The 288,358-nt window shown below is 40.9% G+C and overlaps 10 protein-coding genes, 3 long non-coding RNA genes and 10 other non-coding genes across 24 annotated transcripts; 9 read left to right on the forward strand and 14 right to left on the reverse strand.

Moving 5' to 3' along the window:
* Nucleotides 1–9,423: 9,423 nt before the first annotated feature.
* Nucleotides 9,424–13,897, reverse strand: LOC144334204 (uncharacterized). Its single transcript, XR_013403786.1, has 2 exons — nt 13,664–13,897; nt 9,424–9,885 (listed from the first exon to the last, which is right to left on the reverse strand). It is a non-coding gene; the product is annotated as an uncharacterized LOC144334204 (long non-coding RNA).
* A 269-nt stretch (nt 13,898–14,166) lies between these two features.
* On the forward strand, nt 14,167–47,371 carry PATL1 (PAT1 homolog 1, processing body mRNA decay factor). The gene is made up of 19 exons (XM_001089844.5): nt 14,167–14,326; nt 16,211–16,322; nt 23,970–24,187; nt 24,497–24,577; nt 25,708–25,902; nt 26,834–26,935; nt 27,394–27,483; nt 27,694–27,911; nt 29,279–29,368; nt 30,326–30,506; nt 30,757–30,880; nt 31,686–31,783; nt 32,847–32,906; nt 34,292–34,440; nt 36,304–36,463; nt 41,086–41,241; nt 44,709–44,800; nt 44,895–45,044; nt 45,679–47,371. Exons 1-19 carry the CDS (start codon nt 14,312–14,314, stop codon nt 45,698–45,700), a joined length of 2,313 nt encoding a protein of 770 aa, XP_001089844.1. The 5' UTR covers nt 14,167–14,311; the 3' UTR covers nt 45,701–47,371.
* Nucleotides 47,372–48,546: 1,175 nt separating this feature from the next.
* LOC106993228 (uncharacterized) lies at nt 48,547–67,764 on the reverse strand. Its single transcript, XR_001439410.3, has 3 exons — nt 67,626–67,764; nt 63,651–63,708; nt 48,547–48,673 (listed from the first exon to the last, which is right to left on the reverse strand). It is a non-coding gene; the product is annotated as an uncharacterized LOC106993228 (long non-coding RNA).
* A 566-nt stretch (nt 67,765–68,330) lies between these two features.
* Nucleotides 68,331–111,008, forward strand: OSBP (oxysterol binding protein). Of its 2 annotated transcripts, XM_077960446.1 has the most exons (15): nt 68,331–68,795; nt 72,929–73,051; nt 73,803–74,011; nt 75,652–75,902; nt 83,590–83,788; nt 84,043–84,145; nt 84,515–84,569; nt 84,765–84,896; nt 91,717–91,962; nt 92,250–92,370; nt 103,788–103,891; nt 105,081–105,176; nt 107,077–107,258; nt 108,374–108,594; nt 108,680–111,008. In XM_077960446.1, the coding sequence occupies exons 1-15, from the start codon at nt 68,440–68,442 to the stop codon at nt 108,820–108,822; spliced, it is 2,541 nt and encodes an 846-aa protein (XP_077816572.1). In that variant the 5' UTR covers nt 68,331–68,439; the 3' UTR covers nt 108,823–111,008.
* Nucleotides 111,009–119,389: 8,381 nt separating this feature from the next.
* TRNAF-GAA (transfer RNA phenylalanine (anticodon GAA)) lies at nt 119,390–119,462 on the forward strand. Its single transcript has one exon. It is a non-coding gene; the product is annotated as a tRNA-Phe (tRNA).
* Nucleotides 119,463–125,322: 5,860 nt separating this feature from the next.
* TRNAK-UUU (transfer RNA lysine (anticodon UUU)) lies at nt 125,323–125,395 on the forward strand. The gene has a single exon. It is a non-coding gene; the product is annotated as a tRNA-Lys (tRNA).
* A 1,497-nt stretch (nt 125,396–126,892) lies between these two features.
* LOC114672507 (U7 small nuclear RNA) lies at nt 126,893–126,953 on the reverse strand. Its single transcript, XR_003722913.1, has one exon. It is a non-coding gene; the product is annotated as a U7 small nuclear RNA (small nuclear RNA).
* Nucleotides 126,954–128,497: 1,544 nt separating this feature from the next.
* TRNAF-GAA (transfer RNA phenylalanine (anticodon GAA)) lies at nt 128,498–128,570 on the forward strand. Its single transcript has one exon. It is a non-coding gene; the product is annotated as a tRNA-Phe (tRNA).
* Nucleotides 128,571–129,565: 995 nt separating this feature from the next.
* TRNAK-UUU (transfer RNA lysine (anticodon UUU)) lies at nt 129,566–129,638 on the reverse strand. The gene has a single exon. It is a non-coding gene; the product is annotated as a tRNA-Lys (tRNA).
* Nucleotides 129,639–132,869: 3,231 nt separating this feature from the next.
* Nucleotides 132,870–132,952, reverse strand: TRNAL-UAA (transfer RNA leucine (anticodon UAA)). Its single transcript has one exon. It is a non-coding gene; the product is annotated as a tRNA-Leu (tRNA).
* A 376-nt stretch (nt 132,953–133,328) lies between these two features.
* Nucleotides 133,329–133,414, reverse strand: TRNAR-UCU (transfer RNA arginine (anticodon UCU)). Its single transcript is given in 2 exon segments — nt 133,329–133,364; nt 133,378–133,414. It is a non-coding gene; the product is annotated as a tRNA-Arg (tRNA).
* A 238-nt stretch (nt 133,415–133,652) lies between these two features.
* On the forward strand, nt 133,653–133,725 carry TRNAV-UAC (transfer RNA valine (anticodon UAC)). Its single transcript has one exon. It is a non-coding gene; the product is annotated as a tRNA-Val (tRNA).
* A 292-nt stretch (nt 133,726–134,017) lies between these two features.
* Nucleotides 134,018–134,090, forward strand: TRNAV-UAC (transfer RNA valine (anticodon UAC)). The gene has a single exon. It is a non-coding gene; the product is annotated as a tRNA-Val (tRNA).
* Nucleotides 134,091–146,729: 12,639 nt separating this feature from the next.
* OR4D9 (olfactory receptor 4D9) lies at nt 146,730–147,678 on the reverse strand (the record flags this gene model as incomplete). Its single annotated transcript, NM_001193500.1, is given in 1 exon segment — nt 146,730–147,678. A coding segment is annotated over 1 exon segment (949 nt), but the record flags the coding sequence as incomplete, so codon positions are not given.
* Nucleotides 147,679–158,927: 11,249 nt separating this feature from the next.
* OR4D11 (olfactory receptor, family 4, subfamily D, member 11) lies at nt 158,928–159,863 on the reverse strand. Its single transcript, NM_001193875.1, is given in 1 exon segment — nt 158,928–159,863. A coding segment is annotated over 1 exon segment (936 nt).
* Nucleotides 159,864–164,436: 4,573 nt separating this feature from the next.
* LOC114672475 (U6 spliceosomal RNA) lies at nt 164,437–164,538 on the reverse strand. Its single transcript, XR_003722890.2, has one exon. It is a non-coding gene; the product is annotated as a U6 spliceosomal RNA (small nuclear RNA).
* Nucleotides 164,539–170,137: 5,599 nt separating this feature from the next.
* LOC106993230 (olfactory receptor 4D10) lies at nt 170,138–171,055 on the reverse strand. Its single transcript, XM_015114094.3, has one exon. It carries the CDS (start codon nt 171,053–171,055, stop codon nt 170,138–170,140), a length of 918 nt encoding a protein of 305 aa, XP_014969580.3.
* Nucleotides 171,056–186,140: 15,085 nt separating this feature from the next.
* On the reverse strand, nt 186,141–187,186 carry OR4D6 (olfactory receptor family 4 subfamily D member 6). Its single transcript, NM_001193885.2, is given in 1 exon segment — nt 186,141–187,186. A coding segment is annotated over 1 exon segment (945 nt). The 5' UTR covers nt 187,172–187,186; the 3' UTR covers nt 186,141–186,226.
* A 13,151-nt stretch (nt 187,187–200,337) lies between these two features.
* Nucleotides 200,338–201,285, reverse strand: OR5A1 (olfactory receptor family 5 subfamily A member 1). The gene has a single exon (XM_015114095.3). The coding sequence runs from the start codon at nt 201,283–201,285 to the stop codon at nt 200,338–200,340; it is 948 nt and encodes a 315-aa protein (XP_014969581.3).
* A 19,709-nt stretch (nt 201,286–220,994) lies between these two features.
* On the forward strand, nt 220,995–222,020 carry OR5A2 (olfactory receptor family 5 subfamily A member 2). The gene is given in 1 exon segment (NM_001193891.2): nt 220,995–222,020. A coding segment is annotated over 1 exon segment (975 nt). The 5' UTR covers nt 220,995–221,009; the 3' UTR covers nt 221,985–222,020.
* Nucleotides 222,021–233,108: 11,088 nt separating this feature from the next.
* Nucleotides 233,109–248,283, reverse strand: LOC144334506 (uncharacterized). The gene is made up of 2 exons (XR_013404465.1): nt 248,183–248,283; nt 233,109–235,083 (listed from the first exon to the last, which is right to left on the reverse strand). It is a non-coding gene; the product is annotated as an uncharacterized LOC144334506 (long non-coding RNA).
* On the forward strand, nt 235,266–246,444 carry LOC699410 (olfactory receptor 5A1-like). Its single transcript, XM_077964771.1, has 3 exons — nt 235,266–235,331; nt 235,427–235,562; nt 245,510–246,444. Exons 1-3 carry the CDS (start codon nt 235,266–235,268, stop codon nt 246,442–246,444), a joined length of 1,137 nt encoding a protein of 378 aa, XP_077820897.1.
* A 7,461-nt stretch (nt 248,284–255,744) lies between the features above and the next one.
* OR5AN1 (olfactory receptor, family 5, subfamily AN, member 1) lies at nt 255,745–256,775 on the reverse strand. The gene is given in 1 exon segment (NM_001193824.1): nt 255,745–256,775. A coding segment is annotated over 1 exon segment (936 nt). The 5' UTR covers nt 256,735–256,775; the 3' UTR covers nt 255,745–255,798.
* Between the last annotated feature and the right edge of the window lie 31,583 nt (nt 256,776–288,358).

Here is a 288,358-nt window from a genome sequence, read left to right on the forward strand (position 1 = left end):
TTGGAATTAGGTGCAATCAAGACTTCTAAAAATGAATTTCAAGGTGTTACCAATAAAAAGCTTTTTAAAAAAATTCATCCCAATGCATTTGGTGAAAAATTCAGATGAGTGAATTGGCCACATGATGTGACAATGACAACAACTTCAGTGTGAGAATGGATAATTTGCCTGCATTGGCATTCCTTTCAGCTGATGACATTCCAGAAACTTTGAACAAATTAAAGTTGCATTTGCCTGAAGAAGTCAGTGAAGTTACTGATTGGTTCGAAAATAATTATGTGCAAGGTAAGCTAAGAAGACACACAATGGTGTTGCTGTTTGATCACCAGTATTGTTTCTGCCAAATTTATGGTCTGCATGTAAGTGTATGAATTTCCACATGCCCAAAACAATATAGATGGATGGCACAGAAGATGAAAAAATGTAATAGGGAATGCTCATGTCCATATATATAGAATCATAGAAGAATATCCAAAAAAGCAGCACCACATAGAAAATGAATGCGAGCATATTCTCCAAGAAGAGCCATGTCCTAAAAGAAAAAAAGCAGCTATTTATTGCAATGCAAGACTTCAAAACGTAGTTAATGACTATGAAACTCAGAAAGATCTTATGGACTTCCTTTGTGTAATTGCCCATAATCTACCCCTGAAATACGCATTTTCATATGTCAACCTTTCGTTTTAGTTTTGTTTTTGTTTTGGTTTTTTGTTTTGTTTTGTTTTTTTCAACCTCTAGATACACACTGGCAAACTGCATTAAAAAATCTTACTAATTTCTGTTCCCACAAGCTATTTACAAAGTGTTCACCTTATGGTCAACACTGAACTGACTAGCTTGCTTTCTCTCTTTTTCTTTCCTTTTTTCTTTCTTCCTCTCTTCCCTCCCTCCTTCCTATTTTTCTCCCTTCCTTCCTCCTTTCCTCCCTTCCTTCACTCCTTTCCTTCCCCTCCTTCCTTTCTTTTTTTCATTGGTTAATTTGATGGCTTACAATGTCAACTATTTATCTTGTTTACATTTATTAATTAAATTGATCTAATCACATACATTATAGCCATTTGCTACGTTTGTGTATTTTTCTAAAGTGCTTAAAGAATTTTGAGACTGATTTTGAAGTCTGTATTTTATGCTAACACTCTAAAATGTGTGTAAAAATCATTTTGAAACTTTGTTAATTATTTTTATGTATGTTTTATTATTATGGAACTCAATAATCAACATTTTGCTCTGTGACTTTTCCAGTCTTATCATGCATTCTAAAATTTTATCCTGAAGTCATATAAATATCCATCCATATTTTGTTCCTGCTGCTTTATGATTTAAAATTTTACATGAAACCTATTATTATTCTGGAATTAATTTTGTTGTATGCTATGGTACAAATCTTGAACTTTTCTACCAGTTGCATTAGCACAATTTTAAAAATTATGTTTCCTTTTTCCATTGAATTGAGGTATCATCTTTATCACATACTAAACACATATTTACCCTAAGGGTTGATTATTGTTGGCTACCTTTTGTGTTCTATAAATTAGTCTGTATCATCCTACAATTGTTCCTACAATTCCACATTGTTTGCATCACTGGTATTTTATAACACTGGTATCATAATGTCATAATCTACTTTTTAGTGTCATTTTATTTTTGGTTGATACATTATAATTGTATGCTTCTATGGAGTACAATGTTATGTTTTGATACATGTACACACAGTGTAATGAGCAAATCAACGTAATTAGCATATCTATTACCTTAAACAATTATAATTTGTGGTGGGAACATTCAAGTCCTCTGTTCTAGCTATTTTGAAATATACAATACATTATTGTACTATAGTCACCCTACTGTTCAAAAGAACACCAAAACTTATTCCTCCTATCTAACTGAAACCTTGTACCAATTGACCAATCTCTCCTCACCTTCCCTCACCCTCCCCAGACTCTGATAATCACTATTCTACTCAATTTCTATGAGATCAACTATTTAAAATCACTATTCTACTCAATTTCTATGAGATCAACTTTTTTAAATCACTATTCTACTCCATTTTTATGAGACCAACTTTTTTAGAGTCCATATATAAGATAACATGGCATTTGTCTTTCTGTCTGTGCTTGGCTTATTTCCTTTAACATAATGTCCCCAGGTTCATACGTGTTGTCACAAATAACTGGATTTTGTCTTTTTTATGACAGAATAATGTTCCATTTTGTATATATACCATATACTCTTTATCCATTCATCCACTGATGGATACTTAGATTGATTCCATATCTTGGCTTTTGTGAGCAGTGCTGCAATAATCACGGGAGTACAAGTATCTCCTCAACATACTGATTTCATTTCCTTTGGAAATACACTCAGTAGTGAAATTGCTGGATCATATGACAGTTCTATTTTTAATTGTTTCAGGAACCTTCATTCTGTTTTCCATAATGGCTATAATAATTTATATTGCCATTATGAGTGTGTAAAGTTTCCTTTTTCTCCACATCTTCATCTTTTCTTTTTTAAGTAATAGCCATTCTAATGAGTGAGGTGATATCTTATTGTAGTTCTGATTTGCATTTCCCTGATGACTAGTGATGTCGAGTATTTTTTTTTCATATATCTGTTGGCCATTTGTATGTCTTCTTTTGAGAAATGTCTATGCAGGTCTTTTGCCCATTTTTAAAATGGGTTGGTTTTTTTCTGTTGAGTTATTTAAGTTCCTTATATATCAGATGTATACTTTGCAAATATATTCTCCCATTCTGTACGTTGTCTCTTCACTCTTGATCATTTCATTTGCTGTTTAGATGCTTTTTTCATTTGCTGTGATCCCATTTGTCTATTTTCGCTTTTGTTGCCTGCGCTTTTGAGGTTTTCTTTTTAGAAAAAAATATTGCCCAGACAAAGGTCATGAAGCTTTTCCCCTAGGCCTTCTTCTAATAATTTTTTATTCTTAGGGCTGACATGGAACTCTTTAATCCATCTTGAGTTGATTTTTTTATATGATAAGAGATAAGGGTCTAATTTCATTCTTCAATATGCAGATATTGAGTTTTCCCAGCACCATTTATTGAAGAGACTATTCTTTGCCCAAGGTGTGTTCTTGGCACCTTTGTTGAAAATCAGTTGGCTGCAAATGTGTGGATTTATTTCTGGGTCTCATTCTGTTCCATTGGTCTATATGTCTGTTTACGCCAATACCATGACGTTTTGGTTACTATAGTTTTGTAATATATTTTGAAGTCAGGCAGTATGATGCCTTCACAACTCTGTCCTTTCTGCTCAGGGTTGCTTTGGGTATTTGGAGTCTTTTGTGGTTCCATAAAAATTTTAGAATTTTTTTTCTATTTCCATGAAGAATGTCATTGGTATTTTGATAGGAATTGCACTGAATTGGTAGACTGCTTTCAGTAGCAGAGACATTTTAAGAATATTAATTCTTCTAGTCCATAAAAATAAATGGAATATCTTTCCATTCATCTGTGTCTTCTTCAATTTCTTTCATCAGTGTTTTATAGTTTTCATTGTAGAGATACTTCATCTCTTTGGTTAAATTTATTCCTAAGCATCTTATTTTGTGCAGCCATTATAATTAGGATTGTTTTCTAGATTTCTATTTCAGATACTTTTCCATTATCATACAGAAGTGCTACTAATTTTTATATGTTGATTTTGTATCTCACAACTTCACTGAATTTATTAGTTCTAGTAGTTTTTTGGTGGAGTCTCTAGGGTTTTGTATATACAAGATCACGTCATCTACAAACACATAAAATCTAACTTCTTTATTCCCACTTTGGATGACTTTTCTTTCTTTCTCTTGGCAAACTGTTCTGGCTACAACTTCCAGTACTATGTTGAATAGAAGTGGCGAAACTGGACATCCTTGTCTTGTTCCACGTCTTAAAGGAAAAGCTTTCAGCATTCCCCCATTCAGTATGATGTTAGCTGTGGGTTTGTCAAACACGGCCTTTATTGTGTTGAGTTATATTTTTTCTATATCTAATTTGTTGAGAGTTTTCTACACCTAATTTATTGACAGTAAGAGATGTTGGATTTTGTCGAATCTTTTTCTGCATCTGTTGAATTGGCCATATGGATTTTATTGTTCATTTTGTTGATGTAATATTTTACATTTATTGATTTTATATAATGAAGCATCCCTGCACTCCTGGGATGTATCCCACTTGATCATAATGAATATTTTTAATGTGCTGGTGAATTTGTTTACTAGTATTTTGTTGAGGATTTTTGTATCTGTTTTCATCCAGGTTATTGGCCTGTAGTTTTTTTACCATTGTGTCCTTGTCTGGTTTTGTAATCAGAGTAATGTTGGCTTCACAGAACGAATTTGAAAGAATTTCCTCCTCTTCAATTTTTTGAAATGATTTCAGAAGAATTTTATTAGTTCTCTAAATGTTGGTAGAATTCAGCAGTAAGGCCATCAGGTCCTGGACTTGTCCTTAATAGGAGACTTTTTATGACTGATTCAGTCTCCTTATTCAATATTGTTCTATTCAGATCTTCTATTTTTTTATAGTTCAATCTTGGTAAGCTGTATGTGCCCAGGAATGTATCCATTTTTCTAGGTTATCTAATTTATTGGCATATAATTATTGATAATATTCTCTTATGATTCTTTTTCTCTCGTATCAGTTGTAATTTCTCCTTTTTCACTTTTGATTTTATTTCAATCTTTTTTTCTTAGTCAATTTTGTTCATCTTTTCAAAAAACTTTTGTTGATCTTTTGTATTTTGTTAGTCTCTATTTCATTATTTCTGCTCTGATGTTTATTATATCCTTCCTTCTATTCATTTTTTCCTCCTACTCATTTTTGGTTTAGTTTGTTCTCTTATAGTTCCTTGAGGTGCAACATTAGGGTTAGGCAGCATGTAGTTTGCATATATATATACATACATACATATAGATAGATAGATTCAGCAATTTTATGTGTTTTAATTGGAGAATTTAATTCCTTTACATTCAGGTAATTATTGATAGGTAAGAACTTATTACTGTCATTTTGTTAATTGTTTTCTAGTTTGTATTGCATATCTTTTCTTTCTTCCTCTCTTACTGTCTTCCTTTGTGGTTAAGTGTTTTTCCCTGCAGTCTGTTTTGATTCCTTTTTATTTTTAGTATATTGATTATACTGCCATTACATTATCAGAATGTTCTGAATTTTACTAAATACTTACTTTTACAGTGAGTTTTGTACTTTTAGATGTTTTCATGTTACTCATTAGCACCCTTTCATTTCAGCTTGAAGAACTCCCTTTATCATTTTTTTGTAAGGCAGGCCTAGTAGTGATGAACTCCCTCAACTTTTATTTGGGTAAGTTTTTATTTTTCCTTCATTTCTGAAGGACAGCTTTGCTGGGTACACTGTTGTCAGTTGACATGGTTTTTTCTCCTTTAGTACTTTGACTATATCATCCTATTCTCTCCTGGCCTACAAGGTTTCTGCTGAGAAGTCCGCTGTTAAGCGTACTGCAAAAGTCCCTTTTATGTTGTTATTTTCTCTTGCTGATTTCAGCATCCTCTCTTTGACATTTACCTTTGACGATTTAATTATAATATGTCTTAGGGTGGTCTTCTTTGGATTAAATTTGATTGGTGGCCTATGACTTTCTCGTACCTGGATATTTGTATCTTTCTCCAGGTTTGGAAAGTTTTCTGCTATTATTTCTTTAAATAAACTTTCCACTTCTTTATCTTTCTCTACTTCCCCTTGAACTCCAGTGATCCATACATTAGCTCTTTTGATGTTATCCTATAAATCCCATAAGCTTTCTTCATTCCTTTCCGTTACTTTTTCGTGTTTCTCCTCTGACAGTATATTTTCAAATAACCTATCTTCAAGTTCACAGATTTTTTCCTCTGCTTGATTAATTCTGCTTTTGATGCTCTCTACTAATATTTTTCAATATTCATTGTTTTTTAGCTCTAAGATTTCTATTTTTTTTATTGCAATATCTCCGTTAAATTTCTCTGATAAATTTTTAAATTGTTTCTCTGTGTTTTCTTGAACTTCCCTTTAGGGTCAGTCACTGGCATCTTATTTTTTTTGGTGAGGTCAAATTTCCCTGCTTATTCTGGATGCTTGCAGATGTGCATTGATGTCTGTGTATCAGGTATTTATTCTAGTCTTTGCATTTTGGCTTTGTTTGTCCCTGTTTTACTTCAATAGGCCTGTCTAGAAGTTTTAAGCAACCTGACTTGTGTTTCCTAAGCCTGTGGCTGTTGCAGCCACTTCAGCACTAGAGGGGGCCCTAAGCCCAGGTTCACCACAAGTTTTGCAAGGACTTTGAGGTTGACACAGCACCCCAGTCAGGATGGACCTGAGGAAGATTGAAGGAAGGTACCTAGGCTGTATAGACAAGCTAGCCAGGGACCCAAGCCCAGAAGCCTGTCCCAGTGGCCTGGACAGACACCCCTCCCAGTAGTTCCCTACACAGGCAGGATAATCCCCACATGTGGAAAGAGGGGCTGGAGCTGAGATTGGGCCCCCTCAGGGGCCCCCATGGAACAGAGGTCAGCAAACCCATCCCATTGGTTTAGATGGGTGTGGGGCCAGACTTGAGACTGGGTCTCAGAATCTGCTGTTGGACAGAGACTGGAAAGCCCATTGCAGAGGATCAGATGAACTCCTGTGAGATATGGACAACTTTCCCTTTGGGAAGCAATTTCCCAGCAAGTAGTACTAAGCTGGGACCACAGCTGAGGAGGGGTGGAGCTGAGCCACAAGACAATTTTCAAGTCGAAACTGCCAAAACCAATGTCAGCAGGCAGATGAGCCTTCCCTGCTGAGACACTGGTGTGCACGATTCTTCCTGCACTCCCTGGCAGACGGTTTTGGTGGTAGCCTCAAGGCCAGCAGGGGCTGTTGCCAAGCCCCTTGGGGAATGAGGCCATTTCCCCAGGATTGACTCTGGGAGCACAACTGATGGGTCTGCCAACTGGGTATAGGCTTGCACTCTCAAAATCACCCTCCTAGGCCTTAGGCTCCATCAGGCTTCCACAACCTTCTACCTGAGTCCTGAGGCTTCCACAGAGAGACTTTCGTCTGGATGGGTGAAGAATTCTTATTGTTGGGGCATAAAAGCAGGTGACCTCCTATACCACCATCTTGCTGACATCATTCCAACCCTGGAATCTATTTATCTGTCCAGAAAATTTGCCATGATTAAAAGGTCAGTTCTTCTTCTTCAAGTAGGCTGTGGTGGTTCTATAAAATATGTCCACAAATTCTTTGAAACTCCTCCCGTTACACAGTGGAGCCTAATTCCTCTCCGTTTGAGTATGGGCTGTACTTAGTAACTTATTTCTAGTACATAGAATGTGGCAGAAGTGACAGTGTGTGACATCTGAGGGGAAGGGGGGTCATAAAAGGTATTGTGGCTTTAGCTTCTACCTCAGATTACTCACTCTAAAAGAAGCTACCATGTCCTGAGGACAATCAAGAAGCCCTGTGGAGATGTTAATGTAGCAAGGAACTGAGGTCTCCTATGAACAGCCAGGAAGGAACTGACACCTCTTGCCAACAGCCATGTAAGTGAACCATCTTGAGCACAGGTTCTCCAATGCTAGTGAAGACAATGCTAGTCATGGGTAAAATGCCAAACAGCATTGCATGCTACAGAGAAATCTTTCACGAAAGCAAAAGTCAACTGAGGTGGCTTACTTCCTTGTCTTATTTTAAGAAATTGCCATAGCCACCCCAACCTTCAGCAACCACTGCCTTTATCAGTAAGTAGCTACCAACATCGAGGCAAGACCCTCCATCAGGAAAAAGATTAAGATTCGCTAAAGGCTCAGATGATCGTTAGCATTTTTAGCAATAAAGCATTTTTTAATTAAGGTATGTACATTGGGTTTTTAAAGACATAATGCCATTGTACAGTAGGCTATAGCATAAATATCACTTCTCACCATTTTACATAATAGATTCTCGATAAACATGTATTGAGTTGAATCCCCTGCAAAAAAAAAAAAAAAGTTTAATAGTTTGCCAAGGCATAACTTTCAAAAAGCTAAATAAAAATTATTCTCTTTCAATTATATCATGAGCATGTGTCAAAATGTTTATGTATCTTATTAATGAAAAGAAACAGCAAGGTGGTGAAGCTGATTCAAAGGAGGATACAAGAAACTATGAACTATATAGAGTGGGGGAAAATGCTGAATTTTTTTTTTTTTTTTTTTTTTTTTTTTTTTTTTTGAGACGGAGTCTCGCTCTGTCGCCCAGGCTGAAGTGCAGTGGCCAGATCTCAGCTCACTGCAAGCTCCGCCTCCCGGGTTCACGCCATTCTCCTGCCTCAGCCTCCAGAGTAGCTGGGACTACAGGCGCCCGCCACCTCGCCCGGCTATTTTTTTTTTTTTTTGTATTTTTAGTAGAGACGGGGTTTCACCGTGTTAGCCAGGATGGTCTCGATCTCCTGACCTCGTGATCCACCCGTCTCGGCCTCCCAAAGTGCTGGGATTACAGGCTTGAGCCACCGCGCCCGGCCGAAAATGCTGAATTAAGTCTCAAAAGTTAAATATAACACTGGTTAATGTTCTGTGTGGCAATAAAACTGTCTCCTTTGAGATTATCTTTCCTACCAAAATGAAATTATCTCCACTGTACAAAAATAATTTGCAACTTCCTAATCTTCTATAAACTAATATCTAACTTTACTGAGTCTGGTCTCATTAATAATAAACACTAAGTCAAACAAGGTTACCTCTCTGTAGAACTTTAAATGACCTTTAGGCAGGCTTGTTAGATAATGCTCTTATTACAACACTGCAAGGCACACAACAATCCTTTTTCCTTATTTCCAAGTTTTGTATAATTTTTCTAAACGGACACATTCCCACTATCTATTAGTGAGCAATAAATGACTCTAAAACTTTGTGGTTGAAATGTACATATATATATAGCCACATGTGGTGGCACATGCCTGAAGGCTTGGCTACTGGGGAGGCTGAGGTGGGGGAATGGCTTAAGCCCAGGAGTTTGAGGTGGCAGTGGGCTATGATTGCACCATTGCACTGCAGCCTGTCTCAAAAAACAACAAACAAACAAAACAAACAATACAATTTGTGGCTTAAAACTACAACCATTTTATTCTTTTTTTTTTTTTTTTTTTGAGGCGGAGTCTCGCTCTGTCGCCCAGGCTGGAGTGCAGTGGCGCGATCTCGGCTCACTGCAAGCTCCGCCTCCCGGGTTCCCGCCATTCTCCTGCCTCAGCCTCCCGAGTAGCTGGGACTACAGGCGCCGCCACCACGCCCGGCTAATTTTTTTGTATTTTTAGTGGAGACGGGGTTTCATTGTGTTAGCCACGATGGTCTCGATCTCCTGACCTCGTGATCCGCCCGTCTCGGCCTCCCAATATTTTATTCTATATATGTATACATATATATAAAATACTTCTATGGGCCAGGAATTTGGGAGCAGCTTTACTGAGTGATTCTTCTGCTCTACATGGCATGGAATGGAGTCACAATGTTCGGCTGGTAGCTGAACAGATGTGAAGAGTCCAAGACAGCTTCATACACATACTTGGTGTCTTGACTGGGATGGTTAATAAGCTAAATACAGCTGGACCCGCCTTCCTCTTTATGTAATTTCAGTAAATGTGATCTCTTCAGCAAAGCAGCCAGGTATTTTACACGGACTTACACTGCCAATCTTCTTAAAGGTGACCCAGAACTGGCAGAGCATCTCCACTTCCATAATCCATTAGTCAAAGCAGTTATAGCCCAGTCCAGAGTCAAGGAAAAGGGAACATAGATCCTACCTCCCAATGGGAGAAGTAGCAGGGTGTGCTGGTTTGCGCCTGTAATCCCAGCTATGCAGGAGGCTGAGGCCAGGAGTTTGAGACCAGCCTGGGCAACATAGTGAGACCCTGTCGTTACAAAAATAAAAAATAAATGAGCTGGGTATAGTGGTGTGTACCTGTAGCCCTAGCTATTCAGAAGGATAAGTCAGGAGAATCTCTTGAGCCCAGGGGTTTGAGGCTGCTGTGAACTATAATCACACCATTGCACTACAGCCTGGGCAACAGAGTGAGACCCCACCTCTGAAAAGTAAATAATAAAAACTAATCAGATAATTATTAAATGTGAGAACTGTCAAAGAATTGGTGGCCATGTTTAGTCCATCACAAATTTTGCCTTGTAAACAGTTATTTTTATTATATGGGTAAATCTTTTCCCCTAAGATCTGCTGCACTAAGGGTTCCCATTACTTTCTGGGAGGTTTGTCGTAACTTTTTTCACTACATGAGAAATGACCCTGGGTGCAGCCCACTACTCTTTTCTCCCTCTATAACCCTGCAAGCACTAATGGACAATGTGGGGTTTCAAAGTGTAGTCACAGAACTAGTAGCATGGGCATAATGTGGCAACTTGTTACAAATGCAGATTCTCAGGCCTGACTTCCCTCCTACTGAATGTGAAACTCTGGGGATAGGGCCAAGTAGTCTATGTTTTCACAAGCCATCTTGGCAATTCTAAATGCATGCTAAAGTTTGAAATCAGTGTTTTAGAGATGTAAGTTACTTGATGAAAATATCTGAAACTAGTCTCACAAGAAAGTAAATTTTATGTCATTTTTTTTTTACATTTAGAAAAGAAACAGGCCAGGTGTAGTGGCTCACGCCTATAATCCCAGCACTTTGGGAGGCCGAGACAGGAGGATGGCATGACACCAGGAGGTCGAAGCTCAGTGAGCTGTGATCATGCTACTGTACTCTAGCCCAAGTAACTGAATGAGACCTTGTCTGGTTTAAAAAAAAAAAAAGTAAAAAAGAAACAATGCATAGTCTGTAAATACTGTAACGGCTTACAGAACCTCCAGAAAGCACAGATAATGACAAAGAAAGCTGGTGTGGTGGCTTTTCTCTAACTGATGGCCTTCCTCAGTGGTCAATAACTTTTCCCACATACTTGGCATGCAGGAGACACCTCCCTTCTCCCACCCACTCAAGGGACATTTCCCAGAGATGTCATACCTTATGTCTAAAGAACCACCTGTGAAAAGAACTGGTACCTTCTCCATCTTAATAATGGGCCTATTAAGCAGCTCAAAAAGTATATATATATATATATATATACATACATTATTCTTTTTTTTTTTTTGAGATGGAGTCTCACCCAGGCTAGAGTGCAGTGGTGCAATCTCAGCTCACCACAACCTCCATCTCCCGGGTTCAAGCAATTCTCCTGCCTCAGCCTCCCGAGTAGCTGGGACTACAGGCACGTGCCACCATGCCGGGCTAATTTTTGTATTTTTAGTAGAGATGGGGTTTCACTATGTTGGCCAGGCTGGTCTCGAACTCCTGACTCTCGTGATCCACCTGCCTCAGCCTCCCAAAGTGCTGGAATTACAGCCGTGAACCACCAGCGCCCAGCCTAAAAATACATTATTCTTTTAAAGGGACTTTCAATCTCCCTCACAGACAGGTGTATAAGAGAAAAACGGGAAATTTTGCTGATCCTGTCTATGACACCTTGTTTTCTGCTCCTTTAATTCCTGCTCTACAGCATTTCTTTCCTTGTACTTTCTTTGGGTTTATTTTATAGTTAATTTATATTCAGCCTTCCCTATTTTCGTTCTCAGTCTCTCGAGTAGCTGCTGGGACTACAGGCACAGGTGCACACCACTAATACCAGAAATAATGCGGAGCAGCTAATAAAAAAAATTAACCCAGCTAAGTTTTATATTTTTTGTAGAGGCGCGGTTTCGCCATGTTACCTAGGCTGGTCTCCAACTCCTGAGCTCAAGCAATCCACCCAGCACAGCCTCCCAAAGTTCTGGTATTACATGCATGAGCCATCACACCCATCCCCTATTTTATTATATAAACTGTTTTGTCAGTGTCCTAAAAGTTTTGATATATTAATACATTTATCACTCAGTTGTAAATATTTTCTGCTTTCCATTATTTTCTCTTAAGTAGTCAATGGATTAGAGGGGTTTTTGTTTTGTTTTCGTTTTTGTTTTTTTTTGAGAGGGAGTCTGGCTCTGTGGCCCAGGCTGGAGTGCAGTGAGGAGATCTCAGCTCACTGCAAGCTCTGCCTCCCGGGTTCACGCCATTCTCCCGCCTCGGCCTCCCGAGTACCTGGGACTACAGGCGCCCGCCACCATGCTCAGCTAATTTTTTTGTATTTTTAGTAGAGACGGGGTTTCACCGTGTTAGCCAGGATGGTCTCCATCTCCTGATCTCGTGATCCACACGCCTCAGCCTCCCAAAGTGCTGGGATTACAGGCTTGAGCCACCACACCCGGCCTAGACGGGTTTTTTTGTTGTTGTTTTGTTTTGTTTTGTTGAAAATTTAAGACTTTTTTTCCTAATCTGTTGTTACTATTGATCTTATATAATGATCAGAAAACATTATCTGCAAGATCAGGGATCAGCAAACTCTGTAAAGGGCCAAATAGTAAATATGTTACACTTTACGGGACACACTGTATCCACTGTAACGACTCAATTCTGACTTTATAACATTAAAGCAACCAAAGACAATATGTAAATAAATAAGGTTGGCTGTATTCCAACAAAGCTTCCCTTACAAAAACAGGTGGCTGGCCAGATTGGGCTGTGGGCCACAGCCTGCTAACCCTTGATCTACATGGCACCAATTCTTTGGTAATTATTAAGAGGTACTGTTACTTAGTACTTGATATTTTATAACGTTCCATGCATGTTTGAAAACCAATATATCATCTTGTCCCTAGCCTCCTCCACTTCTTTAAAGTTCAGGCCTGGCCCATGTCAACATTTGCTTTTATCTTGGCACAGTGATTAAGACACTGGGCTTTTAACAATCAGACAAATCTCAGCTACTAGCTTTGCCACTCGCCATTGGGTGGTTGGAGGCAAACTACTTAATGTCGCTAATTCTCAGGTTCCTCAACCATAAACTGAGAAAATAACAGTACCTACCTCATGGGGAGCACATAAGGAAGGATTCAATGAGACAATCCATATAAAGCGCCTAGCAGAGTCCCAGGCAGCCTTCAATCGTTAGTAGTAGTGTTAACATCATGAAGCAGGTGTAATTATACCCATTTTACAAGAAACTAAGGCTTAGAGAGGTTTCGGTAAGTCGCCCAAAGTTTCCTAACCAGTGGCGAAGCACGAACTCCCACCCAGAACTTTTCACAAATTCAACGTTTCCCGTACTCAAACTGATGCAGATACACTAACATTTAGGAGATTTACTGTATGCCATTCCGAGGCGAGGCTGCATTTTAAGACGCCCAGGGAAGAAACGGATTGCGAAATCCACAAGAATTCACTCTTTGTGGTGCAAGTTTTGTCTGAAGGGAAAGGGGCAAGAAGGGCATGGAACGTGCTAGAAGTAACAAACCACCCAACAGAATACTGGAACCAGGGGTCCGCAGCTTCTAAGCTGGACACATTCCTCTCTAGGTTCGATCCTCTAAGGAAGTGGCGTCACCCAGCGGCGCATCCCGGCCCGAAGACCCTGCTGCTGCGTGGCCCGCAGCCCATGGCCGTGCTGCCCTTCAAGGCTCTGCAGCTCCTCGCGCCTGATGAGCCTGGCACCTAAAAATACCACCCTAGTTAAACCTCCCAGAACCTGTCTTCGGCATTTCAAAAAAAAAAAAAAAAAACGGGCGCCGTCATCGTTTAGAGCCACATAAATCACAGCCCTGACCTGCTGCGGATTCAGCAGGCGACGAGCCACTGAAAGTGGCGAAGAAGTCCGCCCCTTTCGAAGACGAGCAACTTTCCATTCTTTTTTCCCTGCGCAAGGCGCAGATCGTAACGTGGAGACCCCCGAGCAACCCCAAGAGTGAGTGGGACGTTGGAAAAACAGCCAGGGAATCTCCATGTTTCCCAGCCCAGGCTAAGCCCAGGATTCTTCAGAGCCATACCCTGTGACAATCACAAGGGTTTTCTCCGCCTCGCGGGTGACGGAGAACTCGTGACCTGCCCCTCAGCTCCAAGCCCAGCGCCTAGCGGGCGCGGAGAAAGAGGGGGCGGAGCTGCAAGCCCAGATCACCAGGCAGCAGACGACGGGCAGCGCGTGCGCAGTCTCTCGCCACGGGACCTCCTTCCCGCCGCTGAGACTAGGAAGCAGGACGCCAAATCTGTCCCTGCGCAGCCGCCGCCGCCGGGCGCCGAGCCGGGTGGCCGCCCTGCCTGAGGCGCGCCTGCGCACGTCTCCACGCACGCTCCGGCGTACGGCGGCGGCCAGGGGTCGCGAGCCGGTTGAGGACCCGCGCGCGGAGGAGCCGGGGAGTCAGCGCTTCTTCCCTCCCTCCCCCTCTCCCCTCCCCGCTCCCTGCCCCCCTCCCCAAGAATGTTCCGCTACGAGGTGAGCTGTTGCGACCGGAAGTGACCCCTCCCTCCCTCCCGCGCCCCTCTCCCTCACTCCCCCTCCGCACGCCGGTCCCGTGTTCCTGCGGGGCAGGGGGCGGGCTGGGGGAGTCGCAGGACTTAGCTGGACGCGACTGGCCTGGGGTCGCGGGTCTAATTCTAGGGCTGGGAGCTGGCTTCAGGGGTCGAGACAGTCCCATTAGTTGCCGCTGGGGAAAGTTGGCCTCCGTTTTGGGGTGGGGAGGGCCCGTTAAGTGCTGTAACCAGACCACACCCCCGCCCCCACCCCTAGAGGAGCCATCGAGGGTACAGTATTGCATCTACCCGGGTGCTTTTCTTGAGTAGGAGTCACCCGGGAATTCCCTGAGCCGAGTTTCCCGCCCTGGACCCGGAACCACCCCCCACCCACCTCCACTCGAATTACACTGACACACACCCCATTCACACAGGCTACCTTCAGGTCAAGGGGGCCTGGGCTTGCCGTTGGACTAGGGCCCCAGCCCGTTTACTAAAGAGGGCTCCGAGTTGGGAGGGGGGCGTGTCCAGCAGAAGTTCCCTCTGAGCTAGTGTTGGGCGACGTGGGTTTGGTGAAGGTCCCGGGAATGTAGCAATAGCAACAAACAGTGCTGACCCCGTCACCAACTCACTGTATGACCTTGAGCGACTCCTAATCTCTGGACGTAAACTTTCTGGGTTTGTAGCATGAAAGAACTGATGTAAATGATCCTATTTTTAATTGAAAAAGCAGTGATTTGGTAAAGTAGATCTTTGTGATTTGGAAGGGAGTGCTGCTGGAAGTTGCCTTTGATACGAAGGCAGCTGCATGCCTATTTGCATAAATTTGGAAGGGCTCTGGCAGGAGAATAATGCCCTTTGACCTAATCTTTCCTTTGTAAACAGGGTAGCTAAGAGGTAGCCAGGCAAGGTGTATCACAAACGTATCTACTGATCGACTATGGAATTCTGATTCCGAATTTTTGAAAATTGAGGACAGATATACTTAATAGGAATGATCCAAGACCAAACCGAAAGGAAAACTTGGAGAATAAATCAGTTGAGTAAAATTGAAGTGAAGTTAACCTACCTAGGATGTGGTGACCTCTAGCCTTTGTTCGATAATCTGTAATCTTTGCCTGCTTTGATCATCACAACTCTCTGCCATAGTTGGTATAGTCCCTGCATTACGATATAAGAGACTGAGCCTTACAGCCTAGCACAGAGCCTTAGACACAATAGGTTGTATAAAGGTATTTGATGAGCTAATTAGAAATTTTCTCAGTTGCCCATGTTCACACTGACTGTAGAAGTGGAGCCAGAACTTGAACTTGTCATATCACAGCTTTTCCAGAGTTCATTTTATTGTGGTTGAAGACCTAACTTTAATCACTAGAGTTTAGGCCTATAGGGAAGATAAAAAAGATGGAAAATGAAGACAAAGCTTTGAAAGGGAATAATAGTTGAAAACATGACATGAATATAATGAGAAAGATGAGAATTTTGCTAGAAAAGATACATAAAGATACAAGAAAATAAAGGGTTCATTATTAGTTGTCCTCACTTTTCCAACCAGTGTTATAAGGGAAGTTGTGGACTTAATTTCTTGGTTGCATGAGGAACTGCTGTTAGTGGATTCTTGATAAAATAGAGAAATGGAATGCTGTGAGGTGGGGCGAGAATTAAATAAGGAATAGGAAATAGAAAGTGAAAGAAAGCTGATGAAATCTTCCAGTGTCAGAAATTGGAAAGTAGAAAATGCCATCTTTACAAAAAGTCATAATGAAGCAATTATGTTCATTGAGAAGGTAAGATGAACATTTTTAGAACCTTTTTAAAATGAGGGTGTGAATTTCATGAATAACTAATGTCGTTCCTCTTTTTTTAGTCTTTGGAGGATTGTCCTCTGGATGAAGATGAAGATGCATTTCAGGGACTGGGAGAAGAAGATGAAGAGATTGATCAATTCAATGATGATACATTTGGGTCAGGTGCAGTTGGTAAGTGACATCTTTCTCTTATAATATCATCTTGGCTTCTTGCTCTTTTCAAGTGCTGTCTTTTAGAAGTGCTTTATCTTATTAGGGGTAACCTCATTCACTAACTTGGCAAGATATTCTTCTATTCCTCATCTTAGTCAGAATGTTTCATTCTTCACTGGAAACAGCACCTATCCTGATCCTCTGAGTATCTTTTTGCCTCACCTCTAAAATCAGGTATTCTGTAAGCCTTGCCCCTTCCAGCTATATGATCTATGGCTACAGGTTGCCCCTATGAGGGATTCAAATGTTTAGAGAAGTAAACATTTAAGAGAGATTTAAAGTAATCCTAAATGAGAGGAATTTTTATTTGTATGACATATAACTTAAGGAAAACTAGTGTACTAGTAGAAAAGTATGTGGGTGTATGTGTTTTAAAATTTAGTCTATCACTAGTATATTATATAACTTTGCAACTTATAGTATCTTCAACAAAACGTAAAGCTTTTTATACCAAGAATTTTGGGGGTCAAGAAAGGTCTCGGCCGGGCGCGGTGGCTCACGCCTGTAATCCCAGCACTTTGGGAGGCCGAGGCGGGCGGATCACAAGGTCAGGAGATCGAGATCACGGTGAAACCCCGTCTCTACTAAAAATACAAAAAATTAGCCGGGCACGGTTGTGGGCGCCTGTAGTCCCAGCTACTTGGGAGGCTGAGGCAGGAGAATGGCGTGAACCCGGGAGGCGGAGCTTGCAGTGAGCCGAGATCGCGCCACTGCACTCCAGCCTGGGCTGGGTGACAGAGCGAGACTCGCCTCAAAAAAAAAAAAAAAAAAAAAAAAAAAAAGAAAGGTCTCATAAGTTAGAAAAGTATGCACAGATGAAATTTTGTGCATCCCTGGATATAGATACATATTTTTTATTTATTTATTTATTCTTTTTTGAGATGGAGTCTTGCTCTATCACCCAGACTGGAGTGCAGTGGCATGATCTCAGCTCACTGCAACCTCCGCCTCCCAGGTTCAAGCAATTCTCTTGCCTCAGGCTCCCGAGTACCTGGGATTATAGGCACCTGCCACCACACCCAGCTAATTTTTGTATTTTTAGTAGAGACAGAGTTTCACCATGTCGGCCAGGCAGGTCTCGAACCCCTGACCTCATGATCCACCTGCCTCGGCCTCCCAAAGTGCTGGGATTACAGGCCTGACCACTGCACCCAGCCTGTAGATACATATTTTAAGAGTTGGGAAAAGTTTAAAACCTAAAGAGCCAAACTAAGCTTACAGACCACAGGGTTATAAATACCGAGATGGAAAATTTAGAAAGCAAGCTTATAACGTTCAAGAACACATGTTACTTAGAACAGTTGTAGAACAAGTGGAGTAATAAGTTAAAATTTAAACTTTTAAACTATATACATATACATATACATATGCATATACATATACATACATATACATTTGATTTGAGACAGAGTCTTGCTCTGTCACCTAGACAAGTGCAGTAGCATGATGTTGGCTCGCTGCAGCCTCTGCCTCCCCAGTTCAAGCAGTTCTCCTGCCTCAGCCTTCCAAGTAGCTGAGAATACAGGCGCCCGGGTAATTTTTGTATTTTTTAGTAGAGACAGGGTTTCTCCATTTTTGGCCAGGGTGGTCATGAACTCCTGACCTCAAGTGATCCCTCCTCAGCCTCCCAAAGTGCTGGAATTACAGGTGTGAGCCACCGCGCCTGGCCAAAACTATATATTTTTAAGCAAATGAATAGGTAAGAGTCAATGCAGATATGTTTGCTTAGACTTGGTGCTGGAAAGCAGCAATAAGAGTGTTTATGTTCAAATGTATAAATATGTATGATTCTTTGGAGTCACAACACTTCTGTCTGCAACAAATGCTCCAAGTTAAGTCATAAGGAAGAAGAGAAAATTTAGCAATAGTTGGTAATCCCAAGATGTTGAATATCAAAAACAAATAAGAGACCTTAAAGTATTATAATGGTCACTGGTTTTGCAGTGACCTAATACATTTATTAAAGCTTAGACTGAATTGAATAAACTGGCAAAAATGAAGGTGTTTTAATATTGTCAGTTATTTGTAAAATTCAGTAGAGAACTAAAACTTTGTTATGATTAGAAGCAGCAAGAAAAGTGTCGAAAGTGGAAGCTAGACTCATGATGGAAAGGAATCAAAGACCTTTTGGATTATAGGCATGGGTTGGCAGATGAGATTGTCCAGGAGGATAACTTGATCCAAGATGCTATTCTCTCTCTCCATGGAGATCACAGGCAAAGAAATGTAGAGTGGAATTACAAAAGCAGGAAACTGATGTGAATTGCAAATTATATTTGGAAGGTAGTTTAGTGATGATCAGTAGAACACAATAAGCTATTTGTGGTAGCTCAAGCCCACAGCTCTCAGCACTTTGGAAGGTCAAGGCAGGAGGATCACTTGAGGCCAGGAGTTCAAGACCATCCTGGGCAACATAGTGAGACTCTTTCTCTACAAAATTTTTTTTGAAAAATATCCAGGCATGCTGGTATGTGCCACTTAGGAGGCTGAGGATCCCTTGAGCCCAAGAGTTCAGGGCTGCATCAGCTATGGCGGTGCCACTACATTCCAGCCTGGGTAACAGAGCGAGACCTTGTCTCTAAAAAGTTAATTATCAAATAATTTAAAAATAGAATACCATAGAAGCTACCAACACGTGCTTGTTTCTAGAACTCTTTTTCTATTAAAATACTGTACTGAATGTTAACCATTTTTTCAACAAGTTCCTCAGTATTAAAATGAATTAGCTAGAATTGATTTATAGACATTAAAATGAGGCAGCATTGACTTCCAGAGTGCTATGGACAGTCTTTTTTTCCTGAGTTTCTATTTTTTCTCGTAAGATGGGAATAATATTGCCTTAAAAGGATGTTAGAGTGTCCAGAACTGTATTTTATATGACGGGGAAGAAGGAAAGTGCACATGTGCTGAAAAAGCCATTAGGTTTACACAGTAAAAGAACAGGTAGTACAAAGTAAAGGCAATGAAATGGCATATGATTAACCCACTTTGTACCTTAGGGCCAAAGGGTGATTAGAAGGACTTTTTGCCCAAGAAAGTTTATAATGGAGAAAAGATTTCCAAAGGTGAGCCCTTTCCCTTGAGAGTGTAATGTACTTGAATTGTAAGATCTTAATTCTTCATAACAGCTTGGTGTAAATACTATAAAAAGAAAATTGTTTTCCAAGTCAACCTGTGACTTCTTTGATACTCGTCTACAGGTTGATACAAAGCTGGTATAGAGAGTTTAAATCTAGAGGTGAAATGTCAGACTTTGACATTTGTTTTGATTTTATGATTTTTAATTCATACAGTGGGCATCTTGAATAATACCTGCTGTGGACATTTTAGGTCATTGGCTACAAATGGTCACCTTTCCTTAAGAAACTAGTCACTCTCTTCTGCATGAAAAATGTTTGCATCATCTAAGAGCAATAAATAGTGTTGCAGTAATCCCAACTCCTCTAAAAATAAAAGCTTACACTTAGCATGGTGCTTATTATGACTAGGCACCATTCTAAATGTTTTACATATATTGTTAATCCTCACAGCAACTTTGTGAGATAGGTACTGTTATTATCCTCATTTTAACAAATGAGGAAGAGTGACGGGTTAAGTAACCATAAATATAATTACTGTAAAGTACTAGTTATGTTAAATAGTTTTTGGGGACTCTTTGGAAATCTCCTGCCTCCACTTGGAAGGGATCACCCTCCTTCCTACCTCTCTTTTATTGATAGCTACTATAGTCTTTAGAGATAAAGATTGCCTTGAAATTAAATCACTTCTACTTCCTTTTTATTTTGTTTTCATTCAAAACTATATCTGACACAGGCTTCAGGGGTTGTTATTACAAGTATAAGTTTATAGAAGCAGCCAGAAATTCAGTAACACACATCAGGGTATAGGTTAGTTCATTATTACAGATAGTCTCTTTCCCTTCATTTCTCTGTTACTCTTTTGCCTATCTTTTATCATTTTGACCAATAATGGACTCAGGTCAAGCACTGGCATATCTAAGTAACTATATTTTTAGGTCATTTGAAAAAGATACAGGGTGAAGTATTCTTTTGCAGTAAGGGCATAAGATCTCTAAAATACTACTTCAGATAATTTTTTACAAGAGTAAGAAAAATCTAAAATGATGATGATAGTATTTTATGGCATAGATTCCTTTGCTTACATGTGTAAAAATGTAACATTCAATTCACCAGAGATCTATTCTCACAGAATATGGCAACTTAACCAATATTTTAAAAATATTATTATTAAGGAGAAGTAGATTATCCATATTTGATAGGATTTGGTAAAGTTAGCAAGCATGAATATGGGAAGTAGTGACAGACAAGCATGCAAATTAGAACTCTACTGCATTAGAACAAATCCACTAACAAATTAACTTCTTAAATTTGGGAAATAAATGTTTTTACAAATCCCTCAATTCAAGATGATAGATTCCCACTCTTGTGACATTGCTAAGTTAGTAAAGTTACAAAAAACAATTTATCCTGTCTCAGCTTACTATTCCTTACCAAGGATGACACAAATATGAATGTCACATTTGGTTTTTAATTATATTCTTCTTTAAATATTTTCTTTCAGATGATTAGTCATTTAAATTAATACTGTAATTTTCATTTAAAGTGGATTTTTCCATTTTTTGGAGCACATCAGGATAGACTTATCAGAGACCATCATCATAAAATAGCTACCTTAGATTCTTTTTTGTAAGATGACAATTTAGGAGAAGAGTGTCACCTGACTAGTCACTCAGGTAAGAGGAAGCTGTTGGGTAGGCAAAAAATACCACATAATTATAAAGAAGACCCAGGTCCCGGAGGCTTAGGTAAGGATATTTTTATAGCTTTTGCCCGCAGCCTTTATCCTAGTGATGGCAAAGTGATCCTCAACGTAAGGAATCCCTTACCACAACTAATACACTCAAATCTACCACAGTGTCCCCAAACTAGACAGTGGGTCCTGTGATACCAAAATTATATATTTGAAAGTCCCACTTCCCTCACTGTGCGTATCACTAGTATTATGTGATACCTTGTTGTATGATAAAAAAAATACATATAGCAAATTTTAACTGTTAATATAATCTGATTCTAAAAGGAAGTTAGTCTATTTAAAGTCACATAAACTGTTAAGATATGTATGATGTTCATTACAGTATTAATTATTATATTGGAAAATTGAAAATAATCCAAATATTTACCAGTAGGGGATAAATTACATTATAGTTTAGCAATAAAATATAATCTTATGTAGGTATTAAAAAGAATGAGATAATATCAGTAGTTATGCCTGTGTGCATGCATGAAAAGATGTCCAAGACATATTGCTTAAGTAAAAAGAAACAAGTTAACTTTATAAACTTAACACAACTTAAAACTATTTAAAACAACACAGCTGTGGAATTATGGGGAACTTTCACTTAAGTGACGTGTGTTTGAATTTTTTAAACATGTATTTTCTTTGAAAGCAGAAAAGAGAAAGTCCTGTTTGTGTTATGACCTGTTATCCCTGTCTGTTGAATTATATAAAACATGTAACTAAAAAAGAATACCATATAACATGTACAAAATAATACTTTTTGTGGATTAGAAAGTAGTGCATATTGAGATGAGGTAAAGGAAGAAATAAAATGAAAGGATTATTTAGGAGTAGGAATGAGGAGGAAGAAGTTTCGCATTTGAATACCTGAAAAGAAAGGCCGGATGCGCTGGCTCACGCCTGTGATCCCAGCTCTTTGGAAGGCCATTGCCGGTGGATTGCTTGAGCCCAGGAGCTCAAGACCAGTCTGGGCAACATGGGGAAACCCTGACTCTACAAAAAATACAAAAATTAGCCTAGCGTGGTGGTACAAACCTGTAGTTCCAGTTACTTGGGAGGCTGAGGTTGGGGGATCACCTAAGCCCAGGAGGTCGAGACCACAGTGAGCCAGATCACGCCATTGCACTCTAACCTGGGCGACAGTGAGACCCTGTCTCAAAAAATAGAAATAAAAAAGAATACTAAAAGAAGCAAAACTGTGAGTACAGCTTTCCTGATGGAAGCAGAATGGAATAAGATTGGAGAGAACTGGAGTGAAATGTGATGGAAGTAAGGTCTAGCTCCACAGCAGCTGATAGAGGGTTCTGAAGATTGTCATCTGTGCTGTAATGGGATTCAAAAACAGAAAAAATGATGCCAACATACCAAATGCAAAAATAACCTTAGTGTCAGTGCTACAGACTTTATAGTAGTGTAAAGTAATAGCAGACATAGTTAAAATAAAAAAGGAAATGCCCCTTCCTCTTCCCCAGCCTGTTTTCAGCACAGCAACCAGAGTGATTCTTTTAAAAGTTAAGCCAAATGAAAATTTTCATTGGCATAGTGGCCCAGAATGAGCCCCCTCCTCATGACTTTTTGACCTCATTTTCTTCTACTCTCCCCACCCTGCTTATTCCATTCCAAACACAGTCCTCCTTGCTGTTTCTCAAAACCGTCAATCTCTCACCTTAAGGCCTTTCTTTATACTGACTGTCCCTCTGCCTGGAACCGTCTTCTCCCAGATACCCAAATTGCTAACCCTCTTACTCTTCAGAATCTTTGCTCAAATGTCATCTTCTCAATGAGGCCTACCTCTGACCATCTATTTAAATTTGCAATCTGCCTTTCTTCCTTTATATTCCTATAGCAATTTCATCTTCTGGTATAGTATCTAATTATTATGCTTATTGTCTGTCTGTCTCTTTCCTGCTTGCATGAAAGTGTTACAAAGGCGGAATCTCTGTCTTTTTGTACACCAGTGTATCCCATGCATCTAAAACAGGGCTTGTCACATAATAGATGCTTACCAAATATTTATTGAATGGAACAAATGGATTCAAAAGCATGTAAAGAATGTGGCACTTATAATCTAAAAGAAAGTTGTGTGCTAATGCTATGAGTTTTAACTTCCCTTTAAAGTTTTTGCTTGAAATGTCATAGAATCTCAAAACCAACTAGTAGTACTATACATATCTATCACCAGTTTAGGAAACAGTTTCAGAATATAGTTTGGATATTATTGATGTTTTAAGCTATTAATTCACATTTTTGAATTTTATTCCTGGTATAATGTTATTTGCTTTTAATAGTAAAAAGCACGCTTTTATGTCCCTTAGTTTAAACCTTATATACTGTTTCTAAGTGGAAACTTAACTTTCTGCCTATCTTCTGGAATTATTCATTTGGTTAACAGAATTGTGTAGGCCGGGCATGGTGGCTCATGCTTGTAATCCCAGCACTTTGGGAGGCTGAGGTGGCTGAGGTGAGTGGATCATTTGAGGTCGGGAGTTCGAGATCAGCCTGGCCAACATGGTGAAACCCCACCTCTACTAAAAATACAGAAATTAGCCAGGTGTGGTGGCGGGTGCCTGTAGTCCCAGCTACTCCAGCTACTCGGGAGGCTGAGGCAGAGAATCGCTTGAACCCGGGAGGTGGAGGTTGCAGTGAGCTGAGATCACGCCACTGCACTGCAGCCTGGGCGACAGAGTGAGACTCTGTCTTAAAAAATAAATAAATAACAGAATAATTGTGTAAAACTTTTTCGTACCACTATGAACTATTTCTTACATCAACTGTGTCATCTTATAGATGATGATTGGCAGGAAGCACATGAGCGCCTGGCTGAATTGGAAGAAAAGCTACCAGTGGCAGTTAATGAACAAACAGGCAATGGAGAGAGAGATGAAATGGACTTGTTGGGTGACCATGAGGAGAATCTGGCAGAAAGGCTCAGTAAGATGGTGATTGAAAATGAACTAGAAGATCCAGCTATCATGAGGGCAGTGCAGACCAGGCCAGTTTTACAAGTAAGTAAGTTACTCTGATTTGAGAACTATAGCAGACTAAAAATTAAAGTGAAGTATTGAACTTTGCCATTTTATTTTATCTATTCTAATGAGAGATTTACATGTGCCAGAGAAAATTGATAATATATTTCCTGATGATAGCAGTTCTAGAGATAAAGTTGGGGAATAATATATATTCTGGAGCCCCATAATTTCTTATTCTAAAGCAGCTTGAGGCTCTTTTGGAACCTTGCTCCCCAACAGCAGATAAGTCACCCAGAGAGTATACAACATTTCAGACTTCGTGTGTATGTTTTCCTTTTTTGTTAGCCCCAACCAGGAAGCCTGAATTCCAGTATCTGGGATGGATCTGAAGTTCTGAGGCGAATCCGAGGACCACTGCTTGCTCAGGTATTAAATACTTTCTCTTTATATAAAATTTCTAATATCCAAAAATTTTAAGTGGGTTCCTGTTGTCATCCTTTCCTTACTGAAGGGATTTATAGGTCTTTCATTTGCTAGAATTATGTCAACTACTGCATCCAGCACTTAGCTATGCCTTTCTTTAGCCTCCAGGGTAAAGGTTGCAAGGGAGCCATTGGAATTTAAATTTGTTAGTGTATGATTATGATTTGAATCACTTAAAAAGTCTTTTCTGAGCCAGGCGTGGTGGCTCACGCATGTAATCCCATCAGTTTGAGAGGCTGATGCGGGCGGATCACTTGAGGTGAGGAGTTCGAGACCAGCCTGGCCAACATGGTGAAACCCCATCTCTACTAAAATACAAAAATTAACCTGGTGTGGTGGTGGATGCCTGTAATCCCAGCTACTCAGGAGGCTGAGGCAGGATAATCACTTGAACCTGGGAAGTGGAAGTTGTAGTAAAGCAAGATCGCGCCACTGCACTCCAGCCTGGGCAACAGAGTGAGACTCCATCTCAAAAAAAAAAAAAAAAGTCACTTCTATGCAAAACTATAGGGACAGAGAAGTCATCAGTGTTTACTAGTGGTTGGGCATGGCAGGAGGAGTTAACTGCAAAGGAACAATACAGTGGAATTTGTGGGGAGCGATACAGCTGTTCTTGCTCGCTCTCTTTTTTCTTTTTTGAGACCAGGTCTTACTGTGTCAACCAGGCTAGAGGGCACTGGTACAGTCATAGCTCTCTGTAACCTTGAACTCCTGGGCTCAAGTGATCCTCCCACCTCGCCTCTTGAGCAGCTGAGACTACAGGCACATGCCACCATGCCTGGCTAAGTTTTTTTATTTTTGTACAAATGAAGTCTCGCTGTGTTACCCAGGCTAGTCTCAAACTCCTGGCTTCGAGTGATCTTCCCACCTCAGCCTCCCAAAGCGCTGGGATTTCAGGCATGAGCCACTTACTTACCAAACTCAGAGAACCATATACCAAAAAGTAAATTTTACTATATGTGAATTAAAAATAAAGTTTAAAAATTTCTTAAGGTGTTTTTGGCATCTGTAGAGATTACTAAAACGTATCAAGTTAGTTAATTTCTATTTTATTTTACCACTTCCTCAATTAGGAAATGCCTACAGTGTCTGTATTAGAATATGCCTTGCCTCAGAGGCCCCCCCAGGGTCCAGAAGATGATCGGGACCTTTCTGAACGTGCATTACCAAGGCGGTCAACTTCACCTATCATTGGCAGTCCTCCTGTTAGAGCTGTCCCCATAGGCACCCCACCTAAACAGATGGCTGTACCCAGCTTCACCCAACAGGTACCTCTCATTAACAAGCACACAGCCCAGGATATTGGGAATCTGGGCAAAATTATTTGGAAAATTGGTGATGTTGGGTGGAGGGTGGAAATTTTGGGTAGGCATTAGATTAGAAAGAAAAATAGCTAGTTCGAGGATAAATTAGTACAAATAAGAGACACATTCCCTGATACCCTTTGCTGCTGCTATTGCTGCTGCCTTTTAATTGGGGGAGAAAAAATGGTAGTTAGCCACATTTAGCACATATATCCTTTTTAAAGTGTTTTGCTGGCTGCCCAAAACATTGTCAGAGAGATAACTGAAAGCTGGGGGGAGTGGGAACACACAGCATTGTCCACATCCCTTTTTACCTTTAAGATATCCCTGCTTTCCCTAGAGCCTGTGCAGTCCTGTTCCATAGACTTTCCTCCACCTGAAACCAGCAGCTGAAAAGGAAGGCCAATTTGGAAGGTATGGGGGGAGGGTGGTGTTGGTATGGCCTAGTTAGGCTCAACATCCTATGAAATGGTGGAGTCACAATGTATCACAAAAGTGCTGAGCATGGCGGCCATATCACAGGGGCTTCAGAATAGGACTTAGTTAATCCTCCAGCTTTCTTATCATTCCTTCTCCCTCAGTGCTACCAAAATATATCCTCTTGGAGAGAATTTGCAAGTCAGAATATCTGCTGGTATCTCCCTCAGACAGCATGGAAGGGTGGGGATAACTGGAGAATTAGCTAAATCTTCCTCAGTTAATGCTGACACTGTACTTGATTTGTGAGAGAAAGTGGCCCAAGGTTCTGTATTTGAACCTGTAGCCATAGCAATTTGCTTAGAAGTAGGGCTTTGCATTGAGTTCTGTGTCTCTACCAGTACTTGAGGGGAGGGAGTGTAGGTGGAAGAAAAACTGATTTCATTGAGTGTAGTTGTATATATGTTTGTCCTGATAGATTCTGTGTCCGAAGCCTGTCCATGTTCGGCCCCCAATGCCACCTCGTTATCCTGCTCCCTATGGTGAGAGGATGTCTCCAAACCAGCTCTGCAGTGTCCCGGTATGTCACTTTAAGCCTAACAAAAATGTGCAGTATGTATTTTCTGATCGCTATTTGTATGATCACTGCCAGTATTTAGATTTGCTGACATCTCCTAAATTATACCTATTTTTTATAATCTCCTTAAATTTCTGGATCCAATTGTCCCCAGGTCAGAGGACAGTTGTTTCTTACATCAACTCTTTTCTTATCTTTAAAAATCTAAACTGATTGTGATCATCTGGTTCCTACCGTTTCAGTCCCACATTCTACTGCTTTCTTTTTCATGTCACATGGTCATGGTGTTTTTGTAATTCCTAGCGTTACTCTTTTTTTATATTCCAGAACTTGACTCTGTAATTTGAGAGTTATTATACCCAAGTTTATACTGCATTTCTGCTGAGTTTCCTTATTATTATATTGATGTACCCCCTGTTTTATAGCATATTCTTTTTTTTTTTTTTTTTTTTTTATCTTAGAACTCTTCCCTCCTGGGTCACCCTTTTCCTCCTAGTGTTCCTCCTGTTCTCAGCCCCCTCCAGAGAGCACAGCTTCTTGGAGGAGCACAGGTAAGCCTCTGATTAACCCTACTCATAAAGAACTCTCCTACTTTCCTAAAGTTCATTAGATGGTAGCCCCTTTTTTGCTGTTAATCACTACTCTTATTTTTGCCTTTACTTTTTCAAACAAAGTTATTGATGGAAACAGTATTCACCTTTCTGTAGACAAAAGCAAAGGGACTTGCTAATTGTCTAAATCTAAGATCTTCCTCTTTGTAGCTACAGCCTGGACGGATGTCTCCCAGCCAGTTTGCACGGGTGCCTGGATTTGTTGGTAGTCCACTTGCTGCCATGAATCCCAAGTTGCTACAAGGGCGAGTTGGGCAGATGCTTCCCCCAGCACCAGGCTTCCGTGCCTTCTTTAGTGCTCCACCCTCCGCTACACCACCTCCACAGCAGCACCCTCCTGGCCCAGGACCCCACCTGCAAAACCTAAGGTATACAAAATCAATGCCACTATTTATCAATTATCAGCCAAGTCTCTTGATTGTGGATGTGTAGTTTTATAAGTCTCTTGATATTTGCTAACTAATAAATTTTAAGATGTTATTGGATCCTCAGGTTGACAAACATGGAAATGTTTGACAATCTCCAGGCTTTCTTGTGAATCACATTTTTCTCACATTACCAGAAGGTATGGAATAGAGCAACAGATGCTGAAAAGTCAGCTAATCTTCACACTAGCTAAGTTGTTTGCTTTTATCCTCTGGTTTTATAACAAAAGGGGTTCAAGTTCCTGTTTCGGTGAAGTTGTGTTTTATTACATATCGTATTGTGGCAGTCAGGATTTTCAAGAGACACCCGAGAACCAGTAGAGGAAAGAGAGCAAGAATGTTCATGTGAGCAAGTTTTATTTTAAGAAATCGGCTCATGTGATTGTAGAGACTGACAAGTTCGAAATCCGTAAGACAGACCAGCAGGCAAGAAACAGTTTTTAAAAGCTCAAGTTGCAGTCTTGAGTTTGAAATAAGTATAGCAGGTCAGCAGTCAAGACACTCAAGCAGGATTTCTGTGTTCCACTCTTGAGGCAGAATTCCTTCTTCTGGGAAACTTTAGTTTGTTATAAATGTTAATCACATCTTTACAAAATACCCTCACAGCAACATCTAAGCAGTGTTTGACCAAATAACTGGGTACTAAGGCCTAGTCATATTAACTATCACACATATATCTTTAATAATATTCCCACATAGTTGAAACTGAGTATGTTAAACCTACTTAGAGACTTCTGTTAAACAGTTAAAAGCAAAAAGAAAAAGAATTATACTGCTTTACTCCTAATTCACTCAGATTTCATGATCACCCTTTTAGAACTTGGTCTTTGTGGAAGATATGTAAAAATATGACTATCTTTTGCTTCTAAAAGGTCTCCTTAGAATGGACTTTTTTATTTTTTTATTTTTTTGAGACAGAGTCTCACTCTGCCTCCCAGGCTGGAGTGCAGTGACCCACACGATATCGGCTCACTGCAGACTCTGCCACCTAGGCTCAAGCGATTCTACTGCCTCAGCCTTCCAAGTAGCTGGAACTGCAGGCGCCTGCTACCACACCCAGCTAATTTTTGTATTTTTAATAAAGACAGGGTTTCACCATGTTGGCCAGGCTGGTCTCGAGCTCCTGACCTCAAGTGTTCCACCCGCCTTGGCCTCCCAAAGTGCTGGGATTACACACTGCACCCAGCCCGAATAGACTTTTGTAGTCCCTTAAGTTAACCTGTATGAAGTTATCCTGTACTGACAACATTCTTTAAAATTTCAAATCATCAGGATGACCAAACTGAGAACCTCTGTTCCATTTTTCTTAGATCTCAGGCCCCAGTGTTTAGACCGGACACAACTCACCTTCATCCACAGCACCGTCGACTCTTGTATCAGAGACAGCAACAGAATAGAAAGTAAGTACTCATCCAACTCCTTTATGGCTTCTTAATTCAGCTTTTAATTTTGACAGTGTAACAACATGCTATTTAGTTGTTTGTTTTTTTTGTAAGTTTACTTCGTATCCGTAAACCTGAATGTATTATCAACATGTAAATATGAAAAGCATAATATTGAGTAAAGAAGCAAGGAACGGAATTACATGTACCATTTATGTAAAACTAAAAGGCACACAGAATAATACTGTGTAATATTTAAACACAGACACACAAGTAATAAACGTACAAAAACATTTCAGGGAGGATACATACCAAGGCATGATAGTGGTTCCTCTATGAAGGAAGAGAAGCTGGAAACTGGGTCTAGAGGGGTACAACAGGGCCTCTGTCAGTGTAACACTGTGTTATTTTAATATTACTTTAAAATATTTGAAGCAAATTCAACCAAATACATTTTTTTCTATTAGGTCTAGGTGATGGGTAAATGGGTATTTATTATAGTATTTGCTGGGCTTTTTCTCTGAATTTGAAATATTTCGTGATTTTTAATGAGTTTAAAATATTTATGTATACTTCAGAGCTAAATCGCCTGTGTCAAAATCCCTTAGTCCACCACTAGATGTATGGCTTTGGACAAGTTACTTGATCTCTCTTTGGCGTCGGTTTGTTGTCTTAAGTGGGGAAGAGAAAACTACCTACCTCACAGAGTTATTCTAGAGCTTATACAAAAGTCCATAGGTGAATATGCTTAGCATATGGAAAGGTACTCAGATCTTAGTTTTATTTCTTGATTATTTATTACATAGCTCTTTCCTCTTAAATTCTATTAAAACTTAGTTCTTTTTCACTTCCCTTTTAAGAAAAGCAAGGGGAATCTTTAAAAAAAAAAAAAAAAAACTGGCCTCATTTATTCCTCTGTGTTAAAAAGCGTAATTAATTTGCCCACTTGGAGTGAATGTGGTGTATGTTTTTCAGTCAGCATCGGAATCTCAATGGTGCAGGAGATAGAGGAAGTCACCGGAGCAGTCATCAAGATCATCTCCGAAAGGATCCATATGCCAATCTCATGTTGCAGCGGGAAAAGGATTGGGTCTCCAAAATCCAGATGATGCAACTTCAAAGCACTGATCCCTACCTGGATGATTTTTATTACCAGGTAAATACTCTGTGCTAGTTTTGAGGATAATAGTTTGGTCCTCTACACTGGTAAGGGTATTCATTTAAATATTGGTACAATTAAATATTTGTAAAATTTTCTTTTGAGATACTTAGCCTCTTGCACTACTCACTATCAGTACATTTCTAGAACTGAACTTGTGTTACTGTCACTGGCATAAATTATTTGATGGTAAACAACAGTCGTGTTCTGTGCTTATGTTACAACCGAAATCATCCTCTCATGGTAGAATTACTTTGAAAAACTGGAGAAACTGTCAGCTGCTGAAGAAATACAAGGTGATGGCCCTAAGAAGGAACGCACCAAGCTTATCACCCCTCAGGTGGCCAAACTGGAGCACGCCTATAAGCCAGGTAAGGTCCTCATAAGAAAAATGCCCATAATAAAAGAAATTTGAGAAGCCGCTGATTAAATATAGACAAGTGTATATGTGGACGGATATGTAAAGACATTTCAAAGTGATTTTAAAGTACCATTGTCCTTAATAAATGCAAAACTCAGCCTTTATTCGAGCCTGGACTGAACGCGTTGACATGTGCCTTTTCAGGTCCTTTTCTACTTGAGATTTCATGATTTTTTAAATGTATTCTAATTTTCAGTACCCCTAAAATAAGGGGGAAATACTTTAGATTTTTTATTGTGATAATTATTGTAACAAAGAGAGAAAGGATAGATTTTGATAAGGGGTTGCTTTAAATAATACATTGACCTTTTTTTTTTTTTTTTTTTTTTTGAGAAAGAGCCTTACTCTGTTGCCCAGGCTGGAGTGCATTAGTGCCATCCCAGCTCGCTGCAACCTCCACCTCCTGGGCTCAAGCGACTCTCATGTCTCACCCTCCTGAGTAGCTGGGATTACAGGCGTGTGCCACGACATCCAGCTAATTTTTGTACTTTTAGTAGAGACGGGGTTTCGCCATGTTGGCCGGGCTAGTCTCGGACTCCTGGCCTCAAGTGACCCACCCACCTCGGCCTGCCAAAGTGCTGGGATAATAGGTGTGAGTTACCACACCCGGCCTAAATAACACATTGACTTTTGCAGTAAGTTATTAGACTATGAGTAAGGTACAGAGGAAAGTAAAAATCTTATTTGAACACTGCCTGCCTGCATTGCTGACTTTTTATTTTGTTGGATTTTTTTTTTTTTTTTTGTCTTTGCAGTGCAATTTGAGGGCTCTTTGGGAAAGCTTACTGTTTCTAGTGTGAATAATCCCCGAAAAATGATTGATGCTGTTGTGACATCTCGGAGTGAGGATGATGTAAGTGTCAACACAATTGTCTGTTTAAGAACATCTGATTTGTGACCATTTCTTTTGGGGTCACCATGGAATGAGATCAGGCATGGTAGAGTTGTTTGTAGTCTAACCTGGGACCTCCTATCTTGTCATGCATTCTAGTTTTCCACAGATGTGCTGCAATATTAACACCTTCATTTCTAAGGCAGCCAGGCAGGGACTAGGGTGGCAGGAGTCTTTGGACTGGGTAGCTCTGGCTGCAAACAGCATGTGTTTACTCCAGTTTGATGTTTTAAAAAATTATCATTTTCTGGCGGGGCGCGGCGGCTCAAGCCTGTAATCCCAGCACTTTGGGAGGCCGAGACGGGCGGATCACTAGGTCAGGAGATCGAGACCATCCTGGCGAACACGGTGAAACCCCGTCTCTACTAAAAAATACAAAAAACTAGCCGGGCGAGGCGGCGGGCGCCTGTAGTCCCAGCTACTCGGGAGGCTGAGGCAGGAGAATGGCGTAAACCCGGGGGGTGGAGCTTGCAGTGAGCTGAGATCCGGCCACTGCACTCCAGCCCGGGCGACAGAGCCAGACTCCGTCTCAAAAAAAAAAAAATAAATTAAAAAAAAAAAAAAAAAAAAAAAATTATCATTTTCTCTGTGTTTTAAGATTTTCAGAAAGAGGATCAGAAAAAATAATTATGGGGTACGAGGCTTAGTACCTGGGTGATGAAAGAATTTGTACAACCCCCATAACACAAGTTTACCTGTGTAACAAACACATGTACCCTATAACCTGCACGTGTACCCTTGAACGTAAAATTAAAGTTTAAAAATAAAAAACAAGATTTTCATATTTCATATGATTTCCTTATCCTCTACTAAGATTACCCTTTGCCTATCTATGAATGCAATTTAATAGTTTGTGGGTTAAGTCAACTTTGACCTTTGGTCATACTAGGGTTGCTTTAGATTAACTTTCAGAGACTCAATTATCTTCTCAAAGTACTGTCACAAATGAACCTACAGATGCACACTTGATAAATTATTTTGACAAAGGTAGAGAATTTGCATTGAATAGTCTTCTCTTTTTTAGGAGACAAAAGAAAAACAAGTTCGAGACAAGAGGAGAAAAACCCTTGTCATAATTGAGAAAGTAAGTTTAGAATTTGTTGCTGTAGTTAGTTTCAAATATGGAACTGTCACATGTATGTATACACTAGAACTGAAACAGTGAGCAATCAATCAGTGTTCTTTGGTTTTAATTCATGAATGTATTCTTGGTAAGTGACTGTTGTGTACCAGATAACTCTGGAAAGGATTATGGTATGTTTCACCTATTGGCATCATAGAAAGAACACTGCAGTTAAAGTTGGAAGTGTACTGGGTTTTTGTCCAAGCTTATTCAGTTAATAGCTGAGTGTCTTTGGGCAAGTCACCTCTCTAAGCCTGATAAAATGGGAATAAAAATTACATTGTCCTACCTATGGATTAATTTAGTTCACAGATATTTACTGGGCACTATTCTGGGTGCTGAGGAAACTAATGGATATTAATAGTTGATTTGTAAAATGTAAACACCACATTGTAAGGCCATACACCATAGTGGGTAAAAGCATGGACTCTAGAACCAAGCTGCAAATCATGTCTTTTCCATTTCTGAGTCTGTAACTTAAGGCACGTTATTTAACCTTTCTATGCTCAGTTTCTTTATCTGTAAAAATGGAGATGATAGTAGTAGTTTTCTCTTTGGATTGCCTTTTTTTTTTTTTTTCTTTTTGAGACAGAGTCTCACTCTGTCGCCCAGGCTGGAGTGCAGTGGTGTGATCTCAGCTCACTGCAACCACCACCTCCTGGGTTCAAGCGATTCTCCTGCCTTACCCTCTTAAGTAGTTGGGATTACAGGTGCGGGCTACCTCACCCGACTAATTTTTTGTATTTTTAGTAGAGATGGGGTTTTACCATGTTGGCCAGTCTGGTCAAGGAAAGTGTAATTATTTTACTATCTTTTTTTTTTTTTGAGACAGAGTTTCACTCTTGTTGCCCAGGCTGAAGTGCAATGGCGAGATCTTGGCTCACCACAACCTCCGCCTACAGGGTTCAAGTAATTGTCCTGCCTCAGCCACCCGCATAGCTGGGATTATAGGCATTTGCCACTACGCCCGGCTAATTTTGTATTTTTAGTAGAGACGGGGTTTCTCCATGTTGTTCAGGCTGATCTTGAACTCCCAACCTCAGGTGATCCGCCCATCTCGGCCTCCCAAAGTGCTGGGATTACAGGCATGAGCCACTGTGCCCGGACTATTTTAATATCTTTGCCTGGTAGAATGGAGGTCAGAGAGAGACAAAGAATGGTGGTTTGAGGAACTTTTTAAGTTATTTCATATGGTTTTCCACATTTAAAAAAAATCTCAGTCTTTCTATAATAAGTTTGTATTCTTTTGTCTTTTTCTAGTAGTCAGTCCTAAACAGTGAAATTGTTTAACTAATACTCTGGTTCTGACCCAGCATGCTGTGGCCTGCTTTTGTCTCCCTTCTTAGACCTACAGCTTACTCCTTGATGTGGAGGACTATGAAAGACGTTATCTCCTATGTCTAGAAGAAGAGCGACCTGCCCTAATGGATGAGAGAAAGCACAAAATTTGTAGCATGTATGACAACTTGAGGGGGAAATTGCCTGGACAAGAGAGGTAAGCATTATGCACTTTGAGGAAAACATTAAACTAACTGGACTCCTTCCTCTGTCATAACTGGACTTCATACATTTCTGCTTCTTAGGTACACTTCCCTACCATCTCTGTAAGCTCAGAATCTATCCTTTTAGCCTAACTCAAATGCCACTTTATTTAAAATATGAATTATCTTTTCCAGTGAGGAAAGAAAAAAAACCTCTTTATCCTGAATTTATCATTCAACAAATACATAGTATCTGCCAGGGACAGTGCTAGGGGCTAGAGATATAGTGGATAACATTATTGGGTTCTTGTTTTTGTGCTTACAGATTGCACCTGATTTATGATTACTAGCATGTTTAACCTTGTAATCTTTATTATTATTAAGATCAGATATACAAACATTTATACTTCCTGGGATTTCCACAAAATATTTATATCCTGTTGAAACCATTCAGTCTTCCAATGAGGAATCCCTCTCCTACCCCATTATCTGCAAAAGAATCTTGCTCATGTTAAATGTTCTGTAAATCCTAAATACTTATTTGATATATTCAAGAGAACTACAACTTCTAATAACTCCCTTTCCTTTTACCCGTTCAAGAGAATCGCTGATCCTTCTAAGCCAGGACATACACAAAACCAAACATAAGAATAAGCACTTCCTGGCCGGGCGCGGTGGCTCAAGCCTGTAATCCCAGCACTTTGGGAGGCCGAGACGGGCGGATCACGAGGTCAGGAGATCGAGACCATCCTGGCTAATACGGTGAAACCCCGTCTCTACTAAAAATACAAAAAACTAGCCGGGCGAGGTGGCGGGCGCCTGTGGTCCCAGCTACTCGGGAGGCTGAGGCAGGAGAATGGCGGGAACCCGGGAGGCGGAGCTTGCAGTGAGCTGAGGTCCGGCCACTGCACTCCAGCCTGGGTGACAGAGCGAAACTCTGTCTCAAAAAAAAAAAAAAAAGAATAAGCACTTCCTTTTCAACACACCTTGTCTGGAGTTAGGCTGACAGGGAACTGGTTGAATAAATGGTTTATCCATAGATTGGAATGTTATCTAGCCATTAAAATGTATGTGGTTGAAATATATTTATTGACATAGTTGTCAAAGTTGTTGAGTGAAAAAAGTCAAGGTACAAAACCATATGCATTCTATGAGCCCATTGTTTTATGAAAGAAAAAAATATGTAATACAAAGCAAAATGTTGTTTAAAATGGTAACACTAATTAACTCTGAGTTGATGAATGTTTTTCTTTTTTTTTTTTTTTAAAGCTATTGCTCTGTTAACCTGTTATTTGTATGGTTACTTAAAAGTTAAGAGAGGGAGGCCAAGCACTTTGGGACCCTGAGGGGGTGGATCACTTGAGGTCAGGAATTCGGAGACGAGCCTGGCCAACATGGTGAAACCCTGTCTCTAGAAAAATACAAAAATCAGCTGGTCATGGTGGCGGGCATCTATCGTCCCAGCTGCTTGGGAGGCTGAGGCAGGAGAATCACTTGAATCCAAGAGGTGGAGGCTGCAGTGAGCCAAGACAGCGCCACTGCACTCCAGCCTGGGTAACAAAGCGAGACATTGTCTCAAAAAAAAAAAAAAAAAAAGAGAAAAAAGAAAAGAAAAAAAGTTAAGGAAATTAGTGCATACAGTTGGCCAAGTTTTTTTTTAACCATATAATTTGTGAAATGATAATTTTCTACATTTGTAAAACCTGAAAATTTACTTTTTATTTGGTTGAGATTTGGAGAAGTAATTCCTACTAATTTATTTTATTGTAGAATGAAAATGAATGCAGTATATTCATTCAGTAACATCTAAGAGGAAAAAAATGAGGGTTTCTTAATTGTTCTTGCTGACCTAAGTTGGCATTTTTCTTCCGTTGCAGGCCTAGTGATGACCACTTTGTACAGATCATGTGTATCCGAAAAGGGAAGAGAATGGTTGCCCGTATTCTTCCTTTCCTCTCCACAGAGCAAGCAGCTGACATTCTCATGACAACAGCCAGGAACCTCCCTTTCCTTATCAAGAAGGATGCACAAGATGAGGTGACTCTGCAAGATGGGACAGCTTGCCTTTGAGTCTTTATAACTGATAAGATTTCTAGAATGCAAACTTATTTTCCTCTCCTCTTCCCTTTTGTATTTTTGTCTAATCTTTGGCCGTGTGATTTGATTATTTAAAACAAAACCTTTAGTATTTCAGGCCTATATTTTTAATCCCATATTTGGTCAAACAGACTACATTTCTAAACATGAGAAAAACAACAATTCCCTCTTACTTGACATAGTTGTGAAGATGTGGTCTGTATCAGAATTACTTGTGTAGATAAGTCAGTTCCACCCCAAACTGCTGAATCAGAATTTACAGAAGGATTAGGGTTTTTGTATCTTAGTCTCCAACTGAATCTGATGTTCACTGAAGTTTGAAAACTTTTAGTCTTGGTTACTTTGCTAGATATAAAGTATCATTATTGGTCTGTTATCAGTAGCTTAACATTAGCCTGTAGACTTAGTTAAATGGTATCCCACAGCAGTTGAACTAGTCCCCTTTTGGTTTCTTTTTTTTTTTTTTTTTTTTGAGACAGAGTTTTGCTCTGTCACACAGGCAAGAGTGCAATGGTGTCATCTTGGCTCACTGCAACCTCCGTGTCCCAGGCTCAGGTGATTCTCCCACCTCCTGAGTAGCTGGGACTAGAGGCATGCGCCACCATGCTCGGCTAATTTTTTTACCTTTTGTAGAGACGGGGTTTTGCCACGTTGCCCAGACTGGTCTCAAACTCCTGGACTCATGCAGTCCTCTTGCCTTGGCCTCCCAAAGTGCTAGGATTACAGGCTTGAGCCACTGCGTCCAACCCGAGCCAGCCCTTTAAATAATTTTTATCATGATCTAAACTGGGCTGGAATTTTAACATGGTTATCACATGTGCAAGTTAATTCTTGGTTAGAGTTTTTCTCTCCTTATCCTTGTCATAGCACACCTGAAAGATGAGCAAAATTTAGAATAGTCTTAAGAAGTTCAAAATAAGAAATCGATAAAAGTAGGACAAAGGATGAATATTAGTGCAAGATTCAGAGTAGTGAAATATATGTTATAGACTACAAGTTGAGTAATAACCATCTAAGTAATGAGTCCCCAGAAAACACAGAACACCAGAATACCTTCTAAATGGTATGCTACAAAAGGGAAACTATTCCTTCATAGATCCTTGAAATGTTAGCATCTGCAGAAGAAATGAAAGAGAAGTTTAGGTCTCATTGAAAGCAGTGAAGTGGGTTGGGACAAGTATATATTTAAAAGATTTGGCTGGGCACAGTGGCTTACACCTATAATCCCAACACTTTGGGAGGCTGAGGCAAGTGGATCACTTGAGGCCAAGAGTTCAAGACCAGGGCAACATGGTGAAAACCTGTCTCTACTAAAACTAGAGAAAAAAAAAAAAACTGAGCCGGACACAGTAGTGTATGCCTATGGTCCCAGCTACTCAAAAAAAAAAAAAAAAAAAAGATTCCACAAATGAAAAATGAGTTGGGGAGAAGTTCCAGTATTTGAGGTTTATCCTAGAAAATAGAAGACCAGACTAAAAAAGTAACAGCTACCTTAGAGCATGTAAATTGTACGCAGTGTAATGGGCACTTGTAATCCCACCAGAGCTCTTCTGTGGAAACAAGTTTGGGAGATATTTGCTGAATACTTCTATGTGCCAGGCACTATTTTACCTCCTAAAAATACAGCACCTAGTTCTAGGTGCTAAAAGATAAGAGTACAAAAATGCCTGCTTTCGTAGAGCTTACCTGCTAGGGAGGAAAGTTTGGCTAAATACCAAGGCTGATTTTTACCTGTATGTTTTAAGGAGTAATAAACCATATCTCTAAATACCATTTTCTTGAAGTAATAGCTGGTTCTAGGTCTGAATCATGAAATGTACAAGATATCCTGGAATATGTCGTGCCAGAAAGCAAGGAAGTTAATAGATTACTAGGGTCCTGTCTAAAGGATGCACAAACTAATTTCAAGGGACTCACATTGGCCAAAAGTGGAATAATTTTCATCAGAAAGAACAATTACAGCAGTAGATTGAAATATATCAAATATATTTAATGAGTTAATAATGTTTAAGCATATATTGATCTCCTTTGGAGACTACTAGACCATCAACTCACTATTCAGAAAATTGGTAAATAAAGGAGCATTTATCCTGCCTTTCCATTACAACCAAATGTCATGGTAATCAGACAGTTGATAATACAAAGTTCTTCTTTGTAGAAGAATTTTTGCTAATAAATACAAAAGAAATGATAAAATTAGAAAATAACTGTTTTCACAAACCTCAATGGAAAAGCAGTCAATCTAGACAGTGCTCATTATTGGCTGCTAAAAGCATTAGGTAAAAAGTGGATGGGGAACTTTACAGTGGTTGGAGCAGCCTGGCAACACGTGAACCCACTGATGAACTCTTAACACCTCTAAGAGTGGGACAACCAAGCACTGTGCTTTTTTTTTAAAAAAAAAAAAAAAAAAAAAAAAAAAAAGGAAACAGAATCTTCCTGTGTTTCCAGGCTTGTCTCAAGCTCCTGGGCTCAAGCAATCTTCCCATCTCTGCTTCCTAAAATGCAGGGATTACGGGCATGAGCCACCATACCTAGCTCTTCTTGACATAATGCAATGGAAAACACACAAGTTCTATCCATGATGTTTTCTCACATGTCCCTCCCACACCCTACTGAACCTGAATCAAATAAACCTGTTATTCTAACTATCCGTTTAGGAGGGAAACAAAGGATAGCAGAACCTGCTAAGTGATACTGCCAACATGCACTTTGCCAAATTCAAGCTACAGAACAAATGACCCAGTTTCTTTAACAGTTAAATAACAAGAGAAAAGGGCCAGTGGCAGAGGACCTGTTAGAGAGATTTTAAAAACCTTACCAGGCAAATGCAATGTGTGGATCTTGTTTGAACCATAATTAGCACAATAATGGTTCTAATACAAAGTTCAGCTGCTAAATTTTTAAAGGCATTTGGGGGAATTTGAATTTGGAACAGACACTAGATGATATTTTAAAATTATTTCCTGAGAAATGTTCTATGAAAAAAAATTATTATTTATTTTGTTAGGTATGATATTGTGAGAGATTTTGTTAGAAATACAAACTGATATATTTTGGGATGAAATGATATGATACAGGAGGAATATGGATTTAATAAGATTGGCAAAATGTTGTTTGGTTGACGTTGAAATTGGGTGGTGAGTACATCAATGTCATTATGCTGCTGTTTGTATTTTCGTGTATGTTTTAAAATGACCATAATAAAAGCTTTATTTATAGTAGTAGACCACAAAAAATATTTTACTCCCCATTTGCGGGTGCCATTTAAAGTAAAACCAACCATCACTTTATACCGTGGGCATTGATTGTCTGGAAGCACTCTTGATTTCCTTTGTTGTGTTATAACCTAGTTATTTATATTAATAGTTCTGTATTTTAACTTTCCAGTTGGCTACATGACAAAAGAAATAAATGACTAGAAGACTGGAATTCAACAGCCTTGGGTTCTGGCTCTAGCTGCTGGCTGTGTAACTCCAAACACTGAGTTTCTCATCACTTTATAGATTCTCTAAAAATCTATAAAAATTGGCTAATTATTTCTCTTCTTCCTCATTGAGCTTTTTTAAGAATAAGAGAAAATACAATTAAATCTGAAAACACTTCTTTTTTTTTTGAGACGGAGTCTTGCTCTGTTGCCCAGGCTGGAGTGCAGTGGCGCAATCTTGGCTCACTGCAAGCTCCGCCTCCCAGGTTCACGCCATTCTCCTGCCTCAGCCTCCCGTGTAGCTGGGACTACAGGCACCCGCCACCCCACCCAGCTAATTTTTGTGTATTTTTAGTAGAGCCGGGGTTTCACCATGTTAGCCAGGATGGTCTCGATCTCCTGACTTCGTGATCCTCCTGTTTCGGCCTCCCAAAGTGCTGGGATTACAGGCGTGAGCCACCGCGCCCGGCCACTGAAAACACTTCTTTTGAGACAGGGTGGGTCTCACCCTGTCACCCAAGCTGGAATGTGGTGGTGCATTCATAGTTCAATGTAACCTTGAACTCCTAGACTCAAGCAAACCTACCACCTCAGCCTACTGAGTAGCTGGGGACTACAGGTGAAATTTTTTTATTTGTTGTAGAGATGAGGTCTCACTACATTGTCCAGACTAGTCTTGAACTCCTGGCCTGAAGTGCTCTTCTGCTTGGCCTTTAACCTATCTTAGAGTGCTTCTCACAGTATATTGAAATTGCCAATTAACCCATATCTCCTCCACTGTACTTTAGATCCCTGAGGTTCTGTGTCCTGTTTGCCATTTGTTTTTAGCCCATGGGGCCTGCATTTAAAAATATTTATGGAATGAGTTAAAATATTGATGTTTTAGCATAACTCTCGGTATGTATTTGCGAGTGATTTTTTTTTACACCCTTGGTTCACACAAGTCGTGGTGTTTTGAGATGAAAAAGTTCTCAGTAGATAGCTTAGAATTCATTGTTAAGACTCTAGTCATATCTGCCAGACTTGTGCCTTAAGTGGTTGAATATGCAAATGAGCATCCTTCCATCCATGCCCCGATGGAGGGTAACTGAAGTAACACATGCCAGGATATAATGCTTTTATTTATATTTTGTAGGTGCTGCCATGCTTACTGAGTCCCTTCTCTCTCCTCCTCTATCATCTTCCATCAGTGACTATCACCAGCCTTTTGCAACAGCTAATGAACCTACCTCAAAGTGCAGCTACACCAGCACCCTCCAATCCTCACCTCACTGCTGTGCTCCAGAACAAGGTGATCTTGCCCTCTTCAGTCCTTGAACTTTGTGAAGTGTCTTAATTTGCATTATAGATTAAAATAATGGCTGCTGTATCTCTAGCAACTTGTGAAAAAGGCTTCTTTCAGTCAAGAGTTACATTAAGCTCCTAGTAACAGAGGCTAGAAATAACAGTGGTTTCAACAAAATAGGATTTTATGTGTCTGGTGTGAAATAAATTTGATTTAGTAGCTCCACAGTCATCAGGGATCCAGGCTTTTTCACTTTTTTTCCTCTGCCATTCTTAGCAGTGGCTTCCATGTTCATTATTCCTCATTGTCCAAGATGGCTGTGGAATTCAAGATTCAGCTTTACATCAAGAAGGATGGATGGATTTTGGAGGGCAAAAAGGTGTGGACCAGCTGCCCATCTTCCTTATTGAGACTTTTTCCAGGAGTTCTAACCAAAAACTTCTACTTACTGTTAATAGCCAGGACATTGTCACATGGCCACACCTAAGTGCGGGGAAGGCTAGAAAATACCTTCTAGTTTATGCCATTGTCATGACACATAAGAGTTCTGATAATGGGTAGGAAGGCATATTAGGTAGGCATTTAGCAGTCTCTGTCATAGTAGAATCATCCATTTCATACTTTATTTGCATCAAGTTAAAGATTCAGAGATTCCTAGGAGAAGCATTGTATGAAGTGAAGAATATGAATTTTTAGTCCTTGCCTGCTACTGTCTAGCTTTGTGACCTTGGACAGATGATACCACATTGCTGAATCAGTTTCCTGGTCTATAAGATGGAGGTGATGATTAGACTTCATAGAGTTGTCCTGGTACTTAAATGAGGTAACAGTTGTAAGTGCTTCGATATAATACCTGGTACATAGTAGTTACTCATTAAGGGCCATTCTATGTATAGTAGAGATGAAAAAGTGGTCTCAAGGCCTCTTGCTCCTTTGCACCTGAAAACCTGCCAAAGCATGACACTAAAGGGTGGTATATCAGAGGCAGAAGAAGTGACAGTGCCTCCGGGGACATTAGATGGGGTTCTGGAGTGATCAGGAATGTGCCTTTCTGTTATTTGGTCTCTTAGTTTTAATTTTAATAAAGGCAGTAGTAGTTTTTTTCTGAGAACAACATGAAAAGGGATTTTTTTTTTTTTTTTTAAATCAGGGTCTGCTCTGTCACCCAGGCCAGAGTGCAGTGGCAAGATCTTGACTCACTGCAACCTCTGCCTCCTGGGCTCAAGCCATCTTCGCACCTCAGCCTTCCAAGTAGATGGAACTACAGGCACGTGCCACCACGCCCAACTAATTTTGTGTATTTTTTGTAGAGGTGGGGTTTCGCCATGTTGCCCAGGCTGGTCTCTATCCGCCTTCCTCGGCCTCCCAAAGTGTTGGGATTATAGGCATGAGCTACTGTAACTGGCCATGAAGGGAAATTTTGTAGAAAAGTGAGGTTACCTGTCCTTTATGAGTGAGCTTAGAAAGTTGGGATGGAATCCCACAGTACTGCCAGCCTTCCTTTTATGGTCCATTTATAGCTATGAGTCATATATTTAACCTAGATCTTGTCCCTATTTGTATTTTCTTTTTTGAGACAGGATCTCACTCTGTCACCCAGGCTTCAGTGCAGTGGCACAGTCATAGCTCATTGCAGCCTCAACTTTCTGGACTCAAAGTGATCCTCCCACCTCAGCCTCTTAAGTAGCATGTGCCACCATGCCCAATTGACTTTTTTTTTTTCTTTGAGACAGAGCCTTGCTCTGTCACCCAGGCCAGAGTGCAGTGGTAATATGTTAGCTCACTGCAACCCCTGCCTCCCAGATTCAAGCGATTCTCCTGCCTCAGCCCCCCAAGTAGCTGGGATTACAGGTGCCCGCCAACACACTGGGCTAATATTTGTATTTTTAGCAGAGACGGAGTTTCATCATGTTGGCCAGGCTGGTCCGGAACTCCTGACCTCACATGAGCCTGCCTCAACCTCCCAAAGGGCTGGGATTACAGGTGTGAGCCACCATACCCAGCCTCCGATTGATTTTTATATTTTTTGCAAAAACAGGGTCTCACTATGTTGCTCTGGCTGGTCTTGAACTCCTGGACTCAAGTAGTCCTGCCTTCACCTCCCAAAGTGCTGGAACTACAGGCATGAGCCACCATGCCCATGCCCAGTCCCCTGTTCATTTTTTTTTTTTCTTTTGAGACAGAGTCTCCCTCTGTCGCCCAGGCTGGAGTGCAGTGGCATGATCTCAGCTCACTGCAAACCCCGCCTCCTGGGTTCACACCATTCTCCTGCCTCCCCAGTAGCTGGGACTACAGGCACCCGCCACCACGCCCAGCTAATTTTTTGTGTTGTTTAGTAGAGACGGGGTTTCACCGTCTTAGCCAGGATGATCTCGCTCTCCACCCGCTTTGGCCTCCCAAAGTGCTGGGATTACATGTGTGAGCCACTGCGCCTGGCCCATAATTTTATCCTATGCCCCAAATACTACATTTCCTGATTTTACTGTCTACTAAATAAAACACATTTTTATATATTACTTTTTTTTTTTTAAGACGGAGTTCCACTCGTGTTGCCCAGGCTGGAGTGCAATGGTGTGATCTTGGCTCACTGCAACCTCCATTTCCCGGGTTTGAGCAATTCTCCTGCCTCAGCCTCCCAAGTAGTTGGGATTACAGGCATGTGCCACCATGCCTGTCTAATTTTCTATTTTTAGTAGAGATGGGATTTCACCATTTTGGTCAGGCTGGTCTCAAATTCCTGACCTCAGGTGATCCACCCACCTTGGCCTCCCAAAGTGCTGGGATTACAGGCATGAGCCACCACACCTGACCATTTTTATATATTTCATACTCTAAAGCATGTTTCTGAATTTTAATTATAGATACGATATATACGTCTGTTTACCCTTTCTCTTTATTTTTTAGATTTTTATTAACATTCTTTCTAAGACTTTATATTTCCAGAGATGTGCTTTTTAATGAAAAGTTTCCCTTTATACCATGTTTATTTCAGTTGTCCTTATTTGTATATTTTCCTACAGTTTATACCTTGTTTCTTAATTCAAAATATCTTACTGTATTTAATGGTTTTTCTTTTTTTTTCCTGATTTTAATTTCTGTATCAAAGTTGGTCTTCATTGACTTTCCTTTTTAGCCTATTTCAGTTCTCATAAATAAGAGAAAAGTCAAATTCTACATTATCCATGGCAAGGAAAAACCATCTGTTAACCTCAGCATGGGGAACAGAGAGGCGTGTTGGACACCATGACTTTCCATTTCTGTTGGCTGCGCCTGGCCACTGCTATCCCAGAATAAAACCTGGAGAGAGACATAGCTTATGCTTATCTGATCTTTGCCTGGTTTCACAGAAAAGCACAGTGGTGAGGTCATTTTGATTTAGAGTCGTTCCCCATCTGATGCCAGGATCCCTTTAACAGTGGTGGAGGAGGTCTAGATGCAGTGTTGAGTTTGATTCCCTCTGTCTTCTCTTGTAGTTTGGCCTGTCACTGCTCCTTATCCTCCTGAGCCGTGGTGAAGACCTACAGAGTTCAGACCCTGCTACAGAATCAACGCAAAATAATCAGTGGTTAGTGTGGACTGTTTCTTCTCTTATTTTAAGTTATTTGAGGTAATCTTTTAAATTTTTGTCTCATAATATTATTATGGGTCTTCCCTGGCAGGACAGAGGTGATGTTCATGGCAACACGAGAACTTCTACGAATTCCCCAAGCAGCCCTGGCCAAGCCAATCTCTATACCTACAAACCTAGTGTCCCTCTTTTCTCGCTATGTTGACCAGCAGAAACTGAACTTGCTGGAGACAAAACTGCAGTAAGTTTGAAACAGGAGAGTTTCACATCTCACTAAAGCTGGGACTTGAGAAGTTATGGTGGGGAGGCTGGGAGCGGTGGCTCACACCTGTAATCCTAGCAGTTTAGGACACCCAGGAGGGTGGATCACTTGAGGCCAGGAGTTCCAGACCAGCCTGACCAAAATGGTGAAACCCTGTCTACTAAAAAAATACAAAAATTAGCCAGGTGTGGTGGTGCATGCCTGTAATCCCAGCTATTCAGTAGGCTGAGGTATGAAAATCATTTAAACCCAGGAGGCAGAGATTGCAGTGAGCTGAGATCGTGCCACTGCACTACAGCCTGGGTGACAGAGCAAGACCCTGTCTCAAAAAAATAAGTAAATAAAAAGAAGGTATGATTGGGGTGAAGGGGGGAATACTGAATTTGGTGGAAGAGATTGATTTTTTATTAACTATTTGTGTCTATCTGTTAGATATAAAACACTGAACTGGGTACGACAGGGCCTTCATAAAAGATGACTAAATGCTAAGAGTAGAGAAGTATCTCGGGTGTTTTGTTATGAGAAGTCTTACAAAGATGTAACTGTAATATGAAAGATTGCCTTTTGTTTTAACTCATTTATACAATTTTCCTTTCTCTCCTTTTACCCCTAGGCTAGTTCAGGGGATACGATAAAAGATCTCCAAATGTGTCCTGTACCTCCTTTTGGCTGTCACCTGCACTGCTGCCATCACCAATGGAGTGTTTTTAATGAGGGAGGGAAGGTAGCTTTTTCCCCAAAGCAAAGTCTTGTGGGATCGATTCCTGTTTACAGGGGTTGTCTCTCTAAATGTCAGATATTTCCCCCCTGCTCTATGAAATTTGGCTGGGTGATACTTCTGCTGGTTTCTTCTTTACCTTCTATGTTACAGTTCTGCATGTCCTACTTTTACTCAGTTCTCAATTTTGCATTTTCTTTGCCCTAGAGACACAAGTGTAATCTCTCCCTTTATCCCACCACTACTCCAGCTCAGAGTAGATTGTAGCCTGCCAAAGGATTCCTTCCCTCATCCTATTGAAGTTGTTTTTTCATTGCCCCATATTAATATGACTATAGAAGAGCCAATTAAGTAGAAATCAAGATATACACACACACGTAGATACACACACACACCCCATAAATGTATTTATGTGGTCTTCAGAGGGTCCTTAAAGAATGAATTTTAGATTGAAAAATATTTAGTTGTCTCATTACTTCCTCTAAACACAAACCAGCTGATGTATTTTAATCTGTTTCTGTTCTATCTTGTAATTAATTTGGTGGGTTCTACTTGTTTTAACATAAATAAAGAGTATGTAGCACGTTTAATAAAATCAGAACTCTTAATTGGCTTATGCCCAAATCTAGGCTGAGAAGTCCTTTTTCTTCTTCCCACCTTTATTTCCTTAGTTTCTGTCCACCTTAATGGAAATAGCACATGGTTATGTCTTTTTCCTGCTACAACTACAGTGTACTTGAGCCTTTCCCTCAAGTGCATTTGAAGTCACCCAGGATGGTCCTCACTAGTAGCCTGCTTTGGCAGTGTGGCTTTTTGCACACTTGCCCTGTCTTCCAGAGACTACTTCAGTAAGCCATGCTTCCTTCTTCCCCACTTTTATTTGGTGTCATGAATAGAAACTTCCAGCTGTAACCATGGAAGCTCAGTTTGGCCTGTTTTACTTTTTAGTCTCCACACCATGGGCAGAACTGCTTTCCTTACTACTTCATCTCACCCAGGTCCCGTTCCCAGGCAGTCAGGGGCCTGGGTTTGAATAATTGCAGGGCCAGCCTGCCATGATCTTTCTCACTTACTCCTCTCCCATTCAGCAGTCAACCAGACTAAGGAGTTTTGATCCCTAGTGATTACAGCCCTGAAGAAAATTAAATCTGAATTAATTTTACATGGCCTTCCTGATCTTTCTGCTGTTCTTACCTTTTCGAATGTAGTTGGGGGGTGGGGGGGCAGGTTATGATATTTAAAGAGAATAAACATTTTGCACATACATGTATTGTACAACAGTAAGATCCTCTGTTAAAACCAGCTGTCCTTGTTCTCCATCTCCATTTCTTCCCATGCTGTAACCCCAGGCTCCACCAGCTGTTCCCCAGTGACGTTACCTAGCTTCCCTCTACCGTTACCTACTGACCATTTCCACTACACGCCTTTCCTACCTTCCCTTCACAACCAATCAAGTGAATACTTGATTATTATCTCTTCCTTACTGTGCTTTATCTTTTTTGTTTTGTTCTAATTAATGAAAATAAAAGTTTCTAAATTTACATTTTTATAGGGTATTGTAAATAAAAACAAATTGTATACTTAAAAATGAGTGCCTGCATTTCTACTTTGTTACCTCAGAATATGATTTTTATGTGTCTAGCATATTTAGATAGACTGGCAACTTGATGTTGGAGATTAAAGATATTATTACCTATATTTTTACCTTTTTAATTTTGTTGCAAAGAAGACAAATATTTTTATATAGTAACTTTTCTTTAAAAATCTAAGATGCTTTCAGTTTCTCCTCCCCCCATTTTAACTATACGACAAAATTATAAATTGTAGTAGATAAACTGTAGTTTGTGTTCTCCATCCTGCCCATCTCTGGGCACTGAGGAATCTGTCCCCCTTTAAGAGACTCATGTAGCCCAATGAGGCATTCAGCTGCCTTCATGGATAGTATGTACTTAGTTCTGAGCATATTGTATTTCAAAATTCATCTCTTCAAAGGAGATGGGAAAAGGTTGGTCATTCTTTATAGTAAATTTATTTTTATTATTTCAGACTTGAGTATAATTTTTACTCTAAAATGCTCAGGATAAAAGATTCAGCAAACACATAGAAAGGGGCAAAAAAAGTGGGGTTTTGTTTTCAAGACATGGTCTCTGTTGCTCAGGCTGGAGTGCAGTGGCACAGTAGCACAATCACCACTCACAGCAGCCTCAATCTCCCAGGCTCAAGCGATCCGCCTCAGCCTCCCGAGTAACTGGGACTACAGGTGTGCACCACCACACCTGGCTAATTTTTACACTTTTTTGTAGAGTCGAGATCTCCCTATGTTGCCCAGGCTGGTCTCAAACTCCCAGGCTCAAGTGATCCTCCCACCTTGGCCCCCCAAAATGCTGGGAGTACAGGTGTGAATCACTGCACACAGCCTGAAGGTTTTTTCTTTTTTTGAGACGAGTTTCTCTGTCACCCAGGTTACAGTGCAGTGACACAATCACGGCTCACTGCAGCCTCTACCTCCCAGGCTCAAGCAGTTCTCCCACCTCAGCCTCCCAAGTAGCTGGGACTACTATAGGTGGGTGCCATCATGCCCAGCTAATTTTTTTGATTTTTAGTAGAGATGAGGTCTTGCTACATTGCCCAGGCTGGTCTCAAACCCCTGGCTCAAGGGATTCTCCTGCCTTGGCCTCCCAAAATGCTGGATTACAGGAGTGAGCCTCCAAAGTTTTAAATGATAAAGAGACAGGAGATCATTTAACATTATGAGGTGCCTACCTATATAAAGCTTTTTTTTTTTTTTTTTCCCCGATGAGGAGATGGGTTCTTTGAGGTTCAGCAGTAGCTTGCGGAGGTGACACAGGTAATGGGCAGCAGAGCAGGAGACTCATACAGCATATTATTGCTATAAGGAAATAAAATTATCTTCCGGTAAAAGATTTATTCACACCTTTTAACATGAAACAACACAAGGTGTTAATAGATAGCCCCGCTTTGTTAGACTGGACTGGCCCAAAGATGCCCCTACCTTCACAGTAGACTAGATTCCAAAAGTCAGACGTGAAGAAATCCCTAGAGATCATGTAGTTCAGTCCTCACAATTTGAGGAAGCCAGATCTCTGAGAGAGCAGTGACTTGCCCAAGGTGCCACAGCTGGCTAGTAGTAAAGCCAAGAAAAAAAACTCATGTGAGGCCAGGTGCAGTGGCTCATGCGTGTAATCCCAGCACTTTGGGAGGCCAAGGCAGGCAGATCACCTGAGGTCAGGAGTTTGAGACCAGCCTGGCCAACATGGTGAAAACCTGTCTCTCCTAAAATTACAAAATTAGCTGGGCATAGTGGCACATGCCTATAATCCCAGCTACTCGGGAGGCTGAGGCAGGAGAATCACTTGAACCCGGGAGGCAGAGGTTGCAGCGAGCTGAGATTGCACCACTACATTCCAGCCTGGGGAACAAGAGCGAAACTCCATCTCAGTCTCAAAAAAAAAAAGAAAAGAAAAGAAAAATTTATACATGGGATTTTACTGTGTTGCCCAGGCTGGTCTTGAACTACTGGGTTCAAGTGATTCTCCCGCCTTGGGTTCCCAAAGTGTTGGGATTACAGGCATGAGCCACCGTGCCTGGTCACAAATGACTTTTAAAAGTCATGAGCCACCACGCCTGGTTCTGGGCAACATAGTAAAATCCCATGTACAATTTTTTTTATTATTTCTTTTTTTTTTTTTTTTTTGAGACGGAGTCTCGCTCTGTCACCCAGGCTGGAGTGCAGTGGCCGGATCTCAGCTCACTGCAAGCTCCGCCTCCCGGGTTCACGCCATTCTCCTGCCTCAGCCTCCCGAGTAGCTGGGACTACAGGCGCCTGCCACCTCGCCTGGCTAAGTTTTTGTATTTTTAGTAGAGACGGGGTTTCACTGTGTTACCCAGGATAGTCTCGATCTCCTGACCTCGTGATCCGCCCGTCTCGGCCTCCCAAAGTGCTGGGATTACAGGCTTGAGCCACCGCGCCCGGCCTTATTATTATTTCTTAAAAAGCTGTTTGTAAACCTCAGAGTAACTAATGAGGACAATATTAACTTCAAAAAAAATTTAGTGATGCACTAAAATAATCTACAAGAATAAGACACAGAGTTGAAAACTGATACTAATGCAAGTAATATCCTGTGTAAGAAAAAGAAGACCCTGATAAATACATAGGTAATTAACCCTAATGGGTAAATAGGTACAACCTTGTGAATAATCATTCACAAAATAAAGTACAAGTGAATAATATTAAGAACCTCACCCCCACTGGTAAACAGAGAAGTAAAAAGTAAATGTTTTTAACCTACCGAGTTAATAAACACTTTAAAAATAATGTTAGTGAGAATTTGGGGCTGCCACTCACTGGCGGGGGTAAATGTCTACCTTTCTGGAAAGTGCTTTCACCGTGTGGAGCACTTCAAAGTATTCTTAGCCTTTGAACAATGACTTTGGCTTTATAAATCTAAGGAAATATAACAAAGCAATGGTACTTACCACAGCTTTACTTATTTTATTTTTGAAGACAAGATCTCGCTTTGTTGCCCAGGCTTTAGGGCAGTGGCGCAATCGTAGCTCACTGCAGCCTTGAACTCCTGGCCTCAAGCAATCCTCCCACTCCAGCCTCACGAGTGGCTGGGACTACAGACACATGCCACCTTGCCCAGCTAATTATTTTAGTTTTTGTAGAGACTCTGTTACCCAGGCTGGTCTCAAACTTGCCTTGGTCTCCCAAATGATTCATTAGAGGCATGAGCTATTTCACCCAGTCAGCTTTACTTATAATAGAAAAATTAGAAATAATCTAAATGTTCAACATTACAATAATGATTAAGTAAACAATGATCCATGTGTTGTATTGGACTAGGTGCAGTGGCTCATGCTTGTAATCCCAGCACTTTGGGAGGGTAGACTTTGCAAGACTTTGCAAAAACATTTAAAAATCAGCCAGGCATGGTGGCATGTGCCTGTACTCTCAGCTAACTCAGGAGGCTGAGGCAGGATTGCCTGAGCCCAGGAGTACGAGGCTGTAATGAGATTCAGCCTGGGAGACCGAGCAAGACTCTGTCTAGAAAAATTTAAGCTGGGCGCGGTGGCTCAAGCCTGTAATCCCAGCACTTTGGGAGGCCAAGGCGGGCAGATCACAAGGTCAGGAGATCGAGACCACAGTGAAACCCCGTCTCTACTAAAAATACAAAAAATTAGCCGGGCGCGGTGGCGGGCGCCTGTAGTCCTAGCTACTCAGGAGGCTGAGGCAGGAGAATGGCGTGAACCCAGGAGGCGGAGCTTGCAGTGAGCCGAGATCGCGCCACTGCACTCCAGCCTGGGCAACAGCGTGAGACTCCGTCTCAAAAAAAAAAAAAAAAAAAGAAAAATTTAAAAAGGCAGAATATTTAATCATGGAAAATATTTTATATAGTATGGTGAAAAACCACATATATGCTTTGAATCGAATTTTTAAGAAAAATGCATGTATGAAGAAAATATTGGAAAGATATGTTTCTAAAGATTACTGGTATCTGTAGGTGATGGGATTATGGAGAACTTTCTTTTCCTTTTGGCTTCTTGATAATTTTCAAGTTTTCTATAGAGAAAATGTATTGCTTATGTTCTTAGAAGAAAAAATGTTTTTAAAGAAAAAGTTGTTTTTGAAGAATTTAGTTACATAGGAAAATGTAAGAATATAATGTTAAGTAAAAAATAGGTTCTGTATATGTACATGACAATCTCTGTGGAGTAAAAAATATATGGGAGGCTGGGCGTGGTGACTCACGCCTGTAATTCTAGCACTTTGGGAAGCCAAGGCAGGCAGATCACTTGAGATCAGTAGTTCGAGACCAGCCTGGCCAATATGGCAAAACCTCGTCTCTACTAAAAATACAAAAATTAGCTGGGTGTGGTGGTGTGCACCTTTAATCCCAGCTACTCGGGAGGCTGAGGCTGGATAATCGCTTGAACCCAGGAGGTGGAGGTTGCAGTGAGCCAAGATTGTGCCACTGACCTCCAGGTTGGGCAACAGAGTGATACCCCGTCTCTCTCTCTCTCTCTGTCTATCTATCTATATGTTTTATATTTTTTACATATATATGTCTATATCTATATGTATGTATATATATCTCCATATATATACACATATATATATATGGGTGAGAAGAGTGAAATCAAAGATGATCAAATAGTGGTTGCCTTTAAGGAAACGGGCTGTGGAGGATTTTGTGAGTAGGTGATTGTTCCTGCTTTTTCATATTTTCCCAATTTGTCTTCAATGAGCATGTATCATAACCTTAAAAGGGGGATATTATCTTAAAACTGCTAAAGATAGGCTGGGCGTGGTGGCTCACGCCTGTAATCCCAGCACTTTGGGAGGCTCAGGCGGGCGGATCACCTGAGGTAGGGAGTTTCAGACCAGCTTGGCCAGCATGGTGAAACCCTGTCTCTACTAAAAATACAAAAATTATCCGGGCGTGGTGGCACATGCCTGTAATCCCAGCTACTCGGGAAGCTGAGGCAGGATAATCGCTTGAACCTGAGAGGCAGAGGTTGTGGTGAGTGGAGATCGCGCCATTGCACTCCAGCCTGGGCAACAGAGCGAGACTCTGTCTCAAAAAACAAAAACAAAAACAAAACAAACAAACAAACAAAACACTGCTAAAGATAGTAGCTATTTCTCGTTAAAAAATAAGTCCTAACTTTTTAATGATCACCATTCTGACTGGCATGAGATGGTATCTCATTTTAATTTTGATTTGCATTTCTCTAACGACCAGTGATGATGAGCATTTTTTTTTTTAGACGGAGTTTCCCTCTTGTTGCCCAGGCTGGAGTGCAATGCACGATCTCAGCTCACCACAACCTCCACCTCCTGGGTTCAAGCAATTCTCCTGTTTCAGCCTTCTGAGGCATGAGCTACCACGCCCAGCTAATTTTGTATTTTTAGTAGAGACGGGGTTTCGCCATGTTGGCCAGGATATTCTCGATTTCCTGACCTTGTGATCTGCCCGCCTCAGCCTCCCAAAGTGCTGGGATTACAGGCGTGAGCCTCCGCACCTGACCTCTACTATAAACATTTAAGATGATATACCAAGTGGGGGATCAAAGAACCACTTTAACAAATCCCCAAATATAGCTTCCATATTTAAATTGCATTTTTTCCAAACTGTGGCTGTTAAATCGCCCAAATTGCCCTGCTAAACATTAGGAAGGACAAGACATGACTTTCTGAAATTTTTATTTTTTTTTGAGACAGAATCTCACCCTGTCGCCCAAGCTGGAGTGCAGTGGCACGATCTTGGTTCACTCCAACCTCTGTGCCTCCTGGGCTCAAGTGATTCTCCTGCCTCAGCCTCTTGAGTAGCTGGGATTACAGCTACTGAGATTACGCCCAGCTAATTTTTGCATTTTTAGCAGAGATGGGCTTTCACCATGTTGGACAGGCTGGCTTCGAATTCCTGACCTCAAGTGATCCGCCCGCCTTGGCCTCCCAAAATGCTGGGAATACAGGCATGAGCCAGTGCGCCTGGCCAACTTTCTGAATTTGACGGCCGTCTACTTTTGGGGGGCCGTGAAGTTCTTTGTGTGAGAAGCAGAACTGGGAAGACTGAAGGGGTCTTATATTTTTCCTCCTCTCCCAGCTATGCTTAAATACATTTAATATTGTGGTCCCTGAGAACTTAGCATGTGGGTTTTTAGGAAACAAGTCTGGGTCTGGGAAATCAGTATCTTAAAATCACCTAATAGCATTTTGACCTTCTTCCTTCTTGCATCAGAAACACAGTTGTGAATAGATTGCAGGTCTCATGACAGCCTCTACTTTGCTTCTTATTTTGCAAATGTTGCACGTAAGGCTGTTCTGAGGAGCTCGTTTGTTATTCAACATGACTCTCCAAGCTCTCAGTTCAGCCAAGTTCATTCTCCAAAGCAATATTAACCAAAATCAGACTTGAGATCTGTGAAATACCTAGCAGGGAGCTAGGTCATCAGTGACACATGTACTTTGCCAGTTGTGAATATAAAATTTGTTAAATTACTTAGATTGCCCTACTCTAACAAATGAGAAACAAATCTGCATATAACTAACAAAAGGAAGGTTTCTCAAATTTGACCCCCCAGAAAAAACACTGCTAACAGTTTAGTGTATTATTCTCCAAGTGATGTCTGCATGCACATGCATACATACATAGAATTATAGTTTTACTTTTTTCTCTCTTAATATATCATGGGCATCTTTCTGTGTTGGTATATAGAGAGCTACCCTGTTCTTTTCTTTTTGATACAGGGTCTTGCTCTGTTGCCCAGGCTGGAGTCCAGTGGTGTGGTCGTGTCTCACTAGACCCGCAACCTCCACCTCAGCCTCCTGAATAGCTGGGAGAATAGGTGTGCACCACCATGCCTGGCTAATTATTTTATTTTTTGCAGAGACAAGGTCTTGCTTGTTGCCCAGGCTGGTCTCAAACTCCTGGGCTCATTCAGTCCTCCCAACTTGGCCTCCCAAAGTGCTGGGACTACAGGCGTGAGCCACTGTACCCAGTCCCCCGTTCTTTTTCATAGTTGTATAGTATTCCACTGTGTACCATTATGCCATCATTTATCTGATTGTTCTCCTGTTAATAGGATTCAACCTTCAAATACTTTTTTTCAGTTACGGTTGTTCATCTAACAGTAACAAAGGTAAACTCACAATGTCACATTTCTATAGTTATTTTGTAGTGTACAAAGAACACATTCGTATTCCAATTCAGTCTTCTCTATAACCTTTTGAAATAGGATGGGCAACTATAATTGTACGGTACCAAAACTAGATCAGCAAGACCTTCCAGCTGGTAAGGACTAAAACTGGGATTTAAACCTTAAGTTTTGAGCTCCATTTCTAGTGTCTTGGCTGCAAGAAGGCTCCTATTCCTGGACCCGTGCTTTGGAGGAGCAGCTGAAAAGCTGCAAGGCTTTAACATTGCATCTGCAAACTCTTCTGACTGGATTTTAATGCCTTCATTTTCGGTAAGCACATTAGGCAATTGCCTCTCAGTAATGTCAAAAAGGGAGCAATTCAGGTTGTAATTATCAGGACCAACTGCAATATATAAGGATCAGAGTCACAGCGATGCAGCTGTCAGGCATCTTTATGGTCTTTTTTATTTAAACATCATCTCGGGAGGGCAAAAAAAAGACTCCTTGCTTCCACTCTTCCTCATTCCCAGTATTTTAGAATGTACTTTTTACATTAGATATATTGTCACAGCAATTGGTTTTTTCATAAATTCTCTGCATTAATATGGGAGCTTCACAAATACAGAAATAGTCTATCTTGTTCACAGCTCCACAAGCCCAGCACAAAGTCAACACCTAGCAGGCATCCAACAAATACCTGGTCATGAAATAGTTTTGTTATTAAGAAACAAAGCTGGCCAGGCCCAGTGGCTCACACCTGTAATCCCATCACCTGTAATCCCAACTTAAAATTCAAAGCTGGGCACAGTGTCTCATATTTGTAATCCCAGCACTCTGGGAGAGTTAGGTGGGCAGATCACTTGAGATCAGGAGTTTGAGACCACCCTGACCAATATAGTGAAACCCTGTCTCTACTAAAAATACAAAAATTAGCCAGGTATGGTGGCTTGTGCCTGTAGTCTCAGCTACTTAAGAGACTGAGGCAGGAGAATCGCTTGTACCTGGGAGGCAGAGGATGCAGTAAGCTGAGATTACGCCACTGCACTCCAGCCTGGGCAACAGAGCAAGACTCCGTTTCAAAAAAAAAAAAAGAAAGAAAGAAAGAAAAAAAGCTTAGCTGGGTGCAGTGGCTTACCCTTGTAATCCCAGCACTTTGGGAGGTTGAGGCAGGAGGATCACTTGAGCCCAGGAGCTCAAGACCAGACTGGGAAACATAGCGAGACCCCCATCTCTACAAAATTTTTAAAAAAATTAGCCAGGCATGGTGGCCATGCCTATAGTCCCAGCTACTTGGGAGGCTGAGGTGGGAGGATCACTTGAGCCCAGGAAGTTGATGCTGCAGTGAGCTGTGATTGTTCCACTGCACTCTAGCTGACAAATGAGACCCTATCTCACAAAAACAAAGGAAGGAAGGAATGCAGGGGAGGGGAGAATAGGGGAGGGGAGGGAAAGGGAGGGGAGGAGAGGGGGTGGGAGAAGGGAGGAAAAGAGGGGAGGAGAGGGGAAGGGAGAGGAGAAGGCTGGGCATGGTGGCTCACACCTGTAATCCCAGCACTTTGGGAGGCCAATGTGGGTGGATCATATGAGGTCAGGAGTTCGAGACCAGCCCGCCAACATGCTGAAAACCCATCTCTACTAAAAAGATAAAAAATTAGCTGGACATGGTGGCAGCACCTGTAATCCCAGCTACTTGGGAGGCTGAGGCAGGAGAATCGCTTGAGCCTGGGAAGTGGAGGTTGCAGTGAGCCGAGATCGTGCCACTGCACTTCAGTCTGGGTGACAGAGTGAGACCCTGTCTCAAAAAAAAAAAAAAAAAAAAGAAAAAAGAAAAAGAAAGAAGCAAACAAACAAAGCTTAAACAAAGCTTAAAGAGATTATTCAGAGAATAGAGCTCGATGTAATAAATTAATCTCTGTGTACAAGACTCATTTCAAAATACATTGTCACTCATGTTATCACAACAACCCCTAGATCAGGAACAATTGGATAACATAAGTCAGTTAAGCTCTTGTACGTCCCACATGACTCCAGATACAGTGGTGACAAAGACAAACTAAACCCCTATTCTGGTACAGTTTGCATTCTGAGGGGGATACTTACAATGATAAGTGCTAAGAAAAGAACAAAGTGATTCGAGTGGGGGAGATGTACTTGTACTGTAGAGAGAGTAGCCAGGAAGGCCTCGATAAGCAGGTGACATTCAAGCAGACATCTGAATAATGAGAAGAGACAGATATGCAAAGGTCTAGGAAGAGCACCCCAAGCAAAATCAAGCAGGTAGCCAAGCCCCTGAGATGAAAATGAGTTGGAGTTCAAGGAACCACAGAAAGTCAATGTCACTAGAGTGAATGGAGTGGGGCAGAGAGTGACCACGCAGGGTCTTGAAGGGATTTATTGTTATTGCAATGGGAAATCTTTGCAGAGTTTTAAGTAAAAAACACAAAACGTCATATAACTTATACTTTTAAAAATCACTCTGCTGTATGGAGATGGAAATAAACAAAAAAAGGGAGCACTTATCAGAGAGCCTCGTATTGTCACTGGTCTACAGGATGAATCTGGGCCTTTAAAAGGCAAAGTGACTGAGAGAATAATTTTTTTAAACATAGATTTAGCAACAAGCAAAAAACAAATATTCCAATTTAAAAATGGGCAAAGGACATGAACAGATACTTCTCAAAAGACGACAGAAAAATGGCCAAAAAACATGAAAAAATGCTCATCATCACTAATCATCAGAGAAATGTAAATCAAAACCACAATGAGGTACCATCTCAAACCAGTCAAAATGACTATTATTTAAAAGTGAAAAAAAATAACAGATGCTGGCGAGGCTGTGGAATGCTTATACCCTGCTGGTGGGAATGCAAATTAGTTCAGCCACTGTGGAATGCAGTTTGGAGATTTCTCAAAGAACTTAAAATGGAATTACCATCTGACCCAGCAATTCCATTACTGGGTATATACCCAAAGGAATATAAATCATTCTACCAAAATGATACATGCACACATATGTTCATCTCAGCACTACTCACAATAGCAAAGGCATGGAATCAACCTAGGTCCCCATCAACAATGGTGGATTGGATAAATAAAATGTGGTGCATATACACCATGGAATACTACACAGCCATAAAAAAGAGCAATATGATATCCTTTGCAGGAACATGGATGCAGCTAGAGGCCATTGTCCTAAGTGAGTTAATGCAGAAACAGAAAACCAAATACTGCATGCTCTCACTTATAAGTGGGAGCTAAACAATGAGTATACATGGGCATAAAATTGGAACACTAGACACTGGGGACTTCCAAAAGTGGGGGGAGGGGTGGACATGGGCTGAAAAACTATTGGATACTATGCTCACTACCTGGGTGACAGGATCATCTATACCCCAGACCTCAAAATCACATAACACACCTGTAAAAAACCTGCACATCTGAATCCAAAATGAAAGTTGGAAAAAAAATACATTTAAGACAACAGTTACTTTTGGAAGTCTTTAGGGGAGTGGTATTGGGATAGGATGTAGAAAACTGGTCATTTTGTATTTCTTATGCTGAGTGGTGCATTGAGCAGTATTGGTTTGACTATTGTGCTTTGTAACTTTCACATATCATATGTATCCTGTGTATGTTATGGGCTAAATTGTGTCCACCCCTAAAAGTCTTATGTTGAAGTCCTAATCCCCATACCTCAGAATGTCACTCTATTTGAAAATAGGTTCTTTAAAGAGTTAATTAAGTTAAAATGTAATAGGCTTATGTTTGAAGGAAGGAAGAAAAGAAGGGAGAGAGAATATGTACATGTGTCCAAGATTGCAGTGAGTGAGTGGCAGACAAAGAAAACCTGATTACAATCATTTTCCACCATTTCTCTATCCCACAAAGAATAAGTAGACATGTTGTGTGTGACTTCCAACAATTCTCCCTAAGGGGAAGGCACTACACTTTTGTCCTCTTTCCTTCCCTCTTCTTGCTGCTTAGAATGCAGACGTAACAACTGAAGCTCTAGCAGCCACCCTGGGGCAAAAGGTAATAACAGAAACAACATACAATGGGGAGAAAGAAGTCTGTGTCTGGCCAGGCAAGGTGGCTCAGGCCTGTAGTCCCAGCACTTTGGGAGGCCAAAGCAGGTGGATCACTGGAGCCCAGGAGTTCAGGACAAGCCTGGGCAACATAGCAAGACCCCATCTCTACTAAAAATACAAAAAAAAAAAAATAGCCATGAGGCTGAGGTGGGAGGATCCCTTGAGACTGGGAGGTCGAGGCTGCAGTGAGCCAAGATTGAACCACTGCACTCCAGCCTGAGTGACAGAGTGTGACCCTGGCTCAAAAAAAAAGAAGAGTCTATGTCTCTGAAGACTTCATTTGAGTCACCATTCCAACCTCCAAATTTTTTTTGAATTTAATTTAGTTTTATTTTATTTTGCTTTATTTTGAGATGGGATCTCACTTTGCCGCCCAGGCTGGAGTGCAGTGGTGCAATCTCAGCTCACTGCACCCTCCACTTCCCGGGTTCAAGCCATCCTCTTACCTCAGCCTCCCAAGTATCTGAGACCATAGGCACGTGCCACCATGCTTGGCTAATTTTTTTTTTTGAAATCGAGTCTCGCTCTATTGGCCAGGCTGGAGTGCAATGGCACGATCTCAGCTCACTGCAACCTCCACCTTCCAGGTTCAAGCAATTCTCCTGCCTCAGCATCCTGAGTAGCTGGGATTACAGGCACCCACCACTGTGCCCAGCTAATTTTTTTATTTTTAGTAGAGACGGGGTTTCACCATGTTGGCCAGGTTGGTCTTGAACTCCTGACCTCAGGTAATCCACCTGCCTCAGTCTCCCAAAGTGCTGGGATTACAAAGGTGAAACACTGTGCCCACCCTTGAATTTTAAGTTATGACAAATTATAGGGAATTCTAGAAGCTCTAGCAACCACCTTAGGGCAAAAGGTAATAAACAATATACAAAGGAGGAGAAAGAAGTCTATGTCTGGCCAGGCATGGTGGCTCAGGCCTGTGGTCCTAGCACTTTGGGAGCCTGCATTTTCTCTGTGAAGTGCAAAGCATGATTATCAGTTGTGAAACAGAAGGGTTTCTGTGACATTTGGTTTAATTTTCATGACAGAAAATATAATACATCTCGACTCCTAACTTATTTGGATTGTTTTGTTTGTTTTGAGACGAGGTCTCACTCTGTCGCCCAGGCTGGAGTGCAGTGGCATGATCTTGGCTCACTGCTGCCTCCATCTACCAGGCTCAAGAGAGCCTCCCCCAGCCTCCTGAGTAGCTGGGACCACAGGCATGAGCTACCACACCTGGCTAATGTTTTGTATCTTTGGTATAGACGGGGTTTCGCCATGTTGCCCAGGCTGAGCTCAAGTGATCTGCCTACCTCAGCCTCCCAAAATTCTGGGATTACAGGCATGAGACATTGCACCCGGCACCTCAAATTGTTGTTGTTTTAAAAATGATTCCAAGGTACAAGTAATATTAGGGACTATAGCCCTATTCATATCTGTGTTTGAGTGTTAGCTTCACCTTTGCAAGTTACTTTATTCATGAATCTCAGTTTCTCTCCCTGTAAAAGGGGAGATAGAACAAGTGGGATTATGACAAAAAATTGATATTTGTGAAAGTGCTTAACACTCAATAAAAGCTGGCATGCCTTCATTATATTAATCCATTTTAACCTCACATAAAGTCCCAGTATTTCCGGGTTTTTCTATGGTACGTCTAATGCCCTCAAGAAAGACGTGTGGGTCCCCTTAGGGTTAGTTACATTGTGCTACAAAGATAGTCTTGCATAATTAGTAATTACAGTCAGCATTTATGATTTACCATATGCCAGACACATTTCATGTATTTTTATTTAATCCTTTCCCAAAACTTTGAGAACAGATGCTGTTAGTATGGTCATAAGGAAACTGGTGAGAGGTTAAGTAAACAGTCCAAGATTGCATCACTTAGTCAAAACAGGATTTGAAGTGAGGTGGTCAAGATCAGTGGTACATCTATATAATGCAATACATAGAGGAAACTTAAATGCATACTACTAAGTGAAAGAAGCCAATTTTATTTTATTTTATGTTATTTATTTTTAAAAATGGAGTCTCGCTCTGTCGCCCAGGCTGGAGTGCAGTGGAATGATCTCGGCTCACTGCAACCTCCCCTTCCCGGGTTCAAGCGATTCTCCTGCCTCAGCCTCCTGAGTAGCTGGGACTACAGGCATGCACCACCATGCCCAGCTAATTTTTGTATTTTCAGTAGAGATGGGGTTTCACCACGTTGGCCAGGATGGTCTCAATCTCTTCACCTTGTGATCAGCCTGCCTCAGCCTCCCAAAGTGCTGGGATTACGGGCGTGAGCCACTGCGCCCGGCAAGAAGCCAATTTTTAAAAGATTTCTTTTCAAACTACAGTCAGCCCTCCATATCTGTGGGTTCTGCATTCATGAATTCAACCAAGGATCAAAAATATTCTCCCAAAAAGAGATGCTTGTGCCTGTACTGAACATGTACAGACTTTTTTCCTGTCATTATTCCCTAAACAATACAGGATAACAACTATTTACACAGCATTTATATTGTATTGGGTATTAGAAGTAATCTAGAGATAATTTGAAGTATAAGAGAAGATGTGTATAGGTTATATGCAAATACTATACTATTTTGTATAACAGACTTGACCATCTGTGGATTTGGGTATTTGCAGAGAATCTTGGAACCAATTCCCCATGGATACTGAAAGACAACTGTATGTGTGTGATTCAAACTATATGACATTCTGGAAAAGGCATAACTATGAAGACAGTAGAAAGATCACTGGTTGCCAAGAGTTAAGGAAAAAGGAGGATGAAGAAGTGGAGCAGAGAGGTTTTTCCGGACAATAAAACTAATCTGTATGATATTATAATCCTGGATAAATGTCATTATACATTGTCAAAACCCATAGAACGTACAATGCCAAATAAACTCTAATATAAACTATAGGTTTGGGGTAGATAATGATGTATCAGGCCGGGCACGGTGGCTCAAGCCTGTAATCCCTGCACTTTGGGAGGCCGAGACGGGCGGATCACGAGGTCAGGAGATCGAGACCATCCTGGCTAACATGGTGAAACCCCGTCTCTACTAAAAAATACAAAAAACTAGCCGAGCGCGGTGGCGGGCGCCTGTAGTCCCGGCTACTTGGGAGGCTGAGGCAGGAGAATCGCTTGAACCCGGGAGGCGGAGCTTGCAGTGAGCTGAGATCTGGCCACTGCACTCCGGCCTGGGCGACAGAGTGAGACTCCGTCTCAAAAAAAAAAAAAAAGATAATGATGTGTCAGTGTAGATTCATCAATTTTAACAGTTATGCCACTCTGGATGTTGATAGTAGGAGAGGCTGTGCATGGAATTTTATAATTTCAGCTCAATTTTGCTGTGAATCTAAAACTGCTCTAAAAAAACATAGAGTCTATGTAAAAAAATCATGAAAGCAAAAATGTCCAATATTTTGGTGTCTGGCAGGTAAACCAGTATGGACTGAAAAGAGTTGTAAAAAGTGGGACAGGAAAGCAAGATTAGGACCTGGTAGGGAAGGGCCTTAGATGGCAGAGTGAGCTATCAGGACTTTATCCTATAGACCAGAGGGGGGTCATTGAGGATTACGGAGCAAGAAACTCAGTTAAGAACAGACTATTTTAAGAAAATCCAACTGGGCGTGGTGGCTCACGCCTGTAATGCCAGCACTTTGGGAGGCTGAGGCAGGCAGATCGCTTGAGCTCAGGAATGCAAGATCAGCCTGGGCAACATGGCAAAAACCTGTCTCTACAAAAAATACAAAAATTAGCAGAGCGTGGTGGCATGCACTTGTGGTCCCGGCTACTTGGAAGGCTGAGGCACAAGAATCACTTGAACCAAGGAGGCAGAGGTTGCAGTGAGTCAAGATTGTGCCACTGCACTCCAGCCTGGGTGACAGAGAGAGACCCTGTACCAAAAAAAAAAAAAAAAAAAAAAAAAAAGATCCCTTTGGCAGTTGTGAGGAGAATTCTGGAAGATAGACTAAAGGCAAATAGATGAGTTTAAAAGTGAGAAGAATGCACAAGAATCTAGGCTAGTAAAGAAAGGGGTGCATAAAAGATCATCCAGTTTTTTGTTACTGACTGGACATAGGGATAAGAACAATGACTTCATGAGAAAAATAAAACACCAATTTTTAAAAGTTGTAATTATTTCACATATTAAGCATTAACTGAATCACTATCATGTGCCCAGTCCTATCAGTTATATCTCCAAATATATCTGGAATGTATCCACTTCTCTCCATTCCTGTTTCCACCACATTCAACCAAGTCATCAATATTTCTCTTCTAAAAGATGGTAGAAGGCCAGGCATGGTGGCTCAGGTCCATAATCCCAGCACTTTAGGAGGCCGAGGCGGGCGGATCACGTGAGGTCAGGAGTTCCAGACCAGCCTGGCCAACATAGTGAAACCCCTTCTCTACTAAAAATACAAAAAAATTAGCCGGGCATGCAGGTGGGTGCCGGTAATCCCAGTTACTTGGAAGGCTGAGGCAGAAGAATTGCTTGAACCTGGGAGGTGGAGGTTGCAGTGAGCTGAGATGGCGCCACTGCACTCCAGCCCGGGCAATAGTGCGAGACTCCATCTCAAAAAAAAAAGATGGTAGAAGTTTCCTAATTGCTGTCCCTCTCCACTCTTGTGACTCCACACATCAGCCAGTGATCATTTTAAACAAGAATTGAGGCCAGGCATGGTGGCTCCACTCCCAACACTGCGAGGCTGAGGCGGGAGGATCATTTGAGGCCAGGAGTTTGAGACCAGCCTGGGTAACATAGCAAGACCCTGTCTCTACAAAAAATAAAAATTATCTAGGCAAAGTGGTGCATGCCTATAGCCCTAGCTATCTGGGAGGCTGAGGCAGGAGAATTGCTTAAGCCCAGGAGTTCAAGGTTGCAGTGAACTATAATTACACCATTGTACTCTAGCCTAGATGACAGAGCAAGGCCCTGTCAAGAAAAAAGAGAGAAAGAAAGAAAAGAAAAGAAGAGAGAGAAAGAAACAAAGACACAAAGAATGAATGAATTGGGGTCACTTGCCCTAATCCCTTTGATTGCTTCCTGTTGCAATGAGAATAAAACTTGAACTCCTTATGAGGTCTTACAGCCCTTTGGGGTCTTCACTCTCCATGCCTTATGTACTCACCTCAGTTACTGCCTCTCTTTTCTTCTTCAGGCCTTCACAGAAAAATGACTGATTTTAGCTACGGAGGAAAAAAAAGGAAAAGAAAGACTGATTTATTTCCTTTGCTTACTCCTCCCCAGTCCCCAGATGGCAGCTTAAACAGTTTATCCCTTTTTGAAACAGGTTACACCTGTTGTCCTCCATATTACTGTGCATATGTGTATAATTACTGTACATATTTTTTCACTACAAATACTGTGTATATCCCTAAGATCCTTTATGTTTCACGAGGAGCCAGAGCCTATTTGTACATTCACTACTTTGTCCCTAAGACTTGGCTCAGGCCTGAAGATATATAATAGATACTCGATAAGTATTTGTTAAATAGATGAATATGTTAGGTTGTGTGCTGTCACAGGGGAAACAAAGATGAAATAGATACAGGTTACACATTAGAGAAATTGACCCTCTAGTAGGGGAGATATGATTGAAACATAGATAATTATAAGGCAAGACAATTAACATCACAGGAAACTCTGCAATTCCTGAGGAAGGGGCATTACTTCTAGCCAGGAAAATCCGAGGAAATTCTGTGGAGGGAGTTCACTGGGCATTTAATGGAGGGAAAGTACACACAAAGGCATCAATTTGAGAAAGTGTAGGGTGAATGTGGAAAAAGATGTGTGGATCAATTTAACTGGAGCGCACAGTACACCAGTACAAAAGAGAGAGGCCAGGTGTGAGCATATATACTTACCACATAGATTTAACAATTAACATTTTGCCATATTTGCTTGATAGATAGGTAGGGAGGGCAGTAGACAGACAGACAGATAGATGTGTGTGTATGCATTTCAAAGCCACCACTGGGTGGCTCACATCTGTAATCCCAGCACTTTCGAAGGCCAAGGCAGGCAGATCACCTGAGGTCAGGAGTTCGAGACCAGCCTGGCCAACATGGTGAAACCCTGTCTCTACTAAAAATATAAAAATTAGCTGGACATGCGGTGCATGCCCGTAATCCCAGCTACTCTGGAGGCTGAGGCAGGATAATCACTTGAGATAGTGCCACTGTACTCCAGCCTAGGTGACAGAGTGAGATTCTGTCTAAAAAAAAAAAAGAACTGGAAAGGAGAGGTGACATCAGATTGTCATGGGTCTCATTTGCCAGGCCAAGAATTCTGGTCTGTATTCTGGAGGCAGTGTTAGGTAACAACAGTAGGTCAAACTAGCCTTTCAAAACCTTTTTTAAAATTATTATTCCAGGCCGGGCGCGGTGGCTCAAGCCTGTAATCCCAGCACTTTGGGAGGCCGAGACGGGCGGATCACGAGGTCAGGAGATCGAGACCATCCTGGCTAACACGGTGAAACCCCGCCTCTACTAAAAAATACAAAAAACTAGCCGGGCAATGTGGCGGGCGCCTGTAGTCCCAGCTACTCGGGAGGCTGAGGCAGGAGAATGGCGTAAACCCGGGGGGCGGAGCTTGCAGTGAGCTGAGATCCGGCCACTGCACTCCAGCCTAGGGGACAGAGCGAGACTCCGTCTCAAAAAAAAAAATAAAAAAAAAAAAATAAAATTATTATTCCAAATATACAATAAAAGTAGAAATAATAGTAAACACCTATATACTTACCACATAGATTTAACAATTAACATTTTGCCATATTTGCTTGATAGGTAGGAAAGGAAGTAGACAGACAGATAGATGTGTGTGTATGCATTTCAAAGTATATATCTTTCTTTGTGTGTGTGTGTGTGTGTGTGTGTGTGAGAGAGAGAGAGAGAGAGAGAGAGACAGAGAGATAGGGCCTCACTCTGTCACCCAGGCTGGAGTGCACTGGCACAATCACAGCTCACTGTAGCCTCGACCTCCTGGGCTCAATCAATCCTCCCACCTCGGTCTCCCAAGTAGCTGGAACTACAGGAATAGGCCACCATGCCCAGCTAATGTTTTGTTTTGTTTTGCTTTTGTTTTTGGTAGAGACAGAGGTTTAACTATGTTGCCCAGACTGGTCTCTTATCTTTCTTTTTTGCTGAACCATTTCAAAGAGAGTTACAGATATCATAACTCTTCACTCCTACGTTTCTCCAAGTTGTAAAGATGTTTTCCCCCATATCCAGCATACCATTATTACAATGAACAAATGTAATAACTAACAACATCTAATACCATTTCAAATTTCCCCCAATTGTCTCAAAAATGTCTAAAAGGCTGCTTTTTCAGAACCAGAATCCAATTAAGCATTTGATTGTATCTTTTTACGTTTTTTTTCAAATTTAGAACAATCACCCATGACCATTTTTATGACATTGATTTTCCTTGATCTTCATGTCTTATCTTCTATAAAATAGTTGTTTGTAGAATGCTTCACGTTCTTGATTTATCTGATTATCTCCTTGGGGTTATGGTTCAACTGGTTCCTCCAGCCCCGGTAAACTGGAGTTTAGATCCAAAGCCTTGATAAGATTCACTTTCAGTATTTTTGGCAAGAAAACACCATTAAGTGATGCTGTATACTTCGTGCTGCAGCACACTGGGAACCTCATAAAAATGTTGGTTGTCCAAGGATTACTGATACTAAATTGGATAACTGGGTTAAGGTGGGGACTGCCAGATCTCCCTGTTGTAAAAGTATGTTTCTCCTTTGTGATGGCAAGTAACCTGTGAGATGTGTTTGGCAACACAACTCACATGTTTGTAGCTATCTACAGTTGATCAAACACATTCAAACGCACTTAATCACAACAGCATCCCTGTGAGGTTTTATTCCTGTTTAATAGAAGTGGAAACTGAGACTTGGAGTGCTTAAATAACTTTCTCAAAGGCATAGACCCAGTAAGTAGCAAAAGCAGGACTCAAGCCTAAATAGATTAACTCTAGTTCGATTTAAAAAAAAATCCCAAATAACCTACATCTAACAGATTTTATTTTGCTCTACACATTCAGGGAAATTCACTAGTAATGAGCTATAGAAATGATCCCTGATAGTAAAAATTGCAGATTTTTAAAGAGCATTCTCTCTCCAGAATTCAATAAATACTGCTCTTCTTTTGAAACCATTTTCTAAAAAAGGATACTTTAATTTATTGACACTGGGAAGCACATTGGCAAAGAAAGTCAATTTCTTTTACAGTATCTAATAGCTATTTCTATTGCCTGTTCAAACTAGCAAAATGTAACAGATGCTAGATTCCCCAAAGTACAGCGCTTTGGGCTACATTTGCAACAAGAGCTTACATCTAAATGTTACATTAGTTACTGAATTTGTAATCTTCACAAATGTGTGAATAGTGAGTTGATCAAAAATAACAATTTCCTGCTACAAGAGAAGGCATAGCAGAAAATGTTCCCAACACAAAGATAATGTTTGAGATGATGGATATCCCAATTACGCTGATTTGATAATTGTACATTGAATACGTGTATCAAAATACCAGATGTATCCCTGAAAATATGTACAACTATATCAGTTTAAACATACAAAAAATAATTTTCTGTCCAAAGTTAAATATGTACAACTACGATATATCAGTTTAAAGATACAAAAAAAGTAATGATTTTCTGTCCAAAGCATTACGTGGCACCTATGATGCTAAGACCAAGGGCCTTTAGGTCTGGAAGAGACACATAAAGTCAGGTCCTCGCGAATCTACTTCTGAAAGGGACAGAATTAGTATAGGCATACGACAGTCTAGAATCAAGACACAAGCGGTGTGGAGCGATAACGAGCAAACAGGGAAGGGAACTAGGGGGACCACTGATCCAGGAAGGGGCTGGAGAAGCTACTTCTGGGCAGCCCTGGAATCTGGGTGTCCAGCTTCGAGTTAGAAAGGCGTCCTTAAAGGGAGCCTCAGGCGGGGGCTGACTGCCGAGAGTTACTCTGTCCGCCAGGTTCTTCCTAACAAGAAGCTACAAAGGTCTTAATTCAGAAAACGTGAACACGACAACACACCCATGTCAAAAGAACGCTTTTAAGAGGCCGAGTCACTCTCACCTCCCACCAACTTCCCAAAGGCTGAAACAGACGGACACGCCCCCAAGCGCTCTTCTCGGATTTCGTTGGTTGCCCCGGCCTGCCCCTCTCTTATTAAGTATCTCTCATTGGTCAGCAATGCCGCTTTCACAGCCAATTCTCAGAACCAATCATCTCCAACTGTTGCCTCGCCTCTCCACCACGTGAGTGGCATAGGTGCTAACCAATAAAAAAAGAAAATGACGATGTAAAGACAAGACTCCTTCCCTTTTTCCTCAACTCGTTCAGTAAATGGTAGAAAATGGGGAGCAGCTGATACCAACCACCAATCCATAAGGGCGGAAAAGGATGATGAGAAGAGTGATGGGAGGGGGTGACGTGGCAGTGACAGGAGCATAAACTGAAATGAGTGGCGGAAACACCAGCCAATCGGCGATCAGATTGGCCGGGCACCCCCGCATTCTCCCGTCCTCCCTGAGCCCTGGAAACTTCAGGAAAGCACCAATGAACTTCTTCATATGTCTGATTGGCCTTTATCTGAACCAATCGACGGTGGGCCAGGAGGACGCGTCCCACCCCAAGCTCTCACTGGGCGCTGTAGAATGACAGGCCCGAGAGAAATGCCAATGTCCGCGGGGTCTTCCTCAAGTGACACTCAGCGGCACCAATCGACGTCCTTCTTCCCGGCGGTCGAGCCCTCCTCCCCGCGGCTCGCCTGGCGGGGCGGGGACGCTGCGCGGCGGTGGCTGATGCGGTAGCGTTGTGGGGCGCTCCGGGAGGCGACGGCGGCTCTCGTAGGCGGTTCCGGTCCTGTATCTCCAGGCGGCGGCGGCTCATGGCGGCGACGGAGCTGAGAGGAGTGGTGGGGCCAGGCCCGGCAGCCATTGCAGCACTTGGCGGCGGCGGTGCCGGTCCCCCAGTGGTGGGAGGAGGCGGCGGCCGCGGAGACGCGGGGCCAGGCTCCGGGGCCGCGTCAGGGACTGTGGTCGCGGCGGCGGCGGGAGGCCCGGGGGCCGGGGGAGTGGCAGCGGCTGGCCCGGCCCCTGCGCCGCCGACTGGGGGCTCGGGCGGCTCGGGCGCTGGGGGTTCGGGCTCGGCTCGAGAGGGCTGGCTCTTCAAATGGACCAATTATATCAAAGGCTACCAGCGGCGGTGGTTCGTGCTGAGCAACGGGCTCTTGAGCTACTACAGGTAACTGCTTCCGGGGCGCCGTCGCTCACCTTGCCTCTCCCATCGCTGCCAACAGTCCCAGCGCCGGCATTACCGCCAGCCGGCACCGCAGCCAGGGTTGCCCCAGGCCCCTTTTCGTCATCTGTGCGGATTGACAGCCCGGGGGTCGGACCCCACTGTCACGAAGTGAAAAGCCCCTGGACTTACACCTCACCTTCCCTCGGGTTACCCACCCTTGGTGCCTTATCTTCCCTTCACTCCCGGCCTTTCCAGTCAGCAATTGTTTGGAGAGCGTCTGTTCTTCCATTATATTTCCACCAGCACGTGGGTGCAATTATTAATTCTGCAAGCAAGGCACTGGTGTGGGTACTAAGGGAACACAGCAGAGCAAACCCGAGGCACTCCTCCCAAGGAACTTACATTGGAAGTCCTAAGTTTTAGCTGTCAGTGCCCAGTCTCCAAAACTCAAGGTTATTCGTAGCTCTTGATGTGCCCGTCCTTGCTTCCTTCACATTGAGACACAAGGGCATCACTCACACTGGGTGGCTTTGGTATTCCGTCCCCTTTCTGCCTTATCTCTCCAAGACTTTGCATACGCTTTTGCCTCTGGACAGCCCACAATGGAGATGTGCACCCCAGTGCTGCTTTTATTTTTGCTTGCCCCACTTCCTCCCGTGGAAATGATTAAGTGTTTTACCCAGTATTTCTGTGATTTTTTGGTTAGTTGGGATTAACATTTATTAAAAGAAGAATCCATGTCTTTGGTATGATTACTTCTGTTCAACAAGGTGTTTTGGACTGTTTAATATATATTTATGGTGACTTATAACTTGGCCATCGCCATCACATAGCATGCTTTGGGGCTAAAAAGGATAGAGGAGTTAAGATAGGTGATTTGGGGACAGGGCGTAGACATTTCCTGAGGGCTCACAAGGTGTCTAGGTGTCTTATATACAGTATTTCATTACAGTATTTTGTTGACTCCCAGCAACAACCCTAGGAGTTGGGAAATATTCCCATCTTACTGATGAGGGAAACAGACTTAGCATGGGCAACTTTCCCAAGGTTTTGGAGGAGTTGGGATTTGAAACTACTTCTGTTCACACTAATCTAACCTAAAACTCAGGTTAGTGTTAAATGAATCAGTCAGTTACAGAGATAATTGCTTATCAATAGCGAGTAATTTTATGGATCATGCTTACTATGTGTATTTTATGCAAAAAGTATAAAAATCTCCTTTAAGGGATATTTTGCTTAATGACATTCCAATGGAAATACTTTTTTCCAGAGACCATCCTCTTTGAGACCGAAAACACTGATGTTGAAGAGCAGTTCACTCTGTATTTCTTTTCCTTCACCAGGAATCATTCTGCCACCCGGAGAGTTAGGCTGAACAAGTCTCTTTTCCATTAACTCCACTGTAGTGGCTCTTAGAGAATTTTGAGGAGAAATTGAAGGTGGGAATTGGAGGTTGTTGGCAGGAACACATTCTTCTTACCTGTCCTCTTACACGGCAAAATGCGTTAGATAGCTCATCCTCACTGCTTCATCAACAGTTGTGAATAATTGTATATTTCATTTGCATTACTGTATTCAGAATTGATTTTAACTATAACCCTTTCTAACTATCCAGGACCATCCATTTAAACTTAGATTACAAATCTAAAATTTTAATTTCCCCAGATTTTTCTCTCATTCAAGTTCATGTTTTCCTGTTATTATTGACCATCATTTTAATGTTTAATTGCTTTATATCCTGACTTGGGTAGCAAGTCAATATTACTGTTTTTGCGTTTTCAAAAATTGTATATCACCCCAGGGCCTTCATGTGTGGTCATTTCTCATCCAAGTTCTTACCAGATCCACTTTCCAGGCCAGTGGATTCTTTGATCAGTACTTGTGTTGATCAGTAGTGATCTTAGACACTAATAACTTATATGTTGCTGTCTCTTTAAGTATTTGTTACCACTTTTCTCCCTTACAAGAGCTAGTGGTACCTGTCTGAGTACAGATACAACTCCTTCCCAAACACACCAAACCACATATTGGGAAATATGCCATAGGCCTGCCCTAGCCAACTTAGACGGTCCCAGCCATAAACAAACCAGCGGGATCCAGAGTTATCGATCTGTGCACTACCCTCAAAATTGCACTGAAATACTTCCTATCAAGTATACTGGCAGTTATTTTTTCCTGCAGGGTTCTTCTGGTCCTCATCTTCCTCCAAGAATTACCTAGACAAGTGTCATTCCTCCTGCTTTTCATACCTCCAAAACCTGCAGTTTCTTATATATACTGTTTCCAAAATACTGTTTTCCTTTTAAGTGGGATTGTGTACTTCCTAGATCCATCCTCGGATGAGCTGTCCTAATAGGCCTTGGCAAACCATTTCCTTCTTTTTACCTATCCTGGGCTTCCTTACGTACCCAGTTACTTAGATGTCTCATTATTTAAAACCTTATATGGAATCCCAGCTCTCCCAGAAACATCGTGACAGGCCATAGTATTAGTTTTCCTGGCTGGCTTCTAGAGATTGAATTACTATTTCAGCTAGCTTTTTCAGGGAAGAACTTTCTGGTCAGAAAATACCACCTAATATTGTAGTGCCTGAAGAACCTCTCTTGTACCCTGAGATTCGTGTCTTTCCAGCTTCCGCACTAATCATTTATAATCATAAGTGTATCTGCCCAAACGCAAGAGCTCCAAGATCAAGCCTGCCTTACTCCCAGAGTTCCTTGGTATTTTTTAAACTGCTACAGACTTTTTGTAATTTGAGAAACTTCTTTAGTTTACAATGATGACCCAGGCAGAAGAGATTCCTAAGAAGTGGTTTGTGAAAAGCTCCAATAAGGAGGAATGTGGAAGAAGGTCCAAGTAGTATCCTTGGAGTAGAGAACATAGCAAGCTGGCCTGTCAGCTGTGCATCTGTAATTCAGCCTGCATTATTCATAATGTAACTGAAGCTTGGGGGTGGGGAGGTAAGAATAGAAAAAACGGATTCATGTTACAATGTAGCAGGTGCAGAAGATGGAAAATGGCCCAGTCCATTGAGACCCCTCTGGCCTTCCCATACTACTCATGTGTGCATTTGAGGAAGGAAGAACAGTTCATGTGAGAAATTGAACAACAACAAACCTATCTTCCAGACTTTCTCAGACATACCAGATCTTATGGGGTGCGTGCCATTTCTGGCATGCAGGAATTCTGGATATGCCAGGTGTGTTTGGCTGCTTAACTCCACTAAAAGGGAAATGGCTCTGTTTTGTACTGTGGCAGTTGGCAAAGGACTTTGACCTCTGTATTCCAATTTGTACAGGGAAAACTGCAGTCTCAACATGCAGGTTCCTGGGCATAACCAGCGGGTGGTAGGGAAATGACAGCGTTTGTGTTAGACACTCGATTGTGCTAGAAGCTTGATATTTTATGTGAAGCTTGGTGTTTTATGTGAAGTGTCTTATAGCTTATTGTCACCAAGTAATGCTGTAAAGTTCAAAAGTTAGTCTATTAATAGAACTGTCAGTCAGTAGAGATCGGGAAAATTTTTACACCCAGGCCTCTGAGAGCAGATCTGCTGAATCTTTCCTAGCTATTAATAGACGGCTTAGGAGTTCCCACCAGTAGAGTATGGTGGACCTTAGGAATGAACATTTTCCAGAAAGATTAAAACACTTGGTGATTCCTTTTTACTTCCCCAGAAAGCTAGTTAATCTTATTTCATATCATTTGAACCATAGCCAATATTTCATACTCTAAACATTTAAGTGTGCTTTTTTACACTTCTGCAATATAATTCTAAGCATGGTGTAACAATTCTCATTTGGGCTGAGTTACAGTCAGGAGCGAGATGGTTTGGTATATATAAAATGGAGCTATTCTTAGGAAATGAGACTATTGCATGAGGTTATAGGGCAATTTATAATTATAACTTGCTAAGTGAAAGATAATTCCTGACTGCAAAAGGGCATGAGGGAACTTATTGAGACGATAGAAATGTTCTACATCTTGATTGTGGTGGTGGTTACGCAATTGTTTACATTTGTCAAAACTCATTCAGTTGTACCTTTAAAATTGCTAAATTAACATTGCATGTAGTTATACCTCAGTAAAGCCTCTTTCTTTCCGTCTTTCTTTCTTTCTTCCTTTCTTTTTTTGAGACGGAGTTTCGCTCTTGTTGCCCAAGCTGGAGTGCAATGGTGCGATCTCAGCTCACTGCAACCTCCCCCTGCCGGGTTCAAGCGATTCTCCTGCCTCAGCCTCCTGTGTAGCTGGAATTACAGGTGCACACCCCCATGCCCGGCTAATTTTTTGTATTTTTAGTAGAAATGGGGTTTCACCATGTTAGTCAGGTCGGTCTGGAGCTCCTGACCTCAGGTGATCTGCCCACCTCGGCCTCCTGAAGTGCTAGGATTACAAGCGCCTGGCCTGTAAAGCCTATTTCTAAAAAGAAAATGGTAAGAGGGACAGCAATGCAAAAAGAAAAAAAAAAAAGAAAATCTGACTCAGAAACAATACCATAGGCTCTGAAAGGAAATCCCTACTAATTGTTTCTCGAATTTTAGGGACCCATTTGAGGGACCAGAACTTTCTGATTCCTAAGACGAGCATATTTTCAGGGAGCTCAGAGTTATGAAAAGAAATGGAATGTGATAAAGAATAAACCGGCCGGGCGCGGTGGCTCAAGCCTGTAATCCCAGCACTTTGGGAGGCCGAGACGGGCGGATCACGAGGTCAGGAGATCGAGACCATCCTGGCTAACACCGTGAAACCCCGTCTCTACTAAAAATACAAAAAACTAGCCGGGCGAGGTGGCGGGCGCCTGTAGTCCCAGCTACTCCGGAGGCTGAGGCAGGAGAATGGCCTAAACCCGGGAGGCGGAGCTTGCAGTGAGCTGAGATCCGGCCACTGCACTCCAGCCCGGGCTACAGAGCAAGACTCCGTCTCAAAAAAAAAAAAAAAAAAAAAAAAAAAAAAAAAAAAAGAATAAACCATCAACTTTCTGTTTAACTTGTCTTTGTCTTGTTATTGCAGATCAAAGGCAGAAATGAGACATACCTGCCGTGGTACCATCAACCTCGCCACAGCCAACATCACTGTGGAGGACTCCTGCAACTTCATCATTTCCAATGGGGGCGCTCAGACCTACCATCTGAAAGCTAGTTCAGAAGTTGAGCGGCAGCGCTGGGTGACGGCCCTGGAACTGGCCAAGGCCAAAGCTGTGAAGATGCTGGCAGAGTCAGGTCAGGAGCAAAGAACACCTGCCTGGGGAACTTTCTGTTTGCCCCTTTTATGCACAGATTTTGTTTGTCATCGTTATGCTGTGTCATTTGATTATCACCTATATCCTAGATGTCTCAAGCTTCTCATCTTCATGCAGTATTTCTGCTGGAGTGATGGTTCTCAACCAGGGTTGATTCTCTTCCCCAAGGGACATTTGGCAATGTCTGGAGACATTTTTGGTTGTCACAGCTGAAGGGAGGGAGCTGCTATGGCATCTAGAAAGTAGAGGCCTGGGATGCTGCTGAACCTCCTATACTATGCCAAACAGCCGCCAAAACAAAGAATTATCTGGCCAAGGTTGAAAAATTCTGTCCTAGAGGCATAACAGTTGTTCTTTTGCCTTTTAATTGGCTACCTTAAAATTTTGAGAAATAATGATTTTATTGCTGGGTCAGTCTTGGGAGTATTATACCTCACAATTTGGAGCTATTCATGCTTTTTCTCCTGATATGTTCTTACCTAACCCTTTGTTAGTTAAGCTGAAACAATTTTAGTAGACTGCCAAAAACTGTATATGTGATATTTTCTATGAAAAATCTTCATTTTGCTGCATTAGTTAACTAAAAGGAGCAATCAAGTTATGTTTTGATTATTCTTCAAGGAAAATGGTAGGATTTTCCCCTGATATGTTGATAGTTTAATCATACTGAGCTTGTTTACCTAGCATCGACCAAGATGGTCACCTGCTGACTTTGTTATCTTATCCCCTGTCATTTCCCATACTGTATGTTCATTCATCAGTGAAAGGAGAATTCATTGGTTTGTAAATCTTTGGTAGTAAGTTATATTTTGACTTTGGCCCTGTCTCTCTGTCTAGCATAAAGGACAGATCTTTTTTTTTTTTCTTGCTTTGATTTTAGTGTTGATGTTAGCTCCTCCAAAGGAAGTGACACTGCTAGAAAACCAGTTTGCAGTTATGAAATGTTGAGTATGAGAGGTACAACATAGCTTCTATACTTGACTTATTATTGGAGAGCTATTTAAAGTGAGTTTTTGCATTATTTTCATGGTGGCTTTAGTCATGAAGTTTCTGAGCTCTCTTTCAGAAGACAAATTGATGGCCTTTTTTGTGATGTGGACTTTGTCTACAAAGAGCTAGACTGTGATTCTCAACTCATTTAATACAGGTCCCATCAGTCACCTATCAGATGTTAGTGGATTTGCAATAATAGTTAGCTTGGACTAGATAGGAATCCTCAAGCTAGAGTTAAAGAGCTCAGTAATTAATTCCCAATTCCGAGAGCCTTTCAGCTTTTCCATTCTGTCTTGTGGGTCAGTGGTGTTCAAATTTCAGTGTGTATCAGTTACCTGGGCAGCTTATTAGAAAGGCAGATTCCTGGGCTTTGCCTCACACCAGCTAAATCAAAGTCTCTAGGGGTGGGCCTAGAGACTCTGCCCCTTTGAGAAGGGCCTAGGGTGTTTGTGGTGCAGGTGATCTGTGGACCACACTGTAGAGAAACCATCTGGTAATGGCAAGTTTTCAGTGAGTCAGAATGCACACAGCATGAGGAATGTTGGTTTGTTTCTGGACAGAGTAGGTAGGGTTCCAACTCTTACTCCTGGTTCTGGATTCATGTAACCTTTCTTTTCGTTCCTGCAGATGAATCAGGAGATGAAGAGTCTGTCTCACAAACTGACAAGACTGAGCTGCAGAATACCCTTCGGACCCTCTCCAGCAAAGTAGAGGACTTGAGCACGTGCAATGACTTGATAGCTAAGCATGGCACAGCTCTGCAGCGTTCCCTCAGTGAGCTAGAGTCACTGAAGTTGCCTGCTGAGAGCAATGAAAAGATCAAACAGGTCAACGAACGAGCCACACTCTTTAGGATAACATCCAATGCCATGATCAACGTGAGTGCAGATGGTGTCTGTGTGGCTTTTTGATTCATTCCCTCTTTGAAACATAATTCTCCCCAAACGCCTAAAAATTGTAATTGATAAAGCACAGAACATTAGGGCCTGCTTCACTGCTCAAGGGCTTTAAGTTACATTGTTTACTGCATGAAATAGAACAGGCTGTACAGATTGAATGACTTTCACGCTCTGCTTCAGTGATCAGGAGGTTTTTGCTTCAGCTGGAATCAGGAGTTCAGGGTTCCTGCACTGACTGCTCTACAACCACTAGGACATCTGATCAGTATTAGCTGAGTCCCTTAATTTCTCTAGGTTGTGATTTTATGTGTGTATTTATTTATTTATTTATTTTTGTCTCACTTCATCTGTTGGAACTAAAAGATCTCCCTAAGTCCATTGTCATGTTCTTTGAGCTTTAAGTTAGAGTCATCTCCTTACTTTACTAATGCATTCAGGCATAAAGGGTGGTAAGTGAGGCTAGATCAGGTACTAGTGAGAACCTTATAATACTAGTTATTCCCATCTTTAGTCCTTGAATTCAAGGATAATTTTGGTGATAAGACAAAATATTCAACTTTGGGCACCTTTCTTTAAATAGGGTGGTAAAACTTCAGCGTCCTTATGACTCCTAACTTGGGTGGCTGTTGTTGGTTTTCAGAATATTTTAGCTACTTGGGTGCAAGACTCTGAGTAAACAGAGCACCAATGGCATTACCGATGTATTGATATGTATGAAACGAATACATGTTTTAAACAGTGCTGCTTTTCCTCTACTGATTCTTGCCTGGCAGGTTGTTTTAGTTACCTTCTACATAAAAACACTCAAAGGCATTTCATAAGTGAGAAGAGTACTCTGTGAGAAATTATGCAGGGTAGATTTTTTTTCCTAATTAAGTGGGGTGAAATTACCTCTCTAGTGCCAGACTTTTGTTTTGTTTAGGGTGCTATGGTATGTCATAGTAAGATATATCATCTGCTTTGAACTAGTTTAGTTCATGTCACCCCTAAACGTCAAAGATATTTTCCCATGACCATGGGAAAGTATCATTTTTCTCATTTAACCCCTTTCTTACTTAGAAAGTTGTTATAACCTTTATTTTAACATCGTTTTTCTGATGTGTTTAACACTTTGTTCAGTGCTGTGATTCACAGAAGGTAAAAAGACATATTCTCCACTTAGGAACTGCAGGAAGATTATCTTCTAGGACTGACCAGTCAGCCATTCAGGGTGCCTGTGTTTCTGATGTCTGGTCGTGTATTCCTGGAGACTGTGTGTCTGGTTTTCCAGTCCCCTTGTGATCAGGAAAACCTCATTAAGTCATACAGTCAATTAAATAGTAAATACGTATACTTTTTTTTTTTTTTTTGGAGACGGAGTCTCGCTCTGTCGCCCAGGCTGGAGTGCAGTGGCCGGATCTCAGCTCACTGCAAGCTCCGCCTCCCGGGTTCACGCCATTCTCCTGCCTCAGCCTCCCGAGTAGCTGGGACTACAGACGCCCGCCACCTCGCCCAGCTAGATTTTTGTATTTTTTTAGTAGAGACGGGGTTTCACCATGTTAGCCAGGATGGTCTTGATCTCCTCACCTCGTGATCCGCCCATCTCGGCCTCCCAAAGTGCTGGGATTACAGGCTTGAGCCACCGTGCCCGGCCATACGTATACTTTTTAAATAAAACAACTCGGCACAATGGTCTCCTGAGAGTGAATGCCACCTTTTATCCAAATCAGGTGAACACCCCACTCCATAATTTTCTTTTTACTCTGATGTAAAAATTTTGCAAAGTAAAGCACCCTTTTATAAAACTAAAACTTTAGTTTCAATTGTTCTCTCGAAAATGTACTCATCTTTGTTCACTGGGGGACATTCTTCCCTAAGTTCTAAGTGTCCAGAGTTTGTGTTAAAGGGGATGATCTCTTAGAAGTCAGAGGTGAGTTCTGTTTTCATTCTTTACTCTCTTGCTGCACTGCCTATGCCCTTTTCCTAGCCACTTATTGTTTAAAATACACTTTTTTTTATCCCTGTGTTGTTTCCTTTGTACCTTTTAGATGATACCAGCAAGGCCTTGAGTATAATACACATGTTAAAAATTAACATGTTAGAGCATCACAGCTCCAAACTGGCAAAGTTATATCAAAGGAAGAATATATTTCACTCAACTTCTTCTTTAAAAATTAATTTAATTTTTGATTCAAGGGGCATGTGTGCAGGTTTGTTACATGGGTATACTGCGTGATGCTGAGGTTTGGGCTTCTAATGATCCCGTTGCCCAAGTAGTGAACATAGTACACAACAGGTAGTTTTTCAACCTTTGGTCCTCTTCCTCCCCACTTTTGGAATCCCTAGTGTTTATTTTTTCTATCTTTGTGTTGGTGTGTACCCAATGTTTAGCTCCCACTTATAAGTGAGAACACTTTTTTTTTTTTTCTGTGTCTGCATTAATTCACTTAGGATGTTGGCCTCCAGGTGCGTTCATGTTACTGCAAAGGACATGATATTGTTCTTTTTTTTTTTTTTTTTTTTTTTTTTTTTTGAGACGGAGTCTTGCTCTGTCACCCAGGCTGGAGTGCAGTGGCCGGATCTCAGCTCACTGCAAGCTCCGCCTCCCGGGTTTACGCCGTTCTCCTGCCTCAGCCTCCCGAGTAGCTGGGACTACAGGCGCCCGCCACCTCGCCCGGCTAGTTTTTTTGTATTTTTTAGTAGAGATGGGGTTTCACCGTGTTAGCCGGGATCGTCTCTCGATCTCCTGGCCTCGTGATCTGCCCATCTCGGCCTCCCAAAGTGCTGGGATTACAGGCTTGAGCCACCGCGCCCGGCCTTTTTTTTTTTTTTTGAGACGGAGTCTTGCTCTGTTGCCCAGGCTGGAGTGCAGTGGCCAGATCTCAGCTCACTGCAAGCTCCGCCTCCCGGGTTTACGCCATTCTCCTGCCTCAGCCTCCTGAGTAGCTGGGACTACAGGCGCCTGCCACCTCGCCCGGCTAGTTTTTTTGTATTTTTTTTTTAGTAGAGGTGGGGTTTCACCATGTTAACCAGGATGGTCTTGATCTCCTGACCTCGTGATCCGCCCATCTCGGCCTCCCAAAGTGGTGGGATTACAGGCTTAAGCCACCGCGCCCGGCCAATATTGTTCTTTTTTATGTCTGCTTCAGTTTCTTGACTGCTTAGGATAGAACTTTTCTAACTCTTAAAGTGAATCTAACCAGAGAAGTAAATTTGACACTTTTAATATATTCATCTGCCATCTATTGAGCATGAGCTGTGTTTCACAAACTTTGTGCTAGTGGATATTGCTGAGGGCAGATATGGTCCGTGTCCTCAGGAAGATCACTATTTAGTGAGGGTTGAAGAAGTAAAGGGATCATTAGGGACTATGCTAAGTGACTTGATAGAAATGAGCACAGGCCACTGTGGTATAGCACTTCGGAAGTATTTGGCTCAGACTAGGAAATTTCTCTAATTTCCTCAACTAACTTCTGAAGGAGCAGTGAGAGTCTTCCTATGAAGAAAGGCAAGCTAGAGCTTGGGGCCTGGAGGCCAGCTGCCTCCATGACCTATCTATGTAACTTGAGGCAACTTGCATCCTGTCCAACTGCCTCTGTGACCTAGCTGTATAACTCAGGGCAACCTGCATCCTCTGTGACATCAATTCCTTATCTGTAAATGGTAATGATACTAGTAGATACTTCAAAGGCTTGTTGAAAGGCTTGTTGAAAGACTTCTGTCAGATAATTGATGTGAAGTGCCTGACATATGATTATCTCTGGCAAATTTTAATTGCAGTCAGTATTACTAAATGGGAATGAGGCCAGGCATGGTGGCCTCATCCCAGCACTTTGTGAGGCCGAGTCAGGTGTATCACCTGAGGTCAGGAGTTCAAGACCAGCTTGGCCAACATGGTGAAACCCCATCTCTACTAAAAGAAATAAAAAAATTAGCCAGACATGGTGACTGAGGCATGAGAATCACTTGAACCCAGGAGGCAGAGGTTGCAGTGAGCTGAGATCACATCACTGCACTCTATAGCCTGGGCAACAGAGCAAGACTCTGTCTCATAAATAAATAAATAAATAAATAAATAAATAAATAAAATAAAATAAGATAAAATAAAATAAAAGGGAATGAGGGAGAAGCTTTGATCCAGGTACTGGTATGGGATATTCAGATCCATCCCTTTCCCCAGAGTCTGGAAACGGCTGGTAATTGACTATTAGTCAGGCAAGGAAGTAGCTAGCATGAGGCTTGGGAGGAGTTAATTGTGGGGGAAAGAAAGGGGTGCAGATCATACTAAGCTTGGTAGTAGTGGATTAGAAGATGAGACCAATTTTGATGCAGTTATAATTTTTTTCTTTTTTTTTGAGATGGAGTCTCGCTTTGTCACCCAGGCTGGAGTGCAATGGTGTGATCTCAGCTCACTGTAACCTCCACCTCCCGGGTTCAAGCATTTCTCCTGCCTCAGCCTCTCAAGTAGCTGGGACTACAGGCTCACACCACCATGCCCAGCTAATTTCTTGTGTTTTTAGTAGAGATGGGGTTTCACCATCTTGGCCAGCTGGTCTTGAACTCCTGACCTCGTGATCCACCTGCCTACGCCTCCCAAAGTGCTGGGATTACAGGCATGAGTCACCGTGCTTGGCCTTTTTCTTTTTCTTTCTTTTTTTTTTTTTTAGAGACGGAGTATTGCTCTCTCACCCAGGCTGGAGTGCAGTGGCACCATCAGAGCTCACTGCAGCCATAAGCACCCAGGCTCAAGTGAGTCTCACTCCTTAGCCTCCTGAGTAGCTGGGATTATAGGCAGAGCCGCTACACTCAACTTTTTTTTTTTTTTTTTTTTTGAGACAGAGTCTCACTTTGTCACCCAGGCTGGAGTGCAGTGCACAATCTTGGTTCACTGTAACCTCCACCTCCTGGGTTCGAGCAATTCTTCTGCCTCATTCTCCCAGGTAGTTGGGACAGGCACACATCACCATGCCTGGCTAATTTTTGTATTTTTAGTAGAGATGGGGTTTCACTGTGTTGGTCAGGCTGGTCTCAAACACCTAACCTTGGGTGATCTGCCTGCCTCAGCCTCCCAAAGTGCTGGAATTAAAGGTGTGAGCCACTCTACCCAGCCTCTTTTTAAAATTTTTATATCTTTTTTGAATTTTTATACAGAGATGGGGTCTTGTATGTTGTCCAGGCTGGTCTCAAACTCCTGGCCTCAGGTACTCCTTTTGTCTTGGCCTTCCAAAGTGTTTTATATACGTGTGCCACCATGCCCAGCTTATGATGATAATAACACCTTATTGAATGTTTATTGTGAGCCTAATATGGTTCTAAGTGCTTACATGTAAAACAGCAACTCTATGAGGTACTCTATTGTTATTATTTGTTTATGGAAAAGGAAGATGAGGCACAGAGAGGTAAAATAACTTACGTATGTTTGTACAGCTAGATAGTGGGAAGGATCTGTGATTTGAGCCCTACCAGTCCAACTCCAGAGTATGCACTCTGTACTGTTTCTGAGTATGGAGGATGGCAAGATGTGTACAGATTTTTTAAATATTAAAGAAGAATCAGTAGGACTTGATTACTGGCTATGAGGAAGGAGACAAAAGTAAGACAAGGATGCTCCTTAATTTTCTGGCTTGGACAACTGGGAGGGCCCTGAAAGTTGGGTTGGGGAACATCAAAGGGAAAAGCAGAGATAACATAGGAAACTGATGAGGCTGGGCGTGGTGCCTCACACCTGTAGTCCCAGGTGTGGATCCCTTGAGCCTGGGAGTTGAAAGACTAGCGTGAGCAACATGGCAGAATCCCATCTCTATAGAAACTACAACAATTAGCTGGGCATTGTGGCTCATGCCTGTAGTCCCAGCTACTTGGGAGGCTCAGGTAGGAGGATCAGTTGAACTTGGGAGGTTGAGGCTGCAGTGAGCCATGATTGTGCCACTACACTCCAGCCTGGGTGACAGAGCAAGAACATGTGTTAAAGAAAAAAACAAACAAAACAAACAAACAAACAAAAACGGAAGGTGATGAGTTCACTTTGGGACGCATTAATTTTGAAGTTACTTTGAGCCGTTGAATAGGGAGTTGGATATTCTATTCTGAATCTCAGTGAGGGCTGGGCTAGAATTACTGATTTAGTAACCATTAACCTATAGGCAATGGTTGAAACCGTGGGAGTAAATATCCTGTTTACCTTTTAGCTTCTCTATATAACAGGGAACAGCCTTTTAAGCTTACGTTGCTTGCCTCCTTCCTTTGTTTATTTATTAAGCAAACTTTATCAGGTCCCTGTTATGTACAGAGCAACTAAATTAGGAGCTGGAGATCTATATATGAATAAGCTCAAAAATGTGTCTTTAAATTGCATATGATCCATCTGGAGAGAGAGAAAATCAGTCACGATACTGCCGTGCATGTGTAAAATAGAAGTTTGTGCAAAATGCAATGGAAATGTAGAGAAGAGACTGGCTGCTTATGAGACTGGTGGGGAGGTGTCACAAAGTAACATTTGCCATAGATCTTAAAGAAATATTTCCCCTTTCTTAGAAACAGGGGATAGGGATGGGCATTCTAGGTAGAGTGAATAGCATATGCTGAAGTAGGCAGGCCTGAAAGAAATCTGTGTCCACCGCCAGGCACGGTGGCTTATGCCTGTAATCCCAACACTTTGGGAGGCCGAGATGGTTAGATCGCTTGAGTCCATAGGTTCGATACCAGTCTGGGTAGCATGGCAAAATCCCATCTCTACAAAATACAAATATTAGCCGGCCATGGTAGTACATACCTGTAGTCCCAGCTGCTCGGCGGGGCTGAGGTAGGAGAATCACGTGAGCCTGGCGAGGTTGAGGCTGCATTGAACCGTGATCTGCTTTCCACTCCAGCCTGTGCCCCGAAATCTGTGTCCAAGAAATGGTGAACAATTCAGTGTGGCTGCATTGTAGGGTGCAGTGCTAAGTACACCTGCCTGGCGAGGAGAATACAAGGCAGTATTGTGAAGGTCCCTTTATGTTCATAACCAGTAGTTAGTATTTGATCCTCATGTTAGTGGGGAGCCAGTGGAGGGACTTGGTATAATCATGTTTGTGGGTTTTTTCTCTAAATGCCTTCTTTGGTTTTTCAAGTAGGCTTCTAATATTTTTCTTTTTAACCCTTCTTCCTGCACACTGGGAGGCTCCTAATTTTTAAGGTCAGTTGTTTCTCTTAGTGACCAAAATAAAAACAAAATGAGTTTCCCCATACTAGACTACCTCAGTGTAGATTCTCTGTTCTTGGTGTCTGAATTCCTTAGCTTTCAGTTACTTGAGTTTAGTCAAGAATTTGTTGAAAGTAGTTATCCTGTGTGTGCACTCATCCTTCTTTCAGTCAACAGTTCTCTACTTTTGGTGCAGTTCACATACCTGCTCTTTCTGATGTTGCCACAAATACTTTGTCTAGGTTTACTGCTCACTTGGCGTTTGTTTGGTTCTTATGACCAGGAAAGTATAAAAGAACCGTGATAACCATATTTACTTTTTTTCTGGGTTTGACCTTGATTTCAGCATGGAGCTAGCTGTCCCTGATACCTTGGCATAAAAGGGAAAGTCTTTCATTGTAATTTGCCAGTTAAAAGTTCCCGGAATAAGGTTACTCAATGGGCTTGCAGAAGCCTGAGGGGAAACTGACTAGTTGAGGTGACACAGTCAACGCTTTCTCCATACAGGCCTGCAGAGATTTCCTCATGTTAGCCCAGACCCATAGTAAAAAATGGCAAAAGTCACTACAGTACGAAAGAGACCAGCGTATCCGACTGGAAGAGACCCTTGAGCAGCTGGCGAAGCAGCATAATCACCTGGAGAGGGCCTTCCGAGGAGCCACGGTGCTGCCGGCAAACACTCCTGGCAGTGTGGGTTCTGGTAAAGGTAAGACGCTTAGCTCTCAGGTAGCCTGGTCTAAGGTGAGCCAGATGGTTTTCTGCAGTTGATAGGAGAACTCCAAACTCTCCACAGTCACTGACTCGTGTGAAATGGAATTGGAACCCATTGATTTATTCTGGATTTTCCACTGCTTTCTACCATTTTTTGCTGTGTTTGTGGCTAGTGTTTAAAAGAACTTGCTCTATCAGACATTTAGTAAAGATAACCAAAGTCAACAAATGGGGCTTTTCTTCTTGTAGATCAGTGCTGCTCTGGCAAAGGGGACATGAGTGATGAAGATGATGAGAATGAATTTTTTGATGCACCTGAGATCATCACCATGCCTGAAAATTTGGGCCACAAGTAAGTTATCCTTGATTGTTGAAGAAACTAAACATATTTGGCCATCAAAAGGTTAAAAACATTTCAGTGAGAGTATTATAATTGTCAATATTCAGTCTGGGCCCTTTTCCTTTTTTTTTTTTTTCTTTTTTGTCTCAAGATCTGTTTGTAGAATGGGCCCTTTTTCATAAGTGAAAAAGTGTCAGCTTTTTTACATAAACAAATTCTCCAGAGATATTTAAATTCATTCCTGTTCTAAATGTTGTCATTTGATCACCCATCAGTAAGTTTATACAGTACACTTGGCATTCTGCTTTGTAAAGAAATGTCCAGGACCAAACTCTAGTTCTGGTTTTTGTTCTCATTCTCCTGTGTTTCCCATCCGTACAGACGTACTGGCAGCAATATCAGTGGAGCCAGCAGTGACATCAGCCTTGATGAACAGGTAACTCTTATATGGGAGTTGTCAGAGGTGAGGGACGTGGGTTGTGATTCCCAAGGAATTTTTTTTTTTTTTTGGTGAAGTGCTAAGAGAAACTGATTTTTTTTTTTCTTTTTTTAGCACGGGGGAAGGGAAGGTTATAAATACCAGGTTTTCTGTTCTTTGTGGGTGGTTGAATGGCTTTGTTTTTGCTCTCAGTACAAGCATCAGCTGGAGGAGACCAAAAAGGAAAAAAGAACCAGAATACCATACAAGCCAAACTATAGCCTCAATTTATGGAGCATCATGAAGAACTGCATTGGAAAAGAACTCTCTAAGATCCCCATGCCGGTAAGGCTCTTGTACACTGGAGCTGCTGCCAGGAGTTCCTCTCAAGCCTCAGTGGAAAGAGTGCTGATATGACAGCCCCACCCACTTGTGCAGCAGTGTGTGGCATGGTCTCTTTTACCTTTACAGTCATAAACTGTTCCTTAAATTTAGCTGCTTTAATTTTGGCTCTGGATCTGATATGTTCCCAGATCACCTAGAATCAGATGTGTATTTTCAGTAACAGTTATTTTTGAGCAAATTCCTATGCTAGATGCACTGGGGACATGCATGCAAAGATAAATACATCATAGTTTTTGTTTTCAAGAAGCATGTAGGCCGGGCGCGGTGGCTCAAGCCTGTAATCCCAGCACTTTGGGAGGCCGAGACGGGCGGATCACGAGGTCAGGAGATCGAGACCATCCTGGCTAACACGGTGAAACCCCGCCTCTACTCTAGCCGGGCAAGGTGGCGGGCGCCTGTAGTCCCAGCTACTCGGGAGGCTGAGAAAGGAGAATGGCGTAAACCCAGGAGGTGGAGCTTGCAGTGAGCTGAGATCCAGCCACTGCACTCCAGCCTGGGCGACAAAGCGAGACTCCGTCTCAAAAAAAAAAAAAAAAAAAAAAAAAAAAAAAAAAAAAGCATGTAGTTTAAAAGAGACAGACATGAAAACAGGTAGAAAACATTATTTTCTGTGATAGTATTATGGAAAGTACAACACAGACAAAGGCTTAGGGAATACCGAAGCAAAAATCGTTCATTCAAACCAGAAAGATGAGGACCCTCCCCATGGCAAAGATGGTGTTTGGGCTGACCTCCCTGCCCCCTGTCATGTCTTCCTCCAGTCTGTCTACACTGTTGTCAGAGTGATTTTTGAAAAATGGCAAATATCAGTCCTCAGCTTAAAATCCTTTACTGGATCTTCATTGCTTTCAGCATAGTCCAGATACCTTAGGGGGCTTGGTAACTCCTCCCCATGGGCAAGGCTCCACCCCACATGTCCGGAGTTCTAGTCATTAGGATTACCTTCAGGCATCCTGTCCTTTCCCTCAGGGCATTTGTACATACTGCTCTTTCTGCATGGACTTCTGTCAGTTCCCTATCAACACTTGCCACCTTTTTTCTGCTGTGGCTAATACCCATTTCTTCAGGATGCAGCTATAGTGTGTCTTTTTCAGCAAACCTCCTCCAGTGCTTCCTATCAGGATGAAATGTCTCTCCTTTGTGTTCCAACAAGTTCTACTGTTTATGGTGTAAACAGTGTGTATCACTGCTTGCTCATGTCACACGTATTTTCTGGGTGCCTACTATTTGCCTGATGTTGCCCTAGTTTTCAGTTAGGTATAGAAGATATAGGTTCAATTTATTAAAGAAACAAATTCTTGAGGCCAGCTGTGGGGTTGGGGATGCAAAAACAAAAAAATCAGAATATATCAGTTTAAGCCAGGGCTCAACAAACAGCATAATAGTTTGTGATGTGAAAATTAGATAAAATTCAGATGTTAACATCCATGACGTTTTACAGGAGCATGGTGATACTCTTTCATTTACATATCATCTGCAGCTGCTTTCATCCTACAACAGCAGTGTTAAGTGGTTGTGGCAGAGACCATATGGCCCTCAAAGCCTAAATATTTACTATCCAGTCCTTTACAGAAAAAGCTGTCAACCCTCTGCCTTAAACAAATGTTGACTTAACTCATTATTGTGTTCAAGCCCAGAAGTAGGTGGTCCAGGGCTAGTGCCATACTCTGTGGTGTCAGGGCCAGGCTTCTTTCTATCATGGGGCTCTGCTGCCTTTGGCCTCAGTCCGCAGGCCCAAGTGGCTGCTCCAGCTTGAGTCTTCAGAGCCTCATTCCAGCCAGCCGGAAAACGGAAAAAGAGGAAAGGCTGTACCTTTTAAGGTGCTTCCTGGCTGGATGCAGTGGCTAATGCGTGTAATCCCAGCACTTTGAGAGGCCAAGGCAGGTGCATCACTTGAGGTCAGGAGTTCAAGACCAGCCTGGGCAAAATGGTGAAACCCTATCTCTACTAAAACTACAAAAATTAAACGTGCGTGGTGGTGCACACCTGTAGTCCCAGATACTTGGGAGGGTGATGCAGGAGAATCGCTTGAACCCAGGAGGCAGAGGTTGCAGTGAGCTGAGATCACACCACAGTACTCCAGCCTGGATGACAGAGCTAGACTCTGTCTCAAAAAACCAAGAAGATGCTTCCTGGAAGTTGCATAAATCACTATCACTTAAAGCTTTGTGGCTAAAACTTAGCTATATGGCCACAGGTAGCTGGAGAGAAGGCTAGAAATGAAGACTTCTGTTCTGGATGACATGACCTTGTAAAAAATTAAGGGTTCTACCAGTTGTAGAAGAAGGGAAGAATGGATAGTGGGGATGGGCAAGTGGCTACAGGTTTTGTCAAAAGCCAGCTACTTAGCATACAAAAATACAGAAGCATTCCCCCCTACCCTCTTGAAGCTATGGACCAATGTGTAGTTTCTGCCTCTTCATAGACTGCATTCCTCGTGATCAGGGGCTACATCTTGATAGTCTTTATATCCTCCATGCTTAGCCCTGTGCCTGGCATGTGTAAATCATTCAGCAGATGTCGAAGTAATTAATTAACTGGGTCTTGGAAAACAAATAGGTTTATGTATAAATACGTAGAATTTTTGTTAGAAAAGTATTGGTCTGGGTGCATCCTAACACTTGGGAGACTGGGGAGGACTGCTTGAGCCCAAGACTTCAAGACCAGTCTGGGCAACATGGGGAGACCTGTCTCTGCAAATAATAAAAAATTCGACTGGGCACAGTGGCTCATGCCTCTAATCCTAGCACTTTGGGAGGCCATGGTGGGTGGATTGCCTGAGCTCAGGAGTTCGAGACCAGCCTAGGCAACATGATGAAACCCTGTCTCTACTAAAATACAAAAAATTAGTGGGGCGTGGTGGCGCGTGCCTGTAGTCCCAGCCACTCGGGATGCTGAGGCATGAGAATGGCTTGAACCCTGGAGGTAGAGGTTGCAGTGAGTCGAGATGGTGCCACTACATTCCAGCCTTGATGACAAGCGAGACTCTGTCTCAAAAAAAATATATATATAAAATAATAATAAGTTAGCCAGGCATGGTTGTGTGTGCCTGTAGTCCCAACTACTTGGGAGGCTGAGGTGGGAGGATCACTTGAGCCCGGGAGGTTGAGGCTACAGTGAGCCATGATCTCACCACTGCGTTCCAGCCTGCGTGAGAGCGAGACCCTGTCTCAAAAAAAGGTTGACCTTCAGGTAAGAAAAGGCCATGAGTAACCTTAGGATAAACCTAAAATAATAATTAGTTTATTGGGGGCTTGAAAAGATTCCCCACTTGCCTGGAGTATTAGGTGCCTTGAAGGGAGTAGTGGGAAAGTGGACTGGAAAGGCGTGTCATTGCAGTCTCAGAAATGTAGTTTCTGCTTAGAAAGAGCTTCTGGTGCTGGCCGGGCACAGTGGCTCATGCCTGTAATCCCAGCACTTTGGGAGGCCGAGGCGGGTGGATCACGAGGTCAGGAGATCGAGACCATCCTGGCCAACCCGGTGAAACCCCATCTCTACTAAAAAATACAAAAATTAGCCGGGTGTGGTGGCAGGCACCTGTAGTCCCAGCTATTCGGGAGGCTGAGGCAAGAGAATGGTGTGAATCCGGGAGGCAGAGCTTGCAGTGAGCTGGGATCGAGCCGCTGCACTCCAGCCTGGGCAACAGAGTGAGACTCCGTCTCAAAAAAGAAAAAAAAAGCTTCTGGTGCCATGCGCGGTGGCCCACACCTGTAATCCCAGCACTTTGGGAGGCTGAGGCGAGCAGATCACTTGAGATCAGGAGTTTGAGACCTTCACCATCATGGTGAAAACCCATCTCTACTAAAAATATAAAAATTAGGCGGGCATGTTGGCGCACGCCTGTAATCCTAGTTACTCGGGAGGCTGAGGCAGGAGAATTGCTTGAATCTGGGAGACAGAGGTTGCAGTGAGCCGAGGTCGTGCCACTGCACTCCAGCCTGGGCAACAGAGTCAGACTCTGTCTCAAAAAAAAAGAAAAAAAAGAAATAGCTTCTGGGTCTAGGTGACTTCTCTGTCCTCCTTTACCATTAGTTCCCTTGTTGATACTGCCTTTAGGAATGTACAATCCTGTACCTGTTTTGCCCACAGATCAAGTCTTCACCCTTCCCCTACTCTGGGCTGTGACACAGGAAAACTAATCCCTCTAGGAAGTGTTTTTTCAGGCTGCCGTGGCTACTGGAGTCTGGCTGGACTTCACTAATGCAAGATACCAGTAGGAGGTTATAGCTGTCGGAAGTCTCTTCCTCTGTGCCCTCTTGAGTGGTGCTCTGGCAGCACCTGTGTGCTCTAGTGTTCACTGGACAGGCCTCCCCCGCCTTGATGTTTTACATTCTCCTGATCCTCCTGTCTTGGACCTCCACCTCTGAGCTGTAGAAGTACTGCTGCTTCTCCCCATCTCTCCACCCTACCAATGGTTATAGCTTCCTGCTGCTGCTAATCTCTGGGTTGTCTTTTTTTGGCTGCCCAATTTTTCATCAGCTGTGTAACTCCCTCCTTCCTTCCACTTTAAATACTCAGACTCATTTGTTTCCCTGCTTGGCTTTTGAGTAATAAAATGACCATTATAAGAAGCTTGGCACTTTTGGAGAAACTGGTTGTTGATGGGCAAGGCTGTGTGTGTGTGAAAAGCAGTGATAAAAATGTGTTGATTCTAGTCCCATGCACTGCTGGTATGTCTAGTACCACCAGTGGAGTACACTGCCTGTCCCCAGTTTTCCTCAAAATGTATGGAAATGTTACTTCATGTTGCCTGAAATTCTGCCACTGAGAGATTTTGTTGGGTGTAGTTAATAAGTGCCCTCTTTAAAAAGAATCGAAGATTAGGGCTTTCTCAACCCACCACCCCTCAGTGTGCATTCGTGTCCTCATACTGCTTGTCTGTCAGTGTGGGGAAGAGGGCTCTGGAGTATGGCACACTGTTTTGGTAGGTCCTGTTTCTTAAAGGATGAGTGTTGTTGGTCCTGTGGCTCTGTGTTCATTGGAAAATGTTCACAGATAAACATTTGGGATATTTCTCAGAGAAAAAGCAGGCTGTAGTTTATGAATTTAATTTAATTTAATTTATTTATTTATTTATTTTTATTTTTTTGAGACAGGGTCTCACTCTGTTACCCAGGCTAGAGTGCAGTGGCATGATCTTGACTCACTGCAACCTCTGCCCCCTGGGCTCAAGCCATCATCCCACCTCAGCCTCCCAATTAACTGGGACTACAGGTGCACGCCACCACACCCTGCCAATTTTTGTATTTTTTTATAGAGATGGGGTTTTGCCATGTTTCCCAGGCTGATCTCAAACTGCTGAGCTCAAGCAATCCACTCGCCTCAGCCTCCCAAAGTGCTAGGATTGTAAGCATCAGCCAGCACGCATGGCCAAGTTTATTACTTTAAAAAAATGTATGAATGTATAGAAACAAACTGAAAATGTTAATAGTGGTGATCTCATTTCAAGAAAATTTTTTCCTTGATACTTTGTTTTCAAAGTTTTTTACAGTTAAAAGTCATCCGATATTAATTTCACAATTGAGGGGGATAGCAAGTATTAGGGTAATATGTAGCTCAGAGGTTGGTGAGTAGGAGGGTGAACAAAAATGCTGAAAGAGGTGAAACATCAGAAAGAAAAGTGTTGTGTTTTTTTTGTTTGTTTAACTAAAGTGTTGCTTAAAGCCAGAACCGTTCACTAAAAAGGGAATTTTTTTCTTCTTTTCTTCTCTAGACTTAGAACTCAGGCTAATAATATTTAGACTTGTTCATCTATGTTGTTAATTAAATAAGCTTTATGGACTAACTTGGGAACCCGACTTGTTTTATAGTGAATTTTTACATAGTAAAATCATTTAAAATTTCAAAGAGTTAATTTAGAAGCTGACTTTTTTGGGGAGTAGATGGGTGGGGAGCATTAACAATGTTTCTCACTCCCTACCCCTCCACTCCCCAAAAAAGTCAGCTTCTCTTGTTCGCTTCTCTGTACCCAGTGGGTAGCATAGGGTCTGGCACACATGGGTACTCAATAAATATTTGTGGAATAAGTAAGTGAATAAATGAATGAATGAACATCTCCCGCAACAGAAGCCCCCAACCCCTGCTTCACAGACATATACACACACATGCTTGCTTTATCCAGTACTTGGTCACCTTAAGCTGGCTTCAAAATTAGAAAAGTAAGAGCATGCACAGCCCCCTCTCAACCCCCATCATGAGCACTTCACTCCCAGAAACACAATTATCCAGCCTCAGAGGAGAAGTCAGAATCCTGGCCTGATGCAGAACTGAACTGAGACTTAGCAATTGTTTTGTCCAGGGTGGAAGCTAACTTTTATAACTAGTCAGGATACAACTATACTTATATTTTACTACTCTTTCTTTCATTCTCCAAGAATTTTAAATACCTGACTTCCTCTCTGGGTATACTTGTGCTAAAATACATTACATTTCTTTTTTAAAAAACTTATCCAACACCTATTTGATGATGGTCTTCTGTGGGCCAGGCACTGATGGATCTTGGGTATATAGTGCTCACCAGAAGAGGCATGCTTCCCATCTCAAAGAGCTTACAGTTAGTGAAATGAAAACAGGGATTTCTGCCACTCACAGACATGAACAGTTGACAAGGAGAACGGGTTGTTTGCGGATTAAATATTAGAGCTGCTCTACTGAGCAAAGCCCTCTTTCCCCAGTGATTTATTTCCTCAACTGCAAAAAAATTAAACTGTCTCATATAGATGGGTGGGCAGAGTTTTTGTAACTGTTCTTTTCCTTACAGGTAAACTTTAATGAGCCCTTGTCCATGCTTCAGCGCCTTACTGAAGATCTGGAATACCATGAGCTGTTAGACCGAGCTGCAAAATGTGAGAATTCTCTAGAACAGCTCTGTTATGTTGCAGCTTTCACCGTGTCCTCCTACTCCACTACTGTCTTCCGCACCAGTAAGCCATTCAACCCACTGCTTGGAGAGACCTTTGAGCTGGACCGATTAGAGGAGAATGGGTACCGATCACTCTGTGAGCAGGTAAAGGAGCCTCAGGACCATAACGCATTTCCTTTCTGAAGAAAGAGATAATTTTTTGGTTAATCCCCTGGGTCTTAATGTTTGCAGAAATTCTAGTCCCTGTCATCCCAGCTTTTATTCTTTTTCTTCAGAACTTCAGCATTGGAGACACTGGAGGTTCTGGGATTCACCTACTGTTGTGGGTGTAAAAACATCAAGTGTGAATTTTGGGTGTTTCTCACCAATTTATAGGCAGTATCTTTTTCTTCTCCTTTCTGCCTTCTTAATTTGAACCTGATTTCTTCAAGGTGAGTCATCATCCCCCTGCTGCTGCGCACCATGCTGAGTCCAAAAATGGCTGGACATTGCGTCAGGAAATCAAAATCACCAGCAAGTTTCGAGGCAAATACCTCTCCATTATGCCCCTCGGTAAGGTTCCCATCTTTGTCAGAATTAATGCTCCTGGAATGAAAGGTTTTCTGGCACGATGGAGGAGGTCACTGGCTCAAGAGTCAGGAGACAGGAGGTCTGATTCAGGCACTGACCCTCACTGACTGGCTTTGGGCAGATTTTAACTTTTCAGCTATCAAATGAGTGTGGAGGCTAGAAACTCTTTAAGGACCCATCTAGTCCTAAATTCTTTATCCTCTTAGCTATATTTAATGCATCTCTAAGCACTATTTAGAACACAAATTCTAGCATGCATGTTTTAAAAAAATTCTGTCTCTTAACTGGTGGTGTTTTTCTCCTTTCTCTAGCAATCAGGTTCTCTCTGTAAATCAGAACTCATGATTGCAAGGTTAGGTTTCTCAGCTAATCCCTCCGCTTTCTCCTCTCCTTCCTCCCTTTTCTCTTCCTCTACCTGATGGGTTAGGTATCAATTATGTAATGGCTGAATTCTAGGTCAGTGAAACTTCATTTTAAAAAGATCTTACTTGGGGCTGGGCACGGTGATTCACACCTGTAATCCTAGTACCTTGGGAGGCCAAGGCAGGCAGATTGTCTGAGCTCTGGACCAGCCTGGGCAACATGGTGAAACCCCCTCTTTACTAAGAATACAAAAAAATTAGCTGTGGTGGTACACACCTGTTGTCTCAGCTACTCGGAGGCTGAGGCACAAGAATTGCTTAAACCCGGGAGACAGAGGTTGCAGTGAGCTGAGATTGTGCTATTGCACTCCAGTCTGGGCTACAGAGTGAAACTCTATCTCAAAAACAAAGAAAGAAAGAAAAAAAACCCCAAAAAACAAAAACTCTTATTGGATTACAAGTTAATTTTGTGTCAGAATCAGTCCTGGGAATGGAATCCTAATATACAATGTTAGAGATCCTATACCTTAGAAGAAGTCCAATTATTCAAAAAGTGTAGTAGAGCTTCTCAATGCTTTCTTGAACTAGAGCAACCATGTTTGGCCAAGTGTGTACTGAAGAGTAAAAGCTGCTCTACAGAAAGAGATCAAAGCATAAAGCAATTAGAGAAACCAAGTAGCTCCCAAGAGACAGAGCTGACCACAACTCCCTGAGCTGCTGGTGGCTTTCCATTTCCAGGTTCTAGTCTTTCACGAAGCATAGCTACAGTTCTTAAATACTGCAATATAGACTGCTTCTTTAATGAATTCACCTTTGCTCAGAAACACAAATGCAGCAAATATAGTGCAAACTAGAAATTAGCCAGAAAAAAATTCACAAATGTTTTGTAACATATGTAAAGGGAGAAATTGCAGTGTTACCTCTAATTTCATGGTTAATATACAGAAGGTCCCTAAATGAAAAGGGGACTAAGTGATACATCAGTCTTAATCTTTACCAAGGAGCTTTAAAAAGCTTCTCCATGCTTAATTGTCTTTGCAGCTAACAGTTTCAGAAGTATTAGCTTAAGAGTAGTAAATGCCTGGGATGTTACCATCTTACTTGCAGAATTAGGGTGTCAGTGGCCATATTGCAATGTGATGTTTTGCCATAGAGAAGAGTTTCAGAGGCCCCTTGAGGATCTCTAAAGGGATGAATTATATTTCATTCCATGGATGGTTAGGTACAGTCAGCCATCCATACCTGGGTATTCTGCATTCATGGACACTGAGAGTACTGAGGGCCAGGTGTGGTGGCTCATGCCTGTAATCCCAGCAGTTTGGGAGGCCGGGGCAGGCAGATCACCTGAGGTTAGGAGTTCAAGGCCAGTCTGGCCAACATGGTGAAACCCCGTCTCTACTAAAAATACAAAAATTAGCCAGGTGTGGTGGCGGGCGCCTGTAATCCCAGCTACTCGGGAGGCTGAGGCAGGAGAATTGCTTGAACCCAGGAGGCAGAGGTTGCAGTAAGCTGAGATCGCGCCATTTCACTCTAGCCTGGGTGACAAGAGCAGAACTCCCTCTCAGAAAAAAAAAAAGCCTGTAATCCCAGCACTTTGGGAGGCCAAGACGGGCGGATCACGAGGTCAGGAGATCGAGACCATCCTGGCTAACACGGTGAAACCCCATCTCTACTAAAAAATACAAAAAACTAGCCGGGCGAGGTGGCGGGCCCCTGTAGTCCCAGCTACAAGGAAGGCTGAGGCAGGAGAATGGCGTAAACCCGGGAGGCGGAGCTTGCAGTGAGCTGAGATCTGGCCTCTGCACTCCAGCCTGGGTGACAGAGCGAGACTCCGTCTCAAAAAAAAAAAAAAAAAAGAAAAGAAAAAAGAAAAAATACTGGTGGGAAAGAAATAATAAAAAATAATGATACAAAAAAAGACCAAAAAAAACCTATTTCTATAGCATTTATATTGTATTATGTATTATAAGTAATGTAAGTATAGGAGGGAGAGGATATGTGCAGGTTACATGCAGATACTCTGCACCATTTTATATGAGTGACTTGACCAAATTGTGGTATCTGCAGGGTGTTCTATAACCAATCCCTCACAAATACCAAGGGAAGAGTATTCATCTAAAAGATAACAATAAACTTAACTAATGAAATATGGTACATTTTCTCTATAATTTGACTAATCTAGGTTTCTTTGAGGAATGAATATATGAACATGGTATAGATGGTGGATCTAATTTTTCTAAGTTTTAGTAATTTGTTAAGGATCTAATTTTTTAACGTTAAAACATTTATCTTAGGGAAACTTCATTTTAAAAATAAATTAATTAAATAGGAAAACAATTAATTAAAAAGAAAACAATTTGATAGTATTTGCATTCCTATGGTTATTTAAGATTTGGATCGCCAGGATCCTGTTAAGTTCCTCCACATATTGGCTGCTTAACTGAGTACCTGCCATGGGGCAGGCATGGTTCTCAGTGTTTGGGAAGTGTAAGTGAACAAAACAAAAATCCTGGTCTTCATGGGGAGATTGAAGAAAGAATTGACTTTGTGATAGGAAGCTGAATATAGAAATCTAAAGAATGGAATTTCTAGATATCTGCCCTGGGGATGGCTGTATTTAACACTTTTAGGCTCAGTGGCTTGGAAGGCGAATCATGCAGTGAAATTTTTACATTTGTCATGGCACTCAATTCTCAGAGAGAAAATTATTGTTAAGCCAGTAGATATAACCAAAGAAAAATTTATGGACAGGGTTGCGAGTGAGTGAACAGATAGATGACTGGCAGTTGAATGCACTGCTCCAGTGTGTTCAGCAAGAAGTAATGCATCTCGGGAAAAGTAGTCCAAACTTTTATGTTGATAATTGAAGTAGCATTTGTTGAGTGTTCGTTATGGGTCAGCCATTGATATTAGTGCTTTTCATGTATTAACTCATTCAGGCCCAACAATAATTCCATGAGATAGACACCTTTATTGCCATTTTTTAAACAAAGAAAACTAGGCATAGATAGGTTAGGTTGTCAGGGTCAGCTTAATCAGCTAGTATGGGATCTGAGTTGAGGCAATCTGGCTTCAGGGACCACTGTCTTTATCACTAGGCTGTACTGAAAGGGAGAGACTGCAAGCCATCAGTTACAGTTACAATGCAGAAAGGACACTGAAGACATCAGCCCAGTATTCTCACGAAGGTCTGACAAGATAAGACAGTTTTAAGGTTATTTGGTAGCAGGACAACTTTGTACAAAATTATGGTTCTATTAACTCCACTGTGAAAAAGTCATAGCCAGGACTGAAGAAAATCTAATACAGACCAATGAAAGTACCTAAAGATACTTGGAGGCAGTGGCAATGAGTTTGAGTCTCCCTATAAAACAGGCTAAAAAGATTAGAACGCTTGACATTTGGAAAGAAGAATGCTTCTAGAAAATATAACTGAAGTTTCCAAATAAGGCTATTGTAAGGGGCAAATATGAATTTCTTTTTTTTTTTTTTTGAGATTGAGTCTTGCTGTGTCACCTAGGCTAGAGTGCAGTGGCGCAATCTCAGCTCACTGCAAGCTCCACCTCCTGGGTTCAAGCGATTCTCCTGCCTCAGCCTCCTGAGTAGCTGGGATTACAGGTGCCTGCCACCATGCCCGGCTAATTTTTGTATTTTTGGTAGAGACGGGGTTTCACCATGTTGGCCAAGCTGGTCTCAAACTCCTGACCTCATGATCCACCCACCTTGGCCTCCCAAAGTGCTGGGATTACAGGCGTGAGCTACCATGCCCAGTGCAAATAAGAATTTCTTCATCAAGTTCTAGGATATAGAAATTAGCTGATATGCTTGAAGTTTAAAAAGGTGCATTTATTTTTATTTATGGGTTTTTTTTTTTTTTTTTTTTTTGGAGACAAAGGCTCGCTGTGTCGCCCAGGCTGGAGTGCAGTGGTGCAATCTCTGCTTATTGCAACCTCCGCCTCCCAGGCTCAAGCGATTCTCCTGCCTAAGCCTCCCAAGTAGCTGGGATTACAGCTGTCCACCACCACACCCAGCTAATTTTTGTATTTTCAGTAGAAACTGGGTTCCACCATGTTGGCCAGGCTGGTGTCGAACTTCTGATCTCAAGTGATCCACCTGCCTTGGCCCCCCAAAATGCTGGAATTACTGGCGTGAGGCACCACTATGCCTGACCAAAAAGATAGATTTAATTAAGACTCTTGACCCAGATGCAGTCAGTGCTCACGCCTGTAATCCCAACACTTTGGGAGGCCAAGGCAGGAGGATCACTTGGGCCCAAGAGTCTGATACCAGCCTGGGCAACACAGGGAGACCCCCATCTCTACAAAAAAAAAAAAAAGGAATGATTGCTTTGACAGTCTTTTCCTTTCAGCATTTTGCTTATATCCCACTGCCTTCTGACCTCTATGACTTGTTTTTCTTGTCCTTTTTCCAGTTTTTTTATTTCGTATTTTTTATTTTTATTATTTTATTTTTTTTCAGACAGAGTCTCGCTCTGTCTCCCAGGCTGGAGTGCAGTGGTATGATCTGAGTTCACTGCAACCTTCCGCTCCCAGGTTCAACTGATTCTCCTGCCTCAGCCTTGTGAGTAGCTGGGACTACAGGCGTGCACCACCACAACTGGCTAACTTGTATTTTTAGTAGAGACGGGGTTTCACCATGTTGGTCTGGCTGGTCTTGAACTACTCACCTCAAGTGATCCACCTGCTTCGGCCTCCCAGAGTGCTGGATTACAGGCATGAGCCACTGTGCCCGGTCTCCAATTTTTTAATTGTAAAATACATGTAACATAAAATTTAGCACCTTACCCATTCTTAAGTGTATTGGTCAGTGGTATTAAATACATAATGTTGTGCAACCATCACCACCCTCCATCTCCAAAACTCTTAGTCTTATAAAATGGGAACTCTATATACATTAAAAAATAATTTTTTTTTTTTCCGAGACGGAGTCTCGCTCTGTCGCCCAGGCTGGAGTGCAGTGGCGCCATCTCGGCTCACTGCAAGCTCTGCCTCCCGGGTTCACGCCTTTCTCCTGCCTCAGCCTCCTGAGTAGCTGGGACTACAGATACCCGCCACCACGCCCGGCTTATTTTTTGTATTTTTAGTAGAGACGGGGTTTCACCGTGGTCTTGATCTCCTGACCTCGTGATCCACCCACCTCCGCCTCCCAAAGTACTGGGATTACAGGTTTGAGCTACCGCACTGGGCTTTTTTGTTTGTTTGTTTGTTTTTTGTTTCTTTTGAGACTGAGTCTCACTCTCTCACCCAGGCTGAAGTGCAGTGGCATGATCTCAGCTCACTGCAACCTCCACCTCCCAGGTGCAAGCAATTCTTGTGCCTTAGCCTCCCGAGTAGCTGGGATCACAGGTACCCGCCACCATACCAGGCTAATTTTTGTGTTGTTTTAGTAGAGATGGCCAGGCCATGTTGGCCTGGCTGTTCTTGAACTCCTGACCTCAAGTGATCCATCCGCCTTGACCTCCCAAAGTGCTGGGATTACAGGTGTGAGCCACCACACCCGGCCAAAAAATAATTTTCTATTCTCCCTCCTCAAACCCTGGCACCAACTATTCTACTTTCTGTCTCTATTTTAACTACTTTAAGTACCTCCTATAAGTGGAATCATATAGTTTTTGTCACTTTGTGACTGGCTTGTTTCACCTAACGTAATGTCATCAAGGTTCATCCATGTGGTAGCAAATGTCAGAATTTCCTTTCATTTGAAGGCTGAATAATATTTATCCCATTGTATGTATGTACCACATTTTGCTTATCCATTCATCTATTGATGGACTCTTGGGTTGCTTCCATGTTTTAGCTATTGTGAGTAACACTGCTGTGAACGTGAATATACAAATACCCTTTCATCTCTTTGCCTAAAGTCTTAAGAAAAAAAATGTTTCAAAAACGACAAATATCTCTTTAAGACTCTGCTTTCAGTTCTTTGTAGTATATGGCCAGAAATGGAATTGCTGGATCACATGGCAATTACATTCTTAATTTTTTGAGCAAACTACCATACTGCCTTCAACAGTGGTTATACATTCCTACCAACAGTGCACAAAGGTTCCCGTTACTCCATATCCTTACCAACACTTTTAAAAAATGTATTGTAGCTATCCTAATGGATATGAGTTAGTATCTCATTGTGGTTTGACGTGCATTTCTCTAATAACTAGTGTTGTTGAGCACTTTTTTATGTACTTATTTATCATTTGTATATCTTTGGAGAAATATCTGTTCAAGTCCTTTGCCTTTTTTTTTTTTTGACATGGAGTCTCACACTGTCATGCAAGTCTAGAGTGCAGTGGTGCAATCTTGGCTCACTGCAACCTCCACTTCTTGGGTTCAGGTGATTCTCCTGCCTAAGCCTCCAGAATAGCTGGGATTACAGGCCCCCTGCAACACGCCCAGCTAATTTTTTGTATTTTTAGTAGAGACGTGGTTTCACCATGTTGGTCAGGCTGGTCTTGAACTCCTGACCTCAAGTGACCCGCCAGCCTCACCCTCCCAAAGTGCAGGGATTACAGGCGTGAGCCGCCGTACCCAGCCTCCTTTGCTCATTGTTGACTTGAGTTCTTTAGTTTTTTTTAATTGTTGAATTTTAGGAGTTCTCTGTATAGGTATTAATCCCTTATCAGATATATGATTTGCAAATATTTTCTCCCATTCTAGAGGCTGCGTTTTTACTCTGTTGCTATTGTCATTTATTGCATAAAATTTTTTAATGTTCAGGAGGACTGTTTTGTCTTTTTGTTGTTGTTGTTGCCTCTGGTTTTGGTGTCATATCCAAGAAATTATTGCCAAACCCAATATTGTGAAGCTTTTGCCCTATGTTTTCTTCTAAGAGGTTTATAGTTTTAGGTCTTACATTTCGGTCTTTCATCTATTTTGAGTTAATTTTTGTACATGGTATTAGATAAAGGTCCAACTTCATTATTTTGCATGAGTCCGTTTGTTCAAAAGATTGTCCTGTCTCCATTGAGTAGTCTTGGCATTCTTGCCAAAAATCATTTGACCATATATGAAGGGTTGGTGTCTGGGCTCTTTGTTCTATTCCACTGGCCTATATGTCTGTCTTTATGCTAGTACCACACTTTTTAGATTACTCTAACTTTGTATTAAGTATCAAAATCAGGAAGTTTGAGTCCTCCAGCTTTGTTCTTTATCAAGATTATTTTGGCTATTTGTGGTCCCTTAAGATTCCATATGAATTTTAGGATAGGTTTTTCTATTTCTGCAGAAAACATCTTGGGATTTGGATAGAGATTTCATTGAATCCGTAGATTGCTTTGAGGGGCCTTGACAACCTTAACAATGTTGAGTCTTCCAATCTATGAATATAGGATGTGTTTACATTTATTTATCTTAACTTTAATTTATTTCAGCAACGTTTTACAGTTTTTACCTCCTTGATTAAGTTAATTCCTAAGTGTTCTTTTTGATACTATTATAAGTGGAATTGTTCTTAATATCCTTTCCAGATTATTCATTGTTGGTGTATAATAGAAATGCACCTAATTTTTGTGTGTTGACTTTATACCCTGTTACTTCGTTGAATTCATTTATTAATTCTATCAGGATTTCTTTTTTTGGTGTAATTCTTAGCATGTTCATATATAAGATCATATCATCTGCAAACACAGATAACTTTATCTCTTTCTTTCCATCTTGGATGCCTTTTATTTATTTTTCTTGCCTAGTTGCCCTGGCTAGAACTTCTAGTACTATGTTGAATAGAAGCAGTGAAAGTGGGCATCCTTGCCATGTTCTTGATCTTAGAAGAAAATCTTTAAGTGTTTCACCATTGAGTATATTTGCTGTGGGGTTTTCATATGTGGCTTTTATTATGTTGAGGTATTTTCCTTGTATTTCTAGCTCGTTGAGTGTTTTCATCCTGAAAGGGTGTTGAATTCTGTCAAATGCTTTTTCTGCATCAATTGAGATGATCATGTGTTTTTTTACCCTTCATTCTGTTCATGTGGTGTATTACATTTACCAGTTTTTATGTGTTCAACCATCCTTGCATTCCAAGAATAAATCCCACCTGGTCATGGTGTGTAATCCTTTTAATATGCTGCTGAATTCAATTTCCTAGTTTTTTTTTTGAGGATTTTTACATCACTGTTCATAAGGGATATGATATTGGTCTGTAGCTTTGGGTTTTTATAGTGTCTTTGTCTGGCTTTAGTGTCGGGGAATGCTGGCCTCATAGAATGAGATGGTAGAGGAGGAGGTATTGGTTAAGAGATTTAGGCTGGGTGCAGTGGATCGTGCCTGTAATCCTAGTATTTTGAGAGGCTGAGGTGGGAGGGTCGCCTGAGCCCAGGAGCTGAAGACCAGTTTAGGCAACATAGTGGGACCCTGTCTCTACAAAAAATAAAAAAATTTAGCTGGGCGTTGTGGCATACGCCTGTAGTCCCAGCTACTTGGGAGGCTGAGGAGGGAGGATTGCTTGAGCCCAGGAAGTCAAGGTTGCAGTGAACTATGATCACACCATTGCATTCCAGTCTGGGTGACAAAGCGAGATCCTGTCTCAAAAAAAAAACAAAAAAAAAACAAAAAAAAAACCATCGTGTGTGGTGGCTCACGCCTGTAATCCCAGCTCTTTGGGAGACCGAGGTGGGCGGATCACGAGGTCAGTAGTTTGAGACCAGTCTGGCCAATATGGTGAAACCCTATCTCTACTAAAAATACAAAAATTAGCTGGGCATGGTGGTGGGTGCCTGTAGCCCCAGCCACTCGGGAGGCTGAGGCAGGATTGTTTGAACCTGGGAGGCAGAGGTTGCAGTGAGCCGAGATCTGGGAAAAAAAAAGAAAAAGAAAAAGAAACCCAGAGATTTAGAATATGTTTAGGTGGAGCAAATATTTCGAAGGTGTTTGTGAAGATTAAATGAAATAATGCATGAGGAGGCAATAGCACGGCACCTAGTACACAGCAAGTGTTCTCAGAGTTGCTGTTATTATCATTAATGTCATCGCCTTCATTGTTGTTATCCTTGTCTGCCAACTACTAAGGCTACTTTAATTTTTTGTGTAAGAAACATGTCTAAACCACAACTGGTGAGTTATTTTTATTAGTGGTTACAGAGAGAACTTAGGGTTATACTTTTACTGGAATCGACTTTTTTATTTTTATTTTATTTTATTTTATGGAGTCTCACTCTGTCACCCAGGCTGGAGTGCAGTGGCGTGGTCTTGGCTCACTGCAAGCTCCGCCTCCTGGGTTCATGCCATTCTCCTGCCTCAGCCTCCCATATTTTTATTTTTTATTTTTGAGACAATGACTGCTCTGTCATCCAGGCTGGAGTGCAGTGATGTGATCTTGGCTCACTGCAACCTTTGCCTCCTGGGTTCAAGTGATTCTCCCACCTTAGCCTCCCGAGTAGCTGGGATTACAGGCACACACCACCACACCCAGCTAATTTTTTGTATTTTTAGTAGAGGTAGGGTTTCACCATATTGACCAGGCTGGTCTTGAACACCTGACCTCAAGTGATCTGCCCGCTTTGGCCTTCCAAAGTGCTGGGATTATAGAGGTGAGCCATCCCACCTGGCCTGGAATTGACTATTATTAACTATCTATCTTTTTAAATTTTTGATTATTTTGAATCCTCAATTATCTCTCCTGTGAAACCACTGATTTTGGTATTCATTGGAGATTGACTCACAGGAACAGGAGTCAGCTATATGTTTCAAGCATTTTATTAGGCCAATAAATAGACATTTACTGCACAGTAGGACGGGTTATTCCGAGTTTACAGATGATAAAACCAAGGCCCTTGAAACATTCATAGTGCAATACTGTAATGCAATTCTGACACTAACCACCCAGAGTTCCTGCAGATTCCCTAAGTTAAGGGCATAGTACCTAACAAGATTGCCCTTGCTTCAGATGCCAGCAACAAGTTGGAGGCCCTAGGCCACCTGCACTTCAGATAACTGGCTGTAAGTTCAGGAGTTCCCACAACTACCTCAGGTTTGATAATTCATTAGAATGACACAGAACTCAGGAAAGTGCTCTAGTTATCATTACCGTTTTATTATTCAGGGTACAAATCAGGGCCAGCCAAACGAAGGGACCCATAGGGTGAGGTCTGGGAGGGTCCTGAACACAGAACTTTGTGCCCTGTCACCATGGAATCAGGGCACATCACCCTCTTGGCACATTGATATATTCATCAACCAGGAAACTCCACTGAGCTTTGGTGTCCAGAGATTTTAGTAGGGCTTCATTATTTAGGTTTGATTGCAGGATTGAATTCAATATCCAGATCCTCTTTCATCACCAGAGGTCAGGAAGTTAACCCAGTATCAGGTGACTCAAAACCCTCTCTCTAATCACATGGTAGATCCTGGCTTGTTCTCATCCTAAGTTATTAGCATTAGCTCTCTGGGGCCCACCATGAGTCACCTCATTAGGATAAATTGTCAAGGTCCACCATAAATAACAGAGATACTCCTGTCACTTGGGAAAGAATAAGGGTTTTATTCTTCATTGTATAACAGAGGGTCATACATCTAATGAGGACTAGGGCCAGGATTTAATCCAGTTCTGTCTGATTTCAAAGCCCCAGCTCTATCCACTATTCTATTTTTACAATTAAGGGGCCTTAGATAAGTGGTTTGTTTAGGGTCACACAGCTAGTAACTAACAGTAGAGCCCGGTCCCAGTACAGACTACCAATGTGTGCTCCTTCCATAATGCAGTTACTTCCACGATGCATGTTGGGGCACATTTGACTTGTTTCTGTGAATTTTGCAGTTGTGTTATAGAACACAGCGCCCTGGCTAAGGTATATCAGTTGCCAGGGTTTGTCATCATTTAGTTATGTTTTATTCATAGATTGTTAAAAGTCAAGTGAGAAAAATTCAGTCAATACTTCCAGCATTTAAGAAAGTATAAGTCATTTTTATTGTTTTATTTCTAAAAGTAATAAATATCAATAGAAAGAAATTAATCCTTTACTGTTTTGAGGCTGCGTGATGCTATTTTTCTGACATTTGGCTTAATTTGGATACCTCTTTCTGCTTCCAGGTACCATTCATTGTATTTTCCATGCAACTGGGCACCACTACACTTGGAAGAAAGTTACCACAACTGTACACAACATTATTGTGGGCAAGTTGTGGATAGATCAGGTGAGGAAAGGTACCTAAAGTGCGTGTGAAGTTTAAAAGAATACCTCTTTAGATATATTTCTGCAGTATTTAGGACATGTGAAGTGGTCCCAGAATGTTGCTACTGATTCATCAGTTTCTCCTAAGGAATTTCTCTCAGGCAGTAACCCTACCTCTACCTCCCCAAGTTTCTGTACCACAAATTATTGTTTATAAATGACCAAATTATAACATTCATCAATGACTATTCTGCTAGGACAGTGTTGGGTGCTACGACAGGTAGAAAAAACAAACGTGGCCCCAACTCTTAATCCTTTCATTATTCATCAAATATTTATTGCCAGGCGGTATGCTAGGTCCTGGGGATACAAAGTCTGATGAGATGTCCCTCAAGAAGTTATTATATCATTGGAGATATATGACCAATGTGTAGGTTGGAAAGTGTGCAGCAACATACACTAATATAAAAGATGCCCTACGATAGTATCTGATTAATTGTCAGTTTGCTCTTAAGACAATGGTTGCAGTAAATTTAGAAAAGAGGGAATACTGTCTTCTGAGCAGTCAGGAAAGGCCTCACAGTAGATGTGGGAATTAAGCTGAATCTTAAAGTGTGGTTTGGGATTCAGAAGATAGAAAGAAAGGGAAAATGGGCCGGGCATGTTGGCTCATGCCTGTAATCCCAACATCTTGGGAGGCCAAACTGGGAGGATCACTTAAGCACAGGAGTTTGAGACTAGCCTGGGCAACATAGTGAGACCTTGTCTCTACAAAAAATTTTTTAAAAAAAGAAGAAGAAAGGAGGGAAAATGAAATGAGTAAAGTATAGAAAGGCCCACCATATGTAATTTGAAATTGTGAGTAGAGTATTTTGATTTAAGCAGAAGAGTTCATGAAGGGTACTAGTGAGGGATTGGTTTGGAAAGATAAATTATCATGTGAATTTCAGTATATGTGCTGAAGGTCAAATCATGCCATCAAACATGTGAGATACAATTCAAAACAAGTGGTCACTTGGTCTTGATCTCAACCTGGAAAACCCAAGGTTACATAGGGATTCTATAGTATTCCCAAGGCTAGCTAAGATCGGAATCTTAAACAAGGGATTACTAGAAGGTAAGATTGAAAAGTAAAGAATTATGAACCATGGGTTTGGCAGACATTGAATTTATCCAGTCTTAATAAAACTATGAATTTTTTCATTTTACAGTCTGGTGAAATTGATATTGTGAATCACAAGACAGGAGACAAGTGTAATCTTAAATTTGTTCCTTATAGCTACTTCTCTCGGGATGTAGCAAGAAAGGTAAGGGAAGTTTAAATTACTTCACTTAGCATGTATCTCTTAGAAAGCATACTCCTTTAGGACTGGAATGTATATACATGTGGGGAGGTGTGGGGGGTGTGTACATTATATATAGTGTGTGTGTACATATAGTGATTCAAAAAAAGTAGAGGTGAAAAGCTGGGCGCGGTGGCTCACAGCTGTAATCCCAGCACTTTGGGAGGCTGAGGCAGGCAGATCGCCTGAGGTCAAGAATTCAAGTCCAGCCTGGCCAACATGGTGAAACCCTGTCTCTACTAAAAATACAAAAATTAGCTGGGTGTGGTGGCACGTGCCTGTAATCCCAGCTACTCAGGAGGCTGAGGCAGGAGTATCACTTGAACCTGGGAGGCAGAGGCTGCAGTGAGTCTGGCACCATTGCACTCCAGCCTGGGCGACAGAGTGACTCCGTCTCAAAAAAGAAAAAGAAAAAGAAAAAAAAGGTAGAGGTGAAGGAGAAAGTCAGCAAGAAATACTATATTGTATTACTAAACCAATTCCTTCTCTTTTCTGGGAATGACAATAAGTGAGGAAGTGAAAGTGTCAAGAGCAATAAGAAATTGAAAATGGGAAACACAGCCGAGGCGGGCGGATCACCTGAGGTCGGGAGTTCAAGACCAGCCTGACCAGCATGGAGAAACCCTATCTCTACAAAAAATACAAAATTAGCCGGGCATGGTGGCGCATGCCTGAAATCCCAGCCACTTGGGAGGCTGAGGCCGGAGAATTGCTTGAACCGGGGAGGCGGAGGTTGCGGTGAGCCGAGATCACGCCATTGCCCTCCAGCCTGGGCAAAAGAGAGAAACGCCGTCTCAAAAAAAAAAAAAAGAAAAGAAAAAAAGAGAAAGTAAATGGGAAAACACAGAGGAAGGACTAATAAAAGATTTCAGGAAGAAGGGGTTTGATCCCTGAGAAGTTTGAGAAGTTTGATGGGGAGTTGTGTGATACCACCATAATGATTTGTGTCATGAGTTTCTGTGGGAGACTGAAGAATAGCTGGGGATTTCAGTCTGTTTATGGGTCCCTATGAATTTCTGGAGAGAAGAAAATATAATTCTGAGTACCAGTCAGATGTTTTTTCTACATGTATCTTTGATACAAAACTCCCTGGGAAGGGTAGTGAGGGGAGGGGACAGAGAGCAAGGAGGAAGTGGGGATAGTTAATGGGTACAAAAAAATAGAATAAAGTCTAGTATTTGCTGGCAAAACAGGGTGACTGCAGTCAAAAATAATTTAATTGTACATTTTAAAATAACAAAGAGTATAATTGAATTGTTTGCAACACAAAGGATAAATGCAAATTATATATACACCTACTATGTACTCACAAAAATAAAAAATAAAAATAAAAAGTTTACCAAAAATCCCCATATAACAAAAAATATTAATAAAATCCCCAAGTCATGGCTCAGTTATTTCAAGTAGCAGAAAAAAAAATACAACAAAATAATTTGAGGCCAGGCATGTTGGCTCATGCCTATAATCCTAACACTTTGGGAGGCAGAAATAAGAGGATTGCTTGAGCCAAGGAGTTCAAGACCTGCCTGGGCAACATAGCAAGACCCTTTCTCTAAAAAAAAAATTAAAGAATTAGCCAGATGTGGTGGCATATGCCTGTAGTCCTAGCTACTCGAGTGGCTGAGGTGAGAGATCACTTGAGTCCTAGAGTTGGAGGCCACAGTGAGCTATGATTGCATCAGTGTACTCCAGCCTGGGCAACAGAGCAAGATCCCATCTCTAATAATAAGAATAATTTGGATGACTCCCTGGTGTTTGTTATAACAGCATCTAACCAGTATTTATCCTAGGACTTCCAGTATAGTCAGGTAAGCTAATTCACAATGAATTCTATATAGCCAAGCCCTGTTCTCCACCCTTGCAGGTGACAGGGGAAGTGACAGATCCATCAGGAAAAGTCCACTTTGCCCTTCTGGGGACATGGGATGAGAAAATGGAATGTTTCAAAGTACAGCCAGTCATTGGGGAAAATGGGGGTGATGCGCGACAGAGAGGCCATGAAGCAGAGGATAGCAGGGTCATGCTGTGGAAAAGGAATCCTTTACCGTGAGTATCAGCATGCATGCTGCTCAGATACCACTTTGACCTTGACTGTGGAGCAGTATCGAAGGCATTTCTGCCTGCCCTCTCACTTAATTATGTGAGGAATTGAGCAAGGGAAATTGAGACCTTTGGAGAGATTAACAGAAGGTTGTCATTGTGTGATTTGACTTGCAGCATATGCTTATTTCAAGGAAGTTCAAACCAAACTACATCTGACAAAAAATACTTTGTGCTTTGGTCCTTTGGATTGTGATTCAGAAGGATATTTTTCTACTGTTTAGAGCAAAACTGTTCAAAAGTGGCTAGAGGAGGAAGGTGCCTAGCACCTGTTAACAATTTAGCCTAAAGGGCCATCAGCAGCCAGATGCGGTGGCTCACACCTGTAATCCCAGCACTTTGGGAGGCCAGGGCAAGTGAATCCCTTGTGATTAGGAGTTCAAGACCAGCCTGGCCAATATGGTGAAACACTGTCTCTACTAAAAATACAGAAATTAGCTACATATGATGGTGCGCACCCATAATCCCAGCTACTTGAGAGGCTGAGGCATGAGGATGACTTGAGCCCAGAAGTTTGAGGTTGCAGTGAGCTGAGATCATGCCATGGCACTGCAGCCTAGGCGACAGAGTGAGACTGTCTAAATAAATAAATAATAAAAAGAGAAAAAAGCCTAGCAGAAAAGAACGATCCCTGAGACAATGTGCAGGACTTTGGAAACAAGATGGAGGTCACTTACTTCCTGTCATCTTCTAATACGGTCAGTTTGTAGTGATAGCCAAGATTATCCCAGATAGAGGTTAAAAAGAAAACTAAGGAAACAGGAGTGAGGAGTTTTCATTCAGTAGAATGTTTCCTTCTTTTTATTGAATGTAGATAATTTCAGCTGGGCGCCACACAACACCAGAAGACTGTGGAACTGAGTGATGCCGGGGAGGAGATGGGGAGTGATCTCTCCTTTAGTTAGGGCAACGTGACATGGTCCTAGATCCTTTTCACAGACCCTGTTTTTGTAGAACAGCCTTGGTGATGTGGCCTTGGCAGTGTACTTAGTTGTTGTTGCTCCTTAAATAGGGTCTGGGCTCTGGGATTACCATTTCTTTTTCTTTTCTTCTCCTTTTAGGAAGAATGCAGAAAACATGTATTACTTCTCAGAGCTTGCTCTGACTCTCAATGCTTGGGAAAGTGGCACTGCCCCCACAGACAGCCGGTTACGACCTGACCAGAGACTGATGGAAAATGGGCGCTGGGATGAAGCAAATGCGGAGAAGCAGCGCCTGGAGGAAAAACAAAGGCTTTCCAGAAAGAAGAGAGAAGCAGAAGCTATGAAAGCCACAGAGGATGGTAATGAACGTCCCTTCTACTTTTCTTTCTTAATGCATAGAGAATGTCAGCACTAATTTTTTTCTTTCCTCTCTTTTCCTTTTAGGCACACCATATGATCCCTATAAGGCACTGTGGTTTGAGCGGAAGAAGGACCCTGTTACCAAGGAGTTAACCCATATTTATAGGGGAGAATACTGGGAGTGTAAAGAAAAACAGGACTGGAGCTCTTGCCCGGACATTTTCTGAAATGGCAGTAACAAAAAAGAGGAGCATCTAATGGAGAAGAGGACAGAGGATGTGTGGGAAAGCTGGCAGTTGTGACTCTCTTGCCAAGTGCTTTCCTCAAGTTTGTCTCTCTTGACCAATCATTTTTTCCAAATCAATCACCAGAAGGAGACACCAGTGGTGGTGATTGGCTGGTTGCCTTAGCTGATTGAAACTGAAATCGACATACGAGATACTATGTCTGTAAGGGAGAGGTTTAGTGGCTGAAGGTTAGTGTATTCCACATCCACAAAGTCAAGTATTCTGGGCTCTTCTTTCTCCCTCTGCCCCCATTTAAGATGATGTCACTTACCCTCCCCTTGTAGTATCCTGCTCAGCCAAGATCTGCGTAAGATTATGATTCAGGGGCATTTTGGTGCTGTTCAAAGCAAGAACCGAATTTAGAAGTTCCCTTAAAAAGAAACATGTAAGACTTACCAATGGAGGCATCGTGAATGGTTGCAGTGGAGCTTAGGTGTAACATCATCAAATGTGTTCACACGTGGGGTTGGTTTAATGGAGTGTCCACATGGAGATAACTGCGATATTGGAACACCTGTGAGAGAGATTGTTCTATAGGGCTGGAATATTCAGAGTTACATTCTTGGAAGTTTCTGTTTTTACTTGCATCGAACACCCCTCTGTTGTTCTCCATCATCTTTAATAGCAACTGGAGATGAGTTTGGTGGTTGGTAAGAGGGGTGCATTCTCCTCACAAAGGGGTTTTTTGGACTTTCTCTGGCGGAGAGCTTCTGAGAACACAGGCAGGACGGGAAAAGACTACTAGTCACTTTTGCTTTCCCAGCCCCCTTCAATGCCATCCTTCATTGTCTTTCTGGCTTCTCTTCTTTCTCCTGGCACAGTACCATTTTGGGTCTGTGCCCCAGTGTGGAGCAAAACATTGCCTGTCCCATTCTGATATACTTCAGAATTTGAGAGGAGAAGTTAATCTGAAACAAAAGTTTTCACCATCTCTCAAGCCCCAAGGACTGGAGCCACCTCTGGAATAATGTGTTAAATATCTGTATATTATATATATGTAGAGAAAAATCTAATTTTTTGGTTTGATTTTCTTCCCATTAAGAATCTTGTTTTTTGATATCCCTTGTCTCCCTGAGACTCTCTCTCGGACACGTGTTGATGTGGATGGCACTCCTCTGCTCTCCATCTTTTATGGGCAGAGAGATTCAAAACCTGAGCAGGATCATGTCTGGCAGTTACTAAACAGGGACTTTGTCCATGGTTTGTATCATGGGGTGCCTACTGCTGTCTAAACTCTGCTCTCCTAATTAGCTGACTCTTGAAAATGAAATCCTAACCTCTTTCCTGCCTCTTTTCTTTCTCTTTTTAGGAAGAGTATGGGTAGAAAGTCCGGAGGGCAACTTCCAGTTTAATTCTGCTCTGTCCGGCACATGGGCTAAACCCCAAAAGAACTTTCTTCCTAGTATGTGGGGCTTAAAGCACTGTCGTGTGGGGTGGATCAGATAATTGCTCCTGTGGGGCCCTGGCTTCCTTCTCTGTTTGTTCTGTATTTGTTTTCGTTGTCTTGTTGAGAAATACCATCCCTGTGCAACCCACCCTTGGTTGAGGATCACAAATTGAGGTGCCTTCCTTGTATGCTTTTTGTTAGTATTTTTTGTTTTGTTCCTTAACTGCTGAGCCTCAGCCAGCGTGGGTCCTGGGGGAAAATATCATTCCAAAGGAAGCCATCCCTACGGGGAAATTGGTTTTACTGGGTAAATTAGTACTTTTATTCCTTCCCCTATCCCTTCCTTCCTAGTTGTGATAAACATGGGAGAGGAGTGACTTTGACAGCTGGGGAATTTCCTCCTAAGAACCTTATTCCCAAAATAAGCCAGGGGTTATGTCAAGGCTTCTTTCAAGGAGGCTCATAAAAGCAGTGACCTCATCTGGGGCTTTGGATAGAGTGAGAATTCCCCAACTAAATTGGACTTCTCTGCTTTATCTCCTTTCCTTCCTTCACCATCTGCACTACATTTCTGGCTTGATCCCCAATCAAATTCCCGCTAATGGAAGAAGTTTAGAATCTTTCAGGTGGAATAAAGTCACATGAAAACAAAACACAACTATATATATTTTCAGTTTTTTTGCCTTATTGCTTTTTTTCCAAAAAAAAACTACTAAATTAAATAATTTTTTAAAAGTCATATTGTTTGTCTGATTCACTTCTGCTGCTAGGCAGGAAGTGGTGTTGGGGAGGGGAAGGAGAACTGGTCCAATAATAATTTGTTCTGCTCTGAGAGCTCAGAAGGCCTGGTCTTCATGAGAAAGAAAAGCTGTTCACCACCACTCTGGAGGGCCATGAGCAGAGGAGTAGTTTTAACAGCCCCTGCTGCTTAAACTGACAGTCAACATCCCACCTTGGTACAGGGGAATAGTTTTTAGTGTCTTTGATATTGGGCCTGCTTCACTTCAAAAAAATAAAAATTTTCCCTGTAAATTGAATTTATCTTGTCCATTTAGATTCTCAGATTGTTGGCTGTTTTATGTGGGAATTCAAATTCTGTTTTTTGTTTGAGACAGGGTCTCACTCTGTCGCCCAGGTTGGAGGGCAGTGTCATGACAGCTTACTGTAACATCTGCCTCCTGTGCTCAAGTGATTCTTCCCACCTCAGCTCCCCAAGTAGCTGGGACCACAGGTGCATGCCACCAGAACCAGATAATTTTTGAATGTTTAGTAAAGACAGGGTTTTGCCATGTTGCCCGGGCTGGTCTTGAATTCCTCGGTTCAAGCAATCCACCAGCCTCTGCCTCCCAAAGTGCTGGGATTACAGGTGTGAGCCACTGCACTTGGCCTCAAATTCTGTTTTTGAAACAAGCAATTGAGTTTTGATTTGAAGACCTTTGAGAAAACTAATGATAGTGAACATGTTTGTACAAGTTTTCACTGGAAAGTTCAGGTTCAGGGAGCGGATAGGCAAAGTAACCTATGGTCCTGTCGGGGGCTCAGGTCAGAGCAAGCGCAATTCCTGCCCGTGGGAGGGACCTCACATTTGCTGAGCATCTTCCTACATGTACAGGGTGCTGAAATAGGAACTCTGACCATTCTCTGGCTTACGTATAATTTTAAGAGGAAAATGTTGCAATCATTTTGAAGATGAAGGAAACCTAATTTAAATAAATTCACTCATGGTCATGTAGCTGGTCAGTTAGTCACAGTGTTGGAATTCAAAGCTGGGTTGAGTTTGTGACCTCTACAGTCCTGTGCTCTGGAAGAAACTCTGGGTTGGAAGGCAGCTGATAAGCACTTTCCTCCTAGATTGTATCACATAATGCATAAATGCACATTTCCATTTCCAGAAGCTAATTAATGTTGATAGCACCATTTCTTTTTTCCTTTTTTTTTTTTTTTTTTTTGAGATGGAGTCTCGCACTGTCACCCAGGCTGGAGTACGGTGGCGTGATCTCAGCTCACTGCAACCTTCACCTCCTGGGTTCAAGTGATTCTCCTGCCTCAGCCTCCCAAGTAGCTGGGATCACAGGCACCCGCCACCACGCCCAGCTAATTTTTTGTATTTTTAGTAGAGATGGCATTTCACCATGTTGGCCAGGCTGGTCTCGAACTCCTGACCTTGTGATTCACCCGCCTCAGCCTCCCAAACTGCTGGGATTACAGGCGTGAGCCACCGTGCCCAGCAGCACCATTTCTTTTAAGGCTCTACGTGAAGAAAGGAGCATCCCTGAAATTCAGCCTGCAGGCTCCTTGATTGATCAAGGCCCTCATGTCTACAAAGTTGGCTCTGATGTCAGGGATGATTTTCTAGTCTGGTTCTTAGGAAGGCCACCTAAGTTCAAGTCATTTGCCTGATTCCCATTGGCTGGATTTGATATTAAGTTTCAGCAAAGGTTTTTTTTCTGGCAAGCTAAGGAACCACTGCAGTAGACCCCTGACATTTGTGAGTGCTGCATCCTGCAATCTTGAATACTACCATGGCATACAATGTCCTGCATTAGGGACAATCAAATGTAGCTGAAACATTTAACGATCCCTCATTGAATCCTTTATTATTTTTACTTTTTAAGATGGAGGTCTCACTATATTGCCCGGGCTGGTCTTGAACTCTGGGCTCAAGCAATCCTCCCACCTCGGTCTCTTGAAGTGCTGGGGTTACAGGTGTGAGCCTCCATGCCCGACCCCTCATTGAGTCTTTAATGTGACATGATGGACTGGGATGTGGATCTTGAGGGGTCTACCATGCTCAGTCATTATTCAAAATTATGACTCAGCAAAATGATAAATTATTAAATTTGTCAGGGACCTCTGCATTTGCACAAAAATGTTAAACCTATACATTTCTTGCTCTACTTTCAGCAAGATAATTGAGAACCAACCTACAGTATTGTCCTAAAAGGAGGTATAGAAAATCTTTGCAATTCATTCACTATAGTTGTATATTTTGTGCAACTCTAAGATTGTTATCAAAATTTATAACTTGCTTCTAAAAGTTTATAAAACTTAGGGCCAGGCAGGGTGGCTGATAATCACAGCATTTTGGGAGGCCGAGGTGGGAGGATCACTTGAGATCAGGAATTCCAGACCAGCCTGGCCAACATGGTGAAACCCCATCTCTACTAAAAACACAAAAATTAGCTGGGCATGGTGGCAGGCACCTATAATCCCAGCTATTTGGGAGGCTGAGGTGGGAGAAGCACTTGAACCTGTGAGGTGGAAGTTGCAGTGAGCTGAGATCGTGCCATTGCACTCCAGCCTGGGCAACAGAGTGCAAAAAAAGAAAAAAAAAAAAACTTTTGCCAATTTCTCTACCATACCCAGTGGGAAGCATCCCAAGTCTTTCATGGCGCTCCCTTCCAAAGCTCATAATTTGTGGTTAAACTCTTCCCATAATTTTTGGTTAAACTCTCCTGCTCACTGATCCCTCAGGGGAAGGAGACAGGGTAGCCAGATGAGGCTTCTTTAAAGGCAAGAAACTGAAGGTCTCAGATCTTCTACAAAGAGTATTGCAGAGGTCACATCTAAGTTTGACCAGGTGACGTTAGAGATTGCTAAAGAATGAGTTGGTCCTGAGATATGGCTAGAGATTTTTAAATTAATTATTAATTCCACATTTACTCCAGCCTGTTACGTGACATACATTGGGGATACAAATAGCAAGAAAGAGTGTAAACAGGCAATTGCAATCCAGTTTTATAAGTGGTGTGAAAGCACTGTAGGGACAACTATTCTGTAGTGAATTAGGAGGGAGGGGAGAGAGACATGTCTGAGAAGACTTCTAGAACTAGGAGAATGTATGTGAGCTGAGAGTTGCAGGTTACATAGGGATTAGGAGAAGGGCAACGTCAAAAATGCTGCATGGAGGAAGATGAAATGCAAGGCCAAAACATTCTGAGTTCAGATGACTGCATGAATAGCTTGCGTTTAGGGTCAAAGAGAGAGCACTGAGATATGCTGCCGGAGAAAGGTTAGCCCCAAGTTATGGAAGGCTTTACGTACCTTATGGAGAAGCCATGTAGCTCCTGCCTGCAATTCTAACATTTTGAGAGGCCAAGGCAGGAGGATCCCTTGAGCCCAGGAGTTCGAGATCAGCCTAGGTAACATGGTGAGCCCCTGGTCTCTGTTTATATTTAAAGGGGGGGAAAAAAGCCTGGGGTTTTTTTCTTTGCTTTGCTTTTTATTTTATTTATTTGTTTGTTTGTTTTTTTATTTGAGATGGAGTCTGGCTATGTCACTCAGGCTCCCAGGCTGGAGTGCAGTGGCGCGATCTAGGCTTGCTGCAACCTGCCCCTTCCAGGTTCAAGCAGTTCTCCTGCCTCAGCCTCCCGAGTAGGTGGGATTACAGGCATGGTAATTTTTTGTATTGTTAGCAGAAACAGGGTTTCACCATGTTAGCCAGGCTGGTCTCAAACTCCTGACCTCAGGTGATCCGCCTGCCTCGGCCTCCCAAAGTGCTGGGAATATAGGCCTGAGCCACTGCATTTGGCCCAAGAGCCTGGGTTTTTGTTTTCAACTGGAGAGCTAGTGAAACATTCTTAAGCAGGGTGGAAAATGATTAGAGAGAGGCTGGGTGTGGTGGGCTCATGCCTGTAATCCCAGCACTTCGGAAGGCTGAGGTGGGCGGATCACCTGAAGTCAGGAGTTCCAGACTAGCCTGGCCCACATGGCAAAACCCCATCTCTACTAAAAATATTTAAAAAGTAGCCAGGCATGGTGGCAGGTGCCTGTATTCCCAGATACTCGGGAGGCTGGGGCAAGAGAATCACCTGAACCCTGGAGGCAGAGAGGCAGAGGTTGCAGTGAGCCGAGATGGTGCCACTGCACTCCAGCGTGGGCTACAGAGCGAGACTCCCTCTCAAAAAAAAAAAGAAAAAAGAAAAAAAAGGAGGTTGGAGAGGATATGATGAGATGAGAAATGGAGGGATTCCAGAAAGGATGAAGTAGAGTGAAATCATTTCATGGCTTTCCCATAAATAGAGGGCAAAGGGAAGAAGGAATTCTTATTTTTCTGACTTCGGAAACCTAGATGGAAGACGGTGGTAAGATAAGCAAGTTTAGAAGGAAAATTAGGTTCATTTTTAATTTATTTAGAGACAGGGTCTCACTGGGTAGCCTAGGTTGGAGGGTAGTGGCATGATCATAGCTCACTGCACCCTCCAACTCCTGGGCTCAAGCAGTCCTCCTGCCTCAGCCTCTCTAGTAGCTGATTTTTTATTTTTTGGCTAATTTTTTATTTTTTGTAGAAACAGGGTCTCACCATGTTGCCCAGGATGGTCTCAAGCTTCTGGCCTCATGCAATTCTCCCACCTCAACCTTCCAAAGTGCTGGGTTACAGGTATGAGCCACAGAGCTCAACAGGTTCATTTTTAGACATGCTTGTAGGACATTCCTGTTCAGAGGTCGAGTAAGCAATTTTTAAAAATGGGTCTTAACATGTGATAGTGGCATTTTGTGAGAACTGAGGAATGAGAGACAGAGAACCTGCACATAAAATCAACTGGCCAACTTAAAAACACATATAATACCTTGACACCATCTGCAGAGATTCTAATTTAATTAGGGGCTAGGGCAATTTTAGACACACACACACACACACACATATATATAATTTATATATATATCTATCACACTGGGATATGTATATATATGTATATATACACACATACACCCTGGGATATGTATATATTATATATTATTTATATATTATATATCATAGATCATATTAATTATATTAATATATAAATATATAATATATATAATTATATTTTTTATATATATATGTATCACACTGGGACCAGGCACAGGGGCTCATACCTGTAATCCCAGCACTTTGGGAGGCCAAGGAGGGTGGATCACCTGAGGTCAGGATTCAAGACCAGCCTGGCCAGTGTGGTGAAACCCCATCTCTACTCAAAATACAAAAATTAGTCTGGGGCAAGGCGCAATGGCTCACGCCTGTAATCCTAGCACTTTGGGAGGCCAAGGTGGGCAGATCACGAGGTCAGGAGTTTGAAACCAGCCTGGCCAATATGGTGAAATCCCGTCCCTACTAAAAGTACAAAAATTAGCTGGACGTGGTGGCACACGCCTGTAGGCCCAGCTACTCGGGAGGCTGAGACAGAAGAATCGCTTGAACCCAGGAGGCAGAGGTTGCAGTGAGCCAAGATCCTGCCACTTCACTCTAGCCTGGGTGGCAGAGCAAGACTCTGTCTCAATGAATGAATGAATAAATAAATAAATAAATAAATAAATAAATAAATAAATAAGCAAGCTGGGCGTGGTGGCGGGCGCCTGTAATCCCAGCTACTCAGGAGTCTGAGGCAGGAGAATCGCTTGAATCCGGGAGGCGGAGGTTGCAGTGAGCCGAGATAGAGCCACTGCACTCCAGCCTGAGTGGCAGAGCAAGACTCCCTCTCAAAAAAAACAAAAAAAAAAAAAATGAAAGAAAAAAAAAGAAAAGAAAAGGAAAAAGAAAAAGAAACTGACTTAAGCATAAACAAGTAAGTGACTCAAGAACATAGGCAAGTAAGTAACCAGAAAAGGACTTAAATCCACTCTTTTTCATTAATGTACCTAGAAACCGACTTGAGCATAGACAAGTAAGTGACTCAAGAACAGGCAAATAAGTGACCACAAAAGGAATTAAATCCACTATTTGTCATTAATATACCTAGCCTACGGCAAGTCTATACGACGGTATTAATTTTCCATAGCTGCATAACTAATACACAGTAGCTTAAAACAACACCTGTTTTATCTGTTCACTGTTTATCTGTTCATCTGTAGATGAGAAGTCCCACATGATGTGACTGGGTTCTCTACTCAGGGTATCACAAGGCTGAAATCAAGGAGTTGACTAGCTTGAGTTGTCATCTGGAGGCACTGGGGAGAAAACTGCTTCCAAGCTCCTTCTTGTTCTTGGCTAACTTAGGTTTCCTGCAGTTGTAGAAATGAAGACCAATTTCCTTGCTGACTGTCAGCTGAGACCCACCCTCAACTTCTAGAGACTGCCCACATGTTTTTGCCACGTGGTCCCCTCCATCTTCAAGTCTTGTGTTTTGGGTCTCTGACTCCTTTCTGCAACCAGGTAGAGAAAACCCTCTGCTTTTAAGAGGCTCAAGTGATTGGTCAGGCTCACCCAGATAATCACATATTTTAGAGTCACCTGTATTCTATAATATCACCTAATAACAGGTTATAAATTAATATGATGAATTTCATAGTCCCAGGGATTATGCAGGGTTTTGTGGGGCTGGGAGGGTGTTTTGTGGATCATTTTAGAATTTTTCCTAATTCAACTACCCAGGGAAACCAAAAGGGTGAAATTTAAGCTAAACAAATGATAAGCTCTTGAGTCTGAAACAATTGTAAAGTCACCTAGTTTAGGCGTGACAGCCACAAACATCTCATTTCAGATGTACTCTTTTCTTAATCTCTCTTATGACAGTCTATACTCATCCTCCATTTTAATCCCATTGTTTATAAATTCTAAACTAAGGTTATATTTTTATTTCAAATTATAATGAGCCCATGCTGGCTCCTTATTTATGAAACAAGTGAATATGAAGTGTTGAATTATTCTAACAGCCTTATGGAGTTTATATAAAATCTTTTTTTTTTTTTTTTTTTTTTTTTTTTTTTGCAACAAGAGTTTTGCTCTTGCCGGGCGCGGTGGCTCAAGCCTGTAATCCCAGCACTTTGGGAGGCCGAGGCGGGCGGATCACAAGGTCAGGAGATCGAGACCACAGTGAAACCCCGTCTCTACTAAAAATACAAAAAATTAGCCGGGCGCGGTGGCGGGCGCCTGTAGTCCCAGCTACTCAGGAGGCTGAGGCAGGAGAATGGCGTGAATCTGGGAGGTGGAGCTTGCAGTGAGCTGAGATCGCACCACTGTACTCTAGCCTGGGTGACAGTGCGAGACTCCTTCTCAAAAAATAAAAATAAAAAAAAAGTTTTGCTCTTGTTGCCCAGGCTGGAGTGCAGTGGTGCTATCTCTGCCCACCGCAACCTCCACCTCCTGGGTTCAAGGGATTCTCCTGCTTCAGCCTCCTGAGTAGCTGGGATTACAGGCATGCGCCACCATGCCAGGTTAGTTTTGTATTTTTAGTAGAGACGGGGTTTCTCCATGGTGGTCAGGCTGGTCTTGAACTCCTGACCTCAGGTGATACGCCCACCTCGGCCTCTCAAAGTGCTGGGATTACAGGCATGAGACAATGCGCCCAGCTAAAACATTTTTAAGTGAATAAATGCAAGAGATGAAAATTATGAAATGGGAGGTGGGGGAGGAATAAAATCGGCATCTTAGAGATATTATTAAACCACAGCTTACTTCTTAGAGTTTGAGGGAAGCCTGAGTAAATTCTATTTTTTTGACTATATATATTTAAAAATGAAAAATGCCAAGATGGTATTACAAAAATTGAGGTATATTTTTAATGCTAGGTTTAGTAAATCAATGCTTTTAACAAATACTGTACAGTGACTGTATGTTTACCTCATGTGGAGGTAGGATTGAAAGTTTACATTTGAAGCCTTTACAAGTGGCCTTCCTTACCTCTTCTCTATATCCTGGATTTCAATCTGAAGATATCTGTAAAAATCATAATGTTCATATATATCTACCTTGCAAAATCTGCCTTTGCACAAGAACAACAAATACATTTTAAAAATTAATTGCAGTATTGTTTTTAATAATGAGATATAGAAAAACGTAAAAAAGCCGATAATTGTCAGTTTGATTACATAGATTACATTATAACCATACAATCCAATGCTGGTAAACGTGGATTAAAAAGCATGATAGGTCTACAAAACTGCCATGAAACAAGTCCATAAAAACATATTTTTAAATGAAAAAAGCGAATTGCAGGGAACTTAAAAAACAAAAAAACCAACAAAAAAACCCCTGAGAAAAGTGATTTATCACTTCTAATTTGTAAACAAGGGCCTTGCCTTATCACCTTTGTAACATTTGTAAAATGCCTACCTTTAGCTGAATCCATATAATCTGTTACCATGAACAGATACTATTTTATTATAATTTTATGGAAAAAAAGAAAAAGTTCTTCCAATACAGCCGAAATAGCTCAGTTGGGAGAGCGTTAGACTGAAGATCTAAAGGTCCCTGGTTCGATCCCGGGTTTCGGCAGGGCTTCCGTTTTAGGCGTTAGTCATCACTACGTGTGATTTCTGCACAGTCAACAGGGTCAACACCCTGTGGGATCTCGGGCTGGAGCAGTTAAGGGAATACTGACTCATCGGCATTTTCCTGTGGGAGGGAGGATACTGGGGACATATGTCCTACCTTTTAAACTGCCCAGTACGAAGTTATACCTCTGCCCTGACTTGAGGCCTGGTTTGAGCCGAGCTCTCCCGGAGCACCGCGCACAGCTCACTTTCTTGAGCAACCCTGTTCCCCCGCACCCCGCTTCTCTTCTTTCGGGTTATAGGCAGCCGTGGACGCTGCAACCTTTCTCTCAGTGTCAGGGGGCGGGAGCTCTCGGCCTGCGCCGCCTCCGTCGCCTGCTTGGTCGCCGGCACGCCGGGAATGGTGACAGCCCGGCCCCCTCTTGGCCAAAGAAGTTCTCGAAAGCGTTAGGCGCACGGGCTTCGTCCAGCTGTTTTAACCACAAGGGCCGGGGCCGGGCGCACTGGCTCACGCCTGTAATCCCAGCACTTTGGGAAGCCGAGATGGACGGATTACTTGAGGTCAGGCGTTCGAGACCAGCCTGGCCAACACGGTGAAACCCTGTCTTTAAAAAAGAAAACAAAAACAATAGCAATGATCCCAGAACAGCTCTTGGTTGGGGTGGGAGACAGGGATCAGAAGTCCTTTCTGGTTTAAATCTACACTAGGGTCAGGAGACCAAATACAGGACGTCCAATTAATTTCTCTCTCTCTCTTTCTTGACGAAGTCTTGCTCCCTGGAGTGCAGTGTCGGGATCTCAGCTCATTGTAACCTCTGCCTCGGGTTCAAGTGATTCTCCTGCCTCAGCCACCCCGAGTAGCTGGGATTACAGGTGCCTGCCATCACGCCCGGCTAATTTTTATATTTTTAGTAGAGACAGGGTTTCACCATGTTGGCCAGGCTGGTCCCGAACTCCTGACCTCAGGTCATCCGCCCGCCTCAGCCTCCCAAAGTGTTGGGATTACAGGCGTGAGCCACTGAACTTGGCCAAAATTTGAATTTCAGAGAAACAACAAATACTTTTGAGTATAAACATGTCCCAAATATTGCATGGAACATACAAAGTATATATCTGTTGTTTCTGTGAAACTGGATTTAATGGGATGTCCTGTATTTTTATGTGCCAAATTGCAAGTCACTTGTACATCCTATCCTCGCACCCCTCTGAACTCGATGCACCACCCTCTCCGCCCCAGCAAAGATATCCAGACACCGTATGCAGGAAGAACTGGATTTCAGAGGACACCGCTGGATCTTCAACACCTGGCAATTTACAAAATAGGTTTGTATCCATTGGCTAATTTGTTATCAACGCCAATAGAGAAGCTCCTGGCAGAGATCACCGAGAAACACCCCGGGAATCGGCCATTCCATCTGTCTCTAGGCTTCCAGAGTTGTCCACCCTGGTCCGGCATGGGGGTGGATGTCAGTGGAACTCGGAGGATCTGGATTGAATTCCGGTAGAAAGCCTCATTAAGATGATGACCCACAGCTGGGCACAGTGTCTCACGCCTGTAATCCCAGCACTTTGGGAGGCTAAGGCGGGCGGATCACCTGAGGTCGGGAGTTCAAGACCAGCCTGACCAACATGGAGAAACCCCGTCTCTACTAAATATACAAAATTAACTGGGCGCGGTGGCGCATGCCGGTCATCCCACCGACTCGGGAGGCTGAGGTAGGAGAATTGCTTGAACCCAGGAGGCAGAGGTTGCCGTGAGCCAAGATTGCGCCATTGCACTCCAGCATGGGCAGCAAGAGCGAAACTCCATCTAAACAAAAACAAAAAAAAAAAAGGAAGATGAGCCACTGAGCCACTCCACTCAAGGCAAGGCAATGGAACAACACACTTAGGGGGTGCCTTCTTTTTAGCCAGGCTGGACCATGGAGAGAGGGAGGAAGGAGATCCATGTGTCACATTCCAAGAACTCGCAGTGTGGTAAAAGGCAAAATGAAACCAGCCATATGGTTTTTAGGCCTATTTATACCCCTGTCCCCTTTCTGTTAATGTTTGCCAATATGCTATATGATATGGGGCTTCACCCCCTAAATCGTTGAGTTCTTGGGTGGAAAGATGTATTTTGATGAGGGGCTCTTGAAAATTCAATGATGAGCAATAAGAAGAAACCCCAAGTGATCATCTAACAGACTAGAGAATTAAACTTTTCATGAGGTTTGGTCGAACACCATTCTAGATGTTACTAGGCAGGTGTTTTTGGTTTGTTGGTTTCTTTTGAGACAGGTTCTTGTTCTGTTGCTCAGGTGTGGGGTGCAGTGGCGCCATCACAGTTCACTGCAGCCTCGACCTCTTGGGCCTCAAGTCATTCCTTGGCCTCAGCCTCCCGAGTAGCTGGGACTACAGGTACGCACCATCACGTCCAGCTAATTGTTTGTATTTTTGGTATTGAGACGGGGTTTCGCCATATTGCCCAGGCTGGTCTCGAACTCAGGAGCTCAAGTGATCCACCTGCCCTCGGCCTTCCAAAGTGCTGAGACTACAGGTGTGAGTCACAGCCCCTGGCAATGAAGGTGTTTTTTACATGTGATTAACATTTAAATCAGTAGACTCCAGGTAAAGAAGATTACCCTTCGTAATGTGCCTCGTTAAACCAGCTGAAACCTTTAAGAGCAAAGACTGGCGTTTCTGAAGAAGGAATTCTCCTAAAAACTTTGCTATAGGCCGGGCACGGTGGCTCACGCCTGTAATCCCAGCATTTTGGGAGGCCGAGGCGGGCTGATCACCTGAGGTCAGGAGTTCAAGACCAGCCTGGCCAACATGGTGAAATCCCGTCTCTACTAAAAATACAAAAATTAGCCCGGCATGGTGACGCATGCCTGTAATCCTAGCTACTCGGGAGGCTGAGGCAGAATAATCGCTTGAACCTGAGAGGTGGAGGTTACAGTGAGCCGAGATTGTGCCACTGCACTCCAGCCTGGGCAACAGAGCAAGATTCCATCTCAAACAGAAACAAACAAACAAAAAAAACTTTGGTATAGAAAACCTGCTTTCCTGAGTCTCCAGCTTACTGCCCTGCTGAATTTATTTATTTATTTACTTTTTTTGAGAGAGAGTCCTGCTCTGTCACCCAGGCTGGAGTGCAGTGGCGTGATCTGGGCTTACTGCAACCTCTGCCTCCTGGGTTCCAGAAATTCTCCTGCCTCAGCCTCCCAAGTAGCTGGGATTACAGGTGTGTGCCACCATGCCTGGCTAATTTTTGTATTTTTAGTAGAGACGGGGTTTTACCATTTTGGCCAGGCTGGTCTGGAACTCCTGACCTCAGGTCATCCACCCGCCTCGGTCTCCCAAAGTGTCGGGATTACAGGCATGAGCCACTGCACCTGGCCTGCCCTGCTGAATTTAAACTCAAGATGGCAACCTTAACTCTTATCTAAATTTTCAAACTGTTAGTCTGCCCTACAGGTTTTGGGTTTGCTGACCCCCACAATGTGTGAACCAAGCTCTTAAAATAATCTGTCTCTACCTCTGTTTCTATCTGTCTCTGTCCTATTGGTTCCATTTCTTTGGAGAACCTGACAACATGCTTTAAAGTGTTATTTACACACAGGTAAGAGTGAAGAATGAGATTGTTACTATTGCTCTGAGCAAAAGCCAACCGCCTTGGGACCAAAAGCGGGAGTCATATTCCTAGGAAATGTTGGGCCTAGCCTTTGCCCTAAAAAGCCTGTCTGGTTTTCAGCCTGAAGAGGAGAGGGGGAATCCTGGTGAGAAGTATTTGGAATTCAAGCTCAGAAAAGAAGACTCGGTATCTCTGGCTGAATCACATTTCCTGCATGCCTGCACACTCCTACTCACCTTTCAAGGCACAGTTCTAATGCCTTTCCCACCCCTACGAGGTGCTACTCTGCCTTCCTTCTAGTCATTCCTCTGGGTTACCAAAGGTCTTGTATATTTCTCTATTAAAGCATTGATTAAAGGCCATCTCGGCTCACTGCAACCTCCATTTCCCGGGTTCAAGTGATTCTCCTGCCTCAGCCTCCCGAGTAGCTGGGACTACAGGCGGGCGCCACCGCACTCGGCTAATTTTTGTATTTTTTGATAGAGACCAGGTTTCATCATGTTGGCCAGGCTAGTCTCAAACTCCTGACCTCAAGTGATTGGCCCGCCTCGGCCTCCAAAGCGCTGGGATTACAGGCGTGAACCACTGCTTTGGCCAAGCTGCATTCTCAAAGGTGTAAAGGGTAGCAGTATATACCACCCCAAAATATGCCACTCCGGCCTAAAGATTATTTTGCGCTAAAGGCAATTGGGAAGAAGCTGATTGAAATAAAGCTCCGTAGCCTCCCCCTATCTGCCTAAAAGCAGGATATATATTTACAAAGGCATTCTTCCTCCCTTCTCTACCAGGAATGACAAAAGTTGATAACCTAAGACAACTTTAGACCCTTAACAGCTTGGAGACGGGACCAGCGGAGTATATTTAACAAGCTTTAGGAACCTGCATTTATCTACCTAAAATTAATTTCCTAGTTTGCTGTCCCTGGAGACCCGAGGTCCTTTTCTTTTTTTTTGTTTTCTTTTTTTCTTTGAGACAGAGTCTCGCTGTCTCAAAGCGTGCAGGCTGGAGTACAGTGGCACGATCTGCCCCCCGGGTTCAAGCGATTCTCCTTCCTAAGCCTCCTGCGTAGCTGGGATTACAGGCGCGCGCCACCACGCCCGGCTAATTTTTGTATTTTTAGTAGAGACAGGGTTTCACCACATGTTGGTCAGGCTGGTCTCGAACTCCTGACCTCAGGTCATCCGCCCGCCTCGGCCTTCGGCCTCCCAAAGTGCTGGGATTACAGGAGTGAGCCACCGCGCCCTCCCTTTAAGGTCCTTTTCCTTTGTATTGTCACTTCTCCAAAAACGTGTTGTTCTTCGTTGACGATGCTGTATAAAATGGAGTTCTCAGCCACACCTTTGGAATTTACTCATTCCCTGGGTATGTCCCACACGTTAATACACTTCTGTTTGTTTTTGTCTTCATTCTGTCTGTTGTTACAGGAGTCCGGCTGATAACTCAAACTGGTAGAGGGAAGATTATTTTTCCTTCTCTACAGGTGCTTGGAGTCAACGAGGGGAAAGGAGTTCAAAGGAAAGTGACATTTCAGTTAGCGATGGGACAGCACGTGCGAGGCCTAGAGAACTGAAAGTTCTTGATGTCTGTGGGCAGAAAATAGCTGCGTGTAGAGGGAAGAAGTGGGAGGGGCGGGTCGGCTCGCGCGCTGCGACTGAGCTGCGCGTGCGTCGAGGCCGGGGCCGTGGGGGCGGGGTGGGCTCGGAGCGCGCTCACCGGATCGCCGGAGGGCTGTGGTTACCACCCGTCATCTCTTTTCAGCTAATGTGCTTCGCGCTACATTTTGGAGGTGGGCACCTGGGATGGGGGCAAGGAATCACGAAGTGGCGTCTTCTCGGAAGGGGCAGCCTGATGTCTTTAAACACTGAACTGTGGTCTCTGACCAGATGCGCTTTGGGTTCAGGGCTAAGACACGCGTAGGCGGTGCACACAGTTCAATTCGTGGGCGGCTTTTTCTCTCCCCTGCTCGGTTTTGCAGAACTGAGGGTTCGCGTTTGCCAAGCAGTCTCTAAATATAAGGAGAGCGTGCTTTATTTAACAATCTGTATTCAGCTGCCAAAGAACAAGCTAATCACCCTTCTTCCCCACGCCCGACTTCGCCTCCTCCCAGTCCTCGCAGGATTTCTGCCTCGGAATTGGATTGGATCACACACAAAAGAGCCCAGTAACTCGTCCATCGCCCTGCCCATTAGTTCGCGGCATAATGATAACACAGTCTTCATTAATGGAAGCAAAGATTCTTCCGTGAGCCCGGATAGCTCAGTCGGTAGAGCATCAGACTTTTAATCTGAGGGTCCAGGGTTCAAGTCCCTGTTCGGGCGGCTCTAACTTTTCTTCATTAAAAGAATGAGAACCAATTTTAGGGTCTTTTGTTTGTTAACCCACTGCAAAAGAAGGCAATCAAGTCCTGGATTGTGTAAACTGCGACCCCAATCGCTTATAGGAGGGTAAACCTGGGGCCCCTGTGGGGATAGGCCTTTGTGCAGAGGTATACGGGAAACTTCCAGTCCATCGCTTTGGGGGCTGCAATAGGCAGATTATTCTGTAGTCAGCCGCTGAGCTGCTGTATCCCAACAGCGGATTTATCAAAGGACCGGTCCCCCCACCCCCGCAGTGACAGCCTCTCTTCGCTCACCTGTGACGGCTCCTGCTGACCTTCCCTCTTGGGTTCTCTCTGATTGGGTGCCTGAGGAATATGGTTGGGATCCTGCACCTTCCTAGCCCTCCTTACTACCTTAGGAAAGAGTTTTCTGTATCATAAAAAGGAAGAGATGATCATCTAGAAACTGAAGCCCCAAACAGAGCCATTTCCCTCGTTAAAACAGGTCAAATCCACCCCCGACTCCCCTCTCAAAAATGTGATCTGAACACAGGAAGAAGTTGAGGTGGAGACAGCAGCTTCTGTTGGTGGGCGAAAGAGGGTGCATATTAAGAGACAGCGTATTCAAGGGACCGAAATGGGAAAAATGAAACGTTAGTTCTCCCCTACTACAAATTAAAAAGGGAAACAGGTAATCCCAGCACTTTGGGAGACCGAGGCGGGCGAATCACAAGGTCAGGAGTTGGAGAACAGCCTGGTCAATATGGTGAAGCTCCGCCTGTAGTAAAAATACAAAAAAATTAGCTGGGCGTGGTGGCTGGCGCCTGTAATCCCAGCTACTCGGAAAGCTAAGGCAGGATAATCACTTGAACCCGGGAGGCGGAGGTTGCCGTGAGCTGAGATCACGCCGCTGCACTCCAGCCGGGGCGACAGTGCGAGACTCCGTTTCAAAGAAAAAAAAAAAAAAAAAGGCGGGGTGTGGGAGAAACATCCGGCTCCTGCAGAGGTTTTTGAAATGTAAGGTAATCAAGGTGAGCTAATTTTCCCTGTGAGATGAAAGGACCGGTTGCATCCCTTGCTTGGCTAATGATGGAGCCTTCCTGGCTTCAGCCAGGCAACAGAAGAAAGTCGGTCTTGATCTCCTCATTGACAGGATGGGGATGTGGGCTGAACGTGTAAGAGGCTGCCCTCTTACCTGGTGGACTATGGTGCCCAGTGAGTCCTGATTAGTGGAGAAAGGCCAGGATGGAGACAGCACCCAATCGTGAGGCAGGGCCTTCACCCTGCCCACAGGAATGCTCTACCGTGGTGCACACAGATCCCAGCATTACCTCCCCCTTCTCTAGAGCTCAGCTTCCCCTGCAGAAAGGGAATAATAATAGCTTCCATCTCATAAGCTTGTGATAATTAAATGGCATAACAATGCATGTACTGTGCTTAATAGCCTAAAAGCAAGCATTCAAAACACGGTAGCCATTATTATAATTATTGTTTTTATTTTATTTTCCTCTGAAAACCAAAAAACCTGCTAAACAAATTCTAAAAGAGCTGTAACACTGTTACCATAATTCTTAAAGGGTTTTCTATCTAGGGATGAAACAACAGATACATATTGTAATAGGAGAGGAACCATTACAAAGAAATGTGTGCCCAATATGCCCATATTCAGGTGACTTGAGTTGATTGGTATGTGCTGGAGGGACAGCGATCCTCGCTGCTCGTAGGAAGAGTGGGCTGGGTGGGCGAGTCGAGTTTCTTTATTGCGGAAAGTAAATCACGGGGGTCAGAAGGCATTCCAGGGAGAGAAACAGGTAAGTTTCTCGAATTTTTCTCCTTCTTCCGGAGGGAGTCCCTTCGAAAGCGATCAGTTCCACTTTTGGCTGTCTTGAAAAGAGGAATCTCTTTACTCCAACCAGTTTCTGAACGAGCAAGAACGGACCAGGGTGGGGCGAGAGGACAAGGGTGGAGAGCTTTGGGTTCCCCCAGTCTTTCCTCCTTTCCTTCCTCCAGTTCATTCCTTCTCCAGCCATGGTGTTCAGCCTTTGATGCTTTGGAGCCTCCCAAATAGTTCTGGGTGATTGGTGGCACATTAGTAACTCATTTAAAAATTTGTATATTATCATATCAATTAAAGGCAGGCGTGGGGGAGGACGGGATTGAATGCAACACTGCAGATTCCTGCTGGACACACAGTAGGTTCTTAGAAAGCGGCGATTCTTACTCTTATTAGGGCTCTGGGAAGAGAGAAAGCATGAGAAAGGCAATACAATGTGGCCTAGGAAAAGGCAGAACGCGAAAGTTTCCTCACATGAAAGGAATTAATTTTCTCACTGATTGTTCTTAAAACCTCAGGGCTAAAAATAACACAGTTTGGAAGGTGAAATGAAGAACTAAAAGGCTGGAAGTGGGAGGAAACAGGATTTTTTTTTTTTTTTTTTTTTTGAGACGGAGTCTCGCTCTGTCGCCCAGGCTGGAGTGCACTGGCCGGATCTCAGCTCACTGCAAGCTCCGCCTCCCGGGTTTACGCCATTCTCCTGCCTCAGCCTCCCGAGTAGCTGGGACTACAGGCGCCCGCCACCTCGCCCGGCTGAGTTTTTGTATTTTTTTTAGTAGAGACGGGGTTTCACCGTGTCAGCCAGGATGGTCTCGATCTCCTGACCTCGTGATCCGCCCGTCTCGGCCTCCCAAAGTGCTGGGATTACAGGCTTGAGCCACCGCGCCCGGCCGGAAACAGGATTTTTTTGTTTTTGTTTTTGAGACGGAGTTCCGCTCTTGTCGCCCAGGCTGGAGTGCAATGGCGCCATCCTGGCTCACTGCAACCTCCGCCTCTCTGGTTCAAGCGATGCTCCTGCCTCAGCCTCCTGAGTAGCTGGGATTACAGGCGCTTGCGACCACGCCCGGCTAATTTTTTTTGCATTTTTAGTAGAGACAGGGTTTCACCATGCTGGCCAGTCTGGTCTCGAACTCCTGAGCTCTGGTGATCCACCCGTCTCAACCTCCCAAAGCGCTGGCATTACAGACGTGAGCCACCGCGCCCGGTTTCATCTTCTTCTTTTTTTTTCTTTTAAATTTCCTTGACAGGGCGGGATGTTCTCATGTCCTTGCCGAAATAGCTCAGTTGGGAGAGCGTTAGACTGAAGATCTAAAGGTCCCTGGTTCGATCCCGGGTTTCGGCAGAGCTTTTGTTGGCTTAACCGCTTTGAACACACAGGGCTATAGTCCACTTCTTAGCCTCTCTGGAGGCTCGCCTCCCTCCCTAGTCCCCTTGCACGTTTGCACCTACGCCGTACACACCCAGAGACAGCTGTTCTCCTTGTCTCCTAAGCGGGCACCAACTAATGAGACGATAGTATTTAGTAAAGTGTAAGGATGCAAAGAATAAGCTTCTCAAGAAATCAGAAGTCAAAGTCATTATGAGGATGCATAATGAGCTTAAGCCTCTCAAAGGAATCAGAAGTCGTAGAGCGATTTCTTCCCAGTTCCGTAATCGCCCTATTGGATGTTAAATGGCAATACGTGGCACAAGATTTTTTATTGAGGTGGCCAACACTCCTGTTTCACAGGAGGAAGGTCTTGGGTTTGATCACCAGTGTAGTCAGCTCTCTGGGGCTGCACGTTTTTTTCATCGACTACAGACATGAGGACAGTGTCCAAAAGCATTAGTCTTTACCGCAAGAGACACAAGTCAGGGGCCCACCGGAACATGAAGAATCTGGTGAAGGACTGTGTCCAGTTGTAGATGTAGGAATCTTGTGTCTTCACTTGTCTTCATCTGAAATATTTCTTGAATCTCAGTTTCCTCATCGCACTTTCAATAAAAGTGCCTGAAAACATTCCTCGGTGCCAAAAACTGCACAATTCTTGCCAAGAATATTGCTATTGTGACTCTGACGACAGGTGTGTTAATTGATCTGTTTTGAATATAAAATAAACGCAATTTAAAAGAAAGAATATCCTAAGACAAAGCAACGTATAAAGGTTGGAAAAGAAAAGCCTGATGTTGGAAGAGAAAGTTTCTTGGCACTTTCCACATGTTTCACTTTTTCCAGCAAAAACCCACTAGCAAGTTTTGGTTTCCCTCAAGGATGGGGCAACCCAAACGAATTTTGCATAACGCTCCTTTTGCTCAACCTCGCCCAAATCCATTAATGTTGGAAACTAAAATAGCATCCGCCCGAACAGGGACTTGAACCCTGGACCCTCAGATTAAAAGTCTGATGCTCTACCTACTGAGCTATCCGGGCCCCTAAAGAAACGCGTTTGCCTAATCTATCCACGGGAAAGTAGGCCAAGTGGCCACATTATTTCCGCGATTACAATTCTGAGTCTTTTTGCTGATTTCTTGAGAGGTGAACCTGCAAAATTGACATTGAGCAGGGGTTCAGCAAAATCGAGTCTTCATTTCTCCTTTTCTCCCATCACAGACAATAAAGACCCAAAAAGTAACCGCCTGCCTGACCTGCCCCGCGCCCTAAGGGGAATTTCCCACGAGGAAATCCCCCCAGATTTAAGGCATTTGAGCGGGCCTCCGGGTAAACAGCGGGATTTCTAATTCCGGTTTTGGTCTTTGAGGAGTCAGTCCTAGAGCTGCTTGTGGGAGAAGCAGTGATGAAAAATTAGGTTTCCAATAATCGATTAGACATTTGTTGAGTGCATACCGCACTCTCGGAACTAAGCAAGTACTGGGGCCGCAAAGACCAAGTCTCGGCCCTCAGTGGAACTGGAAGACGCGCAAAACAGAAGCCCCCAGTCACGCGCTTTGGTGGTGGGAGGCTAGCCTTTTCGGACACCGGAGGACTTGGTCGGCACCCGAAGTAAGAGCCAAGTTTTCCAGGGGTTGATCATGCCTGAACCGAGCTGTGGATAGCGACTGGGCACCTGAAGACTTGGAAAAAGAATTTCTAGCCGAGGGAATAGCAAATGGAAAATGACAATATTTACTAACCTTGGGCATCTGACCATTTAGCGGAAGCTTCCATTGAAAGATTTTGATCAGGCAAGCTACAGGATGGATTTTATCTTTTTAGGGAGTCTGATACCTTGGTAGCTGGGTCTCAGACGTATCTAATTAGTCAATTCTATAATTCGACCTGCTTCTTCGTAAATTCTTTGCCTTCTCATTTCTTAAGGCATTGGATCCCTTCAAAGAGAATTCAGCCGGACGCGGTGGTTCACGCCTGTAATCTCAGCACTTTGGGAGGCCGAGCCGGCGGATCACGAGGTCAGGAGTTAGAGACCAGCCTGGCTAACAAGGTGAAACCCCGTCTCTACTAAAAATACAAAATTAGCTGGGTGTGGTGGCACACACCTGTAGTCCCAGCTACTCGGGAGGCTGAGGCAGGAGAATCGCTTGCACCCGGGAGGCGGAGGCTACAGTGAGCCGGGATTGCCCCACTGCACTCCAGCCTGGGTGACAGTCCACTGTGGGGGAAACGATAAGATTCCGATTTTTTTTTTTTTTTTTTTTTGAGACGGAGTCTCGCTCTGTCGCCCAGACTGGAGTGCAGTGGCCAGATCTCAGCTGACTGCAAGCTCCGCCTCCCAGGTTTACGCCATTCTCCTGCCTCAGCCTCCCAAGTAGCTGGGACTACAGGCGCCTGCCACCTCGCCCGGCTAGTTTTTTGTATTTTTTAGTAGAGACGGGGTTTCACCGTGTTAGCCAGGATGGTCTCGATCTCCTGACCTCGTGATCCGCCCGTCTCGGCCTCCCAAAGTGCTGGGATTACAGGCTTGAGCCACCGCGCCCGGCCAAGATTCCGATTTTTAAATAAAGAAATACATCAAGAGAACAATCGACAAAGGTTAAAAAGCCATATGGGAAGAGGTTATGTTAAGGAAAAAAAAAAATGTGCCAAACAATGTGAATGGCATAATGCTTGTGAAGAAATTGAAATATTTATGTATTATGTATATGAGAGTATATAAACATATATCCTTTAATACTACATATAATTATATATAAATGTTCCTTGCATATACATAGAAGGTCTATAAAGATAGAAAACAACCTGTTAAAATGACTACATCTTGAGGAATGGCAATGAAACCTATGAGAGGACGTTCTGATTTTTTTCTTTTTCTTTTCTTTTTTTTTCCTTTTGTCGCCCAGGCTGGAGTGCAGTGGCGCGACCTCGGCTCACTGCAACCTCCTCCTCTAGGGTTCAAGCGATTCTCCTGCCTCAGCCTCCCCAGTAGCTGGGACTACTGGCGCCCACCACCATGACCGGCTAATTTTTGTATTTTTAGTAGAGACGGGGTTTCACCATGTTGGCCAGGCTGGTCTGGAACTCCTGACCTCACGTGATCCGCCTGCCACGGCCTAGCAAAGTGCTGTGAAAAATATGATTTGTTATTAATAAAATATTCCATGCTTCTGGGATGGCATAGGTGGCACCTTAGATCAAAGCTTCCTTTGAAGTTTCTCTATAAAGAGCCAGAAGAGAAGGGTTAAATCACACACTTCCTCCTCTGGGGGACTCCCTCCATGCCTCATTGCTTTGGATGGGAGTTGCTGGTATTGAAAAATCACAAATTTGACAGGTACGGTTTTCACAAATGAAGATGCGGATCCCTACACATCAGATGGCCAGTCTCGGCTCAAGGAAGAAAACTAAAACCAGACCCCTTGGAAACCAGCTGCCTGTGCCTTGTGAGGTCAGTCCCACGGGTTATTAGCCTTTGGCCTGTTTCTTTCCAAACCTCTGAACCTCCACTTTTTTTTGAGACGGGAGTCTGGCTCTGTCGCTTAGGCTGGAGTGCAGTGGCGCGATCTTACCTCACTGCAACCTCCGCCTCAAGCGGTTCTCTTTCCTCGGCTTCCTGAGTAGCTAAGATTAAAGGCACACGCCACCATGCCCAGCGAAGTTTTGTATTTTTAGTAGAGACGGGGTTTCACCATGTTGGCCAGGCTTGTCTCGAACTCCTGACCTCGCGATCCTCCCGCCTCGGCCTCCCAAAGTGCTGTGATTACAGGCGTAAGCCACCGCGCCCAGCTGTCTGCTTGTTTTTAACCCATATTTTTCTTCTGTCACTTTGTCATGTAAGTGGTATTGGGCAGTGGTCTCGATTGTAAGGCTCTTGTATTTTTTGTTGTTTTACTTAAAAAGAAAAGAAAAGAAAACCTGGCTGCATCACCACAACCCCAGTGTTTAGAACAGTACGTGGCACGTAATAGGAACTCAAGTAATAACTGTCGACTCGGAGTGAACGTTTTTGCAGCACAATGGGTCTCTCTCTGTGTGCTCCCTCACCCCCATGTAGTATAGCTGGACCCAGACGTTTTCTTTTCTTTCTTTCTTTTTTTCAGACGTTTTCTTTCTACTTTTCAAAATATAAACTATGAAGCTGTCGCCATGTTTAAGGTTTCTGGCAAAATGATATTAACTATAGTTATTATTATCTGGACGCCTAAGATTGCAAAATGGATTGCCAAGGATTAGGAAAAAAGGTTTTTGCTCGTAAAAACAACTAACCTTTACCAGAAGTGGGGTTCGAACCCACGCGGATATGAATCCATTGGATCTTAAGTCCAACGCCTTAACCACTCGGCCATTCTGGTAATTGACGAAACGACGGTTTATTTTAAGGCAACTCGGGTAACACTAGGCGACTAAAGTTTCAGGACAATTTAAAATTACTTTTATTCCTGATATAAAAGAATAATATAGGAGAAATAACTTGGTGACTTTGATTACCTTTCCCTAATTTCTTTATCTCGTCACCAGAAACTGGGGCCACATAAAAGTGAAGGAGAAAAGGTTAGATAGAGGAGTGGGATTCTTAACGCCTTCTAGTGAAGGGACATAACCAGGAACTGCAATTAGCTGCAATTCACATCCTTCTGGAAATTTTAAATGGTAGATGTTTTTCGTTTCATCTATTTTATATCCATTCCCTCTGCCTAACTTTCCGTTTGCCCTCCTTCAAACAAAAAGCGACTCTGGTGGGACTCGAACCCACAACCTTTGAATTTCTCTAACTATCTAGAAGTCCAATGCGCTATCCATTGCGCCACAGAGCCAGACACGTACAACCCCTCCGCGATGAACACATCAGGGGAGGCACTTTCTTTCCACGAGTAAGTGTGAAACCTTTGCCTCTAAGGAGAGTGTGGGTAGGAATTACACTGGAAAATCTGTAATCCTTGTGTAAGTTTGTCTCTCTGTTCACGATTGCTGAGCAGTAAATCCGTTTCGATCCATGTTGCTAACATGTCTTTATGCAGAATTACTAAATCCAGACGTCAAGATCCTGCACGCGGTTCCATAGTGTAGCGGTTATCACGTCTGCTTTACACGCAGAAGGTCCTGGGTTCGAGCCCCAGTGGAACCACGACATGGTCTCCAATTTTTTTTTCTTTCTTTTCTTTCCTTTCTCTAAAATGCTTAGTATTAACATTTTGCGAGCCCAATCTTGGGTTTTGCTTCAGGAAGCTGGAGACTCAGACATTTCTACAATGTTTCTGCGCGGTCGTCTTCCTTTGAACACTGGAAAATGAGGAATCCTTTTGAAAGTTTTTCTCTGTGCACAATCGCCGGATGTCAAGTCCACATAACCATTTCCCGGTGCCAAAACGTCTTTTGGAACAGTTATTAAATCCTGGAGAAGCCGTTGGTTCTCGTGAGGTTCCATAGTGTAGTGGTTATCACGTCTGCTTTACACGCAGAAGGTCCTGGGTTCGAGCCCCAGTGGAACCAAGGGGTATTACCTTCTGTTTTGTGAGCCAGGTGTTGGGTTTTGCACCAAGAAGCTGGCGACGCACCTGTGTTTCACGGGTTTTCTGCGGCTTACTCCCCGCCTGCTGCACCAGCTGGGTTCCTCTTAGCGCGCGGCGCGGAGTCGGCCTCCGAGGCTGCCCCCGTGTGGCTCCTCTCTGGAGGTGCAGGCGGCTTCGCTCCACGGAGGCATCGCGCACCCCTGCCCCTGCGCCTTTCCACTGCCTGGCCAGCCGGCTTCTGGGTTCCTGGGTGTTGCACCTTGGCTCACCTACCTTCTTCTAAGCCTTGCTTGGGCCATCTCTAAAAATTGCTACCACTAAGTCGAAGGACATCACGAAGGCCACGCCCTGTTTGCTGATTACCTCCAAGTTCACTGCCCTCATACTGCATTTATTTAAATTAAAAATGCTTTTTGAGGCCGGGCGCAGTGGCTCACGCCGGTAATCCCAGCACTTTGGGAGGCCGAGGCGGGCGGATCACGAGGTCAGGAGATGGTGTCCATCTTGGCTAACACGGTGAAACCCCGTCTGTACTAAAAATACAAAAAAATTAGCCAGGCGTGGTGGCGGGAGCCTGTGGTCCCAGCTACTCTACTCGGGAGGCTGAGGCAGGAGAATGGTGTGAACCCGGGAGGCGGAGCTTGCAGTGAGCCGAGATAGTGCCACTGCACTCCAGCCTCGGCGACAGAGCGAGGCTCCGTCTCAAAAAAAAAAAAAAAAAAAAAAAAAAAAGCTTGTGAAAAAATTGATCATGCACAGAATTCAGAATTCCCCATGTATTTCACAGTGATGTCTCCGTCCCATCTTTCAACGATTAGCTGTTTCTTTTGTGACCCTTCAGAAAACGTCTATGCATTCACCAGTATACATGTATATTTACTTTATAAGCCACTTGACGCTTTTTGTACAAAGGTAATACACATAGGTACCGCTCCCATTTCCTCAACAATATTCTGAAAATCTGCCTATTTCGTTCATACATCTTGGCTTATCCTTTTACTTCCTGTGTTTGGATATATCACAGTTCTTTATGCCTTTTGATGAACACTTAAATTGTATCTAGTCTTAGGAACAAGGCTGAGCAGATTTCCTTGTTTCTTGGTTTTAGATAGGGCAATATGTAAAATAATCCTAGCAAAACCTTGAACAGGCACTTACATGGGTAGCTAATTTAATGTTCACCATGACTCTATTATTATTTATCCCGTTTTACAGACGAGGAAGAGGAAGCATAGTGAGATTAAGAAATGGCCCAGGGTTACACCCCTGGTCAGGGACAGAACACAGTACCAACCCAAGCAAGAAGAGGGTTGCCTTTTTGTCTTAGAAATTTAATTGATGGCTGGGCGCTGTGGCTCACACCTGTAATCCCAGCACTTTGGCAGGCCGACGTGGAAGTATGGCTTGAACCCAGGATTTCAAAACCAGCTTGGGCAAAAAAGCGAGACGCCCTCCGCAAACCCGTCCCACCAACCTCCCTGCTGTCCCCACCAAACCCGCCACAGCTCCTTTCAAAACAGTTTGTATCAAATTACACTCACACCAATATGAAAGCCCTTGTTCCTCCTGTCTCTCTCAAATGAAACTAATCGAATTTTGAGTCAGCTAGAAATGGTATGTGTGTTTTATTGTGAGTTAGGTTGAACGTTTTTCATGTACTTAAAAGCTTCCTTTCTTCCATCTGTTCACCTCTTTTGTTCAATTTTCTAATATATATATTCTGTTAATTTGTGTTTAAATTGGTTTTTAGGCCTGGCGCAGTGGCTCACTCCTGTAATCCCAGCACTTTGGGAGGTCGAGGAAGGTGGATCATGAGGTCAAGAGATCGAGACCATCCTGGCCAACATGGTGAAACCCTGTCTCTACTAAAAATACAAAAATTACCTAGGTGTGGTGGCACACACCTGTAGTCCCAGCTACTCAGGAGGCTGAGGCAGGAGAATCGTTTGAACCTGGGAGGCGGAGGTTGCGGTGAGCCGAGATCGGGCCACTGTACTCCAGCCTGGCGACACAGCGAGACTCCGTCTCTAAATAAATAAATAAATAAATAAATAAATAAATAAATAGGTTTTTAGGTGTTCTTTGTAAATTCAGATTTAGGATATATTTTGCAAATGTATCCAGACTTGCCATTTATCTTTTGATTCTATTTTTGATATTCTGTGCGATGCAGAAAGTAAACATTTTTATGAAGTCAATTTCATCATCTTTTTGGGGGTGGGTGCGGGAGAGGGGCTTTTAACATTTCCTGCCTAGAAAATACTTCCTCACTTTGAAATTATACTTCAAAAATTATGCTATATTTTCTCCTGATTGTTGTACGGTTAAACATTTTCTAATGTTTCAACCTTTTGTCAGAGGCCTTGGAACCAGAGCAACTCCATCTCGAATAGGGGCTGGGTAAAATAGGGCTGAGACCTACTGGGCTGTATTCCTGGGAGATGAAGGCATTCTAAATCATAGGATGAGCTAGGAGGTTGGCACAAGATACAGGTCAAAAAGACCTTTCTGATAAAACAGGTTGTGGTAAAGAAGCCGGCCAAAACCCACCAAACCAGGATGGTCAGGAGAGTGACCTCTGGTGTCCTCACTGCTCATTATATGCTAATTATACTGCATTAACATGTTAAAAGACACTCCCACCAGCACCATGACAGTTTACAGATGCCATGGCAATGTCAGGAAGTTATCCTATATGGTCTAAAAAGATGAGGAACTCTCCGTTCTGGGAATTGTCCCTGACTTTCCCAGAAAACTCATGAATAATCCACCCCTCGTTTAGCATGTAATCAGGAAATGACCACAAAGATGGACAGCCAGCAGCCCTAGTGGGCTGCTCTGCCTATGGAGTAGTGATTCTTTATTCCTTTGCTTTTTTTTCTTCTTCTTTTTTCTTTTTTTTTTTTTTTTTGGTTACGGAGTCTTGCTTTGTCGCCCAGGCTGGAGTGCAGTGGCGCAATCTCGACTCACTGTAACCTCCACCTCCTGAGTTCAAGTGATTCTCCTCAGTAGCTGAGACTACAGGCATGTGCCACCACACTAGGCTAATTTTTGTATTTTTAGTAGAGACAGGGTTTCACCATGTTGGTCAGGTCGGTCTCGAACTCCTGACCTCGTGATCCACCCGCCTCGGCCTCCCAAAATGCTGGGGTTACAGGTGTAAGCCACCGTGCCCGGCCAACGCCTGGCTAATTTTAAAATTTTTTTATAGAGACAGAGTCTCGCTATGTTGCCCACTGTGGTCTCAACTTCTGGGCTCAGGCAATCCTCCTGCCTCAGCTTCTCAGAGTGCTGGGATTACAGCCATGAGCCACTACACTTAGTTTGTTATTTATTTTTATTTATTTCTCTCTCCTACTCCCAGGTATTCTTAAATAAAAGATTATCACAAGAGAAGAGACAGACTGGGCTTAACTCCAAATGTGGTAGAGACAGCTGGGAATTTACAGCCAAGGAGCAGAATTGGGGTGGGGTGGGGTCAGTGGATGGAAAATTAGGAACAGGAGACATCCAGGGTAAGGGGATTCTGGGTACACTGAATTAACAGGATTCTTGCTGAGGGTGGACCAGGGTGATCAGATATCAAGGGTCAGAGGGATTCTTGATACATTGAATTAGCAGGATACTTAATAAACCTGGACTGTCTGCAAGCTGAGGATGGAACTGAGGCCAAGGTCTAGGCCTAGTGGAGAAGAGGGCTCAGAGAAGCCTGACTGGTGTTTGGTTAAGGACGGAATGTGTCAGTGCCCCAGTTGGTCCCCATTCTGTGATTGGCATGTGGTTCATGCATATCTAATTAAAAGTGTTTCTGAGAAAAAGACCTTTTTAATATTTAAAAAATTGATCTTTCTTGTGAAGTAAATTTAATTCAACCTCTTTTGTAATTGATTTTTTTTTTTTTTTTTTTTTTTTTTGAGATGGAGTTCTTGCTCTGTCATCCAGGCTGGAGTGCAATGATGCAATCTTGGCTCACTGCAACTTCTGCCTCCCGGGTTCAAGCAATTCTCTGCCTCAGCCTCCCAAGTAGCAGGAGTTCCAGACCAGCTTGGGTAACATGATGAAATCCTATCTCTACTAAAATACAAACAATTAGCTGGGTGTGGTGGTGTGCACCTGTAGCTCCAGCTACTCAGGAGGCTGAAGAACAAGAATTGCTTGCACCTGGGAGGCAGAGGTTGCACTGAGCCAAGATTGTGCCACTGCCCTCCAGCCTAGATGACAGAGTGAGACCATTGTCTCAAAAAAAAAAAAAAAAAAAAGATACTAACTTTTAAAAAGTAGATAAGTCAAAGGATAAAACAATTAGAGTACAAAGTAAAGAAACACTCTTTTTAACTTTTGTTGCCAAACATCACTTCTTGTAAATCCTAATTTAACTCCTCCTGCTTTCCACTCTGTTTTAAAAAGAACATTTAAAATAAACACCACTTTGGGTACCGACAGGCTTCTGGATGTCTCTTGTGTTTTGCAAACTGCCTAAAATGAAATAGCCCCCTGCTTTGTTAAGGTATAACTTACGCACTGTAAACTGCACATATTTCAAGGATATAACTTGATGAGTTTTGACACAGACGCACTTAAACACACACACCTGTGAAACTGACGCTACAATTAGGGTAATGAGTATCTCCATTATCCCCTAAACCTCATGCTCCTGAGAACTGCAGAACTCTTGGCAAATAGCTCTGTCCAAACCCCTGAACTAGACCAAACTCTCACATGGCTTCTAGCAGCATAAGGCTGTGTCCTTAGAATGACCCCAGCCCCCCCCCCCCCATTAAATGCCTGCCTGAGTAAGCTCAATACTACCAGGAGAATTTACAGTTTGTTTTACCCAAACCCTGACGATAGGCCCCTGACCTCCCTTACTTAAAGCATTTACAAAAAAGGGCTTACGATTGTGAGCATGTATCTCTCAGAACTCAGAAATGTCTTTCTTAAGGACCTGGGAGCCATTCCTTTGAAACGTAATCATCAAAAAGGATGAAGCCTTTGTCTTCCGGTGTCTGTGGGAGGGTGGAATCCTAACTTGGATAATTGCCAGCTAACAGACACAGCTGGCCTCATCGCATTGCTACTGATGAACCGTTTGCAATTTTTCACTTCTCTGACTCTACTGAGACCTCACACTCGCCCATTCTTCATTCATTCTCCCTGTAAAATGCTCGAACCACCTCTGCACAAATCACAGTGGAGCCCAGCTCATTCCCCTACTGTCAGTAGTTACTGAATAAAATCTGTTTTTTTTTTTTGGCCGGGCGCGGTGGCTCACGCCTGTAATCCCAGCACTTTGGGAGGCCGAGGCGGGCGGATCACAAGGTCAGGAGATCGAGACCATGGTGAAACCCCGTCTCTACTAAAAATAGAAAAAAATTAGCCGGGCGCAGTGGCGGGCGCCTGTAGTCCCAGCTACTCGGGAGGCTGAGGCCGGAGAATGGCGTGAACCCGGGAGGCGGAGCTTGCAGTGAGCCGAGATTGCGCCACTGCACTCCAGCCTGGGCGACAGAGCGAGACTCCGTCTCAAAAAAAAAAAAAAAAAAAAAAAAAAAAAAAAAAAAATCTGTTTTTGCTGCTTTAACTAATGTCCCGCTGTGTGTATCTTTGAGGTGCCTTTGTACACCTTCCCTCCATGTTCTGCCCATACTGAGGCCAATGTCTGGTCCTGCTGCAAACCACTGACCTCTCTGGATTTCACAGTACTTTAGCTCTCATTGTTTCATCAGAGCACAACTCCTACTCAGTTAACTTACCTCCTATGATCTTCCCTTTGAAGTTCAAGCAACACAAAGCGAATTTTCTAGGCTGACTCCCAATTAACTATTAATCCATCAATAACTCAGCGAATGTCATCATTTTCAAACATTTTTAGTTTTTAAAAGGCCAGGTATTTTCTTCAGAGTAAATATTTAAAAGTATTAAGGAAAATCAGAACACAAGATAATGCATACAAGTTTTTTTTTTTTTTTTTTCCTTTTGTGTTGAACTATAATTAGAAGTAATAGGGTATAGAGAAAAGACACTTGGAGGTCATGAATTTTGGATGCCAACCTTGCTACCTTCATAGAGCAATGGTGGAATATTTATGTTTTCAAACTCCTGCCTCAGCCTTCCAACGCGGTGGGATTACAGGCATGAGCCACTGTACCTAGTCACGAGAAAGATTTTTAACAAAGTGTGGAAAGAAGGGAGGTCTTTGTTAGCTTGGAGTTAGCTGTAACATTCAAAGATTTAGAAATTCCCAAATGTAAAGAAGGAGCAAGCAGGTTGAAATAGTCAGTTTTTCGCACCTTAAATCACAGCGGAGGGCTCCTGTCCCCAGGGACTTCTGTTAGAAGGAAGCAACCTGTTAGTAACCCTGAGGCTCAAGGGCCTCTTCTTGCCATTCCGGGATCCAGTGGAAAACGCCATCTCACCCCTGCAGATGCCATTCTGAATGTAAATGTGGTTTGTTTGTTAAACAGATTACTTGGCACCAATATATTCACAGGTCCGATTTGTCTAGAAATAAAACCTTAGTTTTGAATGTGGTGTATGCAGCACTTCACTGATACATATATTATGAAATTCTAAAAAGATGAAATCTATGATAGATCCATATTAGTACATTTGACTCAGGCCCAGAGGTGCCAGTTCTGAGAAGACCTTGGTCTGGCTGGAGGATTAAAATTGGATTTCTCATGAGGCTAACGGAGCTTAAGCCTTGTAGCCCCTTATTTGTGGAGCCCAAGGCCCTGGGAAGACCCCTAGCAATATGCTCACATGGTCACATGTTTTGTAGAGCTTGCAATAGTAAAATATTATTATTATTATTATTATTTTTTGTTGTTGTTGTTGTTGAGACGGGAGTCTTGCTCTGTCGCCCAGGCTGGAGTGCAGTGGCGCGATCTCGGCTCACTGCAAGCTCCGCCTCCCGGGTTCCCGCCATTCTCCTGCCTCAGCCTCCCGAGTAGCTGGGACTACAGGCGCCCGCCACCACACCCGGCTAGTTTTTTGTATTTTTTTAGTAGAGACGGGGTTTCACCGTGTTAGCCAGGATGGTCTCGATCTCCTGACCTCGTGATCCGCCCGTCTCAGCCTCCCAAAGTGCTGGGATTACAGGCTTGAGCCACCGCGCCCGGCCAATAGTAAAATATTATAACCACAATCAGCTAGGGCTCCTGTTTCTACTCTGACCTCCCTTCCATCACAATTCTTATTTTGGTGGCTTTAGAGAGGTCACAGGCATTTTGTGGATCTTGTTAAGGTGGGGTTGGGTTAGGATACACTTATTTTGGATCTAGCAGCATGAATTTATGTGATTTGCAGTCACTTCTGTACATTAACATCAAGATTTTCATAGGTCAGTAAATGATAGAAGTAGGATTAAAATTGAGTTTGACATTCATATGCTTAACAGTTAATCAATAAGCCTTGGATACCTTTACTTGAAGGTATGCTAATGTCTTCCCAGTCAACTTCCAACATTTGACCCCAGTTCCTAGCTTCCTACCTGGCTCCAACGCTTTCCGTTCCTTTCTTGGTTTTTCTTTTTTCTTTTTTGGTTACTGCCCTGCCCATACAGTGCTCTCCTTCCACACTGAACTTTGCTGGACCATGTCTGTGCCCCTGCTCTTCCTCGGCCCCAGATGGCCTCAACCAATTATATTTATGCTGGTCCTTATTCCATTTTTATTACTTTAAATTGAAATATTAGCAACAGGCCAGGCACAGTGGCGCAGACCTGTAACCCTAGCACTTGGGGAGGCCAAGGTGGGTGAATCACTTGAGTCAGGAGTTTGAGACCAGCCTGGCCAACATGGTGAAACTTCGTCTGTACTAAAAATCTAAAAATACAAAAATTAGCAGGGTGTGGTGGCAGGTGCCTGTAATCCTAGCTTCTCCAGAGCCTGAGGCAGGAGAATCGCTTGATCCCGGGGATGCAGAGGTTGCAGAGAGCCAAGATCATGCCACTGCTCTCCAGCCTGGGTGACAGAGCGAAACTCGGTTTAAAACAACAAGAAGGCTGGGCGCGGTGGCTCACGCCTGTAATCCCAGCACTGTGGGAGGCCGAGGTGGGCAGCTCATGAGGTCAGGAGATTGAGACCACCCTGGCTAACACGGTGAAACCCTTTCTCTACTAAAAAATACAAAAATTAGCCGGGCGTGGTGGCGCATGCTTGTAGTCCCAGCTGAGGCAGGAGAATCGCTTGAACCCAGGAGGCGGAGGTTGCAGTGAGCCGAGATTATGCCACTGCACTCCAGCCTGGGTAACAGAGCGAGACTCCATCTCAAAACAAACAAACAAACAAAACGACAACAAAATGCAATACCAGCATCAAGGAAGGTAAAATAAAACTGAAAACAAGAAAGATATTGATGACTAAGGGGTTGATGATTATCATCAGTTCATGGAGTGTTTAGGATTATTCAGTGCTCTGGCTGGGCTCGGTGGCTTACACCTGTAATACTAGCACTTTGGGAGGCCAAGGCAGGCAGATTGCTTGCGGCCAGGAGTTCGAGACCAGCCTGACCAACATGGCGAAACCCTCTCTCTAGTAAAAAAAAAAGTACAAAAATTAGCCAGGCGTGGTGGTACACGCCTGTAATCCCAGCTACTCAGGAGGCTGAGGCAGGAGAGTTGTTTGAACCTGGGAGGCAGTGTTTCAGTGAGCTGAGATCATGTCACTGCACTCCAGCTTGGGCAACAGAGTCTGGATCCAGCTGAAAACTAATTTGTGTCTATATTAGCATTTTCATACTTGGGGAAAGATATCCAATATTGGAAAATAATTCAGAACATTTTTGAGTGGTGGAAATAGAACACAGGGAATGTCAATCAGCAAAGAAGAGAACATTGGTTTCATTTTTGTTTAACTTTTATTTTAGGTTCAGTGGGTACATGTGTAGGCTTGTTACATGAGTAAATTGTGTGTTGCTGGGGTTTGGTGTACAAATGATTTTGTCACCCAGATAGTGAGCATAGTACCTAATAGGTAGTTTTTTGACCCTCATACTCTTCCCACCCTCCTCCCCTCAAGTAGGCCCCAGTGTCTATTGTTCCCATCTTTGTGTCCATGTGTAAATCAATGGTTAGCTTTCACGTATAAGTGAGAACATGTGGTATTTGATTTTTTGTTCCTGCATTAATTTGCTTAGGATCATGGCCTCCAGCTGCATCCATGTTGCTGTAAAGGACAAAAATTCATTTTTAAAAATGGCTGCATAGTACTCCATGGTATATAATGTATCACATTTTCTTCATCCAGTCCACCATTGATGGCCACCTAGGCTCATTCCTGGTCTTTGCTACTGCGAACATACAGGTGCATGTGTCTTTTTGTTAGAATAATTTATTTTCTTTTGGGTATATACCCAGCAATGGGATTGCTGTGTCAAATGGTAGTTTTGGAGAACATTCATTGCTAAAGGAGCTTCTGCATTAATAAAACTTGTTTACAACAAGCCCATGAAAAGTTTGGGAATAAGTGAGAGTTGCCTTCTATGACGATTGTCTTCTTGGCCAATCTTCTTTGGGCACTCTACCCTAATGTTCTATCTCATGGGACCCAGTCCTTCTAGTCTACTATCATCCTAATCCCAGGGTTTACTCTGATCATTTCGCTCTTCCTTTAAGTTAAGAAAAAATTTCCCCCATCTCCTTCATTCTGGTTTGGTTCTCTGTGTGTTCTAAGGGTCTAGTCATATTTCCAGCAAACTTTTTCTTTTTTTTTGAGACAGGGTCTAACTCTTTCGCCCAGGCGGAAGTGCAGTGGGGCATTCATGGCTCACTGCACCCTTGACTTCCCTGGGCTCAAGTGATCCTCCCACCTCAGCCTCCTGAGTAGCTAGGACTACAGGCGTAGACACCATGCTCTGGTAATTTTTATATTTTTTGTAGAGATGGGGTTTTTCCATGTTGTCCAGGCTGGTCTGAAACTCCTGAGCTCAAGCAATCCACCCTCCCCGACCTCCCAAGGTGCCGGGATTACAGGCATGAGCCACCGCACCCAGCCCTGTCGCAAACATTTTTATGTATTAAGAGAATCCTTTTAGAGACAAAGTCTTAATCTTTGTAATGTAACCCAATTGTGATTTCTTAGCAGTGAATCTCACATATGGAAGAGATCACTACAGTTCATTCTTCATATTTTCTTCTTTCTGGGAGCAGAGTTTGATTTCATTCTCCAAGCTCCCTTGCAGTTAGGTGAGGCTATGTGACCAAGGGCTGACCAATGAATGTGGTCATAAGTAGTTCACTCCACTTCCAGGACTGTCTCATGAAGACACACCCTTCCCTTCCCCATAATTCTTTTTTTTTTTTTTTTGAGATAGAGTTTCGCTCTTTTTGCCCAGGCTGGAGTGCAATGGCACGATCTCGGCTCACCGCAACCTCCGCCTCCCGGATTCAAGCGATTCTCCTGCCTCAGCCTCCCAAGTAGCTGGGATTACAGGCATGTGCCACCACCCCGGCTAATTTTGTATTTTTAGTAGAGACAGGGTTTCTCCATGTTGGTCAGGCTGGTCTTGAACTCCCGACCTCAGGTGATCCACCTGCCTCGGCCTCCCAAAGTGCTGGGATTACAGGCGTGAGCTACTGTGCCCGGCGCCTTCCCCATAATTCTTAATTATCTCTCCCTTTCTCTATCTGCTGGCTGCGTGAACAGGACTATGAGGATCTAGAGAATGTGGAGCCCAAGACAGCACGAACATGTCCAGGCGAGGTGTCTCATGCCTGTAATTCTAGCATTTTGGGAAGCTGAGATGGAGGGATCATTTGAGCCCAAGAGTTTGAACCAGCCTGGGCAACTTAGTGAGACCTCATCTCTACGAAAAAAAAAAAAAAAAAAAAAACAAAATTAGCCAGACGTGGTGGTGCATGTCTGTAGTCCCAGCTATTCAAGAGGCTGAGGCAGGAGAATCACTTATTCTTAATTCTCTCTCCCTTTCTCCATCTGCTGGATCATGGACAGGATTCTGAGAATCTAGAGAATGTGGAGCCCAAGACGGAAGAAACCTGCATTTCTGAATGACAGTGTGGCACTGAGCCCTCTTTCCGCAGATCAGCATTGGTCTGTGACATGAGTAAGAAGTAAACTGTTGTTGTGGCTAACTGCTTAGACTGTGGATGCTTTCGTTGCAATGGTTGGCCTACTCTGATTGATAAATGTGTGCCAGCTGCTTTGGCTTGAGCTTTATCATAGTGGGGATCACAGGACAGTGAAGTCAATAGATCTTAGCAGAATATCAGTTGGATTGTCAGAGAAATCTCCTAGCATTATCCTTGTCTCTTTCACAACAGAGACTGGCAAATTCTCAGGTTCACTGATTAAACGATCCTGCTTTTTATACCCTTTCTTTACCTTTTAATAGATTGAGTGGCACAGGTAAAGGAGTGGTGAGATCCCTATGTACAGAAACAATGGGAAATTTGGGTCTGGCTAATCCTGCTATATAATGGGCAGTCAGTTGCTTCCCATGTGAGAACTTGGCATCTGCCTTTGCTCATTTTTTTCCCACACAATCAAAGGAGCTGTCCACAGCCTCAACAGTGATTCTTCTTTATGAACACTCTCACTAACTGCATTATCTCCTTCTCCTAGGAGGAAACTATGTCCTTGAAGTGAATTGGGGATTCTCTCTCCTCAACAGAAATCATGGGCTTGCATTGTTCAGGTGGTCATAAATGGAGTTATTCTTCCCAACTTTTCTTTTAAAGGTCCAGTGCCAATATTCACCCCAAGAGTGTATTACACCATGGCTACACTGAGTTCATGGTTGCACAAATGTGGCACAATCTCGCTTCATTGTCTTCCTTTGCACATGCTGGTTTCTTTTTGTCTTTTCTTTTTTTTTTGACAGGGTCTTGATCTGTCGCCCAGGCTGGAGTGCAGTAAAGTGAACATGGCTCACTGCAGTCTCAACCTCTTCTGCCTCAGTCTCTCGAGTAGCTGGGACTACAGGCATGCACTATTATGTCTGGCTAATTTTTATTTATTATTATTATTATTATTATTTTTGAGATAGAGTCTTGCTCTGTTGCCCAGGCTGGAGTGCAGTGGTGCAATCTCGGCTCACTGCAAGCTCAGCCTCCCAGGTTCATGCCATTCTCCCGCTTCAGCCTCCCCAGTAGTTGGGACTACAGGCGCCCACCACCATGGCTGGCTAATTTTATTTTTGTATTTTTAGTAGAGACAGGGTTTCACTGTGTTAGCTAGGATGGTCTCGATCTCCTGACCTCGTGATCTGCCTGCCTCAGCCTCCCAAAGTGCTGGGATTACAGGCATGAGCCACCACGCCCAGCCTGTTTATATTTTTTAAAAAGTATTTTGGGTTATGCCTCCAGGAAGGTGACTACATGTAATCTTTTTGCAGCAATCTGAAGCCCAGTACTTTCAGGCATATAGTGTATGTTCTATAAAAATTTGTGGAATGAATAATTGAAAGTGAGTAGGGAAAGACTTGAACGGATTTTGTCTTAAAGCAGTATCATCCACGTGGTCCCCAGCACATACTATCGAACAACTTCTTTTAGGACTCGATGGTAGCTGTAGGTATCTCTTTATTTTGGGCATGAACATGCTCTTTTCCCATTTTGAGAAAGCGAAATTTAATGTCTATTTTAAAATATGGGTACTATCTTATCCTTGTTGAGTTAAAACTCTTTCTGATTGTCCTAGCCGTTTCTTTAGTTTCCTCATGGCCAACTTCATTTCCTGATTCCTCAGCGTGTAGATTACAGGATTGAGCAAAGGAGAGATGACAGTGAAGGTGACAGAGATGGCGGTGTCTGTGGGGAGGGCAGTGAAGGGCCGGGCATAGACATAGATGCAGGGCACGAAATGCAGGGTCACCACAGTGATGTGGGAGGTGCAGGTGGAGATGGCTTTCCTCCTGCCTTCCCCAGTGTGAGACCTCAGCATCATCAAGATGACCATGTAAGATACGAGGAGAAAGAAGAATATAAACCAACTGACTAACCCATTGTTTGAAATCATCAGGAGCTCCAGAGTGAAGGTGTCAGTGCAGGCAAGTTTGAGGACCTGGGGAACATCGCAGTAGAAAGTGTCAAGAACATTGGGTCCACAGAAAGGGAGTGGGAGCAATGGAGAAATCTGTGCTATGGAGTGGACAAAGCCCCCCACCCAGGAAGCCACGATGAGGGCTGTGCATCGTCCCCTACTCATGATGGTCATATAGTGCAGGGGCTTGGAGATGGCTATGTAGCGGTCAAACGCCATCACGGAGAGAGAAAAAACGTCTGCTCCCCCAAGAAGGTGGAAGAAGAACATCTGAGTGACACAGCCACTGAACGAGATGGTTTTTCTCTCTGATAGAAGATCAATCAGGACCTTAGGAGCTGTGATGGAGGAAAAGCAGATGTCAAGAACAGACAGGTTGCGGAGCAGGAAGTACATGGGCGTGTGAAGGTGAGATTCACAGGTAACTGTAACCATGATGAGGAGGTTTCCCATCAGAGTTGTCATGTACACCAAAAACAGCAAGATAAATAAGATCCAGCTCAGTTCTCGGGACTGAGTAATTCCCAGAAAGATAAATTCTTTCACTCTGGTGTCATTTCCCTGATCCATTGAATCACAGATCCTTTATCAGGTTCATCTCTGGAAGAAATAATAGTGCAGTTAAATTATATTAACATGTCCTAAAATCTAGTGTGGTCTTTTAAGTTTTGGCTTAGAATTAGGAGGAAGTTCTTTTCTCTGTGCACTCGCTGTGTCTGCAAGTCACTATGCCACCACTGGATGAAAGATTACCCAAGTTTTTAATTCAGTCATCCAAGGAGACAAGGTTCTCTCATGGCTGCTGCTGAAACAGAGGTTGCAAGTCTGTGAATCTATTCAATTGTACTTTCACTATAAAATCTGACACCTAAAGTAATAAATAATAGGAAGAAATCTGAATATATTAAGAATTTCTGTTCATAAAGGCATCATTATAAGGGTAACCTGCAAATAGAGCAGGATATTTACAATATGTTTATCTGAGAAATGACTCATGTTCAGAATATACAAAGAGCCTCTACAAATCAGTAAAAAAGCTGGATGACCCAACCTCAAAATGGCAAAAGGTTGAAACCAATACTTCACAAAAGGGATATCCAAATGCCAATTTAACTTCATTAGTTAGAGCAATAAGCCACAATATACACACCAGAATGGCTAAATTGAAAAAGATAAAAACTGAAAAGATGAAAAAGTGGTGGTGAAGATGTGGAACAATTGGAGCTCTAATACGCTGCTAGTGGGTGTGTAAAATTGGTATAACCACTTTGCTATTTGAATATCTCTGCTAAGACTGTATATAGATATAGTTTTATATATGCATAGGAGGATATCTATATATCTACATGTATGATGATATATCTCTTTTAAAGGATCTATCTGTATGTCATTACCTATATATCTGCTAAGTACATATTTCTGCTTCTAGGAAATATGTACATATGTTCATCAAAAGACATGTCTTAGAATATTCATAGCAGCACTGTTATTTTTTATTTTTATTTTTTGAGACTCTGTCACCCAGGCTGGAGTGCAGTGGTGAGCTTATAGCTCACTGTAGCCTCTAACTTCTGGGCTCAAGCGATCCTCCCACCTCAGCCTCCCTAGTTGCTGGGACTTACAGGTGCCTGTCACTACACCTGAATAATTTTTTTCTTTTTCTTTTTTTTAAGCTGGAATAATTTTTAACTTTTTTTTAATAGAGTTGGGGTCTCCCTATGTTACCCAGGCTGGTCTCAAACTCCTGGCCTCAGGTGATCTTCCTACTTTGTCCTCTTAAGGTGCTGAGATTACAAGCATGAGCCACCACACCTGACCAGTAGCACTGATTATAATTTCTTCAAACTGGAAAATGACTCAGAAACCCATCAACAGTAGAAAAGATAAACAAATTGTGTTACATTCACACAATACTATACAGCAATGAGAATGATTTACACTATACATAATAATGTAAGTGAATCCCAGAAACATAATGTCATGCTGAATAATCCAGCGACCAAAGAGTATGCACTCTTCCATTTTATTCATATGTACAAAACTGAAGGGAGCCTAAGGGAGGCTTCTGGGCGCTGGTAATATTCTGTTTCTTGATCTGGGTGCTGGTTTACACCAGTAGTCATATTCCGCTGGTGTAAAAACATTCATTGAGTTGGCGGGGCGTGGTGACTCATGTAATCCAGCACTTTGGGAGGCCGAGGCGGGTGGAGGCCTGGCCAACATGGTAAAACCCCGTCTCTACTAAAAATACAAAAATTAACTGGGCGTGGTGGCATGTGCCTGTAGTTCTAGCTACTTGGGAGGTTGAGGCAGGAGAATCACTTGAACACAGGAGGTGGAGGTTGCAGTGAGCTGAGATCATGTCACTGCACTCCAGCCTGGTGACAGAGCGAGACTCTGTCTCAAAAAAAAAAAAAAAAAAAAGAAATTCATTGAGCTGTATATGTATGTGCATTTTTCTGTATGTTAACATATTATACTTCAGTATAAAGTTTTATTTTTTATTTTTATTTTTATTTTTTTTTGAGACGGAGTCTCACGCTGTTGCCCAGGCTGGAGTGCAGTGGCGCGATCTCGGCTCACTGCAAGCTCCGCCTCCCGGGTTCCCGCCATTCTCCTGCCTCAGCCTCCTGAGTAGCTGGGACTACAGGCGCCCGCCACCGCGCCCGGCTAATTTTTTGTATTTTTAGTAGAGACGGGGTTTCACTGTGGTCTCGATCTCCTGACCTTGTGATCCGCCCGCCTCGGCCTCCCAAAGTGCTGGGATTACAGGCTTGAGCCACCGCGCCCGGCCAGTATAAAGTTTTAAATAGCAAACATATAACATTTATCATTTATAACACTTTAATCTCATGGTTAAAGAATGAATTACATTTAAAGCAAAACTTAATGGACAACTCACTTTTATAACAGTTATTTTTATAGTTACATGGTTATAGTCTTCACCAGCTATCATCTGAGAGTAACCTTTTTGTTGTGTTGTTTTTTTGAGACAGGATTTCACTTCCATTGCCTAGGCTGGAGTGCAGTGGTGCAATCGTGGCTCGGTGCAATTGTGGCTCACTGCAACCTCCGCTTCCTGGGCTCAATTGATCCTCCCACCTCAGCCTCCCCAGTAGCTGGGACTACAGGCTGTGCCACCATGCCTGGCTAATTTTTTTGTATTTTTATAAAAAGACTGGGTTTCACCATGTTGCTCAGGCTGGTCTCAAACTCCTGGGCTCAAGTGATCCACCTGTCTGGACCTCCCAAAGTGCTGAGATTACAGGCAGGGGCCACTGTGACCATCCCAAGAGTTACCATTTTATTTTTTACTCACATATGGATTTTAGGTGTTCTTAAACTTTTGTGTTATGTAGGTGACCCTGGGTCCACATGTAGTTCTTTCTCTGATTCTGGCTTTAATTTCTCTATTTTTTTTTTTTTTTCCATTTTACTCTTCTAAACTTAGGGAAAAAAGTCCTTAAAAGACTATGCTTCCCTAAGCAGCACTCTTTCTTTTACTCACGTGGAAAAATGAGAGCTGTCTTTCCCATTCCCTTGGTATTTATTCAGATTCTCTCAATCACCCCCTAAGGTGTTTATGTCAACAACATGGGGGTGGCAAGAATAGGGGTTCAGAATAATCACCACAGATTTCAAGTCTCCAGAATCCTTGAAGGAAGAACTCCCTACACTGTACTTACCAGGGCTGGAAAGTGAAGCAATCATCTAAGAAGGCACCTTTGGTTAATCTGGAATGTAGACACGTATTTTAGTAAATGACAGCAGCCCACTCTAGGAACTTTCTTTTGGATATTGCAATAATCAGTCGATGGTTTTCAAATCTTCTGCTCAGGAAACCGCTGTGACAAGCCTAAGAGTGTCCTGTATCACCTGTCCTCTCCTTCCCTCCCCTATTTCTTTCTCCTGTTCTTTACTTTTTTCTATATTCTTTCTTATTTCCTTCCTCTATGTATGATTTCCATAACACAAAGGTGGTCTTTTTGAGGGAAAGGTGACTCAAATTAGATTCTTTCCTTAAGAAGTTTACAGTTAAGATAGAAAGAGTGGGCTGAGCGCAGTGGCTCATGCCTGTAATTCTGGCACTTTGGGAGGCCAAGGCAGGAGGATCACCTGAGGTCAGGAGTTCGAGACCAACCTGGCCAACATGGTGAAACCCCTTCTCTACTAAAAATACAAAAATTAGCTGGGCTTGATGGTGTGTGCCTGTAATCCCAGCTACTCTGGAGGCTGAGGCAGTAGAATCACCTGAATCTGGGAGGCAGAGGTTGGGGTGAGCTGAGATCATGCCACTGTACTTCAGCCTGGGCAGCAGAGCAAAACTCCATCTCAAACAAAACAAAACAAAACAAAACAAAAATATAAATCAAATTAATTTTTGCGTGCAGTTGTAAATATAGATATTTATATTATAAACCTATACTGGAAGAATATACACCATAATCCTCAATAAGAAATCCAGTCATCCAACTATCAAACCCCAGGACTTCCATGCAATTTTCAAGGTCTCAGCATTGTAGAAATGTGGGCAGAACGATGGAGCTCTGCTTTGCTAATTTTTTGTTTGCTTTTAGAGAACACTTATGGGGTGATTCTCATGTGTTATACCAACTGCTTCATTTTATCTTATTTTATTATTATTATTTTTGAGATGGAGTCTTGCCCTTGTTGCCCAGGCTGGAGTGCAGTGGCATGATCTCAGCTCACTGCAACCTCCGTGTCCCGGGTTCAAGCATTTCTCCTGCCTCAGCCTCCCAAGTAGCTGGGATTATAGACGCCTGCCACCACGCTCGGCTAATTTTTGTATTTTTAGTAGGGATGGGGTTTCACTATGTTGGCCAGGCTGGTCTCGAACTCCTAACCTCAGTTGATCTGCCCTCCTCGGCCTCCTAAAGTGCTGGGGTTACAGGAGTGAGCCAACGTGCCCGGCCTCCAACTGCTTCATTGTATCTGTTTCAGAATATGTAATATTCAGGTGAAATAGATATTATTATCCTGATTTTATAGATGAGGAAACTGAGGCACAGAAAGATTAAGTAACTTGCTTAAGGTCTCACAACTAGTAGAACTTTGTCTCAAACCAAGATTTGTCTTATTTCAAAGACTGACGCTCTTACCTACTTCAACTACACTTCTTCCTGATGTTGATCAGTCCTTCCCAGAAGATGCTGCAAAAGAAAGAGTTCACAAAAATTTTTAGCAAATCAAGTGAAAGTAGTATGAGTATAAGGTGGAGCTGTTAGAAGCCAGGATATGGCAAGCGAGAGGTATGGCTGGGAGTGACTTAGCGTGAGGTATGTCAGAGGTGACTTTGAAAAAAAAAAAGCAGAGTATGAAGAATCAGACTTTGCGGTATTTAGATACATTTTCACAAAGAACCTGCATCAACCACATAGTGTTCCAATGGCAAGGTACAGAAATGAGTTGTGAGCAACGTTATCTCAAACGTGAACTCCCCTTGAAAATAATAGACTGATAGGTTCCTATGGATTGTGTGTGTGTGTGTGTTTGAGACAAGGTCTTGCTCGGTCACCCAGGCTAGAGTGCAGTGGCATGATCATGACTTACTGCAGCCATGAACTTCTGAGATCAAGCAATCCTTCTGCCTCATCCTCCCAAAATGCTGATATTACAGGTGTTAGCCACTATGTCCCCCTAGAGGGTGTCTTTTACAGAGGGGGAAGGATACTTTGAAAGTATAGAATTATGCACAATGCATTGAAACACATGCACAATAAAGAGTGGGTGGGGGCCGGGCGCGGTGGCTCACACCTGTAAACCCAGCACTTTAGGAGGCTGAGGCTGGCGGATCACTTGAGGTCATGAGTTCGAGACCAGCCTGGCCAACATGGTGAAACCCTGCCTCTATTAAAATACAAAAATTAGCTGGGCATGGTGCTGCGCGCCTGTAATCCCAGCTACTTGGGAGGCTGAAGCAGGAGAATCACTTGAACCTGGGAGGCAGAGGTTGAAATGAGCTGAGATCACACCATGGCACATCAGCCTGGGCAACATCGAGACTCCATCTCAAAAAGAAAAAAAAAAAGCAGGTGGGGAAATGAATAAAAATACAGTTTCATGTGTTTTTGCAAGGTCACAAAAAAGATAATGAGGATTTCTTAAAAATCACCTCAAAGGGGACCCTTCTTTGGAAACAAGCTTATCAAGTATCTTGGATAAAGTCTGCAAACTGAGGGATCCCCCCCATACCCCAGCATCCCACTGAGCAAATTCTTCCTCATTCTCTACATTAAGTTGACTTTCTAGGATGCTCCACGTATCATGGTTTTCTCTTTTCCAATTTTGAAAATCCCTTACTCCTGATTGAATCCCTGAAACTTTTATTAGAAGCATTCATATTCAGTGGCACATTAAGGCACAGATAATCCAGTCATGAAAACATCTTACTCAAAGCCTCCAAAATTTTATTCCCAGCCAAGAGGCAAAACTGCATCTACTAAACTCAGGAATTACTGCCTTTAAAAGCTGTTTTTTCTATTCAGTCATCCTCCTGAGAGCTGGTAATGTCAGCACCTTCTCAAATACCTTTAATGAACTTTGAACCTCAATATCTCAACAAGTAAAATACAGCCACATTTCCTGAAGCCAACTGACCGTCTTCGTATATTTTGCAAGCCATACTTTCCCTCTTTCCAATAGTGAAAAACGACCTCTTTTCTTTGCTTCTTAAGAGTCTTGGCTTCTATAGGAACATTCTACACATTTGCAGCATTTCTCAAAATTCAGCATGAACAGCTTTTCAGTTTCAGAAGTTCATAGGCACTAATACTAACTGCTGGTTTATTCTTCAAGTGGGAAATTGATCCTCTTATGATGCTCCAGCTGCGTTTTAGAAGAAATAGGTACTGGGGAAATTCTCTGTTTAATGTAAAGCTTACCTCAAGGTGAGTGATTTCGTTATCTTCTTTCCTCAGATGGGAAAAGGCAACCTCAGGTAATTACAGTATTCTGACTCTTTTCTGCCTTATTACATTTTGGCCACCTGTATTAGTCTCTCAGCGACAAGCCCAAGATAGGAATTAGCAAAGGGAATATTGTTAGGCAGGAATGTGGAAGCTCAGTGGCCAACACAATACACTACAATACAACTCAGGAGTTCCTGTGGGAGTCATTAAAGTGTCACCAAGTGCTCTCTCTCTTTTGTTCTCTCTCCCTCTTTCTCATTTTTTCTCTGTTCCCTCTCATACATACATGCAGACGCCCCAGTGCACTCAGGACATACCCTTTCCTCTAGAGGAAACACGTGAGACAGTGCATTTTCCCATTGGCCCAGGAAGAAAGTGTTTTGTTAAACCACACCAATGACTGTGCAGTCTTCCTCTTGACCAAAGTCACTTTGCCTGCAATCAGCTAGGAAATGAAACTTCAATAAATAAAAGAGTAGCGATGAAAAATTCAAAACTCTGTGGCTACTGTCAGAGCAGCTCTCAGAGACTGTGTAGATTTATGTAAGCATTTTTCTATTTAATTAATTAATTAATTTAGTTTCTGAGATGCAGTTTTGCTCTTGTTGCCCAGGCTGGAGTTCAATGGTGTGATCTTGGCTCACTGCAACCTCTGCCTCCCAGGTTCAAGTGATTCTCCTGCCTCAGCCTCCCAAGTGGCTGGGATTACAGACACCTGCCACCACACCCGGCCAGCTTTGTATTTTTAGTAGAAATGGGGCTTCACCATGTTGGTCAGGCTGTTCCTGACCTCAGGTGCTGCAACTGCCTTTGCCTCCCAAAGTGCTGGGATTACGAGCTTGAGCCATAGCGCCCGGCCATATTTTCTGTTTAAAGCAACATGTACGTTGTCCCAGGACAGTTTTTTTTTTTTTTAATACAGTGTCTCACTCTGTTGTCCAGGCTGGAGTTGTACTGTGGCATGATCCCAACTCACTGCAATCTCTGCCTCCTGGGTTCAAGTGATCTTCCTGTCTCAGCCTCCCAAGTAGCTGGGATTACAGGCACGAGCCACTATGCCCAGTTAATTTTTGTATTTTTAGTAGAGATGCGATTTCACCATGTTGGCCAGGCTGGTCTTGAACTCTTGGCCTCAAATGATCCTCCTGCTTTGGCCTCCCAAAGGGCTGAGATTACAGGCATGAGCCACTGTGCCCTGTCAGCCCCTACAGTTATTTCAACCTACATCTCTGAAATGTATAGCTCACTTCACATCTAGGGACAGCTCTTGATATTCATCAACTCAGTTACTTCATAATTATTTTACGTTATTTTTTCACGCTTACCCAGAGATATTCATTATGAAAACATTTGATTTGGGGAGCGCATATACAAATGAGCAGTTTGAAAACCACGTGTGTCTCCAGAGTCAGTTGACTTTTCTACAGTTCTTAGCAGCAGAGCTTAAAAAATAGTGAAAGCATGAAAGCATACAACAATCATTTCACAATGTATATGTATAATAAAACATCACATTGTACTGTGCACTGTCAATATGTATAATTTTTATTTATCTATGACAGCTGCTTGGGATGCTGAGGCAGGAGAATTGCTTGAACCCAGGAGGCAGAGGTTGCAGTGAGCCAAGATCACACCACTGCACTCCAGTCTAGGTGACAGAGCAAGACTCCATCTCAAAAACAAAACAAAACAAAATAAAAAAGTAAAAACTAGGCCGAGTGCGGTGGCTCACGCCTGTAATCCTAACACTTTGGGAGGCTGAGGTAGGCAGATCACCTGAGGTCAGGAGTTTGAGGCTAGCCTGGCCAACATGGTGAAACCCCATCTCTATTAAAAATACAAAAATTAGCCGAGTGTGGTGGTGGGCGTCCGTAATCCCAGCTACCTAGGAGGCTGAGACAGGAGAATTGTTGGAACCCAGGACATGAAGCCTGCAGTGAGCCGGGATCACACCACTGTCTCCAGCTTAGGTGACAGAGCGAGACTCCATCTCAAAAAACGAACAACAAAACAAACAAAAACTAGTAAAAACTAGTTTAAGTGGGAAAAATGCTACACAACTTGTGATTTTATGTCACTGTAGATACTTGTTTGTGTGATCAGATGCAATTGCTTTTTCTGTCCTGACTTATTGAATCAGCTTATGTTGCATGTTTAGACACGGTCATGAGGAAGTCAACTCTTGGCAATGATATGCCAAGAGTTCCTGGGTTCTTGATCTCTTGGGATTCTGCTTCTGAGTCAGGCCCTACAGATCTGTGGTGTCATCTGATTCTGATATAGAGATAAAAAATTGATCTGAGTGAGTCACAAGAGTTAGGAAGAAAAGAAAAGGGCAAAGGACAGATTGGCATGAAATGGGCTATTAAGCGGCTTGTAGTGTGTATTTTTTCATAGGCGATTTCATAAAGAAAAGCCTAGGGACTCTTGAGACCAAACCTACTTGGGCAAACATAGCAGGACCCTATGAATTGATTTGGCAAGTGTGACTTTTTATTAGAATCTGTTTGCTTGCAGAAGTAAGTTAATATTGTAAGAAGTTAGAGTTTGTCGATCAGGTGAAAGGAAGTGGCAAACATTTGAGCCAGTTAGTTCATGAATGCTTATAGGGCCAGGCAGGATCCAATGAGAGACTTAGGTAAAGTTTGTCTTCAACATTCACTATCCTTCAACATTCGTTATCCTTTGGCTAATTTACTCTCCTTGGGCTCTCTGTTCCATCCCATGGGGCCTGTCCTCTTGGCTACTCTGAAAGCCAGGGTTTATTTTTGACCCATTATTTTCTTTTGATATTAAATTCTCCTGTACTGTTTCTCTCATTAGCTTAAGGGTGACTTTTTTTTTTCTTCTTTTTTTCTTGAGACAGAGTCTCACACTGTTGCCCAGGCTGAAGTGCAGTGGCACAATCTTGGCTCACTGCAACCTCCGCCTCCCAGGTTCAAATGATTCTCCCGCTTCAGCCTCCTGAGTAGCTGGGATTACAGGTGCCTACCACCACGCCCGGCTATTTTTTTGTGTGTGTTTTTAGTAGAGATGGGGTTTCACCATGTTGGGCAGGCTGGTCTTGAACTCCCGACCTCAGGTGATCCACCTGCCTCGGTCTCCCAAAGTGCTGGGATTATTGGCATGAGCCACTGCACCCGCCCAGGGTGACTCTTTAAGCCTCATAAATAACAAGCAAACCTACTGTCATGTTTTAATAATAGCTAGACATTTTAACATGATAGATGTTTTGAGCTCAATATACATTTTCATGTTTTCTACTCAACCAGTTTTATCTAAAAATGAGGAGTATGGGTCATATGGGGGAAGGGTGTGACAGGCCAATGGGAAACAGAAGGTGTGTTAGGCAAACCAATAAAGGTAATATTAATAATAACATTTATCTTTCATTGCACATTTATTCTCTGCCAGGTTTCATATGTTTCATGTATACCATCTCATTTTGTCCTTTACACAACCTCATGAGGTGGATATTATAATGGGAATCTTTGTGTAGGTGAACTATGACCTTTGGAGAGAGAGATGAAATAACTTGCTCAGGATCACACAGCTGGTGAATGGCAGAAATAGGATTCATACCTGGGTCTGTATGATTCTGAAACTAGAACTTTCATCCACCATGCTTTACTGCTGTCTCTCACTAGCCTATACCTATACTGCCTCTTCACGAACACTAGAAGTTTGAAAAAATAGACCGGGTAGAGTTTTCCCTTCTCTAACTCTCCCATCCTGTCTCTTTCCAGTGAAAAGAAATGTGAATTCTCAATGGCAAGGCCAAGTCAAAACTGACCCTTGTAAGGCTACAACTGGAAAATCAGTCCTTTGAAGGTAGAGCTAGATTGCTTCATGTGTGTGGTTCCTGAAGTCTTGCCTTTATCCAAACTCATCAGGAGAATGTCTGGCATGTCTAGTTCTGCATTAAGATACATACCTTTAGGCCATGATGAGAAATCTTCCCAAGCCTCATCAATCTTGATAGGAATCCAGGAGGATAACCATTATGAACCTATGAAGTTCTCAGTAGCTCATGAGCCCACTTTAATTTAACTCAGGAGAGGCCAATTTCTCAAACTCCAGTAGGCCGTACATACCCACGTATATGTACACCAGAGGCGCTGATCATGAGATCCTTCTGGAACAGGGTTATAGTTTGGTATAGACAAGTCCAACAATGTAATACATTACATTCATGTGGTGGAAGAACAATGGGTTGGGCATCTGAAGATGTCTCTGTAATTAACTTAATATAAGACCTTGAATATATCACTTTATCTCTCTGGGCTTTTATTTCCTTATCTTCTGAAAAAAATGTTGGACTTAATCATCTTATCTGCCTGCCATATAGCTGTCTTGATTGACATACGGTTACTTGGTCTTTGGAAAAATAACAGTCAGTTCACTCTTATAACACTAGTTACTTCATGCTGCACAGAAGCTTGGGTTATCAGTTATCTACTAACTTAAATAGGAAGACAAATTGTTCGTAGTCAGTATAGTTGGTTTACTGACAGTGTATCTGTGTATGTAAATGTGAATTCATGGGAAAAATAATATAAGGTGTCCTTGATGATGAAGAGCTGAATTTGTTGTCTTTTCTTTTCTTTTCTTCAAGATGGAGTCTCGCTGTGTTGCAGTGGCGTGATCTCGGCTCACTGCAACCTCTGCCTCCCGGGTTCAAGTAATTCTCCTGCCTCAGCCTCCTGCGTAGCTGGGACTACAGGCACACACCACCATGCCCAGCTAATTTTTGTATTTTTAGTAGAGATGGGGTTTCACCATGTTGGCCAGGATGGTCTCGATCTCTTGACCTCACGATCTACCTGCCTTGGCCTCCCAAAGTATTGGGATTATAGGCGTGAGCTACCGCACCTGGCCTGAATTTGTTTTCTATTCCCTTTCAGAAGGCACGAGTCTTCTCTTCAGTCTTTTCATGGCTGACATCATTTCCTGGTTCCTCAGAGTGTAGATCAAAGGATTCAGCAGAGGGGAGATGACAGTGAAGGTGATAGAGACGGCCTTATCTGTGGGGAGGACAGTGAAGGGCCGGGCATAGACATAGATGCAGGGCACGAAATGGAGGGTCACCACAGTGATGTGGGAGGTGCAAGTGGAGATGGCTTTCCTCCTGCCCTTTCCTGCCTGAGACCTCAGCATCATTAGGATGACGGTGTAGGACACAAGCAGGAAGGTAAACCACAAGGTAGTGACCAGGCCATTGTTGGAAATCATCAGAAGCTCAAGAACAAAAGTGTCAGTGCAAGCGAGTTTGAGGACCTGGGGGACATCACAGTAGAAAGTGTCAAGAACATTGGGTCCACAGAAAGGGAGGGGCAGCAACAGGGAGATCTGCACGATGGAGTGGACAAAGCCCCCAACCCAGGAGGCAGAGATGAGGGCAGTGCATCGACCCCTACTCATGATGGTCACATAGTGCAAGGGCTTGGAGATGGCCATGTAGCGGTCAAACGCCATCACAGAGAGAGAAAAAATGTCTGCCCCACCAAGGAGGTGGAAGAGAAATATCTGTGTCATGCAGCTTGTATAGGATATGGTCTTTTTCTTTGACAGAAGGTCCAGCAAGACTTTAGGAGCAGTTATGGAGGAGAAGCAGATGTCAAGGATGGCTAGATTGCAGAGCAGGAAGTACATGGGGGTGTGAAGGCGAGACTCACAAGTCACAGTGACCATGATGAGGAGGTTTCCCAGCAGAGTCGTCATGTACACAAGACATAAAAAAAGAAACAAGACCAAGCTCAGGTCTTGGGATTGAGTAAGTCCCAGAAATATAAATTCTTTTACTCTGGTGACATTTCCCAACTCCATTGAATCATGTTTTCTCTTTCCTGAATATCTTGGAAAAAATAATGTTATTTCAGAAAGTGTTTACTCTCTCTTAACAGATTCAAGTATTTGGCTTGAAAACTTGTAAGATATTACCACCACATGAAATACAATTTCAAGTTTATTGCCAATGCATGTAAAATGACATTTTATTACACAATCATGCATACACTTATGTAAATTACAATTTTTAAAAATGTATAAAATGCATAAAATAATGTTCCAGTTATTCAAGATACTTAGAACATTATTCAAGATAAACAGAGGGGGATGTTAACTATTTAGAAAGAGACTTGTGGCATGGGAAATATAAAAATGGGGTTAGTTTGTTGTGTGAGTAAGGCAGTGCTTACTTGGTGTGACTAGAACACCTTGAGTTTCACAGGGCTGAGGATTTTGTTGTTTTTTTCCGAGACTGGATGCTCCATTTAAATGGTTCTAAGAACCCCTGTCTGCAAAATGGCCCCCCACTGGATTGAATTGTATGGAAGCAGCACCCCTGTCTTCTTAAATCACAAACTTTTTTTTGTGAAAAATTAGAAAATATTTAAGCCATAAAATTCATCTCTATTGCTCTACTCTTCTTTAAAGGGACTTCTTTGTTTCTTTCTCTACTTTAATCTACTTTAGGTACTGAAACCCCTGGGTGGTAAATAGCTCCTTAGCTATGGAAATAAAAATATTGCCCAGAGCTTCTCTTCTGTTGTTTCAATTTCTTTCTTAAAAAATAATTTTTGTTGAGCTATCATTGACATACCATAGACTGCACATATTTTAATTCACACTTTGATAATTTTTTTTTTCTTTTTGAGACAGAGTCTTACTCTGTCTCCCAGGCTGGAGTGCAGTGGCGCGATCTCGGCTCACTGCAACCTCTGACTCCCGGGTTCAAGTGATTCTCCCGCCTCAGCCTCCCGAGTAGCTGGGATTAAAGGTGCACACCACCACACCTGGCTAATTTTTGTATTTTTAGTAAAGACGGGGTTTCACCATATCGGCCCGGCTGGTCTCGAACTCCTGACCTTGTGATCCACCCACCTCGGCCTCCCAAAGTGCTGGGATTACAGGCGTGAGCCACTGCACTCAGCTGATAAGTTTTGACATAGTATATACCTGTGACACCATCTCTATAGTTAAGAGAGTGAATATACCTATCACCCAGAAAATGTCCTTGTGCCCTTTGTAACCTGTCCCATTTACCCTTCCTTGTTCAGGCAACCACTGATCTGCTTTCTGTCATTGTATATTAGTTTGTATTTTCTACAATATTCTATAAGTGAAATTCTATGTGTATTTTCTTCTTGTCTGCCTTCTTTCAACCATGAAATTCATCCATCGTTTTGTGTGTACTGCTATTTTGTTCCTTTCTATTGTATGAATATACCACAGTTTGCTTATCTGTTTACTTGTAGGTGAACATTTGGGTTATTTGTGGCTTTTGAATATTACCCATAAAGCTGCTATGAACATTCACGTTTGGGTCTTTGTGTGGACTTATGTTTTCAGTTCTCTTGGGTAACTAGCTAGGAGTGGAATGGCTGTAACTCTTAACATTCAATAGTAAGAGAACAAACAACCCAATTAAGCAACAAAGACAAATTATTTTAACAAAGCAAAGTCGCTAAAAGAAGTTAAAAAAACAGAAGAGAAAAAAGGACAAATTATTTGAACAGACACTTCAGCAAGAAGACACAGAGATAGCAAATAAGCACATGAAAAGGCTCAACATCATTTATCACTGAGAAAATATAAATTAAAACCACAGTGTAATTTAAAAATAGTATATAGTAGAGTCACTAGAATGAAAAAGATTGTTATATCAAGAGTGGACAAAGACGTAGAAGAATGGAACTCCAGTGGGAAGGTAAAAGGGTACAATCACTTTTGAAAATAGTTTGGCAGTTTTTTTTTTTTTTTTTTTTTTTTTTTTTTTTTTTTTTTTTTTTTTTTTTTTGAGATGGAGTCTTGCTCTGTCGCCCAGGCTGGAGTGCAGTGGCACCATCTTGGCTCACTGCAACCTCTGCCTCCCGGGTTCAAGCGATTCTCCCACCTCAGCCTCCCTAGTAGCTGGGATTACAGGTGCCCACCACCATGCCCAGCTAATTTTTGTATTTTTAGTAAAGGCAGGGTTTCACCATGTTGGCCAGGCTGGTCTTGAACTCCTGACCTCAGGTCATCCACCCACCTTGACCTCCCAAAGTGCTGGGATTACAGGCGTGAGCCACCGTGCCTGGCTGGCAGTTTTTTAAAAAGCTGTTACACATACACTTACCTTATAACTGTGTTGCTTTTGAATTCCTTTCTTCTTTCTTTTCTTTTTTTTTTTTTGGTATATCTTTGAAATGGGCCTTATTTTCTTTCTTCCTAGTTTACCTCCTTTTTCTTTCCATAATTAGAAACAAATGAAGGGCAAAAGTCCCCTTCTTCCCATTCTTTGGGTGTGTTCTCCAATTTAAATGAAGATATTTCTTCTCACTTAGCTCACTTTGTCTTCAAGTTTTCTTTCCTCTCTATGCAATTTTGTCCTAAATCTATTTAATAGGTAAATCCAAAAGCAAGCTGCCAAGAAGTATTTTACCTTCGAGGTAGATGCCTGCTAGACTCTGGGACCACACAGCCTGTTCAAATCCCAACTGAGCACTTACTGGTTGTGCTAACACGAGCAAATTGCTTCATCCCTTGACCTCATTCTCTGTATCAGTAATTTGGAGACAATAGCATCTCCTTCATAAGACTTTTGTGAGGGTTAAATAAATTAATCTATGTAGAGCATCAGTACTTAGAGCATTGCCTAATCTGTAATAAGTGTAATTATATGTATGCTACCTTAAAGAAAACTCCAGGTTAATAATTCCCACACACGACTTCTTTAATAAATGTATTTCCAATATATTTATGGACATTCTTTTGGAGGAGCTGCATGTTTCCCAAACGTGTATCCTCAACCACTTCATCAGAACATTTGCTGTTTCGAAGGAATTAGGAGGTATTTGCCTTCCAGTGACCCAGAGAGTGGTGACAGTGTATGACAGTAAAAAGAGCACTTGCTTGGTTTGGCTTCTTCTCTGACATCTTATTAGCGGACCAGAGAAACTGTTCAGTGCAAGGGCTCTGGGATCAAGGCTCGTCTGGGTTCAAGTCCTGGCTTTGCCACTGTGCAATTTGAGCAAGTGCATAACCTTATTGAGCCTCTACTTTTTCATCTGTGGAATGGGGATAATAATATTACTCACCTCACAGGGAAGTTATGAGGGTTGGAGAATTAGCATGTGTAAGCTTCTCAGCATACGGGCTGGTTATCTGTCATGATTAGTGCTACGCCGGGTAACTCTCACAGTGGAGCCTCATCAGTAAATGGAGTGCATTGAACTAAATGGTAGCTACCAATCCTGATTAGCTTAAAGAGAGAGGAAATGGTTGCTAGGAACACCAACTCAGTATAGTTACTAGAAATGTGAGGAAAACCAATTTAGTTATTAAACTCTGCAAAGGGACCCCCATGTAAACAGCACATTGTTTACACACACACGGGTGGAAGGTAAACCATATCCCAGACCCCAGGCTGGGCCTATTGGTCAAAAAGAAATAGGTCTCATGTTCATGAACTGCCTTTGGTAATTTAAAGACATCCCCCAGCTTCCGCTTCACCCTTCTGCTACTTTTAATCCATCCAATTATTTAGCAAATATTGATGGAGTATGGGAAGAATTCTAGGTTATTTGAGAGAAAGGAATAAAATCTAAATGCAGTGAGTGGGAAGCATTGAAATCTGATAGTTACATGGGAGTGATGGGGGCCATCTAAGGACAGATGAAGAGCTGAGTGTGAGAAGAGGATGATTTCCAAATAAGAGGCTCAGTGAAACTGTAAGGAGGAAGTGGCATTTATGTTTCGGACATATAGGAATGGGGAGAAAGGACCTTCTGGCCTTAGGAGACTATTTAAATGTATGAAAGTTGCTAATGAGTGGGAAGTTTGGCTGGAAAGAAAGGGTGCAAACATGACAGCATGGAAAGACAGAGAAAAGAAAATCATTGCTATTGTAAGCTCTCAGAAAACAATACCCCATAATGAAGGCCTCAGAAGTAGCCTCAGAAGTAAAAGTTTTTCTCTGACCTCCTCCTGCCTTCCTGTGTCGGGTGGCTGGTCCTTCATTCTTCCCCAAGGTTAGCTGTAGAAACTCCAATACCTCTTCCCTAAGGCGGGTCATGGAAACCAGAACCCTCTTTCTCCAAAGCCAGCCATAAAACCTAAACATATTACTCTAACTTCCCCATGACTCCACCTTTCTGTGTAAGAGTCGGCCATAAATAAATTCTCAGGTCTACTTTGTTTGATTGCAGGTCATAGGAACTCCATTCCAGAAGAGAGAGAGAGAGAGAGAGAGAGAGAGAGAGAGAGAGAGAGAGAGAGACACAGAGCACTTCCTCATACCCAGGAGGAAGGAATTGCTGCACAGAGAGGCCAAATACGATCTAAACAGACAGGCCTTGCTGGGTTTCCCCATTGTCCGTTAGCATGAGATCATACCATTTTTTTTAAATTTTAAATTTTTATTTTTATGGAGCGCTTCACTAATTTGCGTGCCATCCTGGTAAAGGGGCCTGCTAATCTCCTCTGTATTGTTCCAATTTTAGTGTATGTGCTGCCAAAGCAAGCGACCATACCTTTTTTGTCCAATCGTATTTCTACATGGCTGTCCATACTTTGTTGAACCTAAACATAAAAATGAACCTTTTCCTTGTATCTTTGGGTCTTCATTCGGAAGGCTCCCATGTCATGTAAAACTATGATCAAATAAATTTGTATTCCTTTCCTCCTAATTGTCTGCCTTTTGTCAGCTGATTTTCAGTGAACTTTCAGAGGATGAAGGGGAAGTTTTCCCCTGTCATCTACACCATAAACTTCTTATTTTTGTGTTAGATCTAAAGAGGGGTAGACAGGTGTTTATTGTCTGAGTCTCTCAACTTTTGTGAGCGTTTGAAATATTTCATTTATTACTGCAGGTTGAAGTTCAGGCTAAGAATGACCTCTGTTGATTTCAGCCTGAGAAGATCTGTCTAGATAAAACAAGACTGAGAAAAATGTCTTGTCCGTATCATTCAAGAGGTCGCAGAGAGCAAAAGCTGCCTTTTCCCCAATTCCAAACTGACCTCAACTCTGTCTCTCATTCCACAACGTACTCTTTGTTAGCATTTCTAACTTGTGCTGTCTGTTACTAAAGGAAGGTTCTCCCCGGAATGCAGCATCTTGTATACATATTACATTATTTTTAGTCATAGTGTATTTGTGAATCTTAATGATTACACCTAGATTTTAATTTTTCTTATTCTTATTTCTCACTCTATGCATAAACACCCAGACACCCCAGGCACACGCACACATGCAGACTTTTATTTTTTTACCTAAAATCTGCAACCTTCTTCTAAGAATTCCAACATCTTGAATAATGTTCACATGAACCTCAGGAATCATCCAACTTCAGAAAATTCTGCTCAACACCCCTCTGAAGGCCGGTTATTTCAATGGCATCTCTTCTATCTTAATGTGGAAAGGACTTAGGGAATAATATTGTCTTGGCTCTTTCACACTGATTCACAGGGTTCCCATGATATTTACCAGTTCCTTAATCCCGGAACTAGCGTGAGAATTATCTGAGGGATTACAGTTGGATGTAGTTGTGGAAAAATTCTGCTGACAGTGAGGTTGTTTCAGTGGGAGTAATTAAGAAGTCACTCAGACACATATACTTAGGAATACACATTTTGTCTAGAGCCTAAAATTTTCCAGAGGCAACTGAAAGAGTGAATTCCCTTTATCTTCTGGTTCCAAAAGGAAGAAAGGTTGTGTTGAAATATGTCAAGCTGTATTCCTGAGAAAGTCCAAAAAGTGCTGTTCTTGGTGATCAGAGGGCACCCTTCCATGAGTGCCCATGGTGCAGAGAAACTTGGAGCTGACGAGGGGACTGGACTCACTGCCTGGTCTTCCATCCTATTCTACATCCAAGTCTAACAACTTACACAAAGAGAACTGGAAAGGGAACCTTTAGTAACAAACAGCACAGGGGCATGCAAGTTTTGGGGAAGGCTCATCCCTTCTCCAGATCTCAACACCTACTTTACTGACTGGGAATCCCCAGTTTGGGAAGAGGTTGAAGCAGGCACAGGACAGAGTAGCATGGTTGACTGTCTATACTAAGAAAAATAAAGTCAAATGAAACGAGACACCAAGATGGCCACACAGTGAGAAATGTGATTCTATTCAATAGCTAGCTTCATTGTTTGACCATCTTTAAGATCTACAGCTTTAAGCTTCTGAAAATGGAATATTGGCCATAATTGCTCCCATTGTTTCCCTTGTTTTTGATGACCTTGACAGTACTGAAGAGTCCTTGTCAAGTATTGTATAGAACAGGGGTCCCCAACCACCAGGCCATGAACTGTTACCAGCTCTTGGCCTGTTAGAAACCAGGTCACACAGCAGGAGGTGAGTGGGGGGCAAGCAAGTGAGAGAAGCATCCTTTGTATTTACAGCCACTCCTCATTGCTGGCATTACCGCCTGAGCTCCACCTCCTGTCAGATCAGTGAGGACATTAGATTCTTACAGGAGTGAGAACACTACTATGAACTCTGCATGCGAGGGACCTAGGTTGCATGCTCTTTATGACTCTAATGCCTCATGATCTGTCACTGTCTCCCATCACCCCAGATGCGACCATCTAGTTGCAGGAAAACAAGCCCTGGGCTACCAGTGATTCTACATTATGGTGAGTTGTATAATTATTTCATTATATATTACATGTAATAGTAATAAAGTGCACGATATATGTAATGCACATGAAACATCCCAAAACCATCCCCACCACCTTCATTTGTGGAAAAATTATCCTCTGTGAAACCAGCCCATAATGCCAAAAAGGTTGGGGACTGCTGTTATACAACGTTCTTCAATTTGGCTGGTCCTGATGATTTTCTCATGGTTAGACAGGGGTTGCAGATATCTGGGAGAAAGAACGCAGAGGCCAAATGCCACTCTCATCACATCATATCAAAGGGTATGTATTAGTCTGTTTTTCCACTGCTGATAAAGACATACCAGAGACTGGGTACTTATAAAGGAAGGAGGTTTAATTGACTCACAGTTCCACATGGCTGGGGAAACCTCACAATCATGGCGGAAGGCAAGGAGGAGCAAGTCATGTCTTGCATGGTGGCAGGGAAGAGAGAATGAGAACCAAGAAAGAGGGTTAACCCTTTATAAAACCATACGATCTCGTGAGACTTACTCACTACCATGAGAACAGTATGGGGGAAACCACCCCTATGATTCAATTATCTCCCACCAAATCCCTCCCACAACACATGGGAATTATGGGAGCTACAATTCAAGATGAGATTTGGGTGAGGACATAGTCAAACCATATTAGGGTATGTGTCATTAACATGATTGGTCACTGATGATATTAACTTTGAACACCCGGCTGAGGTAGTCTTTGTCAGGTTTCTCCAGGATTTTAAAAAACTGTACTTTTTTGGAGACAGGAGATAACCACTTATAACTCACACTTAGAGAGTTGGGGCTGGGTGTGGTAGCTTGTGCCTGTAGTTTCAGCAATTTGGGAGGCCAAGGCAAGAGCATTGTTTGAACCCAGGAGTTTGAGACCAGTCTGGGAAACATGGTGAAACCCTGTCTCTACTAAAAATACAACAATTAGCTGGGCATGATGGCACCTGCATATGGTCCCAGCTACTTGTGGGGCTGAGGTGGGAGGTTCGCCTGAGCCTAGGAGGTTGAGGCTGCAGTAAGCCGAGACGCACCACTGCCCTCCAGCCTGAACAACAGAGTGAGACCATGTCTCAATTAAAAAAAAAAAAAGAAAAAGAATTGGAATCATGCTCCATGTCCTTGAGGGCAGAGAATCTACATACATTATTTGGAATTGTTCTGCATGCAAGACTTGTCTATTATCCTTTGTTTATTTAATCATTTATTTATGATTGGGTTCATGGATATTTATTTTATACTTTGGATTACAATCCATGACTACTTTATGTATTTTGTTGTTCCAACTTTGGCTATGGGAAGCTCTTTCAGTTGACTCCTGTGCCCGTTTGACATACTTCCACCGTTTTGCTTTTTAAACACTTCCTTGTTTTTTGGTGCTAAAAGATGCTCCAGGCTTATATTGTATATTCTCCGCCCCAGTCCTAAAATCAGTAATTTCTCCAAGAAATACTGCTGCCTTTGTTAAAAAATAATGTTTATTAAGTGATTTGAAAATATAAATAAAGGACACAATACATGGTACCAACCAAAGGAAACAAAACAAAAACCTGACTTTTTACATTATTGATTATTTCCAGGTACAGCATTTATTTATGAATATAAAAAGTTAATTTAATTTTAATTAGTTTATTTTCCCAGCTTTGATTACGTGGATGCTTTCTAGGAAGCATGAGTCCATAAGAAGATTCCACAGCTATATTGACTCCTACAATGGGACTAAAAGAGGTTAACCTTTGACTTCTGCTGGGAAATAAGTTTCTATTCTTGCAATCCCATGCATGCAGGATGAGTCTGAAGTGTGACACATAAGTACTGAAAGGAGATATTGGATCTGAAGGGATCATTAATGGCCTGATGACCAAATTGGATGATGGAGTTCTCATGGGATACGTAGTAGTCAGGAAATCCATGTTGGGTTCATCTGCAAATCGTGCCAACTTGACCTTCAAATTTTTTCAAACTTCTCACCATGACCACCATTACCATTCTAAGTCATGTCTCCATTCTTTCTCTCATGGGGCTATTGTAGTAGGCTCTGAATTGCTCCCCGGTTTTTGTCCTTACCCTTCTTCTGCTCCTCAAAGACCTCCAGATGCTGTCACATCTTAATGTGAAAGCTAAAAGCTTTGCAGCAGTCCACAAAGTTGCGATGACCTGGCCTCATGACCCTACCATCTCTCTGAACTCAACTACAGGCACTTCCTCTCTCTTACTTCCTTCTTCTCACTTAGTCCCAAGGGCCTCCTTGCTGTTTCTTGGACTTTGTGTACATCCCCATCTCAGGGCCTTTGCATATCTGATTTGTGAACTGAGATTTGTATACCAACGTACACATTTTGCTAGTTTCAACAATTTAAAGATATCTAGGATCTACCTTCAGAAATGGGTGAAAGAAAAGAATAACTCCCAGCAGCTGTAATAGCACATTAAATAAACAAATAAAAACCAACTTGATATATTGCATAATGTTTTCCGTTTTATTATTCCAGCTTTTTGAATAAGTATGTACAGTCTGAAGCGGCTTCCAAGATTTCAGTCCTTTTTAGGAAGTCATGTCTTCAGAGAGTAAAAATGAATTATTTTCTTAACAATACCTTCCAATGATTTGAATACCAGAAATGAGTGAGAGGTGATAGTCCTTCACTGAATGTTTTAATTCAGTAATTTTCAGTAGTGTTTATTATATTATACTTGTGCCAGGTGTTGGGGATATGACAATAAATAAAGCATAATCCTACTGGGGGAGATTGGGAGAAAGAGAACAGGGAATTGAAACAAGGTCCCAAGTTCTGCGCTACAGCCAAGCACAGGCTACTGAGGGAATGTCCTGGAGTGGGGGCCAGCAGACCTGGGATTCAGGGGAAGATCAAGTTAGAACTATGTTCAAGGTTACAGAGGTCACAATATGTGAGGTCATGTTCTAACTCAAGCTGTGCTGATCCAAGCACCTGCTCTCAGCTACCAGTAGGTGGGCTTTAGATTAAAAAACCGAGCAGTGATATTTATTTGTTCATATTATAGGACTGGAGGGGGAACTTAACTTGGATGTGATTTCTTTAATTAGGATATGATGACTCCATGAAAGATCTTACGGAATCCTAATGCCCAAGCTGCATCATATTTCTAATGTGTGTCTCAGCTCCGTTCCTGGCAGTAGTACAGGATTGTAGTGGAAATGTCTGAGTGTATTTTGATTTCATTTCCTTTAGTTTTTCCAAGGCTGTATTGCAAAAACAATATACACCTCTCCCGCTAACAATTTTATCTCTGTACTTTCTCCTGTGACACAGAACCAATCTTTTTTACATTATTATGACCTGCTAATCAGAATGTTTGAAAGTCATGTGTTTCTTATTAGTAGACTAAAAAATAATTAGAAATCAACTAGTGAGTAGAATGTATTTCCTGGGCAAGCATTTTCAAAAGTGGTGAGAAGGAGGGAAGTATTGGTCTATTTCCTATCAGAAGGTCAGAGTCTTCTCTTCAGTCTCCTCATGGCTGACTTCATCTCATGGTTTCTCAGAGTGTAGATCAAGGGGTTGAGCAGAGGGGAGATGATAGTGAAGGTGACAGAGATGGCCTTATCTGTGGGGAGGGCAGTGAAGGGCCGGGCATAGACATAGATGCAGGGCACGAAATGCAGGGTCACCACAGTGATGTGGGAGGTGCAGGTAGAGATGGCTTTTCTCCTGCCCTCTCCTGATTGAGACTTGAGTAATGATAATATGACCATGTAGGACACCAGGAGCAGGAAAAACCACAGTGTGGTGAGCAGTCCATTGTTGGAAATCATTAGTAGCTCAAGTACGAAAATGTCTGTACGGGCCAGTTTGAGGACCTGGGGGACATCACAGTAGAAAGTGTCAAGAACATCGGGTCCACAGAAAGGGAGTGGGAGCAACAGGGAAATCTGCACGATGGAGTGGACAAAGCCCCCGACCCAGGCAGCCACTATGAGCCCAATGCAACGGTCTCTACTCATGATGGTCGCATAATGCAGGGGCTTGGAGATGGCCACATATCGATCCAATGCCATCACTGACAGAGAAAATACATCCACCCCTCCAATAAGGTGGAAGAGAAACATCTGAGTGAAGCAACCATTGAAGGAGATGGTCTTTCTCTCAGACAGAAGGTCCACCAGAACCTTGGGCGCTGTGACGGAGGAGAAGCAGATATCGGCAATAGATAAATTACGGAGCAAAAAATACATGGGCACGTGAAGGCAAGATTCACAGGTGACAGTAACCACGATGAGAAGGTTTCCCAGCAGAGTCGTCACATACACCAAGAGTAGAAAAAGAAATAGGACCAAGCTCGCTTCCCAATTCTGGGTCAGGCCAAGGAAAATAAATTCTTTTACCCTGGTGCAGTTTTTCATCTCCATTGAATCATCCTCTTTATTCTCTTTGGGTTTAAACCATGTCATATGAAAGCACTGGGATATTTATTTTGTTTTCTTCCTAAACACCTAGAATTTAGTGCAGAAACTTCCCATGTGGTTGTAGTTTTTGCAATTTGTTGCATTGTTCACGTTTTCCAGATTACAGTTAGTTTGGTGATAAAATCAAGTTATCATATGCAAAGTCATTCAATAATTCTTCTCCTATAGAACTATTTTGGGAAAGAAAATATATTAAGTAGTGACATAGCGTATTTTAAAATATCAATTACCCAAGTTTAATTTGATGTTTTTGGTACAAAACTCCCAATGTAATAAATCTTTCCTCTCTTTATTCTGCTTTAAGTAAATCTTTTCATCTCTTCTTGTCACTTACATTGCTTTGGAGGTCAAAAGTTCTGGCTTTCTCGAAAGACAGAAGTGAAAGTACTAGTTTTTTTTTTTTTATGCTGTGGCTGCTCCTGGTTTATGGTCACTATTATTATTATCAGTTATTTTTTTGCCCTGTACAGGAATACATTTTGATAGGAGCCAACAGAAGTTTTGAAAATCTGAAAGGTGACTTATTTTTTTCCCCAAAGGAAGAATTTCCCTGCTGAGAGAGGCAGTGGGATGTAGTGAAGAGAGCTCTGGACTGGGGAGATTGGAGCACTGGTTTCACTTGGTCCTTATTCTGCCATCAACTAGCTGAATGACTCGGGCTCTGACTTCTCCACTCTGCCTTGTGTCAGATGGATTCTGCGTGTGTAATATCAGTTGGTGTCAGCAGGGAGGAGTAGCAATCTGAGTCAAGGGAAATATTCACTTGAGAGAAGACAAGATTGAGTGAGGCAACATAGGGAGACCCTATCACTACAAAAAATAAAAAATTAGCCATGCGTGGTGGCACACACCTATGGTCCCAGCTACTTAGGAAGCTGAAGTGGGAGGATCACTTGAGCCCCAGAAGTCCAGGCTGCAGTGAGCCATGATTGCACCCTGTGCTCCAGCCTGGGTGACAGAGTGAGACCTTGTCTTAGAAAAGAGAAAAGTAGACTGAGTGAGGGTATAGACCCTGGGGTCTGAATGTTAATGCCCAATTTCAGGCTTTGTCAAAGGGTCTAACCTCCTGTCCTGTTTTTCCTTCCCCTTTCCTGTCTTCACCAACAGTAGATCCTGTTTTCACCAACTGCATGTGGCCGGGAGAAAATCAGCTGGAGAGCCTTGAGGTCCCTGCAATCTCCATACCCCAAGAGTTAACGTGCCTTCTGAATTATTATTTTATGTATTCCTATAAGGAAGGTTTCTTAAAAAAATTTCTCCCTGCAGATAAAGAAATGATCTTCAGAAAGGTGGGCTCATTTTCTCAAACTCACAGCAGTAGTAAGTGGTGGAACTGAACTTCGGATGTGATTCTGTTTACCTCCAAAGCTTACAACATGACGTGCGTTGCAACATATGATCGTTGTTTAAGCATTCAGTTGATCAGTTATTTTTTCCCATTTACTTTAGGGTAAAGGTGGCAGAAAAACAGTCTCAGAAGCACTGTTTAAAAAAATTATAAAATTTTCAGGTGAGTTTGGATCAGCATAGGTTCAGCCCAATATTCCACACCTCTGCAGCACCTCCGATAAGACTGTGCGGCAGAAATCGATGTCATTGAAATGGAACCTGACTCTTTAATGTTGGATTTGATTACATTCCTGACCCTCCATGTATTAGGCCAGTGAGAAGGCTTTCGTTTAGCCAATGAATCCTTCAGTCCTTTGGCACACATTTTGTAATCCTTATGGTGTGGCTGGGATTCTGCTAGTACTAGCAGTATACATATGACCACAGCAAAGTTCTTACTCTGGAGTAATTTTCGCTCTGATGGAAAATATAAAGATGTAAGTGCATAATCACACATGGGAGATGATGCTGGTACCAATATAGTGCTGTGGAAGCACGGCAGCGCTCTAGCTGGGACTAGTGCGGCAAGCCTTCCTAGAGGAGGGGAAGTTTTCCTTCAATTTAGATGAATTTCCAGCAAACAAAAGCAAGATGTATCATGCAAAGGAAACAGCCTGTAAAATGTCAGTCAGTGGTGAAGAGGATATGCTTGTACAGAGAACAATGGAAAATGCAGTGTGGTTGGCACAGAGGGAGGAAGTGTGGAATGGAAGGAGATTTTTATTAGTAACAGAAACCTCATTAATCAAAGATTTATTATTACATTCAATGGTGCCTAGGTATTGTTTGGTTTGTGAATGAATGGTTTAAGCCTACTGAGCTTCTTGTTCTCCTAATCAAGATAGGAAAGCCTGAAATGTTCATCCATGATGGGTAGGGACAATGTCCTTTGACTTCTCCTTCTTTTTTTTTTTTTTATTTTTTATTTTGAGACGGAGTCTGGCTGTGTCGCCCAGACTGGAGTGCAGTGGCGCGATCCACCTGCCGGGTTCACATCATTCTCCTGCCTCAGCCTCCCAAGTAGCTGGGACTACAGGGGTCTGCCACCACGCCCGGCTAATTTTCTGTATTTTGAATAGAGATGGGGTTTCATTGTGTTAGCCAGGATGGTCTCGATCTCCTGACCTCGTGATCCGCCCGCCTTGGCATCCCAAAGTGCTGGGATTACAGGCGTGAGCCACCGTGCCCGGCCCTTTTGACTTCTTTACTCCTCAACTCTGATCCATGCACTTCTAGTATTACATGGAGTGGCATGTTCTGGAAAGTGGTGATGAAAGGTTATGGATCTTGCTTGAGTGTTGGGGTGAGAAAAAGACAGTGACCCCCTTCTGGGAGGCAGCTGATACTATACCGTCACGCTTTCTTCTGCTCTATCCCTCTTTGGATCAAAGCTTAGAGGGTGGAGGGATCACACAGCAATGAGAGACATTGTCATCTTTAGAATAATGCCTACGTTTATAAGCTGTCATTGGTCATTTGAAATAAATTTTGTAATTGTTATTACTCGTGCCACCTTATACATAGCCTGTGGACATTTATCATAATCTTCAAATTATACAAATAAGTTGGGCCACATTTCTAAAGTGTTTACAGACCAACAGAAATGGAAAATTTATGCAAATAAGTGAACATGATACATGATAAAAAGTGAGATATGTTGTAAGAGATTTGGGTGGCACAGCACATATGGTAGGAGATATGATCATTTATGGCAGTAACAAAATCCATTGTTTGAGTCATTTGTATATGTGAAGTGGTATAAAAACTTGATTTATTTAATTCTCACCACCACCCGTTAGGTAAGTCTGCACTAGTGTAAATCTTGTCTTTCATATGGAATATAGCATGAACCTTTGTTGGGTGAAGAACGACCGTATGAAATGGAAGGTATAGAAACAGGATGGAAGACACAATATTTTATATTTTCCCAAAGTTCAGTCATTATAGGTTGAAACTTTGTATTAGGAAAGCATGTGAAAAAGTCTTTCTGAAGGTAAGCATTTGGCAGAAAGCAAGCTGGAAACCCTTTTTGCATTGACCTTAGGCTGAGGTGGCCTCACACATAAGCAATTCAGAGGGTCACAGCGAAGGCATGATGCCTCCTCTCACACCAAATGGATCATGTTTCCAGCATCTCTCTTAACACAATATCAATTTTTCCAATATTTAACACCCACCTTTGTTGTTTCTGTCATTGAGATGATTAAGTCGGAAGCACTTGGTATACCTGGAAAATATTCAAAGTAAAATTAGTCATACATAATCAATAACAACGTCTCAATTTCATTAGGCATAACCTTAATCCTACCTAGAAGTTTGTCTCTACCTAGTTCATTTGATCCCAAAACTCCAACTACAAATTGGATGCTATTAGGTACAGTGCATAACAGAAGACTACTGACATTGATTCTTGAAAATCTTGCCTAAAGGTTAAGCCCTTTGCAATGCTAAATATCTCAGTGTCTTTGCTCCACTTTTGGAGAGAAAAGTCAGACTCAAAGAACCACATCTATAAAAGTTCTTCCATTGTGTCCTTGACTTATGTTCAAACCTCTGAGGCTTATGCTTAATTTATGAATTGGAAAGAGAATGTTACTGGACAACAGAGAAGTCAAGTGGCTGATTTTGCTGTTGGTGATGGAGTTTCAATGGGAGTTATTAAAGTGTTGCCAAAGCATACCATGTGTACGTAGACACATCTGGGTACATTTTGGTTGGTGTCCAAATTCTCTAGAGGCAATAGAGGAAACCTATCTCCTTAACCACAGTTTAATAAGAACTTTGTTAATACATGCCAAATGCTATGCCAGAGAGGCTTTGAGTCCAATTTTCACAGCTTGCAAGGCTCAGAGGACATCATCTACCTGTGGGTTCCAACTAGATTGCCAAAAACCTGGGAGAACTGGACCTCAAGTAATTTGTTACCAGTCCAGTTTCTAATTAAACTCAGAATAAATATAGCCCCATGATGCCTTTTTTTGTTTTACACACACACACACACACACACACACACACACACACACACACACACTTACTGTCCATCTCATTTGAGTATGACCATGCTGTTTTAATAAATGTCCATATAAACATACACAACTTAAGTGATATTTGGGGAATATACATTTTCCTGTTTCCAACACTACTTATGTGGACTCTTTCAATTGGGAGACAGATGGGTCAGTGCAAGATAATAAAACTGTTCACATAAATGCAATAATTATTTTAGCCTAACTCAATTTGTTGAAAGGTTTGATTTTCCATAGAATCCACCTCCACTCTTTCCAGAATGACAATGAATTTGAACTTGTGTTTCATTACATTAAACTAGTCTACAAAGAACAGCATGAGACTGAACATACATGCTGAGATAGAAAATGCTTGTTTTTTTTTTTTTTTTTCATCATCCTTTTTCTGGGTCTCACTAACCTGGTTCTGGAATAGCAGACTGAATGGACGTTTGTCTCCATCCTCTTCTGTCTCAGTCATCAATGTCTGACTTGAGTCAGAAGCAGCAGATACAAGGAAAGGAAGAGAATCAATTAATAAAAAGAACAAGAATGTACTTTACCTACAAGCTTTATGGTGAATTGTGTCACATGTGTGGAGACTCCTGATTCAGACGTATTAAATGGGCAATGAGTCTGAGAGTGGTTGATGCCTTTCAATGAAGGTGAGGAGAATAATGAATTGGATCCAGACAAATGTGAATCTGTTTTGGAATTTTAGTACTGGGGAATAGAGCTTTAAGATTTTAAATTTAACTGGAAACAAGAATTAATATGTGAATAGGATGCAGTAATGGCATTCATGTGACACAGGGACTTAGTGATTATATAAGCTCTCTGGCATCTGTGATTTATATCAAATACACAGAAAAGTGTAAAAACCTGTTTACACCACAATTACTTCTCAAGAGTCTATTTTATAACCAAGGAACTGAAAGTACAGCAGTGAATAAAACAGACCCAAATCCTGTCCTCACGGAGCTACTATTCTAGTGGGATAGCCCAGGCAATAAATAAAGTAAATCAGTCAAATGTATAGAGTATGTTGGTGGTAAACAGAATAAAAACCACTAGGTAGGCAGTGAGATAGGTGGGAATGGATAGGAACTGAGTTTTACACAAGCGTATTAAGGAGAGAGGCACCATGTTTTTGGAACATCAAAAAGACCAGTGCTTAGCAGATGATGTCAAGATTATACAGAATGAGTAGTCCATTATGAGAATTTTATTTTTATTCTGAGTGAAATTGGAGGGTTTAAATAGGGCACTGACATAATCATACAGGATCATTCTTGCAGCTGTATGAAAGACTGAAGTTTGCACTACAGCCTGGGCAACAAGAGCGAAACTCCGTCTCAAAAAAAAAAAAAAAAAAAAGACTGACAAGCATTGGAAACATATACACCTCCCACCAATATATATAGATAGAACAGAATATATAACAAGATATATATATTAGAACAGAAATAATTTTTTAATGTAGAATAGTCAAGAAAATAAATATATATATTCAAAAAATTTCATTTCTGTTCTAAAAAATCAATTTTATAGAGTTATAATATAGAGAAACTCTTTTGTGTTTGGCTTTTTAAAAAGAGTTTTTGAGATTCATCTGTTTTCTTGAATGTGTTAATTACCCCTAATTATTGTGAATGGTATTCCATTGAATAGATATATCACAATTCATTTGTCCAGTTGACTGTTGATGGGCATTTGAGTTGTTTCTCATTTCTGGCTATTATGAATAAATCTACTCTAAACATACTTGTTCAAGTCTTGTGGACATAGGTTTTTATTTCTCTTCGGTAAATACCTGGAGGTGTTAGGGCACTATATGGTAATGCATGTTCAACTTTATAAGAAACTGCCCAACTGTTTTGAAAAGTGATTGCAGCAATTGACAGATCTACCAGCAGTGTTGCAGTTGCTTCATGTTCTTCCCAACATTTGATATTGTTAGCATCATGAATTTTCATTATTCTCATGGGTATGTGGTAGTATCTCATTGTGGTGTTTTTCTTTTTTCTGACAGGGTCTCACTCTGTCGCTTGGGCTGGAGTGCAGTGGCATGATTTTGGCTCACTGCAACCTCCAACTCCCTGGCTCAAGTGATCCCCCCAACACAGCTTCCCAAGCAGCTGGGACTACAGGCACATGCCACTATGCCCGACTAATTTTGTATTTTTTTGTAGAGACAGGGTTTCACCATATTGCCTAGGCTGGTCTTGAACTCCTGGACTCAAGTGATATGCCTGCCTAGACCTCCCAAAGTGTTGGGATTACAGGCGTGAACCACTGCACCTGGCCATGGTGTTAATTTTTATTTTCCTGACTACCAGTGATGTTGCACACTTATAATGTACTTTTCATATAGTTTATTTTGATTTTGTGTTTATTCAAATTTGTTCCTATATTAATTTGTCTTAATTTGAGTTTTAGGATATATTTTGGATACAAGTCCTTTATTAGAAATACGTATTGCAAATAAATCTGCCTAGTCTACAGCTTGTTTTAATTTTCTTGATATATTCTGAAGTACATTAATTTTATTTATTGTTTTTCTGTCACTAAAACTCTTCCTTCCTTCCTTCCTTCCTTCCTTCCTTCCTTCCTTCCTTCCTTCCTTCCTTCCTTCTTTCCTTTCTTCCTTCCTTCCCTTTTTTTTTTGATGGCGTTTCACTCTTGTCGCCCAGGCTGCAGTGCAGTGGGATTACCTTGGCTCACTGCAACCTCTGCCTTCCAGGTTCAAGTGATTCTTCTGCCTCAGCTTCCCAAGTAGCAGGGATTATAGGCACACGCCACCATGACTGGCTAATTTTTTTTTTTTTTTTGTATTTTTAGTAGAGACAGGGTTTTACCATGCTGGCCAAGCTGGTCTCGAACTCCTGACCTCAGGTGATCCACCTGCCTTGGCCTCCTAAAGTGCTGGGATTACAGGCTTGAGCCACCATGCCTGGCCCAATAAAGGAGTTTAAACTTTATTTTTTAGGCAGTAAGAAACCATTAAAAAGCTAAAACTCATGTTTCTTTATTCATCAGTTTTTTTTCACTAATTGGGTGCTTATTATGTGTGCATTTCGTGCTGCTCTCTCTGTTGGCCTCTGGCTCTACCAATAAAGAGCCAACAAATACCTCTTTTTTTTTTTTTTCAGGAAGTGGACATATTTAGTTTGTAGCCGTCTATAACTTGCTGAAACTTAGAATTTTGGTTTTTTTGCATTAATTAATTCAACTGTATTTGGGTTTATTTCTGGGTTCTCCACTCTGTTCCACTGGTCTATGTGCTTATTTTTATACCAGTACCACACTGTTTTGGTGACTATGGCCTTATAGTGTAGTTTGAAATCAGGTAGTGTGATGCCTCCAGATTTTGTTCTTTTTGCTTTGTCTTGCTTTGGGTATGCAGGCTCTTTTTTGATTCCATATGAATTTTAGAATTTTTTTTCTAATTTTGTGAAGAATGATGGTGGTATTTTGATGGGGATTGCATTCAATTTGTAGATTGCTTTGGGCAATATGGTCATTTTCACTATGTTGATTCTACCCATCCATCAGCATGGGATGTGTTTCCAATTGTTTGTGTCATCTATGATTTCTTTCAGCAGTGTTTTGTAGTTTTGCCTGCAGAGGACTTTCAACTCCTTGGCTAAGTATATTCCCAAGAATTTTATTTTTTTTGTAGCTATTGTAAAAGGGGTTGAGTTCTTGATTTGATTCTCTGCTTGGTCATTGCTATTGTATAGAAGAGCTACTGATTTGTGTACATTAATCTTATATCCGTAAACTTTGCTGTTTCTTTTATCAGTTCTAGGAGTTTCTGGAGGAGTCTTTAGGGTTTTCAAGGTAAAAGATCATATTGTCAGCAAACAGTGAAAGTTTGACTTCCTCTTTACTGATTTGGATGCCCTTTATTTCTTTCTCTTGTCTGATTGCTCTGGCTAGGACTTCCAGTACTATGTTGAAGAGGAGCGGTGAGAGTGGGCATCCTTGTCTTGTTCCAGTTCTCAGAGGGAATGCTTTCAACTTTTCCCCGTTCAGTATTATGTTGGCTGTGGTTTGGTCATAGATGGCTATTATTACATTAAGGTATGTCCCTCATATGCTGACTTTGCTGAGAGTTTTAATCAGAAAGGGATGCTGGATTTTGTGAAATGTTTTTTTCTGTATCTGTTGAGATGATCATGTGGTTTTTGTTTTTAATTCTGTTTATGTGGTGTATCACATTTATTGAACTGTGTATGTTAAACCATCCCTGCATCCCTGGTATGAAATCCACTTGATCATGGTGGATTATCTTTTTGATATGTTGTTGGATTCGGTTAGCTAGTATTTTGTTAAGGATTTTAGTATCTATATTCATCAAGGATATCAGTCTGTAGTTTTCTTTTTTGGTTGTGTCCGTTCCTGGTTTTGGTATTAGGGTGATGCTGGCTTCATAGAATGAGGTAGGGAGGGTTCCTTCTTTCTCTATCTTGTGGAATACTGTCAAAAGGATTGGTACCAATTCTTCTTTGAATGCCTCGTAGAATTAAGTTGCGAATCTGTCTGGTCCTGGACTTTTTTTGTTGGTAATTTTAAAATTACCATTTCAATCTTGCTGCTTGTTACTGGTATTGGTCTGTTCAGGGTATCTAATTCTTCCTGATTTAAGCTAGGGGGTTGTATTTTTCCAGGAATTTACCCTTCTCTTCTAGTTTTTCTAGTTTATGTGCATAAAGGTGTTCATAGTAGCCTTGAATGATCTTTCGTATTTTGGTTGTGTCAGTTGTAATATCTCCTGTTTCGTTTCTTAGTGAGGTTATTTGGATTTTCTCTCTTCTTTTCTTGGTTAATCTTGCTAATGGTCTATCAATTTTATTTATCTTTTCAAAGAACCAGTAACCTTTTTTTGGTTTTGGATCAATTAAAGAAAAATAAATTTCCTGTTAGCCTCAAGTGACATGTAAGAGACCACACAGCAAGGTAGTGGTGAAGTCAGTTTTTCACTTTCAGCCCAGTACATTTTCCATTCACGACACTTCAATATATATATATTTTTCTGGAGTCTGACACCATAATTTCAATAATTTATAAAATTTATGATGGTGGCAGCATACAAAAGTTAACTCAGGGGAAAGTAGCCATACTCAGTGTAAGCATCTGCGTGAGTCATCTGGCACCATATTACAGCTAGAAGGTCCCCAGTTCAGTGCACAGCTGGGAGGCATCGTGCTCTGGCTGTGGAAAAACAAGCTTTGGAAGGGTGATAACCTTAAAAAATCGTGTGGATAAACAAACCCAAAACACGCGTTGCCTCTCACATGCTCCAGAGAATGTGACCCTTTGTTTCCTGAGTCTATTTCTTCCACGTGGGCACAGTGAACACCACAGCATGTACTAATGGGGACGGCATTTCATCCCAATGACATATACTGAGCTACCCACTTGGAAAGGCACCAGGACATTGTGCAAAGTTAGCTCTCTTAGGATTCCACTTTCTTTACTTCTCTTGTTCTCTCTTCTCCATCCTCAGTTAAAGCCTCTCATCTATTGTTAGATTATTGCAGGAATTCCCTAACTGGTCTCCTTTTCTTTGTTCTACATTCCTCTTACCTCATTCTCTTTGTTGTTTCCAGAAATGTCTTTATATCCTAAATGAGACCATGTTATTTCTTTGTTTAATTTTTTAAATGGTGCCCTATTGCCTGAAAAATAAAGTTTAAACTCCTTTTTTTTGGATCAGGCGTAGTGGCCTAGGTGGGCAGATCACTTGAGGTCAGGAGTTCGAGACCAGCCTGGTCAACTTGGTGAAACCCAGTCTCTACTAAAAATACGAAAATTTGCTGGGCATGGCGGTGCACACCTACAATCCCAGCTACTCAGGAGGCTGAGGCAGGAGAATTGCTTGAACCAGGGAGGTGGAGGTTGCAGTGAGTTGAGATCGCACCACAGCACTGCAGCCTGGGTGACAGAGTGAGACTCTGTCTCAAAAAAACAAAACAAAACAAAACAAGCACCAAAAAAGCCCCCAAACTCCTTTTTTTTTTTTTTTTTTTACATCCAAGACTTTTCTTCGTCTTGGATATTATCTGGTGCCTTGTTTCTTTTGATTCTGGTTTCAGTGGCTCAAATATTATGCAAATTGTTGTTTACCTGTGCTTTTGGGTCTACATTCCTCTGCCTACCATGTCCTTCTCATTCTCAGAATATCCCAACTATCTGCCTTGACCAATCCTGGTCTTTCCACATTCAGGTTCATGGTATACTCTTTTGAGCACATGTTCCTAACTCCCCTCACCCAGGTCCCTCCTTTGTGTCTCCGCCATTCTCTGCCCTGACACCTATCATGGTTTATAGCATCTAATTTCTTATATGCCTGTCTCTCCATAATTCAGTATAATTTTCCTATTAAGTCTCAAGTTCATCCTGTCTGCTCAATGTTTCATTCACCCTAATGTTGTTAAAGCCTCACCTAGTCTGGGGCACATGTTAGGTGCTTATTAATATTTTTTGTTTTAATGAATAAATCTAGTTGATAAACGCACATCGTGACTTATATGTCCTTGGCCTTTGAGTCTGAGTGAGAAGGATCTTGACAAACACAGGCTAATAAGCTATGTTGCTCATTTTTTTTTTTGAGACAGAGTTTCACTCTTGTCACCCAGGCCGGAGGGCAATGGCGCGATCTCAGCTCACTGCAACCTCCGCCTCCCGGGTTCAAGCAATTCTCCTGCCTCATCCTCCCGAGTACCCAAGGTTACAGGTGCACGCCACCACACCCGGCTAATTTTTGTATTTTTAGTAGAGATGGAGTTTCACCATGTTGGCCAGGCTGGTCTCAAACTCCTGACTTCAGGTGATCCTCCCACCTTGGCCTCCCAAAGTGCTGGGATTACAGGTGTGAGCCGCTGTGCCCAGCCTATGTTGCTCATATCTTTGACTTGGTTTCAGGGATGCTAGGTAGAGATTCATGTTCTGAGCCAGGCTATGAAAAGGTTCTGTGAGTTTGAGAAAACAACTTTGCCTCTTGTGCCTCAGATCCTCAGTGGTGAAATGCCGCAGGGGTCTATGACAATGCAGTGTGGGATAATGTTAAGAGCTTTGGAGTAGGGCATGCCGGGGTTGGAATTCTGTCTCTTCCTACTTTGTTACCTTGGCAAGTCTTTTAGTTTTCTTTAGTTTACTCCTCTGGAAACTGGGAAGCATAACACTTTGTTAGGTAGCATAAGGAGTAAATGAAGTAGTGTTTGTAAAATACCCGTCATTCAATAGTAGGCATTTAGTTAACTTGGTTCCTTTCTGTTTCTCCTAAAACCGAATCTTTTTTAAAATTAATTAATTTATTTTTTATTATACTTTAAGTTCTAGGGTACACGTGCACAACGTGCAGGTTTGTTACATATGTATACATGTGCCATGTTGGTGTGCTGCACCCATTAGCTCATCATTTACATTAGGTATATCTCCTAATGCTATCCCTCCCCCATCCCCCCACCCCATGACAGGCCCCGGTGTGTCATGTTCCCCTTCCTGTGTCCAAGTGTTCTCATTGTTCAATTCCCACCTTTGAGTAAGAACATGTTGTGTTTGGACTTCTGTTCTTGCAATAGCTAAAACTGAATCCTGCCTAACATGAAAGGTTATTCATGAAGACATTTGCAAAATGTAAAATGCTATTCTGTGAAAGGACAGCTTCTCTTTGAATCAGCTTGCTTAGTTTTGTTTCAGTGAACATGTGTGAATTGACTGAGCGGAGCCAAGTCTTCAGCACTGGGTGAATGGGTTTGGGAATAAGGCTGTCTCCGAATCAAAGAGAAACGACACCCAATGAGCCATGGGCAAAGTATGCATATGGAGCTGCCTTTGAAACCTTCACAGTTGTTAAGGGAATTTGAGGTTAAGGTCATGTCTTTGTAAGTAAGCACCTATTTTGTAGAAAGAGCTTCATGATCCTCATGGGCAAACCCTAAACTGAAACAAAATCTGCTCCTTTCTTTTTCTTATTTCATTTTATTTTACTTTTATTTTTGGAGACAGAGTCTCATTCTGCTGCCCAGGCTGGAGTTCAGTGGTGTGATCTCTGCTCATTGCAATCTCAGGCTCCCAGGTTCAAGCAATTCTCATGCCTCAGCCTCCTGAGTAGCTGGGACTACAGGGGTGCACCACCACGCTTGGCTAATTTTTTGTGTTTTTAGTAGAGATGGGATTTCACTATGTTGGCCAGGCTGGTCTTGAACACTCAACTGAATTCAGGCCATCTGCTCATCTCAGGTTCCCAAAGGATCACAGGTGTGAGCCACCGCCTGGTCTATTCTTTCCATCAAATACAAACTGCCTTCTCTTTTATTATGCTGACCTTATTGCTGTGGTTCCTTTTTATGAAAATATTACTTATTTCCCAATATTTAACATCCATTTTTTTTGGTTTCCTGTTGCTAAAGTTTTCAACTATTTTTGCCATATCTTATATACTTGATGCGTTTTTCATGCTCATCATATTCATGCATAATCCATAATATCTCACACTCTGACAGTTCAATATTCTTACCTAAATCCTTCAGTGTCCAAATATGAATTTACACCATCTGAGACTGGGTAGCTGGGCCTCAGCATATACAACCGTGGGGAAATATAGCGCTTGAAGGTAAAGTCCTTCTGAAAATAAATCATACCAGATTTCAATGTCTTCTCTTCAGCCTTCATGTTGGAAAGAGCCGACTAAGAGAGTTACATCATTGTTGGCTCTTCTCCTTGGCTCAAAATGTCCTTGCTATGTGCACTAATGTCTCAGGCTCAGGCCTAATATGAGAATTAGCAAAGGAAATTTTATTGGATGTGAGTGTGGAAATAGAATGGGCATCCTTCTGGTAGTGTCAGAGTTCCAGAGGGAGTTATTAAACAGTTTCCAAGTTATTACTGCAAGCAAATCCACACATATGCACACACACACACACACACATACAGACACGCACAAGGATGCCCATGTTTCTCTGCTTTCCAAAATCTTTCAAGGCCCCGGAACGCATGGACATGAATCTACCTCTTCTGTGATTCTCTGAGTTTTGGGGAAATATTGGTCTCTGGAAACATCTAATGTCATATAATCATTCATACTCAATGAGAGCCTGACATGTCCAAAGAGACAATTCATTCTCAGGGGAGCAACAAAACTTACTTATTACAGTGAGGTATGGCCCTTCAAAAGGCCTCAGTACACATAAATATATACAGTATATTTTTGGTATTGAATTTCCTCATAAAGGAGCAATTAGGAAAAACAGCTAATAAAGCTCCCTGAGGGGGCTAATAATTTTTTTTGTGTGTGTGGAAACAAGGTCCTGCTGTGTTGTCCAAGCTGGTCTCCAACTCCTGGGTTCAAATGATCCTCCTGCCATGAGTAGCTGCGACTCTAGGCCCTTGGGCCTGCACGGTGAGCTGATGCAGGGTCTTGGCTCATTATCTCGGTCTTGTAGGACTCAGGGAGGATCACAGATGTATGCCAACTACTAGGATCTTCGTGGCCAAATATTAATGCATTATAACATTTCGGTACCTTGCAAAACTTTTTTCAATGTGTTGCAATTTCTTGAGCTTCCTTACTTCTCTTGGATAATTTTTGAATGACTGTTGAAGGCCGAAGGGTGGATTTGAGATGAGTATAGAGGAAGAAGGAGGATTCATTGTCTTTACATATCTACTCTCTTGGAATCCTTCCCTTGAGAGACAGGTGGATTCTAACACAGACCCAGTGGCTATTCCCAAATGACCCTGAATACAATGTGTTTCTTTTCTCTCCTGGAACAAAAAGTGGGCCATGGGCCATGAAGGCATAAAATGTATTTATTAGACAGGTTTTGTTTTCTTGAACCACCATGATTTGTCTTGAATTGCCTACCCATACATAAACAAAAACTATGGTTTTATTCCAGTCACAAAATCCCCGAGGGTGAAATGTAAAGAGTGTATAAAGAAGAAAAGGAAGTTCAGGTTAACATAAAGAAATTGTCTCTGCGCATACACGTACCCAAACTGTACAAGCATCTTTTTAATTTCAGTTCGTAAATCAGTAGACTAGACCTGAGAACAGGAAATACTTGGTCCATGTATAAATTTGTCCATGTACATATTTGACTTACAATTTAAAATATTCCTCCCATTTTCACTAATTGGTGAAATATACTTAAAATTCTGTACTTAAAATATAAAATCAAGTGATTTTAATAATTGACTGGATATAGCAGAGTCACCACAGAAAGCATATATGAAATAAATGTGTCTATATTCTGCATATATGCACATTTAGGAAGAGAGGGATAGGTAACAGGGAAAGTTGATTGAATACCTGATTAATGCCAGGAGCAGTACTAACCTTCACAACTATCATCCTCACTGCATTGATCACATTTCGTTCTTTTGACAACCTTGTGAGCAAGTAATGATATTTCCGTATTACGGGTGCTAAAAGTGAGATAAGTGTTGGTATGAGTCACAGATAACACCAAAAAGCATTTAGGGTATTGCTTTCAACCTTATACCCCCTTCTTCTCCTGAGTCCACAAACTCGATAGCTCACATTGTTTAATCTCATTTCTTCTTTTTGTTTGTATACTCTCGCTAATAGAATCGAGTGGCTATGAAGATATACAATGAAGTGGTGGAAGAAGAGCTAGCTACCTGTTACTCTTAGGTTAGCATTTTGAGAAAACTAGATCAGATGGACTTCCACTCTCCATCTGACTGCTCACCCCCATTTTCTGCTCTCGGAAGGCCCAAGTCTCCTCTGCAGCCTCTGCATGGCTGACTTCATCTCTTGATTACTCAGGGAATAGATTAAGGGGTTCAGCATGGGGGTAATGATCGTGTTATTAATGGATACGGTTGTGTCCATGGGCAGTGTCATGAAGGGCCGGCAGTAGATGTAAACGCAAGGCACGAAGTGAAGAGTCACCACCAGGATGTGGGAAGTGCACGTGGAGAGGGCCTTGTTCCACCCCTTCCCAGAGTGGGATCTCAGCATCACCAGAATGACCGTGTAGGAGCCCAGGAGCAGCAGGAATGAGAGCAGGGTCACCAGTCCATTGTTAGAGATCATGAGAAGCTCCAAAGCAAAGGTGTCAGTGCAGGCCAGTTTTACCACCTGGGGCACATCACAGTAGAAGGCATCCAGCGTGTTGGGGCCACAGAAGGGGAGTGGAAGCATCAGAAATACCTGGAAGATTGAATGCAAACCACCACCCACCCAAGATGCCACCACCAAGGCCACCCACACCTCTTTCCTCATCATGTTCACATAGTGCAGGGGCTTGGCGATTGCAAGGTATCTGTCGTAGGCCATCACAGAGAGGAAAAATATATCTGCCCCACCAGCAAAGTGGAAGAAAAAGATCTGTGCCATGCAGCCATTGTAGGAGATGGTTTTCCTCTCTGATAAAAGATCCACCAGGAACTTGGGGACGGTGATAGATGAAAAAATGATGTCCAGGACTGATTTGTTCCGCAGGAGAAAGTACATAGGAGTGTGCAGGCGGGACTCACAGGTGACAGTGACCACAATGAGTGCATTTCCCAGGACGGTTGCTACATACACAGCAAAGAAGACCACAAACAAGAAAAACTCCAGCTCTTGGGAACGAGTAAGTTCCAGGAAGAAAAACTCCTTTACATTAGTGTGGTTGATCTGGTCCATGACGGGGATGACTGTCTTCCACGTCCTACCCTGGGCGAAGATATATTAGAACTTGGATTATGGTGACATGAGGTGGCAAAATCATTGATCACATACTGCTCTCAAGCATCGAGGTCATCATGACTACACAGAAAAACTGGGCTAGCCTTCCCTTTGTGGTCTGGAAATTCTTCTTTCATACGGTTCTTCTTTCTTATTGTAAATATCCTGGGTTGACAGGGAAAAACCATCACATGTCTCTATCCTCACTCTGACCAGAGAGAGATGGATGGACTGTGGCCATTCGCCTATGCTTTACCAAGGGCTTTCACCTGCAATAGCTCATCTTGATTTCGATTCTCATGAAGTTTCTGAAGAGTCTTTAGAACGACTATCTACATTTTATATATGGGGAAACTGAAGCTTTAGAGCAGTGAATGACTTACTCACATCTGCATAGTTGCAAAATTAGTGAATTGTAAATCGAGGATTCAAATCCAAATCATTCTCCTGACTTGAGAAAGATTCCCTCCTTGAACAAATGTTGCTTAGGCTCCTCTGAGCCCTTTTCTTGACTATGACTCAATCTTGTGTCTGTCTTTGCTGAGCCCAGTTTTAACAGGAATCTTGCCAAGTCAGTTTAATGGGAATTTCCCACCCTTGAAATCTAATCAAATTCCTCACCCGTTACCCTTTTATGTATTTATTATTTTTAATCTCATCCCTCACCCTCGATATCTAAGTCCTTGTGTCTAAGTCCTTGGCCAGTCTTTAGCAAGAATTCTTTTATGCTAGTTTAGCAAGAACCACCCTACCTTTGATATCACTTCTTAGTAATTTCCAATCCACTGACCTCCCTCACTCTGCTCATTGCTTATAAATCTTCACTTGTCTTTGCTATATTTTAAGTTGAGTTCAATCTTTTTCTTCTATTGCAAGAGTTTTAAATGAAATCTATATTCCTGTCTTTAATAATTGTCTGGTGAATAATTTTTCTTTAACATAACAGTCTCCAGGGATTTTTCCACTGTACCACTCTGAGAAATCAAAGAGTCTGGGGCTTACTTTGGCTTACGAGAATTCTAGTGTGTATGTAAGGCTTAAACAGTTTATTAAGTAGCCTGTCTACCTATTCCTCATCTCATCCCTTATAAAAAGAGAAGAGTCAGGCCCTCATAATTACTCCTCTTTTGCACTCTGGGAAGCCTGGACCTTGCTATTGACGCACAGGGCTCTTGGTAGAGTATAGAGCTACAATCATTGTTAAGGGCATGTTTTAGTATCACAGAAAAACTGATCATTAGAGCATCACAGGACTTCAGAGATAAATTAGTCTAATGCTTCTTACTTCAGGAGTGACTAGAGAAGGACATTTTTTTTTTTTCAGAATCAGAGTTTGAATTGGTGAAAGATAGAGAGCTGTAACCAGGTTTATTGACTCAAATTCTAGGGATATTCTACTATTGCTATATAATAGCAATTTACTATATTAATATTGCTTTTCCCCAAATCAGATATTCAGTCATGTGAGGACAAACTTCTTTTGGTAAGAATATCTGTGTGAACCAGGTGCCGTGGCTAATGCCTGTAATCCCAGCACTTTGGGAGGTCGAGGCGGGCAGATTGCTTGAGATCAGGAGTTTGAGACCAGCCAGGGCAACAGTGAGACCCCATCTTATCAACAACAACAAATTAAAAAAAATAAATTAGCCAGGCATGGTGGTATGCACCTGAGCTACTCAGGAGGCTGAAGTAGGGGGATCGCTTGAGCCCAGGAATTCAAGGCTGCAGTGTGCTATGATTGTGCCATTGTACTCCAGCCCTGGTGACAGAGCAAGTTCCTGTCTCTACAAAACAATAACCCCGCCCCCAAACCATTTGATACAGCAGGCCTGTGAAACAAAGAATATCTGTATGTCCCAAGGACTCATATTCTAGATAATTTTTAAAAATTTAAGGAGCCGGGCACACTGGCTCACGCCTGTAATCCCAGCACTTGGGGAGGCTGAGGTGGGCGGATCACGAGGTCAGGAGATTGAGACCATCCTAACACAGTGAAACCCCGTCTGTACTAAAAATACAAAAAATTAGCCAGGCATGGTGGTGGGCGCCTGTAGTCCCAGCTACTCGGGAGGCTGAGGCAGGAGAATGGCGTGAACCCAGGAAGCAAAGCATGCAGTGAGCCAAGGTTGCACCACTGCACTCCAACCTGGGCGACAGAGTGAGACTTTGCCTCAAAAAAAAAAAAAAAAAAAAAATTGAGATGACCAAAATCTAATTCAACAATAAAAAGTAGGCAATTGGCATTTGAAAAAACATAATTATGTCTGAAAAAATATAGGATAAGAAAGAAAACAGTATACCAGATGAACAAAGGATAGAGCACTTTCCCTGAAATAAAAGCAAAAGAAAGTGTTCCATAAGCAACATAGTTCTTAATTTTTCTTATTTCAGTTCTCTTACAGTTGAGTGTATTTTATAGTTTAGTTTGTGGGGTTAGAACATACAGAAGTCCTCTTAAACAAAAATCTTGTTATCTTGTTAGATCCCTGATGTTTCCACCATTAGAATAATTTCATTCCTGTGGAAGTGAGTTGCCGCTTTCATTTTTGTTTATTTATTTTTAATTAAAAAACTTTTTACAATCTTTTAAAAATTGCACATATTTAAGGTATACAGCCCAAAAGAAATCTTACTTTAATATGCTAGCCTCCAGTAACATACTAACTGGTACAATGTATTTGGAATTACGTCATTTCCTTTTATTAGAGTGTCTACAAGGAAAAGCATCCATCTTTGGATTGTACTCAGGGCAGGATCTATTTAGTTCTTCACAGGAGACTCCAAAGAAGACATTTATCCTAGATGAAAGTGCAAGGCAGAGCTCCTGTGGGACATCAGTGTGCATTCTTTTCTGAGGCAATAAGAATTGTGTAACTGACTGTGTATCTCTGTGTGTGTGTGTGTGTGTGTGTGTGTGTGTGTGTTTTAACACAGAGTCTTTCTCTGTTGCCCAGGCTGGAGTGCAGTGGTGCAATCTTGGCTGACTGCAACCTCCGCCTCCCAGTTCAAGCCATTCTCCTACTTCATCCTCCCGAGTAGCTGGGACTGCAGGCAGGAGCCACCATGCCCGGCTAATTTCTGTATTTTTAGTAGAGACGGGGTTTTGCAATGTTGGCTGGGCTGGTCTGGAACTCCTGAACTCAGGTGATCTACCCACTTCAGCCTCCCAAAGTGCTGGGATTACAGGCGTGAGCCACCGCGCCAGGCCCTGACTATGTATTTTTGTTTTGGCTTTCATACATTCAAAAACATATGTGTGACTTAATTTCCTACTCTATCATTTTTCACATGTAGCCTCTTAACAGTTCCTTACGTACATTCTATTGTTTTACTGTATGTAGTTCTTTGTTGTTGCTGCAAGGTCTCCCTGATCCCCTGTGGAATGTGATGGGAAATACATCGGTGACTAAGGTAGAGACAGGTTTTCATAGGTATGTGGGAGTCAGGCAAGTGAAGAATAAGCATCAGTCATGATGGCTAAAATGGAATGAGATACCAGCCAGGAGAGCACAGCAGTTTGGGATTCAGGACTTAAGATAGATAGTATGGAAACCAGGGTGAGTGCGAGGCATTGTGAGTCAGGCTTGTAGAATGTACAGGAAGTGAGGGGCTACAAAAGTCATACCTTGATCTCTTCAGTTGCCTAGTCAGTCCCTGATTAGTCTTTTTGAATAATCCTGCACTCAACATTTTGTAAACGCATTTTCATGTGCATCTATGATTTCTTTTAAAGATACAATTCCAGAAATGAACTTACTAGGTCAAATGGCACGTTCGTTTTCTAATTTTAACTGATGATAAAGGTATTGTAAAGAGCTGCCGCACAGCACAAGAAACGATCAACAGAGTAAACAGACAACCTGTAGAATGGAAGAAAATTTTTTGCAAACTATGCATCCAACAAAGGTCTAATATCCAGCATCTATAAGGAACTTAAATAAATTTACAAGAAAAAAACCGAACAACTCCGTAAAAAAGGAGGCAAGGGATGTGAACAGACACTTTTCAAAAGAGGAAATACATGCAGCCAATGATCATATGAAAAAAAGCTAAACATTACTGATCATTACAGAAATGCAAATCAAAATTACAATGAGATACCATCTAATACCAGTCAGAATGGCTACTATTAAAAAGTCAAAAAATAACAGATGCTGGCAAGGTTGTGGAGAAAAAGTATGCTTATACACTGTTGGTGGGAATGTAAATTAGTTCAGCCATTGTGGAAGACAGTGTGGAGATTTCTCAAAGATCTAAAGACAGAAATACCATTCCATCCAGCAATTCTACTACTACATATACACCCAAAGAAATATAAATCATTGTATTATAAAGACATGCATGTGTATGTTCATTGCAACACTATTCACAATAGCAAAGATATGGAATCAACCTAAATGCCCATCAATAATAGATTGAGTAAAGAAAATGTGGTACACATACATTATGGAATACTATGCAGCTATAAAAAAGAATGAGATCACGTCCTTTGCAGAGACATGGGTGGAACTGGAGGCCATTACCCTTAGCAAACTAACGCAGGCACAGAAAACCAAATACCGCATGTTTTCACTTGTAAGTGGGAGCTAAATGACGAGAACGCATGAACACATAGAGGGGAACAACACTTACTGGGGCTTTTTGGAGAGTGGAGGGTGGGAGGAGAGAGACCATCAGGAAAAATAACTAATGGATACCAGGCTTAACATTTTGGTGATGAAGTAATCTGTACAACAACCCCCGTGACACAAGTTTACCTATGTAACAAAGCTGCACTTACATCCCTGAACTTAAAATAAAAGTGAAAAAAAAAATTAAAAAAGAAAAATGAAAAAAAGAAATAGAATGGGTGTGGTGGCTCACGCCTTTAATCCCAGTAATTTGGGAGGTGGAGGTGGCCAGATCACTTGAGGCCAGGAGTTCCAGACCAGCCTGGATTACATGGAGAAACTTCTCTACAAAAAATATTAGCTGGGCCTGGTGGTGTGTGCTGTAGTCCCAGATACGCAGGAGGCTGAACTGGGCACATCAAATTTCCTGGGACATCAAAGCTCTGTAGTGAACTGTGATTGCGCCACTGCACTCCAGTCTGAGTGATGGAGGAAGAACCTGTCTCCAAAGAAAAAACAAAAAACAAAACAAAACAAAAAACACAGCCCAATTCTAATTGTGTTTGAATGTTTAATGTCTTTTCTTTTTATAGATAGATACTGTGAGCTGAAATAAATTGCAACACTCTTTAACTTCTCATAGAAATGGAAGACAAGAAGATTTTGTCACCTTAATAATATAAATACCAAAAAAAGCAATTAAAATATTAGAATAAAACTTACATAAATGTTTTCATAATTTTTGGAGTAGGGGAGCATTATGCCAATAATAATTATATTTGACTAAGTAAAAATATAAAGCTTTTACATTTTAAAAGCATTATAAATAAGCTTAAAACTAAATATAAATAAAAAACTTGGGAAAATATCTAAAAAAAATAAAACAAGCTTAAACATCTTTGATATATAAAGAGCTCTTATAAATCTGTAAGACACAGACATTTTGATACTTTAAAACAAAAATGAGTCGTGATTCACAGAAAAATACAGTTGGTTAGCCCACATGTGAAAAGACAATCAATCAACTATTGATCAAATAAATATATTGGGAGGCCAAGGAGGGAGGATATCTTGAGCTCACAAGTTTGAGACCAGCCTGGGCAACATAGGAAGATCCTGTCTCTATTAAAAAAGGGAAAGAAAGAAAGAAAAAGGAAATACAAATTAAATTGCAATGAGGTATCATTTCTCATCTAGAAGATTAGCCAATGTTGAATAGTCCACTGTTGGCATAGATGTGGAGAAAGTGACACCTTTATATGGTTAATAGGAGTGCACACATGGGCAACATTTCTGGGGTCATTCTGGAAATATGTTGTCAAAATGTAAAATGTACAAACACCGTGACTCAAAATTTCTACTTTAGGAATTTATGCTAAAGAGTTAATAAACCAAATGCTTAATGTCCTAAATATAAGCAAAGTTCATCTCAGTGCTGTTTCAAATAGTAGAAATTAGAATTTAAGTTAGCGTCCGATACAGAAAATTTGTTCAATAAATACGGCACAATAGTACAATTAAGTATTTGCAGACATTCGAAGTGATAACGTAGAATTGTACTCTTAAACATGGAGAGACTTCTTTTTAGTGACAGATTAAAACACTGAATATGTCACATGATGTTATTTTTGGGAAAAATATTTACATGGCTAGAAGTTTGAAAAGATGTATTAATAAATGACAACAGTAGTAGCCATTATCTGTTGATAATTGGATTTTGGTGTTTTTATTTTAAAAAGACATTCTGTTGTGTCTAACTAAAAAAATGATTTTAAATGGCTTCTGATTTTGAAAATCAGAAAAACTACTATACCTATTTACAATTCGAAGAAAAAAGTTCTCCGTTAATTTGAGCTCTGATATTATGTATCTTGTATTTTTCTTTTTTTGTTTGTTTTTAAAATTGTTCTCAGAAGCTGACTTATTTCAGAAAAGGGTGTGTGGGAAAGATAGCTCTAATTTTTCTTTGGGTGTGTTATGGCTCCATGAGGCATTGGCTGGAGGCACCTAGAGGAGAACCTGGGACCAGCCAACTCAGGTCTCTGGGAACTGAGATCAAATCTACTTATTGTTGACTTCTCTTTCAGATTAATATTATTCCATAATATTATTATTCTGGCCAATCACCTTAGAAGGTTCTGGACTATCAGGTTCAATGTCAGCTCAGGGTCAAATGATAGCCTTTCTGTTTTGTAACCTCAAGGTTGCATTATTGAATGTAGAATTAGCTTGTTCAGAAGAGCACAGCCTTCGAAGCCAGGTTCCAGTATTTTAAACTGTGGCTCTTGTGACCTGGAGCAAGTTAACCTTTATGAACCCTGGGATCTTATTCCATGAAATGGGGAACATACACCTTACTTTGCATAGTGAGGTTTGCTTGTCATAATCTAGCACTTTTCACTCCTTGCCTTTATGGGTCTACGTGTGTCTGCCTTTTCCTCCAAATGTAAACTCCCTGAAGGCAAGGATTTGTCACCATTGTATCCCCAGCTCCTACCTGGCACATAGCAGTTATTCAATAATTCTTTTTGAAGATGAATGAACAAATGGGTGTCCAGCTCCTGATGTGCAGTAGTTCCCCAACAGTATTTGTTTTCCTTTAGGCCATTTTCAGCTTCATCTTACATCCCCTATTCACTTATGTTGCTGTATAAGTCAATTAAACGGCTTAATGCATATGAGAGAATATCGTAAACTTCAAAGCATTATACAAATGTAGGGTTTTTTTTTTTTTTTTTTTTTTTTTTTTTTTTTTTTGGAGACGGAGTCTCACGCTGTTGCCCAGGCTGGAGTGCAGTGGCACGATCTCGGCTCACTGCAAGCTCCGCCTCCCGGGTTCCCGCCATTCTCCTGCCTCAGCCTCCTGAGTAGCTGGGACTACAGGCGCCCGCCACCGCGCCCGGCTAATTTTTTGTATTTTTAGTAGAGACGGGGTTTCACTGTGGTCTCGATCTCCTGACCTTGTGATCCGCCCGCCTCGGCCTCCCAAAGTGCTGGGATTACAGGCTTGAGCCACCGCGCCCGGCCAAAATGTAGGGTATTAATACTATCATAATCCTAATATCATTATATAGTTTTCTTTCTGCTGCCATCTAACTTTTAATCACCTTTTAAGAAAGAGATCACACCAGTATTTTTTTTTTTTTTAACACATTGTAGGGGCTTAGTAATGTTTATGGAATGAGTTTTAATTTTTGAAAAATTACCTTATTTGAATGTGTCTTAAGAAGCCCAGTATTTTAGGTTAGAGGCAGGAGATCTTAATCGGCCCGAAACTTTTAGTTCAAGATGACATATCCTTCCAGAATTGCAAATGGACATTTTGCCTTTCAGAGACACTATCAAAATCATAAGGTTGTAGGTATGCAAAATTTTCAGGATGCCGTCACCTACCTTTGCAAAGTGAGCCTGACAAGTTCCCCATCATCACTGCTCTGCCCTTCTTCACCCAAGCACAGGAAGAGTTTACACTGTTCCTAACTGACGCTGAATTAGAAGTCTACTATAATAATTAGCATAGGGAATAATGTTGGATATTTGTAGGAAATACAATTTTCAATGGAGACGTGGGCCGTTGCAGATGCAATGGGAGTTATTAAAAAGTCACTAAGCAACACGTATGCATGTTTTTTCTCTCCTTTACACACACACACACACACACACCATTATGATAGCACATCTAATAAGGAGGTGATGAAACTGTGTACAGGGAAGTCTGAGGAATCTCTAAAGGCCCTTCTCTAAATTATAACAACATCAATGTGATGCAAAGTCCTTGTATGATAACACAGCAATTTCATCAACAATATTATAGTTCAAGAGTCTATTTCTTGTGACAGTGGCTACAATTTGGGTCACATAATTGATTTTCTTCAAACAGATCAATTACAGTGATTGACCAAAAATGCATATTCATTGCTTTTTGTGTATCGGGCAGAGTTCTAGATGCTGAGAATATATTCATGAAGAGACAGATGTGACCCCCACCCTCAAGCATATACTTACAACTGTGATGATTCACACCAAAGGGCAAGAATGCGGTGAGATTGGCCCAGGGATTTAGTGAGGTCCAGAGAGTCTGGGAATGCTTCCTTGGGGGAAGCGGCATTTGGTAATAACAAGAATTTCTGGTTTTTATATAATGTTTTAATTTTTTTCTAAGAAGTTTCTAAAAATCAATTTTTTTTTTGGGCTCATAATAATCCTGTAAGATCCAAGCATTGGATGTGACCAATGTCATCATAAAGGGGCCTCGACTGAGACCTGGAGATACTGGCAAATTGGATTCCACCAGATGAGGCCTCCTGGTCTGGTGGCCCCTCATAGTCATGGATGGAACTTCAGTTTAGTGCTTCTTAGAGGATCGGGGTGAAGGAACCTTAAAGGTCTTAGTATGTGTATGGGGAGTTCCTTCCCTTGTCCTCCTGTTTTCCTGGAGAGGAACTTACACTGAAATGGCATGCGGGTTTTGTGCCTCCTTCTTCACTCAGTCTTTTCTAGGAAGGTAGGAGTGATGTAAAGCAAGCGTGTGCAACCCACAGCCCGTGGGCTGCATGTGGCCCAGGACGGCTTTGAATGCGGCCTGATACAAATTTGTAAGCTTCCTTAAAACATTAAGAGTGTTTTTGTGATATTTTTAAAAGTTCATCAACTATTATTAATGTGTTTTTTTGTGTGGCCCAAGACAAATTCTTCCAGTGTTGCCCAGGGAAGCCAAAAGATTGGACACCCCTGATTTAAAGGACTGGAGAATCGGGGAAAACAATTAGGCAGGAGAACTTGGCCTCCTGATCTTCCTTCTCTTTCTTTGGGATCTGTCTCCCTGCAGACAGCGTGTGGACCGATTTTCTCTCATCTACACAATTAGTGCAACAGGGCAAGCCTGCTTCTCCTGGGTTAGCCTGTCTGATTCTGGTGTACAGTGTGGGGCAGCCATAGGACCAGATCAAAGCCACGTCCTCCAACAAAACATTATCTGTCGGTTTAACATTATTAAACTGATATTTTGATTTTTGTCTCCCTGCCTCCTGCTGTTCTCTACTACCCAATAATGCCTGAAGAAGCTAATGATGTAAGTGAAAGCAAATAGGGCTGAGGATCAGACAATCTCTCCTCATATTCTTTCTTGAATTTCCCTTGTAATAGTAAAATGCCTGTAAATTTTTGATTCATTTGCTTATATTTCTGTAAAGCAACTATCCCTTAATATACAGATATACTGTCAGCTTTTCATTCCTAAAATGTTACAGACTTAATTGTTGCAGTTTCATACACCAGCTTGACCGCAGTGGCAATGGTTCTGTAGTTCTAGGCATAACTGTGGCCTCTGCTTCTGGGCCTACATTTGGAAGATGTGCAATAGAAAAATGGAGGCATGGGATGCTTCCAGTAGACAGAAGTGGGAGGCATATGTTGAGATTCTTTAGTATTTTCCCTAGGTGGTATATTTGGCTGCCACTATAAAACCTCCCCACTTCAACCTTATCAGGGGCCCACTGGGGGAAATGTCACAAAGTGTTGATGAGTTTTGTCTCAGAAGCCATGCTGAGTCAGTTTCCACTCAATGGCTGTGTGAGTGGGGATTCAATGACTTAACATGTATGAAATGTTCAGAATAGAACTTGAAACTTAGTAACACTCAGCAAATTTCAACTCTCTCTCTCTGAGTACCTGTATATATGAATAGTAGGAGTCATTCTACATTTTATTGGCCATGGATAGGAATGAATTTAGAGGATGAAGAACCCAGGAAACCTGAGACAGGGATCTCTGCTTTCCTATGCATTGTTTATGTTCTTCCAGATATGGAGGAAATAATTACTTCTCTTATATGAACGATCAAGTCAAATATCTACTTATCCAATTGACCTACACCAAGGAAAAGTGAATGTGTTGCAAGTGGCCAGAGAGAGAGATTTACCAGCAGAAATAGTTGTGTGGGACAACTCCACTGTAACTGCCTGAAATGAAGGGGTAATTATCTGGAAGTGGGAACCTGGGATATATCTCCCTGAGTTGATGCCAAATAAATTATACCCAATGTGGGCTGCAAGGTTTAATTTATTCAAGAGGAGAAACAGGAATTTTATAGGAGCAATGGGTTCAGATAGAAGATAGTAAGGGGAATTCAGGGTGTGGTGATCAAAAAGGACACAACTGGTAAAGGAATGGCATGGTTAATATCAAGGAGATAGTATAGTCAAGACAATCCTAGGCAAAAATAGCAAAGTTGGAGGCATTACACTCCCTGACTTCAACCTATAATACAAGACTACAGTAAGCAAAACAACATGGTACTTGTACAAAAACAGACACATAGACCCATAGAACAGAATAGAGATCTCAGAAATAAGACTGCACATCTACAACCATTGAATCTTTGACAAACCTGACAAAAACAAACAATGGGGAAAGGATTCCCTATTTAATAAATGGTGCTGGGAAAACTGGCTAGCCATGTACAGAAAATTGAAAATGGGACTGTTTCCTTACACTTTATACAAAAATTAACTCAAGATGGATTAAAGGTGTAAATGTAAAGCCCCAAACTATGAAAACCCTAGAAGAAAATCTAGGCAATGCCATTTAAGACATAGGCACTGGCAAAGATTTCATGATGAAAACATCAAAAACAATTGCAACAAAAGCAAAAGTTGGCAAATAGGATCTAATTAAACTAAGGAGATTCTGCAAAAGAAGCTATCATCAAAATGAACAGACAACCTACAGAATGGGAGAACATTTTTGCAATCTATCCGTCTGACAAAGGTAACTTAAACAAATTCACAAGAAAAAACATACAACCCTATCTAAAAGTGGGCTAATGTCATGAACAGACACTTCTCAAGAAGACATTTGTGTGGTCAACAAACATATGAAAAAAAACTCAACGTCACTAATTATTAGAGAAATGCAAATCAAAAATCACAATGAGATACCATCTCACACTAGTCAGAATGGCAATTATTAAAAAGTCAAGAAACAACAGATGCTGGTGAAGCTGTGGAGAAATAGGAACATTTTTATATTGTTTGTGGGAATGTAAATTAGTTCAACCATTGTGGAAGACAGTGTGGCAAGTCCTCAAAGACCTAGAAATGGAAATATCATTTGACCCAGCAATCTCACTAATGGGTATATACCCAAAGGAATATAAATAATTCTATTACAAAGATACATGCATGGTATGTTCACTGCAGCACTATTCACAATAGCAAAGACATGGAATCAACCCAAATTCCCATCAATAATAGACTGGATAAAGAAAAGATGGTATATATATACCATGGGATACTATGCAGCCACAAAAGGAAGGAGTTAGTGTTCTTTGCAGGGCCATGGATGGAGTTGGAAGCCATTATCCTCAGCAAACTAACACAGGAACAGATAACCAAATATCCCATGTTCTCACTTGTAAGTGAGAGCTAAACAGTGAGAACATATGGACATAGAGAGGCAACAACACACACTGGGGCCTGTCAGGGGGCAGGGAGGAGTGAGAGCATCGGGATAAATAGCTAACGGATGTGGGGCTTAATACCTAGGTGATGGGTTGATAGGTGCAGCAAATCACCATGACACATGTTTACCTATGTAACAAACCTGCACGTCCTGCACATGTATACCAGAACTTAAAATAAAATAAAATTAAAAGAACAAAACACAACATTTAGCAAAATATTAAAGAAAAATCAAGGAGGTTCTGACTGAGTAGGCAGTTTAGGGGACTGAGACTGAGAAAAGAAGAGTATTGGTGTGACACTATTGGACTCAAATTTCCCCAGCCCTTACATAGCTGAGATAGAGAGAAATGGCAGCCAAGGGGAATGTCCTTCAGCATTTGCTTAGCAAATTACTCAGTAGCCATAATGGGAATTCAACAGGGAGATCCTAGAGAGGGCATTTGATGAGGTGTCATCTTGTTCTTGTCATTTACCTTAACTATACACAGTGTATCTTTTCAGATTCTGCCATATGCCAATAACAAGAGTTATATACTTGTACTACTTTTGGGCTATTTTTTGTTGAATGTGGACTGCAGCATTTGGGCAGACCGTGGGCTCTGGAGTCAGGAAGGCCTTGGTGTGAATCAGAGTTCTGCCCCTTCCTTGGTGACCCTGAGCAAGTTAGTTTTCCTTGCTGACACATCGTTTCCTTATTTTGTAACATAGGGGATAGTTCAATGTGTATTTTACTACTGCAATGAGTATTTAATTAAATAACTTTCGTGCCTGGTACATATTAAGTGCTCAATAAATGTTAGTTACTGTGATTATTGTGGAGGTTCTTTTTTTTTTTTTTTTTTTCTGAAGAAATTCCTTTACCTTTTTGGCTATCTATGGCACAGTCAGTAGACAAGTGACCATGAGGAAGGGTGAGAGGAATCTAGAGGGAAGAGTCTCCACATTCAAGTAAAAGCACCGGATGTCTCCCTTGCCTGAAGCAGAGGTGGAGGTGAAGGCTTGGATCATTTAATTCTCCAGCAGTTTGGATAAATAAGTTTCTACACATGACCTAAGAAAACACTTTCTTCCTTTCCAACACCTTCCACGGGGCATCCTTGATCTCTTTGTTCCTCAAACTGTAAATGAGAGGGTTCAGCATGGGGATCACCAGTGAATAGAACACGGACACCACCTTGTCCCTGCCCAGCGAGTAGGTGGAGCTGGGTCGCAGGTACGTGAAAAGGGCTGTCCCAAACAGCAGAGTCACCACCATCAGATGCGAGGCACACGTGTTGAAGGCTTTCCATCGGCCTTCTGCTGAAGGGATCTTCAGGACAGCAGACACTATGTAACCATAGGAGATAAGGAGTTGGAGGAACGATGTTCCTCCTACAGTGACCACCACGAGGAAATTCACCACTTGACTGAGGAAGGTGTCAGAGCAAGACAGAGCCAGGACTGGTGGGAGGTCACAGAAGAAGTGGTTAATGATGTTGGGTCCACAAAAGTGAAGCCTAAATACGGAGCTGGCCTGGATCAGGGAGCTCAGGAAGCCACCAACATATGCCCCAGCCACCATGCGTGTACAGAGGCCCTGGGTCATGATAGTCGGGTAGAGAAGGGGGCGGGAGATGGCTGCATATCGGTCATACGCCATAGCAGTCAGGAGAAGGCACTCAGACAGTCCCATGCCGACAAAGAAAAAAAACTGAGCAGCACAGCCCACAAATGATATGGTCTTCTGCTCCCAGAAGAAGTCAGTGAGCATCTTGGGAGCCACAGCAGAAGAGTAGCAGATGTCAATGAAAGATAAGTTGCTTAGGAATAAGTACATGGGTGTGTGCAGATGGGTGTCACCCCTGATCAGAAAAATGAGGGCCAGGTTCCAGGCCAGGGTCGTAAGATAGATGCCCAGGAAGGTCACAAAGAGGAGCGCCTGGAGTTCTGGATGGTCTGTGAATCCCCGGAGGATGAACGTGGTCACTGATGAGCTGTTCCAGGGTTTGGTTATGGACATGCTTCCCGTGGACCACAAGGACAAGATGCAGACCTGAGATCGTAATGACAGTCCGCATTACAGGTGGTATTAGCAAATAATTACAAAACACATGAGAGGGAAGGCAGAGGATTACAGGTTACAGCTTTATGCAAAGACTGTTTCTCTTTCTTGGTCTCAGTCTCAGGCTCTCTCTCTCTCTCGAAGAAGGCAATTGCAGTCATCATCTTAAATATTTAGGCAGTATAGTGTAGCTGATATGAATTTAAACTTTGGATCCCAAATCCCTAGGATCAACTCCTGCCTCGACCATTTACTAGTTGTGTTACTTCGGGTGAGATAGCTAACATCTCTGGCTTCAACTTATCCTTAAAACTGGATGATAGCAATTACTTTATAGATTTGTTTTAAGTGCCTGACATATAACAAGTGACCAGTGAGTAGTTATTAGGACAGTCCTTTGTGCCTCAGGTGAGTCAGGTCATGCCTTGGAATAACTATTCATCTCCTTTACCTAAGTTTCCACATTAGGAGGGAAAGATCAATGGAACTAGGTTCAGCTATGTAGTTGTGAGATGATTAATCAGATAGAATGTTTTTAATGCAAAGGATTAGGCCACATGTATATAAAAATGTTCTTAATTGTCAGATATTGGGTCCAAATGTACTAATGTAGGTTGAATTTCAAATTTATCTCAGTCTGAGCTTTCTATTTTATTTATTTATTTATTTTTTAATTAATTTTTTTTTTTTTTTTTTTTGAGATGGAGTTTCACTCTTGTTGCTCAGGCTGGAGTGCAATGGCACGATCTCGGCTCACTGCAACCTCCGCCTCCCGGATTCAATCGATTCTCCTGCTTCAGCCTCCTGAGTAGCTGGGATTACAGGCATGCACCACCACGCCCAGCTAATTTTGCATTTTAAGTAGAGATGGGGTTTCTCCATGTTGGTCAGGCTGGTCTCGAACTCCCGACCTCAGGTGATCCACCTGCCTCAGCCTCCCAAAGTGCTGGGATTACAGGTGTGAGCCACTGCTCCTGGCCTGAGTTGTTTAATTGTTGAGTGTGGGCTCTGGATCTAGACTGCCTGGATTCAATTCTCAGCCTCACTTAGTAGATGTGCGATGTTGACTAGGTCTCTGTAAAATTAAAGATAATAATAGCATTTACATTGTTATAGGATCTATCTAATTATTTATCATCTACTATCTGTTTGTCTATCATCTATCTATCATCTATCATCATCGTCATGTATCTTCTAATCTTCTTAAAATATGCCTGGCCCATAGTAACTGTTCTATAAGTATTTGTTGTTGTTGCTGTTGTTACTTTAAACCTAAGTTACGAAGTATCCTCAATCAAATTATTTGAATTTTCAGTGCATGAAGCATCTTTCAAGATCAGGGACTTGATTTTATTAAATCCACACCAGTAAGGACTCCCATTGCTCCCTCACACATCCACACTGAGTGTCAATGCACATTAATCAGAAGCTAACTGCAGTCATCGAGTCTCTGAATCTGGGTCCCTAATCCTACAGAAAGCATCGGGAAAAATGTGGTCAGATGGCCATGTGGCTCATGGTGAATGACCCTTAAAGGTTTGGAATATATCTTGATCCTTCTTCAATTCTTAACCCAAATAATTTGGAAATCAATGAAATTATTTTAACTGCCTTTTAAATTAAAGAACTGTGAGATATTTGGTTAATGATCAATATACAAATGTGAACTATTGAAACAAAAAATGATGTTCCTGATTAATTAAAAAAAAAAGGAAACTGAACATTATGATCTATCTCTTGAAATAATAACTCTTAACATTTTGGTGTATAGTTTTTATGTACAAGTATATGTTTATGTGCATAGGTGTTTGTATCACAGTACTCAAACCTTTGTAACTTGTATACATTATAGAAATCATTGCAAGTCAATAACTTCACAATTTGGGAAGTAATACTCTATTTGTGCTGAATTTTTCTTGCTCAGTTTAGGAGAGCCACTTTGTTTTAACATCCTCAGTTTTCACAAATCAGTCTACATCTACTCATTGCCAGTTAAGGTCTCATTAACATTCTTAATGTTTTTTTCCTGGAACTTGCTCAGACAGATGCCCTTGAAATTGGGGCTCATTTGCTCCCCTCTCAATAGTTCCTTCTACATATTTTTCAGTGCTAAACCCCTCAAATTTGGATAATGGGAGAATGTGAAGCTCCTTTTAGCTATCACCATGCTGCCATTTGTGCAGAGTTTTAGATATTCATCACAGTAGTCACAATATTGTTGGTATGACTTTAAGCTTCATCCTATATTCTAAGGTTTTGCTCCTGTTTGTAAAAGGTTTGTGAACTTTCTAGAGTCAAGAGAAGATTCTTTATCCTTTGAGGAAATAAAAGAGGAACGTGCAACAAACTTTGGCATAATTGAGAGCAGACGTAGAGCCACATGGAGACATTGGGAGCTAAAACAAAAAGAGCTCTGCAAGAAGGTAGTGGTTTGATCCTGGGTAGGCTTTAGAAAAAGCCTGGTTCTAATTCTGACTCTGCCACTTGCCAGCTGTGGGATGTTGGGCAACTCATTTAGCCTTTCTGAGTTTCAATTTCCTCATTTGTAAAATGGGAATAACAGCCACTACTGGCCAGGTGTGGTGGCTTATGCTCATCATCCTAGCACTTTGGGAAGCACAGGCGGGAGGATTGCTTGAGGCCAGGAGCTCCAGACCAGCCTGAGCAACATGGTGAGACCTCATCTCTACAAATAAAAATAAACATGAAAAAAATTAGTCGGGAACGATGGCATACACCTGTGGTCCCAGCTACTTGGGAGGCTGAGGTGGGAGGATTGCTTGAACCCACAAGGTTGAGGCTGCAGTTAGCTGTGATTGTGCCACTGCACTCCAGACTAGGTGACAAAGGGAGACCTTGTCTCAAAACAACAACAAAACCAACAGTAACAACAGAGCTTGAAAATTGCTTAAGATAATATATAAAGGGCTCATGATGGGTCTTGAGATAGAATGTTTGCTTAATAAACTGGGACTGTGACTGTTATCAGCAGCACCTATTCCTTAAAGTATTATTGATAGAACCGACCATTAATTTTGAAACACTTCCTCCTTGTATAATAGGTTGAAGTATGCTTATGTTAGAGAAATAAGAAGTTCACTAATGGACCATGCAAGTTTGTAAGAAGTGTTTACGAGTGAGGTTGAGGAACTTAATGACTGGAGGTCTGATGGGTTAATTGAAAGTCTGTTTTGAATGTTGTCATCAGGAGGGAGAAATTTTGAATTTAAGGATGAGATTTCCCAGCCCCAGAAACAGAAAGTGGAGCTGGACAAATTGAAACAAAAGGAAAAGCATATGTAGAGTTTTATTCCTACGTATGGATGCCCTGGAGCTTATTTTAGAACATTAGAGAGAAGGTATCTTAAGGGTCGTATGGAGTGCTTTATGGCACGGAACCCCGCTCACGAAGAGGTGCTTCTTCCCTTGAGAGGGAAAGGAGGTTTTATTCACTCTTGCAGCAAACTTGGGGAGCCTGGACTCCCTACAATTCTATGATACAGGTGTAATCAACACCGGGTCTATTTTACAGAGCTGAAGAGGAAGAGTCTGAGAGGCTCAGTGACCTCATTAGACTCGTAGATGCAATTCCAGGATCTTCATGAACTACACTGTCCTTGATGGACACGGGAAGATAATAATACAGTAAAACCAAGCACCTAGCACAGTCCTTTGCACATAGAAAATACTGGGTAATTGATGGGGACTTGTAGAGTTGATTTATGATTCTGTTCATTTTCCATCAAATATATCTGGAGGAAGTGCTAAACTTTATAACCAAGTTTGCCTCATTTGAACTTCACAGACACAGTTGGTGATGGAGGAAAAAATTGAATGATGAGAAGGACCTCAGTCAGCCAAACTGTGGAGTTGGAGGTGTTCTGTGATTTCCCCATCAATCCCGACCTGAGCTGCATGTCCTTCACTTCATGATGCCATTTCCTCTCGCTCCTGCCGGTGCCTGGTGCCCTCAAGGTACTGCTCTTCCAGGTCTTTCTTTCATCTGAATGTACAAATGATTGATGAAATGAGGAGTTCCTCTCAATGTAAGGTGATAATGCTAAAGGGTTCAAGACTTTAATTCAAGAATTAAGATTCAGATGGTATGATTCACAGCATTAGGAAGAAAAGAGAAGGAGGGTTTTGGAGTTTAGAGGCGTCTGCAGTGTTTAGAAAACCTGCTATGTAAAGTGTGTCTGGATTACAGGTCTTCTAAATTACTTTGTGGATTACTTACTAATAATTGAGGCTCTGTTTAAGGGCATAGAGGTTCCTTCAGAAATGTCATTCCCTTTTAATCATCTTGGTAGTTGCAAGGGCTCAAATGTACTTCAGGAAGCCCATCACAGGAGCAGTAGAGAATAACCAAGATTGGGCTGTGATTTCAGAATCAGGCTCTTAAATGCCTTACTCAGATTATCATGGTGAGCAAATTTCTCTCCTTAGAGTAACCTTGGTTTTTGAAAAGACTGGTTTCATATTTGTTTTACCATAGCATCTAATAGTATGCTGGGTTTACTGTTCACAAAATTTGTAATGAACAATTAATGCATTTATAAAGCTAATAATTCATCATGGTTTTCTGAAGACTTAAAAAATACTACTGAATACTTAATAGTCAACTGCTTACCAGTTAAAGAGACCATGTGTTTCTTTTAGCTCTCTTTTAGTAATATGGCCCTTTTAAGACAATATAGAATAGTGTATTAGGCCCTTTTTCAGGACTACTTGAGGCTGGATAATTTATAAAGAAAAGAGGTTTGGCGACAGAGCGAGACTCCGTCTCAAAAAAAAAAAAAAAAAAAGAAGAAAATAGGTTTAATTGGCTCACAGTTCAGCAGATCGTACAAGTGTGGTGCTGGCATCTGCTTCTGATGAGGGCTGCAGGAAGCTTATAATCATGGCGGAAGTTGAAGGGGGAGCAGACGTCTCATATGGTGAGAGCAGAAGCAAGAGAGAGAGAGCAACAGAAAAGGGCCAGGCTCTTTTAAGCAACCCGCTGTTGCCTGAATTCACTCATCACCAAGGGGATAGCACTACTCTATTCATGAGGGATCCGCCCCATCACCTCCTACCAGGCCTCACCTCCAACAATGGGGATTACATTTCAACATGAGATTTGGAAGGAACAAACACTCAAACTATATCAAACAGAGTCCAGCTTATCGTATACAACAATTAATAAAACACTGCACTGGGAAATCTATTCAACTGATAAGAGCATAGAATTATCTGAGACAGATAACAAAATTGAACGTAAATCCTAAATTTCTGCATATTATCTGGAATTTCAATTTTGAATTGGAGAAAGCTCAAATATGAAAAGAATAATGTACATTTGAAAAACTGTGGCAAAAAAATCTGTAAATTCAAATTTTCCGTATTCTACTTAAGTACTTAAATGACAGCAGAGAATGCTTGAAAACAAAAAAGTATACAGCAGACACCTTGAAAAGTATAGTACTGAAAAGAAATGAGCTATCAAGCCATGAAAAGACATGGAGGAACCTTACTTGCATATTACTAAGTGAAATAAATCAACCTGAAAAGGCTACATAGTGTATAATTCCACCTATGAGACATTTTGGAAAAAGCAAAACTATGGAGACAGTAAAAAGATCAGCAGTTGCTAGGGGTCAGAGAGGGAAGGGTGAACAGGCAGAGCACAGAGGGTCTTTAGGACAGTGAAGCTACTATGGATGATCCTATAACAGTGGATACATGTCATTATACATTTGTGCAAACCCACAGAATGCACAACACCAAGAATGAACCTAAATGTCAACTATGGATAATGTGCCAATGTAGGTTCATTGATTGTAACATTGTACCACTGTGGTGGGGGAGGTTGATCATGGAGGACGCTATGCATGTGTAGCAGTAAAAGGATAAATAGGAAATCTCTGGTCAATATTGCTGTGACTCTATAATTGCTCTAAAAAATAAGGTCTATTTTTTAAAAAGTACAAAAAAAGTATTTAAAAAAGTACAAAAAGATTTGGCTGAATTTGAGGAAAGACAAATCGCATTGAGAGGTGCAGGGAGAAAAACTAAAAGTCAAAGAACTTCTTGGTTACCTAAATGGGCTTGTGGATATAGGGGATTCTATCATGTGAGATTAATATGGGGATGAAGACAAAGAGTAAACTGCACTTACCCTGTTGCTCCTGCTCTGCCTGCCCTTTAGCTGATACCTGTTTTGAGTTGTCCTGCTTTGGAAGGAGTTTAATCGGGTTTCAGTGGCTGCTTCCAATTCCCAAAGTGCTAATGAGTTTGGAGAGAGCTTGAGGCTGGTTTTTTCATCAAGGATCAAAATATCCTCTTGGTGCATAGAAGGTGTGTTTTGGGGCAGAGTAAAGGAGGAAAAAGATATGTACAGAAAGGATGGAGGTTGCAATCTTTAAGAAGCTCTTCTCGTATCAGCTAATATGTGCATTTAGGGTCATTTTGGGAAAACGTTCAAAGTTGGGGTTGGGGGTAAATTGGGGAGAGGTTTTTTTTCTTCTCTCCTTGGAGATGTTTCATTACATTTGCCCCTGAGGGTCTTTTTGAAAGGGAGGAATGTATCACCTGAACTTCATGGCTTTATGGTTAATTGCTCTCTGGGGTTGTCTAGAACACAAACTCTAAAAGCTCCAAAACTGATGCTTATTAAACTCCATCCCAGTGGCCAAGGCCTCCAATCCCCCAAGGCCAATCAAGACATTTTCTGGTAGTACATGACGAAAATCCTCAAGATAGCAGTGGAGCATAAAGATAGGTTAAACACCACTCCACAAAAGAAAGCAACATTGCCTATCTATACATATATATTTATTGACCCTTTTCCATTTCTTAGTATAACCTATTTGGCCAGAAGTATGTTAAAAGGGTGGGAACTTAACCTTCCTGAGCTCCTACTATGTACTAAGCACTATACTATGTGCCTTATGTGTGTTAGCTCAGTAAGTTCTCCCAAATTCCCCTTGCAGAGGAGGAAACCGAAATTGAGAGAAGCTAAATAAATTGTTTGAAATTTTATGCTAGTAAGGGATTGATCCAATATTTGAACCTGTGTAATACCAAACATTGCATATAAACATATGGCACATGCATTTATTTTGAAACTCACATAAATGTGTTGATATGGTCAATCATACCCCTCAATTCATAAATCCATTTTCTTTCCACAGAAACCTACTATCTTCTTCCAGGAAAGAGACATTAGGAATAGGGCATTTTGTTTTTCTGAAAACATTTAAAAAAACTTACTCTGCTATGGAATATAAAGGTGTAATATAAAGATGTAGGACTTTTATTCTATGGAGAGCTACATACGAATAAAAAGTAATATTGGTCCACACATTTAACAAAAGGCAAGCCATTAGTACATGTGCTTGCAGGTGGAGGGGAAAAAGTAAAATATTTGATTCTCTTGTTTCTTAAGCTGAGAACATGGAACTTTGGCCTTTTCAAAGTAGCTATGATAAACAGTGGATGATTGATCTCAATTCCATGGCTAATTAAAGGAGAGAAAGTTATCCAACCAGGCAGAGAAAAAAATGAACGGAGATACAGCCAGGATAGACTGAGTAGAATTCAAAGAAAAATATAGATAAGGGAGAAATTATTCATTTGTGCATTCCTTAAGTATGTATGTATTTATTTATTGAGAGTTAGGTCTCTTCATTTATTTATTTAAATTGACAAATGATGAATTATATATATTTATGATATATAACATAATGTTTTGATATATGTATACATAGAAGAATTATTCAATCAAGCAAATGAACATATCCATCAGCTCAACTACTTATCATTTTTCTGATGAGAACATTTTGAAATCTACTTTTTCAGTGATTTTCAAGTATACTACACACATTATCATTAATTATAGTCACTATGCTGTACAACAAATCTCCAAGATTTATTTCTCCTGTCTAACTGAAACTTTGTACCTTTTAAGTGACAGCTGCCTGCTCCTTCAACCCCTGCCCCTGGTAGCCACCATTCTACTCTCTGCTTCTATGAGTTCAATTTTTTTTAGATTTCACATAATTGAGGGCATACAGTATTTGTCTTTCTGTGCCAGGTTTATTTCACTTACCATAATGCCCTCCAGGTTTATTCATGTTGTTGCAAATGACAAGATGTTCTTCTCTTTGAAGGCAGAATAGTGTGTATATACTATATTTTCTTTATCCATTCATCCATTGATGAACACTTAGCTTGATTCCATATCATGGCTATGGTAAATAGTACTGCAATAAATGTGAGAGTGCAGTTATCTCTTTGACATATTGATTTCATTATCTTTGAATATATACCCAGTAGTGGGATTGCTGGGTCATATAGCAGTTCTATGTTTAGTTTTTTGAGGAATATCTATAGTGTTTTCTAGAATGGCTATACTTCTATATGCTACTTGTTTTTTATTTTTATTTTTTGCCATTCTAATAGATATTAGCGGGGTTTAGTTTTGATTTTAATTTCTTTTTTGTTAATGAACAGTGGCATTGAGTATCATATGTCCATCCATATATCTATTTTGCTGAATTATATGTTCACATATATTTTGCCCATTTAAAAAGTTTATAAAATGTAATACTTAGTTTTGAAAGTTCTTTATATATGTTACATACAATTCCTTTATCAAATATATAATTTGAACTTTTTTTTCCAATCTGTAATTTGTCTTTTCATGCCATTAATAATATTTTTTGAGAGCAGAATCCTCAATTTTTGCATGTCTGATTTACCATTTTTCCTTTTTTTAATTGTGCTTTTGGTGTAACATCTAGGAAATCTTTGCATAACGCTGTCATAATGACCTTTCTCTATTTTTTCTTCTAGAAATTTTATAATTTATATTTTACATTTAGTTGTATGATTTAATTACTTGTGTATGGTGAGAAGTATGAACTGTTTCATATTTTGGCACAATGATATCCAATTGTCCCAGCACTATTCATGGAAAAGTATATTCTTTCTCATTTGAGCTGTTTTTTGCATACTGATGAAAGTCATTTGATTGTAAGTATGTGGGTCTATTTCTGTTCTTCAGAACAGAACTGTCTATTCTGTTTCATTGATTTATGTATTCTTTTCTTTCTCTAATGTCATACTTTCTTAATTATTGTAGATATATGCGTATCTTTTCAAAGCAAGTAATGTGTGTCCCTCACCTTTGTTCTTCTATATCAAAATTATTTTGATTCTTCTAGTTCCTTTATCTTTCCATAAATATTGTATTACTTTTATTTTTTCAAAGTGATCATCATCAACATAAAAATTTTAGAATCAGTTTGAAAATATCTACAGAAAATCCTGTTGATACTTGATTTAAAATGTGTTGAATATAGAGATCTATTTTGGGGGAATTGATATTTATTATGATACGACATTGAGTCTTCTAATCCATACACATGGTATATATCTCTGTATGTTTAGATATTTGATTTCTTTCATCAGTGTTTTATAGTTTGCTGCACACAGATCTTTTATTTATTTCATTAGGTTTATACCTAAGTATTTCATGTTTTTAAAAATGTTATTGTATTGTAAATGATACATTTGAAAATTTCAATTACCAATTATTTACTAATAGTGTTCAATTACTAATTGTTCATTACTAGCTCAATTACCATTGTTCACTACAGTTAATTTTTATAATTTGACTGTTTATTGGGGCACTGTTTAACTTATTAGTTCTTGAACGTATGCTATAGATTCTTTGGGATTTTCTAGAATCATATTATTTGAGGATGATATGGTTCGGCTTTGTGTCTCCACCCAAATCTCATCTTGAATTGTAATCCCCAGTGTTGAGGGAAAGACCTGATGGGAGGTAATTGAATCATTGCGGTAGTTTCCGCCATTCTGGTCTCATGATAGCGAGTGAGCTCTCATGAGATTTAATGGTTTTATAAGGGACTCTTCCTGCTTCGCTGTTTCACCCTCTCTCTCCTGCTGCCATGTGAAGAAGGTCCTTGCTTCCGCTTTACCTTTCCCCATGATTGTAAGTTTCCTGAGGCCTCCCCAGCCATGTAGAACTGAGTCAATTAAACCTTTTTCCTTTATAAATTATCCAGTCTTCGGAAGTTCTTTACAGCTATGTGAAAACAGACTACTACAGTGTATAAAGGAAGTTTTATATTTTTTGTTGCAATCTATGTAACTTTTTCCTGCTTTATTGATAGGAACTCCAGTACAATGTATAAAATGAATGGTGAAAGCAGACGTCATTGCCTTTTTCCTGATCTTAGGAGAAAAATATTTAGTCTTTAACTACTAAGTGTAATAATAGCTGTAGGGTATTTTTGTTGTTGATCTATGAACTATATCAGTTGTCAGATGTTCTTTCTAGTCCTAGTTTGCCAAGAGTCTTTATTATAAATGGATATTGGATTTTGTAAAAGACATATATCAAATTGATTGATTTTATACATTTTCTTCTTGATTTTTACTTTATTGATAAAGAGAGATTCATTGACTGATTTTTAAAATGTCGAACCAGACTTACATATTTTTGGGGATACATCCAACTTGGAAATATGTATATAATATATATCCCTAACCAGGTATTTGGATTTGAGAGAAGGTAATTCCCAAAGAACCTAATTCTAAGAGAGATAACAGAACAAGAGCCACACAGTCGATCTTCAGGAGTGGAATCCTAAAGCAGAAGTAGATGCAATTTTCAATTCTAAAAGCCAAGGTAGCCATGGGTGGCAGTTCAATAAAGACATAGCCAGGAGTTACTCTGGTACTACGGAGGAGTCACCGGCTACATTTGTTTGTTGTTTTCTTGCCTTCAGCCCTCACAACTGTAGGTGAAAATATGTTGTGTGTATGTGTGTGTGTTGGGGTAACAGAATGGACATAAGAGATGGTAGGCTCATTGTAATCATCAGATTCTCTCTCCCTCTATATCCTTACATGCGGGAATAATCCTCAAAGTCTTGTCTGTGGGCTGTTTTTCATCTTCTACACACTTTACCTAGGCTATTTCCTCTTATCTCAGAGTTTAAATTAATAATGCTATGCATAACCACTCTTCTTGCCCACATCAGCTGAAAGACTGAAACATGATCACAATAATAGTTATCAAAACAAAGTTTCCAGGGTGTCTTACCACCCCGGATTCCTTTGAATTCCTTCTATACCCACACAGTCCTCAAAATTCCTCCTCATTCTGGAAGCCATCAGGGAGTGGCTCACACACTCTTTGTATAATAATCTCCTATTGTGTTATCTATTGTTTTACTTCTTTCCTGTTATGGATCAGGATGGTATTTCCTGCAGATAGTCACCATGTCACTAGCTCTGATGCACAACACAGTGTCTCATGGCTGAGGTGCTGGCATTGAAGATACAGGTATCTGCATTGAGAGCATCATACCTTGATGCCAAACTGCTGGCATTAGTACTACTGGTACTTTAATACTCATTTCAGTTTCTTTTTTCCAGCATTCTTTCCCCAGTCCCTTTGGACCAGGACTCAGGAATGTGTCTTGGGGCTGGGCTGAAGGATAATTTAAGTGATAGAAAACTGCTTCTTTCCAGAACCTCCTTTCTCTTCTGAGCTGGTCATTGTTCTGAAACTAGATGAGTACCTTGTGATTCTTTTCTTTTGAGATGCTCCCTTTGAGAGTTCCTGAGGGAAATTCATTTCAATGGATGTTTAGTCAGAGCAATGTTCAAAGTCTTCTTGGAAAATTTATACTCATGATGTTGTCAATTCATATGAGTCCTCAAATACCTTGATAAGTAGAGAAACTTGTGCTTTATTTTTTGCATTAACATTATTTTAAATCTTCACTGCAACTTTCACTATATCAATGATTAAGCATAATTTCATTTGAGTTGGAATTAACACTTACAATTTTCTAATGATTCATTTTTTAGTTTAAGTCTTACCTGACAATTTCATGAGAGTTTAATACTTTCAAGTGTTTTTCAGGAGCATAAAATTTACATTATTTACAAATAATTAGGGCTATGATAATATTAAGTACACGATTAATAAAAATGACCCTGATAGCTAAGGTTATTTTTTATTAAAAAATGCTGTGCCAATATTGGCTAAAAATGAAAGTTTTTAAAAACCATATCCAAATTAGATGACATTTTAATGAAAACATACAGCTAACTGGTATTTAACAAAAACATATAGTTAGCCAGGGACAACAATAATATAGATTATCATGCTATTTCTAATAAACTAATTATCAGAATATTACAGCTGGAGATGTTTCTTCTGAGACAAATGGGCAATTTAAAAATCAAAATGATAACCGCTCATGATTGAATAGATTATATAATGGTTTTCATATAGATTGTATATTATATGGTCTTCACACAAACATACAATGTTGATATATTTGGTGCACTTTCAGAGATAAAGGAAAAGCTTATGTAAGATCAACTGAGGCATCCAAGACCACATACTGGCAATAGGATGGATTTCAACCCATGACGTAGGGTCCCACTACCAATTATTTTTACTCTGATGCCTACTCTTCTCATTTGCTCTCCTATTATGTCATTACATCTCTTTTTAAATATTTAAAAATCTGATTTAAAAAATTATACCATGAATGTAAACTTATGACTTACCTGTTATCAGTTACATCACCCTTATCTAAATGTATTTGCTTATCATTGTTATTTACCATTTACATTATGCTCAGTATGTTGCCCCTCTCCCTGATCTGGTTTATTTCTCAGAATTGAACTTCATGATAATATTGAGTTCAGGTGCTTGAGAAGCACATGGTTCAGTGCTTGGATCACAGTGAGGATGTAATGTGTTTGAAGAGGATCAGTCACTATTGCAACTGACCCTACAATTTAGGCATGTTTCCACTAGGTGGCAGCAACATTCCATACGGATAAAAACCAATAGGCGCTTGGTTTTGACAGACAATGGTTTAGTAATAAAGTTAGTTGTAATCATGCTGTTTGAGTTTTTAGAGGTTTTCTATTTTACCTCTTTGGTTTCAGAATAAAAAAATTGAGGTCCAGAGAGGGGTCAGGAGAGATCAACAGCCCAATCTGCCATAGTAGAATGGGAATTAGAATTCAGGTCCTATAATGTCTTTGCGCTTTCCCTCTTGTATAAATTGTTAAAGACCTCTACAGCTTTTAAATATACCTTCACTTTGGGTTTGTTAGGGATGTCTTATAAAAACACTTTGGATCCGTATCAGGTTGAAATTTTTACTAGTCGCTAGTGGAAGAAATGCGCCCCGTGATAACTTTCCAAATTCCAATTTGAGAGTTAAGATGTTTTACTACTAAGCATATTTGGATTTTTCTCTGGGGTTTCTTTGAAACGATTCAAGTAAACTCATTAAAATAGCTACCCTAAAATGTTAAGCTAAAACGAAAGTAAATAATATTTCAGGAGATGCTGTCAGAGAACAAGCTCTAAGATGCATAGGATCCTAGGAAGATACATTTTGAGTTGAACCTCAAAGCACTTCTAATTGTAAACATTTATAATTCTGTGTGGAGTTTATTTGCCTTTATGTGCTATTTGCTTTCATACTTTTTTATTGTAGTAAAAAGCATATGACGTTAAATTTACCATATTTATTAGTTGGGGTTTTCTAGAGAGACAGAACCAGGAGGATGTATTAATAGATAGATAGATAGATGAATAGATGGACAGATATTAACAGATGGAAACGTGAGAGTGGGTTTATCAGGAGAACTGGCTCATGAGATTATGGAGGCTGAGAAGTCCCATAATGTGACATCTGCAAGGTGAAGAATCACAGAATCCTGACTTCCTGAGCGTGGTTCAGTCTCTAAGTTCAAAGGCCCCTACACCAAGAAAGCCAATGGTGTAACTCTCAACATGAGGCCAAATGCCTGATAACCTAAGGGGATACTAATGCAAATCCCAGATTCCAAAGGAGACCCTGGAGATATGATGTCAAAGGATGAGAGAAAGGTATCTCAGCTTCAGAGGAGAGACGGGGAATTTACTTTTCCACTGCTTTTTTGTTCTTTCCAGACCCTCAACCGATTGGAGGGTGCCCATCAACATTAAGTGAGGGTGGATATTCCTTACTCAGTCCACTGATTCAAAACATCTTGTGTCTTACAGACATACCCAGAAATAGTGCTTTACCAACTATCTGGATATCTCTTAATCTAATCTGGTTGACACCTAAAATTAACCATCACATCATCTTAATTATTTTTTAAGTGTACACTTGACTAATATTAAATGTATTCATATTGTTCTGTAACATATTTCCTTGGATACTTTCTGATGTTCACTTAAACTTCTGCTATTTTGATTAAATTTGATTTTTGAAAGTAAGGGCATGAAGAGTTTATGGTTTCATCCAGATGGATTTAATAGGATGACTTTCTTCCTCATTCTCAGATTTCTTATGGACTAGGTTAATAAATACATTCTGAGTCCTCATTCTGCATTTTTCTGTCCAATGCAGACATTGTTAATTTATAATTTGTTCTTTTTTTATTTCAACAGCTTTTGGGGTACAAGTGGTTTTTGATTACATGGATGAATTCTATTAGTGGTGAATTCTGAGATTTTAATGTTCCTGTCACTCAAACAGTATATGCTATAACCAATATGTAGTCTTTCATTCCTCATCCCACTTCCACCTTTCCCCCTGAGGCCCCAAAGTCCATATCACTCTGTATGTCTCTGTGTTCTCATAGCTTAGCTCCTACTTTTAAGTGAGAATGTACAGTATTTGGTTTTCCATTCCTGCGTTACTTCGTATAGAATAATGGCTTCCAGTTCCTTCCAAATTGGTGCAAAAGACGTTATTGCTCTTTATTCTTAAGATTCTCAGTCTTACTTTGTAGATAGTCATTATCACTATAATCAGAGTTGCCATGATAGATGAAATCTATCACTACCCTATCTTATCAGCCTTTTCTAATCCTAGAAAAATGTATCGATCATAACTGTGTGATTTACCTTTTAAATTCCCCCGATCTTAACTCAGTATCAAAACTCATTCATAAATTAGTTGGAGTTTACTCTTTCAGCACAGAATTTCCTAGAATAGTTTATCTTCAACCTTAGATAAGAATGTTTCTCTTGATGAAGAACTTCCTTGCCTTTTCATCTTGACAGTTGATTCTTGAAGCCATTTACCTTCCTTTCTTCCAACAATCTTAGTTACTAAATTTCTTTCCTAAATTAAGCTTATTACCTTGTAAGTCAAGAGTCTCAGTAATTATATCCCTTTATATAGAAGACATTTCTCTCACTTAATTTTATTTCTTTTGAGACTGAGGATTGCTAACTTGGTCTCCACGAAATAGATTAATTCATTTTTTATGAACCTCATTCCTAAAGAAAACATTTCAAAAAACAGGAAATCAATGTTTTAAAACATCAGACTTACAGGGCTGGATGAATTATTGGAGAGTGAGCCCAATTCGCTCAGACTGGAGGGGTTAATTGACTTGCCCACAGTGGCACATCCAGGTAGTGGCATTGCTGGCAGTAGCACCCAAAATATTAAAAAGAGAAAAGAAGAGCCCCATCAAGCCCTTCATCCCATCCAGCCTCATTAAAAAAATAAAGAGAAAAGACATCTTTTTATTGTGGTGTAAATAAGTCACAAGAAAAAGACAGAAAGGAGAGACACATTTTTGGCTATGACCCAAGAAACGGAGTTAATGACATCATTAGTTTACATTCATTGAGTGATTTCTGTTTGTTAGGCACTGTGCTATGCCTTCCTTATTCACAGCTTATTTAATTATCACAACTCTTTTGAGGTAGGTATTCTTGTTACAGCAGTTTTACAAATGAGGGAGTTGATAAGTTTAAGACATTAAACAACGTTGAACATGTTTATATTGATAAAAGGGCAGAGCCAGAATTTAAACCCAATTCTCTGTGTTGGAAACATGTGTTTCTAACCAGTATATTTCAGGACAAGGCTTGGTGTGTTTATGTGTGGTTTACTTCTGACGAAATTTCTCTTAAACAAAAGGCGTCTACTAACCCAGCAGGGAGTTTTCCTGGACTCAAATCAGAGAAAGCTCAGAGAAGAATAGGTAGGCGGATGGAAAGAGGCTCCTGTGATGAGCGGTTGGCCCTTTTTGCCACCACTCCAGGGAACAATTAGTGCTCAGAAATGTTTAGCTCTAATGATTGCTGGGCTTTTTATGTTGGACCCTGGAGTGAGTGGCAGAGGGCAGCCTCTTGGAGAAAGAATGTGGCTACCTCTGCCCATTAAAATAATGAACTCCCATAGCCCATTTATTTGGGAGACTTGTTAACAAAGGCGCGGGGATTCCAGAAGCATGATTTACTATTTACATGAGGCCAAAGCATAAGAAATTGACGGAACCAGAAACGAGCCATGGAGCAGTGGGAAATGCAGATGACCTGGTTTGCAAAAGATGTTATGGCAGCAAAGCAATCAATATTTCTTCTCTTGTAGTACAAGATTGAACGATCCTTCTGCCCAGTGTAATCCAGTAAGTCCAGCTCATTCCCTCCTACCTCATACATCCAGTGGCAAATCACAACTATACATTTACAGCCTATTCTGCCTTTTATTTGTAAAAGGGGCCGAGTAACACTGCTACTTCTTGAGTCTATTAGGATAATTAAATGGGTTTATAGAAATCAAGCCTTTCAAACAGTACTTGGCACACAATAAGTACTAAATAAGTATTTGATTATATTGTTATATTATGATTGTTATATGATTATTGTTTGTGATTAATTATATATTACATGTTTTGTTATTATAATAATAACAGGCCAAATATAGTAAGTCATAGGCCAAACCCTTCTGCCAAACTTTGAGGATAAGTGGTGGAAAAAAATCTATTTATTCAACAGAATATTTACTGGGCACCTATGTCCCAGGCCCTATTCTTTGTACTTATGATAAAACTGCCTTTGCAAAATTATAACTGAGGAAATTATGACAGTCAAAGAAATCATACCTACCTGACTCCGTCTTGCTTCTAACCTTTAAGCTGTCTTTGTCCATTCTTGGGCATAGGCTGAAGTAATGTTGGGAAGGAATTCAGTTCATGGTTTGACTCTGAAACAAAATTAATAGCAACTCTTCCTTGAAGATACCCGCTTTCTGCCTGGGGACCAGTCTGTCTTTGCAGGACTAACAAATTAGATGCAAGATTAGAAATTACAGTTTAGGAGTCATGCAGCCTCTGGCTTCAAGAGTCTGAATCTTCCCAAATTGGTGCTAGGGGTAACATCACTATGGAAAACCTAAGATCAGTGCTTGAGATATTTGGCAGACCCTGCACTAGATGGATCAGCTGACACCACCCAGACCTGTAAACTGGCTCAACCAGTTCTGCCATCCCACCGGGGAACCGAAGAAAGCAAGAAAAACTCAATTGGGTCCGTTTGATTCCATCTCCAACCTAACCAATCAGCACTCCCCACTGCCGAAGCCCCTACTCACCAAATTATCTTTAAAAACTCTGATCCCTGAATGCTCAGGGAGACTAATTTGAGTAATAATAAAACTCAGGTCTCCTGCACAACCGGCTCTGCATGAATTACTCTCTCTCCATTGTAATTCCCCTGTCTTGATAAATGAGCTCTGTCTAGGCAGTGGGCAAGGTGAACCCACTGGGTGGTTACAAGGATAGATCGGTAAACAGAATGGGCAAAACTCTCTGCCTGTCTTTGAGTAACTTAAATTCTGGTAGGGAAGATTTCACCAAGATAAGAGATACCAAATTCATCTTACTTCCTTTCTGATAGGATTAAATAGATTGATGTTTTAGTGAAGATCAATCTAGGCTCGTCTTGGTTTTGACTGCTTGACCACTGACTTGTGGGGAGATTAGAAATTTGTAAAAAACACAAAGTTGGAGAAGTTTTTAATATGATGAATGACAGAGAACCACAGTTACCATTGGGTGCAAACATGCATGGGCAAACAAATTCCATACAGATAATAAAATACAGTAACCTTAATATCACCACTGAGTCTTTCTCAGGGCATTTCTGCCTCTTTATACCCATTTGTATTTCCTAATTTTTAAAAAAAGTTTCCTTTTTTTTTGAGACAGGGTCTCACTCTGTCATCCAGGCTTGAGTGCAGTGGTGCAGTCATGGCTCACTGCAGCCTAGACCTCCTGGGCTCAGGTGATCCCCCCACCTCAGCCTTCCAAGTAACTGGGACTACAGGCGTGTGCCACCTCAGCCCACTAATTTTTGTATTATTATTATTATATTATTATTATTATTATTTTCTGAGATGGAGTCTCGCTCGGTCACCAGGCTGGAGTGCAGTGGCATGCGATCTCAGCTCACTGCAACTTCTGCCTCCTGGGTTCAAGCGATTTTCTTATCTCAGCTTCCCCAGTAGCTGAAACTACAGGAGCATGCCACCACGCCCAGCTAATTTTTGTATTTTTAGTAGAGACAGCGTTTTGCCATGTTGTCCAGGCTGGTCTCAAATTCTTGAGCTCAAGCAATCGGGCTGCCTCCACCTCTCAAGTGCTGGGATTACAGGAGTGAGCCACTGTGCCTGGCCTGTTTCCTCAGTTTGATCTTACATCAGTGCCAGTCTGTCTTTCTTAACTGCCAGATATGTATGGGCTTACCTCTTGTCTTCATAGTGATCGTCTGATCTGGCCTGATGACATCAAAGTTGTCCCTTGCTTATCACTGTCTTTAAATATTGAATGAACCCTCTTCTCCCTGCTGCTTTTCTTGCCCAGGAAATATTGATTGCTGTTGGTTCTTGACCACAATGGCTCAGCCCATCTCAGTCAGCTTAGGTAATGCTCCCCTTTCCCCTTCATGGAGACCTGTTCATATCCCTTCTTTCCTATAATTGTGCCGACTGTGCTAGTTGAGATTTTCATCATTCTATGAATTTTGTGCAATGACTTTTATTAAGAACATTATATAATTAGAATAAATGTTCTGGTCTTAAACATGATAAGTGTGTGTGTGTATATATAAGCACAAACATACACATATATACAATTAACCCTGCACACATATGTATAACATATATATATCTATATATATACACACAAGTATACATATACACACAAATATGTATACACATACACACATATTTTTTTCCCACTTAGTTTTACTACCTAGAAGATTGTTAGACTGTTGCCTGGATTTCCTCCCGCAAAATGGAATATGTCAAAAATTGTAGCCCATTGTATTCAGTTCCCTTCTTCTGAGTTCTTATACTAAAGATCTATAATGCATAAAAATGCCTAACTTTATTATACTTTATTTATTTATACTTTATTTTCAAGTCAGAAAGTCTAAAAAAGCCATAGCGAACCTAAGTCCAAAGGGACACTTCAAACTCATCTGATTCAACCCTTTCATTTCCCATTTGAGAAAATGAGAATCCGGAGAAATGACTTTTCCAAAGTTCCCAGCAAGTTATGAATGGAGCTGAAGACAAAACTCGGGCTTCTGACTCCCAATCAGTTTCTACTTTATTATTAGATGGATTCTCTTTTGACCACCAAACATAGAGCATATGGATTATCCTAGGCTGACTTCCTCTGAAAAGTCTTTGCCTAGCAGGTGGCTGGGCTTTAACTGGGTGTTGTTTAACGGGATGCTGACTGTATGATCTTCCAGGAAATACCCACTCTTACAATAACAAACAAAATTTAACTGACCACAGGATTCTTCTTTCCTTTATGCAGGAAGCAGGCCTATGGCTGTAGGAAGGAACAACACAATTGTGACAAAATTTATCCTCCTGGGACTTTCAGACCATCCTCAAATGAATATTTTCCTTTTCATGTTATTTCTGGGACTCTACCTGCTGACGTTGACCTGGAACTTAAGCCTCATTGCTCTCATCAGGATGGACTCTCACCTGCACACGCCCATGTACTTCTTCCTCAGTAACCTGTCCTTCTTGGACATCTGCTATGTGTCCTCCACTGCCCCCAAGATCCTCTCTGTCATCATCACAGAGCAGAAAACCATTTCGTTTGTTGGCTGTGCCACTCAGTACTTTGTCTTCTGTGGGATGGGGCTGACTGAATGCTTTCTCCTGGCAGCTATGGCCTATGATCGGTATGCTGCAATCTGCAACCCCTTGCTTTACACAGTCCTGATATCCCATACCCTTTGTTTAAAGATGGTGGTTTGCGCCTATGTGGGTGGATTCCTTAGCTCTTTCATTGAAACATACTCTGTCTATCAGCATGATTTCTGTGGGCCCAATATGATCAACCACTTTTTCTGTGACCTCCCCCCAGTCCTGGCTCTGTCCTGCTCTGATCCCTTCACCAGCGAGGTGGTGACCTTCATAGTGGGTGTTCTCGTTGGAATAGTGTCTGTGCTAGTGGTCCTCATCTCTTACGGCTACATTGTTGCCTCTGTTCTGAAGATCAGCTCAGCTACAGGTAGGACCAAGGCCTTCAGCACTTGTGCCTCTCACCTGACTGCTGTGATCCTCTTCTATGGTTCTGGATTCTTCATGTACATGCGACCCAGTTCCAGCTACTCCCTAAACAGGGACAAGGTGGTGTCCATATTCTATGCCTTGGTGATCCCTGTGGTGAATCCCATCATCTACAGTTTTAGGAATAAGGAGATTAAAAATGCCATGAGGAAAGCCATGGAAAGGGACCTCAGGATTTCTCATGGTGGACCATTCATTTTTATGACCTTGGGCTAATGTTTACAATGAAGCTGTGAGCTGGGTCAGTTATGCAGGCATTTACGTAATTTTAAACTAGTTGATCTATAGAATGAATTGTGTGAATCAGGCTTTTTTTTCCCTCCTTCTTAAGATTTCACTAATAGTTTGCCTGTTGGCTATTAGAAAACATTTTGGCCATTGTTGCTTTGTAAAATGAATAGCATTGTATAGTTTGAGATTTTAAATGCTCTGCCTAGCAGAAAACTTCACCATGACAAAACACGTCCTGGAATGTCAAAACAGAGTATGTATAGGAAGAAAATCATCGAAAAAATGTTAGTCCAGCATTTAGTGTGGTGATCTCCAAGGTACAGCATGGTATAATGATCTGAAGAGGATGATGTTTTTCTAAACATAGTTGCCTTTCCCTCTTCTGAGATTCTCAAATGGTTTGCTTTAGAGCCCATGAAAACCATAGGGCAGACACTTTCCCGTGTTTCAGAATCATGGCCATAGGAGGCCCTGTGACTGATGGGGGAGTTTTAATACTCTTTAGATGCATTAAAGCAAGAATTCTGATTTGGCCCTTGATGTAATTTGGATATTTGTCCCCACTCACATCTCATGTCTGATTGCAATCTCCAGTTCTGGAGGTGGGGCCTGGTGGGAGGTGTTTGAATCCTGGGGGTGGATCCCTCATAGGTTGGTGCTGTATTCATGACAGTGAGTTCTTGTGAGATCTGGTCATTTAAAAGTGTGTAGCACTCCCCCCCACCCCCTGTCAGTCTCTCTCTCCTCTCACTCTGCCTCTCTCTCTCTTGTTCCTGCTTTTGTCATGTGATGTGCCTGCTCTCCCTTTGCCTTCTGCCATGATTGTAAGCTTCCTGAGGCCTCCCTAGAAGCTAAGCTGATGCCAGCTCCATGCTTCCTGTAAAACGTGAAGAACTGAGAACCAATTAAATCTCTATGAATTACCTAGTCTAAGGAATATTTTTATAACAGTGCAAGAATAGTAGTCCTTAATGACTGAACAAACAACCTCTTGGCCAATTCAATCAATTACAAAAAGAGGCCACTAAAACAATTTAAATAAAACCAAGGAATTATTGCTTAAGCCCAAAGTGACAGCTTTCTAACCAACAATTAAAGTTTCTTAGGAATCTAAAGAGAAGCATACGCTCATCTGAGATGAAAAGTTCTCTATTTTTACCAGGGTTGTGATTAATTCTAGAAGAGAACTTAGCCAAGGAATTGAAGAAAATGATTTTTCTCCTCTACATTTTCTCAGAACTTGTTATGTATCCTTGAACTGGCAGTAAAGAACTGGAATAAATTCATTCAGCTGTGGCCTTTCTTGGTTAGGCTATAAATAAGTGAGTAAATGATATCTGCCTGTGTGACTTTAGGCACATTGCTTGGACTCCAGGTGCCTCAGATCCTCATCATAAAATGGAAATTGTAATAGTAATTTTATCCTAGGATTATTATGAAGAATTAAATGAGTCAGTACATGTAAATACTTAGAATACTGCATTGTGAATAGAAAATGTCCAAGAGGTGCTATTACTATTATTATTATATAATGCTTAATCATTATCCAAATAGAAAAAATGGAAGAGATTTCCTTAGTTTGGTAGGAAATGTAATTTTTGCAATGGCTTTATTGCATTAGAAAGAGGATCTGGAGGGACTATTGCAAAGAGGGTTAAGAATATTCACTTTTAAGTAATTGGACCTGAGATTATTAATTTCATCTCTGCCATTTTGTAGGTTCATAGCCTGATCCAAGTTATTTAGAAACTCTATTTTCCTCATCTGTGAAATGAGGATAATAATTGTAGCTACCTGAGGACTAAGCTCTGATTTTTTTTCTCTTGCTCAAATTCCTTTCTAAGGGGTCTGGGGAGTCATGCCCTACAAACCATAAATTCTCATCAGATGGGTTTTATTTAACCCTGGATATAGTGACTTACTTTACAATCTGACTCCAGCATAACAAGGAAGAAAATCAAAATGTTTTATACCAAAAACAATTTCCTTGCCACACCTTGAAATTGCCCTGCAAAGTCTCTGGTGGGAAAAATCCACATGCTATAGAGAATCTCCTCTCCCCTTTGTTTTCCTTCCTTTATTCCCTGACATAGGAGATAATCAACTAAGAGCCAGGCACCTTTTTAAGTCCGATAAGAAGCAATTTACAACCTGCTCTCTCTGAAGTCTGCTATCTGAGAGCTTCTTCTGCACAATAAAACTTGGTCTCCACAATCCTTTACCTGAACCTGAACATTTCTTTCCATTAATCCCAGGTCTTCAGATGAACTCAACCAATTGTCTGCCAGAAAATGTTTAAATTTACCTATAGCCTGGAAGTCTCCACTTTGAGTTGTCCCACCCTTCTGAACAAAACCAATGTCTTTCTTAAATGTATTTGATTGATATATCATGCCTCCCTAAAATGTATAAAACCAAGCTGTACCCCGACCACCTTGGCCAAATGTTCTCAGGATCTCCTGATGGCTGTGTTGCGGGCCATGGTTACTCATATTTGGCTCAGAATAAATCTCTTCAAATATTTTACAGAGTTTGACTCTTTTTGTCAACATACCCCATAAAATTGATGCAACAATTAATTGAGAATATACATAAAGAGGGCTTAGCCCAGTGCCTGGCATATGGTAATACTTAGTACGAGTTAGCTTATATTATTAGTCAATATCTTTACTCAGTTTTATATAAATCAAGAAAAATCCAGGGTAATGTGTTAAAAAGAGACCAAAGAATTAGGTTTAGGGTATCCACTCCAATTAAGACATATTAGTCTCAGCCAAGAGGCACACCCATATTACTATCTCTATGATTTCTCTTGTATATCAGAAGCAGTTCTTAGGGAATTAGAGTGAGCTCAGGTTCACAGCTGTGACCATTTCGCCAACTCTATCAGCTATCTGGATGCCTCTCCCCCTTTTCCTTATAGCTTTTTTTCCCCTCCACCTTTCTTGACCTGTACTCCAACTCACCAAGCTCCTATCCTTCAGTTTGTCAATTTTCAAAATGGTAGTTAATCTTAAGTTCTCCTAATGTCAAAAGTCATTGAAATGACACAATTAACTAATGAAAATATCTCATGCTTTGGATTTACATGGAGCTATTATCAATCTTTACTATATCCAAACTTTTTTGATGAATGGAGATTCTGAATAAAAAGTCTTCATAAAACTTTTTCTTGTTCAATCACATATATATCTACCAGGAATGGTAATTTTCTCATTGCACTGAGAAGATATAAGGTACTTTTGCAGTTGGCCAAACTACCAAGAAGAATGTAAGTCTTATTAATAGTGATTAATTCTATTGCATAAGATGGAGATTGGTTGTAAGACTTGAATGTTTTGGGGTTTACAGTAAGCTACATGTTGAATGTTTCCTAAACAAGTGTATTTATTATGGGGCTTATAATCAGACATACATTAAACAGAATATTTTGGGCCCTTAAGGAATCAGGCATTTTATAGCCATTTGAAGGAGGAGGAGGTAAAACTCTTTCCTGGGAGGGCTAGTCAGCTGGAGATAGAATTCACTTTAGTAAAATTACCATCATCCAGGGTGTGGCACTCATGTTTGCAACTTCCAAAAATCTTTTCCAGATGGACTGAAGTTAACAAAGCTCAGAACAGCTAGCTGTATAAGCCAGAATGACAGATTTAATTTTCAGTGGAGAACAAAGCTGCCAAGCTTGAACTTGTGCCAGTGGCACAATTCTCCATCTGTCAGGAAGCCATATAGAAAGACAAATTACAATGAAAAGTCTATTTGGAGAGAAAGGGATCACAGCAAAGCGGATAAAGTGGATCAGTAACTGATACACCCAGCTAGAGGGTCCAGATCGGCTGAGGCCCTGGGCAAGGGCACCACCAAATTTTCTCCCCAAGCATTCCTTTTCCTCTCTTCCAAGATGACTGTCCTCCCTTCTAATCAATACTTATAGATTGATGAACTTACAGCTTTTCCTACTTTTAGTCTAAGAAATATATATTTTTTTCTGTAAAATGCTTCTGTTACACAATTTACACACAGAGAGTGCATAGTGAAACCACGGGCTGATTTTATGGTTTAAGTTTTAGAGTTTCGTAGACACCTTGTTGTTGTCCTAGGCACCAACAGCATTCACCTACTTTTTTTTTTCTTTGTAGGTACATATAATTATGCACACTCATGAATTAATGAGTGATGCATTAAAGGAGCTCTGATGAGATGCTTAACATTTTTCTAAAGATGAATAGTCTCATGTTTCTAGTCTTAAACCTTCACAAACCTAGAGCTTGCCTATTCTGTGATCATCCACAGAAATGAGGAATCATTTGCATTTCACTTGCTTGTGTCCAGATAATGAATCTGGATCTCCCTGACATAAAAGTAAGCAGGGGCAACCTGACTACCTTGTATGTAAGGAGATACGCCATGTATACCAGCACATTCTCCCACTAGCTTGATCTGTGACTACCTCCCTGATTTCCTGGTGACTTATCCCCATGTTTGTAACATTTTTCAAACCCACTGGGGATGATAAGCCAGCTGTTTATATCAACCTTCACTGACTTTATTCCACCCTCTCTCTTCTTGTGCTTCTTTCTCTCCTTATGCTGGTTAAGACCTCCTATATGCAATAATGCTTATGGGCCTGGCCAGGGATGAGAGTTCACTCTTTCCTACAAGCAAAGAAATAGTGACACTAATCTCTTGCATGCATGGCTTGGAACTTTTACAAACTAGATATAGCAGCATCTCTCTTCAGAGTTGCCAGACCAAATGGCTGGCACTATCTAGTTGAAGAGACTAACCACACACTTTGGGTGGGACCACATTCTATAAATAAACCAGCAGCTGGGACCCAGGGAGACCTCATAGAAAAACAGAGAATTCATCTTGCGCTCAAAGCCAAGTTCTTCTGAAAGAGAACTATGATGTCAAACTAGACTTAAATGTGAGCATGCATAGAAAAATTGGTATGCATAAAGTATCACTTTGATATTGTATGGCATATTCTTGTTTGTTCTAATAAAACATGTTTCTTATGCAACAAGAGGCTGGGTTGCTTTGATCTTAAGAAATTCTTAAGAAGCCAAATTGCTCCGCATGGTTTAGAAGGAGAAAAGCCTATAAGTCAGACACAACACTGAAACTCATAGCTCATTTCCTAACAACTGAAAGCTATGTATGTAGCCTGGCAGGATTGGCAGTGAGACTCCATCTGGGGCTGAGCTGCAGGGGGAGGTGTCCTGGGAGAGTCATCAAGAAGATGTGGGTTCTGAGAAGTCCTGCACCAATCTAGTCTTCCCTCTCCACATTTCATGTGCCCTGTGAGAGATACTACTGACAATTGCCTGTATTGTCTGTGCTACTTGTATAAATGTCACTTTTTTTTCTTGCAGACACTTCTGGTTTTCTTGTAGACACCAGAAGGCAAAGCAGGTATTCCTTCTCTGTTTAACACCTTCAATGTCTGTGGCTTTCAGATCTTGAAAGGCTCTGGAATTGTTTTTCATCATACGTGCCATCCCTGGTAGTTTTCCAACAGCAGGTGATGCATGAGATTTTCTTGCTTTAGCAACTTAAGCATCTTTTTATTAGGACTTTGGCCTTCTTTATTCATTTGATTTCCCATTTTTTAAAACCTCTTCCTATGTTTTAACATTACAAACTATTTGTAATAACATTTCAAAAAGAAATAACTTTATCATGTGGTTTTATGTTTCTTTTTTTAAACTTTACATACATTTTATTTTTGTGGTTGATTTCATTCCTCCCCCTTCAGCTCCTCCTCCACCTCCCCCCGCCAAGCAGCAGGAATAACCTGAAGGTTCCCAAGAACCCTCTCCCATTGAGTCCTACCTGGAAAGTAGTTACCTACTTGGAGAGTCCTCCTCATCACTTTTTTTTCCAGCTTTTATTTTAAGTTCCAGGATACATGTGCAGGTTTTACATAGGTAAACATGTGCCATGGTGGCTTGCTGCAGAGGTCATCCTATCCCCTAGGTATTAAGCCCAGCATCTGTTAGTTATTCTTCCTGATGCTCTCCCTCCCGACCCTGACAGGCCCCAGTGTGTGTTGTTTCCCTCCATGTGTTCATGTCTTCTCATCATTCAGCTCCCATTTGTAAGTGAGAGCATGCAGTGTTTGGTTTCTGTTCCTGCATTAGTTTACTGAGGATAATGGCTTCCAACTCCATCCATGTCCTTGCAAAAGAAATGATTTTGTTCCTTTTTATGGCTGATTGATGTTTGATTTACTTTTATTTTACAATTACAATGAACTGTAACTCACCATTACACTTAAAAAATTGTATTATTTTAATTGACAGATCATAATTATATATATTTTTGGGGTACAATGTGATGTTTTGATATGTATTTACAATGTGGAATGATAAAGTCAATTAAAGAATTAAAGTCAATTAAAGAATATTAAAATAATCATTTTAATCTTTTTTTTCCCCTTCTTTTTTGTGTTCAGCATATGTCCCTAAAGCTGAGTTTGATAGTATCTCTTCTCTATTCTTGAAAGGCAGCTTTCGTCTTGTAGGAGTCCCACTGTATTAGTCTGTTTTCAAGCTGCTGATAAAGACATACCCAAGACTGGGCAATTTACAAAAGAAAGAGGTTTAATAGACTCACAGTTCCACATGGCTGGGGGAAGCCTCACTCACGATCCTGGTGGAAGGTGAAAGGCACATCTTACATGGCAGCAGACAAGAGAAGAATGAGGGCCAAGCAAAAGGGGAAACCCCTTATACAGCCATCAGATCTTGTGACACTTATTCACTACCATGAGAACAGTATGGGGCAAACTGCTCCCATGATTCAATTATCTCCCACCAGGTCCCTGCCACAAAATGAGATAACTATGGGAGCTACAATTTAAGATGACATTTGGATGGGTACACAGCCAAACCATATCATTCACTTCAGCAAATTTTTCTGTGACATTATTACCTACCTGCCTTTTTCGGGTTCTAAAGAGGAAGGGAAGATGAACTGTATGCTGTACACTCTCAGACACCTAGGCTTCTGTCATTGACAATAAGACTGTTGAGGTCCCAGCATCTGTTTATTCAATATTTGTTGAATGAATGAATAAACATTTGTATTTTAGAACAAACAAATCTTAGTATTTGGGCTCCTACTGAGTCAAAATTACCCTATCACTTACATTCAGCAAAGTTCCTAAAAGTACTTGATAAAAAATAAAACAAATAATTTATGTGGCAGGTAAGTTCTCAGTAGACTTCTTCTGGGGGAAATATGGTTATCAAGACTATCTAATTTTTATGCTATATTATATTGTAACAACATATATTCTTTTTTGTTTCAGAAATAATTAGCTTTTTATAGTGCAAATCAAAATTATGTGTTGATCGGCCTTGTTTTTTAGATCAATTAAAGTATGTTAATAAAGTTATTTATTTCAGATTCTATGTTGAGGATACAGAATTTCTCAGTTTTTCAGTCAAATTTGACAGATTGCAATTTAATTTTTAAAACTATGATTTAATTATACTTTTAGAATGAAAGCAAAATGTGGTTTCCTCATATCTTTAATCTACACACATATATGTATATATGTTTACTACTCAGGAATAAGGCCTTAGGAATATTAAAACATGTTTTTATGAGCAATCAGTAGGCTACAGAAATTGGTATAACAGTGTAAACTGTTTACGTTTTAATAAGCAGAGGCAATAGAAATTAGAATTAAATTAATCTGCTTAAAAATATAAACATATGAACAAAAGGTTCTATTTCAAAGGTAACAAAGGAAAATTAAAGCAATTTTTCTACCTAATAAAATATCAGCCCAAAACAAATATTAAAATAATTTAAAAATTGCATTATCTGAATATGGGGGAAAATACGGTGAGTGATAGTATACTGTCACTTATTTCTAGGGAAAATATAAAATGATTTCAACATTTTGAAAATATAGTTGTGGTGATATTTGGTTAAACATTTAGGCTAAATCCACACTTTTGTCTTTACTTCTTCCTGGAGCCCACTTAAATGACAATAAAGGTTTTTGTTTTTGTTTTTTTGTTTTTAAATTATAAAACCACCAGAATGTAGAGAATAGGAGAAGTGGTGACAAGAGTTGGAAGGTAGAAAGCAGATGTATGAGAGGCAACCAACTCAGAATAAATAAATCAGAAAGCTATGGGTTTTGGACGGGCTAGGGTGGAAGAATAGGGAAGAAGCCATTTGATTGCACGATCTCAGAAAGGATCAGAAACAGAAACCACTAGGAACCTGCACAGGGTGGGTGAGGCTTAGAACTGGCAGTTTGGTTGAAAATCTATTAAGAAACAACTGGATTCCTGGACCATCCCCTCCCTTCTTCTTGTATCCAGCAACCTTCCCCTAACCATCCCTCCCTAACTCTGTCAGAAGACCGGAAGTTTGTTCTCTGGAGAACTGAACCAGGGACTGTGGGCTCAGAGCTATCAGACATAGCTAAGGAGGAATGTTGAAAAAAGAGGCATTTACAATAACATCTGCATCGTGAAAAGGGAGATTTCCTCGGTTTGAGCTCCTCTGTTCACCATGCACTTATTCCATTCACTCATTCAACGTTTGGAACACTCCTAACTGGGTTGATATCTTCTAGGCAAAAGACTGAATTTCTATGTAGAGAAAATCCTGCCCAAGGGAACATAACTACTGATGCTTACAGGAGGGGTCCATCTCAGCAATTGTGAAGTTGCTGCCAGATCACCTAGCAGAAAGTCTGCCGGAAGACTATCTCTGACCATGAACACCAAGCTTCAGATCTTGTTTTTTTAGTGTTCATTCTGCAATTTGAAAGCATACTCAAGGACCACGAGACAGAGCCTTAAAACAAACAGAAAAAAGGAACCCAATGACAAAAAGACAATCCAAGGGCTATAAGAATAGGAAAAAAATTCAAAAATTAATACACTCAGATTAAAGAAGATATTGTGTCCTTCAAACAAGAACAGGGTGCCATATCAGGAGCAAGAATGAGGATAGAACCAGAACTGCTTTTCATTTTAAGTATTAAAATTAACTTGACTTTTAAAACTGTAACTATGTGTAATTTACATTTATTACATTGAGAGTTGTTTCAAAAGTCAGTGATTATTTGTTTATTTATTTATATGCCATAATCATTCTTTCTCAGAGGAGTATCCTGATTTTTTTTGTTTGTTTGTTTACAGTGGGGAAATATGTCCTTTTCTGTTCTCAGCTGTCATAGAGTAAGTTTGGTTCCAATTCTGGGTTTAGACATAAATCCTGATTTAAGCCAATCAGCAATCAGCAAATATCACCCAAAAGCTGTAACAACTAGCTTGGAGTAGAAGTGGGCAATATAGCCCATCAAAGCCAGAAAAATGCAAGGAGATCCTTGCTAGGCATCTGGGAAGAAATCTTTCATCTGTGGTATCTACCAGAGAGATGCTGTCTTCTTTAGGATGACATGAGGTGAGACCATGAGATCTGGAACTTGTACAAGAATTATGCTACTACTAGGAAAATTTGCCACAGGATGGCACAATTCCTGCATAAGGCATACTAAACTGAATAAATGAAATTGGATATTTGGTAATACTGTTTGAGCCAGTGGATCAAATTTTCTCTGAATACCTCTGTTTTATGAGCTAAAAGATTCACTTTAATGCTTCATTCAGTTTAAGTTCTTTTTTTCTGCCATTAAAATAAAAGATTCCTGAGTCTAAAATTAATTTTGTAATATATACCAAGAATCACAAAAATAGGACTCATTTTGAATAAGTTGTCTAAATTCTTGGGATGTTAATTGCCTATTACTGTACAGGGAATTACTACAAAACATTGTGGCTTAAAACAAAAATAGAAGAAAATGGTTAAATAAATTGAGGTATAGTCAGTTGGTCTATTATAATGCACCTGGAAAATGATAATACTTATATAAGCACTCAAGGGATTTTGACAACCTACAAATTCTGGTATTCAAGAAATGTAATTTTCATCATCATTCCATAACTCTATTTTTACTTTATGCTCTCCTTTTTCCTCCACTGAGGGAAAAAAATCAATTCAAGTTCCTTTTCTTCTCCATCCCTCAGGTTTATGTCTAAGTTCTGTAGAACTTGAATGATGTCAGAGTATTGGGGGCATCTGATCCTTGATCTCACCATACTAGCAACTCTGAAAATATCTATTGTTTCATCAGATACCAGCTGTTAAATCACAAACGAGTTGCTGCTGATTTCTGTTTATTCCTATCCTCAAGATTTATTAGGTCCGATAACTCTGATAAGCCACCCTTGGTTAGATGGAGATTGTTCCGTTTCTCCCATCCTGAATATTGCACAGGAAACTGCACCACTCACATGTCTACTTGGAAGCCCCCACGACCCTGTTTTCTTAAGTTTCTGCCTGCCAACCAAGACCTGGAACAAAACAAAGTTAGAGGCTCTCTGCTTTTGGTGTCTCCTAACCTGGGTGAAGGTTGTGATGTGTCTCAGGCTTTGTCTGTAAGCCATTCTGAAGACTCACTCATGATTTTGGTCTTATCACTTCTAATTCAACTGCCTTTTGCTGTCAAATTTTTTCTCTGAGGCTTGAGAATCTAACAACCTACCTGCCTGGGAGAAAAGAAATGATTAGAGATAGGGGGAAAAGAATATTAGGTAGAAAGCTACATGATATTTCAAACATTTTATCTCGTTATATACAGCTAAGTAAAATTTCTAACAGGAAGATTGGATGGGATAAAGCAAAGACTAAATTCATGTTAGAAGTATGAGGAGAATTTATTTGCTAATATATTGCAGCAGACTCTTTGGTCTTCTCCATAGCCCAGTCCCTAAGTTTTCTTCCCATATAATGTCCAGTGTGTTCTGAAAGAAAAGTCAGACTTTAAAGAGCAAATGACATAGGCTTAATCCCTGTTAGTGTCTTGGGCTAGAAAACAAGGATTTCATCTCTTCCTATTCAATCTGGAGACGGAAGATAAAGAGCTAGTAAGGCAGGGAGGAAGGAGGTGAAAGTGTTCATGCTTGGCAGGTGGGGGTGGCTGAATATTATTTATCTTTTCAAACTTTCCTGCCCACTTTATTCAGTTCTTCCTCCTTGACTCCTGATAAAATAAAAACTTCAGCCAAATTAAATTTAAAACAGTTTAATTGAGCAATGAACAATTCATTAATTGGGCTGCTTCTTGAGCCAGAGTAGGCTCAGAGACTTCAGCACAGTCATGTGGCGGAAGAAGATTTATGAACAAGGAAAGGAAATTGACCTACAGAAAACAAAAGTGAGATATAGAAACAACTAGATTGGTTACATATCAGCGTTTGCCTTATTTGAACATGGTTTGAACAGTTGGCTATACTTGATTGGCCAAAACTCAGTGATTGGCACAAGTGTGGGCTATGGTCTATTTACACCTCCACCCTTCATAGTTCACAATTTACAGAAAAATCTTTAGGCTGAACTTAAAATATGTTAGGAGGCAGCTTTAGGCCAAAATTGATTTAATAATTCCCCCCTTTTGGTTATCTTCTCAATTTTGAAAGATTGACTGAAACTTTAGTCATTGATGTCACTATCACTGTTGTAAATGTACTTATTTGGTATTGAAACCCACTGGGAAAAAATAAAAGAGTAGGTTTTACAAAGTAGCAACAAGGACTCAGTAGAGGGTTCCCCCTTATGCTGGAATGTCCTGTTTACATGAAAAAACAAAACAAAACAAAACAAAACAAAACAGCAACAAAACCTTGTCTGTTGTAGGATCTACGTGTTTCCTTAAAGTCTTAGTTTGATTATGTCACATTTAGCATGAGTGACTCCATTTTGGTTTGGTCTGGTTTCTTGGGGCCTACTGCATGAGCTCAGTCAAAAACAATGGCTCCCATAATTCTGTTTAAAAAGTCCCCCTTTTTGGTCAGGTTCTCATGTAGGTGAGAGTGTGACAAAACTTAGGGCCTTAGCTCCACTCTCAGTTACCATCAGTTTTGGTTTCTGGTCTCAGCATGTCATTCATAGGTTACAGTGTCCTCATGGTCACACATTTCTGTCAGCTCTTATCATTCCAGTTGAAGAGACATTCCAGAGATGGCTGCATGCAAACATTGAAAACTTTTGAGAGAACATAGCCCACCAGGGAGACTGCTATTATGACTATCAGGAGGACAATACCAAGATTTTGGAGTATGCTTATTTCTCAGAGTCCCCATAAACCAAACTACCTGAAATCAAGTAGATCAAAGAATTAGCTAGAGTTCACTCACTTAAGCAAGCAGTCTCTTCATTAATCCCCTACAGCTGAATCTCTATCATCTACATTTGGGGTATTTCTCCATAGACCACAAATGCCAGCAGCTGCACAGATACTTCTGTTTAGCCAGTAAGTAATCTGAGCAATTCTACTATTTAGCATAACTTTCACAAGAGAATGTAAAGTCTGTTGTGTAGTGATAGCCTTTACAGTAGAATCTTTTGTAGAGCCTATCATGAGGGATACATTTCTAACCATTTCCTTTTTTACTTCAAACCATGGGAAAAAGGACTTAACAATTGGTGCCCTTCTAGAAGAGTGAAGGCCTCCTGGCAATGTTCTCTTTAGCCCATGATGTAGGTTAGGAGGATTGAACCAATGTTCCATTTCTGACTGATTATGGGGCAATGTATGTACCATGAAAATTTCTCACCTACATTGGGGCCTTTATCTTTTTTCTGTCAAGGTATAAAGTTATCCATGTAAAAGACTGGCTGCCAAAATCCTTTACAAATAAAAATATACCCCATGAATGCACACAACTGACCCCCTAGTCACTTCTATTGTTCATGGAGGCATAAGCAAGGAAAATATTCAAAAATAAGTATCATTATAGTACAGATGTCTTGATCCATGATCTCAGGAGAAGCTGTTCACATCAAGGATGCCATCTTCTTCTGAGGAGAAGCTTCCCAGTTAGTGTTACTTTAAGGGTTCCAATGCATGTAAAGTTCCAAGAGTGTGGAGGGACCTTTCTCAGTTGTGAGATTATTAACCCAAGGTTCAAGGTTTCAAAGTTTGCTGCAGTGTGGATGGCAAGGGCAGTCTTTTTCTGATGTTTTCAGAAGATCCAATCTTCAGGTTCTATATTGTGAAGAGGTTGATTGTTCCCAGTCAGTAAATCATAAAAATCTTTCTTTACCTGGTGAGAATATACTGTGACATAAAAATATACTGTTATAACATCAGACCTCCTGCATGGGAAAGCTTTTATTCAACTGGAAAACATGCATTGAAAATGACTATTGAATGAAGTCTTTCTATATATGTTTAAATGGTCCATCAGCCAGCCAAATGTACCTGAAGCTTTGATTATCTTCCAAGGAATATGGGTTTGACAAACCAAACATTGGTCACAAAATATTTTAGCAATTTAGAAGTCACCACACCAATATGTATTTAATTTGGATTATTTTATCTTTTTCAGGATGAGTCATGGAATGCAGAACTCTTAATAACAAAAGCTTTAAGGACTCAGGAAGGACAAGGTGACATCCTTGTTCTCCATAAGTCCAAGATTATCATTGAATTTAGTCCTCTTGAATACCAGTTGTTTCTCAAATGTAGGTGCATAGCACTGATAACTGATGGGTTATTGTAGGTAATTTGACATAGATCATGGAGTTTGTTCAAATCGCATATCTAAACAATTTCAGTATTGGCTGATTTATCTGGCAAAGTACTTTCTTGGTATTCAATTAATTTTTGTTCACTTGGGTTAGCAGCCAGAAACCTGTATTCAATAGTGCTTTTCAGGGTCTTTTCCATCCTTTCATGAACCTCCTAAAAGACACCATATTCTAGGGTTTTGCACACTTGTGAAGTTTTCAAAAACGGCATCAGCATCAAGCAATTAACTATGGAAATGAGCTTAAATAGTCACAGTGAAAGACATAATTGACAAAGAAATTAGGTTATTTCTGTGGTCTTCAATAACTACACATAATAACCGTAATTGTGATTAATAGCATATACTCAGACACATTAGAATTTTAGAAATACCATACAATTTTGGAACATATATTAATATCATTCACTAAATATAACCCAAAGGAAGTTAAACATTATTTTTTATTTTGACAATGCTTCCCATGTAACTTAACATGTCAGATAATTCTGTTTATCTTTCTTTTGGATTCTTCAGGGGCCCTCTGTAACATCACAAAGTTAGAGGTTAAAAAAACTTAATTTTGAAGCAGAAATTTGATTTTGGGACATTTATCAAATATGTTAAAGGTTTACAATATTTGATATTATGAAATAGAATTCCAGATCACCATAAGTCATTCATTTTTGAGTTAGCAAAGTCATAACTCAAAAATTTTAAAAAGGCAAAAACCATTACTCATTGATAGAAGCAAGATTTAGCTTTCAAAACAATCTGTTTCTTGTCTTTTCCATCTTTTTCCTGTAGTTTACTCAAAAGGCAAACAAAAATCTTTCATTATTCTTTTATTAATATTACATGAAATTTTGTTTAAGAGAGAAAGCCAAATTTCACCCTTGCATTAGTGTACTATTAATGTCAACCTCAATTTTTAATAAAAGTTTATAAACAAATCTATTTAATCTTAATTAGTTTGACCATAAGGTGTGATTCTGATAAATACTTTATGACTGTTTACAAATTGGTTAAAAAGCAGCTCAGTGCTCTAAGAAAAGCAGGTTGTGCTTTTATTCCAATGTTCAATTTACAAAAAAACTGAATAATACCCCTTTAACTTTAGCCAATATATTCACACACAGAATCTCTTTTACGATTAATTTTTTATAAACCTTTCACAACTTCTTCAAACCTTTAGGTTTTTCCTATCTCACTTAAAACAATCTTTTACCCTCTAAACTTAGGCAAGGAATCCATATTCCCATGCCTTGTTATAATCTTTTACCAAAAGTATATTCTACTTTTGTTTCACCCCTTGTGTATAGAATTGTTTGTTCAGTAGTCTCAAATATATGCTATATTGTTAACTCTTAGCAACTTTTACTTGTGGTGAAAAGCCTTGTTAGTAAGCAGTTTTAATTATGCAGTGGGTGTGAAGCCTGGGACACCAGTCAGAAATGCAGATAAAGTCTGACTCTTTCCAGCATAGCTAGGGGGCATGGCTAACACCACATGTCCCCAGGCCTTACTTAGCTGTAAAGCAGGAAAGTTGTATAGTTATGAGTCATAGTGGCATTTTATGAAGCATTTAAGAGGCCTAATAAACGGTAAATTGTACAACATTTCTGGAATAAATTCCTTTTCATGACTTATACAGACCATCTACGACATGCTTGGACTTTCTGACTTGTCCTAAACATCCCTTCTTTTAAACAAACAGTCATTTTACTTTAGGACAATAACTTACCATACAAGATCCTTTCTTACCTGAAATCTCTTTTGTTTATAACCTTCTTTGCATAACTAAGCGGCATGGCTAATTGCACACATCCCCAGGTCTTATCTAGAGTCTAATGGCTCCAAGGTAGGTAAATTAAACAATTTTCAAATGTCAGAGAAGCAGTTTATGACCTTAAAGCATTTAGCAAACCTAATACTTGATCTACTTTAGATCAAATGTCTAAATTTTGAAGACATTTTTATTTTACCAATAATCTTTAAAACTGTCTTTATTTCCCAAAGATTACTAAAGTCACATGAACTAAAAGGCATTCATTTTAATTTTTCTGACAGAATATTTGATTTAAGTGCCTTTTTTCTTTAAGCCAATTAATTTGAGCTCTTTTGCATAAATATCACACACACAACACATATAAATGCAGAGAAAGAAAGATGATCTAGTGGTTGTAAGATTTTTCATTTGCCAGTATTTAAGTTTCTTAGTTGGATTACTGGCTTCAAGGTGGAGTCCATGGAGGAAAATGGCTAGGCAAATATGCAATTTCTAGGGCCTAATAAGCAGACACAGCTGGAAGGGAAAAACAGATTCCCAAAATTAAGAGTCTCATTTTTATATCAGATCCTCGATCCCAAAAAAGAGGGAATCAGCCCATCTCCCATGGAAGTCTTATTTCTCAGTGTGGGGTAGGGATAGTTCTATACCTTGTAGGTGACCAAGAGCATGCTTCTCTAATCCAAACATGCAAAGAGTTGAGTATCTCCCCCATACCTGCCATTAAACATCCCTAAAAGTATACCTCCTACTTAATTATTACACATCAATGTTCTCTCATAATGCAAAGTAATACCTGATACCACAAAAGTAAAAAAAAGTCAGGTAACATAATGTAAAATCAAACAGAGCCTTAGATTTTGAGAGATCTATCTGCTTTCAATTCCCAGGATTCCATGAGGAAAAGAGAGGTTTTTTCCCAGAATGGAAACTTAGAAACTATCTGAAGCTTTCTTGTGTGGGCATCAAGAACAGCAAGAAGGCAAAATGTAGAAATAATTCAGTCAACTGAGAAGAAAAAAACCGTTTTTCCAGGAAAACAAGATTCAAAAAGAGAAAAAACATAAAGACTTTTTAAGTGTATGTATAGCTTGGATATCTGCATTTAATTAAGCTGATTTTAACCACAATGTTCTTAAAAATAAAAGTCCTTTTATGTTTCTTGTTATCCTACTTTTGCTAGGCCAAATGGCCAATATTTCTGGCTTTTAAACTTTACCAAAAGTGACTTCACAGGTGAAACAGAAATTATAACAAACTGTCTCTCAGACCACAGTGCAATCAAACTAGAACTCAGGATTAGAAACTCACTCAAAACCACTCAACTACATGGAAACTGAGCAACCTGCTCCTGAATGACTACTGGGTACATAACGAAATGAAGGCAGAAATACAGATGTTCTTTGAAACCAGTGAGAACAAAGACCCAACATAGCAGAATCTCTGGGACACATTTAAAGCAGTGTGTAGAGGGACATTTATAGCACTAAATGCCCACAAGAGAAAGAAGGAAAGATCTAAAACTGACACCCTAACATCACAATGAAAAGAACTAGAGAAGCAAGAGCAAACACATTCAAAAGCTAGCAGAAGGCAAGAAATAACTAAGGTCACAGCAGAACTGAAGGAGATAGAGACACAAAAAGCCCTTCAAAAAATCAATGCATCCAGGAGCTGTTTTTTTTTTTTTTTTTTTTTTAAAGAGCAACAAAATTGATTGACTACTAGCAAGACTAATAAAGAAGAAAAGAGAGAACAAATAGATGTAATAAAAAATGATAAAGGGGATATCACCACCGATCCCACAGAAATAAAAAGTACCATCAGAGAATACTATAAACACCTCTACACAAATAAACTAGAAAACCTAGAAGAAATGGATAAATTCCTGGACACATACACTCTCCCAAGTCTAAACCAGGAAGAAGTTGAATTGCTGAATAGACCAATAACGGGCTCTGAAATTGAGGCAATAAATAATAGCCTACCAACCAAAAAAAGTCCAGGACCAGACAGATTCACAGCCAAATTTTACCAGAGGTACAAAGAGGAGCTGGTACCATTCCTTCTGAAACTATTCCAATCAATAGAAAAAGAGGGAATCCTCCCTAACTCATTTTATGAGGCCAGCATCATCCTGATACCAAAGCCTGGCAGAGACACAACAAAAAAAGAGAATTTTAGACCAATATCCCTGATGAACATCGATGCAAATATCCTCAATAAAATACAGGCAAACTGAATCCAGCAGCACATCAAAAAGCTTATCCACCATGATCAAGTGGGCTTCATCCCTGGGATGCAAGGCTGGTTCAACATATGCAAATCCATTAATGTAATCCGTATAAACAGAACCAAAGACAAAACCCACATGATTATCTCAATAGATGCAGAAAAGGCCTTTGACAAAATTCAACAGTCGTTCATGCTAAAGACTCTCAATAAATTTGGTATTGATGGGATGTATCTCAAAATAATAAGAGCTATTTACGAGAAACCCACAGCCAATATCATACTGAATGGGCAAAAACTGGAAGCTTTCCCTTTGAAAACTGGCACAAGACAGGGATGCCCTCTCTCACCACTCCTATTCAACATAGTGTTGGAAGTTCTGGCCAGGACAATCAGGCAAGAGAAAGAAATAAAGGGTATTCAATTAGGAAAAGAGGAAGTCAAATTGTCCCTGTTTGCAGATAACATGATTGTATATTTAGAAAACCCCATCGTCTCTGCCCCAAATCTCCTTAAGTTGATAAGCAACCTCAGCAAAGTCTCAGGATACAAAATTAATGTGCAAAAATTACAAGCATTCTTATACACCAATAACAGACAAACAGAGAGCCAAATCATGAGTGAACTCCCATTCACAATTGCTTCAAAGAGAATAAAATACCTAGGAACCCAATTTACAAGGATGTGAAAGACCTCTTCAAGGAGAACTACGAACCACTGCTCAATGAAATATAAGAGGACACACACAAATGGAAGAACATACCATGCTCATGGATAGGAAGAATCAATATTGTGAAAATGGCCATACTGCCCAAGGTAATTTATAGATTCAATGCCATCCCCATCAAGCTACCAATGACTTTCTTCACAGAATTGGAAAAAACTACTTTAAAATTCATATGGAACCAAGAAAGAGCCTGCAATGCCAAGACAATCCTAAGCCAAAAGAACAGAGCTGGAGGCATCATGCTACCTGACTTCAAACTATACTACAAGGCTACAGTAACCAAAGCAGAATGGTACTGGTACCAAAACAGAGATATGAACCAATGGAACAGAACAGAGCCTTCAGAAATAATACCACACATCTACAACCATCTGATCTTTGACAAACTTGACGAAAACAAGAAATGGAGAAAGAATTCCTTATTTAATAAATGGTGCTGGGAAAACTGCCTAGCCATATGTAGAAAGCTAAAACTGGATACCTTCCTTACTCCTTATACAAAAATTAATTCAAGATGGATTAAAGACTTAAACGTTAGACCTAAAACCAAAAAAAACCAGAAGAAAACCTAGACAATACCATTCAGGACACAGGCATGGGCAAGGACTTCATGTCTAAAACACCAAAAGCAATGGCAACAGAAGCCAAAATTGACAAATGAGATCTAACTAAACTAAAGAGCTTCTGCACAGCAAAAGAAACTACCATCAGAGTGAACAGGTAACCTACAGAATGGGAGAAAATTTTTGTAATCTATTCATCTGACAAAGGCCTAATATTCAGAATCTACAAAGAACTCAAGTTTACAAGAAAAAAACAAACAACCCCATCAAAAAGTGGGCAAAGAATATGAACAGATGCTTCTCAAAAGAAGACATTTATGCAGCCAAGAGACACATGAAAAAATGCTCATCATCACTGGCCATCAGAGAAATGCAAATCAAAACCATAATGAGATATCATCTCACACCAGTTAGAATGGCGATCATTAAAATATTAGGAAACAACAGGTGCTGGAGAGGATGTGGAGAAATAGGAACACTTTTACACTGTTGGTGGGACTGTAAACTAGTTCAACCATTGTGGAAGACAGTGTGGCAATTCCTGAAGGATCTAGAACTAGAAATACTATTTGACCCAGCCATCCCATTACTGGATATATACCCAAAGGATTATAAATCATGCTACTATAGAGATACATGCACACGTATGTTTATTGCAGCACTATTCACAATAGCAAAGACTTGGAACCAACCCAAATGTCCATCAGTGATACACTGGATTAAGAAAATGTGGCACATATACACCATGGAATACTATGCAGCTATCAAAAAGGATGAGTTCATGTCCTTTGTAGGGACATGGATGAAGCTGGAAACCATCATTCTGAGCAAACTACCATAAGGACAGAAAACCAAACACCGCATGTTCTGACTCATAGGTGGAAATTGAACAATGAGAACACTTGGATACAGGAATGGGAACATCACACACTGGGGCCTATTGTGGGGTGGGGGGAGGGGGGAGGGGCAGCGTTAGGAGATATACCTAATGTAAATGACAAGTTAATGGGTGCAGCACACCAACATGGCACATGTATACATATGTAACAAACCTGCACCTTGTGCTCATGTACCCTAGAACTTAAAGTGTGTATATATATATATATAAAAGAAACTTAAAAACTGGCAAAAAAAGTACTTCATTCTACATATGATGCCCAGGATGATCCAAGGTCTTCTTGAAGCACTGGGTGAATAGTGGAGTCATGCTTGAACAGAGTCATCCTATTTCACCATACAGTTTATCTTTGAAAAATGCAAGGGCTAGGGGCACTGACTCCCTGTGGAGTCAAAAATTTGCGTATGACTTTAGATTGCCACAAAACTTGTATTATAATAGCCTACTGTTAACTGGAAGCCTTACCAAGAATATAAATAGTCAATTAACACATTTTAAAATATTACATGTATTTTATACTGTATTTTTACAACAAAGTAAGCTAAAGGAAAACATTATTAAGAATTTAATAAGGAAAATAAAGTACTTACTATTCATTCAAAATAAAATATTTACTATGATGAAATAGATCATCATAATGACCTTTATCTCCATTGTCTTGATGTTGCATAGGGGTTTTTAGAAATACTGACTTGTGTAGGCTGAGAAGGAAGAGTAAGAGGAGAGATTGGTCTTGCTGTCTCAGGGGTAGCAGAAGTAGAAGAGGAGGAGGAAATGGAGGGGAAGACAGGAGTGGCAGCCTCACTCAGTGTAACTTTATGAAAATAAATCATAATTTCTGCCTGACTTTTTCCCCTTTTCATTTCTTTAAAAATGTTTCTATATGGTGTCAAACCCTATACCATTTGCTTTAGTTTAAGGCTCGTATCATAGAAGGGTCCGTGTCATAAAGGAAGTCAAAAGCAGTCTTGAGTAATTGGAATCCTTCTCCCTGATTGTCTAATGTCAGTATGTCTTCTGGCAATGCTTCTTCTACATTATCTGGCACTTGTCTGGAAGCACTCATCTCCATCAAGCTGTTTTTTGTTAATTCCTCTGATGTTTGTGTTCATTAGCTTTTGAATTTCTCTGAGATTCATATCTTGAAACCCCCCTCACTATCATTAGATGTCCACAGTTTCTTTCATGATTTTCTTGGTTGGCTCTGTCATAAATCCTGTGAAGTAAAGCACAATGGCTGGACACCGTTTTCTCTAGCAGGAATGTATTGGTTGGGACTGGATGGCTTCCAGTTTTTTTTTGTAACAACGACGGCATCTTCAACGATGTAATTCTTCCAAACTTTCATAATGTCCTCTCTGTTAGGGTTCTTTTCTATAGTGTTGACAATCTTTTCATAGAGTATCGTGAGTAATGAGACTTAAAGGTCACTGTGACCCCCTGATCTAGAGGCTCAATTAGAGACATTGTTTTTGAGTGCAAGTTGACCACTTTGATGCTGTTGGTGTTGAACTCATGGGGTTCTGGGTTGTCAGGGGCATTGTCCAATATCAAAATATTTTTTTTTAAAGGAGGTCCCTTACTGGCAAGGTACTTCCTGACTTCACAAAGCATCCATTCTGGAACTAGTCCAGAAAAAGCATTCTCATTATCCACACCTTCTTGTTGTACAACTGAAAGACTGGCAGCTGGTGTTTATCTTTTCCCTTCAAGGCTCGGGAGTTAGCAGCTTTATAGATAAGGGCAGTCCTGATCGTAAACTGAACTGCATTTGCACAAAACAGTCACGTTAGCCTCTCCTGATACTTGCTTCTCTTCTTTATTAATAAATGTCCTTTGTGGCATTTTCCAGCCCCCCAGAATAGGGCACTTTTGTCTTCATCAAAAATCTCTTCAGGCAGGTATCTTTTCTGTTTAATGACTTTTTTCTTAATGGTGTCTGGAAATTCATCTGCTTCTCTTGGTCGGCAGAAGTTGCTTTTCCTGTTATCTTGACACTTTAAAAGCCAAACCTCTTTTGAAAATTATCCAGTCATTCTTTACTAGCATTAAATTCTCCAGCTTTAGATTCTTCACTTTTCTTTGGCTTTAAGCTGTCATATAATGACTTCACTTTTTCTGGAATCATATTAGAGTCTGTAGGTATGCCTTCTGTATAGCAATCCTGTACCCACATAAAAGTTACATTTTCAGTATGAGATAAAAAGGTATTTCACAAAAAGTACAAGGGTTTTCTACCCCCCGGAGTAGCTGCAGTGATAGCTTCATGAATTTCCTTTACTTTTGTTTACAATGGTCCTTGTGCTGGATTCATTTATCTTATAATGGCAGGCAATTGAAGCTGCAGACCTATCTGTGATATATATCAAACAATTCAATTTTTTCTTGTGATGTCGTGACTATTTTTCTGCTTCTTGGGAGCACTTCCAGCATCACTAGTAGCACTTTGTATTGCTTCCATGGTGTTACTCAAGGTTTATGATACTGTACTAAGCACAATGAAAAATATCTGAGAACCGTGTGAGATAACTTTTTACTGCTATACACATTTTTTTGGAGAGATGTAGTTCCCATGTGAGGATAACTAGCCTCACAAAGCACTTTAAGCAGATACTTTCAACACTTGAGCTCACTGCAATAGCAACAGGAGGTAGTTTCAAAATTATTACAGCAGTACAGTATGTACCACAGTTAATTATATACAGTTATGACTTAATACTGAATCTTTATGTTTGTTTATATTTCTCTCATTTGTGAATGGCACCATGAATGGTTAAGTGTCTGTGTATGTAAGTTTTGATAAATTTTAACTTTTTACAGCAGTATTAGGAGATGAGGCCCAATGAAACGTGATTAGGCCATGAAGGTGGAGAGAATGGATTAATGCCATTATCAAGGGAGAGAGTTCATTATAAAAGGGGGAACTTGGCCCTCTTTTACTCTCTTTCTTGCCCTCTCTTTGCTCTTCTGTCATGGTATGACACAGCAAGAAGGCCCTTGACAGATGTTAGCCCCTTGATCTTAGAATTCCTAGCCTCCAGAACTGTGAGTCAATAAATTTCTGTTCATTATACATTTTTAAAAATTAACTTTTTATAATAGATCTTTGTATATTTTATGATAACAAATGATAAAATAGACTGATATCTGTATATATTTTATGTGGTTGTGACATACCTAACTTTGTCTTAGTATTTTTTATATTTCTAGGTTATGTAGTTTATTTGTGAAGTTTTTTCAAATTGTTGCAGATCTCTAAAATATTTTCCACTGTACTTATTGAAAAGAAATTCATGTATAAGTGGAGCTACATAGTTCAAATCCATGTTGTTCAAGGGTCAACTGTATAGAGAAATGACATAATTTTCTTAATTTAGCATATCTTCAAAGTCTCATGTATTTGTAAAACAGGAACACAGAAATTAAGACATTTTAGGTGGTATCATACTAATTATGCTTATTTACTATCTTTGTCCCCAAAGACAGCATGATAGTTATCTAAAAATTTTTCAGTAAAGTTTCATGATTGTATATATGAAAGACAAAAATTAACTCAACATTGATGATTCAAGGTTTTATATTTAGCCAGCTTCATGACTGAAAAAAATAGTGTTTCTTTTTCTTTTCTGGGAATAAACCCATTTCCTTCTCATTCCTCTTTCTCAGCAGATGGCACCAAGAGGATCCATGTAAGTGAGTGGAAACCACACCTCTGTGGCCATGTTTGTTCTGCTGGGACTCTCAGATGAAAAAGAGCTGCAGCTCATCCTCTTTCCAGTCTTCCTGGTGATTTACCATGTGACCCTGATTTGGAACATGGGTCTTATCATCCTCATCAGAATAGACTCTCACCTGCACACACTCATGTACTTTTTTCTCAGTTTCCTGTCATTTATAGATATCTGCTATTCTTCTACCATCAGCCCAAGGATGCTTTCAGACTTCTTAAAAGACAAGAAAACAATTTCCTTCCTTGCCTGTGCCACTCAGTATTTTTTGGGGGCCTGGATGAGTCTGGCTGAGTGCTGCCTCTTGGTCTTCATGGCCTGTGACAGACGTGTGCCCATTGGCAGCCCCCTGCAGTACTCAGCCATCATAGTCCCTGGTATCTGTTGGAAAATGGTAGCTGGAATCTATCGGAGTGGATTCCTTAGTAGCTTAGTTCATACAGTCCCTTGCTTTAATCTCTACTACTGTGGGCCAAATGTCATTCAAGATTTCTTCTGTAACATATTTCAGATTATTTCCTTGTCTCGCTCCAACCCCTTTATCAGCCAAATGATTCTTTTTCTGGTAGCTACTTTTGTTGGGTTGGGCTCTTTGTTTGTTATCCTTTTGTCCTACGGTTTCATTGTAGCTTCCATGCTGAAAATACCATCAACCAAAGGTCGTGCCAAGGCCTTCAATACCTGTGCCTCCCACCTGGCTGCTGTGGCTCTCTTCTATGGCACAACCATTTCTGTATACATGCATCCTAGCTCTAGCCACCCCATGAGGCAGGACAAGGTGCTCTCAGTATTCTCTGTTGTCCTTGTCCCCATGTTAAACCCTCTGATCTATAGTTTGAGGAACAAGGAAATCAAAGAGGCCCTCAAGAGGGTGATAAATGAGGCAACACATTTACATTAGTAAGAACAACATTTGGGTAGATATTGCTATTTCTGTAAGGAAGATAGAAATAAGAATATGTAAGTGATTCTTTATATGTCACAAGAATAGCTAGTAGAGAGAAGAAGTACAAACTTTACTTCCTGGAACTGAAAACTTTATTGCAAGAATACATTTGAAAGCTTCAACAACAGACTAAACAGAAGGAAGAATCAGAACTTAAAGATAGGTTTTAAAAATATAATATAGTAAGACAAAAATAAAAAAGAATAAACAAAGCCTTCAAGACTTTTGAGACTATCTAAAATGACTGAAATAATAAATTATTGGTATTCCCGAGGAAAAAAGGTCAGGAAACCTATTAATGAAACAATGTATAAAAACCTCCCAAGTCTATCAAGAAATTTAGACATCTGAACAAAAGAGGCTCAGTGATCCCCAGAAAAGTCAACACCTAAATGAGTTTGCCACAGCATATTATTATTAGACTGTCTAAAATCAAATGAATGAACAAATTCTAAAATTGGCAAGAGAAAAACATCTAGTCACCTACAAAGGAAACTACTTCAGAATTAACAGCAGACTTATCAGCAGAAACTTTGCCAGTAAGAAGGTAGTGAAATGACATATTCCAAGTGTTGAAAGAAAAAAAGCAAACTAGTAGCCAAGAATTCTATATACAGCAAGAATTAAGCTTCAGGAGAAATGCTCTTTCCCAGACAAGCAAATGCTGGTAGAATTTGCCACGACTAGATAGGAAACAGAAGAAATGATGAAAGGATTCCTAAACTTGAAAGCAAAAGAATGGTATTTACCATCATGAAAACACACAAACATAAAACTCATTGGTAATGCAATAATACAAAGGAGGGAGTGACAGGAATCAAATGACAACACTACAGAATTCCACAAAACCAGAAACGCACAGTGAAAAAAATAGAGAAAAGAGAATGTATAAAATAACTAGACAACAATTAATAAGATGACAGGAACAAAACGTCACCTATAAATACTAACCTTGAACATAAAAGAACTAAACACCACATTTAAAAGGTATACATTGGTAAGATGGGTTAAAAAAACATGACTTAACCATAAGCTGTCTACAAGAAACTCATCTTATCTGTAAAGACACATACAGACTGCAAGTAAAGCAGTGGAAACAGATATTTCACACAAACGGAAACCAAGAGCAAGCAGAATTAGCTATAATTAGATAAAACAGGCTTTAAATTAAAAACAATAAAAAGGATAAAGAAGGCAATTATATAATGATAAAGGTATCAACTCAGCAAGGGAAAATAACAATTCTAAATAAGGGACTAGAAAAGCAAGATCAAACCAAATTCAAAATTAGCAGAAATAAAGAAACAACAATGATTATAGCAGAACCAAATGAAATAGAGACCAAAAACAATATAAAGGATAAATGAAACAAAAATATCAACTCAGCAAGAGAAAATAACAATTCTAAATAAGGAACTGGAAAAGCAAGATCAAATCAAATTCAAAATTAGCAGAAATAAAGAAATAACAACAATTATAGCAGAACTAAATGAAATAGCGACCCCAAAACAATATAAAGGATAAATGAAACAAAAATTTGGTTTTAAAAATAATAAACAAAAATTGATAAACCGTTAGTGAGACTAACCAAGAAAAGAAGACAGAAGACCCAAATAAAGACAATTAGAAATGAAAAAGGAGATATTATAAGTGATACCACAGAAATACAAATATGTACATATATTTAACTTACTGTTTTCAAGCTGTATTACCAGCAAGCTATGCTATCTTGGGACAATCCCTTAGTTTCTCTGGCCTCAGGTTCTCCACCCGAAATTGAGACTTTGCTGAAATTGCTGCCTTTTGTTCAGCTACACCCTGCCCCCAAGGTGGAGTCAACACAGGCAGCTGGCCTGGGTGAGCTGTGGTCAGCTCCACCCAGTTTGAGCTTCCCCAGCTGCTTTGTTTACCTACTCAAGCCTCAGCAATGATGGACGCCCCTCCTCCAGCCAGGCTGCTGCCTCGCAGGTCAATCTCAGACTGCTGCACTAGAGTGAACAAGGCTCCTTGGGCATGGACCCACTGAGTCAGGTGCGGGATATAATCTCCTGATGTGCTGTTTGCTAAGACCATTGGAAAAGTGCAGTATTTAGGTGGGAGTTTCCCATTTTTCCAGGTACAGTCGGTCATGGCTTCCCTTGGCTAGGAAAGGGAAATCCCCCAACCCCTTGCACTTCCCAGGCAAGGTGATGCCCTGCCCTGCGTTGGCTAACCCTCCATGGGCTGCACCCACTGTCTAACCATTCCCAATGAGATGAACCAGGTACCTCAGTTGGAAATGCAGAAATCACCCATCTTGTGCATCAGTCACGCTGGGAGCTGCAGACCAGAGCTGTTCCCATTCAGCCATCTTGGAATGGAAGTCCACCATGCTTTTTTATTCCCTGGCATTCAACCTTCTTTTCTGTTTGGTCAGAACAAGGCGTGTAGGCTAGAGGTGGATCACAGGGACAGAGGCTCGAAAATGGCGGCAATATTCATTTATGCCTTCTTTAGAAAGTGATTGCAAGAAACACATTCACCCATTGAAAGTCAAAGAATGGACTTGGAGACACAAAGAACAATGGAAGCAAGACTTTTAATGTCGATCTTGCAAGATTGGGTGTCTGGTAGGCAGGCACACCCAGGGCCGTTACCAGTATTGCTCTTTAATATGTTGCTCAAATTCTTTCTTTTATGACTTCATACCTTTATCTGTTGCCTGTCCTATAATTTTTTCCAAATTTTTCCCTGGACCTTCCCTCAAGATGGGCTTAGCTAGACTACATGTGGCCTTGCCTTGTATTATGATTTATTTTACTTCCTTTATTTGTAGGTTGTTGTTGTTTGCTCTGTTATTTTAATATCTCTGGCATAGGGAGGAGTCCTGGAAGCTGGAGCATAGATGTAGGATAGCCTTAGCTACATCAGTAACTCCTTCTGCACAAATTGTACTTTTAGCTTTGGTGGTAACAAATTTAAATATTCTACAGTTTACCAATCCTTATTTTGTCTTTTTTCCCCTAAGATGGTGACCTGTAGAGGTTCCTCTGAAATCTTCACTTTCACATATCCTGTTTCTCCTAACTTGCCATAACACAATCTTTCTGTCCAAATTAGTGAACATTTTTTGCACTCATACTATGTTTTTGAGTACTGATTAAATAATTATGACCCAGTTACTCTATGTAATATTAAGCAGGGACACTATGCAAACATTAAAAATGTTTATACTTATGTGCTGATCTGGAAGGCCATCTTTGGTGGGAAAAAATACTAGTTGCAAAATAGCATATTCAGAGAAAGTCTAGTCTTACCTTTGTTTAAAAGAACAAAGAATACTCAACATACACACAAATATTAAAAGAACCAAACTCTGTGTAGATAACACATAGACATGTGAAAAGAAAAAGCCTACAAGAGAACAGCCTAGAGCTATCACAGTGGTTATCTCATGGTCCTTCTTGTGAATCCAAATGATGTAAACCTTTCATCAAAAAAAATGTATATATACAAAATATTTTCCCAACAATTTTAAGGAGTTCAGGAACTCCTCTGATGTATCCTACTGGTTTTGTCTCTCTGGAGAATTCTGACTAACATGTTCACTCTCTTGTCTTCACTGTGTTGCTGCAGCTTCTTAACTGGACTCCAGAGCCTTCCTAGAGCAATTTTCATGCACAGATAGCTGTCCAATTGTTTTCTGTGGGTGATGAGGGTTGAGATCCCTGACTCGCCATCTTGCTTATGTCACTTATATAGCTTCTGAATACATTGATATTTGTAAGGGCAGAATACCTTGGATATACTTTGCTCTTTTCTGTATTAATTTCATAATCAACTTTTAGTTTCTAAAAGCAAGTATGTTGTGATTTTGATTGGTATTTCATGTAGTTCGTACATTAATTGGTTAGAATAGAAATTTTCACAATTTTGGTTCTTTCTGTCTGTGACATTTGGCAACAGCAGTAACAAAGAAGCCATGGAAGTTTCTCCTTCCCTTTATTTTGAGCCTATGTGTGTCTTACATGTGAGATGGGTCTGTTGAAGACAGCATACCACTGGGTCTTGCTTTTTAATCCCACTTGCCACTCTGTGCCTTTTTAGTGGGGGATTTAGCCCATTTACATTCAAGGTTAATATTGATATGTGTGCATTTGATTCTGTCATTGCGCCATCAGCTGGTTATTATTTTTACTTGTTTGTGTGGTTGCTTTATAGTGACACTGGTCTCTGTGTTTAACTGTGTTTTTGTATTAGCTGGTAGCAGTTTTTCCTCTCTATATTTACTGCTGCTTTCAAGATCTTGTAAGGCAGGTCCGGTGGTAATGAAGTTCCTTAACATTTGCTTATCTGATAAGGATTGTATTATTCCTTCACTTAGGAGCTTAGTGTGGCTGGATACGAAATTCTTGGTTGAAGATTATTTTCTTTAAGAATGTTGAAGATAAAATCCCAATCTGTTCTGGCTTGTAGGGTACCAGTGGAGAGGTCTGCTGTCAGCCTGATGGGGATCCCTTTATAGATGACTCACCTTTTCTTTCTAGCTGCCTTTAACATTCTTTTATTTTGACCTTGGAAAATATAATGATTATGTATCTTGGTGATTATCTTCTTGTGTAGAATCTTGCAGGACTTCTCTGTATTTACTGAATTTGACTGTTGTCCTCTCTAGCAAGTTTGGGGATATTTTCATGGACAATATTCTAGAATATATTTTCCAAGTTATTTTCTTTCTTCCCCTCCCTTTCAGGGATGCCAATTACTTGTAGATTTGGCCTCTTTACATGACCCATACTTCTTGGAGGCTTTGTTCATTTCTTTTTTGTGTGTGTGTGTGTCTGACTGTCTTATTTCAGAGAACCAGCATCAAGTTCTGAGATTCTTTCTTCAGCTTGGTTTATGCTGCTCTTAATACTTGTGATTGCATTGTGGAATTCTTGCATTGTGTTATTTAGCTCTGTCAGACACACTAAGTTCTTTTTTATACTGGCTATTTTTCTTTCAGCTTCTGTGTTACTTTATTGTGATTCTTATTTTTCTTGGATTGGATTTTGCCATCCTCCTGAATTTCTATGATCTTTTTTTCTCTACATATTCTGAATTCTATTTCTGTACATATTCTGCATTCTATACATATTCTGAATTCTATTCCTGCCAGTTTGGCTTGGTTAAGAATCTTTGTTAGAGAACTGCTGTGATCATTTGGAAGACATATGATACTTTGGCCATTTGAGTTACCAGAGTTCTTACATTGGTTTTTTTCTCATCTCTGTATGTGGGTGTTTCTTTAACTGCAGAGTAGTTTGAATAGAGTCAATCGACTTATTTTCTAGATGTTTTCATTGGACCAAGCCTTGTGTAGGGTCTTTATTTGAAGCTCACTTCTTATCTCTGGTTTCAGAGGGGGATATGTTAGTGAGATATTTTTGATGTTGAAGCTTTGAGGTGTGATTCAGCAGGTGATATCTAGGCTTACAGGCCAGCTGGAAGACTCTTGCTCTGTTGTGTGGTTCCCCTATGTTTCCTTACAGTTGCAGCTGTGTACCCTGTCAGTGCTCTGAAAGTGTGGGTTTCTCTCCCACTGAGTGCTGGCTGTAGTTCCTGATTCAGCACTCCTGGGCTGCCCACTGCAGCTCTGGGGATATCTCTGTGTTTATGTTCCTTCCCCAGCTTAAAGACAGCAGAGAAGAGATCTTAGTAATGGTTGTGGCTAAGGGTCACTTGTTTGACTCCTGGGGGCTCCACCCCAGAAAGATGCAGGTCAGCAATCACTCAGTGCAGCCAGTCCAAGATGGAGTGTATGTGTTGTGGGCCCAAGCCAGGGGTTCTCTGTCTGATGATGAGTGGTGGGGGGTGTGTGGGACCCATGGGAGACAGACTGGCCTCTTCTGTTTGGGTTGACTGCAGATTGTTAGAGGTGTGGATAAGGAACTTAGTGTCTTTGCTCCTTCATTAGTCTGAGGGTGTCCAGGGCAGTTCCGCTGCAGGGGCAGTGGCATAGAAGCTTTCAGTTGACCCTGGAAGCTCTGTCTAGGGAGTTGCTGATCTGGTACTGGCTTGGTAGCTCTGCTGGGGGTGGCTGGAGGCCCAGGCCTGAGGATCTTCCTGGTGAGAAGACATGGGAATGGAAACCTATGTAACACTCTGGCCACTTTTCCATAGGGCTGCTGTTATATGCTTGGGGCCTGCTCCAGTACCTAGTAACCTTAGATTTCCCAGAACCTGGAGGTGTCACCAGTGAAGGCTGTGAAACAGCAAAGATAGTGGCCTGTCCCTTCCTCTGAGAGCTTTGTCTGAGGGAGGTATGCACATTTTTCTGGTCCCAAAGCAGCTGTAGGAAGTGGCTGGAGACCTTAGTTGAGAGGTTCCACCCAGTGAGGAGGAACAGGATCAGGAACCACTTACAAAAGTAGTCTGGCCACATTTTGGTAGAACAGCTGTGCTGTGTTGGGGATCTACTTCAGTCTCTAGTCGCCTCAGACACTTTGAAGCCCAAAGGCTGGAGTTGCTAAGTCACCAAAACAGCAAAGATGGTAACTCTCTTCTCCCTTTGGGAGTGCCATCTCAGGGATAATTCAAATCTTTGCCAGCTGGAGAGCTCGGTGGGGGTGGCTGTAGGCCCCAGTTGAGAGGTCCTGCCCAGTGAGGAGGAATGGGATTGGACACCCACCTAAAGCATAGTCTGGGTATGTTTGGGTAGAGCAGCTGTGATGTGCTAGGCTAGGGGTTCTCTTCCACCCTGGGTCGGCTCGGATTCTTCAAAGCCCAAAGTCTGGAACAGCTAAGGCATCTGAACAGCAAAGATGACAACCCAGCTCTTCCCTTTGAGCTCCTTCTTAGGGAGGTGCAATGCCACTACTGGTAGCTGGCTGGAATTCCAAGCCAGTGTATCTTATCTTGTGAGGTGCCATGGAAGTGGGGCCTGTGGGTTGTTGCTGCTAAGCTCCCTGGATTCAGCCTCTTTCCTAGGGGTATATACAGGAGTCTAACCTCCAACTTTGCTAGAGCTACAGATACTTTTACCAGAAAGCCCAAGTATCTAAGGCTCTGAGGTCTCCATGCATGACTGAGTGGCTGCTCTGCCAAGACTCCACATAGCTCTGTGTGGTAGACTTAAGACTGAAAGCTCTGGTGGAGTGGGTTCACAAGGAGATCTCCTGACTTGAGGGTGCAAAGACCTAATGCTCACCCCTACTGTTCCTTTCTCTGACAGCTACACACACCAGCTGCTTCTGGTCAGCCATCTTGCCCACTCCTCCCCTAGTTTTCTTAAGGTTTGAATTGGCATTCTTTTTTCAATTTTTTTTCCAATTCACACCTTTGTCACTTTATTGTATTTATTTTTAAAAGATTGTTACTTCTGATTTTAGCATTGGCTGCATCTCACAAATATTGCTTTATTTTATTCGTATTTACCTGGTATATTAATAAGTAATTTGGCACCTTACACATTAAGAGGTATTGAAGAAGGGAGGAGGCTTTGATATCTACAGTGTCAGTTTGGATTCCCACCCCTTCACTTACTAGCTGTGTTTCTTAATTCCTCTGGCATAAGTTTATTCATCTATGAAGTTGGTATAACAATAAAACGTAGCTCAACTGAAACAATATAAATCCTTTGAACATAGAAAGCACTCAATAAATAATAATACACGACTCATGAATAGCGTTTATTATATGCTGGGGTCCCTATTCTGAGTTTTCAATAAGTATTAGTTCAATCATCCTAGACAACTCCAAAATAGATACATAATATCTCAATTTTACAAGTGAGAAAACTGAGGAACAAAAGATTAGGTGGCTTGCCCAGCATCACACGACTAGGGAGTGGAAAAGCCTGAATTTGAAGCCAGGCAGTTAGGTCTAGGAGAAAATGTTTAATTTTAAATTACGAAGTATATTGGTTAACTACTGCTATGCAACAAATTGCAAAATCCAGTGCTGACTGCACATTCATTTATTGTCATTCACGTATCCTCAGATCACCTGGAGATCAGCTGGAACTGGCTGATGTAGAGTAGGCTTAAATGCATGACTTCTCCGAACATGACTGCAGGTTAGCTTGACTAGGTTGAGCTTGACTGAGATACCTTTGACCCATGTTTCTTTCATCCTCTTCTGGATCCAATAGTTACCCAGTCAAACAAGAGTAAATTTTCTAAATTTAATGGGGGAGAAAAAGGAAGGTTTGAGTCCCACAGTATCAGATATTGCTATTGGCTGTGAACTTTGAATATCATCTCCATTATAATTTCCCACTAGACTCTAGATACAAGAAATCAAATCATCAGACTCAAAAGTACATGTCATTGGAGGGACCATATCCTTGTTTCTATCCCACTTCATGATTAAAATCACCTCTTTCTTCCTTGTGCTACAGCTGGTGTAGGCAAGGAAATTGCCAAAAATGTATTAGATGATTAGTGCTGAGAGAGGTCTTAGGCAATCTGCAGCTATCTCAGGTTGCTCTTTCTTAAAGACACAACCAGGCCAATATATTGCTTTTTTTTCCCTTTCCAGCGGCAGAACCCCTCTGTCTGTTTATTCTCTTCTGCCCAGAAACACAGAATAATCAATGGTTACCACCATGTCTTTGTTATGCTGTATCAGCATATATGGGAGATGATGTTTCTAAACTCCTGGGGGTCTGTGCCAGGCCTCATTTCTCTAGTGGCAAAGTCCTAACATTGAGCGTTCTTTGATCTGAGAAGCCAAAAGAAACAAAAGATTTCTTTTTTCTTTTTTTTTTTTTTGAGCCGGAGTCTCACTCTGTCGCCCAGGCTGGAGTGCAGTGGCGCGATCTCCACTCACTGCAAGCTCCGCCTCCCAGGTTCACGCCATTCTTCTGCCTCAGCCTCCCGTGTAGCTGGGACTACAGGCGCCTGTCACCGTGCCAGGCTAATTTTTTTTGTATTTTTAGTAGAGACGGGGTTTCACCGTGTTAGCCAGGATGGTCTTGATCTCCTGACCTTGTGATCCGCCTGTCTTGGTCTCCCAAAGTGCTGGGATTATAGGCGTGAGCCACCGCGCCCGGCCAAGATTTCTAAATCTTGTTGTTTCACAAATACTTTTGGATAGATTAATAAATGATGAGGCCACACCTGATGTAGGATAAAAATAATGAACCTCCAGGACCTAAAAATCCTGATGTCTGTGGCATCGAGTCACCTGTTGGTCCATATTGGCATATTTTCTGCATCAAATCAAGCCTTCTTTGTCCAAAGGCAGTAGGGAGTATGATCTTTGTTAGTTCATTCATGATGATGTTTTGTGGGCTAAGGGGATTCTGATGGGACATATCTGGCAGAAATCTGAGAATCTGTAAACTCAGCAGCACCTTCTCTTTTGCAACCTCTTCAAGGCATCTTTAATTTCTTTGTTCCTCAAACTGTAAATCAAGGGATTTAACATGGGAATGACCACGGTGTAGAAAACTGATGCAAATCTGTCAAAGCTGGAAGAACCTCCAGAGCTGGAACTCAAATAGACAAAGATTCCTGATGAATAGAAGAGGGAAACAGCTGTTAGATGAGAAGCACAGGTGTTGAATGCCTTGGACCTGCCTTTAGCTGAAGTGATCTTCATGATGGAGATGCCAATATAGCCATAGGAGATCATGATAACTAGGGCACTTGCTATCCCAAAGAACATGGTTAATACAGCAGTCATGACCTGTACAAAGAAAGTGTCAGTACAGGACAAGATTAACAGTTGGGGCATATCACAGAAGAAATGTCTGATAACATTAGACCCACAGAAGTGGAGTTGAAGCAAAGCACCAATTTGGGATAAAGAAGCGGTGAGGCCAGTCATGTAGGCTCCCAGTACCATCCAAACACAGAGGGTGGGTGACATGATGGATGAATAGAGCAGGGGATTACAAATGGCGGCATAACGATCATAAGCCATGGCCGTCATGAGACAAGACTCACTCAGTCCCATTGTTGAAAAGATAAAGTACTGAATAATACAACCAACAAAAGTGATAGTTTGCTCTTCCTGTGAGAAGTTGGAGAGCATCTTGGGAACTGTGGAGCTGATATAGCAGACATCTATGAAGGACAGGTTACTGAGGAAGAAATACATGGGTGTATGGAGGTGGGAATCCATCCTTATTAAAACAATGAGGGACAGGTTCCAGGCCAGAGATGTAATGTAGATCACCAGGAATGTAGTGAAGAGCACTGTTATGATCCTGGGAAAATCTGAGAATCCCAGCAGGACGAAATATGTGATTTCTGTAATATTTCCTCCCCTAGTCATTGGCTCGGTGCTCCTAATATCAGAAAGGAGACAAGAGAATGGATTGCTAACTCAGGTGAAGTGATAACATTACCATCTTCATATGTGTACATCTTTTCCTCCAACAAGCACTGGAAAAGGAGAAATGTTTCACTCTTCTGATGGAAAGACCCCAACTTTTCTTCTTGAATTGTCAGCATGTACCTGCAAAATGCTTCAGGTTCTTGATTAATTCATGGAGTATCATGATGATTAAAAAATATATTTAAAAAGTTGACTGGTAATTTTTAAAAAATATGCCATAGAAATGGTGAGAGTATTATGTATAAGGTAAAGATCACTAATTAAGGTAATCGTTTTTCTTAAAAAGTACCTCTGATGATTGATTATATAACTGTTGCTTTAAAATTATGAAAGCTTAGGCCGGGTGCCGTGGCTCACGCCTGTAATCCTAGCACTTTGGGAGGCTGAGGTGGGCAGATCACCTGAGGTCAGGAGTTTGAGACCAGCCTCGCCAACATGGAGAAACCCCATCTCTACTAATACAAAAATTAGCTGGGCGTGATTGCGCAGGCCTGTAATCCCAGCTACTTGGGAAGTAGGAGAATCACTTGAACCTAGGAGGCTGAGGTTACAGTGAACTGAGATCACGCCACTGCTCTCCAGCCTGGACAACAGAGCGAGACTCCATCTCAAAAGAAAAAAAAGTTATGAAAGCTTAAATGATCTCCTTCCAAAATATGTCTGATGGACAGCAGTCCTGTCCTGGATTGTTATCTAAGTGGATTTAAAATACTTTTTATTTTAGCCTTTAGAAAAATTACTTTCCCTGTTTATAATAACTTCTCCTACTTTAATAAAAATGTATTCAATATAACATATCTAAACTGGCCTTAACAATAATATAAATTCTGATAATATTTTCAGGCAGACAGAACATGGGTGTTCAATAAGGTTATGGAATAAATCTCCTTAGGGAAGCCTTCATACGAAGCATTCCAGAAGGAGCTAGTGCAGCTCACTCTTGGCCTCAACGGTTCCCTCAATTTTAGGGTATTTGGCAAACAGCATAGTAATGTGGCTAAGGGTTCAGACTTTGGAGTTTTAGTTCCAATACTTCTTCTATTAACTTGTACCAGTGACATAAAAACATTAAGCTTAATTTACTGCTGAGGCACGAAAGGACAATGATATAATAATGTAAGGATAATAAAAGCTTCTAACTTCCCAAGTTACTGGGAAGGTTATTAGTGAAAATTCTTGCAAAAGCTAAGCACACAATTAGGCATACAACAATGGTTCAACAGAGGTTGGCTATTGTTATCATGGATTGCTTACAAATAACCATGAGTGACAGGTGTACCTGTGGGTAGGAATGTGAAAAGTAATATTTTCATGGGTTAATTTGAGGAGATTCATGAGCCAGCATCAGCTTTGTAGACGGCCAGGCATCATTGCCTCTCAGCAGGTGTAGATTCAGACCTAGTGTCCATGCTGGTCAAACCACCAAGAGCCATGATGATATAAGCCACATAAGCCATTGTTTTCTTCAGTTTGTTTGACTTTGGGTACACTAGGTCAATGGAAAACCAGCATCAAATTATGATGGATCTTAAACTAGAGGAAAGGTCAAAGTAAATATTTCAATTCTCTAATAATACAGAGATATATCTTTTTTTTTAAATTTTTTTTTTTAGTAGATACAATCAGCAAGTTAGAGCTTACCAACAGACTTATGGTATTAGGTTGGTGCAAAAGTAATTGCACCAACCAAAGGTATGCATGGATTATGTACATTCACTCTGTTCCATACTCAGACTGTCCTTTCTTGAGGTCAAAGGACAAACCAATGATAATAGCCAAGATTATTTTGAAAAAGATGAATAATTAGAAAGGATTTTAACTTTCAGATATTAAAAAGTATTATGAACACTGATAATTCATTATTCTTATAATAACAGACATGTACCAGAGAACAAATAAAAATTTCACAAATCAATGTAAGTGTTGGTAAGAATTTTATATATGAAAAAGTATTTTCAATTGATAGCGAAAGAACAAACTCTTCTATAAATTGTCTGTGAGACCTGCCACACTATAGGTAAAAGAGTATTTGAGGAATAAATAGATGTACATTTATATAATCTTGGGATGGAAGTGATATTCCTGAAAAGTAACACCAAAACAGAAATTATAAGAGAAAAAATATGGCAAAGCAATTTAAAAGTTGGTCATGGCAGAAAAACCCTTATATAAAGCATATTTGAAAGACAGTTGATGAATGGGGGAAAACAGTGATAAAACAGAAAAAGAATATAATTATTATCTTAATATATACGATATTGTATAAATCAGTAAGGAATGAGCACTCATATGTACCATTGATGAGTGTACAAGGTAGTTCTACTTTTCTGGGGGAAAATTATTTGCTTTTTACGAACTATTTTGCATGCATGATGAGCTCTCTCTCCCCCCCCCACTCTCTCCTCTCTCTCTCTCTCTCTCTCTCTCTGTCTCTCTCACACACACAGACACACACACACACACACCCCTTAAAAACCATTTATAATATCAAACATTAAAAGTAATGGATAGAATCATTTTGATTTTTTTCTTTATCGTTATCTGTATTATCTTGTTTTTCTACAGCTTCTACATTTATGATAAAAATATTATTAAATGTAAAAATCACTAATAGGGTGGAGAAAGGAGGGGGAGGAGGGCAGAAGAGAGAGAGGGGTGGGGAGAAGAGATAGAATGTGGAGAATAGACTTTCCTGAATCTTACTTGCTGGCTGTGTGATGTTTAGCACGTGATTAACCTCTCTGTACCTCAGTTGTCTCATCTACAAAGGAAGCTGATAATCATTACCATCTTATAGGGTTGTTGCAAGGATGGAATGACACAAAGGGCTTAAAACAATAAGGCCTTGGCCTAGCACGGTGGCTCAGGCCTGTAATCCCAGCACTTTGGGAGGCTGAGGTAAGCGAATTGACTGAGGTCAGGAGTTCAAGACCAGCCTGGCTAACATGGAGAAGCCCCACCTTTACTAAAAATACAAAAATTAGCCAGGCGTGGTGGCACATGCCTGTAGTCTCAGTTACTCAGGAGGCTGAGGCAGGAGAATCGCTTGAACCCAAGAGGCGGAGGTTGCAGTGAGCTGAGATATCATGCCGCTGCACTCCATCCTGGGCGACAGAGTGAGACTCCGTCTCAAAACAGAACAAAGCAAAACAAACAAAAACAGTAAGACCTCAGAAACGTTAGCAAGGATCATTCCCATCATCACATCTCTCTTAAAGGGGAATAAAGAAAGAACTAGTACTGAAGTATTAAGGAGCTCTCAATAAAATTATTTCTTAAATTAGATGATTTCTAAACCAGACTAAAGAATATTGTTGATGAATGATTGTGTTATCTCCCATGCAGCTGGATTGTCAATTCCTGATGCTGCTTTTTCTTCCATTACCACCAAGTACCCTCAAGCTGAGAACGCTGACTGTATACAGGACACAGATTAGTAGAGATGTTTGGTTACTTAATACTAAGCATCGTGTATACTAATATTTGCAGAACTCAACAAGTTTCTCTTTAACACATTCATTATTAAATGGTTCTTTCATTGAGGTTTCAATGCCAAACTAAGAAAATCTTATTTTTGTTTTATTTCCGTTATGAGTTTATTAACTTAGAAATCTTTCTGTTTACTCTTAGAATAGCCATAAAAAGAATGGGATCATGTCCTTTGCAGGGACATGGATAGAGCTGGAAGCCATTATCCTCAGTAAACTAATGCAGAGTCATTATCCTCAGCAAATTAGTGCAGGAACAGAAAACCAAACACCATATCTTCTCATTTATAAGTGGGAGCTGAATTAGGAGAACACATGGACACAGGGAGAGGAACAACACACACTGGGGCCTGTCAGGGGGTGGAGTGGCAGGAGGGAGAGCCTTAGGAAAAATAGCTAATGCATGCTGGGCTTAATACCTAGGTGATGGGTTGATAGGCCCAGCAAACCACCATGGCACACGTTTACCTTTGTAGCAAACCTGAACATCGTGCACTTGTACCCCAGAACTTAAAATTAAAATTAAAATTAAAAAAAGATTTAAAAATTAAAAAAAACCCTCTAGTACAATTTCTCAGATATGTTATCCAAGGTGAGTTAGATTTAATGGAAATATTTTCAAAATATAAGAGCTCTTACAGATAGCATCCCCCAGACACCAATATAACCGGTCGATTCAGTGAAAATAAGTCAAATTGTTGATCAATTTGTTGCACTAAAACTCTTTACTTTTGTATTACATTCTGGTGACACAGGCAGACATAATTAAATATACTCTATGTAATCTACCATTTCCTGTAAAGAACAAGGAGTTGTGGATTGCTTTTCATATTCATGATAAAATTTATCCTGAAAACTTACCTTGTTGACATTTGATAAGCTAGAGAAAAAGAGAAAAAACTCTGGATACATTCACTCTCTTTGATTAATTCCTTACATATGTTCACCATTTCCTGAGACAATTTGCAGAGGAAAAGGTAATTGATGTAAATATTGGTTAAAGATTTTACTAGATGAATGTAGGTGATCAAAATCCTATCCAGTGCTACTCTAATAAGGACATGGTCAGTTTGCAAAGTTGTGCAGGGTACAAAATCAGGTAAAGCCAGAAACATTGCTAAATAAAGAACAATATATGCACAAGGAGGTTACAAGGAATATTTAAACCAACACTTCTTGTGCTTGGAGTGGATATCTCTGATATCTGTGTTACCCAGGACGGTGTCTTCAGATCCCAGGGTCTCCAAAAATTACAACAGGGAGCAATTTTGAAGTATTTCAGAAGTTCTAATTGCATGATATATGAGTACTCTGTCGTATCATTAAGACTCAATGTGTCTCTTGCTATTCAGAGATCATAAATCAAAGCTATGTATTTAAACAGAATCAAGATAGTCATTAGCATTTTGAAAACAGAACCCTAAAGGGCAAAAATTAAATTAAAAGTGCCCTTGGGGTGGAGAAAACTGGGATACATACCCAAGCAGGTTTTGATCTTAGGATATTCCTCTGAAACTCAGTAAATTATCATTTTTGATTCCTCTTTCAGGCTTTATAGACAACATATATTTGACTATAGATCATTCCAACATCCCCATTTTACAGGTGAAAAAAAAGAAGATAGCAGTGTTCAAGGTCACATCCTTAAGAATTCAATACCCATCCCTCACCCCAGAATAATACCTGAAATTTTGTGTTTGAGGTTTTTCTTTTTACAGAAGGTTGAGTAAGGAGAAAGAGGGTCCAACGAGGAACTTTAGGTACAGAATGTGGAAGTGAGGAAGAGGAAAGAGTTAAAGAATGAGAGAGACTGAGGACCATAAACTCTGTTCCATGCGTGTCCTTACTGGCAGAATTACATGGATATTGAGACGGTACAGAATCTACTGTTCCAAGTCTTGTCCTGTGACCTTGACCCAGCTTCTCCAAGAAGACAGAGTTCTTGCCAATTTCTTTTCCTACGGAATTTTTCAGGTGGGCATATCACACTCCAAGATGGGCATGTTTGACCATAAAATTGGCTGTCCACTCACAGCAAGAGAGATGGTCTCACGTGGGGATCCTCTTAAACGTGCCGCCGAGAGCAGAGATGAAAGGAGAAAAGCCAATTAGAGAAAGAAAGCATGCCAGGTACTCGCTCTCTGGTGCCATGGTTGTCATGGAGTTTTTGTCCCTGCTGATCTCATGCCCCACTTTGCTGTGTGGGTCAATTCCCTGTTTCCCTATTGTCCTATCATGATGTCAGTATTGCAACTTTTTACTCAACTTGAAGTCATTGGAGCTGGAAAGAAGATAGGGATCTTCTAGTCCAAAACTCTCAATTTCTGGGTGAAAAATCTGAGACCAGAGTGCTAAAGGGTTTGCCCAAGATGACACCCTAGCCAGTAATATAGCTTGATAGCAATAAATTTGATAGGTGTATGCTTCTCTGCTTACAAAATGCTTTCATTCTAGGTAATTACATACATAGTTCCTCAAATACCTGACTTGAGTCAATTATCACAGCAGTCCTGCAAGGCAGATGTGGCATTATTTCCCATGCATAAGTGAGGAAATTGAGGCACTAAGGAATACAATAAGACTAATTCATAACAAAGCCATGGCTTCTCATGTTTATGATCATGGGTATTGATATCATACAATTTGGGTTGAATTTTGGCTTGGCCACTTGCTACTTGTGTGACCTTGAGCAAATTAACCTCTCTAAGCCTCAGTGTTTTCACCTATAAAATGGGGCTAATAGTAATAGCTACTTCACAGAGTAGCTTTTCATTGAGAATTAAATTGGATAAAGACTATAAAGCACTTATCAGCATGTGTAGTATAAATCATGCCTTCTGTTTAACAGCAGATAAAACTTACGTTGCTTTGATTTGGAGATCTTTCAAGATGTATTGTTAACTACAATGAGAAGAGCATGATAGGCCTCAGTATGCCATCTGCAATTGGGATAATTTCTCACCTGCCGAATCTCATATGGGTATAGGAAAAATCAAATCTATGTGCTGTAACTACATGAAGTGTAAAATGTTGTATAAATGCTAATGTAATATAAATGAAATTTAGTACATAAACTCTAGACTAGAGAAATATCTCTTACACATTAAAAAAAATTATCTTGGTCTGTCTCTGAGCCACCATGATACCCCTAGGTCTGGTGCTTCTGCTGCTCCCTGGTCAAACTTAAGGCCCTGGAATCCCTGGGAGGCTCAGGCCTCAGGTACTTGGGTCCAGCCTCCCTAGACATGCGACGATAGCCATCATTTCTGAGGTCTTGCACCGTCTCTGGGAGGCTGCCATGAAGCATGCTCCAGGTGCACCTATGCCAAGAAATTGCAGGCTTTGACTTCCTTGCACCTCTAGGAATCTCCCCAACTCTTCACCTTAACAGTAGCCCTTTCCACCTACCATTTTTTTCTTGCCTACTTCCTATTTTAAAAATTTACGTCCTTCTGTAGGCTCAGAGGGTAAGGTGGAAGGAACAGGGTTATTTGGGAATAAACCCAAACAAATATTGCCATCCTGCACCATGCTCCCCTCCGCTCCCCTCCTCTCCCCTTTCCTCCCCTCCCCTCCTCTTCCCTCCCCTCCTCTCTCCTTCCCTTCCCTCCCCTTGCCTCTCCTCTCCTCTCTTCTCTGCTCCCCTTTCATGCGCTCTTCTCTTCTCTATTTCTCTCTTTCATTCACTTACTCTCTTTCTGTCTTTGCTTGGATCTAAATATTTTATTTATACATTATGTTATTTTATTTTTATTGGAATATAAATACATGCTTAACAACCAGAAATAAAATAAACGAACAGATTCAGAGTAATGTTAGCAAGATGGTCAATTACAGGTGGCTACTGTTCATCACCCCTATAAAAAAGTACCAAAACAACAAGTAGACACAATTTGACCAGAGTGACTAAAGGAGAATGCTGGAGTACAGCAAGGGAGGGGTGGAAATTTTGTGGTGCACAGTAACTCAGGATGGCCACCTAGAGCAGGAAGAAACCACCTTGCTTCTGCCATCCATTCCCTCCAGTGGGGATCAGCTTGGAACCAGGAGTGGGTTTCTCTCTGTGAGGAAAAGGTAAGTAGGAGGCCACAGCAGCCCCTGTCACTGTCATGGACACCTACAGTTTTCACTACTTACGAGTCCCACAGACCTCATAGGCCCTGTGCCCAGCTTAGGAGGCTGCCTGGAGTTCCAAAGGCTGCACGACTCCAGAGATGGAGCCCATCTCATATGCACTCTCTGTGGTCCAAGCTGCCACTGTGCAATCTTGAAACTGGAGCTACTGTTCCAAGGGCCCATAGCCACTGCACCCCTTCATCCGTCAGGCTCTGCCATTATTGCATCACGCTCACACACAGCAGCGCACCATTTACCAGCTGAGCTGCTGCAGCTACCTGTCACCTAAGAACTAGCTGCTTCATCTTCCTATGCCTAAGAACAAGCTGCTGCAGCTTCATACTGTCTGGGAAGAAGCTGACAATCTCCCCCATCTCATTTGCTGCTGCATCTCATCCCTTGGTTACTCAAAGCCTATGCCCAGCAGAGAAGCCACATGCCCCAAGTGCCCAAGTTGATGTGGCATGTTGCCTGCCAGGAACCAGAAGTTCAGGCCCAGTGGAGCAATCACAGGCCTGCACCTCTGCCTAGTGGCTCCTGCTCCTTCAGGAATCTGACCTTCTGCCCCTATAGCAGAGCAACTATACCCCAGCAACTAAGCTCATGTGGTGCCTGTCCCTTGGCGACCCAGAGTCCAGTATAACAGAGCCACCCTGCCTGAGTCAAGACAAAATCCTCTCCTTTGGGGACCAGCAATCCCGGCCCTGTGGATTAGTCACACATCCAGCCATGCGGGGTCCCAGGCCTAGGGCCCAGTGAAGCAGCTGCCTCCCAGGCACCTGAGCTGATGTGATGTCCCAGTCTCCAGGGAAACAGAGTCTTGGCTGAGCTGTGACTGCTGCCCTCTGGGTCAAACAGCCACAGATATCCACCTCCCTGAATCTGGATTCCCTTGTAGAATCTGACATGCTGAGGTTCCCTGCCTCCCTAGGGAGTAGGACCATCGTTGCCCTGTTCTCCAAGCCCCAGAGAACAAACCACAGCTCCACCCCATCATTCCTGAGTTCTTGCTGCTGCTGTACCCAGCCTTATGGAGCCTAGGCTACTGCCTTTTCCTACTTCCAGAGTCATCACTACAAGATACCTACTCCCCTGGTGCCCAAGTTGATACTCTGCCCCATCAGTGTGGGGAGTGACAGTTGTGCCCTGCTAGCCAGGGCTTGAGCCTCTGGAACACCCCTTCTTCCTTAGAGCTGTGTCAGTGCTGTACCCTGATTACCAGGATCAGAGTCACAGCTACATCTCTGCTTTTTGGAACTGGGCTATTGAGGTTTTGAGAAATATAGGATTATGTAAAGAGACCACATCTATGATTCATTGGTGTCCCTTAAAGAGATGGGGAGAGTGTAAGCAAGTTGAAAAACATATTTCAGGATATAATCTATGATAACTTCCCAAACCTAGCTAGAGAGCCCAACATTGAAATTCAGGAAATGAAGAGAACCACAGTAAGATATATAACAAGAAGATCACCTCCAAGACACATAATTATTAGATTTTCCAAGTTCAAAATGTAAGAAAAAATGTGAAGAGAAAGCTAGAGAGAAAGTTCAGGTTATCTGCAAATGGAAGCCCATCAGACTAACAATGGACCTCTCAGCAGAAACCTTATAAGCCAAAATATATTAGGGGCCAATATTTAACATTCTTAAAGAAAAGAAATTCCAACCCAGAATTTCATATCCAGCCAAACTAAACTTCATAAGCAAAAGAGAAATAAGATCCTTTTCAGACAAGCAATGCTGAGGGAATTTGCTACCACCAGACGTACCTTATAAGAGCTCCTGAAGGAAGCACTAAATATGGAAGGGAAAGACCATTACCAGTCGCTACAAAAACATACTGAAGTTCACAGACCAGTGACACTGTAAAACAACCGCACAACCAAATCAGCATAATAACCAGCTAACAGCACAATGAAAGGATCAAATTCACACATATCAATACTAACTTTGAATGTAGATGAGCTAAATGTCCCAATTAAAAGGCATAGAATGGCAAACTGTATGAAGAATCAAGGTCCATTGGTATGCTGTCTTCAAGACACCGATCTCATATACAGTGACACTCATAGGCTCAAAATAAAGGGATGGACAAAAATCTACCAAGCAAATGGAGAACAGAAAAAAGCAGGGGCTGCAGTCCTAGTTTCAGACAAAATAGACTTTAAACTAACAAATATCAAAAAAGACAAAGAAAGACATTACATAATGGTAAAGGGTTCAATTAAACAAGAAGATCTAACAATGCTAAACATATATATATATATATATATACACACCCAATAGAGGAGGACCCAGATTCGAAAAAGCAAGTTCTTAGAGACTGTCAAAGATACTTAGACTCCCAGATAATATTAGTGGGAGACTTCAACATCCCACTAACATTTTACTGAAAGTGTTAGACAGATCATCAAGACAGTAAATTTAAAAAGATATTTAGAATCTGAACTCAGCACTTCATCAAATGGACCCAATAGTCATCTAGAGAACTCCTGACCCCAAAACAACAGAATGTACATTCTTCTCACCACCAAATGGCACATACTCTAAAATCGACCACAATTGGACACAAAACATTTCTCAGTAAATGCAAAAGAACTGAAATAATAACAACCACTGTCTCAGATAACAGCACAAATTAGAAATCAAGACTAATAAATTTGCTCAAAATCATAAAATTACTTGGAAATTGAATAACCTTACTCCTGAATGACTTTTGGGTAGATAATGAAATTAAGACAGAAATCAAGAAGTTCTTTGAAAGAAATGCAAAAAAAAAAAAAAAAAAAAAAGAAAGAAAAAAAGAAAAAAGAACACAACAAACCGGAATCTCAGGGACACAACTATGGCAGCATTAAGAGGAAAATTTATAGCACAAAATGCCCAAATAAAAGCTTTATAAAGATCTCTATTTAACAACCTAACATCACAACTAAAAGACCCAGAGAACTAAGAACAAACCAAACCTAAAAGCTAGCAGAAGACACGAAATAACCAAAATCAGAGCTGAACAGAAGGAGATTGAGACATGAAAAACCATTCAAAAGATCAATGAATCCAACAGTTTATTTTTTGAAAAAATTAATAAAATAGACTGCCAACTAGACTAATAAAGAATAAAATAGAGAAGATCCAAATAAACACAATTAGAAATGACAAAGGGGATATTACCACTGACCTCACAGAAATACAAGTAACCATCAGAGAATATAATGGACACATCTATGCAGATAAACTAGAAAATCTAGAAGAAACTGACACATTCCTGCACACATACACCCTCCCAAGACTGAACCAGGAAGAAACCAAATCCCTAAATAGACCAAGAATGAGCTCTGAAATTGAGTCAGTAATAAATAGTCTACCAACCAAAAAAAGGCCAGGACCAGATGGATTCATAGCTGAATTCTACCACATACACAAAGAAGAACAGGTACCATTTATACAGAAACTATGCCAATAAATTGAGGAGGAGGAACTCCTCCTAAACTTGTTCTATCAGGCCAACATTATCCTGAAACCAAAGCCTGGCAGAGACACAACAAAAGAGAAAACATCAGGCCAATATCCTTGATGAACATGGATTCAAAAATCCTCAACAAAATACTGGCAAACCAAACCCAGGAACACATCAAAAAGCTTATCCACCATGATCAAATAGGCTTTATTCCTGGAATGTAAGCTTGGCTCAACATAGGCTAATCAATAAATGTGACTCATCACAAAAACAGAACTAAAGACAAAGAACACATGATTATCTCAATAGATGCAGAAAAGGCTTTTGATAAAATTCAACATACATTCATGTTAAAAACTCTCAACTAACTACGTATTTAAGGAACATACCTCAAAACAATAAGAGCCATCTATCAAAAATTTACAGCTAACATCATACTGAATGGGCAAAAACTGCAAGCATTCTTCTTGAAAACCTGCACAAGACAAGGATGCCCTCTCTCACCACTTGTACTCAACATAGTATTGGAAGTCCTGGCCAGAGCAGCTAGAGAAGAGAAAGAAATGAGGGACATCCAAATAGGAAGAGAGGAAGTCAAAATAGCCATGTTTGCAGATGATGTGATCCTATATCTAGAAAGCCCCATAGTCTTTGCTCCAAAGCTCCTTAAGCTGACAAAAAACTTCAGCAAAGTCTCAGGATAAAAATCAATGTACAAAAATCACTAGCATTCCTATATAGTAGTAACAGTCAGGCCCAGGGAATGCAACCTCATTCACAATTGTTACAAAAAGAATAAAATACCTAGACATACAGCTAATCATGGAGGTGAAAGATCTCTATAAGAACTATAAAACATTGCTCAAAGAAATCAGAGATGACACAAACAAATGCAAAAAACTTTTCCTGCTCATGGATAAGAAGAATCAGTATGATTAAAATGGCATATTGCCCAAAGCAATTTGTAGATTCAATACTATTCCTATAAATTTTCTAATAACATTCTTTACAGAACTAGGAAAAATTACTTTAAAATTTAAATGGAACCAAGAAAGAATGAATAGCCAAGAAAATCCTAAGCAAAATGAACAAAGTTGGAGACATTATGCTTCCTGACTTCAAACTATACTACAGGGCTACGGTAACTAAAACAGCATGGTACTGGTACAAAAGAGATACATAGACTAATGGAACAAAATAGAAAACCAAGAAATAAGGCCACACACCTACAACTATATGGTCTTTGACAAAGTTAACAAAAACAAGCAATGGGGAAAGGACTTCCTATTTAATAAATGGTGCTGGAATAACTGGCTAATTACATGCAGAAGATTGAAACTGGACCCCTTCTTTAAACCATATATAAAAATTAACTAAAGATGGATTAAAGACTTGAATGTGAAACCCAAAACTGTAAAAACCCTGGAAGACAACATAGACAATACTATTCTGGACATAGGCATGGGCAAACATTTCATGACAAAGATGCCAAAAGCAATTGGAACAAAAGTAAAAATTGACAAATGGGATCTAATTAAACTAAAGAGCTTTGCATAACAAAAGAAACTATCAACAGAGTAATCTGACAACCTACAGAATGGAAGAAGATATTTGCAAATTCATCTGACAAAGGTCTAATATTCAGCATCTACAAGGGACTTAAATTTACAGAATAAAACCAAACAACTCCACTAAAAACTGGGCAAAGGACATGAACACTTTTTGAAATAATAAATATATGCAGCCAACAATCATATTTTTAAAAGCTCAGTATTACTGATCATTAGAGAAATGCAAATTCAATCTCACACCAGTCAGAATGGTTATTAGTTAAAAAGTCAAAAAATAACAGATGCTCGTGAGGTTTCAGAGAAAAAGGAGTGCTTATACATTGTTTGTGGGAGTATAAATTAGTTCAACCATTGTGGAAAACAGTGCAGCGATTCCTCAAAGACCTTAAAACAGAACTACCATTCGATCCAACAATCCCATTTGGAAACACACCCAAAGGAATATAAATCTTTCTATCATAAAGACATATGCGTGCATATGCTCATTGCAGCACTATTCACAATAGCAATGATCATCAATGGTAGACTGGATAAAGAAAATGTGATACATATATACACCATGTAATACAGCCATAAAAATAATAAGATCATGTTTTTTGTAGGAACATGGATAAAGCTGGAGGTCATTATCCTTAGCAAACTAAAGCAGGAATAGAAAACCAAATACCACATGTTCACACTTCTAAGTGGGAACTCAATGAGGAGAACACATGGACACATAGAGGGGAACAGCAGACACTGGGGCCTACTGGAGGGTGTAGGGTGTGGAGAAGAGAGAGGATCAGGAAAAATAACTAATGAGTACTAGGCTTAATACCTGCCTGATGAAATAATCTGTATAACAAACTCTTGTGACATGAGTTTTCCTACATAATAAACCTGCACATGTACCCCTGAACTTAAAATAAAAGTTAAAAAAGTAAGCAAACTGCATTCAACAGCTTATCAAAAAGATTATACATCATCACCAAGTGGAATTTATCCCTGGCATGGAAGACTGGTTTAATATATGGAAATCAATCAATGTGATATGTCACATTAAAAAAATGAATGATAAATAGCACATGATTATCTTAATTGACTCAGGAAAAACACTTGACAAAGTTCAACACCCTTTCTTGATAAAAACTCTTAATAGTTTAGGTATAGCAGGAAAATTTCTCAACATAATAAAGGCCATTTGTGCATAATCCACAGCTAATATTATAATCAACAGGGAAAAGCAGTTAAGATTGAGTACAAGGCAGGGATGCTTATTCTTGCCAAATCTACTCAAAATGGTGCTTCCAGTACTAGCCAGAGATACCAGAAATAAAATCAACGTACAAAAATCACTAGCATTCCTATATAATAACAACAGTCAGGCCCAGGGAAGGCAACCTCATTCACAATAAAAGGCATCCTAATCAGACAGGTAGAAGTAAAATTATCTCTAATTACAAATGACATAATACTATATGTAGAAAACCCCAGAGACTGCACAAACCCCGGAGACTGCAGTGTTGGAATTAATAAATGAATTTAGAGAGTTGTAGGATATAAAGTAAACATACAAAAGTCAGTAGGTATTTTTGTTGTTGTTGTTGTTTGTTTGTTTGTTTTTTGAGATGGTGTTTCCATCTGTCACCTAGGTGGAGGTTGCTCACTGCATACATGCATGTGTACGTGCAATCATGCAATTTTTTTTTCTGTGTCTGGTTTGGTTAAATTTTTCTCTAAGTGTTTTTTTTAATGTCATAAATGGAATTGTTTTCTTCATTTACTCACTGCAACCTCCACCTCCCGGGTTCAAGTGATTCTTCTGCCTCAGCCTCCTGAGTATCTGGGACTACAGGTATGTGCCACCATGTCCAGCTAATTTTTGTGTTTTTAGTAGAGACATGGTTTACCATGTTGGCCAGGCTGGTCTGAAACTCCTGACCTCAGGTGATCTGCCCACCTTGGCCTCCCAAAGTGCTGGGAATACAGATGTGAGCCACCACGCCCAAACCTCAGTAGCATTTTTATACACAAATAATAACCTGGCTGAAAAGAAATGAAGGAAACGATTCCATTTATGACATTAAAAAAACACTTAGAGAAATTTAACCAAGCCAGACACAGAAAAAAATCATTGCATGATTGCACATATATATGTATTTTGTGAGTAAAGGTCAAATATATAGACATAGAAAATAAAACTGGTTATGAGGGGCAGAGGTAGGTGGAGGGGAGGAGGCAAAATGGAGAGATATAAGCTAAAGGCTATGAAGTCGCAGATTATGCAGGATGGAAATGTTTGGAGATATCATGTACATGGAAGACTACAGTCAGGAAAATTGTATTAGGAATTTTTGTAAAATAAGTAGATTTTAGTTGCTCTTCTACCCAAAATAACTATGCAAAATATGTGTTGATTTATATCACTATATTAACTATTTTGCTATATATCTATCCTACATCTTATTATAAACCTCAAATATACATATTATAATTTATTTAAAAACAACTAAAAAACCAGTGAAGAAAAGAACAGTCTGTCTGGTTTCCTAGGTTCTTGTCATTTCTCTACATATAATATCTATCAGCACATCTGTTATCAAAACATAATTATATTATAGGGTTCAATCTACCTAGATTCTATCACAGAAACTAGATTTTAAATTATATTTTAATATCAGTGACACTGCCTCAGACAAATCACTTGGTGGTAGCTGAACACAATGGCACGAGGAATCCAGGATGCCAGGTTCTCACTTCTTTCTACCTATGTATTCTTGTGACCTACAGAATGTCCCTTACATATTTTTACTCGTATCTTCCTTTTAATAATATTAATACTTGCCCAAATAGTATTCTTGCAGAGGTAAGCATGTTGCTTTTTATCACCCTCTTGAGGGTCTCTTTATCTCTTTGTTCTATAGATCAGTGGCTTTATCATGAGGATAAGGATTACACAGAACACGGACAGCACCTTGTCCTGCTTCATGCAGTGGCTAGAGCTGGGATGCACATACACAGGCAGGACTGTACCACAGAAGAGGGCACAGCTGACGGGTGGGAGGCAAAGGTATTAAAGGCCTTGGTACAACCTGTGGTTGAGAATATTTTCAGAATGAAAGCTGTGACAAAATTGTAAGACAAGAGAATATCAAGCTAAAACTGTACCCAACAAAAATAGCTACTGAAAGAAGAATCATCTGGCTGATGAAAGGATTGGAACAAGACAAGGAAATAATCTGAGGTAACTAACAGAAGAAATGTTGAACCATGTTTGGCTCACAGTAGCAAAGATGCAAACAAGAGATTGCTTGAATAGATGGAAAACAGAAAGAAGCAGGAATTGCTCTTTTAATTTCAGTAAAAATAGACTTTAAATCAGCAATGATAAGAAAAGTCAAAGAAGGGCATTATATAATGATAAATGGTTCAATGCAAGAAGAAGACCTAAATATTTTAAATATATATGCACCCAAGACAGGAGAACACAGATTCATAAAGCAAGTTTTCAGAGACTTATGAAAAGACTTAGATAACCACATCGTAATAGTGGGAGATTTCAACACCTGCTCACAGTATTAGACATATTATCAAGGCAGAAAACTAACAAAGATATTCAAGACCTGAACTAGGCACTCAAGCAAATGGGCCTAATAGATATAAAATCAATGTTTGAAGATTAGTAGCATTGCTATGTACCAACAACACCCAAGCTGAAAGCCAAATCAAAAACTCAATTCCATTCACAATAGCCACAAAAGGAATAAAAACATAGAAATACAGTTAACCAGGGAGGTGAAAGAGCTCTACAATAAGAATTACAAAACACAGCTCAAGGAAATCCGAGATAAACAAATGGAAAAAACATTCCATGCTCATGGATAGAAGAATCAGTATTGTTAAAATGGTTATACTTCTCAAAGAAATCCACAGAATCAATGCTATTCCTATCCAACTACCAATAACATTTTCAACAGAATTAGAAAAAATACTTTAAAGTTTGTATGGAACAGAAAAAGAGCCCAAATAGCCAAGGAAATTCTAAGCAAAAACAACAAACCTGGAGGCATCATGTTAACTGACTTTCATTAGTCTACAAGGCTACAGTAACCAAGCAGCATGTTACTGACACAGAAACAGACACATAGACCAATGGAACAGAATAGAGAGCCAGAAATAAAGCTACAAACCTACAACCATCTGATCTTCATAAAGTTGATAAAAACAAGCAATGAGGAAGGGACTCCCTATTCAATAAATGGTGCTGCAATAACTGGCTAACCATAGGCAGAAGACCGAAACTGGACTCGTTTCTTACACCATATAGCAAAATCAACTCATGATGGATTAAAGACTTAAACTTATAACCTAAAATTATAAAAACCTTGGAAGATAATCTAAGAAATACGATTCTGCACATAGGCCTTAGCAAAGATTTTATAATGAAGACGCCAAAAACAGTTGCAACAAAACAAAAATTGACAATGGAACCTAATTTAAAAAAAGAGTTTCTGCACAGCAAAAATAGAAACAACAACGACAAAAAACACACAAACAACTATCAACAGAGTAAACAGACAACCTACAGAATGGGAGAAAATATTTGCAAACGATGCATCTAACAAAAGTCTAATGCTCAGAATTTGTAAGAAAGTGAAACAAATTAAGCAAAAACCAAACAACTCCATGAAAAAGTGGGAAAAGACATAAACAGACCTTTTCAAAGGAAGGCACACATGCGGCCAACAAGCTTATGAAAAAATGCCCAACATCACTAATTAGTAGGGAAATACAAATCAAAAACACAGTGAGATATCATCTCATGCCAATCAGAATGGCTATTACTAAAAAGTCAAAAAATAACAGATTCTGGTGAGGTTGCAGAGAAAAGGGAATGCTTATACACTGCTAGAGAGAATATAAATTAGTCCAGCCATTGTGGAAATCAGTGTGGTGATTTCTCAAAGAACTCAAAACAGAATTACCATTTGACTCAGCAATACCATTATTGGGTATATACCCAAAGGCATATAAATTGTTCTACCATGGAGATGCATGCACATATATGTTTACTGCAGCACTGTTCACAATAGTAAAGACATGGAAGCAATCTAAGTTCCCATTATCAGTAGCCTGAATTTCAAAAAAGTGGTATGTATACACCATGGAATACTATCCAGCCATAAAAAAGGAACAAGATTATGTCCATTGCAGGAACATGGATGGAGCTGGAGGTAATTATCCTAAGCAAACTAACGCAGAACAGAAAACCAAATACTGCATGTTCTCATTTATAAGTGGGAGCTACACATTGAAAACAAGTGGACCCACAGAAGGGAACGATAGACACCAAGGCCTACTTCAGGGTGGAGGATGGGAGGAGGGAAAGATAAAAAAACCACTTATTGGGTGCTACGCTTATTGCCTAGGTGACAAAATAATCTTTAAACCAAACTCTTGTGACATGCAATTTACCTATAACACAGCTGCACATGTACCACTGAACCTAAAATGAAAGTAAAACAGAAAAAGAGTTCACTTGAACTAAGCTACTAAGGACCCCAGGATGCCATCAATGCTGAATACTGCAGATGGTTGCCAATGGCCACATATCTGTTGCAGGCCATGGTGGCCAAGAGGCAGCTCTCATCCAGACCATCCAGGCCCCAACAAAATACTGAGTAGTACAGGCAAGAAAGAAAATTTGTTTTCATCTTTTAGAAAGTCTGAAGGCATCCTTGGGCTGATGGCAGAAGAATAGCAGATGTCTATAAATGACAGGAAACTGAGAAAAAAGTACACAGGTGTGTGCAGGTGAGAGTTCATCCTGATGAGGATGATAAGAGTCAGGTTTCAAATCAGGGTCACAAGGTAGTCCCTCAGGGAGATTAGAAAGAAGATGAGCTGCAGTTCTTTTTTGTCTGAGAGTCTCAGGAGAACAAACATGGCTACAGAGGTGTGGTTTCCACTGCCTTCCATGGATCTGCTTGGTGCCATGTGCTGTAAAAAAAAAAGGGGAAAGAAGGAAATGGGTTTATTTCCAAAAAAAAAAAGAAAGAAACTTTAGTTTTTTATTCAGTTGTGAAGCTAGCTAAATATAAAACCTTGAATCATCAATGTTAAGTTAATTTATACCTTTCATGTACAATCATCAAACTTAACTGAAAAATTCTCTTTGATAAGTATTATCATTGTTAATTTTGCTGAAGGAGAGCATTAAAAATATTATCATTCCAATAATACTTATGTAATAATGATGGATGGGTATCATTAGTATAATATCTCTTAAAATGGCTTAATTTCATGTTTTCTTATGTCATAATTTGCAAATATATGTGACTGTGGACATAGGCCACATTAGGAAAATATTGTCATCTCTCTGTATGATGAAAAAAGAAGATTCTGCTCAGGCATGGCTCTGCCATTCACTCAATAATTGGAGAAGCCACTGACTCATGCTGAGGCACATGTGTAAAATGGAGATGGTGGAGTAGTTGCTTTTAAAAATCTCTTCGATAATTGACATTCAATGAATGTATAATCAGGAAATATTGACAATTCTTTAACTGTCTTTCTGCTTGCATAAAGCCTAGAGAGACATAAGAACAATGTAGTAGAATGGTAGCAGAGTCAAACAAAAAGAAGACACTTGGAAACTGATGTGGTTTAACCAAGTTAATTACTCTAGGAAGGTTCCTGAGAAGTTAGGTAAAACAAGGCGGAAAGCCATTATGCTCTCTTCCTCAGAGGTGCATATTTGTATTTTCTCAAATCAGAGACTTTTACAAATTAAATTTTCTAGAACAGGGTTTTTTGATCTTCTTTGGGTCAGTGACACTTGTACAAGTCTTTTAGAAACTACAGATCTTCTACTCTGAGAAAACTGCAATCACTTTTCACTTTTGCATACAGTTTTATTGAATCCTCAATCACCCTGAAGCCTATTAATGGTACCCAGGTTAAAGACTTCTCCTATAAGGAAGAGTGACTTGAACTCATGTAAAGTTTAGGATGCTTAGGTGATTACATGGGGATGGGGAAACTGAGGCAGGATTTTGGGAAGTTCTTTTCTCTTTTTCACTTTGGAGACAGTTCAGGGAAAGCAAGGCCCTAAGTCTTTAGCCAAATGGTAACTAACCAAAAGAATATTTTTGCCTCAGGCACTATATGATCTCTTCAAGATTCTGTAGCTGTGATTCTCTCTAGATAGTCATTATAACATCCCCCAACCAAACACATATTTACTCAGATGCACTCAAGTTAGAAAGAAAATCATGGGAGGCTTTGATCTGCAGAAAATAGCTGTCAAATATAGCCTAAGAGTTGTGTCTAAGGGCAGAAGTAGAAGTCTTAAATATTTCCCCTAAGAAAGACTGAAATTAATGAAATAAGCTATGTGTGAACTACAAATATTTGCCAACATTAGCCATCTAAGTTGTCTTCCTTCTCCCCAACCATTTCCCAGTTTCCTAGCTACACAAATGAATAAAACAAGAAAATCCCCATGGAAGCATAAGGACATATTTAGAGAAGTAGGTCCAAAGTGTTCTTTTCCCAAAATCAGATCAGTCATTGCTTCCTGATGCACTGTTTCGAGACAAATTCTGGAAACATGAGATGATTAATTGGAAAAGAAAGTCAAGGTATTTGTCATCAATATGAAAGGGAAGAATGGCAGCAGATGGGCAACATATCTATCATTGCAGACTTCTGGGAGTTTCCGTCTGCAGTGAGATTGAATGAACAATGAAGCTCGTGGGATGAGAGCAGAAAATTGTATTCATCATGTTTTTCTTCATCATAATCACCAACAGTCTTGAGAAGAAAAAGATTTAGTGAGTATCTACAATACACACTGATACTCTCTTTGAAACTATAAAGATATGCACACCAGCCTGGGCGACATAGCAAGACTTTGTCTCTACAGAAAATACAAAAACTAGCTGGGCATGGTGGTGTGCACCTGTAGTACCAGCTACTTGGGAGATTGAGATGAAGGATCACTTGAGCCTGGGAGGCGGAGGTTACAGTGAGCTGAGATGGTGCCACTGCACTCCAGCCTGGGTGACAAGTGAGACCCTGTCACAAACAAACAAACAAACAAAACTGATGTGCACAGCTTCCTCTAATTTCAATTCAATATAGTAACCTTAGATCTTATGTACTGTTTACTAAACACAGTATTTGTGTTCTGAAAATTGCCTCCATTTCTGTTGTATGTCTCTGGAACCCCAGTTAAATGTTCATTGGATCTTTTTGCTCTATCCTCCACATTCCTCCACATTAGTGAAACATTCATTATTTCTATTTCTTTGTTGTTTTTTGTTTTATTTTTACAGACCTCTTTTCTAATAAATTCACTCTATCATAAGTTGTGTTAACTGGCTGTTTATCACATCCATTGAGTTTCAAATTTTAGTCATAATATTTTGTGTTCTATAGGTTCAATTTTTCTCTTTTCCCACATGGTTGATTTTGATAGTCTCTTGTTGTTTCATCATACTTTTATTATCCTTTATTTAAACATGTTAAACATACTCATTCAAATTATTAGATAACTTAAATATTTAATTTTGCAAGGCTGATTCAATAGTTTGATGTTATGGCTGACTCTTGTTTAAGATGCTCTATTTTCCTGTGCGTTTAGTGAATTTTGATCATAAGTTCATGTTCCTTTAAACTTTATCTGCAGGAAGCATTGAGGCTTGATTCTAAAATGTGTTCCTTTAGATATTGTTTATCTTACTTCTGTTAGGGCAACACCTCCCCAGAATCCCTTTAATCAATAATTTTTACTTGGGGTTTCTCAGGGCCACAATAGTTGTAAAATTTAGGCCCCACAGCAAAATACGTACATGTTTGAGGTTAAGAATGATCAGAGGAGGCTTTTTACTTTTTCTTTGTCTCCCAAACTAATACTGAGAGAGTTGTTTACATCACTGTCTCAATTTGTTGGGTTAGGTTTTTTCTGTGTTGCTCCTTGAGAGTGTCACTCTTGGGAGCTCTTTTTCAGTGGCATGGAGGCTGCCTCTTACCAACCTCACCCACCGTCTTTTCCTCCTACCCCTCATCTACAGACCCATTCAAACTCACAAAGACTCTTTGCTTGGCCAAACTTTAGTCAGGCTTCTGAAGCTTCTCCTAGGCCTATCTGTGTAATTCCTCATAAAATTCAGTTTTAGTAAAAATCTCTCCTAAGTTAGGTTAGCCAGAAACCCCCATCTTCGATACCTGATTGGATTCCTCATCCTTCATCATCCCCTAGTTGATGTGTAATCATCCTGACCTGTCCTAAGCAAGAATTCTGTTAGGTCAGTTTAGTCAGAATCTCCCTTAAGACATGATTGCTTCTACTTAGTAATATTCCATCCACTGATCTCCATGACTCTTTGGCTGCACATTTCCACTTGTCCGTGCTATATTGGAAGTTGAATCCGATCTCTCTCTCCCCCATTGCACAACCCCATTGCAGTGGTCCGACACCTGTAGTAATGGTCCTGAATAAAGTCTTCCTTAGTGTGCTTTTACAAGTATCATTAAATTTTATTTTTTTCTTTAACAAAACCAGGTGTTAGGTCACCAGGGTTTAGTAGATCCCTCCTGGGAAAATGTTGGCCACAGTCCACTACTTTCTTAGGTTTGTACTTTCTTGTCATCTCTGTACTTTCAGGAATTTATTCCTTTCTCACTGACCAAGACATGAAAAAATGTGATTTAGATTTTATGTAGCATTTTTAGTGGTTTCTATGAATGTATAACCCACCATATTCCCAGAAGCAAGTCTAAAAACAATGGTTTTGTGAAAGTTTTGGCTATCTCAGCTTATTACTGGCTAGTTTTTAAAAACACTCTAAGTTATTTGATTTGCTTGTATTTTTCCTTTCCCTTTTTTGGAGCTGGGATATTCTTTTTCTCCTGCCCTTGAACATCAGAACTCTAGGTTCTCCAGCCTTTGGACCCTAGGAATAGCCAGTCGCCCCCTAGTTCCTTAGCCCTTCAGCCTTAAACTGAAAATGGCACCATCAGCTTCCCTGGGTTTTAGTCCTTTGTACTTAGACAATCATGTTACCAAATCCCAGGGTCTCCAGCTTGCAGATGGCCTCTCGTGGGACTTCTCATCTTCTATATTGGCTCTATGTGAGCCAATTCCCCTAATAAATTCTTATTGATCTATTTATCTATCTATCTATCATCTATCTAGAGAAATAAAGAGAGGTAGATAGATATGCATCCTATTGTTTCTGTCTCTTTGGAGAACGCTAATATACAAATCATTATGGGAAGAAATCATTTCTAGCAGGACTAGAACAAGGGATTCTGTACTTGTATGACCCTGAAAGTGAGTGTCTTCTTAAAGTTTTTAAAATGAGTGTTTCACTTACCTCATTTTTGTTCTGGCCTTGAATCCTAAAGCAGAAATTAAGAACATAGTTAATAGCTGGTGAAATTTTTTTTTTTCCCCTCAACCTTGGGCATTTGGAAACTAAAGCATTAGCTGGGGAGTAATATTCCAGGCAGTCACATTGGAGGGAAGTCATCTGGCTTGTGCTACCCAGCAGGACCCTAGAGGATAGGGCTAAAATAGTTTATATAAGACCACTGTGGATGGTCATGGCTTAGGGAAATGAGACCACTCATATCTCATCTGCAGTTTTTGGCTACTCTTTAAATCAGCATTTGATTTTGTTCTTTGCCAGTTTTTGGGTGGACTATGTCAGAGGGAAGATCTGGAACTCAGGGGCTGCTGTTCAGATTCTCAGACAAACAAATGCTGAGAGAATTTTGCTAGGCTTTTACAAATTTTTGGTAGTTATATTACAGGCTTAAAATCAGCAATCTCTTTGGGATTCAGGGAATGAAAAACTAGAGGAGAAGCAAATGGAAGAGATTTGCTGAAAAGCAAGGCAGCAATCTACAACCTGATTTCTGACTGTGAAGGCAATGACAACTTGAAATAACCTGGAGAACACCAAGATTTCTTGGGGTTTCCTAGGAATATTTTCCTAGTCCCCTTAGAGGGAACCTAGGAAAATATTGGACTTATGCAGTTATGCAGGATGTAAACTTGCACTTTAAAAATTGTATATGAAAAGAAATTGTAGCCATAGGCTGGTGAGATCAAGGACATATAGATACTGTTTATGATATTTAAAACTTGGTTATAGGAAAAAAAATGATGGCACATAGGAATCAAGACTGACTTGCAGTTCCCACTCAGACAGACAGAGAAACATGTAGAGACTCACGTAATGAAGTTTTGCTCCAAGAACTACCACAGAAACATACCAGGAAAGCCGAGAGATGCCACAGATCCTTAGAAGGAACTGGGTCACTGCTGCAGGCTCCATGAGACAGCCAAAAAGCTGTGAGTCAGCTTGCTTTCTCCGTGGGGAGGCCTGTAGCCTGGGGCAAGTTCTGAGCCCTGATTGCAGGCTGCCTGGAGATAACTCGGTGTTGTTGGGGGAACATAGTGGGAGTGAGACCGGCCATTCAGGCTGTGGACTGTGTGGGAGCTAGGTGAGGCCTGTAACTGCCAGCTTTCCCCCACTTCTCTGGTGACCTGTATGACTCAGCAGAGGCAGCCACAATCCCCCTAGGAATAAAATCCCTTTTGGCCTGGAAAATCACACCCCCATCCCTCACAGCAGCCACAGCAAGCCATGCCTAAGGAGAGTCTGAGCTCGGACATGCTTATTCCTGCTTCTACCTGATGGTCTTTCCCTATCCACCCTTGAAATTGAAGACAAAGAATATAATCTCTTGGGAGTTCTATGACCCTGCCCACTACCTGCCCACTACTTCACTGACAGCACTAGACAGGTCATCAAGACAGAAATTCAACAAAGAAACAATGAACTTAAACTATACCTGAGAACAAATGAACTTAACAGATATTTACAGAACATTTTACCCAACAACCACAGAATATACATTCTATTCATCAGCACATGGAACATTCTCCAAGATAGATCATATAATAAGCCACAAAATAAGTCTCAATAAATGTAAGAAACTGGAAATTATATCAAATACTTGTTCGCACCACAGTGGAATAAAATTGGAAATCAGCTCCAAAAGGAACCCTCAAAAGCACCCAAATACATATAAATTAAATAACCTACTTCTGAATAATCATTGATGAATAATGAAATCAAGATGGAAATTAAAAAATTATTTGAACTGAATGATAATAGTGACACACCCAGTCAAAACCTGTGGGATACAGCAAAAGCAGTGCTAAGAGGAAAATTCATAGCACTAAATGCCTATATCAAGAAGTCCAAAAGAGCACAAATAGACAACATAAGGTCACAACTCAAGGAACTAGAGAAATAGGAACAAAGCAAACCCAAACCCAGCAGAAAAAAAAGAAATAACAAAGATCGAAGCAGAACTAAATGAAATAGAAACAAACAAAAGAAATACAAAAGATAAATGAAACGAAAAGCTGGTTCTTTGAAAAGATAAATAAATTTGGTGGACCATTGGTGAGATTAACCAAGAAAAAAAGAGAATATCCAAATAAACTCAATTAGAAATGAAATAGGAGGTATTACAACTGATACCATAGAAATACAAAAGATCATTCAAGGCTACTATTAACACCTTTATGCACAAAACCTAGAGGAGATGGATAAATTCCTGAAAATATACAACCCTCCTAGGTTAAACCAGGAATAAATAGAAACTTTGAACAGATCAATAACAAGCAGTGAGGTTGAAATGGTAATAAAAAAAATCAACAAAAAAGTCCAGGACCACGTGGATTCACAGCTGAATTCTATCAGATATTCAAAGAAAAATTGGTACCAATCCTATTGACACTATTCCACAAGATAGAGAAAGAGGGAATTCTCCCTAAATTATTCCTTAAAGCCAGTATCACCTTAATATCAAAACCAGAAAAAGACATAATAAAAAAGAAAACTACAGACGAATATCCTTGATGTATATATGATATGGTTTTGCTGTGTCCCCACCCAAATCTCATCTTGAATTGTAGTTCCTGTAATCTCCACGTGTCATGGGAGGGACCCGGTGGGAGGTAATTGAATCATGGGGATGGTTACCCTCATGCTCATTTTGTGATAGTGAGTTCTCATGAGATCTGATGTTTCTAGAAGGAGCTTTTACCACTTTTCTTGGCACTTTTCTCTTCTGCCACCGTTTGAAGGAGGACATGTTTTCTTCCCCTTCTGCCATGATTGTAAGTTTTCTGAGGCTTCCCCAGCCATCCAGAACTGTGAGTCAATTAAACTTCTTTCCTTTATAAATTAACCAATCTTGTGTATTTCTTCATAGCAGCATGAGAATGAACTAATACAACATAGATGCCAAAGTCCTCAATGAAATACTAGCTAACCAAATCCAGTAGCATATAGAAGAGATAATTCACCATGACTCAGTAGGCTTCATACCAGGGATTCAGGGATGGTTTAACATTTACAAGTCATTAAACATGATACACCACATAAACATTATTAAAGACAAAAATGATCATCTAAATAAATGCAGAAAAAGCATTTGGCAAAATCCAGCATCTCTTTATGATTAAAATCCCCAGCAAAATTGGCATAGAAGGGACATATTTTAAGGTAATAAAAGCCATCTGTTGCAAATCCACAGCCAACATTACACTGAACAGGAAAAAGTTGAAAGCATTCCCCCTGAGAAATGTAACAAGTCAAGGACACCCACTCTTACCACTTCTATTTAACATAGTACTGGAAGTCCTAGCCAGAGCAATCAGACAAGAGAAATAAGTAAAGGGCATCCAAATCAGTAAAGAGGATGTCAAACTGTCACTATTTGCTGATGATATAATCGTATACCTAGAAAATCCTAAAGCTTCATCCAAAAAGCTCCTAGAACTGGTAAATGAATTCAGCAAAGTTTCAGGATACAAAATTAATGTACACAAATCAGAAGCTCTACCATACACCAACAGTGGCCAAGCTGAGAATCAAATCAAGAACTCAGTTGCTTTTACGATAGCTGCAAAAACAAACAAACAAACAAAAAAACTTAGGAATATACCTAACCAAGGATTTGAAAGACCTTTATAAGGAAAACTACAAAGCATTGTTAGAAAAAATCATAGACAACACAAACAAACGGAAACACATCCCGTGCTCATGAATGGGTATATTTAATATTGTAAAAATGACCATATGGCCAAAAGCAATCTACAAATTCAATGCAATTCCAATCAAAATACCACTGTCAGTCTTCACAGAACTAGAAAAAACAATCCTAAAATTCATAAGGAATCGAAAAAGAGCCTGCATAGCCAAAGCAAGACTAAGCACATAGAAAAAATCTGGAGGCATCACATTACCTACTTCAAACTATACTTTAAGGCCATAGTCACCAAAATAGCATGGTACTGGTACAAAAATAGGCTCATAGACCAATGGAACAGAATAGAGAATCCAGAAATAAAGCCAAATACTAACAGCCAACTAATCTTTGACAAAGCAAACAAAACCATAAAGTGGCAAAAGGACACCCTGTTCAACAAATGGTGCTGGGATAGCTGGCAAGCCATATGTAGAAGAATAAAACTGGATCCTCATATCTCATCTTACACAAAAATCAACATAAGATGGATTAAAGACTTAAATCTAAGACTTGAAACCACACAAATTCTAGAAGATAACATTGGAAAAACCCTTCTAGACGTTGGCTGAGGCAAAGACTTCATGACCAAAATCTCAAAAGCAAATGCGAAAAGCAAAAATAAATAGATGGGACTTAACTAAACAAAAAAGCCTCTGCACAGCAAAAGGAATAATCAACAGAGTAAACAGACAACCCACAGAATGGGAGAAAATCTTCACAATCTATACATCTCACATAGGACTAATATCCAGAATACATAAAGAACTCAAACAAGTCAGAAAGAAAAAAACAAACATCTCATAAAAAAGTGGCCTAAGGACATGAATAGACAATTCTCAAAAGAAGATATACAAGTGGCAAACAAGCATATGAAAAAATGCTCAGCATCACTAATTATTAGGGAAATGCAAGTCAAAACCACAATGCAATACCACCCTGCACCTGCAAGAATAGCCATAATAATAATAATAAAAAAAAAATAGTTGTTGGCACAAATGTGTTGAAAAGGGAACACTTTTACACTATTGGTGGGAACGTAAGCTAGTACAACCACTACGAAATACAGTGTGGAGATTCCTTAAAGAAGTAAAAGTAGATCTACCATTTGATCTCTCAATTCCATTGCTATGTATCTACCCAATATGCTTCACAACTCTTTTTTTTTTTTTTTTTTTTTTTTGAGACCAAGTCTCACTCTGTTGCCCAGGCTGGAGTGCAGTTAGTGTGATCTTGGTTCACTGCAGCCTGCACCTCCCAGGTCAAGTGATTCTCCTGCCTCAGCCTCCCAAGTAACTGGTACTACAGGCATGTGCTACCATGTCTAGCTAATTTTTTGTATTTTTAGTAGAGATGGGGTTTCACCGTGTTATCCAGGATGGTCTTGATCTCCTGACCTTGTAATCTTCCCTCCTCTGCTTCCCAAAGTGCTGGGATTACAGGCATGAGCCCCGGCGCCTGGCCCACAACTGTTAATTGGTTCACAAAGGATGGTGAATGAGACGGATAGGACCAGCTGAGAACATTTCCCACTCATTTTCCTTATCCAACACTCCTGAGAATAATTAATAGAAAATACTGTCTTCTGATAATTGCTTCTTCTTTTGTGTTTTTGTTTCCCTAAGGAAACATCTAAGAGAATCTCTAGCGGAAGGCATGTCTCCTGAAAAATAACTCTATGCTATTCTGAGGACCAAGGGCAAGGCTGAGGTATAGGACCAAGACAAACCAGCAGTTAGCCATATTCCCAGGTTCCACTTAGGCACAGAATTGTGAAGGATATCTTTGTAAGTAATGTTGGCAGAGGCATCCAAGAACAATTTGTCTTTGGTGTCTCCAATTCACCATCAACACTTGCTCCACACTGTCCTTTGTTTTTCCCTTTCCTCTTTTGTCTTGCTCTCCTAACCCATGGGTGGGCTTCAAGTAAAAATGTTTGCTCCTCCCTCTTATTACCTATCTTCCCTTTTCCAATACCTATTATTTGTTGTTTTGTCATATTACCTTCACCTATCCAAAGTAGTTACTTATATTTTAATAGACACCAGGGTCTCTTAGCTAAAAGTGAAACCTCTTGTGTGGAATGTTACGCATTACCCAGGATGTGGAGTGGTAATGGAGAGTAGAGATTTCCTGAGACCACACCATGCAGGACCGTGGTTCCAAATTCCACATTACCAAATGATTCCCCTTTTTGCTATTATTAACCCCAGCCTTGAAAGATTTACCCTCAAAACAACCATGTAAGTAATAATAATTATTAACAATAATAGTACAATAATAAACTCTTACTGTAACAACTATTAATCAAGAGTCTGCTCTTGCATTAGGTACTGTTTCCTATCTTAGAGCTTTAAATGACCCTGCGAGGTAGGCATTATTATCATTTTATATAAGATTAAAATAAAGCTCAGAGGAATTAAGTAATCTAACTAAAAGTCATAGCATAAACAAATATTGAAATTTAACTTTCCTCTTAATAATAAATTTCTCCATTTTTATTCAACAAAAACAATAAAATATTCTTAGTGTGACACAGAGAAACCACAGTAAAGTGCTGTTGTTCTCATAGAAAGCAAAGGAATTTAATGGTTTAATTTATCTGTATAGTGTACGTTAGAATAAATGTACATATTTCTATTAGCATTTGAAATATTGATAATGGCTTGCTGCTGTTTTTGTAGGCTCTGGCAATTAATAAATATAGTAATTATTGATATAGGAGGTGACTTACCAATAATTGATATTGGGCCTGCATACCTCTTTTGACCTCTTACATTGTTTTTTAACTTTAAAAAGCCAAAACCTAACATATTATTGGATCCCCAAAATGTCTAATATGTATATTTTTCCAGAAAAATCTCGGATGGTGTTAATTTAAGCCTGTTCAAAGGCAGGAAGATGAACAAAACAACATCTGAAAATTCCCATTAATACCAGGAAGGTGATAGTATTTTCCAGCAATAAGAAAATCCAACATTGTTCTTTCTATTTGTTTAGATTGGAATGGTTCAACCTAAACAAAGCTTTGTAGGTCCTGACAGAGTCTGTTGATTCTTGCAAAAACTCATCTCCTCGGCTCTACAGTATTTGGACTATTGGAAGTGTTCACAGAAATTTACAGGAATGAACGTGGGTCCCTTTTGGAATGAGTTGAATTATTTTCCTTTATTCTGTTGGAATTTTTTGTTTCAAAACTGGCCTTTATGCAACGAGGAAATTTACTTAAATCATTTATTTTGAAAATTTTTCTTGTTTTTGCCTTTTATTGTAAAATTTCTACACACATACAAAATACATAAAGTATAAATGTACACTGCAATGGTATAGAAAAACACTAGTGTAACCACAACTAACATCAGGAAATACAGCACACCATCATCTCAGAGGCCCTCTGTGTCTTTCTGAATCACAAAAGCCTCCTTCCATACCTGATATTACAATTTATTGCTTACTGTATAATTTTGCTATGTGTGTATCACTAACCAAAGTAGTTTAGTTTTGCTTCTTCCCAAGTTTTAAATTTTTGCAATCCTATTTAAATATCCTTTTGTGTTTTGCTTCTCTTACTTAATGTTATAGTTACAACCTTCTTCCATGTAATCCTGCAACCACAGTTTGTTTCATTTTTATATAGCACTTCAGTGTATAGACCAAAATTTACATATCCATTCCACATTGATGGGTATTTGAGGCTAATACAATGTTGTTCTGGAGAAGTAGAATTACTGAGTCGTAAGGAATAAGCATGTTGTGTGAATTTTCAACTTTCTTGTTTTGAAAAGTTGTTGTCCAAGGTTGGAACTCCAGAAAACAAGCTGTGAGGCCAAAATTTGCCTCCAGGAGATTTATTGTGGAATATTCTCAGAATCCACACTTGAAATGAAGTGGCTTTCCATGTACATTTTAGAATCAGTTGTCAACAATTGGTCACTTTGTGTATTAGTTCTTTCTCATACTGCTATAAAGAAATACCGGAGACTGGGTAATCTAGAAAGAAAGGAGGTTTAATTGGCTCACAGTTCCACAGGCTGTATAGGAAGCATGGCTGGGGAGGCCTCAAGGAACTTACAGTCATGGCAGGAGAAGTAAGGCACATCTGACATGGTGGCAGGAGAGAGGGAAAGCCAGGGGAGGTGACACACCTTAAAACTGTCAACTCTCATGAGAACTTACTCTCTATCAGGAGAATAGCAGAGGAAAAATCTACCCCCATGACCCAGTCATCTCCCACAAGGTCCCTCCTCTGACACGTGGGGATTACAATTCAAGTTGAAATTTGGGTATGGACACAGAGTTAAACCATATCAGTGGCTCCACTGCTGGGGGCATCAAGGTCGCTACCAATGGCTCACACTTTGACCCGTTGGCGGCAGCTAGCAGAGGCAGTGACTGGGGATGGAGTATGTCCATGCGGTTCCAGGGATGTGGAGATGCGTGGGCTGTTGTGTCCCAGGGCAGGATGCAATCTGCTGGGGGCTGGGCTTTCAAGGTGGCACTGTGCTGTAGCTGCTTAGGACTCAGGGAGTATGTGGGATCCAGTGTGAGCTCCCTCAGCAGTGCCATCAAATGGTCTTCAGGCAGCTCTCTAGGTTAGTCTAGGACCCACATAGGTTGATGGTTCTCTTGTGGTTACGATTACAGGAGTTCTCGGTGGAAATGTGAACCACTGGGGTTCTCTCACTTATGCTTTGCTCACATTGGGGAGCCTCTGCAGGTTCCCAGCTGATCCCAGCTGGGCAGGCTGCCTTGCTTCCCTCTCCTTCCTTGCCATAGGTGTTTCCTGTTACTTCTCTGTAGAATTCCAGTGTTCTTTCTTAGACAATCTTC

The sequence above is a fragment of the Macaca mulatta genome, chromosome 14 (assembly GCF_049350105.2).
Source record: "Macaca mulatta isolate MMU2019108-1 chromosome 14, T2T-MMU8v2.0, whole genome shotgun sequence".
Lineage (NCBI taxonomy): Eukaryota > Metazoa > Chordata > Mammalia > Primates > Cercopithecidae > Macaca > Macaca mulatta.

Excerpts from the sequence above, each read along its gene's own strand:
- OSBP (XM_077960446.1), top strand. The coding sequence starts at position 68,440 with ATGGCGGCGACGGAGCTGAGAGGAGTGGTGGGGCCAGGCCCGGCAGCC. Across the intron at positions 91,963-92,249 it reads ACCGATCACTCTGTGAGCAG|GTGAGTCATCATCCCCCTGC; the intron begins GTAAAGGAGCCT and ends GATTTCTTCAAG. Across the intron at positions 92,371-103,787 it reads CCTCTCCATTATGCCCCTCG|GTACCATTCATTGTATTTTC; the intron begins GTAAGGTTCCCA and ends TTCTGCTTCCAG.
- LOC106993230 (XM_015114094.3), bottom strand. The coding sequence starts at position 171,055 with ATGGAGATGAAAAACTGCACCAGGGTAAAAGAATTTATTTTCCTTGGC.
- LOC699410 (XM_077964771.1), top strand. The coding sequence starts at position 235,266 with ATGTTTAAATGGTCCATCAGCCAGCCAAATGTACCTGAAGCTTTGATT. Across the intron at positions 235,332-235,426 it reads TTATCTTCCAAGGAATATGG|GATGAGTCATGGAATGCAGA; the intron begins GTTTGACAAACC and ends TATCTTTTTCAG. Across the intron at positions 235,563-245,509 it reads ATACCAGTTGTTTCTCAAAT|TGAGTGGAAACCACACCTCT; the intron begins GTAGGTGCATAG and ends GATCCATGTAAG.
- OR5A1 (XM_015114095.3), bottom strand. The coding sequence starts at position 201,285 with ATGTCCATAACCAAACCCTGGAACAGCTCATCAGTGACCACGTTCATC.
- PATL1 (XM_001089844.5), top strand. Across the intron at positions 31,784-32,846 it reads CATCTCGGAGTGAGGATGAT|GAGACAAAAGAAAAACAAGT; the intron begins GTAAGTGTCAAC and ends TCTCTTTTTTAG. Across the intron at positions 45,045-45,678 it reads TTGCTGGAGACAAAACTGCA|GCTAGTTCAGGGGATACGAT; the intron begins GTAAGTTTGAAA and ends TTTTACCCCTAG.